At 36.6% G+C, this 288358-nt stretch overlaps 1 protein-coding gene across 2 annotated transcripts; it reads right to left on the reverse strand.

Moving 5' to 3' along the window:
* Nucleotides 1–84698: 84698 nt before the first annotated feature.
* Nucleotides 84699–217187, reverse strand: FAM78B (family with sequence similarity 78 member B). 2 transcript variants are annotated; one of them, XR_012481935.1, is made up of 3 exons: nucleotides 216827–217187; nucleotides 105535–106459; nucleotides 84699–93441 (listed from the first exon to the last, which is right to left on the reverse strand). XR_012481935.1 is itself a non-coding variant. In XM_074266487.1 (2 exons), exons 1-2 carry the CDS (start codon nucleotides 217087–217089, stop codon nucleotides 105937–105939), a joined length of 786 nt encoding a protein of 261 aa, XP_074122588.1. In that variant the 5' UTR covers nucleotides 217090–217187; the 3' UTR covers nucleotides 84699–105936. The 2 variants fall into 2 exon arrangements, 1 of the variants encoding a protein (XP_074122588.1); XM_074266487.1 differs by having other exon boundaries at nucleotides 84699–106459.
* Nucleotides 217188–288358: the final 71171 nt, after the last annotated feature.

Genomic DNA, 288358 nt, shown 5'->3' on the forward strand with positions numbered 1-288358 from the left:
CTCAACTAAGATCTGGGTCACAGAATAAAGATATCAGTATCTGGTCATAAATCACCATCTCTTAGCTAAAGCACAGAATTAAGGGAGACATGATATAAACTCTTATTAGATATGGCATATTCCAAATTCAGAAGGCCCCCTTTGTATTTTTCTGTTCTTTTCCGTAGTTTGGTCTACTTGTTTCTGTCCTACTCTCTTAGGATAGGAGCAACTACTTACGGTGTTTTCTTTGGCACTAGGTAAAATATTATGCCCAAGGTGACAACTTTTTCATCTCTCTGATCTGAGGATTCTGTGCTGCTTATCTCTCCTTGAAGCTTCACTTTGAGTGGAAAGAATTAATACTTACAAATTGTTAAAGCTAGTGCAGTCTGAAATCCCCAAAGTGCGGGTGGGGACTGTCATGGCTATAGCCATCCTTGCCCTGCCTCCACCTTTGAAAGTCTTCACACAAGGATGAGTGTCTCACATCACAATATGAAAAGATTGCTTGATAATGCTAAGTATCAAATCAGACTCTTAAGTACTATATTTTGCTTTCTCTTTCTCTTATTTAACTTGACTGGAGAGTTTAATTTCTTTAATAATTTATGACTTAGAACAATTTTTTATAGCTATTGACAGTTTGGATTTATTCTTTTGGAATTGTCTATTTTTGAAAGTCAAATTTAGAAATTGTTTTCTTTTATCTATTCATATCCTTTCACTCTTTATTAATTGGGGAACCAATGATTTTTCTTTCCTTATTTCTTTTTTTATTAAAGCCTTTTATTTTCAAAACATAGGCATGGATAGTTTTTCAATATTGACCCTTGCAAAATCCTGTATTCCAAAATTTCCCCCCTTCCTCCCACTCCCTCTCCTAGATAGCAAGTCATCCAATATATGTTAATTATGTTAAAAATACATGTTAAATCCAATATATATATACATATATGTATATATTTATATAATTATCTTGCTGCACAAAAAAAATCAGATCAAAAAGGGAAAAAAATGAGGAAGAAAACAAAATGCAAGCAAAACAACAAAAAGAATGAAAATCCACACTCAGTTCCTACAGTCCTCTCTCTGGGTGTAAATGGGTCTCTTCATCACAAGATCATTGCAATGATTTTTCTTAACTGCCAGATGTAATGGCACTTTTTCATTTTTCATCTTTCCTGATTTCTCTTCAGGCTTTAACGTTGTTGATCTCCCTGATGAAACTTTTTTCTCCATATTTTAGTGACATTGTTCTCTCCTGGTTCTCATCATATCTGCCTGACTGTCCTTTCAATCTTCTTTGGTGGACTATCATCCAGTTCTAACCTACTAACTTTGGTGTGCTTTGGGGCCCCATCCTCATGCTTCATTTATCTATACTTTTTAATTTAGTGACTTCATTAGGTCTGTGATCATTTCTATGAAGAAAATTCTCATTTCTATTTCTTTAGCCCTAACCTCACTCCTGACCTTCAGTCTCACATCTCTAATCATTTATTAGGCATTTTGTACTAGATACCATAGATATCTTAAACTTAATATGTTCAAAATTGAACTTAATTTTTTTCCCAAAATCTTCCCCTTTCCTAACTTTGCTATTTTTTTCTGAGAATCCCACCATAATCCCAATGACTTGGTTCATAATTTAAGTATCATCCTTGATTTTGCACCCTTCCAGCTCCAATATCTAACCCTTGGCCCAAGTCTGCCAATTCTACTTTCACAATATTTCTCATATTATGACACTTCCACCATCCTGTATAGCTATATATCATCTCAAGCCCGGACTATTGCAAGAGGCTATTGGTTTGTGTCCCTCTCTCAAGTCTCTTCCCCACTCCAGACCATCCTTCATTCAGCTATCAAAATGATCTTTCTAAAAAGACTGGACTGATAATGTCACTACTCTATTCAATAAACTACAATTGCTAGCTTCCTACTGCCTCCAGAATCAAATACAAAATACATTGTTTGGTTATTAAAACCTTCCATAACCTTGTCCCTTCCTACTTTTCTAGTCTTCTCATAACTTCCTCTACTCTGGCTAACCACAGCAAGGGTAGTGGAAGAGGACTGCCTGAGATGCAGGCAATAAATGAGTACATGGTTTGTAGATGATTTAAAAGCAGCAAGACTGACTGAAATTTGGTTGTCTTATTATGTGACAGAAACATTGTCAATGACAAAATACTTTTCCCTGAAAAAACTCATATTGGTCTGGTATATAAACAATGGTTGGCTAACTCCAATCAACTTTGCAGGGGTTCAGTCTGCATATTTGTTCTGAGAGCCTGTTCATAATGATTGGAGTTATTGACACTTGCATGGGGACAGTTCTCATCTCCAACCCTTTGGTATTTCATATTCCCTCACTTAAAGCTTTGTAAAGCTTGATGATTTTGTAAAGATCAAGAAATACAACTCAGGAACTATGTGGAAGTTTTGTTATGTTTAAAATTTAAAAGGGTGAAATGGCATGTGAACTAGAAGGTGTTAGATCTTTGTTCATCAAATGCAAAGTTTAGGTCACACCTGAGTTATTTTACTGAATTTGAATAATATCTTTAAAATTGGATTTTTTTTCCTTTAAAATTGCTAATTGTTTGCTTTAAAACCAAAGAATGAACTAAGAAAATTAAGTAAAATCAGGCAATTTTATTACCTAAATTGTATCTTTTGCAGACATTTCAGCTTTATTAAAGTTCATTTATGAAATGGGATTTAAATTTCACCAGATATATGTTTATACTCAAAACTTCCTAATTATTTGTATCTTTGTTGCTTCAAGCAAGTGACAATTTGTGAAATGAAAAGGAATTAAAAAGTGTTATTTATTGATGATGATTGAAGATAAATTGACATCTGGCTATTAAACAAGAAAACCTGAAGATCAGTTTTGATGAAATCATGGAAAAATTCTTTTTTTCCCTTTGAATCCCCAGCATAAGCTCAAAATAGAAACCTTAATGTTATTAATTTATGTGATGAACTTATATATAGGTATATATTTTCCACCCCAAAATACATTAATATAATTAAAAAGAATAGATCTATTGCTTTTCTACCTTTTGTATGCTAATGCTTATTTTATAATACTGGAATGATTTCATATATGAAGTTTAAGAAAAGAAAATTTTCATCATCTGTTTTTCATTCTTAGCTGTTATTCTTTCTATTATTATTATTATTGAAAATAATTTTGCCCTCTAGAAGAGGATAGTAACATCAACTTTTTGACCTCAAGTGTCAAATACCCCTACTCTTATAGTACTCATGATCCAGTGACTTGGGGCTCTTTATTATTCCAGACACCAGACAATTCAACTTCTCACTGTATGTACTTTTACTGGCTGTCCTCCATTCCTTAGAATGCTTCCTTTTCTTATATCTGCTTCCTGGCATCTTCCAAATCTCTGCTAAAAACACACCTTCTACTAGAAATCTTTCTAAGCCCCCTAAAACTTCCATGGCTTCTTTCTCAGATTACCTCCAGGTTACTCTGTTATGTAGCTCTTTGAACATAGTACTTTGCATATTGCCTTTCCTTATTACCTTATAAACTGCTGGAGAGCAGAGACTCTTTTTTACCTTTCCTTGCATCTTTAACACTTAGCAAATGCCTGGCATCTAGTAAGCACTTAATAAATGTGTGTTGACTGATTGATTGACAAAAACCAGTGGAGACACCTTGCTTTCAATCAACCTTTCCATCTTTACTAGGGTTATATTGATCACTGGGTTAGAATTGGAAGAGAGCTCTAAGTCCATCTTTTCCAACATCTTCACCTTACAAATTGGTTAACTGAAACATTGGGAGATGAAATGACTTGCCCAAGTTCACACAGATAGTATCAGAGTAATTATGCATTACTCCCATTTATGCTATACATTCTCCAGCAAACTAGTTTTATTTTCCCTTAAACATTATATTTCAGCTCTTGTTCCTGAATCTTTTTGTAGATAGTCCCTCATGCTTTCAATACACTCCCTATTCATTTTTACTTCTCAGAATCCACTCAGATACCATCTCCTATATGAGATCTTTTCTGACCCACTATGTACTTATAATTCATCCTACCTACCCCATTGTATTTATTTTATATCTGTGTATAACATGTAGAGGGCAACTAAGTAGTGAAAATGAATAGAATACCATGCCCGGAGTCAGGAAGATTAATTTTTCTGAGTTCAAATTTGTTCTCAGACACTTAGGAACTATATGATCTTGGACAAGTTTTTTACCCTGTTTGTCTCAGTTTCCTCATTTGTAAAAAATAATTTGGAGGAAGAAATGGCAAACCACTCCAGTATCTTTGCCAAGAAAACCTTAAATAGCATCATGAAGAGTTGAACACAATGTGTAAACTTATAACATGTACATGCCATTTTGTAATATGTGTATATGTTGATTCCTAAAATGCATGCTCTTTGAAACAGAGATTGCTTCTTGTTTTCCTTGTATTCCCAGCATCTAACATAGTGCCTGGCATTCAGTAGGAATTTAATAAATGCGTGTTTATTGATAGATTGAAAACTAACACATTGGATAACAGTATGAGGATCCAAAAAACTTTTTATGTTAGAACGGTGGGTTATATCTGATAAGATGAGATTTTATGGAGGTAAATGTAAAGTCTTATAATTGACTTAGGAAAAAACTCACAAGATAGAGAGAGCTTAGTGGTTATTCAGCAGTCTATCTGAAAAAGATCTGATAGTTTTAATGAATTGTGGGCTCAATATGAAAGAGGACTGTGATAGACCAAACAAAAACGGTAATGAAATCTTGGTCTTCCTTAAGAAAGGCATTACTTCCAGTAATAAGGATATGATAATCCTTCCATCTCTTACTCAGCAATAGAGAAAGAGAGGGAGAGAGAGAAAGAGAGAGAGACAGACAGACAGCTAGAGAGAGAGAGACAGAGAGAGAGGGAAACAGAGAGGGAGAGAGAAAGAGGAGAGATTTGAGGATGGGACATTTTTCTTAATAGAAGTGCCCAAAAGAGACCATGGGCTCCCTTTTATTCAAGATCTTCAAGCAGATACTGGATGATCACTTAACAGCTATATTCATGTTATATCATCACTTACTTATTCTTGTCTGCTTTATCCCTTGCCATCTCCTTCCCACCCCCATTTCCAATCTTGGCTCTGAAAACAGAAATTGAATTAATATTACCTAAATACTATTGCTTTTTCCCATTAGAATGTAAAGTTCTTAAGAGTAGAGACTTTCTTTTATTTGTATCCTGAGAATTTAGCACAAAATAAATAATAAATGCCTTTTCAACCATTAATTCATTCATCCATTCATCTGCCTATCCATTTCTTTATTCATACATATACCCTAGAATAAATTACATAACCTCTTTGGGGACATAATTTTTTTGAAATTAAGGGATTGGATTAAGTGACCTCCTCCTCTAAATCCGTGATTCTATTTTATTTAAATTGTATCATTTGATCTTTACAACCATTATATATGATATGAAATTCAAGTATTTTTCTAGTTTTACAAATGAGGGAGAGAGAGGCTATCATCTGGTATCTAAGCAGCAAAGTCAAAATTTGAACTTGGGTCTTTTGACTCCAGTATTCTTTCCATTGTTCTAAGTAATAAGGAATGGTTGTGGTATTGCTGTAAATACTACTTGCTTTTCTTTTTGTACTACTTAAGGCAGTGAAATTTGCAGGCATACTGGATAGTTCTTCGATAAAATGTGGCCTTTAATCATTTGATGTTTTCAAGAAGGACTTTGAATTATAAAACAAATAGTAAGAACTATGTCTGAAGATTAGGCATTTTCCATTCATTCTCTGAAGCAAATCAAGCAATTATTCACAATTGCTACCTTTGAACAGCTGGAATAAAAGAGTGTATTCCTCTGAGGAGTCATTCTTCATATATACCTGGTGTTTAGGCTCAGATTAGTCTCATAGATTAAATGGAAATAATGAAACATGGACCATCAATATGGTCCAAAACTGAATTGGAAAAGCATGAGATGGAACCCTTAAGTCCATCCAGGGAAACCTTTGTTCAGTCACCGTAAACAAATGGTATCATTTATATCATGGGAGCCACATGTAATGCCCAATTTGCTGAGTCAATTTAACCTAAATGGAGTTTATATCTTTCATGAATATTAAAAAAAAAAACTTTTTATTCAATGGTTTGTTTTGGAATGAACATAGGGCTCCAAGTGTTTTAAGCTTATTGGTGAAATAAAAAGTTCTAACTAATTTATCAATAAGGTTACTTCCAACTCCTCAAAATAATTCTGTGATGGTGCTTCATTAGGGAAGTAAGTGGGCAGCGGGAGTAGGTGGTGGATAAAGCTGGGCTTCAGTTAAGGACTTCTGTTGACCCTCCCCATTCCAATAGGTTGTTGTTGTTGATGATGATGATGATGATGATGATGATGATGATGATGATGATTTTTTGTCTTGAACCCTCTTGTGTGTATTGCACATAATAGTTTCTTGATTTGTTCAGCCATGTCTGATTCTGTGACCCTGGGGTTTTCTTGGCCAAGATACTGGAGTTGTTTGCCTTTATTTCTCCATTTCATTTTACAAATAAAGAAAATGAGGGAAACAGAGCGAAGTATCTTATCTGAGGTCACACAACTAATAAGAGTCTGAGGCCAGATTTGAACATGGGAAGATGAGTCTTCCTGACTCTGGACCAGGCACTCTGTGCACTATGGCGCCACCTAGCTGCTCACCCTTATCACCCAGTGAGAAGGGCTGCAGGGAACTATTCTTGCTACATGATATAGCAAGACAATACAATGTATCATAGAAGAAAAAACATTTACCTTAGAATTAGAAAGTTCAATTCTCTGTCACTTATTAGCTGGATGACTTTGAGCATGTTTTTGAACTTCTCTTGGCTACAGCTTGGGGAGCACCTAGGTGGTGCAGTGGGGTAAGGAAGACCTGAATTCAAATATGGATTCAGATATTTACCAGTTATCTGACCCTAGGCAAATCACTTAACCCTATTTTCCTCAGTTTCCTCTTCTGTCAAATGAACTGAATAAGAAAATAACAAACCGTTCCAGTATCTTGGCCAAGAAAATCCCCAAATGGAAATGATGGAGCAACAACTATAAGGCTAGATTTTTTTTTTCATTCTATAAAAAGGAGGGACTAGATTACATATGGTTGGACTAGATGAACTCTGACCTCCAAGTTCTAGAATTGAGATCTTATCATGTCCTTTCAATGCTGAGATGCTATGAAGATATGGTTCAGTGAGTAGACAAACACTAAAGTCTTTCCTTGTTCTAAAATTTTATAACTCCTTTATCATCAACAAACATTTCTTTAACAATATTAATCACTTATGATAGAGGATGCAAAAAATGTATAAAAGGTGATATGGCATAGTGAAAAGGGGATGAGTCTTGGAATAAGAGGATTCATGTTTAAATCATGGCTCTGCTAATAAATATTTAATAAAAGGCCTTACATACATATACACAGACAAATACATATTATATATGTGCACAAGGAATACTTTTATAATTTATCTGTCTTATTAATATTTTTAAAGTTGAGACAATCAATAAGACAATAAACCAAGCCCTGATTTATATCATTTGCTGATTTCTGAGGTATAAATGTTCACAGTGAAAATTTAACAATTGGCTCTTATGAACTGGTTTAGGCTGTTTTCAGTATGCTTTTTAAAGTAATCTAGGAGGAGTCAAGGAAACTAGAGAGAGAAAACTCTTTATTTATTATTCAATTCCTATCTCCTCCCAATTTATAGATAACTGACATTTATATTGGGTGTCCCAAAATCTTAGTTCTGTTTCAGGAAATTAAAGCTTCAAACTGTTTTTTTGGAACACCTTGTATAGTGACTTCAGATTTGAAAAATGTTACATAGCGATTATCTCACTAAAATGTTAAAATGACTCTGAGGTTAGTGCTATAGGTATCATTATCCTCATTTGTTAACAAGGAAATGAGATGATTGGTTAAGTGACTTACTCAGGGTCACACAGTTATCAAGTATCTGAGGTAGGGTCTGAAGTCAGTTCTGAAGTCAGTCTGAAGTCCAAGTAAGACCCCTCAAGATAACTTACCAAAGGTACAAAACAAGTTCATAGGATTATGGATCTGGAAAGAACCTAAGAGGCCAATTAGTTCAAATCTCTCACTTCACAATAAACTGAGGCTTAGGGAGGCACATGATCACATCAAAGTGAAGATTTAAACTAGTCTTCTGAATTCTGTATCAGTCTGTCTTGTCACTGTACTATACATGCATAGATAATTTTCAACATTCACCCTTGCAAAATCTTGCATTCCAAATTTTTCTCTTCCCCTCTCTACCTTCCCTCTCCCCTAAACAGCAAGTAATCCAATATAGATTAAACATGTGCAATTCTTCTAAGCATATTTCCACATTTATCTTGCTGCACAAGAAAAATCAAATCAAAAAAGGAAAAATGAGAAAGTAAAAAAAAAAAAACAAGCATGCAAACAATAACAACAAAGTTAAAATACGATATTGTATTCCACATTCAGTCCCCACAGTCCTCTCTCTGGAGTCAGATGTCTCTGTCCATCACAAGTTTATTGGAATTGCCCTGAATCATCTCATTGTTGAAAAGAGCCAAGTCCATCACAGTTGATCATCACATACTCTTCTTGTTACTGTATACAATGTTTTCTTGATTCTGCTCATTTCCACTTAGAAGCTTTTCATATAAGTCTCTTCAGGCCTTTCTGAAAGCAGCCTGCTCATCCTTTCTTATAGAGAAATAATATTCATTACACTTGTATATTATCATTGATTCAGCCGTTCCCTAACTGATGGGCATACACTCAGTTTCCAATTTCTTGCCACTATCAAAAAGGCTGCTACAAACATTTTTGTGCTGGGTCCTTTCTCCCTTTTTATGATCTCCTTTGGTTACAGATCCAGTAGAGATACTACCAGATCAAAGGATATGCAGTTTGATAGCTCTTTGGGCATAGTTCTAAATTGCTATCCAGAATGGCTGGATCAAGTCACAATTCCCCCCAAAAAGAAACCTATACTCTTAGAATCAATCTATTGTCACACACTACTAATGGTTCCCCTGTCAGCAATCTTTCTCCTTTCCAAGTTATGCTCCACATAGATACTACAACAATCGTCCTAAGATTTATTATCATTCCCTTTCTCAAAAATCTTTAGTCACTCACTATCATCTCTGGGACAAAATGCAAACTCTTTAGCTTAAGATTTAAGGCTTCCTCATATTCAGATCCAACCCACTTTTCTAGCCATATACAACTCTATATTTCAATTAGTGGCTAGGTGGTTAAGGGAATTGGATTCAGGAAGAGCTGAGTTCAAATCTGACCTCAAATAATGACTTTTATGATCTTAGACAAGTCACTTAAAACTTCTATTTGACTTAACCCACAGGAGAAGAGAAGAAAATGGCAAACTATTCTAGTATCTTTGCCTAAAAATCCCAATGGACAAGTGTTGGCAACTTATGGTCCATAAGTCACAAAGAGTCAGACAAGACTGAACAATAACAACATTTCAATTAAATCTGACTACTTCCTTTTCTTCTGACCTCAACATGCTACTTTTTTCATTTGCATAAATCTTCTCTCTGACCAGAATATACTTCTTTCTCATCTCAGCCTTTCAGATTCCTCTTTTTTTTTCCTTCAAGAGTCAGTTCTTACTTACACCAAGAAACTTTCCTGAATATTCCTTCTCATCCCAGCTGTTAATGTTTTCTCCTTTCAATTTTGTTGGAGGTCCTGATCTAACATTGTCACTAAGAGCAAAGATAAAAAGATGACACAACTAAATGGAAAGATGTACTCTTTTGAGAAGCAAAGGAGTTGATGGAATTAGTTTTATGATAAATATCTGCTCCTTCTAAACCTATGAACCAATAAACAAGAGACAGCATTTCATGTCAGTCATGTTCATGTTCCATTGTTCATTGGTAAGTCATTACAAAAAGACCATCATAAAAATATTTGCAGCTCATGCACTTTGATACTCTATGGCTTCAATACAAAGGGGTGGGGGGAATAGGTAAGAATGGTGAGAAATAAATTGGAAACCATGGGTTGGTAAGAAGAAATAAAAGAGACCAAAGGTACATATACTATATAAAGAATTTATATAATGAATCCTTTCTTCATGGAATTCAGTGAGTTATGGAGAGCATCAAATAGCATCATAAAAAATGAAATTGATTATGTTCTGACTAATGGACAAGAAGACTCATTATTGATGAGTTAGTTGAATTAGTTGTCTGTGTAAAGCCAGAACATTATTAACTTGTTAGAGTAGAATTCAGAATTAATCAGAAGGTAGAAAAAAGTATAATTTTTTTTTTAAAAAGAGTACACAGTTGAATTGAGGATTGGGTATAGCTAGTCTCCATTCAAGTTTGCCACCGACCCACTATATGATAGTTTGGCAAACTTCTTTGAGATTTAGTTTCCTCATTAAAACAGATATAATAATATATTTTTGATTTCACAAATGTGTCATAGGGATAAAATGAAATGTGAAAGTGCTTTGAAAATGATTTTAAAAAGCATCCCAATACTTTAATAATTCCATTGATGACTCACTAAGGTATAGAGATGACCTTGAGTTCTTAAAGAATGAATGGGAAAATTAGCTATTGAATATTTGCTATATGTTGGGTATTGTTCCAAGTATCAAAAGAACAAATATTTTAAAAAGACAATTCTTGCCCTCAGGAAGCTTATATTCTGATAGGGAAAGAGTGATGATCAGGGAGTGGTGATCTTAGACAAGTCACTTAAAACCTCTATTTGACTTAACCCACAGGAGAAGAGAAGAAAATGGCAAACTACTCTAGTATCTGGGAATGTGTAAAGCAGCGTAAAGCATAGAAGAGGGAGTTATGATGGCTTTTTGAGGCAAATAGTGAGCTAGTCTGGATGAAAGACTGGATAGTACACAAAACTGAAACTTGGCCTGATGTCTAGAGCCACCAAGCAGACAGAATAAGCTATGTCAGTATATTTGTATATTTATACATCAATGAGATGCGTAGAAGTTTCAAAGACAAATGGATTAATTTTCTTTTTTAAAAAAATCACTTTTATTTTCACCAGTTACATGTAATAACAGGATTAATGTTCTTAGGAACTGGGGCCTAGATTTTTGAAGACCCCATTTGGAAGTCCAGCTCTCAGGTCAATTGGGAAGGGACTACCAAGCTGGAGAAGTTTTAAATTGGTCTAGGAATAGGTTATATGTCTTCTATCCAAGGACCAATCTAAATTTTAAGGGTCTAATTAGGTTGACCTCAAGATTATGAATTCTTTGGGCACCAGCAAGATACCTGGATTTGTCAGATTGTGATGGAGTTATCCTTTGAGTCTGTGGAGACCAGTAAAATCACATATAGCTGAAATATTGAAATATTCAGAGAAGCCTTCAGTTCAGGTCACCAAGTTTTTCATACCTATAACACTTAACTATTAGGAAATATGAAAGAGTTATGGAAAAAAGTCTCTCCTCTCTAGGAATTTGCAGTAATTGGAGAGACAAGGTTTGTAGTCATGAAATAGGATGGAGAGTAAAAATATCAGGTAATGATGAATTAGACTCAAAGGACCTTGGAGTTAGAAGGTATTACTTCAAAGGCCATCTCATCCAACTTGGACCTAGACAGAAAAAGGATAGGACAAAGTGAATTGGTCCTTTATCCCAGCCACAATTCAAAGAAGCAACAATATCCATTGTTATTGTCAATGCAAATGAGTCCCATTTAGGTCCTCATCTCAAGCACTCTCCAAATGACATTTTCTGTTTTCTCCTGAGAGTACAGAGACTCAGAGCTTGTTGTTTCAGATATAAAATCTGTTTAGGGTTTAGGATTTATTACCATGAAAAAGTCAAGATGACCCAGAAGCCCTAGCACCCACTCTCTTTGCATTCCCAAACCTTTTAGAAATCTGCACTCAAATTTTCTTTGGTTTTAATGGGATCCGTTGCCACTCTATTGATAGGATTTTATTCATAGCTGTCAATATACACACCTAGACTCATATACATTCTATAACCCTTTGTGGGGCAAACATACTCCATTGCTAGGGACCAGGAAGAGTGCTGACTGCTTCTTTATGGGAGGGTGAGGGAAAAGAAGGAAAAGTTTATTTGAGTCAGTTCTGAGCTTTCTCAACTTGTACACGTTAGTGACTATTTTTTTAAGCCAAAATGCAATTTAGACAAACCATATCATAACCTAACAAAATGGATCGAAAAATCTGGGAAGATTTGACAAGAGAAAGATAGCCTGTATAGTGATTATGACATTAGGAAGATTGTGTCTCATTCTAACGGGCAAGACTGAATGAGGATCTTAAGTCTGAGACCGAGTCAAAGAAGTGGTGGATGATGCTTTGGTGTTCAAGCTAGGAAGAAATTTGATTACCAGAACTAAGGCAAAACTGTGTACTCCAATGCATTTCTTCAGCATAGTCTTTACTTAGGCTGCAAAATGTAAGCTTAAGGATGTCAAAAGGCTTAAGGGAAGCCAAAATAATGTAATTAGCAGTGATTCCCAGCAGGGTTACAGGGCAAGCAATAAGCTCTGCAGACCTTAAGAAATAACTGCAGAATATGAATTTCCTTTTTTGGGGTTACTTTGGAACAATCTTGGAGTTAGTTCTTCTAAAATGAGAAGAAACTGAGAATTATGCAATGATGACAAGATGAGTAGTGCTACTTCTGAAGGACTTTCTCTTGTATTTAGTGTTGGTTTAAGAGAGAATGTATGTATTTGGTGAGAGTCCCATAGTAAATTAGTGAAATAAACTTAGAACCAATCTCTCCTAACATTTTCTTCCTCAGTCCTTCCTGACTGGAGTCAAGGATCAAACACTGACAAGGTTTTGTTTTTTTTTTAAGAGTGAAGCATACTATTTTTAAACTTTATTTTTCTTCCTTTTGGGTTAATTTTTAAAGCTTTTTATTCTCAAAACATATGCATGGATAATCTGACAACATTGACCTTTGCATAGCCTTGTGTTTCAGATTTTCTCCTTTCCCCCATCCCTTCCCCTAGATGGCAAGCAATCCAATATATATTACACATGTTAAAATATATGTTAAACCTAATATATATGTATATATGTACATATATACATATATATATAAACATATTTATACAATTCTCTTGCTACACAAGAAAAATCAGATAAAAAATAAATGAGTAAGAAAACTTCAATGCAAGTGAACAACAACAAAAAGAGTAAGAATGTTATTTTGTGATCCACATTTAGTATCCACACAACTCTCTCTGGGTGTAGATGGCTCTTTTCATCACAAGATTATTATAACCACTTCAGTCATCTCATTGTTGGAAAGAGTCACCTTCATCAGAATTGATCATTGTAAAATATTGATATTGCCATGTACAATGATCTCCTGGTTCTTCTCACTTCACTTAGCATCAGTTCATGTAAGTCTCTCCAGAACTCTCTAAAATCATCCTCCTGATTATTTTTTTTATAGAACAATACTATCCCATGACATTCATATACCATAACTTATTCAGTTATTCTCCAACTGATGGGCATCCACTCAGTTTCCAGTTTCTTGCCACTACGAAAAGGGCTGCCACAAACATTTTTGCATATTTGTGCCCCTCTCCCTCCTTTAAAATCCCTTTGTGATATAGGCCCAATAGAAACATTGCTGGATCAAAAGATATGCATAATTTGATAACTTTTTGAGCATAGTTCCAAATCGCTCTCCAGAATGGCTGGATCTGTTCACCGTTCAACCAACAATGTATCAGTGTCCCAGGTTTCCCACATCCCCTCCAACATTCTTCATTATCTTTTCCTGTCATCCTAGCCAATCTGAGAAGTGTGTAGTAGTATCTCAGAGTTGTCTTAATTTGCATTTCTCTGATCAATAGTGATTTAGAGCATGACAAGGTCTTTTTAAGTACAAAATGATACAGAAAATGATCAGCATTAAAAAAATTCAATTTCGTATGTTAGACACCTACTAGAAAGGAAGGAAAGAAAGAAAGAAGTAGGGAAGAGGGGAAAGATGGGAAGGAAGGGGAGAAGGAAGTAGGAGAAAAAGGAAAGAAGGAAGGATGGGGAAGGAGGGAAGAAAGGAAGCAGAGAAGGAAGAAAGAAAGGACAAAAATATTAAATGCTTACTATTGCCAGGCACTTTTCTAAGTAAAAAATATATACTACCTCATTTGAACCTTACCACAACAGGTAGGTGCTATCTCCATTTTACACTTCAGGGAACTGAAGCAAATAGAGATTGAGTGACTTGCCCAGAGTCTCACCACTAGTAAGTATCTGAAGCTGTATTTGAATTCATTTCTTTTTGACTCCAGACCTCATGCTCTATTCACTGAGCAAACTATCTATTAATACACATATAAAGAGATATAACATTTATTAAATAATTACAATGTATCAGACATTATGCTAAATGCTAGGGGCACAAATAAAAGCATTTAATACCATTCCTATCTTCAAGAAGTTTATTTTCCAACAGTGGAAGACAACATAGGAAGAAGAACTGGCAAGTTAAGGGTTGGGCTTCATCAGCAATGATATGGTTTGAAGTATTGAGGAAGGACTAGGAGATCTAGAACTGAGCAAGATGAGCCCAAAGTTGGCCTCTCAATCAATCAGATGAAACATTTGTTAGGATGAGATAGAAAGATGAAAAGGAAACAATCCTTATTCACAGGGAATTCACGTACTTATGGCTGGATCCAATAAGTAAAAAACAAATAATACAAAAATACCAATAGTTTAGACAAAGAGACAGAGAACGCTAACTGGAAAAATTAGGGAAAACTGTGTAGAAGATGGCACTTTAATTCTAGTTACTGAATTAGACTTGGGTCCTAGACCAAAGTCTCTCACTAATCTGCTAGATTGAAGATGGTTTTCATATCATGGTATGGAGGGCTGCATGAAAGAAATATAGAGCAGGAGTGTCTGATTTTGGGTTACTCACTGAATAAAGAACTGGAAAGAGAAATAGAAAAAGATAATGGCTATTGCATCTAATCCCTTCTGGGGCTATGATGGGAGAAAGAAGCAGTGGTGGTGAGTAGCAAGACATAATGGTAGATTCCCCCTTTATGAGATTTCCCTTTCTGCTATAATTGAACTATCCCAAGGCTTATAGCTGTGCATCATTGAATAAAGAAAAATGGCAGCAGGAAGGATTTCTTCTTACATGGGTTCACATCCAGAGATAACATGCTGCTAGTTTTAATACTTTTTTGGTTCCAGTTGCTAAGATTCCTGCTGAACCAGAAGAACAGCATTAAGGCAGCTTGGTCTTGCTGTAGTAGATAAGAGTGTTAGGCTTAGAAAGAGGGAAATCTGGGTTCATATCTTGTCTCTGACACTTATAGTTATGCGGCAATAGGTTAATCAGCTAACTTTTTTGAGGCTGTTTTTTTAATCTGTTAAATATGGAGAACACTACCTGTAAGACCTATATCAGAGAGTTGTTGTAAGGGTCAGCTGAGATTATACCCCTCCTGTGAGATATAGGGCTTCTTATTCCTCCTTACTCTTTGTTGTGTTGGGAAATTGCTTGACCTGGTGCAACTGCCTATAAGTTTACCTGGGATGCTAAGAGTTAATTGGGATATTATTTGTGAGGGAATTATTAAACTTGCAGGAGGGAAGTGGGTGAGTGGTCTATTATAAGAAAGTGTAGTCCTATCAGTATCTGAATAGAATTATTTCTCCTCTCTCCCTCCCTCTCTTCCTTCCTTCCTTCCTTTTTTCTTTCCTTCTTTCCTTCTTCCCTACCTCTCTTCCTTCCTTCCTTCCTTCTTCCCTCCCTCTCTTGCTTCCTTCCTTCCTCCCTCCTTCCCTCCATTCCTTCCTTCCTTACTCTCTTCTTCCCTTCTTCCCTTTATTCCTTTCACTTTAAACTAATATTCTCTATTTGTTGTGGTGAAAAAGCATTGGTAGAGGCTCACAATATATAATTTTGACTTGATGTCAGAGCATGCCATGTACTTAGAATAGGGTCTGGGATTCCATGATTGAAGAGATCCTTCCTAAACAGAACATTTAATGGTTAATTTAAAGATATTGTTGTGGATTTAGAGAATCTTGATTTCCCACTTCTAAAAATACTTGTATGAACTTGGGTTACTCACTTAATCTCTCTGAGCCTCAGTTTCCTCATCCATAATATGAGAAGGTTGTATTGGGTGGGCTCTAAAGGTTACCTCAGAATTACATCTCTGAGTCTCTCATTTTGTATACTGTCCTAAATTTCTTCTAATAACATTATGTTTTAGTTCTCTTTCTTGAAATGAACTGTAACCTCCTTCATGGCAGGAAATGCCTCATATCCCCTATTGTCCTTAGTATGCTCTGGATGCCTGTAGAAGCTCAATTCATGCTTGATGATTGGTTGATTGATAGACTGGAAATTACCATCCTTCTAGTGGGAGACAGAGATGCTCAAGCTGTTGACAGCTGCCCAGACCAGCATGGTTAATGTGGGACATGGGTGGCTTTTTTTCAAAGTGAATTTGCTGCCGGGAATGAATATTTGATGGAAGTGAACACCTGCTAAATAGATAAGTTCTGTTTTAATATAACACTAGTTGCACTCACTACAGAAATACATTAGTTAAATAAATAATACATGTAATCCACTAATGTATATTGGTGCCCAGTACAGTAAGACAATCTTGAACTAACATCTATTAAAGGAACCAACCCGTTTAAGGAACAGATTTACTATACAGCAAATTGAAGAGAGGGAATTAATAGTTTTCTTCTTAGTTATAAATAATAGATTGTTCCTTTGCTTTATAAAGTTAAACTTATAAAACAGCTTTAGTCTCCCTATAGTCACATATTTACCTGGGTAGAGGTTGCAATATTCCAGGGAGTCTTGTCTCACCCAACACAAGGGGAACAGAGATGCTAGAATGGCAGAATGGATGAAACTGAGGAAAGGGATGGATGGAAGGCTCCCTAGGTGCTACAGACAGAAGCCACAGCTTCCTTGCCCAATAGAAGTAGTGCAGATGGAATCAAGAACAAATTGGAAAAAATTAAGTGCTTTCCCAGTACTAAGGGAAATAACAGTGGTAGCAAGATTTGGTCACTGCCAGTTGTAAACCCTGGCTTGTTGGTTCCCAGACCACTTCTTTTGAAGGCAGAAGGGAATGAACACAAAGATTTTCATAAAAGGCTTATACTGCCTTCTGCTACCTACTACTGGCAGAAAACCTCACCAGAGTAAAAGGGAAGATTGGGATTGCTTTGGCTAAGATACCAAGGAAGTGATAACTGTTTTTCATTAAAGATCATGTGAATTATTAAATAATGCAGAAAATAGAAGAGATACAGTCACATTATGAGCATTAATACTGTAGGAAACTGATTCCAGACTCATTTGGTATTAATCTTATTCTGTCTTCTTTTGAACTTTCATTGTTTCACTTGTAAATGTCTTGTCTCTTCCACCAGATTGGAGGACTTGGGGTGTATGAGGCATAATTCTAGTGGGGTAGTGGAATTAGCACTGGGCTTGGAGCCAGGAAAAGCCTTGAAATAAATTTCACCTCTATGTCTCAAGAGCTGTGCGAATATGGTCAAGTGTGTGAAGCTTGTAACTAGACCAGATGAAGTGGGGATTTGCACATTTCTTACTGTGGGGAGAAAATGTAGAAAATAATGCTGTAGAGTAAGAAACATATTCTCCTCTTTCCCAGCTCCCTATCACACCCATTCTCCCATTTTCCACAGAAACAAATAAAACAAGTAAGTAATAAAATAAAAAAGCTAAAAGCTTTACGAATCTGCCATTCTAATAATCCTGTCAAGTTAAAAAAAAAAAGTAAAGTTAAATGATATTTTCTTGCTGAAGCCATGCTAGATCTTTGTGACTAAAACTTCCTCTCTTTTTTTATGCTCATTAACTATAGGTGGCACAGTAGGTAGACTGCTGGCTCTGGAGTCAAGAGGACCTGAGTTCAAGTTTAGCTTCAGACACTAGCTATGTAACCTATTTACCTCACTTTTTTCATTAATTAAATGAGCTGGAAAAGGAAATGGCAAACCATTCCAGTGATGTTGCCAAGAAAATTACAAATGGGGCCACAAAGTGGCAGACATGACTTTAACAATTATAATAAAACTGTAAACTGTGGGCCAAAACTCTATGGCTCTGGATTCACATGAAATTCCCATAGGATCCAATGACATTTTTGTAAAGGGCTTTGCAAACCTTAAAGTGATTATAGTTGTTGTTCTTGTTGTTATCATCTTACTGGCTGCATGATCTTAGATCTCTCAGTGGGAAAAAGAAGATGGAAACAAGCATTTATTACACTTCTATTATGTTCCAGACATTATAGTAGCTGCTGCACAGATATTATCTCATTTGATCCTCACAATAACCTCGAGGTAAGTGCTATTATTATTCCCATTTTACAGATGAAGAAACGGAGGTAGCAAATTAAATGATTTGCCCAGAGTCACATAACTAGTAAATGTTTTTTTCACTTCACACCTAGCTATGTCGTCCAGCAGAAACTCTAGAAAACTCTATTAATATTGTAAGTTACAGCAAAGATTTTGGTCTTCATTGATAGAGGAATATGAATATTAATATTAATAGCATTTACCTCCTTTGGCTGTTATGAGGATAAAAGAAAATAATATATATGAAGCTCTTTGCAAAACTTAGAGGACTATATAATAGAAGCTATTATTAGTAACTAATCATTTATTAATTACTATTAATACATCCTAGGAAAGCATTGGCTTTTTTTTTTCTTTTTGGTTGCCTTGTCATACTATTGATTCTGAATGAATTTGTAGTCCATTAACACCTCCAAATCTTTTCATAGGAAACTATTGTTTAGTACCCTCTCCTGAATTTGTTTTAAAAAGTTTTCAACAGAAGTATAGAAGTTCGCATTTATTCCTATTAAACTTTATCTCATTTGATTCAGCTTGCAAAATATCTTTTGAGTTATTGATTCTCTCATTCAGTGTTAGATGTGTTCCATCTTTGTGTCATCTGCAAATTGGATTTCATTCAGGCAGCTAGGCAGCACTGTGGATAGATCCTTGACCTAGAATCAGAAAGGCTTGAATTGAAATCCAACCTCAGATGTCTACTATAATTCTGTGCCTCAGGCAAGGTATTAAACCATTGTTTGCCTCCTTAAAATGGAGATAACAGTATCTATTTTATAGGGTTGTTGTAAAGATCAAATGAGATTATATTTGTAAAGCAGTTAGTACTGTATCTAGCATATAGTGGATTCTGTATAAAAGCTTATTCCCTTTCCCTTTCAACAAAGATTCCATTCTATGTTTTCATTCTAATCATTGATAAAAATGCTGGATAGCACAGGGCCAAAAACAGATCCCTGGGGAACTCCACTAGAGAACTGTTAAATTCCCATTGATTCATTAAGCTACTCTTTGAGCCACTTCTATCCATCAGTTCCAAATCAACTAATCTGTGCTATATTTTTTTAACCTAGCCAATAGCCCTTTATCTTATCGTACATGAAGTGTAAGTGCCTTTGTTAAATGCTTTGCTGAAATCTGTTTATTACATTTACAGCATTTCCCTAGTAAGCCAGCCCAATTATATTGTTAAAAAAAAAATGAGGCTAGCCTGTTCTTGATGAAGTCATGCTGCCTATAAGTGATCATTGCTTTTCTTTCTAAAAGCTCAAATCTTGTTCCATTAATAAAATGTCTTAGCCTTTTGCCATGAACAGAATCTAGATTTCTGGTCTCCTATTTGCGGCATCTGTTCTCTTCCATTTTTTTTTTTTAATGAAAATTGAGAGTTTTCAGTCTAGTTACACCCCCTCCATTCTCCAAAATATTCTAAAGATTACCAATAATGGTACTGCAATTATATATGAGAGTCTTTTCTGATCTCCAGGATATAAATCATCTGACCCTAGTGACATGATCTCATTGAGAATATTAAGGTGCTGTCTGGCTAGCTCTTCACTTATTGTGGGTTTTCATATAATCAGATGACCTCAGAAGCCATCAATCCAGTCCACTTCTGAAAAAGAAGGCCCTTTATAATATACCTTGTTTGTTCAGCCTTTGATTGAAGACATCTAGGCAGCCCACTACTTTCCAGTGCAACTCATTTCACTTTTGGACAGCTCTAATTGTTAATTTATTTTCCATTATATTAAGGCTAAATTTACCTCTCTGTAGTTTCTACCCCATTATTCCCTGCTCTTTCCTTTCAGACCAAGTAGACCAATTTCAATTTCTCTCATATGACAACTCTTCAAAAACTCAAAGACAATCACCAGGCACTATCTATGTTTTCTCTTTGTTCATTCAACTGACCCTCCTATGGCATATGGAGGCCCCTCATTATTGTGTGTATCCTCTCATTGTTTACTATCTTATCAATGTCCTTCTCAAAAAGAAGCACCACAAATTGAAGACAAAACTTCAAATGTAGTCTAATCAGTGCAGAAAATGGTGGGATTCTCTTTTTCATAGTCATTGATACCATGGTGGTGGTTGTTCACTTATTTTTTCAGTCATGTCTAACTAACTCTTTGTGACCTCATTTGTGGTTTTCTTGGCAACAATATTAGATCATAGGATCTGGATATAGGATCATAGGTCTGGAGCTAAAGGGCCACTGAACCCTCTTTTTCCATTCATGTTACAGTTGAGGAAACTGAGGCTCAAGAAAATTAAATGACTCCCTAAGTCACATATTTTTAATCTCTTGGTTTATTGTTATGACTATGTTGCACTTCTTAACATAACACCTCATTCTGAAAATGAAGTCTTTTTGGAAATAAAGACTTACACAGGAGTATAGAAGAAAAAACATTATGATACTGTTTATAGGCTGCACTTAGGTTTTATACAAACTAGATTTGCAAAAAATAAAAGTGTTTATATTTGATACAAAGTAGTTTATATTGAGTTAGTATGGCATAATGTACAGAGAGCAGGTATTAGAATGAGGAAGATTTTAAGTTCTGCCCCTGACATAATTGCCTGTAATATCATGGACAAATAACTTAATTTCTTAGTTCCCCAGACAACAAAGACTGGATTTGGAGGTCAAGAGACCTAGATTTAAATCTGGTTTTAACTGTCCACATGACCTTATGTGACCTTAACTTCTCTGCAATCCAGTTCTTCACCTACAAAATGAAGGGATTGGCTAAATGGTCTCTAAGTTCCCTTTCAACCTGAATCTATGACTCTATGAAATAAAGTCTTTGAAAGAGCCTGACCATTAGTCATTCTTCAGCTCCTTATTCCCTTAACATTTCAATAGAAACTGTAGGAATGAGTGCTCACACCTAGTAAGGATTCCCTTATTCTTTTCTGTGAGGGAGGAACACAGACAGCATGTAGATTTAAATTTTGACTCAATATGACTTTATATTTTCATGGACTTTTTATTGTCTTTGCAACATTGAAAGATTTATCCAGTTCACCTTTTGCAGAATGAAATAAATATATTCAATCTGACCTTTCATTTTGTTCTGGTTTCTGGCTTACCCATGGTAGGATCCAACTTAGACAAAGCAGAAAAATGGCCTGTCATTTTGCTCTTGAAGTCAAACGGCTCTTACACTGTAAATACCTATGAAAATCAATTCTCTGTGAATTAAATTCTTTCATTAGTTATACTCTGGATTCTAAATCATTCATAAAAAGAAAAAAATAGCTGAGCCTATTGATCAAAACCTTCAATTCCTTGGTGTCCACTAGACTGAAATGAAAGTTTGGGACAATGTCCAGCAGTTTTTAGAGAAGAAATGGCTCTTGCTTAGGATTGGGGAAGCCTGGCTTTCCTAAGACAGTAATAATAGCACTTCCCCTCTTCTTTTTCATAATTGTGAAATGGAATAGCATTCTGGAAAAGTCACTGGGAATGACAACTTTAGTTGAGTTTATTTTATGTGCTTATTATTTTAATGTTTATTAAGCATTTATTGTGTGCAAACCACATAAATAGTAGAATAGAATGAATAGATTTGTGTTGAGAAGACCTACATCCAAGTCTTTTATCTCTGACATGATCATAGGCAGGTCATTCTGTAAAACTGTAAATTATAGATAGCTAGCCAAGATTTTTTTTCCCTCCTCTGAACTGAGGATTATTATGAATATCTTTGCACCCCAAAAATCAAAGCCTTAAGTTAATCACATTAGGGCATGTTTAATATAAGTCTATAGAATCTCAGAGTTGGAAAGTACTTGGTATCTCATAAGTCACCTAGCCCAACCATGAAGAATGAACCCTTTTTACCATAATGATAAGGGATCATCCAGGTTCTATCTGAAGCCCTCAAATGTTGAGGATCTCATAGTGATCCAGAGCAGTCTACTTTTACTTTCAGGCAGGAAAGTTTTCCTTAAATTAAATTGAAGACTATGAAAATGTTAAAGAACTGAAAATCTGGCAAGATCAAAAAGCATGTCAAGACAAGACAACAGTGTAAGACAATAGACAATAACAGAAACAATACATTCTGGAGCAGTTCATAGGAGGTAGAACTTAAGGTGGCTTGGGGTGGTCAGGGAAAGCTTCACAGAAGAGGTGGGCTCATCAGTCAATCAATCACCAAAAACTTATTAAGTCCTTAATATAATTCTAGGAACTGGACAAAGTGGGAGATAGAGAGAAAGCAAAGCAGATTGTACTTGTGGTGTTTGGTGAAATCCAGCAATTGTCATTCCATAACATTTTAATTAACTTTTGTCTGCTACCTCTTTTTTTATATGTCTTGAAATTATATAATTACAAAGACATTCCTTTGTAAAGACAGAGAGAAAGCTAAGCCAGGAGATGGAATTGTCTGCAGAATTTGGGTAATGGGGATTACTATTGGATCACTAAGCTGAAAATATAATAACTAATATATAGTACTTACTCTATGACTAGCACTAGAGCTTTATAATGATCATTTTATTTTATTCACACAACAAACCTGGGTTGTAATTCAGTTGTTTTCAGTCATGTCCAACTCTTCATGACCCCATTTGGAGTTTTATTGGTAAAAAAAAAATGGCATGGGGGCAGTTAGATGGCCTGGACATTTAAGTTTTACTAGCTGTGTGACACTGGGTGAGTCACTTTACTCCAATTGCCTTGTCAAAAAATTCTAAAAAACAAAGCCTGGAGTGATTTGTCATTTCCTTCTTCAGCTAATTTTGCAGATGAGGAAACTGAGACCAGTAGTGTTGTGTCTTTCCCAGAGTCACACAGCTAGGAAGTATCTGAGTCCACATTTGAACTCAGGAAGACGAGTCTCTCTGACTTCAAACCCAGTGCTCTGTGTACTATGGCACCACCTGGCTGCCTTTAGCAAGTTTGAGTTGTAGGTGCTATTATTATCACCCCCATTTTACAGATGAAACAGGTTAAGTGACCTACCCAGAGTTATACACCTAATAAGTATATGAGGCTAATTTGAACTTAGATCTACCTTGTTCCAGACCCAACATTATATCCCCTGTCATGAAACTGCCCTCAAATAGAAGTATTTATATTACCTAAATTCACAGAGAACTCTTTGTATTATTGGTTGTCTCTTATTTGTTGATTTGTGTTGGGCAACATCTACGTAAGTCAATGGAGTGAAAAGGAAACACTCTGCTCTCTCCCCCAAATCCTACTGTGATCTTAGGTTTGCCAAGGTCAGGTGGCATCTGGATGATGGGACCACTCAAAGAAAGATGATAAGAATAGTGGAAGAATCAGTGGCTGTGCCAGATAAGAATGAGTGAAACAAGTGGAGATATTCTACCTGACAAAGAAAAAATTTAGGGGGTTATCTTAAGAGAGCTATTTTCATATGTTTAAAGTACTGGATAGTGGGAAATAAAGCTGTCCTCATAGACAGTGTAGATCTGGGACCTACTCTTGCTCTGATGCCCCTACTTGGAGGCTGAAGTGCTCTGGGCATAGCATTCTCCCAGTTCTAGGTTCATAGATCTCTCCATATGTCTCCTTGTGCCAATCTGGGCTGGATAAAGGACTCACTATGACATTTTCTGGATTTCCCCATCAGGATTCAGTCTTGTGGATTTCTCTATCTATTTGGAGGAGTTTGTTTATGAAAACTCACAGCACTGCTTCCTAACACTCTGCCATCTTGGCTCTGCCCCTAACATGCTTCTGTTTGCAGACATTGCAATGATTTCATCAAATCCTGAAATATTGTAGAACCTTCTAAATGAAATCAATAATCACTCAAAAGATTTCTTCCTAATCGTTCAACAGATAAAATCAAGTGGATGAAGTGTGTGGTTGGAGGAACAGCCTACCTCTCAGGACATATAACTTGAATGGAACACTCGAAAAATGAGACAGGTTTAGAATTAAATGGGAAGAAGAAAGCACAGTGGATTTTCTTTGGAAAACTTCATAGTGATTTTCCCTGAAATAAAGACACCCCCCCTTAAAAAAATCAATCTTTTTCCTGTAATGCCATACTGTTGAATATTATTGAATTTTGGTGGAAGGAGGAAACATTAAAAAAATCACATATCACATATTATTCACATATCAAACTGGCTGAGTGAAAAATAATATTCCATTTGTAACCAGAAGAGCTGAGTTTGAATCTTGCCTTAAATACCTATAACTCATATAAATGATTATGGGCAAATCACAAGTTCTGTTTTCTTGGGAATAGTAAAACTTATACTATACCTCCCTCCCTCAGGGTAATTAAGTAAAAATAAAGGACTCTATTAAAAGATGTAAATGTGCTGTTATGTTACCCACAATATTCCTGCCATTATATCAAACCCTCTCTGTCCACAACTGAATACAGAATCTTCCCTTATTCTGAGTTTGCTTTTGTTCCCAATTATCCCATTTTTAGTGGTTCCAATATTCTTCTGATCTTGTAGCCTTGAAGCTCTTTGACTTTTCTTGTAGAGATTCTAGTTTGTGATAGGCACAATACTCATTGAAAAACAGGAGAATCAACATTCAAAACCTTGTTACTAGTATATTTTTTCCCCTGAATCTGAGGCTGTATTAGAAAATCTTTTCTGAATTTGTAGAATGAGTATGATGTCAAAATTAAGGGAGATGGGGTCATAGCCAGAGGATATTTCAGGTACTTTTGGGAGAGTAGTGCAAGCCAACATAGAGTGTCATGTACTAATTGTCCTTCGTCCTTTTCTCACTCCCATGGTATTAGAGTTATTTATATTCCTCTCCTAATTAGATTAGAAGTTCCTTGAGAGCTGAATTATTATTGTATCTATTTTGGCATCCCTAGTACATAGGAGAGTGTCTGACATACAAAGGATCATTTGGATTCATCCTTCATCTTCATTCCCACTGATACTACTCTAGTTCAGACTCTCATTTCCTCCTACCTAGTTTATTGCAACCATCTCCCTGATTCCAGACTTGCTCATCTCACTTTCATCTTCCTAAAATACTCCATTCATCAAGCTGCTGTCCTGCTCAAGAACTGATTTGGTTGATTTATTGAATTGAAGCTAAATAATCAAGGAATTCCTTAATGTGGCCCACACACATGGTAGATTATCAAACCTTGAGTTTCGGTGTTATATTTATTTGTGTGATTGTACGGATAATTCCTTGTATGTGAAACAGTTTTGAGATTCCTGTATGAATGAAGCTGAATTTGCTGGTGGGGGGACTCAGAGACAATGAAGGCAGTCATATGCTATTCATAGTAAAAATGAGATGAGAGGAAATTCATTCTAACTACAACTTTACTATGGGTTGATGAAAACAAAGGCCATCTCTGATGCAAAGATTATATTCTCTCCCTGGGCCTAACATGATTATATTATTGACTATATTGGAGCCCTCCTCACTTATTTAACTATTGAGATCACTCACTTAAGGACTTTAAGATATAATTATAGTCTCCTCCTCTAATGAAATGAAAGGTTATAACTGAATTAGCCCTTCAGCAGGGTCTGGACAAGAACTGATTGATATCTTTTTGGAGAGCATATGTTTGTTATAGCATCTGCCTAATGCCAATATCCTTCCCCACTCACTAGGGCTTGTTGTTGTTTTTTGCCATAGAATTGGAAAGGATTTCAGAATCCAACTTGTAGGTAAAGAGGAATTTATATAATATCCAGACAAATGGTCATCCAGTCTAAGCTTGACTTCTAGTAATTGAGTGTTCATTACTTTTAGGAGAAGTGCATTCTGCTTTTGCCCTAGGCGATGATGGCTTTTGGAATCCAGATGACATTAATACAGGTTTAAGTCACCTTAGGCAATATTAAGAGAAAGGCAAAATCTGTCTTCAAAGTTCCTTTGTCACTTTCTTTCTTCCTTTTGATGCTTCTCATATAAACATGCAGACATCTGAAACAATCCCATTACTTCCCCTCCCCCCAATTCCATCTCATCCAAGCCAGCCATCACCAGACTATTCTTCAGAGTTCCCAGATGCTGTGTCATCTTTCCACTGGACCTTTGCAAGATGACAAAAATTTAATTTGATAAACCGATTCAAGGGGTGCATTATACAAAAACAATTCCATCTAATGGTCACCCAATCTTAGTTTAAATACTTCCAGGGATAGTTAATTGCTGATTTAATTTTTGTCCTGTGAGAGAAAGGCAATGGGTGTTGTGTTTAGGTTAATATTGAAGAGATACTGGAAGGACTCTGTGATTTGGAGTTAGAGGATTTGGATGCATATTGTGTCTCAGTTACTTATTAGCAAAACTCTCTGCAGTCTGGCTTCCAACTTCAACACTGAACTAAAATCGCTTTCTTTAAAACTATCAATGATTTCTCTTTTAAAAAAAAGTTTTATCTATATTTTTGTTTTTATTTCCCCTAGTATATCCCTCTCTCTCAGGGAGTAAATCCTATGTGACAAATAATATTTTTTAAAGGACAAAAACAGAAAAAAGAAAAATAAATTCAGCTTAACTAATCAATAAAATTATGTAAATATGTTCAGTTTATCACATTTATGGACAGTAGAAGGTAAGATAGGAAAGTGTCTGTCTTTTCATATTTGTTCTTTGGAGACAAGCTTGTTTGTTCTTTTGCAAAATTTATTTTGATTTTTTTTTTGGTGATAGTTCTTTCTTTTTTTTTTTTTTTGTTATTATAGCTAAAGTGTACACTGTTTTCTTGGATCTGCTTATTTCATTCTAGAATATTTCATGTAAATCTTTTCATGTTTCTTTTTTAAAATCATATTAAATATTTATTTTAATATAGTAATGTTCCATTACATTCCTGTACCATAATTTGTTTAATAATTTCCAAAAAGATGGGCATTTATTTTGTCCATTTTTTTCTTTCACCAAAAGTGGCACTCTGTTTTTATCAGCAGTCTTTTTCTAGATATAAATGTAATAAAAATTCTCTGGAACAAGGAATATGGACATTTAGTTACATTATTTGCATAATTCCAAATAGCTTTCCCAAACAGATTTGTTGATTCAGATTTCCATCAATAAAGCATCATCATGACCATCTTCCCATGTCAAACTCCTGAAATATTGACTGTTTTCATCATTTGTCATCTTTGCATGTGTGAGGTGAAACCTAAGAGTTGTTTTGATTTGCATTTTTCTTATTATTAGTGATATGAAGAATTCCTTCATTTAGTTAATTGTTTACAAGTCTTCTTTTAAGAACTTATTCCAGGGACAGCTAGATGACTCAGTGGATAGAGGGCCAGTCCTGAAGTCAAGAGGACCTGAATTCAAATCCAGTCTCAGACACCTAATAGTTCATAGCTGTGTGACTCTGGGAAGTCACAACTCCAATTGTCTCAGGAACTGCTTATTCCTATCCTTTGACCACTTATCTACTGGGAATGGCTTGTAGTTTTAGAGGTAGATATAAAGTTATATTTATGAATAGCTATAGAATATGATGATGAATGTAGATATAAATAGTTATATCTACAAATATAGTTCTCTGTCACTCTGTCTCTCTCTATGTTATATAAAATATATCTGTTAATTGTTTATATATCTTGGAAACCAAACCTTTATCAGAGAAATTTGATATAAAGATTACTTCTCATTTGACTACTTTCCTTCTTAGGTGCATTAATTTTGTCTATGCTTTTAGAAAATTTTTACTTTCATGTAATTTATTATTTAATTTTTTGTAATTGTCTCTATCTCTAACTTTTCTATATCTGGGAAACATATGATATGCTTCTTTTCTAATTTTTTATAATCTGATCTTTGACATTGTTGTTGAGTCATTTCAGTGGTATACAACTCTATGAGATCATTCAAGGTTTTCTTGACAAAGATATTAGAATGTTTTGCCATTTCCTTCTCTAGCTCATTTTACAAATGAGGAATTGAGGCAAACAAGATTAAATGCTTTACTCAGGATCATACAGCTAATAAGAGTGTGATTTGGTATTTAAACTCAGATTGCCCTATTTCATTCATGCTTCATTGACTTTTTAATTTTTTTTTGGTGAGGCAGTTAGGGTTAAATGCCTTGGCTAGGGTTCACACAGCTAATAAATGTTACATGTCTGGATTTGAACCTAGGTGGGGTTGATCAGAAACAAAATATATTTGAAGAAAGGGTGAAAGGAGAGAGAGAATAGAATAAACACAGGGGAAATACAGTTAGCAAGAGTAATTGTGAAAAGAATTTTTAAACAGTTTTCTCTAATAAGGCCTCATTTCTCAAATGTATAGGGAACTGAATCAAATTCATAAAAAATAAGAGCCATTCCCCAATTGATAAATAACCAATAGGCATTAACTATACCCCAAAGAGTATAAAATCATGGATACCTTTTGATCTAATACTAAGCATGAATCTCAAAAGAGAATTTTTTTCTTTAAAAAAGGAAAAGGACCTACATGTTAAAAATATTTGTAGTAGTTCTTTTCTCAGGGAGAAGAATTGGAAATTAAGTGGATGCTTATCAATTGGGGAATGGCTGAATAAACTGAGATATGTGATTATGATGGAATATTATTATTCTACAAGAAATGATGAGCAGGATGCTCTTAGAAAAACCTAGAAAGTCTTCTGTGAACTCAAGAAAAGTGAAATGTACTGTGTACAGAATAATAACAATGTTGTGGGATGATCAGTTGTGAATGACTTTGCTATTCTCAGCAATACAATGATCCAAGAATACTCTGAAGGATTTATAGTGAAAAATGCTTTACATGCCCAGAGAAAGAAATGATTTTCGACTGACTAAAGACTGAAGCATACTTATTCTTTTTTACTTTATTTTTCTTGAGGTTTTTTGTGGGGAAAGGGCAGAGATCTATGGGTTTTTTTTTTTTAGTGACATGACTTATGAAAATATTTTGCATAATTTCACATGTGCCTTTTCAATGGGGGTGGGTTGGATAGGAAGGTAGAGAATTAGGAATGCAAAGTTTGAAAAACAAATATAAAAAAATTGTTTTACGTGTTACTGGGGAAAATAATATTAAATAAAAATTTTAAATGTATGTCCCAAGGGCAATAATAAAAAAGTAAATCCTATTTTAAATAATTATAAGATGCAAAAAATACTTGAGGAATCAAGCTACCACAGCACAATACTTATTTCAATTCATTTACAAATTGTTTCTTAATGAAACAGCAATTTAAGTATCTGAAGGACTATTCAGTGTTTGTGGCTGGACCATGCCTATATAATAAAAATTACTCTGCTGGCAAAGTTAATTTATAGTTTTAATGCTACACCAGTAAAATTATCAGAGATATTTTATAAAACTTTATTAAATAATAAGAAATGCCATTTGGAATAACAAAAGAGTTAGAACATCAAGAGAAATGATAGAGATATGGACAAAGGGGGCAAATAACTTAATACTGTTTAACTTTCATCTGCCTCAGTTTCCTCACTTGTAAAATGAAGACAATAATGCCATTTCCCAGGTTGTTTTAAAGATAAAGTGAGATTATTTGTATAGTGATTTTCAAATGTTAAAAGTACTATATAAATCATATATGAGTGTATATATATATATATATTGATTGAATGCCAGAATCAAAAAACTGTAATTCGAGAACTTTAGATGGACAGTAGTAAAAAGTTTCCTGCTTAATTTTGAGACAGGGAAAAAATACAATAAGGCCACTCACTCTATTGCAAGTGATTATAAAATTTGAAGACCCTTATGGAGGGATGAGTGAGGAAATATTTCACAATAGCTACATCAAAGACTCTTTTAGGGGCATTTAGATGGTATAATAGAGACAGTACTGGGCCTGGAGTCAAAAAGCACTGCATTCAAATTAAACCTCTAATATTTAATAGACTCTGGATAAGTCACTTCTGTTTTCCTCAGTTTTCTTTACTGTAAAATGGATGTGATAGTAAAAACACCTTCCATAGGACTTCTGTGAGTATCAGATGAAATAATTGTAAAATTTTTAGCACAGTGCCTGGCATATAGTAGCTGCTTAATAAATCCTCATTTCCTTCCCCTCTTCTGTTCATTTGTTATTGTTGTTGATTGCTATATTTGATTTTCCTTCTATTACTGTTGTCTGAGGTATTTGGAAAACAAATAATATCTTCAGATCTGGCTTTCTTTGTAGAAATACTTTAAAAGCTTTTTTTCTTGAACACTCAATTTTATAATTGATCCTTAGGCTTAGGTTTGCAAGCATATCATTTTGGGTTCATCTTAAACTTTTTTTTTGTTCTTCTGAATGCATTATTCCTCTAATTTCTGGTGGGTGCAGAATAATCTCTTGTTATTTAAATTTGCTTTTCTTCAAAATGAGGCATTTAAATTGCACAGAATGCTGGATCTGGAGTCCATATTTGGCCTCAGAAACTTATTAGTTATATGATATTGGATAAATCGTTTAACCCTTGCCTGATTCACTTTCCTCATCTGTTAAATAGGAGTAATTATAGTACTTTCATCTCAGGGTTATTGTAAGAATAAGAAGGAAATAATATTTGTAAAGTGCCTTATAAACTTTAAAGTACTACATAAATGCTAGTTATGATAACAACTATTACTACTTCTTCTCCTTCTCCTCTTTCTTTTCCTCCTCCTCCTCCTTCTTCTGCAAGGTCTTCCTCTTAAATATTCCTAGAATTTGCATTTTATTAGAATTGTTAAATTTAATCACTATATGTCTTAGAGTTTGCAGCACAGAGTAGTTTTCAGGAGATGATAGGTAAATTCTTTCAATTGAAGTTTTGTTTTCAGAAATTCTGTGAAATTTTCTTGTTTGTTTTTGTATAATGGTGTTCAGCATTTTTGACCTGTCATATTCTTCTAAGAGACTTAAAATCTTTAAGTTTATCTATTTTTCCTGTCTTCAAAATCAATATGTTTCACTTGTATGGAAACTATGTTTCCTTTTTAGCTTGATTCAACATTATTGCTTTTTGCTTAATTTTTTCTTCCAGATTGTCCTTTGTTTCGTGTATTTGGATTTCTAGTAAGTCGTTCTTTCTTTTGTTTCTTTTTTGAAGATTGCCATAGTTTTGAGTTTTCTATTCTACCAATTAGTTTCTGCTGGATGAACCGCAAGTTATGCTTTATAACTGTTCTCTTTTAAGTCATTTGGGAACATGCTGCTCTGGTTCCATGCTCTCTTGGGAATCCACAGTTTTCTACCTCACCAGGTACTGATTTATTTTGTTTTATTATACATCTGAACTCAGCAAACCTTATAGGTCCTATTCCATTCTCTTGTTAATATGCTCTTTGTTGGTTTAATCTGCTTAAACTGTGTCTTTAACTGTATTTTATTTAACCTGAGATCTTTAGTAACTTTAGTCCTTTCTCCTTATAGTTCCCTATTGCTTACTTTCTGATTCATTCCTCTTTGTTACTTTTCTTATATTGAATCACAAAATTGTCTCAGTTTCTTTCCATGCTGAGCAATTCATATTTCCTTGCCCTTTGTCTCTGCCCCATGTGACTTTTGAGGGGCCAGAATTGACTCTAAATTAATGCCAGTCCCTTTTCCTAAGGTTTAATGGAGTATTACATATTAACATCCTGCTCCAATTGTCTCTGTTCCTTAATTTTCTTGCTAAGTACTGTTGAAGTACAAGAGATTGACTCATTGTAGTCCCAGATAAAGGAACATTATGGGTTGAGGATTAGCTTTCTCTGCTGTTCATTCATTAGGTTTTTACCTTGCTAGGATTCTTGACATTTTAGAAAATGGAAACAGCTGAAATAGATTTATTATTAGAAAATAATTCCTATTTTAGAGAGGTTTAAGAGCTCATAAGGACAAGATAGTGTCTAATCTGTTCTATTATTAGTCACATGGCTTACCAATGATCTCTTAATTGTCAAATCCAATAGCCTTAGCCCTTTTCATAGTGGCAAGAAACTGGAAACTGTGTGGATGCCCATCAATTGGGGAATGGTTGAATAAATTATGGTATATGAATATTATGGAATATTATTGTTCTATAGGAAATGATCAGGAGGATGATTTTAGAAAGGCCTGATGAGTCATATATGAACTAATGATGAGTGAAATGAGCAGAACCAGGAGATCACTGTACACAACAACATCAATATTATACGATGATCAATTCTGATGAATGTGGCTCTTTCTAACAATGAGATGATTGAGGTCAGTTCCAATGATCTTGTGGGGAAGAGACCATCTACACCGAGAGAGAGGACTGTGGGAACTGAATGTGGATCACAATATAACAATCTCAGACTCTTTTTGTTGTTTGCTTGCATTTTATTTTCTTACTCATTTACTTTCTTTTTTTGATATGATTTCTCTTGTGCAGCAAGAGAATTGTATAAATATGTTTATACATATTGAATTTAACATATATTTTAACATGTTTAACATATATTTAATTGCTTGCCATCTAGGGAAGGGGGCAGGGGTAAGGAGGAGAAAATCTTAAACACAAGGCTATGCAAGGGTCAATGTTGCCAAATTATCCATGCATATGTTTTGAAAATAAAAGGCTTTAGGGAAGAAAAAAAATCCAATAACCTTTTATAAATTTTCATTCTTCTTGACCTCTTTGCAGCCTTTGACACTGAACTCTCTGTTTTCCTTCATGCCTTCTTTTCTCTAGTTTTTGTGGACACTGTTCTTTCCTGGGTCTCACTCTATCAGTCAGACTGCTCCTACTCAGTGTCTTTTGTGGGAGATTCATCTAGGTCATGGCTGATAACTGTGGACATTCCCCAAGATTGTCCTGGACTGTCTTCTCTTTTTCCTTTATACTATTTTGCTTGGTGATTTCATATGTACCCCATTGTCTCTTAGGATACTGCCACTACACTGGTGCAAATCCTTATCATAAGACTCTTGGAATAGCCTTCTGTTTGGTCTCTCTATTTCAAATTTCTCTCTCCACTTCAATTCATCCTCTACTCAGCTGTCAAATTGATCTTTCTAAAACATAGGTCTGAGCATGTCATCTCACTTATTCAATAAACTCCAAAAGTTCTCTATTATTTCCAGAATCAAATAATAAATTCTCTAGTTTTTAACACCCTTTAGAGCTTTGTTTTTGTTCAGTTCAGTTGTATTCAATTCTCTGTGATCCCATCTAAAGTTTTCTTGGGGAAAATACATGTAGGAGATTATATTTCTCATTTCCATTTCCAATTTATTTGACAAGTGAAGAAACTAAGGGAAACAGAGTTAAGTGACTTATCTGGGGTCATAGTATTAGGCCAGATTTAAATTCAAGAAGGTGAGTCTTTCTGACTCTATCCATTGTGCCATCCAGCTGCCCCATTCTTATTTCTATCTTTCTAGTCTTCTTCCACTATAATCTCCTACATGAACTTTGTAGTTCAGTGACAATGATCTTCCTTCTGTTTTTTGCTCAAGATGCTCTATCTTTTAACGCTGGGGATTTTTAGTACTTGTTCTACATGCCTGGAATATTCTCCCTATTCATTTCCTCCTCCTGTCTCTTTGGCTTCTAGGGAAGCTAGTTTTACCTTCTGAAAGAAACTCTAACTGCTCCTTCTTAATCCTATTGCCTTCTCTTTGAGAGTTCTCCCAGTTATCCTGTATATCTTGTTTGTACATTGTTATTTCCATATTATTTCCCCCATCAAAGTATGAGCCCCTTCAGAGAAAGAATTTTTTGATCCTTCTTTTTATCTCCAAATACTTAGCAGAATGCCTAATACACAATAGGAGCTTACTAAATGCTCATTGACTGACTACCTATGTGGTGCTTAACAAGTTAGTTAAACTTTTTGTCTATAGTCAATTTTTCATCCAAGATGAAATTTTTCATCTTGGACTTGGACTTAGACTTGTTCTTGTTATTATTCTGTCATTTCAGTCATTTGTTGGCCCTTCATGAGCCCAAATAAGGTTTTCTTGGCAAAGATATTAGAGTGGCTTGAAATTTCCTTCTCCAGCTCATTTTACAGATGAGGAAATTGAGGCAAACTGAGGGCAAAGTGATTTTTCCAGGGTCAGACAGCTAGCAAGTATTTGAGGCCAGATTTGAACTCAGAAAGATGTGCTTTCTCAACTCTAAGCCCAGCACTCCATGCACTTTGACACCTTCATTATAACTAACTTCTACCAAATATCTAATCACTTAGATCTATGCACTTAGGGAATGCAAGCATTTTGACTAATTTTTTAGCCATGCATACTTGGGAAAATAAATCAACAAAATCCTATTATGGACTTAAAAACTAAGCATAAGAGATTTTTTTGAGGGAGGGGTGATCTCAAGCTGTTTCAGGTTCTCTGCACGTTGACCCTAATTCCTTAGGATAAATAATCAATAATGGAGTGAATCTTTCTTTACAAATAAGCTCATGTATATGTGCCGAGTATGCTAGTGCTAATGAAACCTTTTATATAGGAAATCCCCATTGAACAATATAACAGAATTGACTCAGTCAATCAGGTGATGTAGTACATAGAGACTGGAGTCAGGAAGACCTGAGTTCAAATTTATCCTCAGATATTTAGTAGCTCTGTGATCCTAAAATCACTTAACTATAGTTTGTGTCAGTTTCTTCATCTCTCAGATGGGGTTGATAATAGAACCTACCTCCTAGAGTTTTTATGAGATTGAAATGAAATAGTAACTGTAAAGTGTTTAGTACAATACCTGACATACAGTAAATGTTCTATAAGTGCTAAATAAAATTGTTATATAAAAATCAATTGTTATTGACTTGCTTTCTAAAACTTTTTTTTTAGATATTGACCTTGGTTTCCTATTTGGAATATAAGGAGGTTAAATGAGATCTCTCTAAGGAGGTACTTTCAGGCCTAAAATTCTAGATCCTAGGACTCTCCAAGGCTCAGTTTTATTATCTATAAAATTCACATTGTTTACCTCATGGGATTGTTATTGGGATCAAATAAACAAAAAAAGCATACAAAGGAATTTGTACAGAGAAGCACCAAGGAAATGAATTATTGTTATTATTTAATGAAATAATATTATTTAATAATAAAATAATAATAACCATTTAGATATAATTGCATTTTAATGGGAAGTTTCACTATCTTAACCCAAGAAAATGACTCTCTTCTCAGAAGTTTAGGTATGTGGCAAACTGGTAAGGAAGATAATTTTGAACAACGTGAGTTTTTCTCTATTATGTAATTCCAGAGAGTCATTGGCTAAAAGGGAAACAGAATTTCAGTGCAGTATAGAGAAAAAGAACCTAAAATCGACAGCTATCCAACAAAAGAATGGACTGCCTTGGGGAGTGGTGAATTCCCCATTTTTGCAGATGTTAAAGTATTAGCAGTGTACCCTTGTCAGAGATATTGTGGAGAGATCCATGCTTTAGGTGAAGTGATGACTGACTTAATTGCCTCTAAGATTCCTTCTTCCAAGATTTTCTTCCATCTATGTTCTATACTCCTGCAAACAATATCTGCTGTGGTCTCCTTCCAGAAGGCCTTGCTTTCTGAGAGATCTAGGAATTTAAATGGCCTATATTAACTTCTTTTCCTATTTTCTGGTACTCCAAATAAAATGCTGAATGTAAACTGAGATTTCTAAATTAGTAAAAGTTCCTGCTTAATCTTAAAAAGCTTTTATTTTGGTCAAGATTAGACTGTCTCAGAGAAGAATTGGATCTTTATCATATGGCTTTCAGGATAAACTGAACTTTTGCCATTTTTCCACAGTTAAGTCACCTCTAGAAATCCTATCTTATAGACTGTTTTCAAAGGGATAAACAGAGTGAATGAGATATTTTTTCAAGTTTTGAGGCCAATACTGCCTAATAGCTATCTCTGACATTTGGTGAACTGTGTCTCCTGGCCGGGAATATGACAATGGAAGAGTCGTCTTCTTTCAAATGGAGAAGATAGAGCAGAGGAGGATTAGTATTAGTATGGTATATACAATGAGGCGGGCATTTCTGGGTGTGGGGACACTGAGTTAAAGACCTTTGCTAATCATGGTCCATTATCTTCTTCTGAGCCCTGGTTCATTCTTCCGGTAATGTCTACTTTTTCAGAAAGATAATAGACATCCTAGTGTCCCAATTAAACCCCACCTCAGATTCCTGATGAATAATTCTATTTTTTGCTTCAATCTAAGGTATCTTCCCTAGATGGAGGTAGTATTGAATCAAAAAAGGTAACTTCAAGTACAAACATGAAACATGTATTGAACACAGAATAGGATCCACAGAAAAAGGAATGCTTAAGCAGTAAAAAAAATCATAGAATATGAAAATCTATTAGCAATATTTATTGAGTACTTGAAGGTTTGCAAATGTCTCATTTGATCCTCACAAAAATCATGTGAGGTAGGTGTTATTATTATTATTATTATTATATTAATTATATGATTAAAATCATGTAATTATGTTGATACATTAAATTATATAATTATAATTAATTACATTATTATATTACTATATATTATTTTTCAAATGAGGAAACTGAGACAGGCAGAGGTTGTCATTAATCAATGTCAAATGGGCTTGTTTTTTCCTACTGGCTTTCCTCTCCTGCTTTCATTTAGTATGCTTCTGCTATCATTTGTGTAACTACTTTGGTAATCTTTACCTTGTTGGTCCTGTGTCTGGAAGGGGAAGATGCCAGCTACCTCTAAAATTCTCAGAAACCTGGTACCAAAGGGGAAAAGAAACAAATGGAGGGTGATCCTTTCCTAGACACAAGTTTGTTAAGAAGGAAGACTCCCTCACCCCCATTCCTCTGGAACTCAGTGGAAATAAGCTCAAGATAATTAGAAGAGACCCAAGACATAGAGATTAGCCCCTTGGTTTATCCATGGGGTTCCAGCTCAGCAACCAATTGGAAGTCTTTTGAAGTGTAAATCCATTAGTCATTATGACCAGCAGGAACCAGTCAGGAAATATCCTGTCATATTCTGAATTAAGGGGTAGGAAGGGCTCCTTCAGTATATGCAATCATTCCAAGCTTCCATGTACTTGACTAGAATGCCAACTGAATATGTTCCAAAGGAACAAGGTCCAAAGGGGACCTAAAGAAAGAAATTATTTACTTGAGTGAATATCCATGAAACAGACTGGGGAGACAATGTGGAAAATATTGGCGTGAGGATCAAAGGAGGTCGTCTCTCATAATGGGAATACATTAGAGGCTTCCAGGTCAGCAGGATGAACTAAATGATGAATTTTTGATTTAGACCATGAAGCAGCCCCTGAGGCAGAATATAGCCCTGATAGGGGGTCTTCAGTGTAACAAAAAAATCTGCTGGCACTCTCTCAAAAAGCAAAAGAACTGATAAATTTGTGACTTGCATTACTGATAATTTTGTGTTTCAGAAGGTAGAGGAAGCACTAAGGGAAACTGGTAGGATGTGACTCATAAGAGGCAAGTTTCAGCTTGATGTAGAAATAAAATTCTTAGTGAGCAGAGATGTTGAAAAAAGAGGAAAAGGAGGAGTAAGAGAAGAGGAAGGTGATGACAAGAAGGAAGGAGATGGAGAAGGAAAAGGAGAAAATGTAGAAAGGAAGGAAAGGAGGAAAGGAAAGAAGGAAAAGGGAAGGAAAAAGGAAAGGGGAAGAAGAAAAAAGGAAGGAAGGAAGGAAAGGGGGAAGGAAAGAAGTGGAAAAGGAAGGAAGGATAGAAGGAATGAAGGGGAGAAGTAAGGAAAGAGGGAGAAAAGGAAGGAAGGAAGGAAAGGGGGAAGGAAAGAAGTGGAAAAGGAAGGAAGGATGGAAGGAATGAGGGAAGGAGGGAGAGAGGGAGGGAAAAAAGGAAGGGATTGTTTTGGGAAATATGAGTAACAAAAGTCTTTTAGCAGAGGCTTGAGAAACACTTGTCAAGGAGTTTGTATAAGAGGTTCTTGCTCTACAAGTTTGGTGAGATGGGAAGTCTATGTAGTGGTCATTTCCCAGAGTGGGTGTAGCTGGTTCAGATTATTACTGCTCTATTGGAACTGATTTGGTTCATCTCATTGTTGAAAATGGCCATATCCATCAAAATTGATCATCATATAGTATTGTTGTTGAAGTATACAATGATCTCCTGGTCCTGCTCATTTCACTCAGTATCAGTTCATGCAAGTCTCTTCAGGCCTTTCTGAAATCATCCTGCTGGTCATTTCTTACAGAACAATAATATTCCATAATATTCATATACCACAATTTATTCAGCCATTCTCCAATTGATGGGCATCCACTCAGTTTCCAGTTTCTGGCCACTACAAAGAGGGCTGCCACAAACACTCTTGCACATACAGGTCCCTTTCTCTTCTTCAAGATCTCACTGGGATACAAGCCCAGTAGCAACATTGCTAGGTCAAAGGGTATGCACAGTTTGATAACTTTTTGAGCATAATTCCAAATTGCTTTCTAGAATGGCTGGATGTATTCACAATTCCACCAACAATGTATCAGTGTCCCTGTTTTCTCACATCCTCTCTAACATTCTGCATTATCTTTCCCTGTCATTCTAGCCAATCTGACAGGTGTGTAGTGGTATCTCAGAGTTGTTTTAATTGCATTTCTCTGATTAATAATGACTTGGAGCATCTTTTCATATGGCTAGAAATAGTTTCAATTTCTTCATCTGAGAATTGGAGAATAGCTTGATTTCTTATAAATTAGAGTCAATTCTCTATATATTTTGGAAATTAGGCCTTTATTGGAAGCTTTGACTAAAAACTTTTCAATTTGATATAATCAAATCTTTCTATTTTGTGATCAGTAATGATCTCTAGTTCTTCTTTGATAATAAATTCATTCTTCTTCCATAGGTCTGAGAGGTAAACTATCCTATGTTCCTCTAATTTATTTATAATCTCATTCTTTATGCCTAGGTCATGAACCCATTTTGACCTGACCTTAGTGTACAGTGTTAAGTGTGGGTCAATGCCTAGTTTCTGCCTTAATAATTTCCAATTTTCCCAGCAGTTTTTGTCAAACATTGAGTTCTTATCCCAAAAGCTGGGGTCTAAAGGGACATTTTTAAGAGGTGAAAATAAGGGTAGGTTTGAAGATGAATACCTGACATTGTAAAAATCAAATAAGGAACAATGAAATCCAGTATTTATCAAACACTTTCTATATGTTAGGAACATACTAAGTGATAGGGATCTAAATATAGAAGTCCCTGACTTCAAGGAACTTACATTCTACTGAGATAGCATGTTCACAGATTACAAAATGTAAGTTATGTCCAAATTTCTTTTTTTTAATGATGGAAGTGATAAACTGGACGAAGCAGGAAGGACCTTTTGAAGGGGGGTAGACCTTAAACTGAGTCTTGAAGGGAACTAGGGATTGCAAGAGGGGGAAGTGCAGGAGGAGAGCATTCCAGGATTATGAGATAACTTCTTGTATTCTCCATTAGATAGTGAGCTTCCTAATAACAGGGACTGTTTTTTTAAATCTCTTTTTGTATTTCTAATATGTAGCATAGTGCCTGGTACCTAGAAAGCACTTAATAAAAATGATTGATTGTGCAAAGTTATGGAGGTGAGAGTATACAGGGAACGACAATAAGAGTCAGTTTGTGATGATGTTAAATATGAAAGACAACCACAAAATGGAGTCATTTGAACTTGACTGAGGGGAAAGAAGATCAAAGAAAGCACAGGGACCCTTACTCAGTGTATCTGGCTAAGTGATATTAGATGAGAGACACAACATTATTGTTCAATTCCTATTTTGTTTCTATTTTCTCTTCTAAAGAGAATGATTTTTAGACTGAGAAAGAACTACACATTGTTAATCAATATCTGATTCTTCATTACTCCATTTGGGCTTTCTTGATAAAGATACTAGAGTAGTTTGCCATTTCCTTCTCTAGATCATTTTACAGATGGGGAAATTGAGGCAGGGTTAAGTAACTTGCCCAGGATCACACAGTAAGTATCTGAGGCCAGATTTGAATTCAGGGAGATGAATATTTCTGATATGTACAGGCCTAGACCTCTATCTGCTGTGCCATCTGGCTTCCCTTCAGAACAAAATGGCAAACAGAGAAATTAAATTAAAGTTAAGAAATAGAAAGTGAGAATATCAGTGTACTCAGGTCACTATATCCACATAAGCTATACCATATGTCCTGAAAGGACATCAAGATATGATTGTTGAGTCACCATCAGTGATTTTTAAGTTAACTATGAAAAAGCAGATCAGTGCCTCTCTCTATACACTATACTTTTGTTAATTCAGCCTGAGATTGCATTATTAGCTTGTTTGGTTGCCACTATATATTGCTGACTAATAGAAAAGTTTCAGTCCATTAAATTATTCCATGTCTGGTTCAAAGGTCCTAGGGTAAGAGATGGACATCCTTGGATCATTATATGATAAGAGCTGGAACAGACACTACTTAATCTAATATCCTCTTTTTTTTTTTCCTTAGGCAACTGGGTTTAAGTGACTTGTCCAGGATCACACAGCTAGGAAATATTTAAGTGTCTGAGGCCAGATTTGAACTCAGGTCCTCCTAGCTTTAAGGCTAGTGGTCTATCCATTGTGCCACCTAGCTGTCCCTAATATCCTCTTTTTTTAAAAATGGGCAATTGAAACCTGGAGGAGTAAGAGGTGAGGATTTGCCTCAGCTAGTTAGTGACAAAACTGATATGAGACCATTGCTTTAGATCTGGAAGGGGCTAAAACATTAATTATCTAGTCCTGGGATTATTACATTTGTTGTATCACAGACCCCTTTGGCAGTCTGGTGAAATCCGTGGGTTTTCAAGATAATGTTTGTTGTTGTTCAGTCATGTTTGACTCTTCATGACCCTATTTGGGGTTTCCTTGGCAAAGATACTGGTGTGGTTTTTCATTTCCTTTTGTAGCTCATTTGAAAATGAGGGAACAGAGGTAAATAGGGTTAATGACTTGCCTGGGGTCACATAGCTAGGAAGTATCTGAGGCTGTATTTGAACTAAGGTTTTCCTGATTCTGTGTCCAGTACTCTATCCACTGTGCCACATAGCTGCCTTGAATAATTTATAAATCCATAAAATTTTTAAAAATAGGATTACAAAGGAAATCAATCATAGTGAAAGATAGTCATTAAACTATTACTAAAAAAAAAAAAAAAAAAAAAAAAAAACCTCACAAACCTTCAGATTAAGAATTTCTGAATCTGGCCTCAGAGATTTAACTGTGTGACCCTGGGCAAGTCACTTAACCCAATTGCCTCAGGAAAAAAAAAAGAATTTCTGAAGTCTATCCCATTCATTTTACACATAAGGAAACTGAGGCCCAGGAATTTTCAGTTATTTGTCTAAGCTTATACAAGGAGTGATTGGCAGAATTGAGGTTTGAACCCAGATCCTTTAGACTCCAAAGCCAGAGAACTTTCCATTGTTTCAAGACTAGAGCTTGAGCTATTGGAAACACCAGTCCTGGTCCCAAGTTAGTCGTCACAAGATGAGCAAGTTGTTTTATGTCTCCTTGATAATGCTTCGACTATCACCCATGCATGGCTTGCCAAGACTGGGGCCATGTCCTCCTCAGGCTTCTCTGGAGCCCTGAAAATCCATTTATTATTAGCAGGAGCAATATTAAGCACCACTGAGCTAACTTTGAAACTTGTCTTCGTGCTCCTCCAGAGGACTTTAAATAGACAGGGATGTGTTAATGATACAGTACATTATCTGTCTGTTACCATTTTGGCAGGCATTGCAGAAGCGTGACTTTTTTAAGAAGGAGGTAATCAGGGTTGAGCATGGCTTTTCTTGTGCGGGCAGGTTGCTCAGGAAAGCTGTGATCTCAGGAGTACTGAGGCAGCCTCTGCCTCCCTGCACTATGGCTAGCTCAGATGATCTGTGTGGGAAGCAAGATAAATGATTCTGACCTTAGAGAATCAAAGACCTCCCTCCCTGGTTTCCCCATCAAGCTTAGGTCTTGATGTTGTTGAGACTAGAAATGATGAGCTTGTCCTTTATTGTGAAGCTGAAGCCAGGGAGAGTGGCAGAAGCAAAGCCGAGAAACCGAGGACTCCCTATAATCAATACGTAAAAGATGGGAAAAGCAGAACTTATTTGTTGGGGCTTATCATGTTGTTTCAGAACTTTTTTATCTTAGCACCATCCCTGAAGTCAAGAGACCTGAGTTCAAATGTGACCTCAAACACTTAACAGTTGCTAGCTGTGTGACCCTGGGCAAGTCACTTGACCCTAATTGCCTCATGGACAAAACAACAACAACAACAACAACAACAACCAAAAAAAAACAACACCTTTCTGTCTTTCCAGAAAAGGAGATAGAACCAGGGAGAATCTTGACAGTGCCCAGCAGTACTTTTTGTGGTAAGCTGATATTCTGTTTCCCAATGTTTTTCTCTGTGTGCTATGCATCCCTGAAGTCATCTTACCTGCCAGCCAATGCTACTGAGTCACTCCATGTCTGGGGCCCACAGAATAGCAGAGAATTTGAGAGTGACAAATCTGCATTACGAGATCAGTGACAGTCATCCACTGTTTCCTTAGCAATGTTTTCTGAGTCTTTCTTTGTTTTTCTAGAATTCCATTTATAAGAGGTCTCAGGACCCTTAAATTTATCAGAGCACCCAGTTCTAGGGGTTTTGAATGACCCAAAACATTGCTTCCTATTTGGGCAATCCATTTGTGAAACTGATCTGCTAACAGGAATATTTAACGTAGATGATGAATGTGACTACAGTAATGAGATTGAGCCAACTGGGTAAACACAAATGAGTGCTGTCACTTTAGCTACCCCATGCATCAGAACATCCCTCTCTCCTGAGGTCTTGGGTGTTCCATGTTGACTTCTGCAGTCTGACTATCCAGAGCAAGAAGCTTGGTGTAGTGAATAGAACATTGAACTTGGAGTCAGAAAAACTTAGTTTTCTACTGTGCCTTTAATATCTGTGTGACCTTGGACAAATCACAAGTTTAAGTCTCAGTTTTCCCATCTGTAAAGACAGGTCTCATATTTCTAATATCCCTTCCAATCTAAGTCTACGTTGTTGTGAACAATGTATGTGGTTAGCAGTGCTTCAATGACGCACCCAAGTGACGTAGAAAGATAGAATTATCAGAACTGAAAGGGATTTTAGAGACCATCTCTGGATGACTTATTGCCATCTCTGGAACTTAAATGAGTTTTTTTTTGGGGGGGATGAGAGCACAAAACCAAAACACATAGTAGCTCTTAAAACAAGAATTGTAAATGTGTCCCAACCATCTGTGCACCTTTGCCCTGGGTTCTAGTACTCTAGACCAAGGTTGGCAAGATAATAATGATATAAGCTGTAGTGTCCAAGATTAAGCTTTGAGAGTTGTCTACCCTTGGGTGTTGCTGCCTGCCTTAGCTTTCTGCTATAGGATTTATCACTTCATCTTCTCTCAATTTAACTAAACTCTGGAGCTTTCATGGCAAGTGTTGCATGAAACTAGTTGGAAACAGTATTAGCAGCTGCTATCATCTCTAGCTGGCGAGGAGCCAAGGAAAGACATTATATTTTGTATTTTTCTCCCCATCCTGCTTCTTGTTAACTAATCGATACTGTTAAGGATGTGATCAGATGGTGTAGATTGTGCTACTTTTCAGAAGAATTATAACAACCCAGGCTATCAATGGGCTTGGCCATTCTTTTTGCTCTTGACTCTTCTGCCAGCTGATTGGCTGACTCATTTGAATTTCGATGGCTACTCCGCTGAGAAGGGGGTATATGCCATATCTGTCCAATTCACTAAACATTTAATGTAGTCACATTCATCCACGTGTCACCCCAAATATAATTGTAGAGGAAAGGGGATGATGGGTTGGCTCTCAATGCTCCCTCTGCTTGGATTCCTCTCACTAAAGGATCTGACTATCCCTCTTTCTTGTGGCCCATATTGGTAACATGAAATTACAAAGAAATCTTGGGCCTGTCCTTTTCCTAAAATAACCTAAGTCAGGAAGAAGTGTAGTAGACCATGCCAACATGGGTAGGAACAGTAGAAAGTATTACATGTAAATGAAGCTGTGAGCATGTAGTCTGAATTTGAGAGCCATCTTTCTGACATACTTATGTCATATTATGACAATTGTTTTTTCTGTTTGTTTCAGTTCCTTGGATTTTAGTACTCTAAACAAATTTATCAACCAATTAGATTTGCCCTTTTGATTTATATTTTATTACCTTCTGATCTAGATGCTACCCTCTCTCCTCTACAAGTGGGTTGCTTAGAATCAAAGAACCAGAAGGGTCCATCTATCTTTTTGTTTAACAGATGAAGAACTTGAAATTTAGAAATTTTAAGCAATTCCCCCAAGATCACACAGGAATTAACCAGAAGAGTCAGGATTCAAATCTAGGTCTTCTATCTCTCAATCTAATAATAAATAGATGGACTTAAAGTCAGAAAGATGCAATTTTTAAAGTCTTGTCTCTGACATTTATTGGTAGTATAACCATGGGAGCAAGTCTCTTGGGTTTTCTGAGTCTCAATTTTCTCATCTGCAAAATGGTTATGACTGTACTGGCTTCCCTATCAAGTAGTTGTGTTGTTCTGGTGAAATGAGATATTCAAAAAAGCTTTGTAGACTTCACTTCATTAACGTCAGTTAGGATTATTTCCACTAGACCTTTTTCCTTTGCCCATCACATCTGCCTTGACAGCCCCTCTTCTGATAGAATACGACAACATTGTCTGACTGCATAAATCAATGATGGCTAGGATAATGGTGCTGGTACTCTGGTTGTTGCAAACTGCCCAGCCAGATGCTCTGGAGGCTGTGGACCAGCAATGACAATTAGTTCCAAGGAATTGGCTGCCTTCAGCAGATAGATGCACATTTGTTCTTCTCATGGGAAGAATTCCTGGTTTCTGTAGCTATTGTAGTCAGTGTCTCTGATAACAGAATCTAGGCTACAAAAGGGGATATCTCTGTTCAGATGAGTTTAGGACATCAAAAGATTGTTGGCTCAATGTAGATAATTCCTGGACCTCGACCCTGTGGGATTTCTCACACTTTGGAGGCTTAAGTACTCTTCATAAATTGAAAATGGCCCTCTATTGGGCAATGGCCCTAGATGGGCTAGGTCACTTCTGAACAACTCCCCATCCTTAGTCCCCACTCCATTTTGAGGGGAGATTACAAGCCTGGCACTCTAGGAGGGACCAATAAGCCAGGTTTTTCTGGACCCCATGTCACAACTTGGGATAGAATTCCTCTGGACTCATGGATTGATTCTTGGAGGGTTTGGCCAAACCAGTCTGTGGAAAATTAGCATAGGTGGCTGTGACTGCTAAGCTGCCTACTCTTGTCCAGTAAGGTATGTGTCAGGATACATATAAATGTATACATATAAGCATACATTAAATCCCAACTTTGATTACAGCTGAAGTCATGGTGGATTCTTCCACCTTCTCCCAGCCTGTCCACCATGAGGAGGAGGAGAGAAGTCGGAACTGGTTAGGAGACACTGTGTCAGGACACAGATTTCATTAAAGGCAGAGAGTCACTAAGGAAGTAATTACGTTCAGAACCACAACTGGGACTTTGCCCCTGGCTGCTGAATTTAGAGGCTGTTGACAATAATTACAATCCTTTGGAAATGTAGAAATAAAAGAACTTAATTCTGGTTAGCAAAAATAATCAGTTTTAAAATAAGAGATCACTGAGCAGTGTAGTGCATAGAATATTGGAGTTGGGGTTGAAAAGATCTGAGTTTAAATCCTATCTCAGACAACATCTGAGTGAACTGGGCAAGTGCCTTGATTTCCCCATTTGTAAAATGGGCTGTGAGTAGCAAATGAAATAGAATATATAAATTGCTTTGGACACCTTACAGTAATAATGTAAATCAATACAAATATTTATAAAGCAGTAAAAAGATACGGTTGTGTGGGAAGGGGGGATCAACAACTAGAAAAGTCAGGAAAGGTTTTTTGCAGAAGAGAGCTCAGTTTTCCTTCCTCCTGGTTGGAATCTTATTTCCTTGTCCTCTAAGAAAAAGTATTCTCTGGGGGTTTGTCTTGGGTGACTTTTGTGATATTTGCAAAAATTTGCTTTATACCTCCAGTGATACCTTCCCATCCTTTCATTCATCCTGAGACGGATCACACACATTTTCTTCCCCTAACCCTACCTATTTATGACCTTTAGGACTGAATTGCCAGGCTGGGCAATTCTGGATAATATAACATAATCCAACCATCACATGAGACCAGGAGATGGTCACTCTTTTACTCTCAGTACTGGCTAATGCATTGCATAGACTAACTATCCTATATCTCTAACCATAATCCTTAGCTAGAAGCCTTGCAGGAGATCCCTGTCAAGTACAACTGTAAGGATATGTCAAGCTTCATGCAAATTCTATTTCAGATGCTTTCTAGTTGTTTGACTCTGGGAAATTTACTTAATCTCTATGTATTTTGATTTCATCATCTGAAAAATGAGGGGGATGGACTTAGTGACCTTTAAGGCTCCTTAACTTCTAAATTTATGAATCTGTTTTCTGATAAACCACATGACGCTGGGCAAGTCACTTCTTTGTATCACTGGAAGACATTTGTAAGACAAAGGAAAGGGCAGCTAGATGGCAAACTGGATCAAATGCTAGAGTTAGGAAGACTCATCTTCTTGATTTCAAATCTGACCTCAGACACTTACTATCTTTGGGACTCTAGACAAGACATTTAACCCTCTTTGCCTCAGTTTCCCCATCTATAAAATGATTTAGAGAAGAAAATGGCAAATCAATCTAGTATCTTTGCCAAGAAGGCCTCAAATGGGATTTAAAGAGTAGGACATGACTGAAATTACTGAACAACAATAAAAAGTTAAAGGAAAGAGCTAAGATGGCCTCTGACATCCCTTATAGGTCTAGCACATACACACACATCTATCTATCTACCCATCTTTTCATTTATCTATCTATAATTCTAGCTATCCGCATCTATTTATATCTACACATCTATCTATCTATCTATCTATCTATCTATCTATCTATCTATCTAGAGAGAAAAGAGAGGGGGAGGGGGAAAATAAGGGAGGGGGAAAAGGAGAGACAGCGTGACAGAGACAGATAGACACAAAGACATATAGAGACAGAAAAATGGAGACACACACACACACAGAGAGAGAGAGAGAGAGAGAGAGAGAGAGAGAGAGAGAGAGAGAGAGAGAGAGAGAGAGAAGGATAAGAAGAAAGAGGAGAATGGAGGGAGAGAGAAAGAGAGAGATATTACCATGAACTCCCCTTTATTTTGGGATACTGCTGACATTAGATTTCAACATACATCAGCCTCTAGCCCCAGAGTTATCTTATACGAACAAGTATCTTGTATTTCTTTACCAAAACAATTTCCTTCCAGTTGCTGGGTCTCCCATTGTTGATCATTCTTTCCCAAACTAACCCTAGATTCTTCCCACCAATGGCCTCATATGCTGCCGAACAGTACTAAAGGAGGTCATACAAGAATATGTGTCTTGCCCATACAAATGGTTGTTATATAGTCTCTATTGGGCCTTTAAGCAATTCATACAATTCTCCCTAATTGGTCCCATTTCACATAGACACTTTTCTAAATCTTCACTTCTTTTCTCAAGGCTTCCCTCTCCTTCCCTGCTCATTCAACAACTCCTTACTTTCACTATTAGGAGAGGACCCTGCTTTATACTTTACTGAAAAAAATTAAAACCATTTGCCCTGAGCTTCTCCTTGTCATTTATTCTACATCTTAAAACCTCTGTGATTATTTCCCATCTTCTCCTTTTTTAGTCCAGTCTGATAAAGAGGTTCCTATTCTCCTCACAAAAGCCAATCATCCTACTTGTACTCTTGAATCTATCCACTTCATCTCCTCTAAAGGTCTATATTTTACTATACTTGACACTACTACCTCCTTAAACCATCATCTTCTATCTCCCTTCCTTTTTACAGCCACAACTCTTAGAAAAAACCTACAACAAACTATCTATATACATTTCCTCCACTTTATTTTCTCACTCACTTGTCAAACTCTTGTAATATTTTATCACTCAACTGAAACTGTTCTCTCCAAAGTTACCAATGATCCGTTAATAGTCAAATTCAATGGTCTTTTCATAGTCCTTATCCCTCTTGACTTCTCTTTTTTGCTTATTATTTTTTCCAGACATTTTCTTTTTTCTGTTTTTCTGATGTTCTCTCTCTTCCTTTTCTACCTACTTGTTTGACCACTCCTTGTCAGTCTTTTTTTTTGTGGTATCATCATGTCCTTCCCCCCCCAAATGTAGGTATCCCCCAAAGTTCTACCCTGAGACTTCTCTCTCCACATTCTCATCTGATAATTTCATTAACTCCCAGGTCAATTATCATCTCTATTCAGGGGACTCCCAGATTCAGTTGCTTTCTATCTTAAACTCAAGTATAATTCTCCAATTGTCTATTGGACATTTCCCATTGTGTTTTCCATAGACATCTCCAATTCAAAGTGCTCCAGATAGAATTCATTATATTTCCCTTAATCATGCCTCCTTCCCTCAATTTCCCTAGTTGTATCAATAGTACCATTCAGCCTTTAGTCATCCAAGCTTAAAACCTCAGTCATCTTTGACATATCACTCCCCTTCACTCCCCTTCCTACTTTTACAACAGTTCTAGCATTCACCCCTTTCTTTCTATTCACAGTCACAGAATCATACATTGGGGAATTACAGTAATTTGTCTTGTCTTTAGTATAAAATATTGATTTCCCTGTTTGACTTTTAATGACCTTCATAATAGGATTTCATCCTGTCTTTTCAGACTTATACAGTAACCTTTATGAATTCTAGCTTTGAGCCAAACTGGTCTAATTAATGAAGGAAGAAAGAATGAAAGAAACAAGCATTTATTAAGCATCTACTATGGTAGTTAACATTTGAGTTGAGAAAGGAAGATAGGGATTCTAAGGAAATGGAGGTCAGGGGAAGAAAGAAAAGAAACTAAGAATTCTTTTTTTTTTTTTTTTTTTTTTTTTTTTTTTTTTTGAGGCTGGGGTTAAGTGACTTGCCCAGGGTCACACAGCTAGGAAGTATTAATTGTCTGAGACCAGATTTGAACTCAGGTCCTCCTAAATTCAAGGCTGGTCCTCTATCCACTGCACTACCTAGTTGTCCCTGGAAACTAGGAATTCTAAGGTAGGATTTTTTTTTAAATCTCATTTTGATTGCATTTATTTTTGTTTGTACAGAAAATTTTGTACTTTATTTCTGAGGTTCTCTCTTTCCCTTGTTTAATTATGAACTCTCCTTATCCATTGCTGTGAATCCTTGATATTCTAATTTTTTTTCTACTAGGCATATATCCATTTGGAGGTTTTTTTTGGTGATATTTGGTATGAAATGTTGGTCTAACCTTAATTTCTGCCAGACTTCTTTTCAGTTTTCCCAGCAATTGTTTATGAATAGTGAGCTCCACATCTCAGTAGTTGGGGTCTTCAATTTCTTCATTTTAAAGAGGCTTGCCTAAGATTATTACACTGCTTATAAGTGGCAGATGAGTATTCAAACCAAGATAATCTGGACCCAAGTTCAGTTATCTTTTTGCAGTACAAAGCTGCTTTACTAAGAGTAATTACTTTCTGCAAAATTTCACTTATTCCAGGTTAGCCTGGTATTTTGTGGGGTCGGATAATATAAAGTTGCATGTGAGGAAAATCTAAGCTTATTTTAGCCCTCATTCTTGAGAGAGGTCATGTTGCAACTCATTTTCCCCCTATAATTTTTTCTTCCTCTACACTCCCATTCCAGGTATCATTTTTTCACAATTTTTGCTTTCTTAAACCTTTCTTCCCAGTTCCTAGCACCATAAAACTTGGATTCACTTTCTGGGAAAATGTCAACTAGGCATGCAGCTTAGTGAGTCAGAAACCTCTTAAATATAGTTTAAAAAAAACAGTTCCACATTGAACCATTAAGATATGAGATTCTTTCTTCTCTCTATTCTAAGCAAAAATGAAGATAGGCCAAGCTAATCTCTTGGCCTCCCAATCTCTCCTTTTCTCCTTCCTGTTATTCTTTCTATCCTTTCACCAGTCCCTAAGTGCTTTCTGGTCTCATGGGTAGTGAAGCCAGAATGTGATCCACATTCTCTAACATTAAATCCAGGGTCTTTTCTACTACATCTTCCCCATAGGGCAAGAGTTAGCAAAGTATTAGGGATGGACAATTCTTCCCCTATCCTCACCTGTCTTCCAATCCTTTGTCCTTAGTTTTCCTCTTCCTTAGTGTCCATCCAAACTAGCTCCCAGGAAAAGTTCAACTAAGCATATGAATGCTCAGAGAAAAATAAGTGCTATATTACTGTAGGACCCCATCTATGGGTTCAAACAAGAAACAAGACTGGTCAAATTAATGAATCTCTTATGATTGATTTCTAGGCAATAGAAAGCCGAAAGGGAAAGTGATTTTAGGGCATGGAGACCTTTTCATTGTCACTGGAATCATGCTACATTGGAAACCATCTATGTTGTCCCCACCAGCTTCTAATTGTTTTGATAGAAAATACAAAAGACATCAATTTCTTGGTTAAATGTCTATCTCATTGCTCAAATCTAGAGTTAGACTTAGGAACCTCAAGAACTTACTAAACTCTATTTACCTTGATAGTCTGACTCCAGCAATTTAATTCAGAAACATTTTTTGATTCCTCCCACTTCAGAGGCAGCCAGTTAACAAAGGGTATAAAGCACTGGACCTGAATATAGATCTGCCTTGGATATTTACTGTCTATGTATTTGATTCTGATTGAGTCACTTAGTTCCTCTCAGCCCAGTTTTCTCATCTCTAAAATGAGGATAATAATAGCACCTACCTCCTAGAGTTGTTGTGAAGCTAAAATGAGAAAATATTTATAAGGCTCTATATAAATACTAGCTATTATTATTACTTTGAGGCACTGTTAGGTTATGGGGAAATAAAAATAGCTATGACAAAGACCCTATTCTCAAAGAGCAAATGAGGTAAAAAAGGAAAAACGGCCAATAATTATGATAATAAGAAGAATACAAAAAATACCACACAGTAATGTGAAGAGAGAAAAGCCATTTTTCTATGGGTGAGTGAACAGGTAAGTCTTTATTGAAGGGGCTGAGATTCCTGAGTTGATCCATCAAGGATTTTCTTTGATGGAAGTTAGAGATATGGTAGAGAGAAGGCTATCAAATCATAGCTAGAAAGGACCTTAAAGATGGAAACTGTCCAATCCTGTTACTTTACAGATGGGGAACTGAGGCCCAGAGATGCTTAGGGATTTGCCTAAGATTACACAGGAAGTTAAATAAAAATTTGAGCCCATATCCTCTAACTTCAAATTCAGTGTCCTTTAGACTACAATATGTTGCTTTTAGGGGATAACAAAAACATGGAGATAGAAAAGGGCAGGATAAGAAGGGATGAAGACTCAGTTCAGCTGACACTTAGGGTGCTTGCTCTGTGGATGGCAGGGGAGACCTATTGCTATCTCTCTGGGCTTTGTTCTTTGATTTCAGAAATTCCCCTTAATATAATAATAGTTGACATTTTTAATAATTAAATTGATATAAAAATAGTTGGCATAATACATTGATGTTTAATAGATCATATGATATATGTAACATATATTATGAAACACAATATATTGCTATAACAATAGTTGAATGGTGTGAATAACTATATTCATATAAAATAGTTGACATAATATATTGATTTTAATATATCATATATATTATGTAACATATATTGATATATTAATAAGCATTGGTAATAGTTATGATACAAAATAGTTAGCATAATATATTGATGTTTAGTTTATCATATTACATATGTAACATAAATTATGAAATAAATATATGGATATAATAATAGTTAACATTATTAATAGTTACACTGATATAAAATAGTTGACATAATGTATATTGATTATAATATGTTATATAATATATAGACATAATAATAGTTAATATTGTTACTAGTTATACTGATATAAAGCACTTGGCATAATATGTTGATATTTAATATATCATATACATGTAACATAAATTATGAAACACAATATATGGATATAATACAAGTTAATATTGTTAATAGTTCAACTTATATAAAATAGTTTACATGATGTATATTGATTATAATGTGTTCTATATATATTATATTATGTACATATATTAATGTAATAATAGTTAATATTGTTACTAATTATGTTGATATAAAAACAGTTGGCATAATATATTTATGTTTAATATATCATATTATGTATGTAACACACATATAATATGGTGAAATGATAGTTAAGTGTTAATAGTTACATTGATATAAAATAGTTGATATAGTGTATGATTATACTATATCATAATATATATGTAATATATTACATAACAATATATCAATATAATAATATTTAAAATAATTAAAAATTTTCAAAGTTCTTTAAAATATCATCTCATTCTGTCCTCACAACAACACTGGGAGGCAAAGGCTATTATTATCCCCATTTTATAGAGGAGCAAACTGAGGTAGCTAGCATCTGAGGCTGGATTTGGGCTCAAGACTTTCTGACTCCAGATCCATCTCTCTATCCACTAAGCCACTTAGCTGAGCTGGAAGAAACAGAGCAATTAGCTGGAGAGAAAACTTTAATTGTCTTGTTCCCTTCTCAGGAACTGCCTTTTCAAATCCTACCCATGTTCAAAACAGGGATCATCTCACTTCCTCCAGGAAGCCTGCCAGGGAACCCTCATGTACCATTTGTCATTTTATAATAATTGTTCTTTATTTTTTTCCTGCTTTGTTTATATTTTTTCATTTTTATCCTCATATCAGTCATTGGGAAGAAGTTTCTTTTATCCCCATTTTATAAATGAGAAAACTAAGTCTCAGAGAATTTAAGTAAAATATGGCTAATAGTTGGGATTTGAACTGACTAGTTTCCTAGTTCTTACTGATACCACAGCACTAGAATTTATTTCAAGTACAAATTTGTGCATGTGTGTGTGTGTGTGTGTGTGTGTGTGTGTGTGTATGCATCATAAGCCATGTCACCTCATGACCCTCCCAGATCAATTCTAATGAGGGCATAGAATGGAGCATCTTCACCATTGGTTAGTTCAGAGTAGTAGTGAGGTGATGGCCAGGAGAGAACATTTTAGCATCACAGCTATGGGAGGTTATCCCCAGAACAGCTCAGTGCAGGCTAGGTCTGTTGCTACCCAGAATGCACTAGCTTAATCAAAAGCTGGAAACTGCCTTCTGCCCTCTTTTCCCCCACCAAGCTTCTGTCTTGTCCTAATTACTTTGATGGGATTCTACAGGCCTGGGTGTCTCTTTCCCTGCCTCAGCTGTCGGCATGATTTCATTTTGTGTTTTGCCTTGGCTAAGCCTCTGACCTGCTGTAATTATTTTCCCAAAGCGGCTGCAATCCCCATTGCATGCAGGGTAATTATCTGCAGTGAGGACAGAGTGATTTGTCAGCTTCTGACGGAGCCCTTGCCTGTCAGCTGGAGTATGGGCTTAGGCTGGCATCTCTTTTTAATCAGTCATTCAGGGTGATTTTTTTTTCTTTTAAGGAAGGGGGGAGTTTCTTCAAGCACCCCATCCCAGGAGGATCTGCTATGGTTATAAGTGTTGTCTCTCATGAAGCTATCCTTTATTCGTCAATCTTTCCTAGGACCCCATATGTTGAAGGGTTTTTCTATTTCAGAGACAATGGATCCATGATGGGAAATCCTTTGTTTCAAAAGGTTCTGCTGGTAGACCTCAGTGTCCCTAAAATCATTTCTGAATCTTTACTACACTGTAGTTTTCTCCAGCCCTAAGAATCTGACTAGCAGAAGTTGACATTCATGAAATTTTCTTCATTCCTCCAGATCCATCTCACTATGGCTGGGCAAAGCTTCCCATCATTAAACTGTCTTCCATCTCTCCATTGTATTTCCTCTTTGAGGTTTAGGTCACACACTATTCCGTGACTCAGCCATCATTTTAAATTTTCCAGTTTTATTGCCTTGTGCTCCCCTTTATATGTGTGCTATGATCTAAACTGTACCACTGGGCAATGATGCAATGGGAGGGAAATGCTGGATTTTTGTTTTAGAGTAACTAAAGGGGCTGTTGTATAAGTTTTTTTTAAAGAATACTTTACTAGATCTCACTTTTGTTCCTGTTATATCTACCTCATTTGTGAACCTATTATATCATTTTGAGCTCTGAAGTCAGGGACTGTGTAATTTTTCTTCTATATGCATCTGCTCCTGATACAATGTTTTTGCACATAGTAGGTGCTTAATAAGGTTAAAGGATTTTAGAGTTGGAAGGTATTTTTTTTAAGAATGATCTGACCTAATTCTCTTATTTTATTGATAAAGAAATTGAGATCCAGATAGTTTAAGTGATTTCTTATAAGTAGTAAATAAGTCACAGAATAGGCATTCTGATCTGGTTTAAGAAGGATATTGATAATTTGGAGACTGTCCAGAAGAGGAAAACCAGTATGGTAAAGAGTTTAGAGTCTGCAACATATGAGACTAGGTTAAAAGAATTAAAACGGTTTAGTCTCAGGAAGAAAAGTCTGGAGTTAGGAGGAGTGATGCCTGAAGGGTTATCAGGTGAAGTAGGGATTGATTAGATCAATCTCTCTGTCCTTAAAGGAATGAACCAGGAGCAATGAATAAAAGTTACTAAGAAGCGAATTTAGATTCGATATTAGGAAAATCAGCCTAAACAATTCTAGTTATGCAAAAATTTGAGTATATCCTAGTGGTTATTTCTTTGGCCTAGTGCTGAATTAGATGAATGCTGAGGTTCCTGTCAATTCTTAAATTCTGTGATTCTGTGACTCCTATTCTCAGCATTCTGGATATATATCTCTAATTCAATTGTAAGCTCGCTGAGGACAAATATTGTGTTGTTCTTCACTTTCATATTCCCAGGATTCAGCACCATGTGAAAATAAAGTACATTCCAGATCAATTTTTATTAAATAATTGAATTGGCAATCAATATGCAGGCTGGATTGTATGAAAATTCACCTTGTAATTCTGATAGTATTATTTCTAAGTTATTCTAGTGCCAGATGATATTAGTCAAGTGACTTCAGCAACATGACACCATAAGGAATTTAGGATTCCTCTTTGGAAATATCCTTTGGGTCTCTATCTCATTCCTACACTAATTTAGATGATGGTGTCTATGGCAACCAAGGGCATGAAGAGCCTCAAGTTGCCCTTTAAACGAATCCTTTTGATTCCTTTAGCAAAATAAATGAGTAGTGGTACATTGACTTCTGTCATTATTGCTACCCTGTGATAGGTACTACAAACAATTAATGGCCAGCCTTGAAGGTGAATGGAGCTCAGGTCCAGAGTCTTAGGAATCTTACTTTCCAAAGCACAGCTTTCCCACTGGGGTTTGCCACCTGGGCCTTTTCTTCTTAATGGTTGTCCCATTCATCAATCCTCCTTTCCCACCCCTAGGGCTGGCTATTCATCCTTCTTTTTGATGTTCTATATCTCTTCCCCTCAGAGTCAAGCTGTTACTGTCTTTCTAGGGGATAATTAACTAATCTGATAAACTCATTGTATTAATGAGAAAAGGCTGTGGAAACTCTTCAGGGACCCCATTCCAGTTCCTAGGCTATATATATGCTTTATTCAGCAAGATAGTGAGATTCAAATGTGTACTGAGGCTCCAAATGTGGCAGTCACTGAGTGTGACTTAAAGGGAGGCAGGGTAGACCTTTTTAACTTCTTCACCCTCACCTTTTTCTAAAGGTGCCAGGAAGGAAAATAGGAGGTTGGGGCAGAAGGCCCATGTTCATTTTAGAGAGAGGGGAATATAGGACTAGAAGTATATCTATCAGCTTCCTTAATTAAACAATTTAGGGACTATGATCAGATCCAAACTAACTTTTGGCTGCTTTGTCATTTGGGGGGGGAGAGGAGTGGAATCCTAGCTCTATATTCAAGGATTGATTTCCTTCCAACCAACTATCAATGCTATAATGAATACATATAGAAAATAGCAAAGAAATCCAATTGTTGAAATCATAGCAAAATAAAAATCAGAGAAGGTATACACAGGAGAATACATAGCAGACAATAATACAGAGTGAAGTGAAGAAGTAGATATCGTTATGGGAATACCTATGGGCTTTGGGACAAGGGGTTGCATTTACACATATAATGGTTTAAATGGCAATGTTCCTCTTGACTTAAGTTCTATGTTTTGGGTCAGCCTGTCCAAAAAGAGATAAGCCATAGGAGTGAAGAGCAAAATGGACAGAAGGGATGTGATGTACCTCTCAATCCCTACAAACAGGAAACTAAAGGACTCAAGGTCAGAGAAGGTACTACCTTTGACCCAATTTCTTCTTTCCTTTCCTGGAAAGAATTACAGTCATTTTGAAAATGAGTGAAAGGGAGGAGAGAAGAAGTTAGAGGTATCTAGTCTTCCTCCTCTCAAGTCAATAACAAAACCACCATGACACATGTGGGAGTCAGGACCTCACCACAAAAGGCAGCATCCAGGTATATTTGTCCATCACTGTAGGAATTAATTCTTTTTTATTTTTATTTTTTATTTATTTATTTATTTTTATTCATTTTTCCAAATTATCCCCTCCCTCCCTCCACTCCCTCCCCCCCATGACAGGTAATCCCATACATTTTACATGTGTTACAATATAACCTAGATACAATATATGCGTGTAAATACCATTTTCTTGTTGCACATTAATTATTAGCTTCCGAAGGTATAAGTAACCTGCGTAGATAGACAGTAGTGCTAACAATTTACATTCACTTCCCAGTGTTCCTTCTCTGGGTGTAGTTATTTCTGTCCATCATTGATCAACTGGAAGTGAGTTGGATCTTCTACTATAGGAATTAATTCTAATGTGCCAAGATATATATATATATATATATATATATATATATATGTATGTATGTATATATAATTATCCCCAGTGACTACTTGACAGAACATTGGTTAAACAAATGGAACTGAATGTTTTCTAGAACTCAGGAGAATTTGCAGGACACAGATGCATTTATTATTGTGATTATAATTAAGATTATCATTATTTATTTGCTTTTATTAGTTCCATGCAAAAAGTAAAATACAACAGGTAGTATCTTAGAATTCATTGAACCCTACAGGGAGCTGACTGCATTATGCCAAGATGAAATAACCAAGGCTCACTAAAATATAACAAGGTAGAAGAGAGACAGGGTTTATCAGAGCTGGTACTCTAAGGATTCTAATTGGGTTAAATCAGATTCCTTTTATCACAATTCTGAAATGACCCACAGAAAGCTACAAAGCTGGGGGATAATAAGTTGGCTTTCTAAAAATCATAAAGAAAGAAGCAATTCCTCAATACTTTTGTCCACCTCAGTGGAAATCCATAACTCCATGCTCAGCATAGGACATACACAGCTATTTTTGTTGAATAGAATCATATAATAGTTACTAATAATGGTTAATAATAATAGACACTTTATATATATTGTCTCATTTGGTCTTCACAACAACCCTGGGTGATGGGTACTATGATTTGTAATGTTCTCCTCTAAAATATAATATTCTCTGAGAGCAGGTTTCTTAGGGAGCTTCTGGGAGCAGCCTTAGTTTCAATTCAGTTCAATAATCACTCAAATGTAGCCAGGAGTTAGAGTCCAGATCGTTTATTGTCTCCTTCAAAATAGTCCCCAGTTAGCTTTGTTAGAGGCCTACCTCTCTCCTTGGTTCCAAGAGCTCTTGCCACTAGTCCTTGTCTTCAGCCAGCACAAAGATGGAAGTTGGAATGAATCTGACTCTGCCTCCCGAGTGGGATTTTGGGCTTTCTCCTTATATATGCTCTCTTAAAGGTGTAAACTCTAATAAATACTAAGTATATAATCATTGTCTCTATCAATCCCAGTGACCTAGCACCTTGTTTCAAGTTCTGGCCCATAACAATGATTATCTTTATTTTACAGATAAGGAAATTGAGACAGACAGAGGTTAAGTAATTTGTTTAGAATTACCTAGATAAGAAATGTTTGAGTCTAGATTTACATTAAAGTCTTAGCAGTGAATAAAATGCTGTGCCTGGCATCAAAAATACTCATCTTCATGAATTCAAATCTGGTTTCACACTTACCAGCTGCATGACTCTAGACAAGTGAACCCTGTTTGCTTTCAGTTCCTGATCCTTAAAACGAGTTGGAGGAGATAATGGCAAACCACTCCAATATCTTTGCCAAGAAAACCCCAAATGGAGTCACATAGAGTTGGACATAATTGAAAAAATGACTGAAAAACAGCAACAACCTCTTAATTCCAGGTCCAGTGCCATACCCCTTTTTGGTGCCACTTAACTGCCTCTAATTAAGCACATCTACTTTGAGGAAGCATTGTGCTATTATGGAAGATGAACTTAGACTTAGGAAGATGGGTTCAAATATCATTTGATATCAAATATCAAATTGTGTGAATCTATCCAAGAAATAACTCTGAGACTCAGTTTCCTCACTTGAATAACTGGAGAATTGTTATGAACCAGGACTTTGAACTTAAAACAAAGGATTCTTACAAGGTACTAAATCAGTGGAATTAATAGAGACAATAGTTATCTACTGTAGCATGGTTCAGTATGATTGATTTAATCCTACAAGGAGATGTTATGGGCCAGAACTTGAAACAAGGTACTAAATGGAATCGAGGAGACAATGGTTAAATCTAATTTAGCATCGTTTTAATCCTACAACAAATAATGATTTCCTAGTTATGTAATGATTGATTTGTACTTAGTTTGTAGTATATTAGCTAGAAGTTTCAGCCAGGGAGATTGAGAGACAAGCAGACAGAAGGCTAGAGGCTGAAGGCTGGAGCACAAGCCCTTGGACTTAGATCCATCTCGTCTCACATTATCTTGGTGACAGGTTCTTGTCCTTTGATTCTCCACTGAAACCAAGACTCCAGAAGGCCTCCAGAAAACTAGCCGAGCCCCAAGAGAAGGAGATAGGACTTTGAAAGAGACAATAAAGAATTTGGACTTTAACCCTGGCTGCACTTGTGGTGAATACTGAACTGAAAGGAAGGCTGCCTCCAGAGACCCCAAGAAAACCTCAACAGAGAACATTACATTTTAGAGAGAACATTGCAGAGAATAATTGGTCTCTTCACCATGTGAGCTCCTGGAAAGCAAGGATCTTTTTTTGCATTTCTTTGTATCTTCAAATATATATGTAAAATTATGGTCCAATTGATGTGCTTAGTGATCCTTGTGGTTATCATTGATTTCACAACTGTAGTAGTGAACTTCCTTTTCTTTCATATACTTAATAATTTCATTCAAATAGTTATTGCTTCTGTAATTTGTATTTTGACCCATCCTTTTTTTAGGAGTTCGTTATCTATTTTCTGAATCTGAGTTTTTGTTTGTAATTACTGAACTAATTATTATTTTTATGGTGTTATCTGTAATGGGTGGCTTACTCTTTTTGCTCTTTTACATTTTTCAAATCTCTTTGCCTTAATAATGGTGAATTTTTGTAAAAGTTCCACTTGGAACTAAGAAATGCATATATTCTTTAACAGTCATATTTGAAAGATGCCATAACTATTTTAGTTCTAGTTTTTTTTTTTTTATCAATTTGTTCAATTCTGTGTTGTCCTTTTTAGGTATCTTTCTGCTAGAAAAACTGAGAGAAGGACATTAACATTTCCTATTATTAGTATGTCACTGTCTCTGTCTTCTTATAATTCAATTTTCTTTTATGTATTTAGATAATAAAGTCTATAAGTTTGTTTTTGATATTGGTTTGTGATTTAAATTTCTTTTCAGTATAATATAATCTCCTTGTTTATCTTTATATTGTGAATTTTTATTTTCTCTTTGATAGAATAATTGCAGCTCCTGTTTCTTGGATTTAACTGCTGCCTGGTAGATTTTATTCCATTCTCTCTATTTGAGTATTTGCTTTTTAGATACTTTTTTTGTAAGCAACATATTGTGGGGCATTGCTTCTCACCTAATGTTACTCTCTTATTTTATTGTATTATCTAATCCACTTACATTTGAAATTATGAACGTTAACTTTTATCTTCTTCCACTTGTCAATCCAAGTAGGCTGCCACAGAGCAATTTCATTAGAAAATAATTGTAAAATACTCAAGAAGAAGAAGAAACAACATCAGGAACAGGTAACAGCTTCTGGGGACAACAGTAGTTGCTGTATTTTCCTTTTCCCCATGACTTGGAGACTTGGAAGTTACAGAGTAGTAGAAAAAAGTAGAACTTCAAAAGACAATAGTTGTGAGGACAGATTAGAAGGTCAGAGAGAGAGAAGAGCTCTGAGATCACGCCAAGATTTCTGAAAGAGTTGAAACCAAGATGTTGTATAGCAATCTGATTACTAGGAGCTGTAATTGTAAAAACTCAGGCTGCAGAAGTATTCCTGTAGGCACCACCTTCTTTTAGCTTGGAACATGAGGTTTTCAGGCAGTTGTTCTGTTTTCTACTGAGACTGGAAACTCTATGGGAGACCATATTCATTGATGTAAGAGGTGGGATAGGAGTACCAAGATTCTATTGTTTGATTTGTCTCAGTTATTCCCTAATTCAATGTCTTTCAATTTAATTTACAGTTCATACCCTGTTTGTTGTTAGAAATTGCATTAGATGAAAATTCAAACTGAAAGTTGTCCTCAACATTGAACAGTAATGTAATTTCAGAGTAGAATGGAATATCCATTACATGTGTGAACCAATACAGATCAAATTGTTGCAAAATCTTTATGGCACCAACTGGGAAAAATAAAACAAGGCAAATCTTGCAAAAAAAAATAATGCATATCATTAAAAAGTTATATTCTTACATTAAAAAAACTTTTCTGCTTTAAAAGGTTGTCAACCCTCAGAAACCTCAGTAGCATCCATCCATATACATTTATCTATCTATCTATCTATCTATCTATCTATCTATCTATCTATCTATCTATCTATCCATCCATCCATCCATCTAATTTTCTTCATTTTTGCAGCTTGGGCAAACAGCTGCAAAGGTCTTTCACCACAGGACCCTTGAGGTTTCTTTGTTGCTGGAGGATTGGGATCAGGACTGACACTAAGAATATGACAAATGAGGGGAAGAAGCATAGTCTGAATTGAAGCTGCTGTCTCCCACTGTGGAAAGCAGGGCTGATCAGAAAAGGAACTGGAGAAAAGGGGAAAGTTCAAGGACAATGCTACCAGGAATGTTTAAATTTTCTGGCTATTTTGAGATGAGATGAGGCCAGCATCCTTGCTCTGTGAGAGCAATTGGATAGGCTGGGACCCAGAAGGAGCAATAAACTCAGAAAGATTCATTCCTTAACATTTTTCTGCTAATAGTTGATAAGAAACATATCCAAGATTGCAACTATTGCTAAGAGTAGAATCAGGTAAGGAGTTGGAGTGGAGTGAGGGAGAGACAATTATGTCCTTAGTTGATATTGCTGATGTCCATTTAAATTTCCTATCTTGGAGTAAAATCTTATGATTTTAGAGCTCTTATGCTAACTTGATTTATGATGATGAACAAACATGATGTTATAGTAAAAATTCAATATGTTTAATTCATTATTAAGGACCAGGATTTCCAGGGTTCTATTATATCATTTTTCAATTTAGGAGAGTTGTAGAAACTAATTTAGTTTTTTTTTCATATCATCTGATTGTACATGTATTCATAAGAATCCCAGTAGAAACTTGATGCTATGAGTCCTTCCTCCTTGAAATTCTTCATTAAGATAAATTTCTGGATATCCAGGAGGAAAGAACTGACATTCTCTGGGTTTAAAACTTATTTGACTTTTGCCAAATAGATTTCAACTATGGCATTCACTTAGTCTAAGACTCTGAAAGGTCTCTATTCTATAGTAAGAGTTAAAGCAGGGGTAGGTCATATTCTTATAATTTTTTGAGTGAAATATGGTGATGGGGTCTAGTTGGCAACAAATTTCTATCTTCATCTTACCACCAACTTATATATTCATATTGGCTTCTCGGCCATATCCCAGTAATCCATCAGCCAACATTTGAGATGCCAAAGGGTTGATGTGATTGTCTGGTTGCTATAACATTCTATCAACAAACAAATTCTCTGTGGTTCATCTATGGAAAATGGTTTTTTATTAGGCTAATAAAACTGTGCTTTTTTTTTTTGCAAAAATGTCTTCAATGAAGTTATGAATGACAGTATATAAAAAGAGCTAGGGAGTCAATGATGATTAAAACACACAAGTAAAAGAAAAAAGTTTTGGCAAAGAGGCAGCAGGATATAATGGAAAGCATGATAGATCTAACCTTAAATAAAAGACTTAGGTTTGAATCTCTGCCCTTTACTAATTGGGCCTATTACTCTGACTCTCAGTTTACAAATTTATAAATGGTATATAATAATATTGATTTTCTACCCACTTCCCAAATTTTTAAATCCTTTTTTTCTGAGAATAAACTTCAAAAAGGTGAGTTAGAGACAACATAAGAACTCTGAGCAAGAGATGTTCTTGAAAACTGGAAAATACCCTATAAACATTAGTAGTTATCTAAAGCCCAACTTTATGGATAAATAGACTAGGAAATCTAATTCTATAATACAATTCCTCTCAGACTTTTCTACACATATTTGCACAATCTTCAAATGCTTCTTTCAAGTCTGTACATTTTGCTCAAAGAGATTTTTTTCTCATTTCTGTTTTGTTTTTATGCTGTCCTTTTTTGAGGGGGAGGATGGTAGGGACTAAGGAGAATAATGTGAATTTGTATTTTGCTTGCAAAGAAGTATGAAGACAAAAAGTAATAGTTTCTTTTCTCTTATTGTGGGAATCATGGGAATCACTTTTTTCATTTTCTCATCTGTAGCTGAGAAAATATCTCTTTTCTTGAGCTTTCCCATTGTGCAAATTTTGACAAGGGCATACTTGGGGTTGCCTTTCTCTATGTGTGGATAAGACAGCAATTAGTTATTCTCACTTCCTCTAAGTATTGAAGTACTTTTTTTCTTATTGAAGTTCTGTGTCCTTAACTCCTTCAATAAATGCACACACATACCCTCTCACCTACTTTAAACCTGTCAAACCAACACTTACACTAAAATATTAGCTTGTTTCTAAGATCCATGAGGCTAAAATTATCTCCCAGGAGAGAAGGAGTTAGAAACCCTGAATAAATACACAAAATCAAGTTATATTGACTATATACTTCAGCCTATGTGCTAAGGCCCTTGAAAGGTGTCCTTTCTAAATACATTTCCTCCTCCCTTGATGATTTTTGAAATGTTATAGTAGAAGTTTTATTTTATTAACTTAAGACTTTTATATCTGTTAAAATATGCATATGTTCTTAGGAGCAATTGTACTTTGGAATTTTTGTTTGTAAACTTGTTTTACTTCCTGTCCTCCATGCTAGATTGTAAGCACTTTGAAGACAGGACTTACACATCGTTTCATCTTTGTATGCCAGAACATAACACAATATCTTATAAATATTCAATTCAATTCAACAAATATTAAGTACCCAATAAGTACAATATTTATTCTAGGTGGATTAAAAATGTTGTCCCTACCATCAAAGAATATATAGTCTAATGGGGGATGAGGAAGAAAAGATTTGCATAAATTATAAGTTAAAATTCAAATCAACATACATTCATTAAACACTTACCATGAACAACTTGACTCATAAGTATATGCCAAAAGAAAAGGATTACTTTGAGTAGATATGGGAAGAAGGGATAAAATCAGAGGAAACAGTCTCTATGCTTAAATGAAGGGAAGGATTTCAATAGGCTGTAACTATATTAGTCTGTTCTAGCCATGGGAGATGGAGGGTGGGGAGAAAACACACATGTAAAGAAGCAAAGAGTTCAGAATGATTTTGAAGGATGACACAAATGGGTCAATCAGCTCATAGCAGTTTTGTTCTTGAGATCTCTTTATACTTTAACACTGAGGGTCCTAAAAGGCCTTTTTTAAAAAATGAAAGTTGTATTTATTGATAGTTATATTTGAAATTAAAATGGAAATTAAAAAATATTCATTAATTCATATAAGATAATACCCTATTAAATGTTAACACAAAAACATATTTGTGAAAAACTGTGTGTTCTAAAATGGAAAATAGTTGGAAGAGTATTATTGTTTTATATATCTTTGTATACTTCTTAAATATCTAGTTGGATTTAAATACTATTTGTGTTTAAACTATTGGTTATATATTGTTTCTGCTGAAGTATAAAAAGAAAATTCAGTCTCAAATATATAGTTAGAAAAGAGAGGAGTATTTTAATATGCAAATAACATCTTATCATGAAAATAATTTTGACTTGGAGGATTCTCTGAAAGTGTCTTAGGGAACCCTCAATGTCCTCAGACTACATTTATAGAACTGATGGTCTAGACCATAAAGTATGGAAAAGAAAATAATATAAAAAGGAAATTAGAATTAGATTGTAGGAGGGTTTTAAGGGTCAGACATTTGTGTAGTTTTGGTGGTCATTGGGAAGGTTTTGAAATTTTCTGAATAAAGAAAGAATGGGAATGCATTGGGGAGTTGGAAAAATATTTTCATACCTGTATGGCATGGATTATAGACCTGAAGACTTTGGAAGAAGGAAAATAAATTAGGAAGATACCATAATGGATCAGGCAAGAAATAATAAGGACTTGGATTAGATCAGTGACCTTGAGAATGTCAAGGAGGAGGCAGATGCTAAGCATGTGTATTTTAGAGGTAAAATTAATAGGATTTAGCAACAGGTTAAATTTTTGTTGATTATTTACAAAATGAATTACAAATCCTATTGTAAGAACAAATGTGATGGGACGGGAGGTGTAATTAGGTGTCAAAATGTAGTGTCCTTCTGGAGGTTCCTGTTTGGGCGCCAAAATGTAGTGTACTTTCTAGAGCCCCCAAATTGGGGTGCCAAAATATATTGTCTGCACTAACTCTTTGGACAATCTTGGGTCCAGCCCAAGTCCTTGGTCTTAGTGGAGGAGTGATGAGGCTGGAGACCCAGGAGGATGGTCAAAGATGGGATGTCCTTATTTCAAGTCTTCTCAGCCCTTAAATACCTTGGTATGATTACATCATTACAGCACACTAAGTGTATGCCACCTAGAGAACCATTATATCATCACATCACACTGAGTAACTGCTAACTACAGTAGCATTACATCACTACAGCACACTGTGCAAGTGCTAACTATAAGCACCCTACTGTTGATATATAAATGCATCTCTTTCCTGTAAGTATCCCTTGCTTCATGTAGAACACAGGTGGTCATACCCTCTTTGACTTTTCAGGAAGAGTGAGAACACCAAAAGGAGATAGGGAGCCAAACCAGACATTGTCAGCAGGTCCCCTTGGGCTGAAGGGTCTTGTACCTTACCCAGAGTTTCCCCACTCTCTGCAGCTCTCTACAAGGAGGCAGCATTCAAGACACTATACATCCTAGGACTCAGCTTTATAAAGTAAGAGGCTAAAGGACAACTAAATGGGAGAAAAGGATACAGGAACCAGAAAGGTAGAACAGAAGAAATGTGTCCCCTACTTTCTAACTTTGTTTAGGATCATCCCAGCCTGCACACATGTTATGAACACTTTTTCATTGAATAATTTTAGTGATTACAGATATGGAATTAGAGGGCTATTTAGTGGTCATCCAGCTCAAACCTTTTCCCTTCCAAAGGAGGACCTTAATGCTCAGAAAGACAAATTGATTTGCCAAAGGTCACACAGCAATTAACTGAGTATAATTTACTACAAGAATTTCTAAGAGTTTTTTCTAATTGCCTATTTTGTATGTGTGTATGTATGTTTGGAGGGGAAATTTATTTGTCTTCAACAATTATATTCCCTTTCTTCCTTCCAACTAGGAATATTATGGTTTTGAATATGAAATCACCTCCTCTCCCATGATTCTTGGTACAATGGGGCCAAATTTATTTCAATTCCTTCCAACATTTTCTTTCAAAAAGTAGTGATCAAAATTTCCTACTTTATTACTTTTAAAATTATTTTTAATTTAAAAATAATTGTTATTTCTAAATGAATATATCAAACATAAGATTCTGGCCTCAGAATCTCACTAGCTGTGAAATTCTGAGTAAATCATTTAAACTTTGTCTGCCACAGTTTCTTCAACTAGAAAATGAGGATGATAGACTTGAAGGGTTTTAAATTCCCTCCCAGCTCTAAACTTACAATTATATAATTCTATAATTCTTTGGTTTAGGAGAAGATGCTACATAAATTCAGTGTTTGGAAAATAAATAACATTTCAATAAGTGTTTGGTGATTTATTTTGAATATTTCAAGCACTTAGTTAAGAAGATAGCTTTTAAGAACTTGAAGACTTCATTCCTTTGATATTGACAGGGAGTTCTCATGCACAATTGACCAACAGTCTCCATCTTACTCTTCCCCTAGGCATCCTGGAGAAGTAGCAGCTGCAGTAGCAGTGAGGAATTAAGACACTGCCCCTCCTCTGGCAGTTAAATAGAACCTAGCTGCAGCACTCCCCTCCCCTTTCAGAATGAATAGCCAAGAATAACTAAGGCCCCACTAATCATCCCTAGACTTCATTAGCAATAAAATCCTTTGGAGACTCTGAGCTTTGTTTTTCATCAACCACCCACTATCATCCCTATTTTCCATTATTTATTTCTCTCCCTATTTCTATATTAATCAATCACAGCCCTCATGGTGGAACTTCTGCCTCTATTTTTTCATCTCCATCCTTTTCAATCCCATGTTACCTATGTCCTTCTCCAAAGTTACTTACCCTTTTCATAGTGCCCTCTGGAATTTTCATTCTATAGTGCACACATTTTCCTTTGTTCTAGACTTTTGCTTTTACACTATCTAGTAGCACTCAGTGAGACCTGGCTCCCACTTGAAGATATTACTTCCCTAGCCTTTTTTTATTTTTATTTTTATTTATTTATTTATTTTTTTACCTCTGACTGTACCTTCATCCACAAGCTTTGATACATAGTCCTCCTAAAGGAGTCAGTGGCTTTCCACTGCCTCTTCTTTGCCATCATCACTCAGAACCCTCTCTTCCTTTGGAGTTCACAGTATCACAGTTTTCAACCCAGTCAAGGGTTATTTTTTTTTACTGGCTTCCAGGTTATTCTTCCTCCTTTCTTAAGGAGTTTAATATCTGCTTCATTATCTTTCTCTTATCCCCAACTCTTGTCCTTAAAATAGGGAATAAAGGATTAGAGTTCATGGTGACTTTGAAGTTCCCTTAGTCACCATGACCTCTAATCCTTTATTCTTAGTTCTTTCCTAGGTCATCCATTCCTCAGGTCTAAATTATCATTTGTCCTATTCTTGGTCACCCCTTCAAATCCCAAACTCAGATTACTCCTACCATCTGCCACTTTTACTTCTATTTGTATGTTACTGAACAAACCCTATATAATGGATTCACCAGAATTTTATGTTACTAGTCCTCCTGTGGCAGGGAAATCCTCTTAAACTTCCCTAATTGATTAATTGTCCCCTTCTCAACAGTAGTTATTCTAACTTTTGCTTCAGCATTCTATGGCACTCCATGGTGCTATCTTCTCAGTTGAGGACCTTGCTTTATACACTATCAAAAAAAAATCAGGAATTTTGGGTGGTCATTATGCATCCTAATAAAAGCTCTTAATTTTTTTGAGTTGTTTATTTTTATCATATTATAGTAATTGTATGAATTGTTTTCTGTTTTTTTTTGCATCAATTCATACAAGTCTTTCCAGATTTCACCGAAAGCATTTCCATTATTCCTTTCAACATAATACTGTTCTATCATATTTATATATCATAATTTGTTCATCTATTCTCTAATTTATGATCATTTCTTTGACATCTTAAAAAAGAGCTACAAATATTTTTATATATCTTTTTGTTATAGTAGTTTATATATCCTTAGTTATAATTGCTTAAAACTGATTATTCTCTTAATCTGTTGTCTAATTCCTCCTCCTTTCTTTTGTCTTTTCTTCCTATTTCTCTTTTGAATGAAATGAACACCTGTACCCAATTCTCTCTCTCTCTATTTCAGTCTCTCTCTTTCCCTCCCTCTTTTCTTTCCTCTTTCTCTCTCTATCCCTCTCCAGCTCTCTTTCTCTCTCTCATTGTGTGTGTACTTTTCCCTCTTTTGATCCATTCTGATAAAAGTAATAATGAAGTGTCAGCTGCTCCCTCAAACTCCTTCTTCCTTGTTTGTATTGATGTCTATAATATATTTATATATGGTTACTCAAATTATATGGAATAATTTCTATAGCCTTCTTTCCCCACCTCCTGTATTTTTCTTCCTCTCACTTTCCATTATTCTTTTAAGATAATGAAGACATAGCAAAACCTCTTCTAGGCTTTGTCTAATTAGACTCCCTCTATAACAGTTAAAGGTGTTAGAATTCAGAGGGGACATGTATATCTCCCCATTTTCAAATGTCAGCAGTTTATTTTTACTTAGTCCCATGTCATTGCTCATTCATGTTGACCTTTTAATGTTTCTCAACTCTCCTGCTTGAACTTAAAAAATGCTATAATCCTTTCATCATGTATGCTTGAAGGTCCTCTATTTCACTAGTGGTGTATTTGTTCCCTTGTAGTATCACACTCACTGTTTTTGGGTAAGTTATTCTATACTGTAAACCTATATTCTTTGCTTTGTGAAATACAGTTGTACCTTGGTACTCATTGTTAATTGATTTCAGAAGGTAGATCAATCAGAATTTCCAAAAGGGGCAAGTGGGGCTTCCAGCTGCAGAGAAACAAGTCAGCCCAGCCCACCAACTCACCTTCTGAAGAGGAACCTCAAAAGTTATACTTCCCCACTTTGTCCAAGCTTCCTTGGGGGAAGGGCTGGATGTAGAGGCAGAAGCTATGATCCCTTGCGGTCTGCCACCCAAGGCTCAGGATTGTTAGCAGTCCTGGCTCCTCTGCTCCATTACTTTCTCCAAGGCTCCTGCTGATGCTGTTTGTGCCACTGGTGCTATTCCTGCTGCTTCTCCTCGTACTGAGTGTACTGAGTGCTCTGTCAAAAAATTTTTTTTCTTGTAGAAATGGGTCAAATACTGAATTTGAAAAGTTGCAAAGTAGAGGGATGCTGAGGTACCACTGTATTATATTCCAAGCTTTCTGTATAGCATGTGTTCCAGACTGCGATTCCTGGGTACTTGAATTCTTGCTATTTGGCTATTTGCAATATCGTTTTCTTTGATGTGGAAGTTCTAGGTTTTTGGCTATGATGTTCCTGGAATTTGTCACTTGAGGGAATCTTTCAGGAGATGACCATTCATGATTCCTCTTTCTATTTCCACTTTTCTTTCTGGTTTTAAGAGATAAGAGCAGTTTTCTTTTAAGAGTTCTTGAAATGTAATGTCAAAGCTCTTTTTATTTTGGATTATGGTATATTTCCCAATAATTCTTAATTCTTTTCTCTTAGATCTATTTTTCAGGTCAGTTGTTTTTTTACGCTGAGATCTTACATTTTTTAAAATTTTTTTTCAATCTTTTGGCTTTGTCTTAATATTTTCTATTGAATCATGAAATCACTGGCTTCTATTTGGTTCATTAAAAATTTCAGGGAATTTATTGTTTGAGGTTTTATGAATGTACCAAACTGTCAATTCCATTTCTGATTCTTCCTTAGCTTTCATTTCTTTTCCATTTTTTTGTCATGTGCTCCTATTTTAATTAGAAAAACATTTTTGATTTAAAACCACATAAAACAAAACTTTTGCTTCATATTTTCCAGGAATTATAGTTGAGTTTATCCTCAAACTGCTTTCCTTTGTTGATATTGTTTTGTGTCTTGAATTTTCTTCTAGGTTTGTATCTTGAGTTTCTTTGCTACATTACCAACTCTTTATAATTGGATTCTTTTTGTTTGCTTATTCTTCCAACCTACTTTCTGCCTTTAAGATTTGATATTCATTTCCCTCTTATTGTTAAAGATATCATCACCTTCCTATTACCCAGGTCTGAAACTTCAATGTCATCCTCAACTTTTTGCTCTCATTAATTCCATTTACCCAATAAGTTGTTAAATCTTGTCATTCCTACCTCCAACAACATCTCTCATACATTTCCCCTTATCTTTATTACAAAGTCACTGTTAAGAACCATGCCTGGGTAAAGGAGCAAGTCAATTCTCTGAGAACCTCTGGCAGCTGTGGGTCATAATATCTGAAGGAGTTGCAAAGTAGCCTTTACTGACACAGGTGTTGCTTGTGGACTGGGAATCAAATAAATTGGAGGCACAGGGAAGAGGACAGGGGTCAGACAATGCAACTGCCTCTCAGTCTTCTTGTATCATAGTCATCATCTGCTCACATGAAGAGATGCATTCTGCAGGCCTGAGTTAGACCTCCAGCAGCCACTGTCAGGTATCACAAGTCACAACCTTGGTACAAGCTTTTCTTACCTTGACTATTGAAATAGTTTTTTGGCTGATATTGCTACCTCAAATTTCTCCTTTTACTAATCTATACTCCATTCAGCTGCCAAAGTGATCTTTCTAAAGTACATGTCACGCCTCTGTTCAATAAACTCCAATGGCACTGACATACCACCATCCTCTACCCATGCTCTAATGAACATCTGTAGTTCCCAATAGTTTTTGGAATAAAATGGGAAATGATTTTTTTTGCAATGTACAGCTTTTCACAATCTCTTTTCTACTTCACCAATCTTCCTTACATTACTTATATATTTTATAATCCTGGGACATTGGCTTCCATGCTGTTCCTGACACATTATATCCCATCTTTCACTGGTTGTCCTCCAAGTTTATAATGCTTTCCCTTCATATCTGCTTCTTGGTTTCTCTGATTTCCTATGTAATTCAGTCATATCCTACCTTCTGCAGGAGAATTATCTTGGTTCCTCTCTTTTCTCCTTCCATCCTTCTTCTAAGATCACCTTCTATTTATACTCTCTATATTTTAAATGTTCACTTATTTGTGTGTTGTTTCCCCATTGGAATGTGAGCTCTGAGGATTGAGATTATGCTTTCATTTTTCTTTATATGGTTCAGTCATTTCAATCATGTCTGACTCTTCATATGTGACCCAATTTGGAGTTTTCTTGACAAAGATCCAGGAGTGGTTTGCCATTTCCTTCTTTAGCTCTTTTATAGATGAGGAAACTGAGGCAAGTTAAGTGACTTGCCCTAAGTCATACCACTAGTAAGTATTTGAGGCTGGGTTGGAATTTAGCTCTTCCTGACATCAGACCACTTAGCTTTTTGGTGGATTTAAAATAATGTTCATTGCTTATCATGAAATAATTATTAAATATTAATAATTAAAAATAATAGCTAGCATTCATATAATGCATGAAAGTTTTCAAAGTGCTTTATGAATATTATCTCATTTTCCCCCTCACTATAGCCCTGGGAAATAGATGATTATTATTACTCCTATTTTATAGATGAGGAAACTGAGATGGATAGTGATTGACTTGTTCAAAGTATATAATATAAAACTTATATTCCCTTTTCCCCACCCCCATGTAACATAAAATTTTGAAATCAAGGAAGTTTTTGTGGGTTTTTATTTCCCAAAGGATTATCATAGTCCCTGATAGTGGACCCTTAAAATGCTTATTTATTTTTTGGAAAAGTGAATGAAGTACACAAATTACTTTCTTCTTAATTGAATGTACTTTTCCCCCTAATTTTACCATTTAAATTTTTCCTATTATATTTTTTATTCCTATATTATTATTCCTAATAAATATTCCTATTTTTTCCTATTCCATATTTTATTCCTATTTTCCTATTTTTCTTATTCATAATTTTTTCCTATGATCATCATTATGAAAATCAATTTTAGAACTGTGCATAAAGTGATTCCCTGGGACAGTAGGTAAGCATCAAGATATTTGTCCTTTATACTAAATGACCCCAGACTATTTTACTGTCTGAGCCATTCCCTTCCCACTTCCCAAAGATTTGAAGTTAGAAGAGCTGGGGTTCAAATCTATGGTCTAGTATTTACTAGTTTTATGATTTTGGACAAGTGATTACCACTCCATGGTCCTGAGATTCCTATTTTGTAAAATGATAGAGTTGAAGTCAAAGATTTTTGCAACCCTTCCTAGCTTTAAATGTATTGTACTATAATGTTTGGTAGACCTGGCAACCCTTGTGCATTCTTAGTGAGTCATATGGGACAAATTACTATACCAGAAGGAATATAGAAAGCCTTGCCAAGCATTATAAACTCCCTAGAGATTAGGGAGTCATCAGGGCTGTAGAGAGAATAATTTCTTCTTGTTTTTTAAATCTGCTTCCATCCAGAACCCATTCCCCATTCCAAGTATCCTAACAGAGCTTTCTTCAATATAAACTCCATTAACCCTTCTGACCTTGGCCTCTAGGTTTTCTCCCTACTTTTCTCCTTCAGATCTTTGCAAATACTTGTGTTCAAGGAACCCGGTTCAGTGCATCTGGACACCTGCTAAAGACATGGTCATTTTCAAGGCTGTCTTGGGACCCTTTCCTTTGTTTACAAATAATGTTCCCAGAGCAGGTAGGAAGATGATTTTTGTTTTCTCAAGGGGCAAACAAGCCCCTTTAAGGGACTGTGCAGCCTTCTGGAGATTACTGTTTACATTTCCCAAGTAATGCCTGTTTTTCATTAACTGCTCCTTGGGAGGCCTAGATAATGTGAGACTCACTTGCACCTGCCCTAAATACTCACCTAAAGAACAAACAATGGCTCTTGATTATGGAGGCCCACCTTCTCAGTGGGCAAAGGGGGACCAGGTACCACCTGCAAATAATTATCCCTCTATTCCAAATGGACCTAATTCTGTCCTTCTGGGAATTTGGAGAAATGGGGGCTGCAGGCATCTGAGTAAGGGAGTCTGGGAGGGTGAGGGAGTAACAGCAGTAGTGGCAGCAACAGCAGCAGCTTCAGTCAGAGGGAAGCCATTAATAAAACATCAAAGGCTGGTGCCTTTAGAGGAGGCAAAGCTGGATATTTTATTCATGACTGTATTTTGAAGGGGTTTGTTCATGACTCACAAATTATTCATGAGCTCCTTTCTATTTTTAAATGCAAAATTACGAGGGTGTTTAAATGGGCGGAAGTCCACTGATCTCCCCATGGCATGGGACTACCATGTGCTATTTTGGGGGATACTCACCCCATTTCAGGTATAGTGGCAGTTTTTAGAGGGTGAATAGAAGCGGAATGGATACGTCGCCAGGTCCATCACTGACCATCATTGTAGCTAGTCTTTTCCTATAAAGATAGGCATCTCCCAGTGAACAGAAAGATGGTCTCCTCTTCTTGCCACCTGACACCTGGATCCACCTCCAGAAGTCTCCACTCTGAATCAATCAGCAGTCTCCTTTCTCCCTTTCAGGCTCCATGGGGTCCCTGCCCCAGCAGGCCTACTGACTCAAATGCCATCTGGAAGGCCCAGCAGGAACAGGTTTATGGAATGCCAACTTTTCTGTCACTTCTCCCTTGGCTCTATGCTGGACCACCCCTCATTTCTATTCCTGCCAATGAAAACCCAATTCTATTGAGTCCATTATCCCTTTCCTCCTCCAGTCCTTATCTCCTTTTTTTGGTTACTCATACTTACTCATGGCTACTCTTATAAGTTGGGAATCACTGATATCTCTCTATATAATCCTTTCAATAAGATGGCATATTACCAGGTTTTATCATTGCATCTTCCCTGTTACTGCACCCTTCAGATCCCCAGGAATCTCTAAGGATCTTTTGGCTTTGACATTCACCCAGAAACTTCATCACTTAGGACCATTGGAACCTTTCATTCATCTTTCAACTGAACCGTCCTATATGTGCTCTTTCCCAAGTTCCTTGTGGGCAGTGACTATCTTGTTTTTTGATTTGTATCCTGAGGCCTTAATACAGTGCATAGTATGTAGAAAATGGATGATAAATTCACTTATTCATTCATTCATTCAAGTTCTAAACTTTCCTGATTTTCTTCAGATGGAAATTTTAAGACAATATTACCTTTTCATTTGAAAGGGTCATGTGCAATATTGTTGGGCTCTCTTTCATTACCAGAGAAAGGACTTGATTTTGGTGGAAAATGGAAGGACTTTTCAGACAGACTATATTATTAAAGCAGCAATTTGTGACCTGGGCTTATTCTTGCTCCCATTTAAGGAGCTTGGAAGGAGAAGGAGTTATAACTGGGTTCTGAGTAGCAGGAGAGTCCTCATTCTATATATCTATTTCTCTTTTCTCAGGAGAGGTTTCTTATTGTTTTTAGACCACTAAAGGACAAGAGGCAAATCAATCAACTGTAATTTCAGTGAACCCAACCAATTTAACAAAGAATTTGGTTCAGAAAAACCATGGCTTGTTTGTGGCTAATATAGCCTAGGTATTTATAGGGAAAGTTTTCCCAAGGGTTATATTTAAGTTGTTTGATGTCCCTGAGGCCATACTTCTACTACTTGGGTTAGTTTCCCCGTGTTGTCCTAGGGGCAAAAATCTGTACTATACATTGTACCTATTTTTTTCTCTTAATATTGTACAATATAAGTTACTTGAAGACTGTTTGCCCAGTACAGTGCTTGTCTGCTAGTAGATGCATGTAGATTATTTTCTAATTGTAGTGAGAAGGACCATGTCAATGAGTGGAAAAAAAACATTTTCCAGTATCTACTATGTGTCAAGCACTATGCTAAGTACTGGGGATACAAATTTGAACATTTTAGATGGTCTAGGGCAGGATTACTAAGGAGTGTAAAAGGTCTTAAATACATGCCAAAGGAGAATCATTGGCAGAAGCTGTAAACCTAAAAAAAGAGAAGATATGGTGTTTATTATAGCAGTTTCCAAGTATTTGAAGGACTAGTATGCAGAAGAATAATTCAGTTTGTTCTATTTAAAACAGGCAGAGTTTGATTAGGAGTTGTTCTTCAGTCAGGTCAGACTCTTGGTGACACTATTAGAGGTTTTCTTGGCAAAGATACTAGAGTTATTTACTATTTCCTTTTCCATCTCATTTTACAGATGAAGAAACTGAGGTAAATAAAGTTAAAGATCATACCAGGGTCACACACAGCCAAAAAAAAGATCATACCAGGGTCACACAGCTAGTGTCTGAGGCTGGATTTGAATTCAGGAATCTTCTTGACTCCATGCTCTGTGCTGTTCCAGAGCATGTTCCACTAAGCTTTAGATGTTACAAGACAGCAAATATAGGCTTGATGTCAGGAAAGTACAATAACAAAAACATCTCAACAATCAGAGCTATATAAAAATGGAAAGGGCTTTTTCAGCAGATAGTGAGTTGAGTTCTCCCTCACTGCAAGTCTTCAAACAAAAGCTGGATGATTATTTAATTATGTTGTAAAGGGGACTTTTGTTCTAGAGGTTAGATTAGATGGTCATAGCTTTCAGATCTGAAACATTATTATTTTGTGATCTACATCCATATTCCTTTTTTTTAAAAAATAAAGCTTTTTATTTTTCAAAACAAATTCATGGATAATTCTTTGACATTAACCCTTGCAAAACCTTATGTTTCAATTTCCCCTCCTTCCCCCAACTTCTCCCCTAGATGGCTAGTAGTCTAATATATGTTAAATACTTCCATCCATATTCTAGACAAACCATCTGTCACAGTGGATAGAGTACCATGTCTGGAGTCAAACAGACTCAACTTCCTGAGTTAAAATCCAGCCTCAGATACTGTGTGATCCTGGGCAAGTCACTTAATTCTGTTTATCTGTTTCCTCAGCTGTAGAATGAGCTGGAGAAAGAAATGGTAAACCACGTCTTTCTTCCTTCCCTTTCTTTTTTTTCCCTCTTTCTTCACTTCCTTTTCCCCTCCTTTATTCCTTTGTTCATTTATTGATTCCTTCCTCTTCCAGAGAGCATGTGGCTTTCACAATCCCTAGAGTCAGATTAGCTCTGTAGTATGCAATCTGTGGGCCCAGGCAACAAAAGGGTTAACAAAGAATTTCCCTGCTGGAAGCATCTGATGTCCACCCACCCAAATTCACAGGCAATATTTCATTCATCACTAGAGGAAGAAGCAGGAAATGCTGCTCCCCAGCTCTTGTCTTTGCTTCTGTTGCTGATGTCTCTCTTTATCTTCATGATTTGGGCCCTATGTCCATTACAGAGATTCAATTTAGCCATTCTAACCCAGTAGATATTCTTAAAAAGGCCAAAATATTCTGGAATTAGCAACCATTCTGCTGACACTGAGCAGCCTATAGCTTTGGGGATAATAAAAAAATGCATGAGGCTGAGGTGGGAACAAGAGAGAAGAAAGAAAATCCAGAAGCAAGTGGGCATGGCCACCAGAGACTCTTTTCTCTGATTGATTGTGCCAATGAAGTTAGAACTACTGGATTGTAAATTTTTGTAAAATAGAGATCTTGTCTCACTTGTTTTTGTATTTCACACAGAAATTTGCAAATAGTGGACATGTAAAAATGGTTGTTGAAGTGAATCAAACACTGGACTAAATAAGACATCCTAGGATCGCCCCAGATGGAGCCAGATTTCTGTCCAGGTCGGGGCGAAGGGGTGGAATTTTCTCAGCCCAGTGTTAATTTTTTGGATGCTCATCATGTCTGATGAGCAGTTAAGATTCTCTCCCTTGAGATTTCTACCCTACTGTACATCCCAGATCCCTGCCATATTCTTGAACAACTTTCATGCCAGGAAGTCACACATATTTAGTGCACTGAGGATCATGGAATTACAGAGTTGGAAAGTACTACCAGAGCTGTCTAGTTGAATCTACACTTGACCAACTCATCCTTGAAGATGTCTGGGGAGGTACTTTCAGAAGCAGCCCATTCTACTTTGACAAAACTCCAATTGTTAAGAATATTTTCTTTATTTAATAGGGCTTTATTAGATACCTAGACTATTAAAGATGGAGGCAAACTCATGGGAGATGTCAAGGAGTTGCTTCTGGGAAAAGACCTCTTGTTGACACAGAGAGGAGCAGCCTCTTTCCATTAGGGACAGATAGAAGAAGCTGCTTCTTTAAACAATCAGACTGGGACAGTCTCTGTCTCTTTCCTGTGGTGTCCAGAGGCGATACTCATTTATTCAAAAGCATGGACTCCATGTCATAAATTGGAATATCTTCTCCTTGGATCCGATGACTGAGAAATAAGGGTAAAGTTTTGACCTGTTTTGTTTTGTCCCTTCCAGTTGCAGTTGCAGAGATTGTAGTTCCCCTGTACAGAAGTTCAAGCAAAGCTTGAATTACTATTAAGCCAAGAATACTACACTGAAGCTGCAAGTAATCCAGCAGGGAATCCCTGAGAGGCCAGAGTTCTAGGAAACAAGCTATTCAGGAACTGAGAAACTACAACCCCAATCCCCCTTCCCACCTCGGAGACAGAGGCTTTGTAGAGAGGTAGATATCTTTAGATATTGCTGTATCTTTGAAATAACTATTTCTTGAGCAGAACCAGGAAATCATTGTACATGGCAACAGCAAGATTATACAATGACTTCTCAACAATGAGTTCCAATGATCTTGTGATGAGAGCCATCTCTGAGTGTGAATCATAATATAGTATTTTCACTTCTTTTATTGTTGTTTGCTTGAATTTTATTTTCTTTCTCATTTTTTCCCTTTTTGATCTGATTTTTTTTCTTGTGCAGCAAGGTAATTGTCTAAATGTGCATACCTATATTGGACTTACATATATTTTTACCATGTCTAGCATATATTGATGGGCAGCTAGGTGGCACAGTGGATAGAGCACCAGCCCTGAAGTCAGGAAGAGCTTAGTTCAAATTTGACTTCAGACACTTAATACTTCCTAGCTGTGTGATCCTGGGCAAGTCACTTAAATCCAATTGCCTCAGCAAAAATAAAATAAAATAAAATAACATATATTGGATTATTTGCCATCTAGGGGAGAGGGTGGGAAGAGGGGGAAATTGGAACACAAGGTTTTGCATGGATCAATGTTGAAAAATTATCCTTGCAAGTGTTTTGAAAATAAAACGCTTCAATAAAAAAAAGGAAAGAAGAAAAATAAAAACAAATCAAAAAATAAAAAAAGAAATATTTCTTTTGTAAAAACTAGTTAGATTGTTAAGTGACTAAATGGAATTGTGGTGCTTTGATCCCTAAAATGAGGATCAATGGAAACTTGAGCCACTGACAAGAGATGAGAGGCATTTCCTCCCAACCTCCTTAAGGATATTGGAGAACCCGAGTCATGGTAAAATGTAACATAAATGGCCTTTAGGTGTGAGGACCAGAAAATCATTATTAAACTCACACTAAGTCTCATCCATCTGATTGCCTCTTTGAAACTTCTGTCCATTCTACTTTTCTTCTTTACCCAAGAATAAGTGTAATTCATAGAATGTCAGGATTCACAACTCTGTTCACTCTTACCACTTCTCCTTGACACTCAACTTCCCACCCTGGGCAGAATTCTTTGCCCTATCTGAAGCCTCAGTCTTCTCATTAGTGATTCCTCTTCCAGGACTGTCAGGAAAAGTCCTAATCATGTTTCACTTCACCCATTCTACTCATACCTCAACTCACTATCAGGAGTTTTCCTCATAAGCCATTTTGTGCCCATGGTTCTCTCATCCCCTCCAGATTCCCTTCATGTATTATTTTTTCCCCTTTAAAATGTAAGCTCCCTGAGAGTAGAAGATTCTTGCTTTGTTTTTATTTGTGTTCCCCAGTACTTAGCATAGTGCTTGGCACATAACATATAGTGCTTAATAAATGTTCTATCTATCTATCTATACTATCTATCTATCTATCTATCTATCTATCTACCACCTATCATCTATCTATCCTTCATCTATTCCACCTATCTACTTATCTATCCATCCATCATATATTTACCTACCTATTATCTATTATCTATCTGCCTCTATCTATCCATCCATCTATCTATCTATCTATCTATCTATCTATCTATCTATCTATCTATCTATCTATCTATCTATCTATCTACCACCTATCATCTATCTATCCTTCATCTATTCCACCTATCTACTTATCTATCCATCCATCATATATTTACCTACCTATTATCTATTTATCTATCATCTATCTGTCTTTCTACCTATCATCTATCCATCCATTTACCTACTTATCTACCTATCATATATCTATTATCTATCCATAATCTATCATCTATCTATTCATCATCTATTTGTCCATCTACGTATCTATTCATTATCTATCTAATCTATCTTCCTATCATCTATTACATGTCTGTCTGTCTGTATATCTATCTATCTATCTTTTCCCTCCCTTCAAATACCTGAAGACAGTAATTACTTCAATAAAGAGCAGTTGACTGATTGATAAGGAATATTTCAGGCACACTCAATCCTCTTGTGGCATCGTCTTTCATAATGGCTAGATTCTATCTGGGATGAGCAAGGTCCTACTGACTTAAGTGTGGGTGTTTATGTAGTGCACTGGTTTTTCTAGAACTCAGAAAGAGAACTAACACCTAGAATCCTTCTCCCTATTTGTGAAAATCTAAGAATTCACATTTATGTAAACTTCAAGGTTTAAAAAGTATTTTCCTCATGACATTGTCACATGTTCCCTATGCCACAAATTCCTTTAAGAAAATTTCCAATCATTAATACCCCCCACTCCATATTATTTTGTTGTTTATTTATCTGTGAAGCTCTATTTTCATCCACTGGATTCTAAGCTTCTTGGTGGCAAAGATTATTTTGTTTTATTTTTGTATTCTGAAAGCTGAGTTTAGTTCTTGGCACATTGTAGATATTTAATGAATAACCACTGAATTGGATTAATAGTCCTATGAAATAGATAGTGAAAATATTATTGTCACTTTATAGATGAGCTCATAAATGATTTGTCTCTCCTCATGAAGCTTAGTTTGTGTCAGAGTCAGGATTCAAACTTGGTTCCTTCTGGTTACAAATTCGACATTTTTCCCATTTTACCAGGCTGATTTCATAGAAGTGGGAAAGGATAACAAACTAAGGGAATCTCACATTATCCCTCAAAATGTCAATTCTGTGCACATAAAAACCCCATTCAAAGCTGGAAGAATTGCTCACTGGAACTAGGAGAAGCGGAAGGTAGCTGTTGATCAGAGACTTGGTCACCACTGGAAACTGGATGGTCACATTTCAGTGGAGGACATAAGGCCCAGAACTTAGAGGCAAAGAAACAGCAAGAGCCCTGGTCATCTTTTCACTCCCCTGACAAGGGAGAAAGCAAGAAAAGAAAGGAAGCAAGCATTTATCAAGCGCCTCCTATGTGCCAGGGGCTGTATTAAGTGGGAAGGATTTAAATCCAGCAGGAAGAAAAACTGACTCCATTTTCACAGAGCTTACACTCTATTGGGGAAAACAATAAAAACACAACAAAAAAAAAAAAAAAACACAACAACAATAAAAAGTGGGAGTGGGGAGAATCAGGGAGAATGAAGATATTCTTCTATGCAGTAGCATGATTTTGAAGTCCAGAGAAAGTCAGGTACAGGGCCAGGAAGATAATAGAGGATAAATATTGAATTCAATAAAACCTTTAGTTCCAATATCTTTTAGGGTTATATTGGGGTCATCCAGTGATCCTTCATCAGCCCTCCTGAGTTTTTTACTTACCATCTGACTATCTCTATTTCTGGGATCAAGCAATATGCTAATGCATGCTGAGGCACCAAGGGGGTTCTCTAAACTAAAGCTTCTTAATCCATGAGACTCCATACAGGGTCATGTAACTGAATGGGAAAGTCATGAAAAATTTGGCCTTAGGAAAAGGTATCAGATATTCCACCAAGATTTTTAATTCTTCAAGCATATCCATCTTATTAGCATGCAAATTTGCTTTCATCTTTAATAAAGGGTAAAATTAAATGTATACCAAAATTATTTAAAATTAAATTTATGATTTATTATCAGTAAATTTTTATTTGAATACTTATTTTATATACCTTATATTTTATATTTTATATATGACCCAGGGTCATGTAAAAATTTCTTGGTTGAAAAGGAGGATCTTGAGTGAAAAAAAAGATTTTTTTTTTGAGTTATGAAAGAAATCTCAAATTTGAATGAGATTTTACCTGTGGGAAATCAGGCAATTTGCTCAGAGTTATTGTTGTTCAGTCACCCTGTGGTATTGGACTTTATGTGATGCCATGGACCTTTATCCATGGAGATACTGGAGTGGATCTGGTTCTCTGAGGGCTGATGTTGTTCTCCGAGTACCTATGGGTGCTTACCACATCACTGCTGTGTCTGGACCAGGCCAACTTGCACACTTGAAATCTGGTGTTGATGCACTGCCGGGGTTTACTCTTCAGTGTGTTCCAGAACTGGAAGCCATTAATAGAATTGGCATCTGATGGATAAGAGGTCATGCTGGTGGGGAGACCAAGCAATGACTTTCCCAGAGGCCTCCTTGAGGTGCATACTGTTTGATAGGGCTCTATAGTGGCCGGGTTTCAGAGCATAAGCTTGTTGTAGTTTCCACCAGAGGCCAATAGCTGGTGATCTGGGGACCACTTCAGTCCACATATACCTTGCAGCCAGTTCTGATGCTGCAGGTGGGAGTCCCTGACATGCAGGATCAGCGTGTCTGTGTTCCCAGAAGAAATCCAGGCTAGTGCGCCGACCCTGCCTGGGAGACCCTAACTTTTTTCTAGGCTGGAGTGAAAAAAATTAGTAAGTGCTGCTGCAAACCAGACCCTCTATCTGAGTTAGCTGAAGGAGAGGGATTGGAACAGAAGGAAACATTGGATACAATCCCTTGGTGAGACAAGGTCTGCCCACTCTTCTCTGGGAGTAAGCAGCTCACCCTGATGGGCCTGGAGCTGCACAGCTGTTGTTGAAGTGGGTGGCAGCTGCACATGTCTAAATTGCTGTAATATTAGGATATCACTAACCAAATATTCAATAGAATCAAATCCAGGATCCAGTCACAACCCACCAGCCTGGCTAGAGGCAAGATGACTTCTTTGTCACTAAGGGGCATTGTCAAGGGAAACTGGGTTCTAGTCCCATTGAAGCCTTTTTTTTTCAATGTGGAAAAATGTGGTGGAGATTACTATAGTAAATCCAATTGCCCAGTTTGGGAGGTTACCCATTTCTTTGTGTTTTCTTCTGCTTTTTAGCCTTTTCACTGTATTAGCATCTGGAGAAGGTGGAAGGAAAGAAGAAACTAGAGCAGAAACTCAATCCTGTCACCATGGCAGCCCTGATGTCATTGTTCAACTGAAGATCTCAGAGCACTAACATAAATCCCTTCCTGTTGGTATTAGAATCTATTTGCTTTTCTCTTGCTACCAGTGACATCAAAAACTCACACACACACACACACACACACACACAGAATTATCCTTAACACGGTGCAAATCCTTCATTATGAACTTGCTAGTCTTGACTTGAAATATATGATTCTAATAATGGTGGAAGTGTTTGGACCAAGCATTGAACCTGGGTGTCAGGGATATCTAAGAAGAAATCGAGCCTTAGATACTTACTGACTGGCAGCCAAATAGTGCCATAGTGCCCTGAGTTCTGAGCTTAAAGTCTAAATATGGAGTTTAAATATGGCCTCAGATAGTAGTTAGATGGGTGATCATGAGCAAGTCACTTAACATATATTTGCCTCAGTCTTCTCAATCAGAAAAGGCAAATAGTAGTATCTACATCACACAGTTGTTGAGAAGATTATAGGAGATATTTGTAAATTGCTCAGCATAATGCCTGGCACTTAATAAATGCTGGTTCCTTTAGCCCACCTTCATCCCCAAACCCCTACACTGCATGATTCTGGTGTCATTTAATCCTCCTACTTTCTTCAGTTTCCTGAAATTTCCTGAAATGGGAATAATAATAGCACTTATCTATGTTGTGATCATTATCTAGGGATGTTATGATAATAAAATGAGATATTTGTAAAGTGCTTTGCAAACTTTAAAGCATTATGTAAATGCTATTATTATTATTTCTATTCACCTTTGAAATTCTTCATTCTATATTGTGTATTTTCTCTCCTTTTTACTCTTCCTCTATCTCATTTTCTTTGCCTTTACTAAATTGGTACATATGAAAATCTACTATTACTACTACTGCTGCTGCTGCTACTACTGTTATTATTACTGCTACTAATACTACTGCTCTTACCACTACCACAATAATTACTATTGCTGTTGCTGCTGCTACTACTACCACTAATACTTCTATAACTACTACTGCAACTACTAATAGTTACTACTGCTTCACTACTACTATTGCCTCTGTTGCTATTACTACCGCTGACATTAGTACCACTGCTATTACCACAACCATTACCACAACAACTCCTATTGCTGCTGCTATTACTACCACCATCACCACCACTACTACTACAACTACTACTAACTGTTACTACTGCTTCACCATTACTACTACCTCTACTGCTACTGTTGCTACTACTGTTACTATTACCAACTGTTACTATTGCTATTGCTACTGCTCTTACTATTACCATTACTGCTACCATTATTATCACTAATAATACTACTTATATCATCACCATAACCACTACTGCTACTACAACTACTATTACTGCTACTACAGCTATTACTACTGCTATCACTACCATCACTGCTGTTGCTATTATTGTTAGCACTACTATTATTAGTGGTATTACTATCCCTACTACCACTCCTACCACTATTGCCACTGTTATTGCTGTTGCTGCTACTATCTGCAACTACTGTTGCTACTGCTACTGTTGCTACTACTACTATTACAATTATATTACTAATTGCTACTGCTACTAGTGTTACTGCTACCATTACAACTATTACTGCTACTACTTCTAACATTACTACTACAACTACTATTGCTACTACTACTATAATTACTACTACCACTATTATTACTACTACAGATTGCTACTACTGATTCACCATTACAACTGCTTCTGATGCTACTGCTACTGTTACTACTTCTACAATTGCTATTGCCGCTACCACTGCTATTGCTGTTACTATTACTGTTGCCACTAGTACTACTACTACTGCTATTAACATTACTATTACTGTTACTACTAATAATAAAATCACCATAACAACTAAACAACAACTACTACTAATTGCTACTTATTACTACTACTACCACCACCATCACCACTACTACTACTGCTACTATTACTATTATTGACACTGTTATTGCTGCTACTGCAGCTACTATTACTACCTACTTAGCAGCTCTAACAAATAAGAAAATTATTGTTTTATTATAGAAAAGATGAAGAGATTTAGACCAGACCAGTGGTATTAAATTCAGCTGGAAACAGACCCATGACAGCTTCTTAGTGATTCATTAAACCACAAATTAATGTCATCTATGTTGTGTTGTATTTTATTTTGTTAAACATTTCCCAGTTACAATATAATCTGGTTCAGGTTTCAATCAGGAATTCTTCAGCCTTTTGCAGCCCTCGGAGCTGTGTTCAAGCTATGAACTAAATGATAAGAGTAGATGAATTCAGACTTAGTTGGAGTAGTACTAGACTCAAGATGTTTGTTTCTATATCAATGACACAGGAAGTCTTTAGTAGAACATTTTAGGATCTTGACTCTGTGTTAAATATTTTTGTCAATGACTTAAAGGCACCCACATAAAATTCCCAGATGAAACAAAACTAGGAAGCATAGCTAATGCAATGGGGAATAAAGTCAGGATCCCAAAAGATCTTGACAGTTTACAGCACTGAAACGAGACAAAGATACAATTCATTATGGGTAAATATGAAGTCATGCTTAGTTAGGAAAAAATCATCAGTATCACATGTACAATATGGGAAACCCTAGTTAGACAATAGTTATTTTGAAAAAGGTCTGGAAGATTTTATAGACCCAATATGAGTCAGCAGCACCAATGGGTGGCTAAGAGTGGTTAATGGGGTCTTGAGCTGCATTAAGAGGTACAACTTCCAGGAATAAGTAATTTAGAGTTCCACTATACTATGCTCTTGTAGACCTCATCTAGAGTACTATATTTAATTTTAGGTACTATATTTAATTTTAGGCACAATGACAAACTGGATAGTATTCAGAGTAGGAAATATAGGATGGTGAAAGGCCTTGAATCCATGTCATATAAAAATTGGGTTGAAAGAACTGAGGGTATTTAATTTGGAGAAAAGTGGTGGGAGCATGTTAGTTGCCCTTATGTGTTTGAAGAGCTATCATATAGCAAAGAGATCAAGTTCTAGCTGGTCCCAGAATGTACGATCAGTAGCATTTGGGAGAAATTACAAAGAGAGCAAGTTGGGGTAGATGTCAGTATCAAACTCACTGGAGCTATTCCAAAGTGGAACAGGTTATCCCAAGGGCTGATGAATCCCCCCTCCTTGGAGGAGACCCATTATAATTTCATAATTCTGTGATTCTGTGCTTTCAGTCATGTTCCTCTGTTCCTCTAGTTATTTTCTTGAATTTCTCTTGGAGTCCTTTAGTTAGGGTACCTCTGAGGCTGCCCATAGCAGCTGCTCTGAGAAGTGAGAAGGCTGCATTATTCATGTTTTACAGACATTTGTTTAGGAATACTTTTCTCAGGGGAAAAATGAATTCCCTTTAGAAGAGAAAGAAAAACCACAGTTCAGCACCACTTTTATAAACTTAAGTCTTTGCCTATAGCTTTATCCCAATTCACAGCCTTACCTTCCATTTCAAACTGGTTTTTAAAAAAATCTTTTATCCACTCCATCCCTTGCACTTGCACATGCCTCTTGTTCTTCAAACCGATAAGATCTTTTCATCCACTGAAGTAAACACAACCTCAGTGAGTCAGAAAGGGAGGAAGGCAATATCTGAAATACATTAAGTCATTTGCCCCTTTTAACCCTGTTTGTTATATATACAAAAGTATAGTAATTCTGGTATTAGGGACAAACACACAACTTATTTGGGGCCAGCAGTTGGAATGTATGTGTAGGGGTTGGGATTTGGAGTTGAAAAGGATGATGGATCATAAGGAAAGGTTTTGGACCTAAGGATACAGAATCTTGTGGGGGAGACACCGTAGCTCTTGGTGGGCAGAGTCCCCTGAGATTCTTTCTTAGGACAAGAGGTCAATCAATGAATCAACCATTTATTAAGCACCTACTGGGTAGCTAGGTGGTGCAGTAGCTAGAGATGTGAATTCAAATTTGGCCTCCATCTTGTGACTCTGAGCAAGTCACTTTACACCATTGGCCTTGGTTTCCTCAACTGTAAAATGAACTAGAAAAGAAAATGGTAAATTACCCTAAATTTTTTGCCAAGAAAAAGATACCCAAAAGAGGTCACAAAGAGATGAACTTGACTGAAATGATTATACTGTAACAACACAAAGGCAAAGACTATGTGCTGACATTAAGTGCTGAGAGGCTGCTGCTGGGGCTGGAGCTGAGCAGGGCCAAGTACAAATTCACCTGGGGTTCAGGAAATAATCTCAGAAAGTAGTTTTGTTTTGGTAAATTATTCTTGCTAACTAGGTGCTAAGCTCAATTGTCTCTAAATTCTGAAAAAGTGTCACCTCTGCCCTCTCCCCGCTTGGCCTGCCTTCCTCAGAAAGTAATGTACTATAGTGAGAAGAAAAGCTCTGGAGGAGAAAGCTCTAGATTCAAATCCCATTTTGAAATTTTCTAATAGTGTGACTTTGGGGGCCTCCCTGGGCCTCAGTTTCTCATCTGTACAAAAAAGAGATTTTTGAGCAGAGAGATTCTCAGGATCCTTAGAGCTCTACATTTATGGTCCAGTTAGAATTTGTATATCCCTCCACAAAAGGAGTTAACAAGCCCTGTCTTTCCTCATGGGGGCCAATGTAAGTGGAACACAGATGTTCAGAAGAGACACAAATCCTGGACATTTGGTGCCCTGAATGTACCTTTTCTTTCCCCCCATTTATTCTGCATCTAAGTATCACAGGCTCATATGCATACATGCACGCAATACTTTCTCCATTCATAATCCTTTGCTGTGCTCATCTAGGGATCCTGAGATGCAGACTAGTTACATTTCTATGTGCCCTGGTTAGCCCCTTTCAGCTTAATACTGTATCGCTTTCCCCCCCACCCCCCAAACACAGAAGTTCAGTTTGATGAATTATTCTGGGAGGTATGTTTTGCATGTTGTAAAAGCACATTCTTGATGACTTTAACTTATCTCCACTGTGACACACACAGCTATTTGGTAAACTAACTTTCCAGGCAGCCTGTCTAACTGCCTCCATGCTTGTGTTCTCACAAAATATCTCTCCCTTCCCTAATGAGCACCACATGTGTTAAATGTATAAATAGTCTTTGAATTGGTGTCTAAAGGAAAAAAAAAACATACTTACTCATCACAGAGACACAGCCATTTACCTCTGTAGAGTTATGCCTCATATTTTGGATTGTTGCAGAGATTTGTTGTTAGGTTTATCTCCCCAGGGAGGAAGGAGCATTATGCACACTCACAGTTCCTATCTCTTGAGTCATACTCACCCTCACTCGTTCACATATTGAACATCAGCTTGAGATTCTGTATGCACATATGTGTGTGCTTAGAACACTGTCCAGTGATGATTGCTTTATAGATTGATTGTTTCCTTATTTTATTAAAAAGGAACTAAGGGGAGGGTGTAAAAGTGCAAATTGTTCATTCACAGAAAGGGTGACATAAAGCAAGCAATCTGACAGAACAGATGCAATGATTCCTTTTTTCTAAAATATCTCTTGGAAGCTACTTTTTACAGAGTTTAACATGTGCTACTTGGCTGTCCATGGAAAGAGGCAGGAATCAAGAAAAACAGGGAAAAGGACGTCTGATTCCATCCCTACCCCACACCCTTATCCCCAAGGTGTTATGTGACTCTTAATAAGCCAAATTTAGGTTACAGATGTTTATTTTAATGTTTATTCGTTTAAGATTGGCAACCCACATTAGTTACAAGTTTCCCTTTCTCTTGCTTGTTCTTTCTTGATCTGGGGCTTATAGATGATTTTATTTTCAAACTTTGGCAACCCAAGAAAGGTAAGGTTGTTCACATGCCCAGAATTGTATCTGGTTCCTGATTCACTGATATGTCCTGCCTTTGGATGGGTGTTGGGGAGGAAAAAGCAGAGAAAAGGCATTGAGTTATGGTCTCTGAAGTAGGAAAGGACATAAACTTAGTTCTTCCCCATCCTCTATAACTTTTAGATATGAAGTACATCAGGACATCCTAGTGACTGGATCGGGTCTGATCAATTTAAAAAACATCTGGAATAATTGAAATGAGCAACTGGAAAAACTTGTCACTGCTTTTAGAAACTCAGGCTTACAAAGTCTCTCCTTACTTCCCCATTTTCCCCACTTTTTCTTTTTTGGTCAAGTAATGAATGGCAGATGCTGAGTATGTGTTCAGCTCCAAGACCACTTGGAACAATGGAATAATGAAGCAGAAAGGAGTATGCTTAGAAGGAAAGCTGTATGTGAAGAAAGGAGGGATGGAGATGAGTGGAGGTGGCAAGCAAAGCTTTATGGTTGTTACTACTGATTCCAGTGTCTTGGAAATCATCATGACTTACCAAAGTTCTCTTGTGACAAACTTATAACATGACATGACATAGGATGATATATAACGTGATAGGATAACAATATGGGTTCATAGGCTGAGTTTGAAAGGACCTTAGAGGTCATTTTGGTTCAATTCCCTGATTTCACAGATGAGAAAATTAAAGAATTCAAATGACTTGTCCAAGGTCACAAGGCAGTATTTGACTAAGCTATTATACCTACATTTTATGACCTCAAATTCAGAAATCTTTTCATTATAGCACACTGTTTTAGTATGATATGGTATTACATGTCACATACCATGCCATGCCATGCCAAACCATGGTGGGGCATGATGAGACATGATATATGATGGTAGAACTTAGAATCCTGAAGTCCCAGGACTGAGATAAAAGGCAGTAAGTTAGGGAGGGGATTCCTCTGTTTTTCATAGTTCCCTTTTTTATCATTAATGTCTCAAAATTTTCTTAATTTCTGTTGTTGGTACTCTTTTATTCTCCTGCTGTTATTCTCTCCTGGACCAGCTCTCATGGTGAGTGTTCATCATTGCTACAATAGCCATTGGTCTTGGTGTTATCCCTGAATTATTGCTCCCAGCATATTCCAGGGTTCTTTGGATTGGTTTTTCCCCAATAACCTTCTGTGAGTGCTTTGTAGAAAACGATGTACTGCAACTTTAAAAACCAAGTTGGAACAGAAGAAAAAACATACATTTTTGTTGGTTGAATACATACTGTATTTAACTTTTTTTTTTAATCCCAGAGAAGTGAAATGCAACATCTGTTTGAGTTTCTGTAACATCCAAAGACTGAAGAGTCAGAATTTCCTACTAATTAAAGTCATTTTTAAGGCACTCTGCAAAGCCAGCTTTCATCTTTTCCTTCATTGGGGTTTTCCTCCAAACCAAAGCAGAATACCTGATTTCTTTTCCTCCAAAGTCACACACACACACACACACACACACACACACACACACACACACACACGCTTGTGTCCTGAACCTCCTCTTCCATCCTTGGTAACATCAAACATACAACTCAAAAGGAAAACTGTAGGAGGAGAGATGTATAGAAGCAGAACAGGTGATTTCAGGGGGAGCAAAAGGCAGTAGTTAAAGTCAAGTGTTACCAGACAGTGAAACGGAAGCTGATACTTTAAATTTCTTAGGTTTCAGTTAATTTGGCTGGTTACTTTTTATATACATCAACAAAGAAATACCGAAAAGAGAATCTCAAGACAGTGAAAAGTACATGTATACTTCCTTGGGTGTGGATGGTATTAGTCCTATCCATAGTCTGGGTGGGGAGCCCACATCTTGGTATGATTTGAGAAACTCGTCTTTCTAAAAATATCTCCCATTAGTTCATCTGCCTAAATATATCCTCCCTATGGGCCTACTAAAGTGCCTGAAAAGTCTACCATTAGTCATATTTTGGGGTTAAGGCATGGCTTCTAGGAGGTCTGGGTTAAATGATGTATTTACTTAAGAGGCATAATAATTTAGCCTATTAGCACCCACTAAAACCTTATGGAAGAGCCGTTGATTAAGTTGGCACATAATGATAATCAAGTTTTGGAGGGAACAGGAGACCAAAGAGGTAAGTTTTGACCTTGGTAAGGATCTACAGCGTAGGAAGATATATAGGGAAAATATGCCCGGTTGAGATGGAATGGGGGATTAAAGAAGATAGTTTATACCTATGGATAGCTGAAGAACATTTTAAAAGCATAACTACTAGGGGAGGGTTAGGGGAAAATGAGAAATTATCAAGTATTAGTGATAACTTTGCCTATTTCATGATAAGCTATTGTATATATCACAATAGTCTGAGTATATACACATGTGGATCCTGGAGTTCATATATATTCATTATGACACAGTATGGTAAAAATTCAATGCATAAGAAATGCTGAAAATTGTGAATTGTTTCTATTTGGAATTCCATTTCAAATGAGCTTCTGTGTGCCTATAGACATGTTCAATATATCCCCTAATGTATACAAAAGGATACCCTCCGTAGCTATGAAGACCATAGTTTTACCATTTAGTCAACTAACAAATATAATATGTTTGATCTCTTGATGACTACTGGCTTTTTGGCAATATTATCTCTTTCCTCAAGTGTCATTTAGGATTTCACTTAGGAGACTCCTAAGGAAAGTCTCAGGCCCAGGACATGAGAAATAGGAAGACCTATTTTGTAGAGGGATAGTGGAACAATATTGAATTCCTCTCCAAAAAATTTTGGAGTCTGAAAATCTAGTCATGGTGACAAAGATAAAGAAGGAAGGAAGGTGGGGATCTTGAATGAGAATCTACTGGGATTGGTAGATTTCTGTTCTTAGAACTCCTGTAGAGTAGCTTGATGGTCCTTTTAGGGTATCCTAGAATTTCAGAGTTTAGAAGAACTATGGGAGACATCTAGGCCAACCTGTTTCTGACCAAGAATCCTTTCTACCACAACCGCAATTTATGATTATCCAGTCTTTGCTTGAAGATCTCTAGTGAGGGATATTTGTTTTTGAACAGCTCTAATTATAAGATGGTTTTCCTTTAAACTAAGCCTAAATCTGCCCTTCTGCAATTTTCATTCATTGTGCTTAGTCTTGCCTTTTAGTAAATCAAATATAATCCCTCTTCCATATGAAAACCCTTCAGATACAGACTGCTGTAAATATCTGAAGCAGCATGGCTGGTCCTGGTCTTCTTAATGTAAGAAAAAATAAATCCAGTACTCTGTACTCTCTGGTCCCTCTACTTTGAAATCTGCTGCAAGTTAGATATAAGGAATGGAGGAAGGTTCAATGAAGAGAATGGAGTAGGAGGAAGGGTAAAAATAATTCCTTTTTTTTTCCAATTGATTTATTCCACAGTCCTATTCTTAATATTTAAGGAAACACCAGATCTTGGATTTGAAGGACCTTTGGAGGATGACAAATAAATAACAAGGAACCTAGATCTTTAACTGGTGGGTTGGAACCTGACAGCAACCTCCTACCCCAACATTCCATAGGGTTAGAAGAAAAAATGGATAGGACAGTAAAGGATGGATGAGGTAATAGAGAGAGCACTGGACTGGCTCAGGAGACCTGAGTTCCAGTCTTGATTTTTGCCACTAACTGCTACCTTTGACAAACCACTTCCCCCCAACTTGGGCCTCAGTTTCTTCAATGATAAAAGGAGAGGTTCTGATAAGAGGGCATTTCATCCAAGTTTGTACTAGCTTGCTAATTTCCTTTTTAACTTCTAAAATAGTCTTAAGTATTTAACCATCTGCATGGTAGAGTCAGAACTAGGGTTCGAGTTGGGAATTAGCATTCCAAGGGAGGAGAGGAATTTTGGATGGAATGAATGTAAACCTTGGAAAGAATGTTTTTTGGAGCATTCAGTGTGCTGATTTTGGAATCAGAGAACCTAGGTTTGAACATCAGCTTTTCCCCTTTCTGACTGCACGATCTTGAGAAACTACCTTACTTCTCTGTGCCTCCTGTTCCTTGTTTATAAAATGCAGTGATTGGATATGATGGCCTCAAGGGTCTTTGGATCCCTGGTTTATTTAACTTTTCTCTATGGTTCCAAAGATTGTATTGCCCTATCCTGTGGCTAAAACCTAGACTAATTATTTCAAAAATAGAAGCCAGATTTTCAGTTCACAATAAGTACATACTTAAAAAAAATACATATGTAAATACCAAAGTCAAAAAATGAACAAATGAACGAATGAATAAATGGTGATTCCTTTGGGTAGTTCTCTCATTCCACTGCCAACATCAAGGAGACCCTGCTTGCTCATGCTTGGTTTTCTGTAACATCTGAAGCTTCTTCCATGGTCTTTGAATGTTACTTGGTCCTTGTGACAAAGCTTCCCAGAGGGAATTTACCTCTCCTTTCCTCTGGCCCTTCTTGTATGGAAATGTCTTTGGATGCTTTGAAAAAATACTTAATAGTAGCTGACCACATCCTGCCCTCTTGGTTGATACTCAGCAGGGATGGGGTTGGGGACAGAGAAAAGAGAAGGGAAGAAAGGAGAGAGGAAAGACACAAATGTTCCCCTTGCTTTTCACCCTAAGCTGATATAGGCAGAACAGCAGCCAATCAGAAAGGCAAGAGTCAGAGCCCTGGTGGCTAGTGCCACGAAGTCTGATTTGACCAAATCTTGGGCCCTGGAGTGGTTCACCACAGGGCACAGGGGAGATGGATTTTCTGTTTAGATTAAGTTAATCTCTCTATGCAAGACATAGACTCGGCAGGCACAGCTCCCAGCAGACCATTCCAAATGACACCCAGAAAGTCAATGGCAAAGTTCTCATGGCACCACAGGGTTAGGTTGGATGGGAAGCATCTGGTCCCAGAAATGGGAAGGCGGTGATGTGGGAGGCTGGATGGTACTATATTTTTTTAAGCAGGGAAGCATCTGTCCAGGGCTTCAGCTTCAAGAGCCACAGGCCATTTCTCATTTATATCCTGCTAGTTTCTGCCATGTGGTTCTGTTGGCTGGACTTGCCTTGTCCTACCAGGAGACCTGTATATGGACAAGGAAAAATGCAAATAAAATGGGTGTTAAGGAGTTGTTGACCAATGACCTTTCATTTCTAAAGGAAAATTCAGGATAAGAATGCGTGGCTGGGGTGGAGTGGAAGAAACATTTAGATTTCAGAGGAGCTGAGTTCTGGATCTGACTGTGCACAGATCTTTAACTGGTGGGTTGGAACCTGACAGCAACCTTCTACCCCAACATTCCATAGGAGTAGACCTAACTTTTCTAGGCCTTAGTTTTTTGGGAGTTGGATTAGGTGACCCTCTAAGGACCATCACAACTCTATGATTCGCTGCTGTGATCTCTTAACCAGGACAAAAATTATGGGAAACAAATGGTAGTACCAGACGGTTCTGGCTTGTTCTTGCAAGTCTCTGAGGCAGAAAGAGATCTGGAAAGGCCATTGACTTAGCAGGTGCTCTTGCATAATTGATCCAATTAAGCCTTGATGAAGCTCAACTGTTTAAAAAGTCAACTAAGACTCCCCTGTGTGTCAAGACAACGGGCATGAACCGGGACTCCCTGACACCTGAAATGGCACAATGGATGTCCTGCTATATGCTCCTAATTAATAGCAGCAACTTCCCAGGGGTCGGTCAGAAGGGGTGGAATGGCTGGGCCTCTGCCATAGTTGATGCTGTGGGACTGATCAGATCTGTGGCACTCTTTGAGTTGGAATCAGGGTCAGCTCAGTGAATAGGGTCACAGAGCCCATATATAATCTATTCTCTGTCCTGTTCCTTTTTAAACCAGAGGTGTTAAACATTCTGCTAGCAGATTCAAACTCAATTAAAATAAAATACAATAAAACCTAAATAATGTTTTTTCTCCAATATATGACCTAGAGAATATTTCCATGCAGTTTAGTAGTCTTATTTCTATTTGAGTTAGATACCATTGTCTTAGTTGAAATTGAGAAGCTGTTTTTCATTCTGCATCTCTCTCATGAATTTAGTCAATATTCCTGAGTGTTTTTAGCTTATATTAGTATATCAGCTTTGTGTCCTTCTTGACAGTAAGGAAAGGGATTACAAATTTATATAGCACCTACTATGTGCCAGGTACTATGCTAAGTACTTTACAATTATTATCTCACCCTGCTTTATAATTATTATCTACAGAAAAGGAAACTGAGGTAAGCAAGATTTGCCTAGAGTGATACAGCTACTAAATGTCTGGGGCCAGATTTGAATACATCTTCCTGGTTCCATGCCCAGTCGCTATCTATTGTCCCATCTCACTGCCTCCATAGCTCGGGGAGCTTTTCTCAGACTTTGATTCTGCTCTCGACACATAGGTATCAGTGCCCACTTCTTGTTTCCTTTGGACAATTTATTTAATTTATGCACCTTAGTTTTCTCATCTATAAAATGAGAGATTTAGACCAAAATACTAAGGTCCTTTCCAACTATAATTCTGGAAATGAATAAGAGTTCATCAAAGGAATGGTCATAAAAAATCCTATGATGTAGTGAAAGATGGTGGTATCTGTTGGTAATTTTCTGGAGTCATTCTAGGAAATAGATATTTTCTTATTGTATTTGTACAGTTCGGGTTTTCATAGTTGTATGAATGGAGGTGGGGCAAGAGAAGAACCAAGTTACAGAGAACAGAACCTTTATGTTTGTGTGCAACAGTGCGCCCACCAATATGTGTCTGTGTAGAGATGGAACGGTATTCACAGTAGCCATTCATCTGATATGCTGATGCAGAATCCTTCTTTTCTTTACTAATTAATTAAAAGTAATAGCTTTCCACAGTTTCTGGTACGTGAGTGAGTGAAGTGGGAAATAATTTAATTGGCTGTCTTGATTTCAAAATCCAATTTAATGAAATGGTTCTCAGCCTGAAGTGTATGCATTATCTTTCCTGTTATTTTTCCAATTAACATTTCATTGGATCGAGTCTGCGTGGTGGAATATCCTAATTGGTTTGAAAGGTGGCGATAGGGACAAAAACAGATGGAAGAAATAGCTGGGTTGTTTCTCTCAAAGATTTGTTGAAAATACTACCAAAGGGCTGGCTATGAAATTTTCTTCACACTACCCTGCCTCAGAAGATCCCTTCACAGGGATTGTGGCCATAACATTGACCTTCATGAGGCCCCTCAGGAAGGAATAGTGAGCTTTTCTACCCCAAAGATAGAGCAGCCAATTTTGTAAAAGAGTGAAAAGGCTATGCTAACATTATCTAAGTTCCAGGGTTCAGACAGAGTAGAATACAAGAGAGAGTACCAGATCAGAACCCCTTCACCAAATGGAGGTTCCAGGAGGCAGTCACCAGTGGGAGAAGGGGACTGAGCCTTGCAGAACAAGAATATTCTGGGATAAGAAATCGGCAGGATGTACCAGGATGGGGAAACCCCGGATAGTTCTAGGATTAGATAGTCCAGAATGGTTCTAGGATTAGAAAACAGAAGAGGCATGATTTTGAAGTCAAAAGAAAGTTAGGAATCAGAACCAGGAGGAGAATGAAGGAATGATGATTTAAAAAAATCAGTTGTTACCATGTCTTAACTATCTCACTTTCATACCCATTACTTGGGTAAGAAACTTAAATATCTCACTTAAATACCCATTTTCTTCATTGGTAAAATGTGATAGAATGACCTCTAAGGATTCTTAGCAATTCTAAAATCTCTGACCTCTAAAACCTATGTGATGTGGTTCCTTGGCCCATTTTAAACAGGCTAAGTCAGTAACTATATCTGACCTCTTCCCATTCAGAGGAACTTCCTTTTCTCTTTGTTATCATGTCTTCTAGCTGGACCAGACAGACTGTAGAGAATGAACATTAATTTTTTTTAACAGGTCTTTATTAAGCATCTCTTAGGTGCCATGCAGTGTGAAGGGAATGAAACATTTTGAGTCACTCTCTTGACTGTCTTTTTCTGAACTCTATCCCCAAATGTCTCATTAATCCTGTTTGATCGGTGATAAAGCTGAGTGGATTCTGGATTATATATCTTCTAGACCTCATTTCCTCCATACTCATAGTAAGCTTTTTCTCTCTATTTCTCATTATCCAGCATTGTCTCCTTTAGATACTGACCTACATTTCTCTGGTTGGCCAAGACTGGATCTGGACCTGAGCATGAAGGATAGGTATTTCTGCCATTCCTGTTTCAACTTCGAATATATAAAGTAGGAATTAAGGTTTCTATAATGGACTACCTTCCTGGGAAATAATGCTTTCTATAGCTAGCTTCTCCCCCCACTCCATTAGAATTTGTATTTTTCATTTATTCCCTTGGGTCAAGAGAGTAAGGGGAAGTTAGGTGGATAGAGACTGGAGTCAGGAAGACTTATCTTCCCAAGTCAAATCCAACATCAGATATTTACTAGCTATGTGATCCTGTAATTTACTTAACCCCGATTGCCTCAGTTTCCTCAGCTGTAAAGTAAGCTGGAGAAAGAAATGACAAACCACTTCAGTATTTTTGCCAGGAAAACCCCAAAACTGAACACAATTGAAAATGACTAAGCAACAACTAGAGAGTAAAACTATAGGTCCCTTATTGACTCTGGTTTAAATTAGGTGATCCTGCAGTTATTTCAACTCTGCCACAAATCTAGAGTTCAGGACTCCTCTCTCTTCTAAGATATCTCTGGGAAGTTCTTAACAGTGTCCATTGCCATGTCATACAAGATTTTCTATATCTGCTTTTTTTGTCTTTGTAAGTCATAACAAATAGATGGGATTTCTCCTTTCTCTACTCCTTATTCCTTTTGCTTAGAACAGTTAGTTATTCACTCAAGGATATCAAAAATTGGCTTGAGAATTTCTTAGTGTTACAGAATCACAATCTTAGAGCTAAAAAGGATTTTAGGGGTTCCCAAAGCCCCCAAATCATCATTTTACTGATGAAGAAATCAGAACGAGAAAGTGACTGGCCCAATCCCATCACAGCCAGACTGGGAGTTGAACCCAGGTCCTCTTAACTCCAGATCTGGTGTTCTTTCTACTACACTATCCTGCCTCTCCCACCCTTAATCTAATGACTCTCTATTCTTGGGTATGAAGAAAGGTTTTTTTTTTAAACTTTAAGATAAACTAACACAAAACTTCTATAGACTTTTAAAAGAATGTAACATATGCCTATAGATCTACCCCAAAGTTGGTAATACAAGGTGTTCCAGAAAAAGTCTTAGTGCAGTTTTAAATTGTTAAAGCTAAAAAATATGGAATATTTTAAAGTTAGCTTTCTTTTTCTATTAGGAAGTAAGTCTTTCCCCCTTCTTAGAATCCTGATTCATTACCTTCCAGAAAGTCAATTATATCCACGGAAGGATTATACCTCTATTGATAATCTGACTTGAATGTATTTAAAGATCACAGACTTTTTAAAGAATTAAAAGCTTAATAGTACACTAAAACTTTTGGGGCCCCCTCTACAATAGTAACATCATAACAAGAACACTAAAGATATTATTGGCTGAGTACTTTTAACTTTGGAGTACCTTCTTGTACACATTTCATTTCATTCTCACAACTGTACAGTGAAGTAGACAGGGAAAGTATTATGGTCTTCTTCATTTAGCAAATGGGGAAACTGAGGCACTGAAAAGTGAAATCCTTTGCTTAAGGTCTCAGACCTTAGCAAAAGAGATGGGCCTGGAAGATCTAGCACAAGATTCCTCTATTTTAAAAAATTCTTCTTGGAATAGCCTGATAGCACTGTTCCCTATAATGCTAGGCAGAGAATTTCAAATGTACGAAGGAGTCCCTGAGTATAGCCTTCTTGTCATATTCTCATAGGGACTTGAATGCGGTTGAGTAGAGTAGTGAAGTGATGATGGAGGTTGAGCTACTCATGAAAGCATATCAAACTGACTTCTTAAGAGGAAGCATGTGTCTAAAACAAGGGACAATGGCCTGTGGACATAGCAAAAAAGATGGGTCAGCTGTGGAACCAGCTTTTCCAGGGAAGGTAAGATCTTCATGAAGGGCAAGGTATGTCTTGGTGTTTCTTACCCATATGGCAATGCTCTGGTCATTCCCAGGGAGTCATCTGCAGACATGAGTGCCCAGTCATTTATGGAGAACTTATTCCACTAGGTTAAAGTGATCTCTAGAAACAGTTAAGGTCACTAGGCATGTAATCTCCATGAGCAATGGAACTGAGCAGGCAGAGAACACAATCTTAATTGTGTTTATTATCTATGTGTCTGCTTCTCAAGTGAATCGTGAGCTGGCAAGAAACTTTCTAGGGACACAGGATAAAGGTTTTATTTACCCAGCACAAGTTCATTTCTGTTATAATATTGTTCTCACAGCAACTAGTCACAGAGAAAGCAACTCCCAATGTAATAGGAAGAAATGCATACATTTTTTCACTATGGAAGATAGGTGAGATTGATTTGATTCTCAGCATAAGTGAGTTCATGCTGTAGGGAACTGTTTTATAATAAAGATTTACTGTAGCTACAAGTTGACCCACAATCCTTCAGTGTCTTTCCAATGAAAACAGCATAGCTCTTCTTTTTACCCTGGGAGGAGGCATGATGTAATGGAAAGAACACTGAATTTGGAGTCTTAGAAAATCTGGGTCCCAATCCTGTCTCCAGCTTTGAGAACTGGGCAAGCTATCAAGGACTTGCCTTTGGGCAAATTACTTAACTGAGTCAATTTTTAGTTTTCTCATCAGTAAAATGGGGACAATAACATAATCCAGACTTTCCAGGGGGTTGGGGGGATTGAATGAGATAATCACAATGCTATTTATTCTACATGAAAGTGAGCTGTTGTTAACTGGCTATTTTCAGGCAGAGATGCTTCCAACAGACTTCAGGGAATGGACAAATGCTTTGGACTTGGCCCTTACCTATGATCTCAGTAATATAGAATCACAGAATTTGAAATTTGCAACCACAGTCTATTCTATCCCATATCTGAGAAAGAATTCCTACCACAATATACTGGATAAGTGGTCAGGAAGAGCCCTCTTGAGCCAGCTCATTCCATGGCCAAATATGCCGCTCAGACCCTCAAGACTCACTGAAGATCCCTGAAGGGTAGGTGTTCTTCTACCAAGGAGACTGGAACCAGATGTGCTCAAGGACTCAAAAGGCATTAACGGCAATGAGGCCTTGGAGTAAAAATAACTGCCTTGCACCAAGCTTGCTCACTCAGCTCCTTTTCTATGTGAGGATCGTTTGGGCTTAATTATAGAGTTCAGCCGTTCATCAGGTTTTGATTAATTTTCTTTTCAGCTTGAAGGGTGAATGTGTGCATATGTTTACATCTTTGTTTGTATCCCAGTTGGGAGTCCTCTTGTTTGATATGTAATTGTCCCCTCAGCTCTCAAAGGGATGCTCTATATGCCAAGTGAACCTAAGAAAGGCATTATTTCTCTCCCCTGTCTCCCTCCCTGGCTGACTCGGCCTGCTCTCAACTGTATAGGGAGCTCCTTGGCAGCAAGGCTTTTGCTCAGCGATGGGGAATTTTTACTTTAGGAGCAATATTTCTTGTTCCCTTCCTCCTTCCTTTTTGGGAGGTATGTGGTGTTTGATGACTAGGCCACCAGATCCCCCATTTATTAGATTGTGACTCCACCTAAAGACTCCTAGAGCATTAGCCAATTCAGCTACCTCATTTTTTAGAGTCCAAGAATATTAGAACTGGAAGGAATGTCAGAAGCCATATAGCCCTCCATTTTATAATTGAGGAAAATGAATCTGAAAGAAGGGAAATATGTACAGGTTTCACTACCCATGTTTGCTACATGAGTAGTAAAAGGAAGCTTTAGGATGTTGCCTTGTTTTACCCACATTTTTGGGGGGATGGCAAAGACATTATATATGAAAGCATTATCACTTCCTACTCTTTTTATTTTCATATGTTCATTAAAACCATTGAAAAATTGAGTGAGCCACAATGATAGAGGCAGGATTTTAGGATTTAAAGGGATGTTAGAGGTCATATGATCGAATCTATTTTACAAATGAAGAAACTGAGTTTTAGAAAAAGAGAAAGAATATGGCAAAAGTTCCTGCTAGTAAGAAGCAAAGATGGGGATTGAACATAAGTCCTCTGACTTCAAATTCATGCACTTTTACTGATATCAGGATACCTTCTGTTATCTCCTCATTCTCACTTCCTTCTTTTTCTCCAATTTCTTCACATTCTTTAATCATAATCAAATATGAAAGAGAAACTTGATATTTTAAAAGGCTGATTCTTTGCCCACAGTCATTTATTATTTAGATCACAGTGCTGGTCCATGAGAGGTCACCTCCAGGGCTGGCTTGGCATTTGGCATAGTAGGAAGTGCTTTTAAAAATGACTTTTGAAAGGATTGGGGAAAAATATTATCCATGGATAAATAATCACAATTCCTATCTTGAGAGCCCCCTAAAGTTTGCTAAATTCTCTTATAACAACCCTGTGAGAATGTTGGTGCAAATGTTTTCACCTTCCTTTTATCAATGAAGCAAATAAAGTTCAAAAAAGCTAAATGGTTTAAATGTATAAATGACAAAGCCAGGAATTGATTTGAGGCCTTCTGATGCCAAGACCATTGTTATTTCCCCTACTCCATAGCTAATCGGCCTACAATGATCCAAAAATTACAAAATAATGGAGTACTAAAATAAGAGGTCACCTTAATCTATCTAGCTTGAACCCATTATGAGAAAAATATGACACAAGAAACCAAATCCATGCGGCAAAAAGATTAAGTAAAGAGCATCTCCTCAAAAGATCTCAAACCAGAAGATGGAGGACTAAACAGCAATATTTCTTTTCTTTTTCTTTTTTTTCTTTTTTCTTTTTTGTAAAAAGAATGAATCAGTTTGTCTACAGATTTGATACTAATCAATTTGCAGTTGAAGGTTTGAGGACTGAAATTTTAAAGCAGGTTTGTCCCAGATAGGGAATGTGGATAAGGTAGAAAAGTTCAATTAATATCTCTCTATAGACATAGGGCTCTCTCGAGATATACCAGAATCTCTAGAGTAATAGCAGAAAAATATCCCAGTGATGCTACTAATTAGCTGTGATCACAGGCACTTACAGTCTTGATATTCCTCAGTTTTCTTGTCTGGCAAATAGGAAAGAGGAGAGGGCTAAGGTCCCTCAAGCTCTATGATTCTATGCAATAGGGCAATAAACTTCTCTGACATGATCTGACTGATAATTTAGATAGAAACATAAGGCAAAAGAATCTTATGCTCAATTTACTTGGAAAATGAATGCTACCATGGTGCCAAGACTTTCCCATTGCCACTCACCATGGCTCTGAATCTGTAACTCCAAAGTGACAGTGCCTGGGTTGGGGCTCAGCCATACTCATGGGGAAGAAAGCCTGAATGGAATCCAAATTTGAGATGGATTTAGGAGAGTTGGGTTTGAATCTTGAATCCCAGAATATGGAATTTTTCTAGCTGTGGGATTATGTGAAAATATCTTAATCTTTCTGAGTTTTAATTTCTTTGTATGTAAGGTGAAGATGAGAGTACTGGCACTATCTTTATTACAGGGGTATCAAAAAAAATGCTTTATAAAACCCAGAGTGCTTTGAGGCAATTAGATGGTTTAATTGATTAAAATACCAGATTGGAGTCAGAAAGACTAAGTTTAGATCTGGACTCAGCACTAGCTTTATGACCTTGGACATAATCTCTGTCTACCACAGTTTCCTTATCTGTAAAATTAGAATAAAGATAGCACCTATTCTCAGGGCTGTTGTATGGATCAAATAATATATTTGTAAAGTATTTTTTAAGCCTTGCAACTCTATGTAAATTCTAGCTATTATTACTTTGAGGTAGTTGTTTCTTTCATTAAATTACCCTTTCATGGATGTAATCTTGACTTGCTGGGAATTAATGAGCCAGGATACCCAGAAGAGGAGAGAATTACTTCCTAATAGAAAATTGCTAACTTTCAAATAATCTATAGACCTATTATTTATCTGACTTTGATATTTTTAGAGATCATGAATTTAGAGCTGAAGGTCATCTGGTCCAACAATTTCATTTTACAGATGAGGAAACTGAGGTTCAGAGAGGCTTGTCTCTGACTCGTCCAGAGTCACAAAACTATTAAGTATTAGAGGTAGTCTTTCTAAAGTCTTTTTGACTTTACATCTAGCCCATGATGGTGATCATAACAAACATCTTACTGCTCAACTTGTCTAAGCTCATTTATCTTCATTTCATTATCACCCTATCTCCCAGAATCTATCAGACTTGTTATGAGGGACAGTGTAAGATAGTGGAAATAGGATTGTGGTGATAGAAAGAACTGATTTCTCTTCCTGAATTTGCCACTAACTGGTTAGTGACATGATGTTTGAAAAAGGTGCTTAATCTCCCTGGGATTTAGTTTCTTCACCTAAAAACGAGGGCATAAATTAGATGATCTCCAAGTGCTCTCTCAATTCTAAAAGTTCGATGAAGTCAGGCTAACATTCTTTTACTTCAGAAAACTTGTTTCAGAACTTAGGAAATCGTGAGGTTAAGAAAAACAGTCAAGTTCACAATGTATTCTGCCTTGTTTTACAAATAATAGATGAATTCCTGAAAAAAGGATAAAGATAATTTGCATAAATTAAATTCAATTTTAAATATAGAAGGGAACTTGTAGAAATAAAACTGTGCTGAATCTTTCAATAAATTCAATAAAGCAAAAAATACTTTTGTAATGCAAATTATTCACATTCATCTCTTTTCCAAAATTCATGTTATCATTAACCTGATTTCCTTAAAGTATTCCTTATAGAATAGACTCTCCTCATTGGTTCTTTGGCACCCAGAACATTCAGTATGAAAAAAAAATCTTTGGTATGTTGGTCTCCCTTTAGGATTGACATCAGAACCCCTGTGATGGTGATATTTGAGAGAATCATAGGATCATATCTTTAGAGCTAGAAGAGACCTTGGGGAATCATCTAGTTGATTCCTCTAGTTTTTCAAATGAAGAAACTGAGGCTTAAGGAAGTTCATTGACTTGCCCAAAGTTATATAACTGGTGATTAGCACAATCAAGATTCTAACTCAGGTTTGTTTGTTTTTTAAATTCTAAATCCAGTTTTTTTTTTTTCCCTACTGCATCAAACTAGGAATTGGGGAATGCTAGAATTGGAAAGATTATAGTTTTATCTTATTAATTCAATCTCCCCATTTAATAGGTGAGGAATCTGAAAAACAAGACAAAGTGATTGCCACCTAGCAAGTCAATGGCAGAACTGGGACTAGAATCTCAGTGTTTTTATTCCACCCAGTGCTCTCTCCATTATACCTCACTGCCTTTACTCAGTTAGTGTTGCTTCAGGCTGGTGATTTTGTTATTAGTGAGAACTGAATAAATCCATTCTCCAACCTTGAAGATTCCCTTCTTTAGGCAAACTTTCCACAGCAAACAAGGGAGAAAAGGAAAGGAAAGAGGGAGAAAAAAAATGCAGCAACTAAATTATTTCTAAGAGGAGTATTTCCAGGTCTTCTGTGACTTACTGGTGGGTCATTACTATGTTAGTTATAAATAGATCTGCTTACTGTCCATAGTTAATCTATTAAATTGTACCTGGTGGTTAGAGTAGAAGGGTAAAAAAACAGGAATTTCAGGAGTAAGAAATTGCCTCACTTATTTGAGGCAAATTACTTAACCCTTTCATGACAGTAATAATTATTCTACAGGGGGGAAAAACATGGATCGTTTTTTAACACAAGTAGAAAATTTGTTTGTTTCTCCACAAATATTTATAATTTACTCTTTCAGAGTAAAAAAAACTAAGTTCTGGCAGATCTTTCAATATGACAATAGTGGCTACCATCAATGAACTGATCATTGGAGTCTTATCTATCTGCAAGTTTGTTAGAACCTCTCTGTATTCTATCTTCTTCATTCCAGAATATGGAGCTCACAAGAGCTGTGGACAGGGCATTGTGAAGATTTTAAGCTGAAAATTTATTAAGTATTTTGAATGAGGACTCCACTAGCCATCATTAATATCATGATTTTACTCCTTTATAGCTAAATTTCTAGTTTGCCTGAAGTAAAATAAATTAGGAAGCCTTGACATCTACAAAATTTTCTGACAGTGGAGGATGGAATCACTTTGGACAATAGCATGTTTCATATTGATGTAATTTAAGAGTGAATGGCCTACCATTTTAAATTATCTGATTCTTGGAATACAAGATTTCAAAACTAAGAGCCCAAGTAATCTCTGAAAAGTTTCTTCCAGTTATAAAATGCTGATTGTTTTCTGATGAATGGTTGCAGACAATTGGTTTGTTTTTTTTTAAATAAAGCTTTGAAGGTGACCTGTGATAAGCCTTTTTTTTTTAAACCAACACCCATTAATTTGAAAAGTTATCTGAAGCTATTATAAAATGGAGCATACATATATACACATATATGAATATATAGTATGTGTACCACATATGCGCATATAGTACATTTGTATTTGCAGAATTTGTGTGTAGTTTTATTTCATTCCGATATATGCATCCCATAGGATCTGTCATCCATTCAGATGCTAAACAAATGGAAAGGAAATACTAGTCAAGTTTGTTGAAATGCTCTTGAATCCTTAAGTGGATTTGTGACTCCACCATTCACTTAAAATTATTTTCTTTTTGCAGAGTTAGGCTGGTAGTGTGGAAGGAATGGATCGGTTGTAAAGGAGATGGATTTGGATTTCACTGACAATATGGGGAAAGCTCCAAATATCATAGCTACTGTAGAATACAGGAACTATGCATGCAAAATATTAGACTTAAAATTATTCTAAATAAATAATTATTGGAAGGAGGAAGATAGATGAAACCATTGGCAGTTCACATTGTACTTTGCTTCAGCACCTAGGACAGTCCTATGCAGACTGGGCTCCATCACTATTTAGAACACATTCCCACAACATTCCCACTTGCCCTCTTTTGTAAAAATTCCTTTCATTCCAATGAACATGATGACCTTTTGATTATCAATTAAAATGCATAGGTATAAATACTGTAACAACTCCTCCAACTTTTTTGTTAAGTTTTTTCCCCCACCCCACTACCACCCAACTTTCAAACCCCATTTCACAACACCCTCTGATCAGTCATCAGGACTGTTATGTCTTACAAACACCTGGTATGGATGTTTTCCATTTCCACTTCTAATGGTTGGGAAGCAGCATTTGCCACAGGCACTGATTAATTGTGTTTTCATTCCTTGTGTCTCACTGCAAAGGATTCAGTTCAGTTGTTCAGGTAAAGGAAGCCTCCTTAATCAGCCCTGAAGTATGGCTACCCACAGGATACATCACAGAAAGTCCATAAGATCAGTGATTTACTTTCCTTAATAAGGAGGGACCTTCCCAGGGAATATGATTCCTCTGCCTGAAGAGCAACCCCATTTTTTCCTAGTGGCTGCAAAGGCAGGCAAACCCGAGAGGTCTGCTTTGGCTCAGAATATCAGTTTTTGTTCACACTATGCCCTGACAGCATCATTCCACTCCTTGGCTGTGTGTACCAGACACACAATAATATCCTATTTAGGAGGTATCACAACCAGAGGCTGTCCTCGCTTGGGTCTCCACATGAGGACTTGGGCATCATTGGCATTGGGCTTCACTAGTGCATTAGGGGGAATGGGTTCCATTCGATTCAGGATCTTAGGCTGTTCCTGCTGAGTCCTGCCCACTAAGCGGGCTCGGTGCCCCAGAAGCTGCAGAGGATCCACCTCAATGTCCACTCTCATTCTCCATTTGATGGTCTGTAAGATAATCTTCTCTTTTGTAGTTGTGTTCATGGCCACTAGCCAGGTGGTAAAACTTTGATCCCTCTTGATCCTCGTCAGCAGTGGAACATTACTGTCACTCACAGGGACAGCCCATGTCACACTGGGGTAAAAATTGTCATTCATACTGACTGAGAACCTGGAAATCTTGTTGGTGGGTCCAACCAGAGTCACAGTTTCGGTAGTATTTCCATACCAAGGATAGCTCACCCCATCTGAGTCACTGATGGCTTTTACTCTCCCTTCCCTCAAATCCGGCAGTTCCCAGCTTGACCTAGGAAAGCAGAAGAGATGTACAAGAAAAGAAGAGGCTGGGTTAATTCTACAAAGGGTACTGAGATGCCCCTGTCTTATTAACATCAGCATAGGAGATCTGGCAGAAGAAAGAATTGCTTAAAATTATATTGTCCTATTGTAGAATCAAATTAAATTCCCCCCATACATTCAATAATGGCATTCCCAATTGGGAAACGTTGGTCCAAAGAGGTGGGCATCATTAACTTGTAGTTGTGAAGCCTTCAAACATACCAATCAATAGCAACAGTGAAATTCTACTCAATGATCTGAAATCATCTCCCTGTTGTAGATGAAAGGAACCATCAAGTCAAAAAGAAGAGGAAGATGAATTACCCTCTCTGGAGCTTATAGATCAAGACTGTAAGGATGAAGAAATATTAGGGAGCATGGTAATCTATTAGGGTTACAGTGGAATAACTGTCCAAGCAAGAGAATTGTTCAAGATGCATAAGTTATATCTAGTTACCAATTTAGCCAAGGCAAAATTAAGGAACAGCTAGAATGAGGGGGCAACTCTCACCTTTCAGCAACTATATTGATTTTTAGATGGACAATACTGCAAATGGATACCTCCTAACATACTGTACCCTCAGTTCCAGTTGTTTTTAGTCATGTCCAACTCTTTGTGACCCCATTTGGGATTTTTTTGGGGGAAAGATACTGCAATGGCTTGCCATTTCTTTCTCCAGCTCATTTTACAGATGAGGAAACTGAGGCAGACTGATTTAAATGGCTTGCCTAGGGTCAAACTGCTAGCACATGTCTGAGCCTATAAATGAACTCAGATCTTCCTGACTCCAGGCCCAGCACTCTATTCACTGTGCTACTGAGCTGCCTCACTGTTCCCCCATTTCCTTTCAAATCCATTCCTGGCATTTATTTGCTTAGTTTTGAATGCTCATACTTCTGAATTCTCCCTCCTTTTGGCTTTTCATGATGTGAAAAGATTGTTTCTGGAAGTGATTTATCTTCTCTGCCCTATACACCCCAGCCCCATATCCATTCCACATGCAAAGAAGATGAATATATGCCATAATTTCAGGCCACCCACTTCCTCACAATTTGCTCTTTCTGTTTTCCCTCATGAAAAGATGGAAGAGGAGATATAAAAAAATCCCTATGGCTATGAGGATGACTTTTTAGCTTCTGGGGTCAACTATAGACAGTTAGATTTGACTCTTAAGGCCAGTCATGGTAAATTGTGAAGTAGATCTTGACTTCATACTTTCTTTATCCCTCCCTAGGGTTACTAATATCTATAACCAAGAAAATAACTACAAAAACCAAAGAGGATTCTCCATTCATCTTCTATTACAGAGGTAAGACCTGATCTGATCTGATCCATTTTTAATGAAAAGTAATAAAGGAACTTTTATGGGCACAAATGTTATAAAATATAATTGTATTGAAGAACCTAGACTGTCAGCACTACCTGGAAAACCCTTACCATCAGTCTGAAAATACTGAGTCAGGGTAAAAAGTCATCTTACTCTAGGGGTGGGGGGCCGGAAATCTTTAACATCTTCTGAGTTACTTCCCTGAATATTTAAGACTGAATATTGGATGCCATGGGGATAAACTGAGGACACAACAACTGAGGCCACAACAGTGTTTTCCCTCTTCTCTCATTCTGATGTCCCCCTGTAATAATTTATATAATCAGCCTAGTGCTTCACTGTTGACAACAGCACCCTAAGTACAAAGTGACCTCACTTGTAGACTTAGTGAGATACTTTATTTAAAACATTATTTCAAATCACTGTCATTGGGTAGTTTTCAGACAATGTTATTACCCTCTTGCCAAAAAACAAAATGAAATAAAAGGTAGAAGTACTTGCTTGAGTAGAATCTATTTGTACATAGATCAAAGATCGGTCATAGATCTAACTAGTCTTTTTTATGAGATGACAAAAAAAGGAGACAAAACCAGGCTTTTTTTGTTCAAGCAAAGGAAAATGGTTGAATCCCTCAGCTACCTTGCCATAAAATTACCTTGATACATCTTCATTTGGGTTAAGGAAATTAGATCTAGAGGGATTTATATTTTTCTGGGTTTGTATGGTAATACTTTGTAGCAAAACCCATTTCTCTCACTGCTGCCCCCTAAATCCTCCTGATCATAGTATGGCTCCTGGGAATCTCTTTTTTGATTTGTGTATTATTGTTCTTAATTTGATAGATGTACACTTTTAAATTTCTCAAATAGATTTGTCCTTGCAAGGACTAGAGAACTCACTAGCACTTGGTACCCAGTGCCTTGTACACAGTAAATGTGTTTTGTTTTGTTTTTTTGGGGGAATGTTCATTGAATTGAATTATATTTTATTATAGTGGATACAAACTTTTTCTGTTTGTAGGGTCATCTCCTATTTTTCTGTAATAAAACCAAATGGTAAGAGCCTTAGACTAGTCAAGGATCTTGGACAAGTGGCTTTATCTCATTGGGCTTCCAACTTCCCTAAAATAAATGATAAGAAAGCAAATGATAAAGATACAGATGATAATAGAAATATATAACAAATAAGCTGGGGACTATACAATTTACAACAAATATATATGTGCTAATGGTGAGAGAGCACCAGAATAACAACAATAAAATCTATTGGGGAAGAGAAGTTACATGGGGTAGCAGAAATAGTTTTGGATTTGCAGTGAAAATATCTGGGTGGAAATGACAATGCTGACATTTAATTTACTTGCTAAGAGACCAAATGGAGAGCAGTTAACCTCTCTGAGTCTCATTGTTCTCATCCGTAAAGTGAACATACTAATCCCTGCACTACCTCTATTGCACAGGACCCTTGTGAGAAAAGCATTTAAGAAGCTTTAAAATATTAAAGTACAAGCTGTCATCATGTAAGTGGGATAACAAATGGCAGTGGCAATGAAAACAAAAATGATTCTTTTTCATAATCATAACAGAACCTTCACATCCAAATCATGCCCTTCAGAGTGGTCACATACTTATTCAGCAAGGTTTGAAAGCGCTCTTGCAAAACTACCTCCAGAGCCAGCAGGAGATTCTTAGGAAAGGAAGTGATACAATGTCAGACTGTACCTGGAGTCAATAAGACCTGAGTACAAATCTAGCCTTAGATATTTATTGGATCTTGGACAAGCTACTTCATCTCTGATTGTTTCAGTTTCCTTGTCTGGAAATTAAATTTTTTTTATAACCCTACCTCCTAGAATTGTGAGAATCAAATGAGATATTTCTAAAATACTTTATATGCTTTAAAATGCTTTGTAAATGCTATTAATTGCTATCATTATGAAATGTGTTCAATGAAGGTTCTTCATTCTTTGAATATGGATTTGAGTTTTAGAACAACCATCTTGGAAGTAAATCTGGTGAATCAAGTGTGTATAAACATTGCCATTTTGCATCAAAAAACCAACAGTACCAAAACAACCTAATTTCTATTTTGGATGGAGTTATAAATCTGGAGATAAAGGATTTTTAGATGTTAGTAAAACATTTGATATAATATCTCTTTCTTGTTATTCTCATGGAAAGGATAGAGAGATATGGGTTAGATGCTGGTAAAATTATAATCAGAAGGAGGTGAATGATCTTACTATGAAACTATGCAGAAATATAAACTATTAAGGATATAATTTGAAGTCATTTATTGTATATTAAATATCAGTAAGATATATATTCCTATTACTTTTAAATTTTAATAATGTATTAATACAATTATAAATTTTACATCTAAAGAATTGTTAAGGTCATTTTGCTACCTATGTTTATATGCATAGTTTGCCTGCAAGACTCATTTACTGATCCTACTTTTAAAATAATTTTTTACTTTAAAAAAATTAAAAAGAATTTAAAAAGGAAAATCAGATCTCTTTCTTATTGTCTGAAAATAGTTTGCTCTAGTTTTTTTTTATTCTTTCATTTCTTTGCCATGAAAAAGAGCAGTTTGCCTAAAAGTGCAGTCTAGTTGTATATAAAATATTTATAATTCTTTGTGAAATTGTAGTTTATTATACACTTGTATCCAAAAATTATTGTTAATGAAATATGATCTTCATTTTGAGTTACACACAACTTATATTTCTGAAGTTTGGCAATGAATTTGCTTTTGAAATTTGTTTTGCCAATTGATTTAGGTTCCACATCAACTTGGAAGGAAATTTCCAGTAAATGGCTCCCAGGATCTGTGTTTGGATTTGTATTGTTGAACATTTTATCAATGACTTGAATTAAGTAACAGCCAAATTCTTTATCAAATCTGCAGATGGCACAAAGCTGGATAGGATAGCTAAAGCACTGGATTACAGAGTTTGAATCCAAAAAGATCTTGACAAACTAATGTAGTAAGATGAAATCCAATAAAAGGAAATTTAATAGGGTGAATGTAAAACTTTATGTTTAGATATAGTAGATAAATTTCACAAGTAATAGATTAAAGGAAATATCATTATACAGCAGCTTTTATTTCATAAAGATAAGGAGAAAGGGTAGTGGATAGCAAACTCAATATGCTCAAATATGCTCTATTTGGCACACACATATATTTATGTATCTATATATCTATATCTAACCCTACACACAGACTTATGTATACATGTGCAGCATCTTATCATAGTGGATGGATTGCTGGCCTTGAATCAAGAGGACCTGAGTTCAAATTCAGCCTCAAATACTTACTAATTGTGTGACCCTGGGAAAGTCACTTAGCCCTGTTTGCCTTAATTTCCTCATCTGTAAAATGAGCTAGAGAAGGAAATGGCAAACCACTTCCATACCTTTGCCAAGAAAATTCCAGATGGGATCTCAGAGAGTTGAAGTTGGTTGAAATGACTGGACAACAACAATACAATAACAACAACATATAAATACATATAGCCGAAAAACAATTATAATCTTAGCCTTAAAAGAAGGCCATACTATTTAGAACAAGAGAAGTAATAATCCCACTGTACTCTGCCCTGGTCAGGTAACATCTGGTATATGTTTAGTTCTGGGAATAATATTTAAGAATATAATAATTATGTGAGATCTCAAGTTCATGCCACATGAGGATCATATGAAGGTGGTGAATAAATTGAGTCTAATAAACTTTATCCTTTTGCATCAAAAGTCCAGTATACAGGATTAACCTTATTTCTACTTTGGGCCTATAAAATTAGCATATAATTTCTCCTTGAGGTGAAGGACTGTCTTTTGCCCTTTTTTTTATTCCCAGAACTTAGCACAGTGCCCAACACACAATAGATTCTAACTGATTGATTATTGATTGATTGATCAATTGAAGGTCCTGGGAGTGCCTAACTTATTGGGGGTGAGATGGAGGAAGGATCATGATTGGAAAGAGATACTAACTAGCTTCAAGTAGTTGAAATACTGCTTTGTGGAAGGAGAAGACTTGTTCCATTTGTCCTAGAGGTATTCTAGTAAAGGTTTAATATTCTGATTTCCAGAAAAGGTATGCAGGACACATTTTTAAGTTTAATCTTTACTAGTAACATTTTCTCCATTGCTTTCCTAAGTGCACATAGTCAGCAAAACAATAAATTAAGCCCCAATTTATAGCATTTGCTGGTTTTTGAGGTATAAACTCTTGCTAAAAATTTAACAATCAGCCCACCATCTGGGCTGCTGAGGTGGTTCCCACATATCTTTTCTTGATCCCCAAAGGACAAAATGAGGATCAGTGAGCGAAAGTTGCAAAGGGAGAAATATGGACTTGAGGACAGAAAAAACTTCCTAACCGTTGGAGTTCTCCAAAAGTATACTAGAAAGCCTTGGGAGATAGCAAGAGTTCCTCTCATGGTGTGCTATAAAGGAAAGGCTAGATTATTATTTGCTGAATGTGCTATATTGGGTCTTTTTTATTGAGTATGACTTAGACAAGAAAACTTCTGAGATATTTTCCAACTCTGAGATTCTGTGATTCCTTGTTGGTGTCATGGGACTAATTTTCTTGCTTGGCTTACAAACAGACTCTAATGGTAATTTTAAAAGAGGAGCTCTACAAGTGTTTTGAAAAATGACAGCACTACAGGGATAAATATATGGTCAGTATAGGAACAACTGTTTCAAGTTAACTCTGTTGCAGTGTTAAGCTGTGGTATGTTTATTTGGAAATAAACTAAAGTCAATTTACCTATAACCATACCTCATACTTCAGGGTACTGCAATGTATGAAATGACAAAGTGTATTATCATCATATTCTTTACTTTCCTTCTCTTCTCTTTCTTTCCCTTTTTTCTCTTCCTTTCCCTTCCCTCCCCCTGCCCTTTCTCTATTCCTCCTTTTTCCAAGTGTTTACTCTGCATATAGTATTCAAAGCAAAAGAAATGGAAGACAAGAATCCTGATCCTCTTGGTAGATTACAATATAGTTGTAAAGACTCACATGGAACAGTTAAGTAATGCAAGACAGTCTAGAATTCTGTGATAATCTGAGATTTGCTTTTAAAATTTCAGAGAAGGGAAAGTTCTATATGGAGGAATAGTTGGGGAAGAGTCCATGAAGGATGTGGGAGGCTGACTTAGAAATATGGACAACACAAGATGGCGGAGAAGAAACACACGACTCAGTGAACGTCCTCACTCCCTCACAACCAATTAGATAAATTAAGTCTCAGAATTAGCTCAGGACTGATAGATACCACAAGGACTGGAAGCACGACTTACCAGCTGAAGAGAATCTGGAGTTTCAACAGGAAAGGTCAGTTCTCAGGGGAGGAATAAGAAAGACCAGCACAGACGGTGGGGTAGGGGCACACTGCGCCCATTGCGCTGGGAGGGGCTCTGGGATCAGAGAAGCCACTGAGGTAAAGGAATCTGGCACAGGCTGTTAGCTCTTCTCTGCTAATTATTTAGCAGTTCAGAAGAGAAAGCCAAAATATTTTAAAACTCAGATTAGATTTCCCCCCCCCCCCCCCCACCCTGGGGGTGACTCGGCAGACTCGGCACCAGGGGGTGTGGCCTCAGCTACCTCCTGAGAATAGTTAAGAGACTGACAAGTGGGTGGATACGGCCCAAGGCAACACACACTGCCTAGCTTAGCTGGAGGGAGTGGAACTCAGCTCCAGGAAGTCCCAGAGAAGCGGAACCTTTGAACTAGGGACCGCGGTTTCTGGCAGACACTTCCAGTTTGAGCGCAGGGGCTTCTCACGTCACCTGCTGCAGACATCCACTCCCCACCCGGACACATAGACTGGGCTTCCTGCTGTCTTCACTATTCTACGCCCTCGAAGCACAGCAGTGCTAATCACCTCTGAGGCACTTCCAGGGAGGGGGTGGGGAACTCTCTCCCAGAGCTCTCTCTTAGCGCGGGCGCAGGGGCCGCTGCATCCATCCGGTCTGGGAGGAAGCTGGTAAAGAAGTAAATAATTTCCTACCCCAGGGACAGACCCCAAAACATTTTTTAAGTATGAGCAAAAAAGCTAGAAAAACTATGGATTCCTTCTATACAGAGAAAGAGCGGGTGTCCAACCCCGAGGAAGTTAACAGCAGAGAATCAGATAACAACCTAAAGGGGAACGATTCCTGCCCCCCATCACATAACTCTCTCCTAGAAGAAGCTCTTAAGAAATTGAGGGAGATCGAAGAAAAATGGGGCAAGGAAAGGGAAGTTATGATAGAGAATAACAACGTCCTGAAATTGGAGTTGGAAAAAATAAAGAATTCACAGGAGATGCAGGGAAACAAAATTAGTGAATTAGAAAAGGTTAAAAAAACACAGGAAAGTAGGATTTCTGAATTGGAAAAGATAAAAAAGTCTCAAGAAAATAAAATTTCTGAATTGGAAAAAGAAAATAATTCTCAAAAAAAAAAATTAGGGAAATGGAAAAAAATTCAATAGAGCAAAACAATTCATTTAAAAACGAAATTGGGCATTTACAAAAAGAACTAAAAACTGTGAAAGAAGAAAATAACTCCTTAAAAGTCAGGATGGAACAAATAGAAATGAATGATTCACAGAGAACCCAAGAATCAGTCAAACAAAACAAAAAAAATGAGAAGCTGGAGAACAACGTCAAATACTTACTGGGAAAATCTATAGACCTGGAAAATAGATCTAGGAGAGATAATCTGCGGATTATTGGACTTCCAGAAAACTATGACCAAAAAAAGAGCCTAGATTCTATTTTACAGGAAATTATCAAAGAGAACTGTCCAGAGATAATAGAAACAGAAGGGAAAGTAGATGTGTAAAGAATTCATCGAACTCCTTCTGAAATAGACCCTAAAAAAAGAACACCACGGAATATTGTGGCTAAGCTGCAGAATTACCACACAAAGGAGAAAATCCTGCAAGCAGCTAGAAAAAAAACAATTTAAATACCAAGGTGCCACAATAAGGGTCACCCAAGATCTGGCTGCCTCCACATTAAAAGATAGAAGGGCCTGGAACCTGATATTCCATAAGGCAAAAGATCAAGGACTGCAACCAAGAATGAACTACCCAGCTAAGTTTAGCATCTTTTTCCACGGAAGAAGATGGTCATTCAATGAAACAGAGGAATTCTATATGTTTCTAAGAAAAAAACCAGACTTAAACAAAAAATTTGATCTACATCCACAAGACTGAAGAGAAACAGAAAAAGGTACACAGAACCCTTGAGAACTGTAACTCTGTTGTGGGTATATAAAAAATACTCAAGGATAATTTGATTTTACTGATATAAAAGAAAAAAAGGGGGGTGTAGTAAAGGGAAGGAGGTCGGTTCAGAAAAAGGGGAAGAAGTGATAAAAAGAGGGAAACTGCATCCCAGGAAGAGACATAGAAAATACACCATATCTGAGGGAACTTAGTGAGGGGGAGAATCATTGTGTGAATCTTACTCTCATCAGAAGAGGCTCAAAGAGTAAATAATTAACATATTTGTTTTTCAGAGAATTTTCTCTCACCTCATTAAAAGGGGGGAGAGGAAAAGGGAAAAGGAAAAGGGGAATAAGTGAAGGGACTTGGAGGGAGGGGGGAGGGATCCTAAAAAAAAAAAAAAAAAAAAAGAAATATGGACAACATTTCCTAAATACTTATTAATATGTAAAAGGATTGGTACCCAAAGACAAAAATAAAAATGGTTCTAGCCTTCCAAATGCTTACATATTCCCAGATAAGTAAAAACAAAGGAAGGGAATGTTGATGTTTGATGGAATCAGGGAGGGCTTCATGGCAGAGGCAAAACATGAGTTCAGTTTTGAAGAGAGATATGCATTTGGAAATATGCAGATGAGTAGGGGGTCCATTCCAGGCACTAAATGGAGCAGGCTTGCACAAATGCAGAAAAGAAGATTGAATGATGAGTTCAAGGAATAGCTAGTGCTACCAATTGTCTGGAAATGTACTTTGTGTGAGGAGAAATAATGTAATATTATTTAACATTAGCTTGGAAAGGTAAGTTGGGACCAGATTAACAATCAGTCAGAGAAGATTGTAATTTTATCCCAGATGAGAGAGCCATTGAAGATTTTTGAGATGGAAAGTGTCATAAACATCATCATGTCTTGGGAAGACTATTTAGGCAGATGTGGAAAAGATGGCATTGACAGGGAAGAAACTAAAACCAGAGGGACTAGTTGAAGGCTATTGTGATAATTAAGGAAAGAAGTACAAATGACCTAAAATCGTGTGTGTGTGTGTGTGTGTGTGTGTGTGTGTGTGTGTGTGTGTGTGTAAGAGAGAGAGACAGAGAGAGACAGAGAGAGAGAGAGAGACAGAGAGAGAGAGACAGAGACAGAGAGAGAGAGAGAGAGAGAGAGAGAGAGAGAGAGAGAGAGAGAGAGAGAGAGAGAGAGAGAGAGAGAGAGAAAAGTGGTTAGATATGAGAAGTGTGGATAATAAATTTAGAAAATATGGTAATTGAGAGAGATGGAAAGAGAGAGAACTGAAGAGAAGGAAGAAAGGAAGAAAGGGGAAAGGAAGGGAATAAAGGAAGAAAAAGATAGACAAAAACACACTCAGATAGGGACAGAGACAAACAGAGAGACAGGAGAGAAAGGCAGAGACAGAGATACAGAGAGAGAGAGACAGAGACACAGACACAGACACAGACACAGAGATACACAGAAAGAGACAGAGAGTCAGAGAAAGACAGAAACAAGAAATAGAAATACAGATTGAATCATTATTCTGAGGGAAAAAGGTGGGGAGACACGAGTCTCTTTCCACAAAGAATAGAGACACAAGATGATTCCAGGTTTGGATAGGTTGAGTTTGAGATGTTTTGGGGACATCAGAGAGATGATAACTAAACACCTGTAAGCTGATGAGTTCACCAAGGTACTATAGAGAAAGAAGTGCAGAGGACCCTGGATAGAACCTCGAGGGACACCCATGCTTAGGAGGCAGGGGCTGGATGATGAATCAGCAAAAGAGACAGAAAAGCAGAGGCATAAGGAAGACAAAAACCAGGAAAGAGGCTTCAGTGTCAAGGGAGAGAGAATGAAAGAGAGAGAATTTGGGGAAGTTTGGATCAAGGAAGATAAGGATGAATATTGTGCACGTAATAAGTTACGCAATGAGCACCACCACTCAGGGGGAGTTGGTTTCTTCCAGACTGTTCTGAAGGGTCTATAAAGAGCAGAGAAGGCTAAGGTCTTCCAAGCAGTTGACAACAGTTTTGTTTCTATAAACATTATGAACTGGTCTCTCCTACTCCTTGGGCTCCATCTCCTAATTCCTTCTTTAAAGATCTGAGAAGCTGCCAAACTAGAACTTCAAACTGTGGTTGAAAAAACTATAAAGTGAGATGCACAACTGGTGAATGGGCTGATTTTTTGGGTGGAAACTGGGGGAGGGATATGAGGCATAGAGCCCCAAGAGCTCTTGGGAAACTGGAGACTTGTGGGATGAAATTATTTCAGCATGACTGATCTGTTATCTTTATCTGACAGTTGACTGGTAGGTAATTAAATGTGGCACCTTGGTAACTGTCGCAGAGAGATTATTGTAGGAATTCTGAGTGTACCAGGCAAACTGCTGGGCAAGGAACTCTGATCAGTCATCCACCTGACCTTTGCCTCTTTCTCCATAGACCAAGGGCAGTTCTGTAGTTTCCTCATGGAATCCATTTGAAATCATCTGGGCTGGGAATAGCCCAAGACACATGCTTAGAATGGGGGAAGTAGAGTGTGGGAGTGATGTTGGACACCTATAAGTACTTACATTTTGACTGGGATTTAATATGCTGGGAGGGGCAACTAGGGGACATAAATAAAGCACAAGGTCTGGAATCAGGAACACCTGAGTTCAAATCTAGCCTCAGACACTTACTAGCTATGTGACCCTGGACAAGTCACTTAACCCTGTTTGTTTGCTTCAGTTTCTTCATCTATAAAACGAACTGCAGGAGGAAATAGCAAAAAGCACTTCAATAATTTTGCCAAGAAAAATCCAAATGGGGTCATGAAAAATCAGATGCAATTAAAACAATTGAACAGCAATAATTACAACCTAACAAACCAGAAGTGGAAAGGTTGCTGAATTTGGAATCAGAGGACCTGAGTTTGAATCCTGTCTCTCACATTTGGTATCTATATGATCTTGGGGAGGCACTTAGCATTTTTGGGCCTCGGTTTCTTCATCCATAGAATGAGAGGATTGGGTTAGATGGCCTCTAAGTTTACTGATAGATCTGAAATTATTACCCAATGATCCTGCTTTATTCAAAGAATAAAGTAGAAAATAGGCGGGTATTAAATACTCCTCAGAGAACAGGGTCAAGGTGAGAGAGGGGAGCAGTCAGAGAGTACATGAGGAAGACAGAGTATAGACAATAAAAGGATGATCGGGGACGCTAGATTGGGACACAAGGAAGAGAAGCAAGAAGTTAGGGTGAGAAAGGAGGAAGCAAAGTTCATTCTCCGTTTTAGAGTTTGTGAGTCACAGAACCTCCTGCCTGAGGCCAGGCTCTCAGCCTACTCACATGCAATTTCCCAGCCTCAGTGCTGGCTCTCATCCCAATTTTCAGATATTTCATTCCATTATTTCACAGTAAGTTCTTCTTTAAGTAGGCTTTTATTCATCTCTACTGTTTATGCCAGAGTCTGAGAAGCCCTAACTACTGTCAACCCGCCTCCACTTTTCCCCTCCAGTCCGTTGCCTTTTGCCTTTTGGACAGAATCCTTTTTTGGCTAAACAGTGAGGTGAATACTTTCTTTGTGGATTTTTTTCTCCTCTGAGTCAGAAAAAAAGATCATATCTAATATTCTTTAAAGGAACTGTTGTAGTAAAAGGGAAAGTGGGAGGATGGGGTGCAATTTGGTATTTTAAAATGGGATTTGGAGAGGGGTTCTAACTCTCAAAATTAGCTTTATTTGATTTTTCTCTACCTTTAATTTGAAAGCATAATTTCCATAATCTTAAAAAATTTGGGGTTATGAAACTTACTACCCCTTTTGAAGGCATGGATGATTTTCCATGACCATTGTTCATTTGGTGACCTCATTTTCTGAGACCATATCCAGTTTTTTCAGCTGTGGCAAAGGGGGCTGAAGCTATTTCTAATTTCTTGAAGAGATCTCAGAATCTCTGATGTTGAAGGAAGCTCAGAATCAATTGAATGCAGCTGCTATTGACATTCTACAATGCATCCAACCAGTAGATATCCATTTTGCTAGTGAAGGACTAAATTAACGGGGTCTTGCAACTTCTGGAGGCAGCCCATTCCACTTGTGGACAGCTCCAGTTGTTAGGAATTCTTACTTCACATCTGGCTGAAATCTATTCCCTTTGAAATTTCCATGTTTTCTAGTTCTGCCCTTTGGGGGCATGAAGAACAAGGCTTACCCTGCTTCTATATAATAGTCCTTCAATTACTTGAAACCAGTTATAATGCCTTCTCTGTCTCTCCATACTTTTCTTTTCTAGGCTAGCCAACTTCAATTCTTTTGACTTATTCTTATATGCCATGATATTCAGTATCTTCACTAACTTAAGATGTTTAACATGGGATAGTATTCCAGTGTTCTTCCTAAAAATGGTGCTCCAATTAAATATAACATTCCAGTTGTGGTCAAACCAGGGAATTATATAAGGAGACTGACCAAGATAGACACCAGTAGATCTTTTCAGAACTGAAAATGAAGAAGGCAGAATCCAATGGCCTTGGATCACAATGTCACTGATATGGCCTTAAAATAATGTAAAATCTGTAGCTACAGCAAAGAGAGCATATAAATGAACAAAATGCAAATTGCCTAAGACTTTCAATAAACTGATCAAATAAGGGGGAACAAGGCATAGTGGAAAAGTTAATGGATTCGATTACAGAAACTTGGGTTGCTAACTAGAGAAGATGAATTCGAATACTAGTTCTACACTTACTACTCATGACCTTAGTGAAATTATTTAATATTGGTGGGCCTCAGTTTCCCCAAATGTAAAATGGATCCTAGTATGCTGATTGCTTATGGGGTCACTTCTAATTCTAAAATCCTCAATTCATATGAAATACTTTTAAAGCACTACTATGTACAAAGACCTGTGCTAGGGGAATACAAAGTAGGTTACAATCTACTTAGAAAAGCAAGACTTATGTAATACAAATTTAAGGCAGTAAATGATCAAGGTCAAATGAGTGCTAAGTCAATAAAAGCGCTGGAATTTCACAAGAGAGACTGTTTGGGTCTCTGGTAATCAGAAGAGCTTTCCTAAAGAAAGTAAAACTAGAGCTGGGCTTTGAGGGACCAATAGGGGAGGATTCAGATGAGGTGGATGGGGTAGAGCAAAGGTTAGGTTAGAAATATTCTAGGAGTTTGGTGAGCAATTTGTAGCATGCCCTCCTGGCAGTTACTATTTCCGGTCTATCCTAGGTCCAACAGAGTACCTTTGACCACTGACCTTTGCAGTGTCAACTCTACCCAGCTCGCCTCCTCTGAGGCCTTCAAAGGTCTCAGGCCATGATTTCTTGAATAGTAGTTTAATAACCGGTAGCGCGCTCAAGAACAGCCATGAGTAATCTTAAAAGCCTTTATTATACCTACTCACATAATGCCCTGACTCACTGCCCTGACTTGTTAACTCCTTAGTGAACACGTGGTCTGAAGACCCTCCTGTTTCCTTACCTCTCTCTGCTATCCATCAGCTTGGCTCGGCTACCCCAGGCTAGGGAGCCAGGTTAAAGACTGATTATAGTGGAAGATTTGAGCAACAGAGTAGTCGGGGATGAGGTTCAAAAATAGTTGGGGCCAGTGTAATGAAAGACTTGAATACCATCCTAAAGGATTGGTAATTTTTTAGTTTAGCTTTCTGTGATATCTGTGACTGATTCCCTGAAAGTGATAGATAGTGAGAGAGCAGTAGCCAGAGGGAAGAAGGCCAGAGGCAAGCAGTTAAGAGGATTTGACATTAGTAGTAAATATGGGCAAATGATCCTTGTTCCATTATTACAGTGCCCTTTCTCTTATAGCCACTGTGATTAAGGCAAACGACCCTAAAGCATGCCTTGATGCCTTCTTTCTCATGCTGTCAGAAAAACCAAAAGAATTACTATATTCTAACTTTAGGTAGAATAGGTTCTGGCTAGCAAAATCAGATCTCTATAGTGTCCCCTAGATTCTAGAATTTGATTGCTCATGTTGTTTTAGCTATTTTGAATTAAAATCCTTTTCCTGCTTTTCTTTTTTCATTTATTTTGAATCTCTAAGCAGGGGGAGGGTAAGTAGAAAGGCTCTATTAAGTTGTCTTTATCTCAACCTAGAGTATATTTTTATGGAAATATTTTGATTTTTTAAAAATATAAAATATATCTATTCACTCTAAATCATTAATGATAATAAATGTATGCAATAATGGAGACCATCAGAGCTAGAAGAAATATAAAAGATCATGTCATCTAGTGTCACTTTGATTAGGGATAATTGAGCCTCAGATAAAAATGAGGCCCAGAGAGGTAAAATAAAATGATTTGACCAAAATTACATAAAAATGGCAGAACCAAGACTAGAATACAGTTCTTTCATCTCTCAGTTTGTTCCATGCTTTGCTAAATCATGAATGTGTGAGAGAAAAACCATTGGCTGAGACTTTTAATGATTATAGAGCATATTGCTCCATTGAGAAAATGGAATCTGACTCCAGTTCTTAAGCCCAAGGTTCCAATTTACTGCCAGAGAATTGGCTTGTTTTTCCCTGTATGAGCCCTGAACCATGTCCTGAGGCTAGGGAGACATCCTGCGATATTCCTGCTTAACTGTCACAAATCTGCTCATGGTTCAGCCTCTAAACTTTTCAGTTCTAATGGAACATCTCTAACTGTTCTCCTGGAGGAAGTCTTCCAGTGCCTCCATCCAGCAGAGGTTCATACATAATTTGGTTAACTAAATCTGCCTATGCTCCATAATCCAAATTGCCAGCAGCAGTAAACAAAAACCACTCAATGTTCTTGCATTGCAATCTAATGGAGGGTTGTATCAAATCAACTCTGCATTTTTAACTACTATTTATACAGACATAATTAGTTTTTCTTTGGATGAATTTAATAGCACATCTGTCTGGAGATGAAATTAAATGATAGGTTTACTTATGACTCCTCTGGAACTTATGATGTCCTGAGTTCAGAGCCTGCAATCTCTTTTCTCTAATGTTTGATCCTAAAAGTTCCTATAGTAATCTTAGTCTCTGTTACTATGAGTCCAAATTCATTATTTGTCCAGGGTCTGTCAAATTTTATTCTTATCTAGATTTCAGTGATCAGATTGGGGATGGGATGGAGAGAAGGAAAGAATGACGATTCTTCAAGGTCAAGGAGGCATTTGTTTCTCTCACCAAAAGTTTCCTCCTTGAGATCTAATATCTAGCACAATACTTTCCATATAACAGAGGCTCAAAAATATTTATCAAGTAAATAATGAAATATGGCAAGGCTTCCCTCCCATGGATTCTATATATATAGTTCTAGTCCGAGATCTAGACACACATTTCTAACTGCCTACCAGATCTTCTCCCTGTAACGTCCCTCTGGCATATCAAACACAACCTATGAAATTGAGCTCATATTCTTTCACTTTTCACTACACGTCTTTCCTCCCAACTTCCTTTTTACCTGGTGAGGACAACTCCATATCCCCAATCACTCAGGCTTGAAATCCCAGGGTCATCTTTGATTCTTCCCTCTATTTCACTCCACACATATGACTATTTGTACAGACTTTTCTTGATCTGTCCCACCTCTTTACCCCCAAGGTCACCACCCTAATTTATACCTTTATCATCTTATGTAATACAATTACTTTCTCATTGTGCCTTTCTCCACTCAGTCTCTTATTCTTCATAGTCTATCTTTCATATAGCTATGAAAATAATCTGATCATTTCCTCTCTCCCATATATTCTCCATGCGAAAAAAAAGGTTATCAGTGACTCTCTATTATCCATATGATAAAATTCAGACTCTTAGACTACTGTGCAAGACTCCCTGTCATTTCGCTCCAAACCTACCTTTTCAACCCCATTTTATAATATCCACTCTTCACATCCAACCAAACTGGATGACTAAGTGTCCCTCAAACATAACCTGATTTCTTTCATCTCAGAGAACTTTGGAATTGAAAATGACCTCTTCACCGTATCACTCAAACCATATCTGAAAAAGGAGCCCACTATAACATATTTGACAGATATTCATCCATCCCCTGCATGGAGATCTCCGAGGAAGAACCCACTTTATCTCTGAGGCATGAAGGGTTCTCTCTGGCTCTTCTGATCTTCCATAACACTTATTGCCTTTACCATTGGCTGGGTACTAATTATAGACTTTCCAGTGTTGCTAGTTATTTATTTATTGTTTCCCCAGTTTGATTGTAAGTTTTGATGGCAAGATATATGCTTAACATTTCTTCATATCCCTTCATGTTGTGTGGAACCCTACATGAAATGTAGGATAGAGAGGTTATTAAAGAGATCTAAATGTGGTAAATGAGGGTAGAGGGAACTTTGAGAAAACAGAATTTTAAGAATTTTAGAATGGCTTTAAGAATTGCCATCCAACTTCCAAGGAAGCTTTGCCAAGAGAGAGAGGAAACGTGGGAGTCCTTTCATTGACATTGTTGACATGCGTTATGGAGATAGGAAAACCTAGAACAAGGTCATATTGAACTGGGTAGGGGTGTTAGAGATGGGAAGAGGGATGCCTCAGAGCCACCAAAGTGCAAAGCACAAGAAAGGTCAACATGAAAGGGCAAGCAGCAATAGTACTTTCCTATTTTTTGGCCAAAGCACTTTGCTGTGTATATTTCTTCAACAATTCCCCTTTTCCAGTTCTGAAATAATAATTAAATCAATACCATCATTGCTCCTGGTCAAGTGTGTCAACCAATAATTTTCCAGGACTAAATAATCTTTCTTGTCTGTTATTTCCTTATGTATATGTTCATCTCCTATAATCAGAGGTAAGCTCCTTGGAGGATAGAGTTTGACTTTCCTTTTGTATGTGTATTTCCAGTTCTTAGCACAATACTATAAATACAGTAAGCACTTAATACATGCTAATCATACATTTGTTCATTCTTTATGACCAACTATTAGTCTTTTTCTTTGGTGTTTAGAAAAAACAGGATTTCTAAGGGTAAGAATTTATTCAATTTAGTAAATTGGAATGTGTTTTATTAACACCAGCCTAATGATCCAGCCACACAACATGGATTTCCCAACTCAAGTTGCAGAGAGCTTAGCATTCCTTTTTGTTTGACCAATTGTTCTCAATGGTCAGATGATAGTGGAGGGAAAAATTCAGTGAATCAGGATAGAAATGGTGGGAAATGGAGGAAAGGTAGAGAAGGTAGATTATGTATGTGTATGGATGTATACATACATACATATATATATATATATATATCCTTTCTCCTTGTTCCCTTTTCTCTCTCTCTCTCTCTCTCTCTCTCTCTCTCTCTCTCTCTCTCTCTCTCTCTCTCTCTCTCTCTCTCTCTGTATTTGTCTCTGTGTCTGTCTCTCTTCTCACTCTTGTCTCTATCTCTCCTTTTCCTCTTCTTTCCTCCTTTCACTTTTCCTTTCTTCTCCCTGACTTCCTCTTTCCCGATTTTCCTCTCTTCCGCCCTCCTTCTCTGTTTTTGTGTGTCTTTCCCCTTTACCTCTCTCTTTTTCTTCTCTTTTCTCCTTCTCTCTCTTTCCTTCCCTCCCTCACCCCTTCTCCCTCCCTCCCTATCAAATTACTTCTCAAACTTCCCAATAAGAGCCTCTATTCCAATTAGATTGATTGTATTTTTTTTTTATTATTATAGTCTCTCTTTTTTTTTTGCCTATTTGAATTTTATTTTTCCCACAAGGCCTAACCTTCTTCCTGCTACCTTAGACCACAGGGTTCTCTCTGGCTCTTCTGATCTTCCATAACACTTATTGCCTTTACCATTGGCTGGGTACTAATTATAGACTTTCCAGTGTTGCTAGTTATTTATTTATTGTTTCCCCAGTTTGATTGTAAGTTTTGATGGCAAGATATATGCTTAACATTTCTTCATATCCCTTCATGTTGTGTGGAACCCTACATGAAATGTAGGATAGAGAGGTTATTAAAGAGATCTAAATGTGATAAATGAGGGTAGAGGGAACTTTGAGAAAACAGAATTTTAAGAATTTTAGAATGGCTTTAAGAATTGCCATCCAACTTCCAAGGGAGCTTTGCCAAGACAGAGGAAATGTGGGAGTCCTTTCATTGAAGGTAGAAGACTGAGACAGAAGGGGTGTTAGTGCCTTGCACAGCTTGCAGCAGCTCACCCCCCCTACTCTACTTACTTGTGTTTCTTCCTGGCATTGGCTTCCTTAATCTTTGGTCATAGGTCTGATTCCCATCACTGGGCATACCCCCTTGAGGGATCAAACTTAGTAATTACTGTGGAGACAGGCAGTTTTAAAGCTAAGGCTGGAACAGCACTTCATAATCCCTTTCTTGTCTAGTTTTAGTGTGTGAGCAGCGTGATCTGCTCCCCTAGACCAACACAGAGACCTCTGATCTCCCACAATAAAGGCACAAGGGGAGAAAAGGTCATATCTTAATACTAGGAATCACAAAGCTTCACTCTGCTCTGCTCCCAGGCTCACTTGGCCTTTATGCCTAAACTTACATCCTACATTAACCCATACTGTGCTCATCTCCATTTTATAAGCTTTTCTGATCCAAAACATCTCCCTCAGTATCTGATTGCCCAGAAAGTCTAGCAAAAGTACTGATATAATCTATCAAAGGCCACTTGATTCACTTATTTCACTTAATGCTATAGAACTGGGCAACCAAGTGACAAAGTGGTTAGAGAGCAGGGAAAGAAATCAGGAAGACTCATCTTCCTAATTCAAATCTGGCTTCAGACACTTAGTCACTCTGTGACCCTGGGCAAATCATTTAATCCTGTTTGCCTCAGTTTTCTTATCTGTCAAATGAGCTGGAGAAGGAAATAACAAACCACTCCAGTATCTCTGCCAAGAAAATCCCAAACAGGGTCATGAAGAATTGGACATGACTGAAAAATGATTTAACCACTAATGCAACAGTAGGGTTTGATGGGGAAGCTTCTGCATGTCACACAAGATGCCATTGATCCCCTTACCTACATTGTTCCCCTCCAGCACTCAGTTATCCCTATCATATGACATGCTATATTTCCTGACCCTCTGTATTTTTTTTCACTGATAATAAAAGTGAAAGAAAAAAATTCACAGACATTCTAGAGTCAGCTTGATTTGGCTCATAGGATCTGGTTGTTAATTTTTTAGCATTTATACTTCATAAATAAATAAATGCTACAAATGCTACAAATCAGAACTTGACATACTTTTTAAAATTATCTAAACTTGAGAAAATAATGGAAGAAATGTTAATAATGCAGACAGAACTGACATATATATAGTTCATATAGTTCCCCTTCCTTCAAGAATTGGTTGTTAAATATTTTGGCACCACCACTTTGGAAAGATCTGTAGGGAAGATAGGGCACAAGAAGTTCCAGACACATTGTTTTTTATGATTATGGGGATGAGGTGGTGAAGTTAAACATATAAAAATATGGGCTTGGAATCAAGACCAGCTTAGGTCCAAATCATTTCCCCAGACAATTGGGAGCTTGGTGACCCTGGGCAAGTCACTTAAACTTCACGATTTATATACAAAGTGAAAGCTAGGCAGATGGAGGGACATCTTACAGCAAGAGTTCCTGACAGTAATGAACTCACAAATCTTCCATATATTCTGCTATTGTTGTGTGCAATCAGCCAGCAGTGGGGAGGAAACATCTGGAGGGCAAGTTTCTGTCACCTGGTTTCCCAAGCTTCCTTCAAGTTCTGGCTAAAATCCCATCTTCTATGAGAAGCTTTTCCTGATTCTTTCTTAATGCTAGTTCCTTTTCTCTGTTTATCTGCAATTTATCCTACATTTATCTTGTTTGTACAAAGTTGTTTTTATGTTGTCACTTCATTAAATTGTGAATTCCTTGAGAGCAAAGACTCTTGCCTTTATTTGCCTTTATTTGTATCCCTGGGACTAAGCACAGTGCCTGAGACATGGCAGATCCTTAATAAATGTTGTGTTGTTTTTTAAGTTCACTGATACTTTCCTGAGGCTATGACTAGATCACAGCTAGAAACAGGTTCTGGTTGGCCTTATGATTATTTCCTCTCTAGCTGGCAAGAGCTCCCATTCCTTTACTAGTAAGCAGCCTTGTCTCCACCAAGTTCCATTCAAGTAGGAAGGAAAATAAGAAGGAAGTGAATAAGATTCATGAAAACAGGGATGTGGGGCAGGAGGCAGGCAGATGCAGAGAAACAGATGGGATGACGCTTGGGATGGGGGTGGAGTGGTCTATCCACATAGACTTAAAAAATAGTTTATTGTTTTCATTACCTTTTTAATTTGTGCTTTTCACATCCCACATTTTACTGCCTACTGGGTAGGGTAGCAGATGTGGGGACTTATCAATAGTGGCAGAACAAAGACATCAAGAGTCAGTCAACCTACTGTAGAAGCTGTTTAGGTGACCAGGGAAATGTTTAAAAGAGTTGTTCATGATTTTCATGCTGTGTGTAGAAAGGAAGCTGCTTGCTTCTTTCTTAAGTGGGATAGAAAGGAGGAAGAAATGCTAACATACATTTTAATGGAACATGCATTTAAAAATATTTCTGGAGCATCACTGGTTCTCCCTGGCCCTCCCTACATCCACTGGTCTGTTTGCAATTATTATGACTCCTTCAAGCCTTACTGTAGGATGGGACATAGATTGATGAGTGTATGGAGAAGTGACCTCGGAGTCAGAAAGAGGTTCATATTCCATTTCTGACACACCACCTGCATGACCACAGACAAGGCTTTTCACTTCTCAGTACTCTCAGTACTTACAGGAGGTCATGAGGAAGTGGTAATCTCCATTGGTGGAGAGAGCATCCACTTGAAAGAAAGGAACTTCAAATACCAAAAATATTATAATCAGTCCAGTAACTGGAAGCATGGGAAGTCTTTGGAATTTAAGATCTGTATGCTCACTCCAACGTAGAGTGCAACCCCTGTATGGCCTAATAAAATGTCTGAGTGCTGTTGAGAACTAGAGATTCATTGCCTTGTAGCCAACCTCTTGATGAAGTCTGAGTTCATCCTGGGGCAACAATCACGTGGACATATGGATGGAATCAAAATTGATTCTGAGTAAAATATCAGACTAGCTCTACACTATTTGAAAATGCAGGGTAACATTCATGTCACAATGAGGTATTAGATAATGTTAATTTGTTTTCACAAATTAAGCTATTAGCTCCATTGATTCATTCTTTTTTCCTCCTTACCCAAAAGCCCACTTGTCATCTTGACTTATGTCTTACTACTGGACTTTGATGACTCTGGAGGAGAGAGTGAGATTGATCACATGAAGATAACTTGAAGGAAACTGATGTTTAGATTAAAGATGAGCAGACCAATGTGGGACATGAAAACTGTCTTCAATAATTGGAAGAGCTATTGGAAGGCTTTTTTTTCCTGTTCGGCCTCATAAGAACCATGCAAATAAGGAGACAATCTTTTTCAGCTTCATCTGTAAATTGAGGGGGTTGGATTCAGTCTTTGAGGTTCCTCTCAACCTTGAACCTATGTTCTATGTCCAATTTCTAATTATTTTAAGTGCAATCATGTTTCCAATTATACTGTACTGTCAGTACCTAGTCTGAAGATGAGTTGGGGACATGAGAGCTGAGTTTTGGTATCTAAAGAGCTGTGATATTGAAAAGGAGCAAATAGAAGATTGTTTTAGGAGAAGGATTTCTTTAGATGATCAAGCTCTTGTTTGTTAATGACATTATAATGATTTAATAAAAGCCCCCCAAAACTTCAGATCCCCCTTAATGAGATTCATAATCACTAACAAGAGTTTGGACTAATTAGCCACAAAAAGGGGGAGTGGAATAAATATGTATATTATTCACCTGTATATAATATATACAGTTGATTGAACGGACACCATTTAAAGCTGATAGATCACACCATATATCCTGATTAGAAAAATAAAATGGATAAAGGATGGAGTATCAAGCTTAATAGAAGAAAGACAACATTTAAACAACATTTAACCCTGCCTATTTGAATTTTTTCAGATACTTAAAGAGATACTTAATAATTATTATCTCAAAAGCTGGGTATTGTCATATTGGCAATGGTATTAAATATTGGTCATATGGGCAACCTGACAAGCTCTTCCCTTGACACTGTCAACAACTTACTAGTAAGAAATTTGAGAGTAGAAAGATGTCAGGATTTGATTGATGTCACCATGGAACTTGAGGGTAGAGGCAGAACTCAAAATTCTTCAGTTCCTTCCTATTTGATCTTAGCCTTGGGTTGAATTTTAGGCAAAATCCTGGCTTTCCAAAGGAGAAGACAGGAGATGACTGTCAAATACAACAATTGCATCTGGGGATCAGGAGCTACCCGATTCCCCAAGGGATGCCGATTTTCATGTCCCGTTTGTCATGTTACTACAAGTTGGAGCATAATATTTAGAGAATAGAATCTTGGAGTTCATCTAGTTCTTTCATTTTATAGATGAGGAGAATGAGATATAAGGAAAGAAGCTTACATAGCTAGAAAGTAGTAACTAGAGTTTCAATGAGCATCTTCTGAATTTGGACTCTATGTTCTTTTTATTATACCAAAGTATTTAACAGACAATTGGGAACCCCGAGGGTGTCTCAGTAAAAGTCTGAAATGAACATAGGCATTAGTAAGTTTATTAGGCATTTGTGTGGAGAATGAATTGAAGAAGGCATAGAGTAAAGGAAGTAAGACTATTTTAGAGGCTAAAAGTGTAGAAAGAGATGAGACTGAATAGTGGGAATGAAGAAGAGGATAGATTACCAAAAATGTCAAGTATTTAGGTGGGGAAGCGTGGAATACAAACAATAAGACCTGGTAATTGATTGCTATGAGGGGGGAAGAAGTGTGATCATTCTTTGCACTTCTTCCCACCAAATGGAAAACTCAGGCAAGATTGCTTATTCCTATCATGGGATGAACACAATGCTTTTTTAAGATTTCATTTTAAAATTTACGGTATTCCATTTGATCACTCTTATCTATGGGGTTGAAAGAGAATACTTGCTCCAGGGCTTGAAGCTTTCAGGGGCAACATTTTGCCCAGAAACTTCAGAAAAATATTTTCCTTTCTCCATTGGAGAACTGGTCTGAAATTTAAGCATAGGCATAAACTTAACTTGGGATGGGAAGAATTTTATGCTAGGGATAGGCAGATATTTAATAGATTCAAGCCTTTGCTCTCCTGATGTGTGAGACTCAACAAGCCAGAGGGAAGATGCAGAAAGTGCAGTCCTGTTTTACAATGTGGGAACCAACTGAGCTGGCTGTAACATCATTCAAACATCATAGCCTGGAACTCCTCAGTCAGTGAGGTCCCAAATCCAGGTGCTAAGTAGGTGGAAAAAGTATGAATTCATTAGCAGCATTCAAAAGTCAGGGGGTTTCACTGAGGGCTAATTAGAAAGACAGAAGAGTCAAAAAAAAATAGCACAGGGGAAGAAGAGGAAATAATGATTTGTTTCACACAAAGATTAGCTTTAGGCAGCATCATTATGGGATGGTAGATTTGACAGGAATCCCCTGTGTTCTCTCTTTGAAAGCTGGAACTTTGCCCAAAACTCAAGCTAAAGGCCAAGATCAAGTAGATACATGGGGACTGAAGAATTTTGAGTTCTAATTCTGGCTCTGCCCTCAAGTGCCATGGTGACATCAGCTGCATCCTGACATCTTCAAATTTCACTTTCCTTATTGGTAAAGTAATAGTAATAATGATGATGATGGCCTCATTCAGAATGAACGGTATGTAATAACTTTTCGGAGGGTATGGAAATTTTTAAAGAAAGAAGAGAAGCTGTGGGGAAAGATTGTGAAGAGACACATTTTGCTTCCAATCATTCTTGTTATGACTAGGACAAAGAGATAGAAGGAAAATAAAAAGTCTCAAGAGTGACCTGTTTGAGTTTGGGATTCTATTCTATTAGTAGAACAGCACGACTAGCTCCTTTTATTTAATCTCACTGCAGGTCTATCATTACCTTCTCTCCCCCTCCAAACCTAGCTGGAGCTAAGACAAGAGGGGGCCTTTGATATCTTCAATGCCAATTATTACAAGTCAAGCCTGTGTGGATCCCTAATGACAATCTTTTCATATTTATAAGGAGGTTAGAATTTTAGTAGATCCGTGGAGACCTGCTTTTTTTTTTTTTTCCAAAAAGGGAATGATTTTCAGAGTTCTGAATCAAGGACCTGAGAGAGCCTTTCTCTTAAGAGACAGGGATAGGTTCTTATCAAAATAGAGCCTTCATAACTCTTAACTAGTAACCCTTTAAATGCAATTGGCTTGATTCACTATGAATTATAGTTACTATGAATTAAATTGTAGAATTTAAGCTTTATCTGTTTAAAAAGGGATAGAAACTAGATGTGTTCAGTGGGATTTGAATCTTCATGACCAGTTTGGGGTTTTCTTGGCAAACCTACAGGAAACTGAGACAAATAGGGTTAAATGACTTGTCTGGGGTCATATGGTTAGTGTCTGACACAAGATTTTACCTCTGATTAACCCTGTGTATCTCATTTTCCTCATCTATAAAATGAGCTAAAAAAAAGAAATGGGAAGCCACTCCAGTATCTTTGCCAAGAAAACCCCAAATGGGGTGTGAAGAGTCAGACATGACTGGAAAAGGCTAATCAACAACAAAATCAACTTCCTGATTCCAGGCTTATCATATTTTTATTTATTTTGTTAAATATTTCCTAATCACATTTTAACTATGTTTGGGCTGAGCTTGGGAGTCTTAATGAACAGCAGGTTGCATGTTTAAATATCTCTAGTCTAGGGCTCTGAGAAGTTAAGGAACTTTTTTTAGAGTCATACAACCAGTCAATAAGCACTTGTTAAGGAGTTTACACTATGCCAGATATCATTCTAAGTGTTAGGGATACAAAAAGAAAAGTGAATCAACCTTCCCTGCCCTGTGATCTGGTAGTTCAGTGTCGAATGGGGGAGACAACATGGAGATATCTAGGTATATGCATCTCTAGCATGAGTCAGAGGAAAGAGCTGAGCCCCCCACTTGCTTGGCTCCAAATCCCACCATTTCTCTATTAAACCACTGAATCTTTGTCACATTAAAAATATCTTGTAATATCTTCCATCCATATAAAACATTTGCACATCTATCATCTCTTTTGACCTTCACAAAGAGGTTGAGGGGTGGACAGGGAAGTTATCAGCTTTATAGACAAGAAAACCGAGGTTCAGAGAGATGAAGTTACTTATCTAACATTTCACAGTTTAGGGAATAAGCTATTTATATAACATCTTAAAGCTAGGGAGTAATATATGTTGATTGGTTAATATTTTGATTCCAACTCTAACACTATGATCTTATGACCCTCACAGTCTAAAATTGTGACATTTTTCTCTTACTTTATATAGTGCTGCCCTTTGGATATGAAGATGACAAAGGTCATTGGCTGCTTTTGGGACCTGTGTTTTCACTCTGGACTGAAGACAGTACAATGAAAAGCCAAAATGCATCATCCATCCAGTTTAGATTTCATCCTTTCTTTAAGGATTTTTGTTGCCGGGTCACTTTTTAGTCATATCTGACTCTTTGTGACCCCATTTAAGATTTTCTTGGCAAAGATACCAGAGTAGTTTGCCATTTTCTTCTCCATCTTATTTTATAGTATTTAAGTATCTGAGGGTAGATTTGAACTCGGGATGATGAGTGTTCTTGATTCCAGGCTCAGCTTGCTATCTACTACACCATCTTATTGACTCCCAGCAGATTATATACTGGAGACATGGGAGGGAATAAAGGAGGTTTCTAATTATTGAGATATCACAAAGAAGATCAAGTACTTAGCCTGGATCTTTGATAGAGTAAAAGTGAGACTGTTTGAAAGGAATCCTGGATTTGAAAACAAAAAGCTTAGCTTTGAACCCTACCTGCTATTACTTACTATGTGAAGAAATAGAGTGATATAATAATCAGAAAGACCTGGATTTAAATCCTGCTTCGGACAGTTATCGTGTGATTATAAATAGACATCTAGAATATGCCCCAGGAAAGTCCAGAGGACTGATATATCTAGTATATTATAAATGTTACCCGTTATTGAACCTTCATGGATATAAAGACTTCCCAAACTGGGAATTTCCATTCACAAAAAACCACAAATCTTTTGTCTTCGTATGCTTGCATACATTGGGGAAAGATATTCAACCTTCTGGATCCTTGTTTTTTTCGCTTAGTAAAAAAATAGACTCAATGATTTTTACATTTTCTTCTGGTTCTAATGTCTATTGTTTCATGAACTTAAAGACTCCTTACTAAATGAGAGGGAGTGTGGTACAGTGAGAATAAATGAAATCCCCCAGTAGAATATAAGCTACTTTAGGACTAGGACTATGCAGATTAAAACAAAATGTCTAGTACTTCATAGGAAGCATTTAATAAATACTTGTTGAATTCAATGAAAGAATATCCTTTATATCTATTTTTAAACATTGGATTCTGTGTGATTTTCTTCTGGAAAGAGAAAAATAAAGAGTGGGGGACTGAGAATAGGCAGGAAACTTTCTAAATAATTGCTCAGGACCCAGCTCTTGGTGAGGAAAGGTTGACCAAACTGCTTGTAATACACTTGCTAAACATGATTTAGACATAATTAGCTAACGAACTAGCATCATCTTTTAATTATCTGCACCAATGGAGTAGAACATTGGTGTGGATAATAAAAAGCCAGGGATAACTAAGCCCAGCTTGGTGGAGGTCATAGCCTTTCTCCTCATAGCATGGGTTTCTATTGCTCTATTGTTTGTCAACTGTGGGATATATGGTTGCCATACCAATCATACACACACAGGTAACACCAGAATTTCCTATATAGGCAGTCTCAATTTGTGCAATGGATGTCTTCCTGAAAAGTTGTGTAGAAATGGAAATTTTGTTAAGTAAATTATTTGAATGATCATCTTAAAGATGTTTTGGCTATATTTCTGATTTCTAGTTAACAGTGGCTTCTGAGTGGTTTTCTTTCTTTATTTTTCTGCAGAATAATACTAACCATTTGTGTTCTATCAGTCAATCAACAAGAAGTTCTTGAGTTTTTCCTATATGTCAAGCTCTGTGTTAAGGACTAAGTATGCAAGGAAGAGACCTCAAGAAAGGTATGTATAAATAGGGAAGGGCATGGAGGTAACTTGAAAAGAGGGAAAGCATTAGTAACTGAAGGATTCTGGAAAGGCCTACTAGAAAAGAAGGATTAAGGTGAATCTTGAAAGTAACTAAAAAGATGAAAGTGAGGGCATTTCAGACAAGAAGGGAGGTTAGTGTGAAGGTACAGAAATGGTATACTGAGTACTGTATTCAAGAAACTCTAAATGGGCCAATGTAGCTGGATAATAATGTGTGTATGTACATGCGTTTATGTATATGTGCATTTGTGTGCAGTAGTTAGTAGTTGTAGTAGTAGTAATAGTAATAATAGTAGTAGTAGTCGATATAAGCTATCCCAAAGTAAAGTGATCAATGGACGATTAGAGTCTTATCTGGATCAATAATCCAGTGTAGAATATTGTTGTTCATCTTGATATATCTACTTGCCTGAGGGACATGGTGAAATTATTCTTTCCACTCTTCCTCTCTCCCATACTTCACCATCGGCCTCAAGAGTTTATGTTCCATCCTTTTTCAGTTATGTCTGACTCTTTGTGATCTCATTTGAGATTTTATTGGCAGAGATAATGGAGTAGAGTTTGCTGTTTCTTTCTCTAGCTCATTTTATAGATGAGGAAATTAAAGCTAAGTGACTTTTGCGGGATCCCACAACTAGAAATGTCTGAGGCTCAATTTGACTCAGGAAGATGATTTATTCTGATTTCAGACCTGTTGGTACTTTTAAAAAAAGTGATTGTTTTATTTATTTATTTTGGTGGGACAATTGTAGTTAAGTGATTTGCCCAGGATCAAACAGCTAATAAGTGTTAAGTTTCTGAGACCAGATTTGAACTCAGATTGCTCTGACTTCAAGACTGATGCTCCATCTACTGTACCATTTAGCTGTCCTCCACCTGAACTTTTACAGAGATTTTTGTCTTCAGGTAAAGATAATCTGATTTTTGCTTCTATTTGAGCAAGTATTTGCTCTAATGAAGAAACTACACAAGGGAAGGAATACTGAAAGGAAACCAATGTTGTTTGCTTTAGACTTATTCATGAGCTTGAAGGGGGTGTGAAACTGTGTTCCCTTTAATCTGTAAAATTATCACTCTGAAATTGTGTGCCCTTTTGATCTGAGAGATCAGGGTCTCCTAGGTTCCAAGGAGTCTAGAGAGGGCCCATCCTCCCAGGATGAGACAAACAACAGTATTCAAGGGCAAATCAACTCCCATTGATCTTTTGGAAAGTTACATCCTTATTTAGGAAATTCTAAATTCACATTCAATTGAGAAATCCTGGTCTGATCAGTTAAAATTATCCCCAGCCTCCTGCCAAGAGCTGCTCATAAAATAGGTTTCCTTTTACTCATTTCTTTGCAAAAAGTCCAAAATAGGACCCTGAGCACTGAGAAGGCATTCTCTTCTCAATGTCAGGCTCCATTTCCCTAATAGGACTTTGCTACTAAAGAAGTCAGTCTCTCAGCAAAATTGGCTTCCTATCCAAAATAAACCTCCATTTTTGCCATTAATATTTTGGGTTGTGAATTCTTTCACAAAGAACCTGAGCCCCCAACCAAAAGGGAGATTTCCACAACTCTCTGACTGCCACTAACCTCATCAAGCCTATATATTAAGCTCTTTTATTGATTGCATAAAGAGGGACTTCACTCAGAATTTCATTCTTCAAGTCTTCTTTTTTTTTTTTTTTCTTTTTTTTTTTTTTTTTTTTTTGAGGCTGGGGTTAAGTGACTTGCCTAGGATCACACAGCTAGGAAGTGTTAAGTGTCTGAGATCAGATTTGAACTCCGGTCCTCCTGAATTCAAGGCTGGTGCTCTATCCACTGCGCCACCTAGCTGCCCCCCATTCTTCAAGTCTTATTGTTCCTCTTTGCCAAAGTTTGGAAGCTCCTTGAGGATAGGAATAGCTCTTTATTTTGTCTCCCTCTACTCAATGCCCAAGAGAGTGCCTTATATCAATAAGTCAAGTGGCATTCATTAAGCACTTACTATGTTCCAGGTACTATATGCCAGGCACTATGTTAGCATGGCAATAGAATTATGCTCAATAAGATTTAAATGCTCATTGAATTGAATTGGAATTCTGTAGAATATTAGACAATCAGATCACACCTGTCCTTTCTCTGACCCATTTGGAATCGACTTTTTCCAAATCTAAGCAGGAATGTGTTGGATCTAATTCAAAAGACCTTGTAATATCCCATTGTCACATTTTCAGTGTTAACTCTGACACCTAAGGAAATTGGTGAACACTACTGATTTATTATTTTGTTGATTATGTAAGCTCAGTAATGTAGAAAATGCTAATAATGAAGATTAGTTAAAAATGCATCACGAACATATTTCCCGCCTTCCCCCCAAAACTAGTTGTTAAATATTTACCATCACACGCCTAACAATATTGAATGTTAAATTATACTTGGCTTTTCTCTCCTCTATCACATAGTGCTTGATAGAGCAGTCACTTGCCCTCACAGATCCTGTCCTTTATATTTCAGCAATAAACCTTTCCTTCTGTGGTTAGAATCAGGTCCAAACAAACATTTACCCTTGTCTTTCTCTCCACCTTTGAAGAATGAAAATCATCATTAAGGAAAGTCAAAAATGTATCAGCTGTGCTTTGGATTTTGGCCAAAAGTCCAAGGCCCCAGACATGTTTGGCACAATCTGAACGAGCTATTTCTGCAATTTCACCCTGCTTCTTCCCACTTATCTATGCCTGCCCCCAGACCTGGAATACTTTCTTTCCATACCTCTATCCATTAAAACCATTTCTCTCTGAGACCCAGACTCAAACATGTGTCCTCTGTGAAACTTTCCCTGACACTTCCTCCCCATGATGAAAATGCATCATATTTTCCAAGAATACTTTCTCTGGGTCTTTACCCTTATCATATTATGAGTCATAATGATTTGTTATACATGCTTTATCCCTGCTCCCATCATCATTAGTTCATAAACTCCTTGAAGATAAGGATTCTATTAGTTTTCATCTTTGCACATAATATAGTGTCTTAGCCATCATAGGTCATTTAATCTTTGTGGAACTGAATGTCTGAGATTTAAATTTGGAAAATATAGCATTCATTGATCACTAACTCAGTCTAGAAGCATTTATTAAGTACTACTTATAACTCTAGTCTTAGATACGAGCCATGTGACCCCAGGAAAGTCACTTTACCCTGTTTGCCTCAGTTTCCTCATCTATAAGATGAGCTGAAGAAGGAAATGGAAAATCACTCCAATATTTAAGCTAGTTCTAGGACCTCATTGAGTTTGGGAAAGGTTCAGATCAATAAGTGATATGTGAGAATTTTCCAATTTAAATCCATCATCATCATCATCACCATTAATTATCATTATCACCAACTACTATTAATTATGAACCTATCTGTACATGATACTTATAAAAAAGCTAACCTGACCGGCTTGACCTCAGGGTTAATATATCCCTTTGTGTTCCCAAAGAGATGTGCCTACTCCATACTTATACTCATGAGCTCTTCTTCATTATCCACAGGATAGTAAAATTTCGAGCTGAAGAGATTGTTGAAGTTATGTAATCGAAACCTCTCATTTTACAAAAGTGGAAAGAGAGGCTCAAAGTGTTCAAATGATTTTCTTACCAAATATAACAAAAATAGAATATAAGCTTTTTGAGGGAAGGGAGTACTTTTTGTTTTGTCTTTGTATCCCTAACATCTAACATAGTGGCTTGCACATTGTAGGATGTCTAATACCTGAATTGGATTGAGCCCAGGCTAGTAAGTAACAAAGACAGAATTTAATTAGATCTTTCTATTCCAAATCTGTTCTATCCTTTCAGGTATAGTATTTAAGAACACCAGATTTCTCAGCGCTTTGTTGGCTTCAGATAATGGCCAGTAAAAAACACCATCTACTTTTTTGTACAACAGTCTTGGGCAGTGGAAAAACAGGCATTGCAGATATAAACTAGGGCTGAGGAGAGGTAGCCTGTTGTATAGAAATCAGAGGTATCACAGGTCAAAAATCTAGTTAGATGTGAGATTCAACAGTACTAGGAAACATTGGGAACCAATGGGATTTGAGATTAGCTAGTCTAGTTTCTTCATTTTATAGATAAAGAAACTGAGGCACAGAAAGGGAAAGGAATATCATACTGTAAGGTAAACCTGATATCCCAGTTAAGGCTCCAGCTCAGATCAGTGATTGTTATATAATTCCTCCCAGGATACTAACTAATCAGAAAATCTGAACCTACAGGTACAGAAAATAGGTGAGTATACCAGATAAATAGAAAAATCCCATGGTAGACCTAGGATCATAGGTTGAGAACTTCAAAGGAGCTTAGAGGCCATAGAAGCAAATCCCCTTTTTGTATAGTTAAGGAAACTAAGGCAAAGAAGGCTTTAATGACTTGTACAGGATTACACAGCTAGTGTGATGATGTTGACCTTTGAGAGTGGATTTTGATTTGGTGTTCTCCCCTTTGAATGGTTCATGATGAGAATTTGACTTTACAATATTCCCCCTAGTAGGTCTCCACAGTTTCTCTCTATAGAATTCCAGAAAGGAGGAAAATGGGACTGTAGTTGAATGAGTGATGAATGGAGGTGCTGAATCAGATTACTCCCTGGGACAAAGGTCTCTGCGATTAAAACCTCATCATGGTGGAGGATTCTGCAGGAGGGCCTTTAATAAGCAGTTCTGATTAGATGAGCTTATAGGTTACTATTTTGGGGGCTGATACCAGGCCAGCAGACAGTGGGAGGAGAATGACTCCTGAGAGGAAATGGCACTTAGACCAACCAAATGCAAAAACCAGAAGAAATAAAATGCTGGAAACAAAACCACCTGAAAAACACACAGCAAACCATGCATCTTGCTTCAAAGCCCAAATGGCCAGCCTCATCAGAGAATAGTTTCTAGATTATAGGTTAGAATAAACAAACACGATTATTAAATAATACAACCATGAGTTTTTAACTTTGAATAATGCCTCATATTAATCTGCATCCTCCCATCTGCCCCCATTCCCATAAGACTTTATTTACTTTTGCTCTGACTCATGCAGATATCTCAAATTCAGGTTTCTAGGATTCTTTAATTTCTTTCTTTTGTTAAATTGCCTCATTCCAGTATTTATTAAATGCCTATTGTGTGCAAGACACTGTGCTCTAATAAGACTGAGATCACAGATTCTACCCCTGGGCCAATCAGGTAGTTTAATTTCATTCTGCTGATGAGGTTTGCCCCCCTAACTTTGGCTAATATTTGTCACCATAGGCTGCCTAAAAGGATGTGCTGGGTATGCTGGGACATCTTCCTTCATAAATATCACCAACCTCCTCTTCCCTTGAGGGGAAGTAATCCATGCCGAAGCAGCTGGTACACGCTCCTCAGGGATGTCTGTGTCAGTGTTACCCACAGTTACAAGGAGAATTGGGAGGGAGAGTGGATGAATCAGAGCAAACTCATCCCCAAATACACAAAGGATCTAGGAGAAATAGCTTGAGAAAGTCTTAGTGTGGGAACCCCTCTGCCAACACAAACTGAAACCAATCTAAGACTTAGTAGATAAGACTTATAAATTGATGGTCTCTGGAGCCATTCTTGATTCCTCCTTGATTCTGGAGCCCCCTACCTGGGCAGATTCCTGGAGAATTTTCTAGGTTAAATGACTAGTTCAAGGTCATGCTGCGCAATCAATAATGGCAAAGACAGTGAAGGGCTTGCTAACTCCAAACAAGTAATACATCCACCACATCAAAATGCCTTTCCCTCTCCTACTCATTATCAGTATTGGAGAAACAAATAATTGAAAAAGCTTTCTTGTTTTGTGCATTTCTATTAAAATCTCACTCACTCGATACCACTACACACCTGTCAGATTGGCTAAGATGACAGGAACAAATGATGATGAATGTTGGAGGAGATGTGGGAAAACTGGGACACTGATACATTGTTGGTGGAGTTATGAAAGAATCCAGCCATTCTGGAGAACAATTTGGAACTATGCCCAAAAAGTTATCAAACTGTGCATACCCTTTGGGCTTATATCCCAAAGAAATACTGAGGAGGGGAAAGGGACCTGTATGTGCCAAAAATGTTTGTGGTAGCCCTTTTTGTAGTGGCTAAAAACTGGAAAATGAATGGATATCCATCAATTGGAGAATGGTTGGGTAAATTATGGTGTATGAATGTTATGGAATATTATTGCTCTGTAAGAAATGACCAGCAGGAGGAATACAGAGAGGCTTGGAGAGACATCAACTGATGCTGAGTGAAATGAATAGAACCAGAAGATCACTGTACACTTCAATGCTGTATGAAGATGTATTCTGATGGAAGTGGATATCTTCAACATAAAGAAGATCCAACTCACTTCCAGTTGATCAATGATGGACAGAAACAACTACACCCAGAGAAGGAACACTGGGAAGTGAATGTAAATTGTTAGCACTACTGTCTATCTACCCAGGTTACTTATACCTCCGGAATCTAATGCTTATTGTGCAACAAGAAAATGGTATTTACACGCATATGTTGTATCTGGGTTATATTGTAACACATGTAAAATGTATGGGATTGCCTGTCATCTAGGGGAAGGAGTAGAGAGAGGGAGGGGATAATTTGGAAAAATGAATACAAGGGATAATGTTATAAAAAAATTACTCATGTATATATACTGTCAAAAATTTATAAATAAAATTAAAAAAAATCTCACTCACTCACTGTAGTTCTTCTGTATATAGATATATAACAATAACACACACACACACACACACACACACACACACACACACACACAGATTAGTATGAACAAGATCAGGTCTCCCTAGTAGAAAGCCCTGTATACTTTCTCCCTTCTGCTTTGTCTTCTTTTGTCCCTTTAAGGGGAAAAAAACTGTCAGTCTTTCAAAACAACAATATTTAATTCAGTCTGAAAAAGATTGGATTTGAGCTGCAAAGGGACCCTTGCTCCACAGGACCCTTTTTCAAGCATCCTTGAGCTGAGATCCAGAGCCTCTCACCCTATGATTTCAGAGAAGAAGATGAGAAAAAAAACTCAGAAAAGACTCTATGTAAAAGCTAATTCCCTCAATTGCACTGACAACTGAACAGGCAGTCCCTTCCCTCATAGGCCTTATGAATACTCAGGTGAAAAATTCAGCTAAAGAATAAGGAAGGATTTTTCCTCTAAATGAGTACCCATTTTATAATAGCAATTGAATTATTTTGGGGGTTTGGGTAACAGAAATCTCAAATCTCGATGGAAGTCCCATCTTCTTCATGAAGTCTTCCTGGTCCACTTGAATCCTAATCTGAGATGCTTTCCAATTTATCCAGTATATGCCTTGTTGTACCTTGTTGTCATCTCCCTCATAGATAATGAACTCCTCAAGGAAAGGATTTGTTTTTTGCCTTTCTTCGTATTCCTAGAGCTTTGCATAGTGTCTATCTCCCAACTATTCTCTACTTTTATCATCTTTTTTTCTCTATCCATCAATCCATTGTCTGTCTGCCTATCATCTATTTATCTTTCTTTCTTTTTTTCTCTCTCCATCTATTATCTGTCTCTATCACCTATTTATCGATCTAATCTATTTATCTCTATCATCTATCTATCCACTTACCTACCATCTATTCTCTGCATTTGTCCATCTTCCATTTATTTGTATAGATATCTATCCATTCAACCACTCATCTACAACCTAATTATCTCATCTATTTATCTATCTATTTGTTCTTCCATCTGCTATATTTTATCATATATTTTCTATCTAATCTCTTATCATCCATCTGTCTACCGATCTATTATCTATCCATCCATCCATCTGTTTTCCCTTTCTCTGTCCCTTTCATTCTTCTTGTGCTTTGATTTTCTCCCTTTCTTTTCTCTTCATTTTTCCCTTTCTTTTTTTCTTTTTTAATGATGTTGTTCTATTTCTTGTTGTGCTTGGTGAGTCTATCTTTCTTTTTCTATTATTTCAGTTCCTCACAGTCAAACTTTTTCCTTTTTCTGTGGGATGTTGTAGATTTATCTTTTCCACTTCTCTATTGCTCCCTGGCTCTAATAGCTTAGTATTAATACTTTACCCTGTTGTCCATAATCTGAGGTTCCTTTATTGTCATGAACATTCTGAGATATATATTTCTGCACAACCAGAGGGAAAGGAACAAAGATTTATTAAGAAGCTACTATACACAGGCTCTAGGTTAAATGCTTTACAAATATTATCTCATTTTGTGAGGTAGGTTATTGACAGTATTTTATAACTGAGGAAACTCAGGCAGATAGATGCCAAGTGACTTGACCAGGTTCACATAGTTAGTGTCTGAGGCTAAAATGGAAATCATCTTCTCCTGATTCCAACCCCAGTACTTAATCCACTGTTCCACCTTGCTACTCATAAAGTCAGTGAAAAGAGCACTGAACAAGAATCAGGAAGATTTGAGTTTAAACTTAGCTTCAGACATTTACTAGCTGTCTGATTCTGGGAAAATCACTTAACCCCTCATCCTCCATTTCCTTATCTGTAAAATGGGGATAATGATTGTACCTACCCTTCATGACCATTGTGAGGATCAAAAAAGATAATTTTTGTAAAAACAATGTATACCTTAAAGTATATATAAAAGATAGCAATTTTTGTTATGAATTAAATAAATTACTAGAAAAAGATTCATGTGTAATCAGCCTATTTCCAAACTATAACAGGCTTTACTTCAGCAAAATGTCAGGCTAACTGCTATTTCCTGGTGGAAAAGAAAGAAAAAAAAATTAGGATGCAAGCAGCAGGTGCCTGAATTGGTAATGAAAATAATGTAACTAAAAAGTTAAGAATTTAACTCCATTGAAATCAGATGACACTATTAGAGTTCAAGCTGAAAGACTGAAAAAGCTGGGTCAACAATCTATTTGGGGCACACTGAAGAAGGCTGAAGACTGGATTTAAGGAAAACAGATCAGTCTGGGCTCAACTCACAACTGCCTGGAAAGCAAAGACCAGGCATCTACTCAGCACCTTTTGTCTTGCTTAGTTAATATTAGACAAATATTGATCTAATGCTTATTTGTTTCTGGCTTTTTACCCCGGGGAATACAGATAAATGTAAGACATAGTCCCTGTTCTCTTGGAACCTGTGATCTAGTTGAGTAGAACAAGGCTTGCGCAATTAAATGTATTAATAATAATAGCTAAAATAGTTAGAATTTATATAGCACCTACTATGTGCATGGCACTGTTCTAAGTGCTTTACAAGTATTGTTGTATTTGATCCTCACAACAATTCCAGAAAGTAGGTGCTGTTGTTACTTCTATTTTCAGCTGAAAAAACTGAGGTAGACAAGTGACTTGTTAAGTAAATTGTTTTAGGTCACACAGCTAGTAAGTGTGTGAGGGCAGGTTTTCCTGATTCCAGTCTCAGGGCTCTATATATTATGTCGCCCCTCTTTTCCACCTCCCACCCAATACAGCTCCAACATAAAGTACCTTCTGTGTACAGACTGTTGTCCTAGTTGGTGGGGCTAAAAATATAGGGCTTATATTGTCATCCTGCATTAAAATTAAATTGAGATATATAATAAGGCAGTATATGATTAAATGTCAACATTTTATATGAAATAAAGTAGAATCATAGGATGTGAGAGGTGAATGGGACCTTCACAATATCCATATTCAACCCCTTTGTCTTACATTTGAGGAAACTGAGTCCCAGAGAGATAAAATCACTTTCCAAGATCCTATAACTTATAAATGGCACCTCATTTAACCATGATGTTCTCCCCACCTATAGTTCTGGAGTTAATGATGCTTGGGAGGCAAGTATATTCTTTCTTGAACTTCAGTTCCCTCCTCTATAAAGGAGGGAATAATATTATCAGGGAAAATGTACACTTATATTACAGAGCTTTGTGAAGCTCATATGAGGCAATTCAGTTCAATTTAACAAGCACTTATTAATTGTCTACTATTTGCCAAGCACTGTCCTAGGATCTAGGCATTCAAAGAAAAGATAAAAGAGTCCTGTGATTTCTTTATGAGAGGAGGGAATAACATGTACATGGAGAAGCATAGAAAATATTTCCTAAGTAGATGTAAAATCATTTTTTGTGGAGATGTCACAAATGACTGGAGGAAGAAGGGGAGGTCTCTGGTAGGCCTATGATGGCATTTGAATTGAACTTTAAAGGGATCCAAGAAGTAGGGCTAAGGAAGTATAAAGTAAAAAGGTACTGAAGCAAGAGATAGAAGTGGGCTGATTTGGCAGCTAGAGGGTCCAGTAGATAAAAGAGTACTAAGCCTGAAGTCAAGATGACCTGAGTTCAAACTCTGCCTTATGCACTTACTAACTATGTGATGCTGAGAAAGTCACTTAATTTCTTTCAATTTCAGTTTCTTAATCTGTTAAATGAGGATAATAATAGCACCTACCTCCCAGGATTATTGCAAAGAAAAAAAATGAAAATATTTGTGAAGAACTTTGCAATCCTCAAACCATTATATATTGACTTCTCCTTCTCCTTGCTCTTCCTTTTTCTTGTCCTTTTCTTTCTCCTCCTTTTCCTCTCCCATCTTATTAAAATAAAATGCTTAAGGAAGAAGTCAGACTGGGAAAGGCTTATTCACCACACAGGAATTTAAATTTATTCTAGAGACAATAGGGAGCCATTGAAAATTCCAGAGCAGAACAGTGATATCATTATAATGCTTTAGAAGTATTTATCTGGTAGCTGTATAGATAATAGATTGAAGATAAGAGAAGCTTGATGTGTAGAGATGAATTAGGCTGTTGTTGTGACAGCCTAGGTGATAAAGGCCTGAATGATAGTTGTATAAGTGGAAAGATGTAGATGATGTAGATGTTGTGGCAATAGAATCAATAATATTTGGCAATGGATGAGTAAAGGGGGGAGGGGAAAAGGGAAAGTGAAAAGTCATTCTTGACTGTAAATTTGCAAATCTGAGTGACTGGAAGAATAGTGATGTTTTGGATAGAAATAGGAAAGTTAGGAGAACATGGGGGGAATAATGAGTTATGCTTTGGATATATTGTGTTTGAAATGTCATTGGGTCACTTGAAGTAGATGCTTAGCAGGCATTAGTGAAAGGAGGGGATTCAGGAAACAGAGATGAGGGCTAGATGTGTAGATTCAGGAAACACACATACACAATATTTCAAGCCATGGGAGTTGACAAGATCACAAAGATCTTGTACAGAGAAAGAAAAGAGGAGGTTGCGGGGTATATCTTCACCTGTGGTACAGGTTGTGAATGATGATTCTGTAAAGAACACTGAGAAGAATCAGTTAGACTGGTAAGAGAAGCATGGCAGACTAATGTTATGAAATCCAGAAGGAAGGATAAAACATTTTGAAAAACCTTAAATACCAGTTACTATTAGGGTATCAGCATGGTATTATGACTATGGGCTGAACTTGACATCAAGAATATTTAATTAAGATCTGGTGTCTGAAACAAGCTATATGGTCCTACTTAACACTTTAGGTCTAAAAGTTTTAATCTCCTATAAAATGGGTAGAATCATACTCTTAAGTACTTAACTTACCAGTTAAAATGCAACTCAATTTATATAATGCATGCAAGATACTTTGTAAACTTTGAGCCACTATATAAAGGTCAGTTATTATTGTTTTGTTTTTTATATCCCCACTATACTACAAAGAGCCGAGGCTTGTAAAGGTATTCTCTCCAAACCCAAATCTCTCTACTTGGTCTTGCAAAAATGGCCTAAAAGACCCCAGTCTTTGTATGGTTTTCTGTATAATGGCAAAATAGCTTTCATGGATTAAATAATAAGAAATCTGTGGTCTATAATGAACACTGATGCTACTTGTCCTTAAAAAATGCTTCTTCTCACATTGATATCTCCCTCAACTTTTAAATTTTTGTTGCCAGTTTTCAATGACTGATCATAGCTCAGATTCACATCCTTTTATAGGGATGGCATCTTATAAATGACATTTGTCACAAGTAGATCATTTCGTGAAGGCATTTTGTTGATGTATTTAGCACAGGTACTTAAAAGCAGGTATTTAATAACTGTCCAACAAATGAACCTCTATTTTTCAGATGAAGAAGTTGAAGCTCAAGAAAATCACAACTTTCCCATAGTTACATGACTTAGTAGAGGCGTTGGATTCACAAAATTCCAAAATTACCAAGTTGGAAGGATCCTTATAATCTTCTATCCATAAAGAATCCTTTCTACATCCTATATGACTCCATGGCCATTGACTGTGGGCCCATGAGTTGATACTTATGGATCTGGTGAAAAAGATAGCAGAGACATGGGCTACAGCTTACTAGGTACCATGAATCAAATTGGACCTTGCCACTGTCATGGCTAGCTGGATATGTTCATCCTGGAGAAGAAAGGACAAAGGTGTTTTCAAATATTTAAAGGGCTGTCACCTGGGAATGGACTTCCTCTGTGTAACTAGCCCATTAATCGATAAACATTTATTAAGCACCAACTATGTGCTAGACACTTTGCCAAGGTTGTCAATACAAATAAAAGCAAAAGCATTTACTCTCAAGGGGAGACAGCATGTAGACAATTATGTACAAACAAGTTAAATACAAGATAAATTGGAGATAATTGACAGAGGGAAGGTGTTAGAATTGAGGGCAATTTTGAAAAGCTTCCTGTGAAAGTTGGTGTTTTATCTATCATCTGTCTGTTCATCTATCTAATTATCTATCCATTTACTTGCTAGTTTACCTATCTATCTACCAAATTTTCTATCTCTATCTGAAAGTCAGGATTTTAGCTGGTACTTGAAGGAAATCAGGAAAGGCAGAAAAAAAGAGATAAGGGAGGTAAGCATTCTATGTATGGGGGGACTGCTAGTAAAAATGCAGTCAGGAGGGAATATCTTATTCAAGGAACAGCAAAAAGGCCAAATGTTACAGATCATAGAGTAGTAGGGGCATACGATATAAGTAGACTGGAAAAGTAGGATAAAGCCAGAACCCATTTGCAAAAATTATAAGAAGAATTTTACAAAGTTTACAAAATTTTAGGTCAATATAATGAGCCAGTTGGCCATCTTTAAGACTCAGCTCAAATCCCACTTCCAGCAGAAGTGTTTTTTCTTTATTCCCCCACTTCTAGTACCTTCCGTCTCAGATTCTCTCTTATTTATGCTGTATAGATTTTGTATGTACAGAGTTGTTTGTATGTTGTTTCCCTCATTAGAATGTGAGCTCTTTGAAGGTAAGGACTGTTTTGTGTTTGTCTTTCTTTCTATTTCTATACTTAGGGATGTGCCAGGTACATAAAAACCTCCTAATTAATGTTTGTTGACTAAAAATTAGATCCATCAACCGATGGAATGCATTGCCTCCAGAGATAATGAATCCTCTGAACAGAGAAGTTAAGTTGACCAGGATGATATAGAAAGTGCTATATATGTATTAACTATTACTGCCAACTCGATCATTTGTGTAATTCTTTATGAAATATATAGCTTCCTAAGATTATAGATGTAGAGCTAAATGTAGTATGTAAGAAAATAAGTGTAAAGTCCCACATTGTTTAAAAAGTCATTTATAGAAGTATTTAATAGGAGATATATGGCCAGAATCCAGTTTCTGTGAATAAATCCCAGGGATATTTGAGGGCAATACCTTAAATAAGATTAAGTAATATGATGTAGGAGCCAGAAGAAATTAACAGAATCTGTGACTTTATTAATAAATGTACACACACACACACACACACACACACATATATATACACACATATATATAGATATACATATATATATGTATGTGTATATATATATATATATATATAAACTATTTTAAAAAGGGACTTTAAAGTAATGTTATATTCTATCCCAGGAATGCTATATCTAGAATAGAGTATCTATTTCAGAGGTCACATTTTTAAATCTAATTGACAAACTGGATTCCATCCAGAGGAGGACAACTGGGATGAAAAGATTAGAGAGCATATCATATGGCATATATTATAAGGAAATAGCAATGTTTAAGCTAAAGAAGAGATGACAAAATGATAATAATATTCAAATGTTTGTAGAGTTTTCCTATAGAAAAAAATTTAAACCTTTGTGATTGTCAGATAGAAGTTGGAAGAAATAGCAAAGCTATCCTCAGAGGACATAAGTCTCTTTACCTTGCAGGTAAAGCTTTGAGTAGTCTGGATGCCCACTTGCTGGGATTACTGTAGATTCGATTCATGACTTGGGCAGGTGTGGGAATAGGTGACCTCTGAAGTTGACAGGGGTGTGAAATTGTGTTTCCTTTAAACTGTAAAATTGACACTTTAAAATTGTGTAGCCTTTGGGCTGTAAAGAAGGGAGATTTGAGTTTCAGGCCCTCCTGTTAATTGGCATCATCAGACTGGGCCATTTCTAGGGCAAGCTGGATCTTTATTCAAATTCAGGCTCAGGAAGCCTTCAAAGCAATTTCATTTGGGAGATCCTGGTCTGATCAGCTCAGGCTGTCCCAGTCCCCGGCCAAGATCACCTCATATAATAGATTTCAGTTTACTCATTCTTTGCAGAATGTCCAAAGCAGGGCTATGCTTTAGCCCTTGGTATAGCTGCCAGGACCCTGCTCACTGAGAAGACAATTACAGCCTGCATTTCCCTGATAGGACTTTGCCACTAAAGAAGTCAGTCTCTTAGCAAAACTGACTTCTCATCCAACAATAAACTTCCATTTTTGCCACCTAAAACTCTTCGGGTTCATGAATTCTTTCATGAAGAACCTACACCTCCCACCAAAAGAGGATTTCTACAACTCTCTGACTGCCACTAGAATCGCATCAAGGTCACTTCCAACTTTCAGACTATGATTCAAAAACCACCTACAAAAGACCTGCTTTTCATTATTTTCATAATGCCAAATGCAATTTGCATTCTGGTAGCTCTTACATCTTGCCTCATCTTTGGGTATCATTTTTGGGAACTGTTGTAAATGTTTTTATTTCATGGATGAAAGGTAAGAACTGAGGTTCAGGGACATTTGACTCATATAAGATCACACAGAGTTGGCCAAAGTTTTATCTTGGAATCAAGCCTTTCAATTCATTGGTCATTCATAGGCCCACCGGCATGATTGTTCCTCTAGGAGCCCAAAGCCTCCCAAGGCAAACAAGTCCATCTAGTCCTCCCTTTATCTCCCTACTCCCACTCCCACTTCCCCTTCAACATTAGCATTCACCTTTAGTCACCAAACAAAAGGACACATTTACAACTGTCTTAGTTTCTACTCTGAAAAAATCTTTTCACAGGTTTCTAGGGAAATCACTTCAAGCAGCCCTGATCAGTTCAAATCATTTCAATACATTCAGTTGCCTTCTATTTCCCTTGTAGCATCCACCACAAACATTCCAACAGAGGAGTATTTGAAATTTGCTTCTTCTGAATTAAGCCATTCACAAAGTATATAGTACAAAGAGAGGAGTTGGGGGGGGGTGTGGAGAAGAAAGGAAAAAAACCAAAATCACTACTCAACTACAGAGCACATTGAAAAAACAAACTGCTGATAGGACACCAAATGCTTGCTCTCTGAGTGCAAGAATTCCCCTGGCTTTAAAGAATCAATCAGATTCATTCTCATGATTTATGCCTGTCTCAGAGAAGATGTAAAGATTGCCTCCCCCTCAAACACACACACACACACACACACTTAACCTTCCAGCCAATATCCAAGGTAGCCTACTTTTATCTATATTTATTTTTCTATTAGGTAAATTTTCTGAAGAGACAAGAATGAATATTCATGACAGAGATGAAAATACATTAGTAATCCTAGCATAAGTGGTCCGGAGAATGGAGAATATAATCACAAATAGGACTCTGCAGCAATTCTAAAAAGGCTTACAAGGTTAATCTTTAACCCACTGGATCATTCCCTAAGTGCAGAAAATAATGCCAGGCTGAGATGTAGGTGTGAATTTAAAAAATGAAATCTTACAAGCAAGACTGAGCACTAAGGGATAAGTCTACAGAAGAGTTGTATCAGTGATCAGTCTGATTTTTTTCATGTGGGCCAATTTAGCTTCCTTTAGCTCTTGTACATGAAGGGGAGGTGGAGGGGTGACTGATTTCATCTGATTTCCCTTCCATTTTGTTGGATACTAGAAATCTCAGAATCAGCATGGGAGACTCAGGATGCCAAGAAGCTTCCAGTGCTCTTATACGGGATGGCAGCCACAGTGGCCTGCTCCTGACCATTTCTGAAAACTTATAAATTAAAACCATTTCATATTTTTAAATGGGCCTATTCTTTGATGACCATTTTTTTTATGAGAGGGATTTGGATAGGCAAATATGGGACATTAGCTTTTCTTTTTATGGAATTGTCTTCCTTTTTGTTTGGATGATTCTTTTTTAAACTTCCAGAGCCTTAATTAACTAGGACAAAATGATTGGGGCTTTGCCAGAACACACCAAATTTAGAAGGCACAAACATTTAATATAATGATTTCTTTTTTACATTTTGAAAATAAAAATAAAAATAAGTTTATATTGCTTTCTTTGGTAAAAAAAAAACAGTAAAAATAATTAGTTAAATAAAAAGTTAAGCTTCATTTTTCCATACCAAAATTCATCACTCACTTAACCCTGCCTAGCTCTTCCTGGTCCTTCCAAATAAGAACCTTTAATATCCAATGGTCTCTGAGCCTCCTTCTAATGAGGCTGGTATTTGAGCTCCTCTCCACAACTGATTTGAGAATGTATTTAGTGTTCTTTCTACTTTCTTTTTTACTCACATGCTGATGAGCTGAACTATAGAAAGTCACACAATTATGTTGAGTAGCTAGATTACAAATTTATATGCCATGACCCAGAACCAGCTACAGCTGAGTTCAAACCTAGTCTCACACATTTATCATCTATGTGAACCTAGACAAGTCAATTAACCTGCTTCAATTTTTCTATCTGTAAAATGGGGATAATCATTGTACCTGTCTCCCAGAGTTGTTGTCAGACAAATGAAATATTATTTGTAAAGTGCTTTGCAAACTTTAAAGTGCTCTCTGGATGTCAAAATTAGATAGGTTTTCAATTATCACAGTAAAGTAACACTTTTATTCCCTCCAAATTGATTTTCTTTTCCTTGGCAAGCTGTTCCAAACATCTCCTCAAACCTTCTTTATCTTTATAGTTGAGGACTTTGCCTCACTTTAGAAAATAGAACTCATTTGCTAAGATGTTTCTCTTTCTACTTGCTCTATATCTCAAAACCCAGGTTTCTCTCTTTCTCTTTTTTATTTCGATATCTGATAAAAAGGTGACTCTTCTTTTTTTGTGAAGGATGATTTCCCTTCATCTATCCTTAATCCCATTTCTTCTCATATTCTCCAGGTAGCTTCTGAATCATATCCTTCTCCCCCTAAATTCTTCTCCCCCTAAATTTATCTATAAATTTCTTTTTTGATTTTTTTCCCCCAAAAAATCACCCCCATCCTTAAAAAAATCCTCAGAAGACCACCATTATTTCAAGTTATGAGCCTATAGCTCCTCTTTCCACCCTTTTTGACCAAACTACTAAAACAACATATCTATACTTGTTGCTTCCATTTTCTCTCCTGTCACTCATTTCTCAGCTCATTGCAATTTGATTTTTGACCTCATAACTAACTGCAGTTGTTCTCTCTAAAACTACCAATGATGTCTTGTTTAAAATATTTTTTTCTTCTTCTGTCTTTTACATTATCATAATTATCTCAAATATCCATATGTCTCCCTTCTCAGAGAATCATCTCATATAAAAATGATATTTTTAAGAGAAAAAAATCAGCAAACCAATTACAAAAACATGTGCAATGTATAGATGTAGATTTCCCTACATCCATTATGGTTTGAGTTGGGGGTGGTATCTTCTTTTATATCTCTTCATTCAGCTCTCATTTGATCTTTACAGTTTTGTTATACTTACTTTTGATTTTTGGTATGTAATTGTTCTTTCCATTTCCATTTCCATTGTTTCAGTTACTGCATATATTGTTTTCTTGTCTCTGTATACTTCCTTTTGATTCAGTTTGTATAGATCTTTTTAAGCTTCTCTATATTCATCACACACATCATTGCTTACAACACAATGATATCTCCTTATGTCCATGTATCATGATTTATGTAGCTATGTCCAAATGACAGGTATTTACTCTGTTTTTAATTGTTTACTATAACAAAAAGTGCTGTTATAAAAATTATATGTATATGGTAACTTTCTTCTTATAGATGATTTCCTTAAGGTATAAGTCTAGTAATGAGTCTCTGGTTCGAAGAGCATGGACATTTAGTCACCTTATTTGAATAATTCCAAATTTCTTTCCAAGATGTTTAGAAACAAATATACCAGCAATGAATAGTCTGCCCATTGTTTCATATTTCTTCCAACATTGACTATTGCCTTTTTTCCCCTTGGGTAATTAATTTTTAAAATCAATACAAATGATTTCTCCTCAGAGGAAAAAGGTCCAGAAGATGATGATGATCAACACTGTCAAAGACTGTATACAGAGAAGTCAAGAAAGATGAAGACTAAAAGAATAAAAAATATTTTCAATTAAGAGATCTTTGGGCTTAGACTAACTATTCTTCATGGTTTCATCATTTCTGTTAATGGCACTTCCATTGGTTAGCAGGCTTCATCTGTAGCTCCTTTCCCTCCTTTACCTATCCATCTTAGTGACAAAATTTGGTCACCCCGTTGGTGGCGAATGTTTTTTCCATCTAATCCATTTCTTACTTAATATGGACCCTCCTTGGGATCATTACAGTAAGTGTCCTAACTAGTCACCTGTCTATCAGATTAACTTTATTACCTAGGGATTCACCTGATGATGCTTATTATAGCTTCCCCCACCAGGTTATCTTCAAGATGCTTTTTCATTCATAGATCCTTCCATTTGGATCTCTTTCAAATAATTCATCTGGGTTTGGAAAAAGCATAATAAGTTCATTGGATGTTTGGATGTCATAGCACCAGATTTTGAAATGGAAAAGACCTAAGATAACATCTAGTCACTGGTCCAATCCCTTTATTTCACAAATGAGGAATCTGAAGCTCAGAAGGTTTAAGTAGAGTGCTAGGTTTAAAATCAGTAAGATGTGGATTCAAATCTGGTCTCTGACACTTAATAGCTGTGTGACCCCAGAAAAGTCACAATTCCTCTGAGCCTGTTTCCTCATTTGTAAAATAGAACTAATACTTAGAGTTTACTTAGAGTATAAAATTTGATAGTTTTTGTAAAATACTTTACAAACCTTAAAGTATTATATAAATATGTATGACATAATATAAATATACATAATACATAATAATAATATAATATGTTATATAATCTATACTTAATGTAAAGGATTATATAATATTAATTATGTAAACATATAAATATTATTAATAATAATCAATATTATATGACATAATTTGCCAAATGAGAAAATATGTATGTAAAGCAAAGAGCTATATAAATTTTAGCTCCAATCACTATAAGTGACTTCTTCCTTTTTACTCCATTAGCATAGCCACATTCTCTTATTACAATGTGGGACATGGCTTATTCATCCTATTAGGTTGTAAACTTTTCTAAGGCAGGTAATGTGGCTCTGTATCTCCAAAAGAGGCTACGCTGGTTGGGGGGGGTCCAGAAAGTGTTTGTTGAATTGTAGAATTGTCTTTTGGTGAATTGCCTTTAGAGTAAGAAGTGAAAAAACTTAAGCAGATGCATAACGCTATTTTGAAAAACACATGGGCTACCCCAGCATCATCAGGAAGCAGATAGGTCTGTGATCAAAAGTGTGGAACACTTGATTTTTCTCTCTGATGAATCCAATCTACCTTTAACTTAAATCAACGATGAATGCCAAAATGAGTAAGCTATTTGATACTGAGTCATGCTTTAGTTTATTATTTTATACTATAGCTATCATCCTCTGATTGGCTATGAGATAAAGGTAAGTCCAGAAATGGGTGTGTCTGAAGAAAATGCACTGAGATGGAAGGCAGAAGGCCAATCCACCTTTGAATATTACTATTCATAATATTCTCTGAGCCTCTGTTTCTGCATTGTAAAATTGTGATGCCCACCTCATACAGCTATAAAGCAAGTATTGCCTCAAAAGCAGGAATTTGTTTTGTTAGGGGATGAGTTCCTTGTGGAGAGGGACTGTCTTTTGCCTTTTAAAAATAATTGATCTCCAATGGTTAGCATAATGCCTGGCATAGAGAATACATTTAACAAATACTAATTTCCTGACTGTTTTTCATTTTGTCTTCCTATAAAATGAAAAGCTCCTAGTATATAAAGTGTCTTAAGGTTTGCCAACACTTTATATTCATTTGATCCCTGTGACAACCCTATGAAATAGGTGCTAATATTACAAAAGTCATTATAATATATAATATTATATAATAACTAGTATTATATCAGTACTATCCATTTTGTAGATGAGAATACTGAGATTCAAGGAAGCTTCATGACTTTCCCTAAAGGTCAAATATGCTGCTTTGCCGACTCTGTAATAAATTATCATTCTCCAAAATCTGCTCCTCCTGGTTTCTTTATTTCTATTAGTGGCTAGTTATTGTCTGAGAGAAGATTTGAATTCAGGTCTTTCTGATTTTAAAATGAGGATTTTTATCCACTACATCATTTAACTGCCTAGTAGACACTTCATAAATCTTTGTTGAATTGAATTGCATTGCTAAATAAATGTGACCTCTTATGTTATCCCCAAATAATAGTTGGTTTTTCTGGAGAGTCTTTCTTGTACCATATTCATTATCTCATGATTCACCAGAGCCCTGTGGTGTATATTGCTCATAGCTATTATTTACTCCATTTTGGGTAACTCAATCAGCTCACAAGAAACATATTACAGTGTGATCAGAGATCTGTAGTTTTTCAAAGAAGAATGGGAGGGACATGCAATAGAAATGGGAATTGCAGGCATTGTGAAAAGGGAAGCACACTGAATTTGAAGACAGATGGCAAAGGCTCAAATCCAGACAGAGTAATTTTGCTACATCATCAACATCATCATCATCTTCACCACCAATAGCATAATTACCATCATCATCTTTTTCACCATCATTGATCATCTTTATCATCATCTTCATCATCATCCCTTTCATTTATAAAGGATTTATTATGTACAAAGCACTATGCTAAGTGCTTTGCCAAAATTATCTCATGTGATCCTCACAATAACCCTGGCAGTTAAGTGCTGATATTAACCCTATTTTACAGATGAGGAAACTGAAGCAAATAGAAGTCACACAGCTAATATCTGAGGCTGGTTATGATTGCTCTCAGGCAAGACCATAAGCTGTCTCTGAGACTCAGTTTACACACACACACACACACACACACACACACACACACACACACACACATATATATTAGAAGTTGATCATATCTAACGTTCTTTCTAGAACTGAATCCTATGTCTGAGTTTTTGAAAAATATACATGCTAAATGAGGTCATTAAACATATGCATTTTTTTAAAAGGCAGAAACAATAGAATATTTGGCAGCACATACAAATGCAGGCACAGTGGTGAAGTTATATAGTGGGAGGAAAACTTGGATTGGAAGGTAGGAGTGAAAGCCCAGATCTTTAACTCACCAGTTATAATGATGGTGCTGATCAGGGTGAAGATGATAATAATAGCATTTATTTGTTGTTTTTATTGTTCTTGTTCAGTCAGTTTTCAGTTGTGTCAAGACTCTGTGACCTCATTTGGGGTTTTCTTGACAATGACACTGGAGTAGTTTGTACTTTCCTTCTCCAACTCATTTTACAGATAAGAAACTGAGGCAAACAGGGTGAAGTGACTTGCTTCAGGTCAAACAGTACGTGTCTGAGGCCAGATTTGACTCAAATATTCCTGTCTCCAGGCCTAACACCCCAACTGCTGTACCACATGGCTGCTCCCACTAGTATTTATATTACAGGGAGCCATACATATGTTAGCTTGTTTAATTTTTACAACAATCTTGTAATAATTATCATTGTAAGGTAAGTGCTATTATTATCGACATACATGAGATGAGACTGAGAATGATCTATCCTCCCTTGATCAGGATCACACAATAGTAAGTATCTGAGGCAGAATCAGAAATCAGGTCTTCCTGGCCTTGAGTCTAGCACTAAATCTACTGTGTTACCTAGCTACCTCAACTATGTGACCTTAGTCCTATCACTTAATCTCTATATCTCTTCCCTCATCTGAAAAATGGGTATAATCTTAGATTACAAAAATTTAAAGCTGGCAAGGATCCTTAGAGTTCATCTAATCTACCCCATTGAATGTTCAGTTGAGTTAACATAGGTGAATGCATTTTGGAAAGTTAGAAGCAAGTGTAAAGTGTTACTGCTTAGAATAATTTTTAGATATAAGCAAGTTCCCTAGGCTGAGTTGAGGATGGTGTTTTTATTGTAGCAGCTGCAGTGATATTTTTTTTCCTGGGGGCTATCCAAGAAGATTGCCACTAGCAAATGTCCAAAATCAAAAAGGTGAGAAACATCTCTTTAGTTCTGTTTGAAGAAAGCAAAAAGAGAGACACACACACACTTTTTTTTTTCTGATAGTCAAGACATTATTCCATAGTCTGATTGATCTTATTTCCATTCTCTTATTGGCCAATATCTGGGAATGACCAATTCAGGTTATATATATACATATACATATATATGTATGTATTATGTATTACATATGTATATGTATTATATGTATATAATGATGGGTTTGTGCATACCTGTTTCTAATAAGACCCTTCAGCCAGAAACCCGCTAGCAAATCCCCACTTCCCTTTGGTGCTTTTCATCTCCCTTCCTGAGATGTCAGGGGGGGCATGATCACCTCCTTTTTGGGGTTCTCACCTCCCTGAGAAGTCAGGGATGGTGTGACCACCTGTGTTCTAAAACAAAAGAAAGCTTGAGATGTAAAGGGCTAGAACTGAGCAGATGCAAGGTAACGTAGCACTTAAGGCTAATTACCGATTGGACAATTCTCTATTAACATATGCTTGGAGAATGACCCTCCCCAACTATTCTGTGCTGGATCAGTGGGTGTGGACAAAGAAGGAAAAGAGAGAGAGGAGAGGATGGAGTAGGACTGGGAGGATCATTCTCCAAGCATATGCTAATAGAAAATTGTCCCATCGGTAATTAGCCTTAAGTGCTAGGTTACCTTGCATCTGCTCAATTCTAGCCCTTTACAACTTTCTGCATTAAAATCAGTGTGATTTGCCCATTTTTCCTCTTCCACAACCAATGTAAAAATGCAGAGATAAATGATCATACCCAGTTTTCCAATATGCAAAATGCTCTGTTTGCCATCTTCAAATGTACCCATCAGGAGGTAAATCTAAGTCTAAAGCCACTGCCATCCCCAATTTTCAATGAAACAATTACCCCAGTCATCACTGAAGGAGTCTGGGAAATTTGGAGGGGGATAGAGAAAAAGCTATTTTAGAACTTTCCGAATCAGAATTCCAGGGAAGTAGATGGGTTGAGACAAGTATGGATGGACAAAGAGATACAAGCCTGCCACAAGCAGGGCTCTCTTGCCATTCATCCCCTATGAAAAAATTTGGCTAGCCCAGCTGCATGTAATCATGCATACAATACTCCATATGCTTCAGCAAAATTATTTTATTCTGTGGCTAATTGGGAATAACATGAAGAAATGAACCACACACAAAAACACTAACTGGGATTTTTCATTCAACTCTTCCTAATTATGATTTGTTTTAGTGCTGAATTCCATGGGTGAACTTTGATATTGGTAGCACTGAAGCTTGGGTGTATGTGTGTGTGTGTGTGTGTGTGTGTGTGTGTGTGTGTGTGAATGAGCCCACATGCGCTCATAGAATTTTAGCAAAAAAGACAAAAGTCAGTTAATGATATCTAATATTATTAGATGTCTAATATTAGCTATTATTATTCTTTTAAATAATTAATTTATTTATTATAATTTTATAATATCTTATAATATATATTATATATATTAACAGATATAATGATATATTATTAATTGTTAATTATATATTATATTAATATACATTACTTATAAATGTAATTACTAATAACATCAAAATATACAATGATTTATAATATTAAAATATTATATTAACATAATATATAACAAACTTAATATATAATATAAATATTTTAAATAAATAAACTTAAGTATATACCACTTAAGTACCCTTGACTCAGTTTATCCAACTGCAAGCTGGGCAATTATTTCTTAGGAAAATTTCTCTTCAGGATTTTAAATTAAATTTCATACAAAGAAAGGAGAAGGGAGTGTGATTAATGTCCAATGTTTCTATAATTTGCATACTGTCTCTCTTTTGATTTTGTAGCCATAGAACCTGACTGGAATATAATAGTTGCATAATATAATCTTGTTGATTGACTGATTGATTGACTATAAGATGAAGGGGCCATGTCTGCACCAAGTTAGATTGCAGCTTTTATAACTTGTTCAATAAAAATGGTCAGTGTTTACAAATTGTTCAATAAAAATGATGGCAGTTCATACTTCTAAGACTTGGGAACACTGCCATGGTTTAGGAAGGACATTCACAAGCTGGAACACATTCAAAAGAAGATAAATTGTTGGGGGAGTGGAGATCAACCACTAGTTGAAGGATGTGCAGATATTTAACCTGGAGAATGAAGACAGAAAAGGGACATAATAGTCTTTAAAGAGCAGTCATATGATAGAAAGATTAGCCCCAGGGATGAAACTTTATATAGTTAAAAGAAAACTGAGCACCTCACAGCAATGGAGCTTGATTATTAGCTTTGACAATTGTAGGACTTTGGACAAGTAACCCCACTTCTGAGCCTCATATCCCTGCAAAGAATTTTAAAGGACCCCTCTAGCCCTTAATTTATAGTCCTATGCTTGCTTTGTTCTGCTGAGCCCCATGAAGCAAGACGAGAAGCAAGGTGAAGAAATTGCAAAAGAGGAAAGTTTTGAATCACCCCAGCAAAAACTTTCTGATAAATTGGAAGCAGTTTTCAAAATGGAAGAAGGTGCTCCATTGAGAAGGGAGTGAGCTTCCCATTTCTTCAGGCAAAATCTAGATGACCATTTGTCTACAGTGTCACAAAGGAGATTCTTGGAAATGTTCATGTTGGTGATCTTCTATACTTCTGCCTATAAGCATGCATACTATGTCCCAACATCAAGGTCAGGCATAATGGGCAAAATATGGAACATGGTGGTTACCATCTGCATTTATTTAGCCAAGTTTTTTAATAGTATCTCATAATATTTGAGCTGAAAAGGAGCTTTGTCCAGTCCCTCATTTTATAGTTATATATCATTTCATTCCATCCTCTTTATAGCTTTATGATATCCTTAATGTACCCATAATTTTCCTCATTTTAGAGATAAGGAAACTGAGACTTGTATGAATGAAAAAGGGATGCTTGATGAGGCTGAATGGCTTGTTGTGATTCAGAGCAAAGCAACTGACTCAGAAAATTGATTTTAAATGTATGTAGAAATAAATGAGGGCTTGGCAGGTGAATGATAAAGATAATAGGTAGTGGCACTAATCAGAATCTCTTGCATTTGTAGGGTATTGAATACTTTACAAAATACTTTCAAATATATTATCTCATTTTGTCCTTACACCAACTTTGTAAGTAGGGTGGTCCAGTCATTATTAATTCTGTTTCACAGAAGAAGAAATTAAAGTTCAAATGGGCAAAAATATTTCTTTAAGGTTATGCAGCTTGTAAATCAGAAATCCAGATCTCCAATGTATGACACATAGTAGGCACTTTAATAAATACTTATTGACTTGATGGCAAGTTTAGAGGGTGTACCATGTTGGAAAGAAGTAGCAGAATGGCACCTGAATGGGAATTTTGAGACAGAAGATCTAGGTTTGAAACCTAGAATTTCTGTACATATAATCTGCCATGTGCTTTTGTCCCAAGGCAATCACCGGGGGGAGGAGGAGGCAGGACTGACCTCTTGTATTTTGAGAATATCTTCAGAAAAAATGTTAAAGTAGAAATGAGTCAGTTGGCTCTTTTTATAGGCCAGTAAAAAGGTGTGATTCTCAACAGGTCTTCCCACAATAATTCAAATTAAGCAGTTCATCTTAGGCCATAGACTCCATCAATAAAGCCCACCATCCAGAATTCACTATGGAGGTGTATATACCCTTCATGGGAAAATAAAATAAATCTTCAGCCCTAAACTAAAGCTTGCCATTTCCCAAACTTATCAAATTGATCCAAGAATGTCCTCAATCTATACCCCTTAATCTGATTTATTTGAAAGGACTACCAAAATGGTGGTCAGGGGAATGCTATAGATATTAACTACTTTGATTTTGAAAAATCATTTGAAAAAGTCTTGTGTTAGTCTTGTGGGAAAGATGAAGAGGTGTGAGTTAGATGATCATGTAATCAAGTGCATTTGGAATTCCCTGAAGGAGGGGTCCTATGTCAAATTGGAAAGTGATATCAAGTGGAATAGGCAGCGAGAGAGTGAAGTAAGTAGAGTGCTAGGTCTGCAGTCAGGAAAACTCATTTCCCCAAGTTCAAATCTAGTCTCAGATATTTACTAGATATGTGACCTTGGGCTAATCATATACCTGCTTGCTTCAGTTTCCTCTTCTGTAAAATGTGCTGGAAAAGGAAAGGTGAACCAGTCTAATATTTTTACCAAGACCAGTATCTTTACCAAGAAAACCCTAATTAAGGTCACAAAGAGTCTGACATGACCAAAAAACAACAACAATTTAAGTAGAATACTATGGGAATTTAGTTTTGGCCTTGCTCCACTGAATATTTTCATCAATGACTTATAAAAAAGAATATATATAGTGCCTACCAAATTTGTCAATGGCACAAAGTTGGGAAAGATGATCAAGATGTTATCTACAAAGTCAGAATTCAGAAAGATCATGAGAGATAGAAAATTGGGATGTCTAGTAAAATGAAATATAATTAGGCATATATATATAGTTAGTAATTACTAATAATTTTTTTTTAAAAGGAAAGCAATTTGACAGATGAATGGTTTGATTAGAAGCCAGATTTCAAAAGAGTATAATTCAACTACAAAAGTAGTTGGGAGTTCAAAAAATGAAGTCAATGAGTACAAATAACTTTTGGGGAGTTTGCATAAGAAAAAGTTAGCAGATGATAGTTTGAGGGGATGTCATAATCAAATAAAATATTTTTTGGGAAAAATGTTTTTAGGAAAACTTAGCCATATTTTCAGTAACAAGAAAAGAGTCAATAATTAGGGAGAGTTCAAAGAAAAGAAATAGAGAATATGGGAGGGAATGGGATCAAGATGACAAGTAGAGACATTAAGCCTTGGTGAGGACAAGAACAATGTCTTTATCAGAAATTGAAGCAAAAAAGGTCAGGCCATGATATATAGAGGTTATGAGGTGTGGAGCAAAGGGAGAAGACAAGCTCATGATATATGTCTTTGATTTTCTTGGTAACATAGGTTATAAGGTTCTTTGCTAGGAGAAATAATAGAAGTAGACATATGGGGGCTGCAACAGATGATAACATTTGGAATAGTCAGCGTGGAGTAGAATAGGGAGTCTATCAGGGAAGAATAAAAAGATTCCAGCAGAATGTTAATCCCTTGAGGACAAAGACTGTTTTTGTGTTTTGTTTTGTTTTGTTTTTAGCAGAGCCTGTAAGAACTTAATTAATGCTTGTTGATTAATCAATTGACATACAAAATGGAAGGACCAGTAGAGACCAATGAATTTGTAGAGGACCAAATTGTATTACTCCAGAAATGGGTAGCAGTATTAACCTGATAGCAAACAAGAAAGATGCTGGAAGTAATTTGGGGTTAGTTCTTGGCAAGTAATGAGCAGCAACATAATGGTGAAAAGGTTCAAGGGTAGATAGTATAAGTGAAGTAGTCAACCATAGGGTTGAGACTGAAGGTTGAGAAGAGATATCAAAATAAGGTTCATGGACTGGGAAGGGAGGAGGTATTAGAAACTATGGTGAGGACTAAGAATAGTTATAGAAGATTTAAAACAGAGTAAGTTTTAAAACAATCAGGGAAAAGAATTTCAGAATTCTGAATCAAGGAAGGAACTCATTTATGGGTATTATTGAAATCAAGGATATAACTATACTTAATAATGGCTCTAGTTACTTAATAAAGTTAATAAACTGGGAAGTCATGTTATTTAAAAAGTCATCCCCAGGTATGATGTCAAGAATTGAGGTGAGAAGACTGAGAAACATATACTAAAATACTTGTGAAAAGAGAAAATAATCTAAAGGCTACTGGACGGCAACAAAGAGGACTAGGGGTGAACTTTAAAAGATGAGAAAGTGCTGAGTAATTTAGCAGGGAGTAGGGTAGAGAAGTAGAAGCTCAGAACAAGACAAAAAGTTCTTCCTGTTCCTGTCCCATTCTGCTAAGTAGGACATGAAAGAAAGAACGTGTAGAACTGGAGAGCTTGGCTGGAAGTTTAGGGTCTTCCGGAAAGAATCAGTTGGTTTTTTTCTTAGCATCTGATGATAAAAAAGGAAGACGAAGGTGTAGGGTAAGAGTTTATTGATAATCGAGTAGAGGCTCTAGGGACTCCAAAGGAATGGGAGTGGAGGGAGGAAGAGAATAGAATTCCTGGAAAGGAGAATTGATTCCCACACCATGGTATAGAGGCTAGATTTGTTTCCTTTGGCTCCCAGAGGGCACACTAAGTGCAATAAATGGATATAGAGGGCAGAAAGGCAGATGTGGTTCCACATAATGAAAAATTTCCTAGTATTTAGATCTGTCCAAGTACTCTGGGTTGCCCCATAAGAAAATGAGTTGCCTATCACCTGAGGTCTAAGTAGAAGCTACATGACCACTTTTTTTAAAAGGCTATTATAATGATTACACAATATTGCCTAGTGAGCAGAGAAGAAGCCTTAGAGTAATGAAGGCAAAGATTCCAGTTCCAACTAAGATCCACGATGGTTCTGCTATTTTGGACAAATCTTTTAACTTCACAATGCCCTTGGCCAAGGCTTCTTAATTTTTTTCCACTCATGACCCCTTTTCACCCAATATATTTTTACTGACCCATCTGAACTGAGGTGTTTCTGGCAGTGTTTGTATATGTGCGGATGTTGTGAATTCAGAACCAAGGCTGCAGTGAAATCATGCAATGAAACATAGGCAAGTGCTGTCAGAAACATCTTGGATTCATTACACATTTGACTTTGAATTTATTTTTGACCATTGTGTTCAGAAATCTCTTATTGTTGACAAATATTTTGTGACCCTCACATTCAGTGACAATTCTATATAGGATCTCAACCCATAGCTTAAGAAGCTTTGCCCTAGCAACTCTATAGTTGCAGAACAGTTGCTAATTTCCTTGGGTGGGGTGAGCTTCCTCAAGTGTAGTTTCCTGTCTTGATGGAATCAGTTTGCACCCTCCCTCAGTGGGCATACAAAGTACAGACAGAACCTGATTCTTACAACACCTTTGAAGTAGGCATTATAGGAAGCATTACCCACATGTTATAGATGTAGAAGTGGTGGCTAAGAGAGACTGAATGACTTATCTGGGTTCACCTAGGTATTATATATAGAAGTTAGCATTCATACACAGCGCTTCTAGATCATACATTTCTGTATGAATTGGACTTCAGTTATTCCTTCTGCATCTCTTCTATATTTCTTCTATATCCCATTCTACATTGAGACTTCCCCCATTGCATTTTTGTGCATTGGCATAAGAAATTAAAAGGGAATTTTTTTTGGGGGGGATTATGGAAGCCACAGATGCCATGTGAAAACAACACAGAAAAAAATTTTGAAACTAAGAAATGTTCAAAATGCATAATATATATGCATATATTACATATGAGTATATACAAATAATATATAATGTCAACATATTTTGTCTTTTAATCCCATAATAATTCAGACTTTTCTGGTACAAAGGGAAGGCCAAAAATTTATGCAGATTTTCCATATTATGGAGGCACTATACCCCTAATTGCCACAATGTGGAAAGAATAACTGTAGTTCACCCCTGATCTTCCTCCTAGATTGGAGCTTTGAAGTCTGTGGAATTTTCCTTGTCACCAGTTATCTGTCCAAACAATAGATCATTGGAATAATTGACCAACGGAACCCTACTGTTATAATGAGTTAGTACTAGATTTATCTGAGTTGCATAAGAATACTGATTATTATTACCATTATTAATAGTAATAGTGAGTTCTCCTAGCAGATGTCTTATTTCTGGGTAGAATTTGGATCACAAATAATCAGATGAAATGCAGAACTCCTTTGAGGCTTCAATCTGATCAATAGTAGCCCCTTCAGCTTGTCCTCTAAAAAATAATCAGTCTTTTAACCCAGTATTACACCATGCAAATAGCTCAGTCTTAGAAGTCATAAGATCTTGTTTCTGAACCCATTTCTATCTAATCTTGTACAAATAATATTCACTCTTTCTGGACCTCAGTCTCTGCATCTGTAAAATGGCCATGGTGGAAGTATTGGGAGCCTTGAAAGTCTCTTCTATCTCTTAAAATCTATGATTCTGTAAGGGGAGAAAAACTCCATTCCAAAGAGTCCAATGTGGCATTAAAAGCACAAACAGGGAGCAAAACTGCTTGGATTGAATCCTACTCTATTAGAAAAAGAAGCAGTGTGCAATGAAATTTTCAAAAGGCAGGAGGACAAAGAAAGAGAAAGAACAAAGAGCTTTTATGGTCTGTGCATGTGGCCCCTAGTTAGGAAGTGTGGTTTGTGTGTCTGGGGAATTATGCTTATGACTAGGAGCTAGGAAATCAGAGCAACCAATCCCTAGCCTCTCCTCTGTGGCTGAAGGTTTAAAGTCAGCTGAACTGGGTCAAGGAAACTGAACACTCCTTCAAATACCTGCCCTTGTTGGAAGATGCTCATAGCAGTTTCTTTTGACTGAATATAGAGTAAATAAATATCCGTGCCTTAATATGTATGCAAGGTAGAAGACAGATAGGTGTCCTGGGAGCCATTGTTTTGATTTTTCCCTTCTTAGATGCATTCAAGAATCTCAACATCATAATTGCAAGGATCATTGCAATGAAATAATAAAAGGGGGAGGTGAAGGAAGTAAAGGAAGAAACGAGGAGGGAAGAATACAAAACTGTGGTCAGTTACAGAATGGAGTCAGTGCCAAGCAGGACTGAGAGCTAAGTTCTTTTGTCTGTCCACAGATGTGGGCACACCAGGCTCAGCCCCTGAAGTGCAGAAGTGAGGTTTTCCTGTCTGGATGTGGGAGCTGTGGAAAGAAGCCCAGCATAGCAACTTGCTGCTCAGCATCCTTACTGTGGGCACACTTATATAGACATAGATTTAGAGCATCCTAGTGTATTGTTAGAATATTAGGAGAAAATAGCATATGGCATATGCTCAGTATATGATGCTTTCCTGCTGACAACTCAGTTAATTCCAAACTGATTCTTTAGGCTTATAAAAGGTGCTTTAAAAAGACAACTGAGATCAGGACTAATCTTTTTTTTTTTTCATAAATGTTATTTTTGAAAGACTTCATGTAAATAATCATATAAAGAATAATGAACTAATTCAACCAATTCTTCATTATCCCCTTTCTCAACCACCACTTGTTGATTGATATATCTCCATCATAAGTATATCTCCATTTGGCTGTACTAATTAATTGCAACTTCACCATGGATTTGTGAATTAGGCAATACAAGTATTATTGTTTTTCATTTATAAACAAAGAAACAGACTCAGAGATATGACTTGGATTGATAAGTGGCAATGCTGGGACCCAAGCACTATAAGGTGTCTGGCTGTCATCAAGAAAATACTGAAAAGAAATTTGCCAAAATAAGGTAATAATTGTATAGGAACAATACTAATACTTATTAATAATGTATAAGTTTTGAGTTTTCTAAAGACTTTGCTTGTGACATCTCCTTATTCATGATCTTTGTTTTATAGAGAGGGAACATATAAAGCACAAAGGAGGCGAATAGTTTGCCGAGGTCATAAATCAATGCAGGCTTCTAATACAGAACACAGATCTGTTGTTTTCCATGCTGGTGTCCATGGAGCTCACTGGAGGGAGCACCTGAACTTGAAGTGAAAAACTTCTGAGTTTAAATCCAACCTTAGATCCTTACTTAGCTTGTGACAGAGCCACTGGACTGTAAATCACACTACAAACCTTAAAACTCTATACAATTATCCCTTCCACATGGGAGTGAGGGGACATGGCACTGCAATGATGTGGAAAATCTATGCAAAAATTTTAGCTCTTTCTTCATATCAAAGAAGAAGTGCGAATGTTTTTCTTTTTCTTTTATGGACTATTTACAGTATTAAAGCATATGACTTGTATGTCATCTGCAGTTTCCACAAAACTTCCTCAAAATTCCCATTTAATTTCTTATGCCTTTCGGCAATATGTGGATGATATAACTATATATAAATAAAAACTATTATTATCATATGTTCATAACCAAAGCAGGAAGAACAAAACTGTTTGATGATGACAGATACCCAGCACTCAAGAAGTACTTTTCTTTAAAAAAAATTAAATTTACAAATATTTTAGTTTCTTCTGACAACAGAAGAATAATTAACAAATGTAGAGAGCCAGAACTCTGGAGAAGTATACTTAGAACAAGGTATTAACTCATGGAACTGATGAGATGATGGTTCTCTAGTTCACATATATACTTAGTACTTAGTAGGGTGACGTAATAGTTCTCTAGTTCATACATATTCAATGTGCTATAATGATGTAATTGTACTAAGGTATATAAGGACTGAGAAGGACTGGAAATGGGGCATTCTATCTTTGACCAGCCTCATAGTGGCTCCCCTGCCTTCATCATTTCTCCACTAAGACCAAGGACTTGGGCTGATCCCGAGATCCTCCAGAAAGCTAGCTTGAACGTTACAAACAAATACATCAATTTCTTTTGACAAAATTCCTTATTGGTGGGTACCACTAACTTACTCTGTCCTCGTTCAGGTCACTTTTCCTATTTGGGCCTTAGATCATAGAGTGTAGAGCTTTCAGTCATTTTCCAGTCATGCTTGACTCTTCATGACTCCATTTGGGGCTTTCTTTTCAAAGAGACTGGAGCGATTTGCCTTTTCCTTCTCTAGCTCATTTTACTGATGAGGAAACTGAAGCAAATAGGGTACAGTGATTTGTCCAGGTCACATAATTAGTAAGTGTCTGAAGCTGAATTTAAACTCATAAAGATGAATCTTCCCAACTCCAGGCCTGGAGCTCTATACACTGAGCCTGAAAACAGCCTAAAGGATTATCTATTCCCAAACTCCTCACTTTACAGATAGAAAAAATGAGCTCTGAAGGAAGAAAATGACTCAGGTTTGAATGATTATGAAGGAATGGGCATGAGATTCAAGCATTAACCCTTTGATTCCAGTACTCCCATTCTCACATAGTAGTGCAATGTGGTTCCATTTAGGCTGGATTAGGTAAGCCTGCTCAGCACACTTTATTTAACCCAGAATATTAAATGTGTTAATAATAGGGCAATAATAGGAAGTTCCTCAATCACATGTAGCACAAGGAACCTGGAACAAACCCTGCTGGGCAGGGAATCAGTTATGGTGGAATAGGTCTCAGGAAAGTGATACCTTTCACTTCTTAGATGATTTCATATACTTCAACATATAGGATATTATGGGCGGTTACCGAAAGATCAAGTCTGGGAAGCAGCTCAAAAGCAAGAGAGAGGAATTAGATGGGGGAAGAAGGCTGATAGTTCTGAAATCCTACCTACTTTAGAAATAGGTTGAAGAGAGAAAATACATATTTATGTATGTATATACACATGTATATGTGCCTAGAAGGGTATTACATTTTCCAAAATCTATAAAGACATTGTTTGGTTGGTTGTTGTCCTTTGTTCTCAAAGAAGACCAAAAAGACTTCACTATGTTAGAGTTGTTAGTCTATCTAACTGTGGCTGATTAGACCAATATGAGCTCAGAATGCTCCGTCACAGGCAGGACAGAAAGACTCCCTGTGAACATTTGGGGTAGCTTTTCTAATTTTGTTCATTTTGTATTTCTTTTGGGCTAATTTAATTTTGCTTTGCTCATAGACCACAGCACTTTCTCTGATGAGGGCACAGCATGCTGGGTGGTCCTGTGCCAGTGTCTCCCATGTCATACAATCAATTGTAAAATTCTTAAGGGAAACCTTGAGAGTGCCCTTCTACCGCTTTTTCTGACCACTAAGTGAGCACTTAACCTGTGTGAGTTCTCCATAAAACAGTCTTTTTGGCAAGTGGACATTTGGCAATGCTCTCTGCAGTAGAATTTGAATGCTTAACAGTTTAGTTTCATAAATAAGAGGGGGAGGGAATAAAAGATGAAGTATAGAAATATGTGGGATAAAGAGAGAGGGGAAGAATAGAGGGGAAGGATAAGAGAGGAGAGGGATCCTAGGCATAGGGGTAAGTTAAGTAATAGAAAGGTAAGTCAGTCTGTAGGAGTAAAGTAGAAGTGCTAGCAGGGATAAGAAAACATAAGATAATATACAAATACAACAACAATAATTAGGAGTATAATTTATAAGGAAATAAAAGTAGGAGTAATAACCCTTGAACTCAGACAAAGTTAGTTTAAAAAGATTCAATCAAAAAAAAGAGAAATCTACATTTTATGTCAGTCATATTAATATGTTTTAAATGTGTGTATATACATAAATACATCTATGCTTAACTGTAACCTGCTTGGGGGTGGTGGGAAGTAGGGGAAAGGAAAGGGGGAAAATAATTTTTAAAAGTACACAGCAGAGAAAAAAAGAAAACATATAAGCAGCCAGCAAAAAAGAGAGAGAGATGGACCTTACTGAATAAAATATCATCTATTATTATTTATGTTTTCTTGAAATGGAAATTTATTTTTTTTCTTTCTTTCTTTTCTTTTCTTTCTTTCTTTCTTTCTTTCTTTCTTTCTTTCTTTCTTTCTTTCTTTCTTTCTTTCTTTCTTTCTTTCTTTCTTTCTTTCTTTCTTTCTTTCTTTCTTTCTTTCTTCCTTCCTTCCTTCCTTCCTTCCTTCCTTCCTTCCTTCCTTCCTTCCTTCCTTCCTTCCTTCCTTCCTTCCTTCCTTCTTTCTTTCTTTCTTTCTTCTTTCTTTCTTTCTTTCTTTCTTTCTTTCTTTCTTTCTTTCTTTCTTTCTTTCTTTCTTTCTTTCCTTTCTTTCTTTCTTTCTTCCTTTCTTTCTTTCTTTCTTTCTTTCTTTCTTTCTTTCTTTCTTTTTTTGCAAGGTAGTCAAAATTAAATTACTTGTCCAGAATCACAAAACTAGCAAATGTCAAGTATCTGAGACTGGATTTGAACTCATGTCCTTCTGACTCCAGGGCCAGTTCTCTATCCACTGCACCAAAAGATATGCTTTAAAGCAAAAGATGCATGGGAAAGGAGAATATAATATAGAAAATGACGAGGCTGGAACACAACTGTCTGTAATAGTAACTATGCTCTTTAAATGGAGGTGGTACCTCACATGCCCAGTATTTCTACATCTACAAAAAACCTTCTCCATGTGCAGAATGTACTAGTAATTGGAAGGAGGTAAGAACCACAGGATAATTAGGAATGATAAAGGCAGCATGGTATAGTGGATCTCATGCTTTTTTTTTTCTCAAAAGAAACATGTAATGCATAAATTGATAGCCTTCTCCTCTCTAAATATTCATATGAACTACTTGTACCTCATCTGTGGTAAAGTCTTCCAAGATTTTATTGATCTGAGCAGCCACAGTCCTATATATTGTTCCTTGACTTTGAAATGGGGACACAATTTTGGTCATTCTCAGGCACAAAGAAAAATGGCCAACCAACCACAGTGGAAAGAATACTGGACTTGAAGTCAGAAGAACTTGATTAAATTCCTGATTCTCCTATTAGTTATCTGACCTTTATAACCTCACCAAGCCAATTTCTTACTGTGCAAAATGGGGATAATAATGCTAACACAACTTATTTCAAAAAGATATAGTATAGAAAACGTCTCATAAGCTCTACCCAATAAATGTGATCCACTATTATGGTAGGGGCTTAATTACTTCCACAGCCACATACACATAACTACTCAGATAAAATTGGCCATTTCAAAACCTAGCTCAGACTCTAACCACTTCTTAGCTAAACTAGTACAATTTTATTTTCCTAACTGGTCTACCTCCCTCCCTCCAATCTCTCTTCCTTTACCAGTTGCCAAAATAAATTTCCTAATGTATTCATCTATGTCCCTCCTTTGCTGTTCTCATTCCCCCCCAAAAAAATCAAACTGCAGTTTCTATTACCTAGTAAATAAAATTTTCTTGTTATTGTTCAGTCATTTTTGCTATGTCTGTCTCTTCATGACTCTATTTTCTTCCCTTTTTTGGGAGAGGATTTTTTTTACCTATTTATATGTAAAAGCAATTTAAAACATATATATGTATATATATATATATATATATATATTAAAAATTGGATTCCAAATTCTTATTCTCCATTTCCTCTCTTTATCCTGATAATAAGTAATTTGATATGTGATAGAGGTGCAATCATGTAATACACATTTTCATATTAATCATGTTGTAAAAGAAGATGCAGACCAAAAAACCCCATGAAAAATAAATGGGAGATAACATGCTTCAATATGCATTCAGAATCCACCAGTTCTTTCTCTATAGGTGGATAGCATTTTTCATCATAAGTCTTTTGGTATTGTCTTAGATCATTGTATTGCTGAGAATAGCTAATAATTTATACTCATATAATATTGCTGTTACTATGTACAATATTTTCCTGGTTCTACCCATTTCACTTTGCATCAGTTCATATACGTCTTTTCCGAAACTTATAGTACAGTAGTATTTCATAACAACTATCTACTAAAACTTGTTAAGGCAATCCCCAAATGATGAATATCATTTGCAGTTTTCTTAGCATGCTGGAATGGTTTGTCATTTCTTTCTCCAGTTCATTTTACAGATAAGGAAACTGAGGTAAACAAGGTGAAGTGACTTGAACAGGGTCAAACAGTCAAACAGCTAAATAAGTTTATGAGGCTAGATTTGAACTAAGGAAAATGAATCTTTCTGACTCCAGGATTAGTGCTCTATCCCTTGAGTCACATGGCTGTCTCCCTTGGATAAAATTCATATTTCTTATCTTGGCATTTTATACATTCAGCACTGAGCACAATGAGCAAGTGAGTTTTCTACACAACATTTATTACATACTTTACCACTCATTCTTTTCTTAGGGTGGGAATTCATTGATTACCCAGCATTTACAAGCAATTATTTTAGTTAAGTAAGAACACTTCTTGATGGAATCAATCAATCCTCAATCAGAACTGAGTATGAACAGAGCTTATACACCTTCTTGAATCAATCAAAGTTATTGCTTACGATATTTGGTCATACCCTGAGGAATTTGTATTAAAGGAAAGTATTCTTTCAGAAATAATTACTAAAGATCTGAAAGTGAGGAATATAAAGCAGGGTCATACAGAGTTATAACTGGTGGTCTCCTTGGGCAACCAGTGAAAGGAGAAAAAAAGGCATGTTAACTGTAGCAGAGAAGGACAATATCTAGGAAGACCATTAGTGGTTTACAGGCATCTTAGAGCAGAAGGACTGGATTAATTTCACCACTATACTAACCTACTCAAGGAATGAAAGTAATTCCAAGGAGAGGTAGGCTCTTACTACTTCTCCTCTCAGTGCTTGTCTACCAACAAGTCAGCAAGTCAAGTCAGCAAACATTTTAATAAGCACTTATTCAAATATTGTGTTGAACATGAAGGATATGAGAAAATAGTAGATATGAAAGGAAAAAAAAAACAGCCCTTGTCTTCAAGGAACTTACAGTCTAATGGAGTAGACAATGTGTAAACATCTATATACAAATGAAATATACAATTATCCCTTCCATAGCAAGACTTTTCCCCAATCATAGTTTTGATATATCATAGGTAAATGTAAGAATTTTCTGGGAATTTTGTGGAAGTGCAGACAACACATGAAGGGCAGCAGGTGACATAGAGCCTATGACCAGATATTTAACCTAAATTTTGCAATAAGATACTATAAATATTCTATAAAAGAAAACACAAAAATTCATACTTCTCTTGTACAAAGGAAGGGTCAAAATATTTTATACCCCAGATTGCAGAGGTATCATATCCTTCATACCCATAATGTAGAAGGAATAACTTTATACTGACTAAATTGGGTATTCAGAGAGGGAAGTCACTAGCATTAGGGGGTTAGGAAAGGTTTCTTCTCATTATGCGATGTTAGAGGAGACTTGGGAAAAAAACCCAGGAAAGCTAGAATTTGAAAATGAGGCAGTATTTCAAACATGGTGGATAGCCAATGAAAAGGTAACGAAGAGCTGCAAAGAGACCTGTGTCACTGGATCATCAAGCATAGAGAAGTACAATGTAAGAAGGATGAAAAACTAGGAGACCAGAGATGTAATAATATAATCAGCTGTTTTATAACCCAAACATGTCCAGGAACTTGCATTTTGCTGCAGATCAAGGGTTAAGTAGAGATAGATACAAACATGAACTTAGAGTCCAATCTTTGCCTAAACCTCGCATTGAATGTTAATAAAAAGAAATTGTAGATAACAGAAAGAAAATATTTCAGATATAAAAGGATGCCCATAGTCATGCTCAAAGAGGCCGCCATGAAACCCCCCATCCCCATTAATGTAATCATGTAGCCATTAATTCACTAATCTGCCATCCATGATGGAGCAAGAAGGGGAAAATAGCCTTTTTGAAATGAAAAATCACTCTAAGTATAGTTTTCATTCCCCCCCCCCTAAATATCAACTTTAAATCCAACTTAAACTCTCATGAGTTTGGCAAAAAATTGCAAAGATTAACTTACAACTAGATCCCCCAAAACTGATGTTTTCTAGGACCAAACATTCATCTTTAGCTGTTCCTTGAGGAAGTGAGGTAGTCTTAAATGATATCTGAAGTCATCTAAAGATGTCTGAACCTGCCAGCTGCAGACCAAAAGCCAGTAAGCCTTGATGATAATTTTTTTCCAAGCCACCTGTCAAGTGTAACTTGGCACTTAATGATATTTTAGCTGTCTGATCAAGTACAGTATCCCAACCAAATACTGTCAGTAATTTGCTCTTCAGTATCCCCAGCAGGGAGTTAGCAAAGGTTATTGGTGATCTGAATGAGGAAAGCAATGAGTGTTCTGGTGCACAGAGGCTACTGCTGATTCAATAACATTTAATATTATATTGATACCTGGAATTCACAGCATGTTTTTCCCCTAAGAAACTCAAAGTATTCTAGAGATGACAGGTTAATCTTCACAGAGCCTGTGAAGCAAGAAGCAAGAGCCTGCAGGTAGAGGGACTGACAGTCGGACGTCCTCTCTTTTAGCTATATGTTGACTCCTGTGAGAGAATCTGTGATGTGGTTAACAGGACAATAATCTAAATAGTTCAACCCTTTGATCCCACCCCGTGGCTGTGATTCTTGAAACATTTCATTGACAATATTGTTACAGATAGAGATGCTACAGACTACTTGCTGTTTTTTTTAATGCACAATTTTATTAGCAAAGAAAATAGAAAAAAATAGAGCCATCTGAGAGAGAACAAGGGGCAAAATGAGATGTTGACTGGAAGATTTGCAGAGAAAAGCGTTACTTTAATGAATGGTTAAAATTATGTCAATGTTATATTTGAGGTTCTGTATGATGGAATAAACCTCTAACAACCTACCTATAGTATCTTCTTTGACCAATCAGGGTCACAAAAAGCCTGATTTATTTTAGACTTTAATTTAAATTCTGACAAAAGGAAACATTAAAATCTCAGAAAATACCACAGCTTAGAAGATGCTATAGAAGTTAATAGAAAAACTTTTCATTCTCCTTGTCTCTTTCTTTCCTCCTTTCCTCCTGAGGGGGTTAGAGATTACTTTTGTGACAGGGGAAATTTAGAAGGGGTCACTTTGAAATGGTCAGCTTCTTTGATGGATGGATGGAGTGAAGCTGAAAGAATTATTGGCAAATTCCTGCTAGGATTTGTGGGTATTTGGAGCATCCTTCTTGTGGGTTGCTGCAGCTATCAGCACATGAGGATTCCAGGTGGAATAACATTGGTTAGTCCATATCAATGAGTCTTATCAACTGTGTTCCATCATAGGCTGGAAGAAGGTGGTACTGATGAAATTGTTTTAAAAGGACTTCAGCAAGCATTCAAAGGACCACATTCCTTATTGGATAGAGCATTGGACTTGAAGTTGGAAAATCCTGTCTTAGACCCTTACTAGTTGTGTGTTCCTTTGTAAGCTTTATAACCTCACTATGCCTTAATTTTCACATCTGTTAAATGGAGAGGATAATAATATAGGGTTGTTGTGAGAATCCTTTGAAATAATGCATATAAGGTATTGCTATTCTTAATATACTGTATAAATATAAACTAATAAAGATTTAAAAACTTTGGTTTATATGACCTTGAAAACAAAATAATATCTGCTATATCAGAAGAATAAGGACTAGAAGTTTATTAAGACATTGAAATGACAGAATTCTCTGTGTGTCTCTATATCTCTGTATCTTTATGTCCTTTTCTCTTCTCTTCTCTTCTCTTCTCTTCTCTTCTCTTCTCTTCTCTTCTCTTCTCTTCTCTTCTCTTCTCTTCTCTTCTCTTTCTTCTCTTCTCTTTCTTCTCTCTTCTTTTCTCTCCTCTTTTCTTTCCTTCTCCTCCCTCCTCTGTCTCTCTGCCTTTTTCTGCCTCTGTCTCTGTTTTTCTTTGCCTCTATCATTCTGTCTTTCGATCTCTTTCTCTTTTTCCTCTCTTCCTTTCTTTTCTCTCTCTGCCTCTCTCTGTGTCTGTTTCTGTCTCTATCTCTCTGTCTTTTATCTCCGTGTTTCTATCTATCTGTCTTTCTCTTTAGCTCTCTCTTTCTTTCCCTCTTCCTCTCCCTATCTTGATATTCACAACTTTATGAGGCAGAGACTATTACTATTCTCATTTTACAGATGAGAAAACTGAGGCAGATGGAAATTAAGTGCCTTTCCCAGAATCACATAGCCAGTGTCTAAGGAGCAATTCAAATCCGTCATTTTCCTGAGTCCCAGTCCAGCATTCTTTTCTCCTACACCAGAACTGTCAGACATGTGGCCCATCTGCAGTGTGTAGCCCTTCTAATTAAATAGCTGGTCACCTTGGTATTGGTGGTATAAGTAGTAACCAACCAGGAGAAAAGATGTCTGCTAGTGGAAGTTAAAGAAATTCTCCTGATTCCATTGGGAAAAGGAATCTTCCAAGCAGGTTTCAACAGTTTAAGGGATTTAGGTATTTTCCCTTATGTAGAGTTGCTGAAGTATATTCCCCGTCCTGGAAGGCAGGATATATACAGTCAGAGAAACTTTGGAGTTAGTCAATATGGGCTCCATGACAGTCATAGTTGGGTTTCACTGTAGCATCCAAGTAGCATTCAAGCCTGGGTTTGAACCAGTGCCCATTAACATATACCTTTTTAAATATGGCTATTAAGGGAAATGCTTCAACTTCCCAAAAATAACAGTTGGACACTTACTGAAGCTGACTCAAAGAAAGAGATCAACTATATTCACTGGATTGGGGACAAGAGAAGGGGAAATTGATTTATTAAGCACCTATTCTGTGCCAGGCAATGTGCCGAGAACTTTACAAATATCTCATTGATGGGACTTGGAATCAGGAGCTATATTAAACACTTATAGCTAAGTGACCCTGACTAACCTCTGCCTGCTACCATTTCTTCATCTGTAAAATAAACACCTACATCACAAGGTTGTTGTGAGAATAGAATAAGAGCAAACATTAAGTGTTCACAATGTGCCAGGAACTGTACCAAGCACTTTACAAATATCTCATTTGATTCTTACAAGCATCCTCAGAGGTGAGTGCTATTATTACCATATTATAGCCAAGAAAATTAAGGCAGACAGAGAAAAAGAGACTTTCCCAGCATCCATAGCTAATAAATGTCTGAGGTAGGGTTTGAAGTCAGGTATCTCTGACTCCAGGTCCAGGGCTCTGTTCAAGTTACTACCTAGCTGCCTTTGTCACTATTCAGCTACTTTGAGTTGTGTTAGAAGTTCCATTTGACAGAGATAGTAGAGTGGTTTGCCAATTACTTTCCCAGTTCATTTTACAAGCAAGGAACTGACTTGCCCAGACTCACACAGACTTTTTAATAAGTGTGTGAGGTCAGATTTGAACTCAGGAAGATAAATCTTTATCTTCTGCACTTTATCTACTATGGCACCACCTAGCTGCTTTAGCTGCATTTAATGAGTCATAATGAAATAACATATAACACAATTTGCAAATCTTCAAGTTCCATATAAATGTTAGTTATTATTATCTCAAAGGGAAAGGAGAAACTCCTGATGGATACAATTTGAAATTCATTCTCTGTCCCAGGTAGGTAAGTTAAAAGGACAGAATGATGTAAAGAGGCTGCCAATCTGTCTTTCCTGGCAAGAATCTGAAAGTGCCAAGAGGGTGGGCAGGCAGAGGGAACAAGTGCAACGGCCTTTTGTACTCACTAGCTCTTCAAAGGGAAGACAGGAAGGATGGTGTATGGGAAGAGAAGTCTATGGGAGCCTTGAGACATGAGGTAGAGGCATTTAGTCACAAAGAACAGCTGACACTAGGTAACGTGGTTGACCAACAACAGATGGTTGTAAAGATGTTGGCAATCACATGGCATGCCAATGAACATAGGAAGGCCGCAATGTTCTTGCGTGAGCCAATTCTCTCCAAGCACATGTAAGAAGGCCAAATCACCTCCATCCCCCATTCTTAGAATGGGTAGGGGGTAGAAATGGTCTTGTTGGTGAGAAACAATTAGCACTATAATTAGAGAAGCCCTCCAGAGATGTGGAGGCCATGGAAAATATTGTGGGCAAATGCGCTGCCATCCTGCCTGTGTGTAGAGACAGAAGGAGCTGGGATATTGAAGGAGAAGGAGGGGCAGTTACCAGACCCTTGCTGACAGATTATTTGTGTAGTCAGATTTTGATGCTTTTAGATAATGTGCCTTATTTGCAGGAAAAATCAGATCTGGGTAAGGCTCCAGGTTTGAAAAGGATGTAACAACTTTGAATACAGTCCTGGGAAATGCTATGTGCCTATCATTGTGCTAAGCACTGTGATTGGCATTATTTCTCCCCCTTGGGTGCTGATTGGTAAGAAGTTGAAAGAATAATCTGTGTGTGTGTGTGTGTGTGTGTGTGTGTGAATACACATAAATGTGTGCTCACAAACCACATATATACATATGTGTGTACACACTATGCATATATACATATACATACACATATTATATACACACACATATATATGTGTGTGTGTGTATATATATATATATATATATATATATATTTATATATATATATATATATATATATATATATATATATATATATATATATATATACACATATACACATACACCTGGTGTATATTTTGCCTTCTCCAAGAATTACATACACTCTGTATGGGACATGCCCTAATGGTGGTGGGTATATGAGTATGTGCATTGAGAGGAGGAGATAGTTTGGAACACGGACCAAATTATGATAATAAGGTCATCCTGAGTTAGTTTCGAATCCAATCCTGATAGATATAGTCCAGGCACTCACAACTGCTTAAGAATAATACAGACACTACACAGCTTTCCATTGTCCTTGTAATTTTGATTCTTCTGAGATTGTGGCATTAGAATGTAAGCTTCTAGTAAGGAGTGACTCTCTTCAAAAGAAGACATAAAACAGATGGCAGATGTTTATCTAAGTTGTTTGCCAGTGTCATAAAAGATGCTTGCATAGAATGTAAATGAAAATACTAAGAATAAGAGAAGAATACTCACTGGATAGGGAAGTTTCCAAAATGTTTCAAATATAAAATATAATAAAATCTTACATTTACAAGTTGAGAATAAGATAACCAAGATGGTGAAGAATCTTAATTTCATGTCATATGAGAATTGGTTGAAGATTTGAAATGGGCATGTTTAAAATCTGGAAAAGACTTAGGGAGACATAATAGTTGTCTTTGGATATTTTGAAGGGCTGCCATATTGAAGAGGGCTTAGCTTTATTCTACTTGACTCCAGAAAGCAAAACCAGGATCCCTGGGTAGAAGTCATAAAGAGGCAAAGTTAGGCTTTCCTAAAGTGCAATAGATTACATAAGAAAATAAAGGACTGCCCTACCCTGAATTTTTTGAAGCTGAGACTGGATAGCCATTTATTAGATACTATGTAGAGCCAATCACATAATAGTCAATAAGGGAAGTGAAAGACTGCTACATGCAAGACACTATAAAGCTAATATGTTACAAATATTATCTCATTTCCTTACAAAAATCATGTGGTTAGATGGGATTGAGACAAATATTAAGTAACTTCCCAAGGTCACACAGCTGGTAAATGTCCAAACCCAGATTTGAACTCAGTTTTTCTGACTCTGGGCCCAATGCTCTAACCACAGTACCACTCAGTTGCCTAAATAAACATTTATTAGTCCCTCTCTTAATCAAGTTAACAAGCTAATACAGGAGACAGCAAGAAAACAAAAATATGTACAAAGATGCTCTAAACAGAATTAATAGGAAATAATTAAGAGAGGGAAGGTACTAGAATTTAGAGGGGTTAGATAATGTTTATTATAGAAGATAGGATTTTAATTGAGACTTAAAGGAAGAGAAAGCATGGCAGGGGCAGAAAGGAGACCAGAAAAATGCCAAGATCCGAGATAGAAGATTTGTTCATGGAACAGCAAGGAGCCCAGTGTCACAATTCATGGTAGAGAGTAAGATCAAAGAACATTGGAAAGTCGGAGGATTTTTATGTAGGCAAAGCCTGGGCCAGATGCACATTGAGGTCTCAATCCCATTGTGAGTTGCTAAAATTCTGATTCAGGGATCTAGTGTTTAGATTGCATATTAAGGTGGAATGGAGTTCAAACCCTAGCTCTGTAACTTTATATTTATATCATTTTGGGCAAGTCTAATAACTCCTAAGTTTTGGTTCCTTTAAGTGTAAAATGAACAAACTTTTTTTTGGGAGGCATTTATGTGACACTTTAAAATTTGTAACATACTTCACAAATGTAATATTTTATCCCTTACTTTGTGAAGTAGGTCCTATGGGGAAAGTGAGGTAGATGAAGGCTGAGTGCCTTGCTCAGAGTCACTCAGCTTGGATTTGATATTAGGTCTCTCTGACTCCATGTCCAAAACTCTATCCACTGTACCACCTAGCTGTTTCTACTTAGATACTTCTATCAAAGAATTTAACTTTGCAAGATTGCTATGAAAATCTCAAGTATACATAAAAGTATTTTATAAACATGAGTCATTAAACAAATATTAGCTGTTGTATGTCTGCATCCTCCATGATGACTCACACAGAGCTAAGCCCACAATAGGCACTCAATATATATTTGCTAAATGAGGGAATTCCCTTTGGATGCAAAATGCAAGTCTGATTTGAGGGGAGGACAGAAAAGGGATGGAGTTCTTTCTCTTTTTGGTCCAGAAAGGGATATGACTTTCCAGATTTGTCAAGGTGACCTATTTGATGTCCTGCCCATCCAGGGATCCAGGATGTGTGGTTCCTCCTAGTTCCATTAGGACTCAGGTGATGGGTAGGCAATTCAGCCTCAACTCTGTTCCATTGACTTTTGAAACATTTCCTACCCAGTAATCCCCTTCTAGAACAAAATACGAGATGCTAATTTAAAGAAAGAAAGACTTGGACATAGATGTTCTGCATGCTAATGGGGCAGATCTCCTTCTAACCTCAACTGTCTCAGTTTTGGCTGGCCAGGTCTTTGTTTGAACTAAACAGGAAGAAGGGCAGAAAAGCGGGACAGATTCAGCTCCAACAATCCAAAATTAGTATATGCATATATCACACAGCAGGATGTTCTTGGCATGAGATAAAAATGAACAGGGTATCAAGTACAAGGGGCATCTGGGTGGCGTAGTAAATAGAGTACGGAGCTTGGAATCAGAAATATTCATCTTCTTGTGTTCAAATCTAGCTGTATGACTGAGAAAATCTCTTAATTTCATTAGTCTAAGTTTTCTCATTTGTAAAATTATCTTGAGAAGGAAATGCCAAATCACTTCAATATCTTTGCCAAAAGAACCCCAAATAAGGTCACCATGAGTTGGACACAACTGAAATGACTCAACAACAATAAAAATCTACTATATGGAATTATCCATTCTGGGCAGTGATGACTCACTTTTCATTGTGCTTTAAGGTTTAATAAAACCTTTTTTTAAACAACTTAGAGGAAAATAACAGAAATTTTGTTTTTTCTTGCATATGAAGAAATTGAAACTTGTTAGAATGTTGGACTTAGTGTCAGAAAGTCCTGTGTTGAAATCTACCTCAAATACTTACTAGCTGTGGAAAAGTCACAACTTTTCCAGGGCCAAGAGCAGAGGATCCTAAATTTGAAGATGAAATGGATCTTGGAATTTATGATAGGGATGGACTCTAGAGGCCATATAGTTCAATGCATACCCACAACAAATCTAGCAGATGTTCCTTTGGCCTATGTGGAAAGCCCTGTAGCACACAGGAACCACAGTGTCTCAAAAGTATTCCATTCTACCTTGCAATTGTTAGTATTTTCCCGTATGTCAAACCTAAATTTGTTCTTTAAAACTCCTACCCACTGTCGTATTTTTTCTAAGAAAAAAATAGAACACATCTTCCACATGCAAAATGTTCAAAGAGAACTACTATGTCTCCCTTTTCTCCCTAGCCAATCTTTTCTTCCCCAAACAAAACATCTCCAGTATTCTAATGCTTCTCATTTTACATCATCTCCACATCTGCCACCATCTTGGTGGTTGTTCCTCCCCAATGGGGTGGAGACTCTTCAGCTTATCTCTTCTGTCTCACCCATCCTCATACAAAGGTTCATCTACTGGGAGAAACACCATTAACATACCATTAACACCATTAACATTAAGTGACTTGTTCCTACTCTCCTTTACCACTGATAGGTAAGTAAACAGCAGAGCCAGGATTAGAATCCATGTTCTCAGAATCCAAGACTGGTCTCTCTCCATGGTACTACTATTAACTGCATATCCTTATCTGTAAAATGATTGTCTGATTGTTGGGAGGTTCAAATGTAGGTGGAATGAGGAGGGGGGTTCGGTGACTGAGTTACTCACTACCATCTAATCATTCCATTCTTACATAGGTAAAAACCTGTGTGAAGTTTAAAACCTCTAGGAACATGAACTATGAAGTGACAGACTCCGCAGACAAACAGCTGCGATTTGAACCCATCTCCTTCCCAAGCAAGGCCCCAAAACTGCTTCTACTTTATTACTATCCACAGCTGTGTCTCAGAAATTTCTCCTCCAGACCACCCCCCTCAGCATTTGGCTTCCAAGTGTTTCCAAAGTCCTGGGGAAATGTGGCTGTGTAGGGAGGGAAGCAAAAAAAAAAAAAAAAAAAAAAAAAAATGTAATTAAGAGAAAGAAAGCATTAGAGCTAGCTTGCCAACGGGGAGAATTTGAATAGGAACGGAAGAGGGAATATGCAAATTTGACTCCAGTTGTGAGGGGCTAGAAATCATGATTATAAATCTGGGTAGCAAGACAGGAACATTACAGGGCTCGGAAACTTCAGGAAACGAGAGTTAGGGTGGCTAATGAATCTGAAGTCTGACTTCCTGATACATCTGTGGGAGGAGAAAGGAGATGCCTGAGGGCTCCTGGAGAGAGGGTTACACTGGGTCTGGATGAAAGAGCCAGGGAGCTCACCACCAATGGCTCTGCTTACTTACTCAGCCTGCTTATGTGAGTGGTTATGAACATATCACATCACTGCCCAAGCCATCTGTAAAGTAGGAATGATAATATAACAGCTAGCATTTATCTAGGGCTTTATGATTCCCAGAGTACTTTACAAATACTGTCTTATTTTATCCTCATGATAACCCCTGAGAAGTAAATGCGATTATCATTATTATTATCCCTGTTTTACAAATGAGGAAACTGAGGTAGGCAGAGATTTAGTGATTTAGGATTTAGCCAGTAAGTTTATGAGACAGGATTTGAACTTAGGTCTTTCCAATTTAGCACTCTATCCATTGTGCCACACCTCCCGTGTACTCTAAGTGTTAGTGATATGCCAAAGAACACAGAGCTTCAAAGTCCGGCATTGCTCTTATTATTATCCATGTTCTGACACTTAGCAGCTGTGGGGCCTTAGGGAAATGATAAACTTTCTGAGCCTCAACATTCTCATCTGTAAAGTGGGGGTGATAAGATGTCTACATTTGTCCCAGGGCTGTGGTGAAATTTGACTGAGATAATATATGCAAAGTACACTACATACCTAAAAAGGACAATACACGTGTTTAGTGATAATGTTTGTGAACTGGCTACCTTCATGAATTGCTGGGACAAAATGGCTGCAGATCTTAAAGAGCAATTGGCCTTCGAGGCTCCTCTCAGGAGAGTTTTTGAAACTAGATCTGTCATTTCATTGGTTTCAAATGCAACCTTCTTAAGTTTCGTTTTAATCAGATTAAAATATAATTGGGAAATACTTTAATAAAAAGGAATAAATAAATTAAATAAAAATACAACAGTGATATTAATATTGTTCTGTTGTATTTCAGGTTTGTCAGATTCTCTGTGACCTCATTTGGAGTTTTGGCAAAAATACTGGGCTGGTTTTCCATTTCCTTCCCCAGCTCATTTATCAGTTGAGGAAACTGAGGCAAACAGAATTAAGTGACTTGCTCAGAGTCTCACAGCTAATAAGTATCTGAGTTTTGAATTCAAGAACAGGATGAGTTTTCTTCATTCCAGGCCCAGTGCTTTGACCACTGCTCCACCTAATTGTTCATTAGTATTATTAATATTTAATATCATTATAATGGTTCTAAGTCAAAATGTATCCACACAGAGATCTGTTTCTATTTGGGTTTGTTACCATTGCCCTAAATTGTAAACTTCTTGAGGGCAGACTTTTTCATTTTTCTTTGTATCCCCAATACCTAGCACATGAACTGTCACACAGAGATCTTAAAATCTTTTCACTGAATTAAATATGAAGGCTGAGGAACAGTCTAAGATCCTCATTTTTCAGTCCCAGATTCCTGAGGCTCATTAAACCTAGCTACCTTCCAAATAAAAAGAATAATTTGATTCAAAATATGGGTTTGAGTTCAGATTCTAACTAGGAATGGAGGTTGGTGATTGTAAGAAAGTTTTTCTTCTCTTTGAGTCTCACTTTTCTGCTTTGTAAAATGGGGATATCATACTTCTCACCTCACAGAGTTATTATGAGGAGAGGGCATTGCAAATCCTCAGCCATTACAGAAATGCCAGCTATTATTCTTGCTAATATACATTATTATATATTATACATATGCTATAATGAATATAGAACAAGGACTTGTTTGTTATTAAGTCGGACTTGGAGCTAGCTCTCTGAGGAAGATGTCTCTCCTTTGCCCACTATCTGAAACTCACTAGTGTCCCCATTGGATTCTCCTTTTTCCTTGCCCCCATTCAGTACTGTTTCCCCTCCTACCCCCATCAAAGGCTTGCTGTTGCCAAATCTTCTCTGCCTCCAACTAACAGTTCTTTTTTCTTTCATATCTCAATCTCTTGGGTTATTTTCTAGTGCTCTAAAGTGGCGGTCATTTCATTTTGATAAACTTTGTGCTATTGTGCTAATAAGGGAAGTTATAGAAGCTACTCAGGATTCTCAAAATCTTAAACTTATACCCTCCATGTGAAATACAACAAGAACTTTATTAGAGATAATAGTAGTTTGGGGGTCTTTCTCCCTTTCTCTGATTTTAACTTTATTTTTAAAAAAATTAAAAAGGTAAAAATTAGCACAGGAAAGATTTTCTCATTTGATGGAACTCTGCTCTCATCATGAAAACTGCAACCCATTTATGCTCTGATAGCCTGTATAGCTCTTATTTTTATCTTCCCAGAAACTCTTCCAACATCCCTCCAATCTTCCTCTATTTATCTCTTGTCTTTACATCAATATATCAATTAGTTCTTATTTTCACTAGAGTATAGTACACTGACCCATCTCCCTTTATGGTCATCTGATAATTCCTTTATACCATTCACACAATCACAGAATGGGAAATGAGCCTCAAGTGTCCATCTAGTCTAATCCATACCTGACAGAATCTTTTTCATCACATACCCAACAAATGATTGTTCAGTATTTGTAAAAACTTTGAATTGTTTAAAAAAATCTTTTTCTGTATTTCAAGTCCATACTTGTCTGTTTGTAATGTCTACTTCTTTTCTGCTTTCCTGTTATCAAACACAATGCATCAAATTATCTTAAAAGTCTCTCATGTCTTACTTTCTACTGATCCCATTCTGAGTGTCTTTGTCTTTTGGGGAAGGGTCAAGAAATGATACAATAAAATTGTTTGAAGGCTGGAGATGTTTATCCTGGAGAAAAAAGAAAATGGGATTGGTAAATATCTAGGATAAACTCCTCTAGTTCCTTCAAACAATTTTCTTATGGCATAATCTCAAGATCTTTCCCCAAAAGACAATGGAGAAACTGGGAATTGGAAAACTTGAGTGTTCTGGTTCTGCCTCACTAGCTAGCCAAGAGTCTTCAAGTCCCTTACTCACTTGGAGCTTCAGTTTTCTCATCTACAAAATGGGAGTGATGGCACCTGAGTTACCCATTATACAGTGTTGTTGTGAAGAGAGTATTTTCCAAATTATCAAAGAAGTATATATTATTGACTTCTGTGATTATTGGAGAAAAAAGGGGTCATTTATCTAATCCACCTCTTGTTTGAAGGATGAACATCAGGTAAGGTTAATAGCTTCCTCTGGACAAATTCTTCTGGTAATCAGGCAATAATTTGTTGCCTCATAAGGCAACCAAATTGAAGTATTATAAGGCATCTTGGTAAAGTAGAAATAATCAAAGGGTGTTGGATTAAATCCTAGCTCTTCTATATTCTTCTTATGTGACCTTGGGAAAGCACATTTGTGCTTCAGTTACTTAAGCTGTAAAATAAACTAGATTATCTCTGAGTTCCCTTTCAGTTGTAGAGCCTATAACAAACATGTAAGAGCTATGTTTGCTATCTCTTTGAATATCCCACTGTATTGCCTTCCACATGGAAGTTACTCAGGAAATATATCTTGATTGAAATGTGGTGAACTTATCACCACATGTTGGGTGAGCATGAAATTCCCACTGGAGTCTACTGAATGAGATAACCTCAAATGCCCCAGATTCCACAGTTTGATACGAAGTTTCACAAAATGAGGTCACTCTCAAGATTCAGGATAAATGAATCTGGACTTTACAGGTACACGGGAGCAGAGAAGAACAATCACAACATTAAACGAGATGAAGGAAACAAGAGGCTGTCAAGAAAAGCATTTTACAAGCACACCGGAGGTGGTAGGGAGCAGAAAACTTAAAAAGAAAGCTTTGACTGAAATTCAATCCACTCCCACATGAGAGAGACAGGAGGGAGGGGGAAAAGGTGGGTATGGGACTAATGCCTCTAATCTAAGCAATGAGTGTGAAGTCATTCTTCAGAGCTGCCTTCATCTGCAGAAAAAAGGAAAAATGATGAAACAAAATCTGGCCAGGGAGGATGTAATGATGAGGCATCAGAATTGGCCACTGCCCCAAAGAAGCAGTGGGGAGAGGGAGAAATTCTGGGCATAAATCTGAAGAGGTGAGTGACAGAATGAATATAGTACCTCTGAGCCAGAGTGACTATTGTGACCATGGGTTAATTCCTTAACTTCTCAGGGCTCCCAAGAAACTCTAAAATGTCAAATTGAGGAGTGTGCTGGACCTAGTTCTAACAAGTGAGAAGCAATCTTTCAATTTTCATTGTAAGCACTTATACCTCAGAAATTGACAAGCTATGAATTAGAGCTTATTGTATTATCATAGTGATTGTTTTAAGAAAAGGATGGGGAAATGTGGGTTGAACTTAAAAGTGTGAAGTATGCATACTTTTTTTGATTGGAGCTGGTTGTTAAACATTTATCAGCATCCCTTTGGTCTCTTGAAGAAAAATTGTCTATCTGTACAGGAAAAAGAGATTTCTTGCGATAGAAAGAGCCATCTGCATCCCGAGAGAACTATGGAGACTGTGGAGCGAAGCATAGTATTTTCACCTTTTTTGTTGTTTGTTTGCTTATTTATTTTTTTCTTATGCTTCCTTTTCCCTTTTTATTTAATTTTTCTTGCACAATATGCCAAATATGGAAATATGTTTAGAAAAAATTGCACATATTTAACCTATATAGTATTGTTTGCTGTCTGGGGGGAGACAGAGGTGAAAGAGAAGGAGAAGAAATTTGGAACACAAGGATTTGCAGAGTGAATATTGAAAAATATTTTTTAATGTATATGGAAAAATAAAATACTATATATTTTTCTTTTTTATTATAGCTTTTTATTTACAAGATATATGCATGGGTAATTTTTCAACATTGAACTTTGCCAAATCTTCTGTTTCAACTTTTCCCTTCCTTCCCTCCACCCCCTCTTTTAGATGGCAGATAGACTAATACATGTTAAATATGTTAAAGAAATACTATATTTTTTTAAAAAAGGAGGAATAGGTTTTCACACACAGGATTCCTTTCTGATGAAAACCCAAGTCTAGATATGTCTTTTGCCGATAATAATAGAAATGATAATAATAATTATTATTATAGTTAGCAGTGCTTTCAGGTTTGTAAAACACTTTAGAAATATTATCTCATTTAATCCTTACAATAGTCCTACTTTTAAAATGAGGAGACTAAGGCAGATCTAGATTAAGTGACATAGGAAGTGTCTGAGCCCATTTATGAATTAGGACTTCCCAACCCTGGATCTAGTGCTTGCTTTACTGTATTAATCTAAATTAATGGAATTGTGTAACATATATCTGCTAGGGACTAGCAAAGTAGGAGATGCTCTTAATGAACTATGACCAATTCTTTGACAGCTAATCCAAAGAAATAGAAAATTACAAAAGAAGGTGTGGAGGGGGGAACGTGGGCCTGATGTCAAAGGTTGAAGATAATGCATTTGACTTTGGGGGGGAGGGGAAAGGATCAGCAAGAGGGCACTTATTGTGATTAACACTTATGTAATGCTTTAAGATTACGGACAAGTTTCCTTAAAATACTTTTGTGAGGTAGGTAATACAATTATTATTATTATCCCATTTATAGTTAAAGGAACTGAACACCAGAGAGGCAAAATGAGTTGTCCAAAGTCACACAAATGACTACCCAGATATTTGGATTCAAAGACAAGTATTTGTTCCAGTCAAATGTGTAACTAGGGTAGGACAATTAGGAGTTATCCTTGGAGGTTGAAAATTTCCAAGGGTATTTTCAGCATTTGCACTCATTTAGAAGTGTGGAAACAAATGATCTTAGAATTTAGCTGGCCAGAATAATTTGTTAAATAAGAAGCCATCAGATGATGTACATGGGCTCCCTCTCCCAAGAGAGAGTGGCATCCTAGATAAGGTTCTCCCCAGCCTGACTCATTAGTACCGCTATCCCTAGGTTACAGCTTCCACAGAAGTGGAAGAATAATTATAATGACAATAATAATGATGATAAATGTATAGTATATTGAAATTTGTAAAGTGTTTTATGTATTTTATTTTATTTAATCCTCACTACAATCTAGGTTTTATTATTATCCTTCTCTGAGAGGTAATTTAACAAAGGTGATACATCATGCAAGTGTCTAAATCAGAATTTGAATTCAAATCTTTTTGATTACAAGTATAATATCACCCATTGGGTTATCTAACTATTTCTTTGTGTTCTGGGATAGATGCCTTTGAGTAACAATCTCTCTTCGGCATTTCAAGGCATGTTTCATGCTACTTTCATGCCTCCTAGAAAAAGGCAACACTATAATGTGATGGAGTGCTGTGCTGTAAGTCAGGAAGACCTGAATTCCAATTCAGCCTCAGACACTTAGTAGTTATGTGACCCTGGGAAAATCATTTAAATTCTGTATGCCTCAATTTCCTTAATTGTAAAATGGGGGTCATAATAGCACCTGTCACCATGGTTATTGTGAGGATTAAATAACCTAATTTCTATAAAAAGCACTTAGCACAATGAATGGTATGTAGGTACTTGGCATGTAATAAATTTTTATTTCCTTCCTCATTTTTTCTAAATTGTTTGGAGCATGTTCTATGACACTTGTCCTGCATACAAAAATGGATCCTTATGTTTTGGTTTTCATAACATCAAAGATAAGGGATTAATTTTGTTCTTAGTTGTGGATGATCCAGAAACAGAAATGAGTGGTATGGGAATGAAATCAACAAAGGTAATGAACTGGGATAGAAAATCAAAGATGCAGAGACAAACTAAGATTTGGAGACCTTAAATGACTTAAATGTAATTGGAGCATCTGACTACAAGAGTGAGATATTTCTTGAAGAATTACCTCAATCCCCATCTGTCCACCCAAAGGTATGCCAGAGGGTGGGTGGGGGGAGTGGGGCTAAAGCTGAGGAAGAGCTGGTGGGTTAGTCACTTCCTTTCTCTGAGAAGAAAATCTTGGCAGGTCATACATAGTAAGAAAGAGAAGAAGTAGGAAGAATACTAGTAGGAGGAGAAAAAGGACTTGGAAAGCCGGGCTGTACTGGTAAATGATTAACCACTAGTATCTCAACAATTATCTATCTATCATACCTATCAGTTTATCATCTATCCCTTTATCATTTATTTATCCTCTATCTGTTATCTACCACTATCATCTCTACCTATTATCTATCAATCTGTCTACATATCTATCTTCTATGATTAAGCAATCGTCTATCAACCTAAAATCTCTCCACTTATCTGTCAATCTATCAATTAGCTAAATATCAATCACCTATTGATTTATCATCTATCTTCTATCTGCCTATTATCCATCAACCTATCATCTATTTCTATACTACACACAGATTTAATTTTACTCTTCATTATTTAATACTTTTTAAAATCTATATAATCAACAAACCAATAAATCAAATTCTGCTTTGTAGTGATTGACAGTTTCTGATGTAAATGCTCACTCTGACAAATTTAACAATCTGCTGGATTAGAGATGGTTCTCACACATGTAATCATCCTTATTGAATCAGTCTAGATCCCTCCATTCTCATGCAAAGAGGTGTTTGTGAGCCCTGATCCACTTTAATAGTAATTAATACTTATATAATGCCTTAAGGTTTTCAAGTCTTTTTCAGAGAGGTAGCATGAAGCAGTGGTTTGAGATTTAGGCCTCAGAATCAGGAAAACATTGTGTTTAATCATTCTCTGACACATTTGGCTCTGTGATATTGAACAAGACCCTTAACTTATAATGACCTCAAAAAACTCTCCAAGATTCTAAAATGTAAAGCAGGTACTTATCTACATTGGTAGAGAGAGAATTTCCTTGCTGAGAATTACTTATGACAAATTCTGCACCATAACTGTCCTCCTCAAAAGGTTTGCAAATTGCTTGATATAAGTTATCTCAATAGAGCTTCATTTACAATTGCCTATAAGAGAGGCTTTAGAAGTACAGATAAGGGAATTTAGAATCAAATAGGTTAAGAGACTTCTCTAAGGTCACAAAGCCAGTAAATACCAGGCTTTGAACAATAGTCTGATTCTAAGTCTTTCTTAAGGAAAACAGAAATTTATGCTCAAAGCATATTAAACTTAGGAGGATTTAAGGCACCAGCAAAGACAATCTCCTTCACTTATACTTAAGGGGTGACCCTAAGCTAAGATTAGATGTGTTCTTTAGGATCCTTCCATCTCAGGTCTCATTTCAGATGACTACCTTATCACCATCAGGTTACCTGTCCCCTTTTATATACTCCCAAGATCTTTCCTACTTTATCTACAAGTAAAATTGATTCAGAGTGCAAAGGGGATGCAGGGAGGCAAGGTAATGCTTCTCCTTACCTTTAAGCTATATTCATGTCTTTATAATATTTATATAGCAACTGCAAAGCCTAATTGTATTGATATAGTATTTTGACCTATGAAAAGGCTCAGTCTTCCTACATACAGAGAAGGAAATGGGAGTCTCCAGAAATCACAAGATCACACAGATAGTCTCCCATTGTTTTTAAGTTGACTTGTCTCTGAGGGGAAAAATGTTTGAGCTGAATAACAAGAACTATTTATTAAATACCTATACCGTGCTTTGTGATGGGAAAGCTTAAGACATAAGTCCCAGTTCTCAAAGAGGACAAGTCTAGTGGGAGGGTAGTTATTCTATATATATATAAAACAAAATAATTAACAAAAGGAGGTATCACTTGAAATGGGCCTGAAAGGGAAGGTGAAATTTCAGTGAGAGATGGAATGGCATTCAATGCAAATGGAAAAAAAGAATAAACAATAATGATACAGAGGTGGAAGAGTGGGGAGCATGAAGATAGACAGATGGCACAGTGAAAAGAGCATTGGACCTGAAGTCAAGAAGACCTGAGTTCAGGCAGCTAGGTGACACAGTGGATAGAGCACCAGCCCTGAAATCAGATAGACATAAGTTCAAAATCTGCTTTCAGACACTTTAATACTTCCCAACTGTGTGATCCTGGGCAAGTCAGGTAACCTCAATTGCCTCAACAAAAACAAACAAACAAACAAACAAAAAAAAAACACCCGAGTTCAAATCCTGGGAAGGGCATTTCACCTCTGTTTGCCTCATATCCATCATATGTAAAATGGGGACAATAAGAACACGTGTTATGAGAATAAAAGGAGACAATATTTATATAACATGTTGTAAACTTTAAATTCTTATATAATTTATATATTATTATTGATTTGAAAGTTATTGAGTAGTTTATTTTGACTCAAGCTTAGAGTACATAGAATGAAGAACAGCTTGACATAAAGTTGGAAAAGTGAATACAAGCCAAATTGAGAAAAACATTCAAGTTTGAACTGAATTGTAAGTAATAGGGAACCATATATTTTTGAGCAAAGGGTTGACACAATTAGAGCTTTATCAACTAGCAGTATGAAGGAGGGAATAGAGGGAGAGAGGCTTATTGGAAAGCTAGTAAAGTAGTAGAGAACACCTGAACAAGAGTGGTGGAAATTTTATATAATAGCTTTTTTATTTCTCCAAATACATGTAAAGACAGTTTTCAACATTTACCATTGTAAAACCTTGTGTGAGAAATTTTTCCCTTCCCCTTCTTCCTTCCCTCCCGTAAACAGCAAGCAATCCACTATAGGTTAAACATGTACAATTCTTCGAAACATATTTTCATATTCATCAGGCTGTGCAAGAAAATTAGATAAAAGGGGGAAAACAAACAAATCAATAACACCACCACCAAAAAAGGTGAAAATACTTTGCTTTGATCCATATTTAGTCTCCATAGTTCTTTATATGGATGCGGATGGCTCTTTCCTTCACAAGTCTATTGGAATTGCCCTGAATCACTTCATTGCTGAGAAGAATCAAGTCTATCACAGTTGATCATCACATAATCTTCTTGTTACTGTGTACAATGTTTTCTTGGTCCTACTCAAATTGCTTGTTGATGTAAGTCTTTCCAGCTTTTCTGAAATCAGCCTGCTTGTCATTTTTTATAGAACAGTAATATTCCATTACAGTCATATGCCATAACTGATTCAGCCATTCCTCAACTGATGGGCATCCACTCAAGTTTCCAGTTTCTTGCCACTACATAAAGTGCTGCTCCAAACATTTGGGCACATATGGGTCCTTTTCCCTTTTTATGATCTCTTTGGTCTAGAGACTCAAAGAGTCTCAAAGAGTATACAGAGTTTTATAATTATAGAGTTTTCTCATATGTTTGATGATGGAATTGAACTGGATCATGTCTTGGGTCCCAACTCTTTCAAAATGATGAGTAGAGAGGATAGAAATACAAGAGATACGCCAAGAGCAGACACAAACTGTTCCTGCCTGTTTCTCTATGCAAATATTTCCAGGCAAATGTTCAAAAAAAGATAAGGTGAAATTGATTCTCATCTATGCCCTCAAATCCTAGAGGTAGAGATTCCAGGGAAGAATAGAAGAAGGAGGGGAGAGAAAAAGAAGATTTTTAAAGTAAAGGCTGCATAGTTTACAAATGGCTGGGAGATGCTTCTTAATACAACAAATAAATATGTTTCCTTTAGCATGAAGATATAAAACATCTTTCCTCAGGGGAAACTATCTCTGTTGCATGTTAAAAAACAAAGTAACCAAAACACTTTAACCGAAATAATATACATGGAGACAATCAATATAAGCTCTCAAGGCTGTGATACTCTTATTTCTCTGTGGGAACACCTTTTTTTTCTCTTCTATCTTCTTCACTCTACTCCATCTCAGGCTTATATTTTAAATTCTAAATAAAATCCCCTCTTCTACTAGAAGCCTTCTCCAACCCTTCTTAATTCCAGTACTTTCCCTCTGTTTAATTATTTCCTATTTATCCTCTATATAGCTTGCTTTTTATGTATTTGTTTGCATGTTGTCTTCCCCATTAGATTATAAACACTTTGAGGGCAGAGAAAAATCTTTTGACTCTTTTTGGATCCCTAGTGGTTAACACAGTGCCTGGCACATAGGAGATGCTTAATAAACATTGATTAATTGATTGATTAAGTAATCTCAGCCTTATCTTCTTTTCATTTAAAAAATGAATTAGCCCTTCTCACCTCTTCCCAAAACACATTATACTTAGAATTGTGGATTTCTTTCAAAAGACAAAAGGAGGAAATTAAAGCATCAGTTTGGAAGTCTATAAAAATAATCTCCTGAATCTTCTTCATCCTCTTAAAGGTATCAGAATAATACAGATGGGAAAAGTGTATGCAATGCTCCCAAATTTAGAGATAATCATTATGAAGGCAAGTAATTTTCACTCAGTGGATCTTAGTTGTTTTTTTTCCCCTGGATAAAATAAAGGGATTATACTGGATCATATTCTTGGTCCCTTCCAGCTCTAAAATCCTATAACTGGCCATTCTCTGAACAGCCTTTCAGAGTAAGGATAGACTTGTTTGGGATACTGCATTAGAACTCGAGTGGCCATGGTGGAGGGGTTCAGGATACTTTCTATGGCAGGGCCATTAAGAGGAATGGGTAAGGAAGCACCTGGCAGGGTGGGGGAACAGTGTGCCCTAATGGAGAGATCACAAGACTTGGAATGGGAAGATCTGAGTTTATATTCTGCTCTACCACAGTCAGAGCAAGACAACCTCTTGGAGCTTATGTTTCCTTTTGTATAAGATAGATAATGATACACTACCCTACCTTACAAGATTATTATGAGGAAAACACTTCAATAATATGAAGTTTTAAGGATATATGAATTGTCATTATTATTGCTAAGGATGGTACCTGTGATTTCATTGGTGTAGGGAATTTCTTTCACCGGGCAGGTTAGACTGAAACTATTCATCTTATAAAATTGCCTGGGGATCCTTTGAGAGGTAAAGTGACAGTCCAAGGTCACCTACCCAGTAGGTGTCAGAGGCAGGATTTGAACCCAAGTCTTATTAACATTGAGGCCAAACTCTTCAGTCACTATATCATATTGCCTCTGGATGGTGATGATGATGATGCCCATATGAGTTGGGTCTTTACTTATCTTTCTCTCCACCATCACTACCACCCCCAACTCATTTGCCTGAATAAGATGGCCCTAACATCTTGCTTTTATCAGGATATTCTGCTTGCTGACAGCAAATGATACCATCAGAATTTTGCCAGGACTTTCAAAAAGAAAGAGAATATTTCAAGTTGAAAAAAAGGGCATTCATTTGTCTGAAGAATAAAGGGAGAAGAGCAAAGAGGGAACAACCTCTCGAGGTCTTTTAGCTTCCTTCTGATACTTTAAGAATAACAGAATAACATAAGAATAACACTATTTATTAACATAGTTTACAATTGGCAAAGCATTTTCTGTACAAAAATTTGAGGATAGAGACAAGCCAGTTGATGTTAATATTATTTTTCCCTTTTCCCTTTCCCATTTTTTTTGCTCTGGATCTTAAATTTCATCAGTTGGGGTAGGAACTCCCAGTGGGGAAAGTCCCTTTATAGAGGGAGTACTCAATTGTAATTTAAGATCATAACATCAAAAAATTAGAATTGGAAAGTACCTTGTAATCCTATCTTCTCATTTTATAGATGAGGAAAATGAGGCTCAAAGGTGAAATGACTTGCCCAAACATAGACTTTAAGAATTGCTTGGGGCATTGAGTATTTGAGTAACTTGCCTATCACAAACCCAGAATACATCAGGGGCAATACTTGAACTCAGGTTTTAAGGACATTAAGACTAGTCCTCTATTCACTATGCCATGCTTTCTCTCATTCCCATCTCCATGACTTTTGGATTTGTTGTCCTATGAGTAAAATGTACTAAAAAGTTCATTCCAATAATAATAAGGATGCTAAGATGTCATTAAGTCTCAATGCAGATGCTGTCTTGTATAAGCAGCCTTTCCTGTTCTATCCAGCTGATAGTGCCTTGCAATCAAATGGTTATTCTACTGTGGGTATACTGGAAAAAATATATACCTGTTAGCCCCACTTGTTAGATTTTATAGGTAGCAGGGATTGTTTCCCTTTCATCTGGAGAGTATAGGTTTCCTCACTTTTAATTTTCTTCTCATAGCTCCAACACATAACACACATAGTAGGGGCTTAATAAATTCTTATTTATTAATTGATCTATAATTTATATATGAAGTGTCTGAATATTCAAGCTCTCAAACTAGTGACAGAGCCTGGACTTTATATGATTCTGAGGCAGAAGCAAATTCAAGTCAGACATGATTTTGTTAGAAAGATGAAAATGAATACTAAAACTAGACCCCAAATGTGGCCTCACACTCTGTAAATTCTCCAGTCAAAAGGCTTTTGTCTCTGTCTTCCTGATAGGAGACTGATGCCCAAATTAATGTAATTTAGGGCAGTGACTCAGAAATCTGTCATAAGAGAATTTATGAAATCTCATTGGAGGGATGAGGGCTCCTCCTTAACCATGCATGGTCCTGCTCAAATGCTACAAGCTCCTCACCTAAAAGCACAGTTAATGCTAGAATCATTGGGGTAGAGCAGGTGATTTCCCTTTTGTGTTTCACTGGACTAGGCTATCTGTGTTTTGAGGTTTTCAACTGGGAGGAACAGTCTTTGTACTGTTACCATGCAATCAATGTTCATAGTTCCATATGCCCAAAATATATAACTATATCACAGAGTTATATATTATATGCATACATAATATATAGCCTATATATATCATATAGGCTATAAAATTGTTCCTATCTTTTGACCCTGTATTGCTATTACTGGGTCTGTATGCCAAGGAAATTATAAAGGAGGGAAAAGGACCCACGAGCAAAAATGTTTGTAGCAGCTCTTTTTGTGGTAGCAAAGAAATGGAAAATGAGTGGGTGCTCATCAATTAGAGGATGGCTGAACAAGCTGTGGTACATGAAGGTAATGGAATACCATTGTTCTATAAAAATGATAATCACAGAAAGGACTGGAAAGATTTACATGAACTGATGCTGAGCAAAACAAGCAGAACCAGGAATACACTGTTCACAATAAGGGCAAAAATGTGTGATGGTCAAATGTGAAAGGCTTGGTTCTTCTCGGTAGTTCAGTGATCCAAAGGAATCCCAACAGACTGTGCACAAAAATGCCTTCAACAAGAGAAATAATTAAGGAGACTAAATGTAAATCAAGGCATGCTATGTTCACTTCTTTTTTTCCTGGTTTTTTTTTAATCTTTCCAACAGTTTTTCCAGTTTGCTCTGATTTTTCTTTTTCAACATAATTCATAAAAACAATGTATATTAAAATGAATAATTTTTTTAAATGGTCATAGTTCCAAAATGAGCTGAATATCAATCTAGTTAGAAAGACCTGATTTTCAAATCCCACTTCATATACCAACTAAGTATGTGACCCTAAACTAGTCACTTGACCTTCTTTTCTATAACATATGGAGAGTAGTAGCACCTACCTCATGGGGTTTGGAAGATCAAATGAGATAAGATACAATTACCATGAATGTTCCATATATAATCTCATCCAAGCCTCGTAATAGTAACAAATATCATTATTACTATATTACAGATGTGGACACTGAGACCTCGAAATGAAGTGATTGATTTAAAATCTTCCACTTTTCAAACTCTTCCCTTTATTCTAGGTTACCTCTTGGAAGATAATGTATGATCAGAAATGATTTCAACTTAAGTAACAGAAGAGTCAGAAAATGCTATCTTGGAGCTCATTAATGACAAATATGAGGTTATAGACATGGAGATAGAAAAAAAAAAAAAACAACAGCAGAAATACAGAACTGGAAAGGGCTAGCCATATGCAAGCATGACAGAAAAAAAGTCCAGAAAGGATAGTGTGTAGCCAGCTGGCCATGAGTCAGCAGTGCAGTGCTATAGTTTAAAAGAGAAAAAAAGGCACATCAACTGGGATAAATGTTGTCTAAAAGGGAGCACAGCATGTAGGGACATTTCCCCTATCACCTTCAAGGTACTTTTCTTCTTACCATTACATATAAATTCTCAGATGGGATTCTCAGGTGGGAGGTGGGAACACAGGCTGACATTAGTTAAGTGAAAATTGCTTAGATTATAGAGTTGAAATCTTTAAGGAAAAGTTGAAAATGGGAAGATATTTAGCTTAGAGAAAAGTAAGATGGAGGTTGTCAGTCAACAAACATTTATTATGCATCTATTATCATGTGCACTTGCTGAACTCTAAAGATACAAAGAAAGCCCCCCCCCCCAAAAAAAAAAAATTCCTGCTCTTGAGGAGTCAAATGAGGGAAAGAATATGCATTCAATGTGTGTGTGTGTGTGTGTGTGTGTGTGTGTGTGTGTGTGTGTGTGTGTGTGTACACACAAGGTAAATTGGAGATAATCTCATAAGCAATGCAATTTCTTTAAGAAGGTTATCAGGAAAGCTTTTCTTAGAATGTGAGGTGTTAGATGGGACTTGAAGGAAGCCAGGAGGTAAAGATGAGGAGTGAGAGGATTCCAGGCATGGGGGACAGCCAGCCAAAATGCATGGAGTGGGGAAATGAATTGTCACATCTAGGGACAACAAGGAGACCTGTGGAGTATGTAGAGGATGGTAAGACATAAAAGATTGGAAATATGGGAAAGGGTTAAGTTATAAATGACTTTAAAAGCCAAGCAAAGGGTTTATATTTGATTCTTGAGGTGATGGGGAGCTATTGAAATTTGTTGAAGGGAGGTGATGTACTAATTCAAGCCTTGATTGACCCCACCTCTCTCAGCCTCCTCTTCCCTGTGTTTGGATGGCTGAGTACCAAATTCCTCACAATTCCTTTCCTTATTGAGGGGTAGAAAATTAATTCTCAGATCATTTCATTTTGCATCCCTGGCATTCCTGCCTGGCTTCAATCCCTTGGAACAAGATGCCCCAGCACTGGGAATTCCTTGTCTCCAGTCCCTTTTCCTGCTTCTTTTGGTGTGTTATCCCCCCTCTAGATTGTAAACTCATTGAAGGCAGGGACTGTCTTTCTTTTTATTAATTGTATCCCAAATGCTTAGCACAGTGTCTGGCATATTGTATGCACTTAATCAACATTTATTGTATTATATTGGATATATTTTACAAAGATCAATTTGGCAACTGAGTGAATGAGGCTAAGGTGGGAAGCAGTAGGTGATGGGTTTCATAATGATCTTCAAGGCCCACCTAGACCTGGATTAAGTCCCTCTCATGTGCTCACTCTGCTGCTTTACTAGGTATTTACTGGTAACATTCTTGGTTATCTTTTCATATATAGTCTATCTCGCTTTCTTAGGAAGATTATCAAGTTCCTTGAGGCTAAGATCTCAGTCTGCTTTTCTTTATATCTCCTAAAGTCCCTCCACAAGACTTCATAAATATAGTAAATGCTTATTAAATATTTGTTTATCCATTCAAACACCCAAAGGGCTTCAGCGTAAAGATCGCCATTGATTTATCTCCACAGAATAAAGAGCAATAGCATCAACTTCTCCCTTGGATTTGCATTTTCATTCCCCATATCAGATAATCCAATCCCTCTACATCTCTACTTGTCAATTTCTTTTTCTTCATTCAATATTGGTTCAAGTATCTACTCTTCCATGAAGCATTCCCTGACTGCTTCAACAGAAAATTTTCTCTCCTGAACTAGATCAAACCAAATAGCTAAATGGTGCAGTGCAAAGAGATAAGACTTTGAATCAGAAAGACTGAACTTGAATCCTGCCTCAGACAACTGTGTGTTTAATATTTTTGATGAATTGGGTGGGATAAAACTGCATTAGGGATATGTTAATATAACCCCAAAAAATCGTTAGATGTCAAAGCTATCAAACTTTCTTTAGAATCATATACCTAGAAAGGACCACAATGAATGGCTCTCTAACACAATCCTTTGGTTTTATATATTAGGAAACAGAGGCCTAGGGGAGGGTGAAACGGCTTGTCAGAAAAGTGGGATTTGAAATTCATTTCTCAGACTTCAATGATTATGAAATGCCATTTCCTCCCCACAAAGGACAGACAGACATTTTGACAAAAGATCCTATAATTTTGATTACTCCATACATGAATATAATAAATCTTTTGCCAATCTTCCCACCAATCTGTTTTCACCAGGGGAAAACTAGCACCTTTCCAAATTTATTCATTGATCAGCAAAGCTACCTTTTCAAAAAGGTTGCCAGAGGATTTTAATTCTTTGCTTTCCCCAGATTTCTCAGTTCAAAGAGGAGTCTATCCCTCTCTCCTCATCTCTTGATTCCCAAAGGGCAGAGGAGGCCGAGATTCATTTTTCAATTCAATCCAGTTCAAACATTTCTTAAACACCTTTGGTATCAGAAGCTCTGTGCTGACACTGGTAGGGAGGAGTGGATACAAATGTGAATTTGACACAGTGCCCTTGGACCCATCGGCCTTACAATATAGTTGAAAAGTTGAAGAGATCTGGGAACTCTGAGGCCAGAGTGTGGGAAGGATCATTTATCAATAAGAGTGCTAAAAGTCCCTGAGGATGTTCAAAGGGGATTGAGTTGGGAGGAATACTGTAGGCCAGGTACTGGTCACTGAGAGAGGTGCAAAAGAGTGTAGAGGTTTGTAGATGATAGTAACAAAACTGGGAAGAGGATGAGTTATCCATCTTAATAAAACACTTAACAATAGGGTAAGTGGCAGGCAGGTCAGATTTTTTATGAAAGCTAGGAGGAGGAGGTGGGCTGCTGAAAAAGTTTATTGGCTAATTAATTAATTTTCATGGCAATACCCTTGATGCCCCTGTTTAACACTGAGAAAAGGGTACTGACTGAAAAATGTGTCCATTCCTCTAAAAAATATTTCTGTCTCTATCTCTATCATTCTCTATATTCCCAAAGGAAAGCTGTGTATTAAAAAAAATCCAATTCTGAATTGATTTTTTTATTAAAAAAAATTCACCATCTTAAATATCCTTTCTAGAAACTCAGCAGCATTTTTTCTTGTTAACCATGATACCCTAGGCAAGCCATTCTACTTCCCCATCCTCTGACATTCCAGGAAGCTCCACATTATAAATACTCACAACTGAGGAAACTTCTACTGAATTCAAATAGTCTACTGGGCTTGAATTCAAATCCAGTCTCAGATACTTATTTTATGACCCTGAGCAAATCATCTAGTAGTTGTCTGCCTCAGTTTCCTCAACTATAAACTGGGGATAATAACACCTCTTTTCCAAGGTTATTGGAAGGATCAAATAAGAGCTCTGTAAATTGCCTAGAACATTAGTGCCTGGCACAGAGCAGGTGCTAAAATAAATAAATAAATAAATAAGTCATGTTGTGACAGAAAAATAAGAGTAAAAGGGAAAAACCAGGAGAAAAAAACAAACAAAAATAAAGTGAAAATAATATGCTTCGATCTCCATTCAGACTCTGGATGTGGATAACATGCTTCATTATGAGTCTTTTGTAATTGTCTTATTTCACTATATTGCTGAGAAGAGCTGAGTCTGCCAGTACTGATAATTTCCCAATGCTGCTGTTACTGTGTACAATGTTCTCCTGGTTCTGCTCACTTCACTCAAAAAAATGCTTGTTTGCCTTTTTTTTATTCTGATCTTCTCAACTGCTAGTGCCCCCTGAATTAACTTTGTATTTACTTATGTTTTTGTTTCTCCAGATAGTATGCCAGATCCGTGGGCAGAAACAATTTTATTTTATTTTTGTACCCCTAGCTTCTAGCACTGGGCCTGGCACATAGTAAATGCTTCATAAAAGCTAGTTGATTGATTAATTTCTTTAAAAGGTTTATAAAGGACTTTACATACACAACTTATTTAATCTCCATGACAAATCTGTGCAAAAGGTGATCCAAGTATTATTATCTTCATTTTTACAGATGAGGAAACTGACTTACAGAAAATATAATTTTCTTGTCTAAGGCTTTATAGCTATCAAGTGGCAGTATGATTATTTGAACCCACATATTTTTGTTCCAAATCAGCGCTCAGGAGGTAGAAGAACAAGTAGTCCTACAGTAAGGACTGGATGGCCTGGGAGGACCAACAACAATATGTGTTGTATTTATTACATAGTTTTTCCAAAAAAGAAACAGTGTGAAATGGAAATTCACAATTTTATATTTAATCCTCTTTTTTATTTTGTGATGTACACATGAGATTTTTTTCTGTTTTGTCTTTTTTGAATTCAAGTTCAAAATTTAAAAATAAATTAAAAAGAAGTTAGGTTTATCTGGGCACAAGCGAGAAGCTTTTTTATCTTCTAGTTCCTCCGGGTAGAGGGGTTTGGTTTTAGGAGAGTTGGTTTCTAGTCCCTGCATTGACATTTATGTAGTCATGTGACAAATAGTGGATGAGTTACTTCTGCTCTTTAAGACTCAGTTTTCTCATATGGCAAATGGGAACAGTCGTGTGTGTGTGTGTGTGTGTGTGTGTGTGTGTGTGTGTGTGTGTGTGTATGTGTGTGGTGTATATATAAAGTATTATTTCCTCCTTTAAGAGATTAGTGAGAATGTGACCCCATAAGATCTAGTCCTTCCTCTATAATTCCTTTAGGAGAGAAACAGAACTAGGAGAGGACAGGGATAATTGCTTGCTGACATCAATATGCTCTTTCTTCTCTTTTTCCCCACCTCCCCATGTTTTTGAGGGGAATCCAAGATAATATGATAGTCATAAATTGAAATTCTTTAAATTAAAAAAATCCAAAGAGAGGAAAGTGACAATACAGGGGGGAAAAAGACCACACTGCTACTAGGGAATCCTCTGTCCCCTCACTCCCCTCCATCTGTTCTCTTACAGAGATCTCTCAGCTCTGTCCAGCCTGTCAGGGGAGGGGGCATCTGGCCCTTTCACAATCTGTCATGTGTGACAGTGCTTGAATTTCATTTCTGTCATAGCTGCCATCGGCCATTAAGCTATCTTTTTTTCTTTGGGTGGCAGGTCTGCCCTACCCTAAAGTGTGCCATCAGCACTATGGTAGGAGGTGGGAGCGAGGGTAGACGGAAAGATGAAAGAGTAGCTTTCTTATTCAGCTCATTCAGGTCCCAAATGTCTTTTTTTTCTTTGTGCTTCTTCTTGCCTGCCCCCCTCCAACTTGGTTTCCCCTACTCCCCCTCCCTGCCATTCTATTTCCTGCCATCTGTGACATGTATCTCCTGGGATCAACTCTCCTTTCCTCTAATCACTGCTGACGGACATTGGGAACCTGCATCTCCTTCTGTGCCCCTCCTTCCCCTGGCCACTAGCCAGGGATCTCCGGGTTGACCTGGGTTGCACTTTGCATACTGCTGAGAAGGGGCACCCTTGGCAGCCTGCAGTATCCTGTTTTTAAACATCACATTTCCCCTCTTGTGCCATTCACCTCTCCTCAAATTTCTGAGTCCACAGCAAATAAATTTCAAGAGAACGCATTTCATTTATTTTTGAAAAGGCCAGATAGAGTCATGATCAGCAAATTAGAGTCGTATGACTACTGTCTTGAGAGATTCAAAAAGTTGTCAACATTCACCAATGGCTGAATATGGTAAGCATTAGCCAATGGCTGCTCTCCTCTCCTGGTACTCTAAGCCTTTTTTTTTTTTTTTTTTTTTTTTTTTTTTTTTTTTTTTTGGTGGGGAGATAGCTCATCTACAAATAGGCAAATTCACAGAGCTTATTTCTAGAAAGCCTAGATAGAGTTGTGGTTGATGCAAACTAGTACCATCCTCTTCTTTTTTTTTCTCCACTTACTCCTGTGAAGCATTCAGATCATATTAGAAACCTACGTTCTAAAATGAATCTATGAAAAAAAAAATTGATGGACCCGGGGGAGATTTCAGTCTTTCAGAAGTGCCCATATTGGAAGAGGAGGGAAGAATCAGTCTTTTCTTAATCAAAGGCTGTGATATTGACAATAAGAAAAATTAATAGATCATATTTGCACGTTCAATTTAAAATTTCCTTACAAAGTAGTTTACTCACTGCAATCCTGTTAAAGACATAGCATAAGTATTATAGTTCCCATTTTAGAAATGAGAAAAATGAGACTTGTTCAAAGTCACAGATCTACTCAATATCTAAACCTAACCTTATTCAAATGATGGCCAGTACAGTAGTCTTTCCATTGCCCCACACTCCTGAGGGCAGGGTTGGGGGTAGGTGGCAGGATACAATGTTGAGAATTTTACTCAGTCACTTAGACTTAACAAGAAAGTGCACAGCTAATTCATCCTGGATGGGGGCACCCGATTAGGTTACACAGGTAATTATTTATAAGTAACACACATATCCATAGCCCCTTGCTTTCAGAAAGAGAATCCTATTTCATAAGTCACCTAGGAGGCAGCTTCAGTGGGATTATCTCTTCTAGGAAAAGAACTGAGCTTTAGCAGAGGCTAAATTCACCCACCCAGCAGACAGCATTTCTATAGGAGAGAAAGGAACCCAGATCTAAGCTCTTGAATATCATCAAGGATATCTTGACAGAAGAAATATTACTCTGTGTCTTTTATGTTAATAATAATGGAGGCAACAATGATGGGGGCTCACAATTTAGTATCAGCCATTTTCCAGCGGTGCTGATGGATTGATACAAAGCCATTTGTGCCATCTCCACCAGTCCTTTCTGTGGTCAAGAGCACACCCTTGTGAGACAGGTCGTCAGCATCGGGGGCAGATGGAGGCCAGGAGAATAGAGCAAAGCTAACTGGCCCAGCTGGGAAATGATCTCATAATCAGCCTTAGGCTGGTCATCTCCACTACCCAGACAAGCCACAATAGAGAAAGCTAAAACCAGCCATTCCCACATCACTTTGTTCCTTGGTTTATTCCACTATTTGAGTAGGATCAGAATCCTGGCATTCATTCCCAGACTCCCCTAGGACTTCCTTAGGCAGTGCAGGATGGAGGAGAGCACACTAAGCTGGCAGTTAGGAGGCCTGGGCTTTTGCCTGTTTCTTCTACTAACTCTCTGTGATCTTCAACAAATTATCCTCCCTTCCTGAGCCTCAATTTCCATTTCTGTTAAATAGGGATAATACTTTGTACTATCTCACAAGGTTGCTAAGAGGATGAAAGTACTTTATACATTCTAAAGCAGTGTAAAATACATGATAATAATAATTTCTCCACAAAAGCATTGTTCTTATGCTTCAGCATGTTATGGAGAGGACCCTGGGTTTTTAAAGGTCATGCCAGGATAATAAAATCACTGGCAATTTCTACAAAGCTGTAAAGATGTTGGCAATGAACCCAGTAGTGGATTATCCATCAGAATCTGTCTTTTAGTGTTCCAAGATCTACCTAGTTCAGTTTAAAGAACCTTGACACTAGAAAGTCAGGCACCAGATGGCAAGTGCTTTTGGCATGTGAAGCCTTCTTATAAGGCAGGGAAGGAGTGCCCACATGGATGAAATCATTGACCCTTGACCTAGTATTATTTCTACTATCGGCATTTCTCAGCTCCAATTTTTAGGTCTAGCTTTTTGGAAGCTCTGGCCTCGGCAGTATTTAACAGCTATAATGTATTCTCATTACTGTTGGGATAGGGAAGAGAGATAGAAAGGGAAAATGAAAGCAAGGTACCTGCTTTCCAGGACCTAAAATCCTGCTGTTCCCCATTCCTCTGGGTAGCCCCCATAATACTAGAGAGCCATTTAAGCCTAAGTGTTCCTGGCAGCTAATCATGCTTTTTGACATTTCTTGTGTTGCTAAGCCCTTTGCCTTTACCACTCAATCCCCAAAGTCATGCCCTCCTTTGACCTGCATGTTCCTCCCCAGCCCCAAAGCCCTGGCTGATTGAGGATGGCCAATTTATTGCCTCACATTAACCAGAACTCTGACAGCCTCCTGAGTGCTACAGCAGCAGACACGTGCTAGCCAGTTTGGAAAGGTCAGGCCACGGGAGATGGAGAATACCAGAAGCTTTCTGGTCTCCGCCTGTCACACAGCACCCCCACGCCTTTCAACCATGTGCCATTAGAGAACAACTGCATCACTGATTTATTTTTAAACATCTGGCAGCCCCAGTGTCTCCAGCCCATTTTAACATTCTTGTCAGTCCCTTCCAACTCTCACTATCAGGTGCCACAGGTGATACTCTTAATTTTTCCTCCTAGTAATGGATTGAAGCTCACACACCCTTATCCAGAGCACACTTGTGAAACAGGTGGTCAGTATTGAGGTCAGGTGGAGACCAGGAGAATAGAGCAAAGTTAACTGGCCCAACTGGGGACTGATCCCATAACCTTTGCTTTCATTATCAGAGTTTGCTGATTACCTTAGCTACCCAGACAAATCACATAGAGAAAACTAAAAACCACCCATTTCCAGAACACTCTGTTCATTGGTCTCCTCCACTATTTAAATAAATTCCAAATCCTGGTGTACCTTTCCAGACTTCCCTGCCTTCTCACTTCCTTAGGCAGTATTGATTGGAGGAGAGCACTCTAGACTGGCACTTAGGAGGCTTAGGATTCTGTACCATCTCTTCCACTAATTCTCTGGGTGATCTTTGACAAGAAACATTCCTTTCAGAGTGTTACATGCATTTTTACCCTTGTTTTCTCCTTTCTCTAATTCTTGGCTTTATTTATTATTATTATTATTATTATTATTATTATTATTATTATTATTATTATTATTATTATTATTATTACTGAGGCAATTAGGGTTAAGTGACTTGCCCAGGGTCACACAGGCAGTGTTAAGTGTCTCAGGCCAGAATTGAACTCAGGTCCTCCTGACTTCAGGGCTGGTGCTCTATCCACTGTTCCACTTAGCTGCCCCTCTTGGCTCTCTTATTTACCACCTGTGTGAAGTTGGGTGTGCCTCAAAATCTCTCTGGACTATAGCTCCCTCATTATTAGATTAGCATAAGGTCCTTTCCAGGCTCCAATTCAATGACTCCTTCTGCACTTTGCGCCTATATTGAACAATTAGCACTGTGGTAGAAAGTCTTCTAGACTGAGTCTGAAGACTTAAGTTCTGATTCTAGGCTCTTGGATAGAGAACTGGGCCTGGAATAATGAAGATCTGAGTTCAAATCCAGCCTCAGACACTCAGTAGTTGTGTGATCCTGGGCAAAGCACTTCACCTCTGTCTGCCTCAGTATCCTCAATTATAAAATGGGGATCATAATAGCAACTTCCTCCCTGCGTTGCTGTGAAGATTAAATGAAATAATATCTTAAAGTGTCCAGCACACTGCCTAGAACAAAGTAAGTGCCATATACATTTGTATTCACTTTTCTTCCCTTCTAGTTTTGCCAAAGACTTACTATGTGACTTAATTTTCCTTGGCTTTGGATAATGACCTTTTTTTTGGTTGTTGGGAGAATATAGGAGATGATAGATGGAAAACACTTTGAAAATTATAAAGTGCCAGTTATATAAAAAGGCAGCCTGGTAGAGTGAGTAGAGTATTAGATTACAATTGTGATGGACATGGGCTCAAATCTTGACTCTGACATTTACTGGCCAGGTGATCCTGGGTAATCGCTTCTATGGGTTGCAGGTAATTTGTTGGAGCTTGTCTGAATGGCTTATCATCCACCCTGGTGGGACAACCTTCCACACTTAGAAAAACACAGATTTTTAAAAAATATTTTTTAATCTTGACAAATAAAGGGCATTATTGTATTCTTATCAAATTTGTAAAGTACTTAGCATAGTGCTTGGAACATCTTAGGCGCTTAATAAATATTTATTTCCTTCCTTTCTCTTTCCCTTTCCCTTTCCCTTTCCCTTTCCCTTTCCCTTTCCCTTTCCCTTCCCCTTTCCCTTTCCCTTTCCCTTCCCCTTCCTTTCCTTCCTTTCTCTTACTTTGTTTTTCTTCCTATTGTATACTATCTTATGTCATGGCAATTAAACTCACTGATTATATTATAATGAGGGGAGGGGGAGAAGAGATGCTACCCTACCTCTCAAGTGTAAGATGCACCTAGCATAGAACTAGGAACATAGTAGGTAATTCGAGATAACACTGATTACTTAAGGCAGCCTGATATAATGGGAAAAGCTTTGGTTGACATGGAGGATTAAGCCTTCATTTTTAATTCTATCTCTAACATTTAACTGACTCTTGGATAATGGAGGAAAATAATTTTAACCTGTCAGCCTTAGTTTTACCATCTGTAAATAGGAATAGTAATACCTGTAATTCTTAGTATGGTTGGTGGTTGTGAGATGCTTAAATAAGATACCGATTGTAAAGTGCCTATGAGCAAAGTGTCTAAAATTTAAAACTGTCCTAAGATTTTTGGAACACTCTGTAAAAATATCAGCTATGATTGATGGATCAAGGAAATTGGAGAATTCCTTTTAATGGAGTATATTTGGGAGGAAGATACTCCTAGTATCGTCTCCATCTGATGTAAGAAATATAAGGAAGAAGAACAGCATACCTAGATTACAAACACCTTGCCTCTTAACTAAGTGCTATCCTAGGCTGCAGTACTCAGCAGAGGAGTTGTCTCAGGTCCTGTGGTTTGTCCTTGGGAATGTAGAACTGCCTATAGTCATCAACAGATGTAGTAGTGTTATTTTTAGGAGAGAAAGTAGATCTCATTCCCCTCCTTTCAAAATGAGCAGAAACCAAACCTGGCTTTGGGCAAACATCTGAGAAGCCAGGTGGGGTTTGGGCAGCTCTACCCTCCCCTCTTGGCTCCCTGACAGCAAGAAGATGCCAAGAGCAGGGATGGCTGAAGGATCAGGGATCTCCCTTCTTAAATGGAAAGCTGCTCTGTCTGCCCTGTCTATCCCACCTGCCAACAGAGAAAAACATCAGGGATCTACAGTTAGTTCAATCCTTCTTTGCAGGGAAATTACAAAATTGACCCAACTTTTGTAACCCAGATATAGTTTCCCCAAATTCCAAATTTCCCCTTTCCAGGAATGAATAGAAAAGACCCAAATAGTCTTCAGGCTCAGTAGGAATAGTGGAAGAAATCCCCTAGGAGAGGTCACCAAAAGGGAATGGGATGGGTCTTAGAAATGGGAAAGATTTCAAAGGTTGGGGGAGAAGAGTTCCATGCCATGAATGAGAGGAGGAAAGCCTTCCTCACCTCTTACTCCAACTCAAACTAATAATCCTTTGAAGGTGGAGGAATGGGAGGTACATACTCAAATATCCCACACCTAACAATAAGTAATAGTGATTGAAGCCATTGGATGCTTTTTCTGCATATAAACCCTGACATTTGGACCTGATAGTCAATCTCCCTAGAAGAGTTGGCAGAGCCCTGTTTTTTGTTATATTGATTCTCATATTTGGACCAAACAATTTTCCTCATTTTGTTTTGGGGGATAGGACGATTAGGGATCATTTGTACTTCACTCTCAAAAAAATGGGTTCTCAGATCCTCAAAAGAAGTCCATCCCAGCTGTCATCATTCTAGAATCTTATTAATCGATAAGGACTTTGAGGGTTAGATAGTCCACTCCTTGTCCAAAGTATAAATTTACTACAACATTTCTAGCAAAGAAGCCTTCAGACTCTTCTTATATATTTCCAATCATGGGAAACTTACTATCATTAAGAAAAAAACCCAGCTCTTTCCATTTGGAGACAATTGAAACAATTAAGAAGTTTTTCCTCCAAAGGTCTCTCTTTGCATTCCCCATATGTTTTAAGGTGTCTCCTTCCTTGGGACTAGTTCTTAATTTCTTACAAGAAAGGATTTGAAATGTTTTAGTGACCTCACTCACTGATGAAAAAGACACTTACCATGGCAAGGGAGAAATGAGGACAGAATGCTGTTAATTGTGTGGTACAGAAAATAAGCACTAAATAAAGGATTTACAGGGAGCTAGATGGCTCAGTACATAGAACAGTGGGCCTGAAGTCAGGAAGAGTTAAGTTCAAGTTCAGTCTCAGATACTTACTAGCTGTGTGACCCTGAACAGTTTCCTCAGCTGTAAAATAAATGTAAAAAGAATACCTATGGCCTAGCATTGTTGTTAGGATCAAATAAGATATTTGTAAAGCACTTAATATGGGACTTGGCATATGGTAGGCACTGTATATGTTTATTCTCTTTCTTTACCTGTAGGAGAGCTACCTAGGGGCAGCTAAATGACACTATAGTACATAGAGCAGTGGGCCTGGAGTCAGTAAGACTCATCTTTCCGAGTTCAAATCCAGCCTCAAGACACTTACTTGTGTGACTCTGAGCAAGATACTTTACCCTGTTTATCCCAGTTTCCTCATCTGCAATATGAGCTAGAGAAGGAAATAGCAAACTACTCCAGCATCTTTGCAAAGAAAACTCCAAATGGGGTCACAAAAAGTTGGATAGACCTGAAAGTGATTGAATAACAAAGGAGAGTGACAAACTTTCTTTTTTTCCTTCTCCTTCCCTGATATCCCTAAGCAATCCTGAAGTTTTGGATTAGTGAATTTAAAAAATAATTAGCACGTTACTTACTGTAGGGGGTAAAGAAGGGGATATTTGATAGAGTCTGGGGTTTTGTCTATTGAAGTGCAGCAAAAACCAAATGCAAAAAAGTAGGGCCTTCAGTCTGGCCCAGCTTCTGCAGTGTGAAAAGTGCTCAAAAGGATGACCATATAGTCACTATCCTTACTCTTTTCAAGAGGAACTTATAATGATAAGTTTATCTCTGACCTTGTAGCTCTTGCAAACTCAGTGCAGATAAGTGTACCCTTTGTATCTGGGAGAACTTTCTTATATCAGTGTCAGGGGCAGAGGTGGAGTGAAGGGGAAAATGATGTTGGAGAGAAATGGGCTGTGTAATGACCTACTTAGGGGCCTCTAGATACTGCTGACTAAACCTTGTAAGTGTACATGCAGGACTGGAGCCAAGGATCTAACTGCATGGAGCAACCTGCCAGGCTTTCCTGCCTATTCATGCTGGAATGATGAGAGTGGATGATGATGCACCCACTTCACCCCAAATAAGGCATTCACATGGGCTGCAGTGGTTCTGCTTCTGTACCTTTAATCTTCTGAACTCCCTCCAAATATTCTTCCTAAGATGAGGCCAGTCACTTCCCTGCTCTGTAATATGATGCCTCTGCAGACATAGGGCTGAATCCATTAGTTTTTGTTGCTATCTTGGAAAATCACAGGTAATTTTTTGTGGGCTGTTTATCAAGATTCTTTCAATTCAACTCAAACATTTATCAAAGGCCCACTATGTTCATAGCACTTTGATAAGCCTGAAGGAGAAATCAAGTTTATATCAGATGTAGCCTATTCTCATAGAGCCTCTGGTCTAGTGGTTCATGCAAAGTGTCCCTAATGCCCTTCTAGTATTTGGGATCATTGTGTTTCAGAATGCAGTCACTGGCCTCCAAACAAAACTTGTATCATTTCATTTTCCCTTGTCCATTTGTCTAATCTCTTTCACATGTACTGACCAACATTGACACTTTATCTCCACTGACCTCAAAGTGCCATTACTCTTGACAATGAGACAAACAAGATTTACTTGATGCTTACCAGCTATGTATTGAAAAACCTCCCTCTCTTTGCTTGTTTCTTCCTCAATACAAGGTAGTTGGCAATGCTACCCTATATCCCACAAAGAGTTGTTAAAAGGATGAAGTAAGATGATGCTTGTGGGAAAAAACCTGGAAAAGGCTAAAATGTGATTGAAGAAGATGGAGAAGATAAAGATGTAATCCTCCTCATTACCCTCTAGTGGCTGTTTTCCCCTCTTGGAGAAATGAGGGTGATGGGGGGATAGGTTTGGCCAAGGGCACAAAATGGGTTGTAATAGGATGAGAATTTATACTTTTTTCTTTCTATATCCTGCCTTTCTATAGAATGGCTTCCTCCACAAGTAATTTGTTCATCCATACTTGTGCCCAACTTATATCTATCTCCAAAACCTTGCATGTGTCATGAGAGGGTCCTCAATCTTTTCTAGAGGAGGTGCTACTTTCAATATTCCTTTAAGATCCAAGATCCATGTGTTCAACAATCAGAGGCAGAGAAAGGGTATGAAAGACCTACAAATTGTGAAGTTTTGTGACCAACAAACAAATCCAAATTTCCTGGTTGTAAAGCTCTGATCTAGTTAGTACAGGCTCCTTTGCACTGGTGCTTAACACCCTCATAAAACACACAGATGAATGATGAGAACATAGAACAGCCAAATATATTTAAAGATAAGGCAGACCGGTAGAACAAGCATAGGGATAAAGCTCAGGGCTGTGCTCTGAATGAAAGCTTTCTATACTGCATCAAGGGCACAAGCACTGGCTTGAACAGTCTCCCCTACTACTTTTTTAAAAAGAGCTTCTGGGACTAGCTTCTAGTCCTCAACCAAAGTGTTAAGGATGAAAGTCATGTGACTTAGTCAACCCACCTGTCATTTCCAATAAACCATCTCCTGGGAGAGGTTCTCAAACAAACTCGCCTCATACAGAATGCCACCAAGAACAGATCAGGCTATAAAGCAAATTCTGGATGGAAAATCAGCAAATAATATTAAGATCTCCCTAAAGATAATGGAAATAATTTCTGAGTCTCAGTAACAAACAATCCAATGGATGACATCTCACAAAACATCTCGCAAAGAAATACATATTTGAACATAGAACAAAAATGAGGAGGTTGGAGTAGATAAATGGTCCCTTTAATCTCTAAATCTATAACTTGTGATAACTAAAGTTGACCATATAGAATAAAATGCTGAGTACCCAAAAGGTGACTGGAGAATCTAGAGATTCTTCATACTTCCATTTACTCCTGCTGGCCTAGGGCAAATGACTTAACCTCTATAAGTTTCAGTTTCTTCATGCTTACATAAGAGGGTTATATTAGATGATTTCTCCCAGCTCTAAAACCTGTGATGTAAAGGAAACAAACTTGAAGACAAGAGCTTTTTTCCCCAAGAGTTAGGTTTTGGGTGTTCTATATAGGGGATTGGTGGTGGAAATAGATGGGCACAGGAGTGGGCAAACAAGTTACTTTGGGAGGATTTAAGACCAAGAATGTGGGTATTTGTAATCAGGGAAGGCTTCAGCATAGCGCTTGTCTCTAGAAAGAGAAGTAGGGAGGCAGGTTCAATTTAATTAACTTTCAAAGTCCCATTAAGTCTCAGAATTTTCTATAAGAGCAGATATTCTAATATATTTTAACAGTGTGGATAAATTCTAAGTCTTCACTCCACTTTCATGACTAATCAAAAAAAAAAGATGTCCTGATTTAGATGATCTTAAAATACTCTAGGGCATTCAGCTCATTTCTACTTCAATTCCAGCCAGTAATTTGCAGTTAGATTTTTTCTTGGACAAGTCTACATCATGGAAAAAGAAGGCTAGAACTGAAACATTTATCTGATGGTTGGAGAGTCAGAGATCCAAAATTTTTTCTTTCCTCCTACCTTAACATGGGGTTATAGCATAGCCATCCCTGTTTTTAAGTTTTAAAATATCATTTGGAAAAAACAAACATTCTACAATCTCTGTGATGACCTGCCCTGCCCTTTAAATCAAAGGTTATCCATTGGCAATCTCATGAAACTTATAAGCCTCTTCTTAGAACAATGTGTTTAAATACATACAATAAAATAACAGGATTGAAAGGAAGTTATCAAAATAATATAAACATGAGTTCATCAAGCCCAAGGTTAAGAATCCTTGATTTAAACCTACCTCACACAAAAGCTCTTGTCTCTATCCTATGATTTAATCCTATGGCTCTATATTATATCTATATTCCATTGCCTATAACTTATCCTATGACTTCCCTTTTCTGCTTCTGAATGGATGCGACATGTACTTATTCACACAATATTGCAATAGCAGACCTTACATTTGCTATTGTATGTCATTACTTAGTCTTCTCTCTTCCTGGCTGAATCACTCTAAGACCTTTAAAGTTTGGCACCAAACAACTTTCAAACTTTATCTCCCATAACTTTCTATTTGAATCTCCACTCCAAGCCACTCAGTCTCTTTCCTCTCTCTCCACCAATAAACGATACAAAACAAAACATTTATAGTCTGTACTATCCATGGGTCTCATCATATTTCACACAGGATTTTACAGAGTTGGAAGAAATTTCAGGAGCTAATTTGTCTGACCTACCAGAAAAAGTGTTCCCTCTATTACTGTGTAGCAACTAAATAATCATTTTGCCTTTCTTTGTGTCAAGACCTAAAACCCACTACCTCACACGGTGGCCAATTCTACTTTGGGACAGCTCTGATATTTAGGAAGAGTTTCTTACATTTTTTGCTCATACTTACATTTTCTCTCAGAAGTTAAGAAGAATATAGTATAATTCTTCCACATGACAGCCCTTCAAACACTTGTAGTCAGACATCATGTTTTTCATTAAACTTTTTTTCTTCAGGCTTAACATCCCCACTTCTTTCAGCCAATCCCCATATTCATGAACATAAGAACCTGATCATGTTCTTTAGACATGATCTTTTAGATCTTCTTAAAATGTAGTAATTCAAACTAAATACAATGCCCCAAATGTGTTGTAGTTAGGGAAGATAGCAACAGGATTACCATCTCAGTCCTGGATATTCCATCTTTCTTAATGTTTTATCTCATAATTATCTTTTCATATGTGTATGTCATCTCTCCAACTAGATTGTAAACTTTAAGGTGCCAAGAGCTATGTCTTATGGTGCTTTGTATACCCTATATTGACTGTATCCTTCACGCACTTGGTACTCAAACATTGTTGGCTGATTGAAAAATATTATAATCTTTTTTTTCCCCTGGAGAATATTTTATGGCAGTTTGTTTAAATTTCAATTAATAATCATCATAGAGGGCTAAATTGCAAATTAAAAATAAAGATGACTCCACTTCAATAGTGGAAGGTTAAATATGGAAAGTAAAGGAATATTACTTTCACTCAGTTCAAATATCTCTACTAGAAACTTTCATCCTCAAGAACACTAAAATTCACTTCAATCCTAGAGTATTAAATCACTTGCTTTTTCTTTCACTACATAGATAAAGCTTTCTTGAAATTTTGGCTGTGAAATATTCCCCTGGTGGAAATGTGCTTAGACACAGTTCTTTTTTTATCATCCTTGAAAAGCAGTTTCCCAGCTTAAATCCTCTTTTACTGTATCATGCTTAATATAACACAAATATCATAGAGGGCTAAAAATTTGTCTGTGGGCTTTTCCCCACAGGAAAGGGCTGGGCAACATGGATCTAACAAGGAATAGACTTTAGTGAGTTTCATGCTTTGTCAATTACCATTTCATTTTTTCTTTTTACACAGAAAAGTCTCCAGTGACACAAAGTTTTCTGGTGACAAACAGACCTAGGGATTTGTATCATACTTCTTGTGTCCATAATGCACTTGGATTTAAAAAGAGGCCTTAAAATGCAAGGCAAATCACTTAGCTGTGTGCTTTCAGAAATGTCTTTAATAGAGTAGACTGACAGAAAAAAGAGAAAACCATATTATAAAATGGATTCATTTTTCAACTTCTTGTGAAGTATTTTTGCTTCCCACATAAACCTCAATGCAGATAAAAAAATCTTAATATACAGGGGATTTAAGAAAAATACCAACAACAGCAGCAATACAATAGTAATAACATATCTAATTCTCTTCTAGATAAAAACAAGAATTCAATGCAAAAGGTTTAGGGAATGTGTATCTGATGAAGGCCATAGGATGCTCAGGTCTATCATACTTATCTGAATGTTACTCTATAAGCAGAATTGGCATCTTTTGATTTCAAGCAAATTTAACTTTTCCTACCCTCTGTTTTATTCTCAAACTTGTGCCTCCTAAAGAAGGAATATGTATATGTGTGTATGGGTAGGTATGTATGTATATGTACATACATACATATACATAGAACAATATGTATCATTCTTTATTTTTGAGAAGTCAATACAATATAAAGCTCAGCCACAAGTTATTTGAGGAAAAGAAACTATAAGGAAACCATATCATAAATATCTCTCTGAAATGAAAGAGATTGGAACTGTCTTTATGGAAGCAGAGCTGGTCTTTCATTAGTTCTTTAAGTTCTCTTCTACAAAATTCCTATTTATTCTACAAATTAAAAGTTCAGAGAGTCCCCATTGATTGTCCCATGCAAGAACTACCAAAAACAAAGGAGCAAGATTATGCACTCTGCTATCAGAGCCCTAAGCTTACTGGGCCCTTGCCCAGTCTTCAGCTTGTTCTGACTGGATTGAAAAATAACAGATTTCTAAAAGCAGTTTTAAGAGATACATGCACTCAGACAAACCATTCTTTTTGAGGGAGTGTGTATGTTTAAGTGGCATGATTCACCCAAAATAATAAACCCCCGATTTCTCACAGCCCAGCTGTCTGCCAGATAGAAGAGGACACAGTGCCCAGAGAAATGGAGGAAACTGAGCATGTACAAGATAAACCAGTCTTCTCAAGTGTCATGTTTTGTTGGTTGAGAAAAAGAAAGAGGAAAAAAAAGACAAAAGCTTTAGAAAACAAAACAAAACAAAATCCTTAAATCAAAATCTGTTTTCTTTGTCTTTTTTTCTTCTTTGTTGTTTTTTTTTAATCATTTTTTATAAAAGCCTATAACTAGAAGTGCAAGTATTTAACTGTACGATTTGGTAGAGATCCCAGGTCTGTCATTTACTATCTCTATGACCTTGAGCAATTCATTTAATTTTTTTTTGTAGGGGATCTCAGTTTTCTCTTTTGTAAAATGAGAGTGTTTACTTCAAAACTTCCTATTTGCCCTAAATCTTGTAATCCCTATTATCCTCAAATAAATGAAAGGGGTCCAAAACGTTTCTTTACAAGTGTCTTGACATTAAAACTGAGTCTTCCTCCTCATCAACCATTTTTATTGATACCTTGGGATTATTGTAGTTTACTAAATGTTTCCACTTGAAAAAGTGCCTTGTAAATGAAGCTCAGTTTCAGGAAGGGGTTCCTTAAAGACTCCTAGATAATTAGCATGCTTCACAGATGTTGCTTTTATTAATTTAATCGCAGATAACAATGCAGCCAAAACATTTTAACCAGTATATGTGCCACCTACTCAGAGCCCTGGTTCTGAAAGAAGTGCTCTGGGAAAAAGGAGTGGGGTGGAGAGATGAGAAAGTAATTCAAAAAGCTAAAAGAACAGTTTTCCTCCTTCTTGACTCCCCAAACAGCTGAGAAGCCTTGGAGTTCCCCTGAGCTACTGCAAACCCTCAGCAGTAGCGTGAGGGCCACGGGCGAGGGAAAGAGAACTGCTGAATGAAGTTGGACAGCTCCTGGCTTCCCCAGAAAAGGGGTTTTCAAGGTGGGCGTTTGAAAAACACTTTCTGAAAGAAATTGTGCAAGTTTTGAAGAAAGAAAAGACACTCCACTCTACTCCGGACAGACTAAAGGACAATTAATTTCTCTCACTGGGAAACAAAGAAATAAACAATCTTCTAGTATGCTAGCTTTCTCTTAAGACTCCTCAGTTAAGAACTTGGTTTTTTCTACTATCTCGGACTTCGTTCGGGGCTACATATTATTATTAGAATCCTGAGAAAAGTGCAATTCTTTTAAATACACGAAAGGAAAACCATACGGTCTTCCTAATCTCAGGCAACGAGGATTCAAGTTTAGCAATTAAGGACAGAGATAGAAACAACAAATTCTCATCTTGGAGACTAATCACTTGCTCCTATAACTCCAAATTACAAACCCTAGGTAATCATAATCTCATGCCTATCTTCTGTCGAAATTTATACAGAAAGGTCAAGTATTTAATATTTTAGACACCTCTCCCCCCCCCCACTCTTTTTTGCATTAGACGCAAATGATTCAGAAAAGAAACGAGAGCAACACCCGCAAAGAATAGTAACCGCGTTTCAAACAAGCCCGCCAGGGTATCACGAAAGCGCTTCTCTCTTTTTCTGACCCCGCCTTCCCCTTCCCCTTCTGTTCTGCACGATTTCACTTGGTTTTACGTGTTTTAAAAAATAATAAAATGATTCTCTGATTCTCCCTACACACCCTGAGAGAGAGAGAGAGAGAGAGAGAGAGTTGCTAAGAATTTTCTCTTTTTATTTCTCTTTCTCTCTCTCTCTCTTTTTTTAATGTTCGCTTACATGCCCAGGTCGCTGTACGTGTTGAAGAACTCCATCTGGTTGCAGGCTTGAATCCAGCCTACCACCCAGGTCTCGTTGCGGGGGATGGGGGGCATGACCACCCGGGCGGAGGCTTTGAAGTAAGGGGTCTTGTACCGCAAAACGATGGGCGAGCTTTCCTCGATGAGCGTGGGGCACTGGTCGATGGTGGCGCAAACATCGTACACCACGATGTTCTCCCGCCGGATCCGCGCCTTGCAGGTGATGCTCTGGATACAGCCCATCCTGCTACCCAGTGCCGGCACCAGCCCCTGCGCGGCGTAGCGCGGGGCAGCGCCGGGGCCGGGGCAGGCACTGGGGGGAACCCGTCACGCTGGCATGCTAACTCCCACCCACCCTCCCCTCCCCCCCAACCCGCCCACCCACACCCCGAATTGCACCCCTCCCCAAGCCGGGCACCGCGTCTCCCCGCCAGCTGATCAGCGCACGAGGAGGAGGGAGCAGCCGCTGCCGCTGCCGCCCCGCATCCTATAGGGAAGCCCTGCCCCTCCTCCTTCCTCCCCCTCTTGATGCTGCTGCTCCTGCTGCGGGTCCGAGCTGCCCGGACTCCCAACCCTCCCACACCGCCCTTCTCCTCCTCTTTCTCCTCCTCCTTCTCCTCCCGGGCTCGGAGCGGGGAGGACAAGCTCCTCGGAGGAGGAGGCTGGCGCCCCTGCCGGCTTCAGCACCTTGGCGGCGGGCCGGGAGGGGAGGGAAGAGGCGTGGAGCTGAGTTGTTCCCTCCCCTGGCCGGAGCCCCCCCCTCCCCTCGTAAGAGAGGAGGCAGCAGTTGCAGCAGCGGCGGTAGCAGCAACCTGGAGCCGGAGTTAGGGCGGCGGCGGCGGCGGCGGCTGCAGCTGCAGCGCGCGATACGCTTCCTCAGCAACGGCAGCAGCTGCAGCCGCCGCTGCCTCCATCTCTGCATCGTTGCTGCCCCCCATGTACAATGAAGGCACTCAGCAGCAGCGAGAGAAAGAAGGGGCTGGAGGGAGCGGTGGTTGGGGCTGGCGCCCCCTTTGCAACTGTGCAACTCCGGTCATCACACTCCAGCTGGGGCTATCCCGGCCCAGGAAGCGCTACTAGGAAAGAGACGGGCTGGGGGCGGGCGGACGTGTGGTGGGGGAAGTGTGTTCGTGCAGGGAGAGATATATGTGCGAGTGTGTATTTGAGTGTGCTTGCGCGCGTGTGGGATGGGGGAGATGTGTATGCGCGCGTGTTTGCGTGTGTGGTGGGGGAGGTAAGGTTGTGAAACGCATTCCAGGGACCGAGCTGGCTAGGTGCCAGGAGTTATGTCCCTCCCCGGATACCGTCGGCGTGTGTGGCTCTGTTGTGTGTTGGTTTAAAGGGCCCCTGGCAACCGGGTGGGGCGCTGCACGTGGGAGGGGGCCAAGTGAATAGGGGAGAAGGGTGAGGGAGGGGCTATGGCAAGTGGAGGTGACTGGAGGGGGCGGGGAAGAGAGGGTGTCGCGTGGGCTTTCGCGGTATTCCAGCGGGCGTGGCAAAGAGCTGGCCACGGTGCTGAAAGAAGACCTGAGAACTAGCCGGGGTGCTGAAGTAAGAATAGTTCAGCAGTAGTGGAAGCCTAAAGCAGAGGGGAGGGGGAGAGGGGGGGCTCGGAGGATTTGAGTGAATAAGGCAGAAGAGACTGTGCTAGGGCAAGATTCTTTAGTGCTTTCCATGTATTGAGTATCTTCCCTTTATCCTGTATATATCTTGTTTGGACATGATTGGTTTCCCCCCATTAGACAGTGAGCTCCTTGAGAGCAGGATCTGTCCTTTTTCCTTTTTTTGTATATCCCCAAACAATGCTTCAAATAATGCTTGGAATATAGCATATACTTAATACATAGTTGTTGGATGAGTGTCAGAAATTAGTTAAGATTTTCTAGAATGTTAATTCTGTAACAGCTTTCCCCAAAGATTGATTGAAATCCTATCAAAGCAACAATAGTAACAATGCCAATAATGTCTGTTGTCTCCGATAGTCAAAAGAGTCTATTTTCTCCTGCTCTCTCTGGAGCCAACATCTCACAGAAGGTTGAAATATAGACATCAGAAAAAGCATTGAAGAACACAAATACTTTCTTCCTAAATGGGCTCTTTGGTCTATAGAAAGTGTGCTTTTCTCTATAAAAATGTTATGTTGTAAAGAGACCTGAAGGAACCATCAGTGCCTCAACACATCATTCTAAAATTTAAAGTACTATATAAGTAAAAATATCAGTATTTAATTGAAAGAACTCAGTTTTTACTCTTCTACTAGTTCAGCCCCTTGTTTGGTCTTTTAAAATTTTTTTTCCTTTGGTAGGTGAACATTTTTCTCCTCAAAAAACTCAACAAAGGGACCACATACACTTTTTAGAAACCAGGGCTAGAGTTACCCTGAGTTTAAAGAACTGTACTGATTCATGTCTGCTTTTTAAATGTTCATAGCCAGTACTCATTGTACAATAGCTCTCTATGGATAAATGGACCTGAATATTTCACAATTTTCTTGAGGTTATTGGAGGTTACACATTCCTGACAAAGTCTTAGGACAGTGTGGTACTCCATTGAAAACTAACTCATGGAAACTTTTATGGCAATTATTCTTTCTCTCTTTCTTTAAATATAAGTATGTATGATTTTGGGTAATAATGTTTGGAGTAGTGAAGAACAGTTAGAAAAACATTTGCAGTAAAAAAAAATTAACACATTTCTTCTGAAGGCTACATATTTCTTTGGAATACATTTTCCCTTTCTCAGAGACATTATCTGAGTTAAGCCCTTTAGAGTGAAATGTTAACAGCTCATATTCACATAGTATTTATTAAAATATCCACAAAGCACTTATCTCCTTACAATCCTAGTAGGTAGGTAGATAGTGTAGGCAAATGATGTCAAACCCAAATAGAGACAGGGGCTATCATATATAAGGATGTTTGACTCCTCTGATATAGTACAATTATGTTACATCCATTTTACTGAGAAGATAATTGAAGCTTATATTTTTACCCTGAGTGTAGAGCTCTTCCCATTGTAGAGCTGTAAATAAAATTAATTTAATTGAACAATTACAATAGTAAATACTTTTCTTTTACAAGCTGTAGGTATTAAACAATCTTAACTATGATAAATATATAGCATAATTTAAAAACAAACAGTTTCATGAAATGAGTCTTATTTGAATTTTGTATTCTGGAGCTTTAATGAATATATTATCTAATCATTATGCTTTAAGTTCACACCTTCCATGAGCCTAATGGTAAAAAATAGTCATTGATAGAGATAAAAAGGTACAAGATGTTTGGTGAAGAAGATTGCACAAAAATTACTCCAATGTAGTGCTAGCAGTATTTTGAATCCATAGTGATATGTCAATCCTATCAAAAAGAGATAAGAAGGACATACAAGCCAGATGATCTTACCAACCTCAATAAAGATTGGAGTATCATCAAAATACACTAATGTTCATAAAAAGGGTAGACACTTGATAAATTCAAGCAACTGTAATGAAGCTTTCTGATAAAACAAAAATCTACCTTCTTATACCTTATATAGAATCATAGGATACCATCAATATTGGAAGGAAATTCAGAAGGCATTAAATCTTATCTATAACAGAATGTAAATAATGTCTGCAATAAGTGTTTTAAGACTTAGTTGAAGGCTAAGTTAAGGTTAAGTAAAGTATTAAGTAGATGCTTAATAAATACTTATTGAATAATTGATTTTTAAAAGTATCAGTCTTTACTCATAAGGAATTTTTCCTTTTGTATTGTGTGACAAACCTCAGTTATACTGGTACTTTTTTTCTCTCCATTTTTTCTTTTGTAGATCAGGTGGCAAAATAACCATTGTTTCCATTATCCTCATATACTAAGGATCCTGCCAATGGGTATGATATATTTATTCCTGAATCTTCTTTTTCTATTTTGGTTTCCAATATTGGGTCTGGACACAAAACTGTAAAATCTTTTCAGCCATAGGAAACTTCCAACCCTACTAATACAATTCTCTTGAGTAATCATATGTGTGTGTGACACATTTGCTACCCATTGTGTAAGATATCTCTCCATGAAGATCTGCTATAGCAGAGCATTCTAATACTATGCACATACATATACATATATATGTGTGTTTGTATATGCATGTATATAAAAAGACACTTGGGAACCACAAACTACTAGTCAAGCTTTTCTGCTACAATTCAAATCCTACCTTTTACTTTCTGCTCTGTATCTTATACATAATTTCTGTGCTCTTGCAAAATGATGAGAAACTAACTTGGAAACATACAGAAGTAGAAGCCTTGCTTTTTTTTTGATTAAATGTCCTGAAAGGTAGTCCCACATGGTGAAGAGGTTAGTATGTTCCGTGGACCTATAGGACAGAATAATTCTTCCTCTGCTCTTCACATCTCAATTGCTTGATCTCCCCAATTATGCTAATCCCAAATGGAGATAAAATTTTAGACCTTTGCTATAATGCCACTCTCATATGTTCAATATTATCAAGTATCCTAGAGTTCTGATTTTGATGTTATCTTCCAGTTGCCAAAAAAGAAGGAAAATATTCAAAGGGAGAAAATTCTTCTTATCTTCTCCTTTTCAGTTGCTTTTCAAATCCTAAGTTTTTAGATAAATAAATGATTTCTTTCATTTCCTGCTGACAAGAACTAAGTCTTCCTAGCCCTTCATGTTCTTAACATCATTTAGCAGAAAGCAGGCAGAGGCTGCAAAATGGAATAAAGAAGCCTATGTTTCATAATGTGTAAACTTAAATCATGACCTTGTTGTATACAGTAGAATATTGAACCAGCCCTTTGAGAGAAGATTTGGATATGCTTTATGGTCAAACTATATCCTCCAAAACACAACTATACAAAATAAGCTTATTTCTCCCTCATTAACATTAATGTATGGGGAGTTAGGTGGCCAGAGTGTTGGACCTAGAGACAGGGGGACCTGCATTCAAACTGCACTTCAAATACTTAACAACTGTGTGACCTAAGTCACTTACTTTTTTTAAATCCCATTTTCCTTATTTGCAAAAATAGTAATGCTATTTTAATTAATTTTATTCCTAATTAATTAAATTTAAAATATAAATAATTTAATTAATACTATTAATACTAGTATTAAAATGCTAGGTGGTATTTATATAATGCTTTAAAGTCTGAAAACACTTTACAAGTATTATCTCATTGAATCCTCTTGAGAATCCTCATAATGTATTGTTATTATTTCCTCCATTTTACAGATAAGAAACTGAAGTTAAATGATTTGTCCAGAGACACTTCTAATGCCTGATGTAGGATTCAAATTTAGATATTCCTAACTTCAATCCCTGGATTCTATGCACTGGGGCACCTAGCTACCTTTATAGAATTAATAAAATCACATGCTTCCTAAAGTTGTCGTGAGGATCAAATGATATAATACTTATAAGGCACTTTGCAAACCTTAAAGTGTTCTATAAATATTAGTTATTATTTTCTTGTCCTACTAATATCAGAGATTACATAATTGCAAGTCCCAAATTTAGGATACCTGGTCTCTCCCTGTTCTTTATTCTCTCCTTCTCTCCCTCCCTTCTTCCTACTTGTTTGCTATATGACTACTTGAATTAAGTATTGTCCTTTGTATTTAGAGCTTATATCTAACTTTGAGTGTTATCCAAGTAGTCACCAAAATATAGAATTTATTGTGTTGACAAGATCTCCCTCACTGAACTCTTTTCTTTTAAATAACTTAATGAATTTTTTATTCATTCTACAGCACAAATACCCTATTGTAACAATGCTTTTAATGTGATTTTTGAACATGACTGAGTCCCTTAGTTTGTACCATGAAAGCCACCCTCTACACTCTTTTATGTTCCTAAACCATTGCTGCCTGGTCTTATAAATCTCTCTTTAAAGACACAGTCAGAGCTCTTAGAAACATGCATTTCTTAACTTTGGGGCTTTCCTTAGTCTTGGGTTTTCACATGAACTTTTTGTTTTGCCAATTCTTTAGATCATCAAGAATAAGTAGGTTGGTTTTACCTTTATTGATAGCCTTAGCAAGAATTTTATATTTATTTTTAATATTTTATTATTAAATTTTATTTTTATAAGACAACTGCTTCCAAATACCATTTTATAATGCCAATTTACAATGACAGTTTAGTCCTTGTAGTTCACTACTGAGTGGTTTTTTTTTTAAAACAATCAGCTATACTCAACATTAGTCCTTGTATTTAATCTTTTTTTTTTTTAATTTTTTCCCCCTGAGGCTGGGGTTAGGTGACTTGCCCAGGGTCACACAGCTAGGAAGTGTTAAGTGTCTGAAATCAGATTTGAACTCGGGTCCTCCTGAATTCAGGGCTGGTTCTCTATCCACTGTGCCACCTAGATGCCCCGGCTTGTATTTAATCTTAATGCTGTTTTGTTTTAGGTACCTGATGGCCTTGTGATTAGAATGGTGAACCTGAAATCAGAAAGATCTGAGTTTAAATTCTACCATAGATACTTATTAGTTGTGTGATCCTGAGCCTCAGTTTTTTTTTTCTTTTATAAAATGAGGATAATCATTATACCTGTCTCTCAAGTTTGTTTTAAAGATGACATAATATTGGTAAAGTGTCATATAAATACTATCTATTATTATTTTAATGTTGATTTCAATTATATCTTAGGAACCATTTTCCTATTGCTCTTCTGGTTCTATCTTCTTCATCTTTTTTCTCTAAAATGTTCTAAATATTTTCCATATTGCATTTTTATTTGCCAATTTGTTCTGTGCTTTTCCAGTTGATGGGCATCCACTTTCTAGTATTTTTAACTAGTAGATGCATTGACTTTGTTTATGCAAAAGCTTTAAAAGTTAATTTTAAAAATCCATGTGTTTATTAATATTACTATGCTAAGTTCTAAGGATATAAAGACAAAAATGCAATAGTCCCTACTGTTTATATTTTGCAATCACATTTTTCTGTTTTTTTCTGTTTTGTAATCAACTTTCTGTTATTTGCCTATGAATTTTCACCAAATAATGTTAATGTTTGTTATATACTTTATTATTTTCTAATTTTATTTATGTTTATACCCCTCATCTATTTAATGCTTATTATCACAACTTCATCTCCTTTTGGCTAGATTTTTATAATTCCTTTCTAAATTGATCTCCCTACATCAAGCATCTTCCCACTTCAGTTCATCCTCCACATAATTTATTGAGTATATGATATAAAATACTGGTCTAAACCTATTTTCATCCAAACTGTTTAGTAAAGTTTTCAGAAACATTGGAATCATTTTTTATAACTGTTGAAGACTCTCCTTTAAAAAAAAAAAAGAAGTCCTTCTATGTCTGTGATTGGTTGAGTGTGCCCCTATTTGATGGCAGGTGGAGACAGTAGATGGCCTTTAAAGATATCTTATAGCTAAAAAATTTCTAAGAAACAATTTTCTTGATTACCACAATTTTTCACAATATTTCATTACTTCTAGCATCTGTTATTTCATTACTATTTCTTACAACATTGATTATAATTCTTTTTGATTTAGTAGATATTCTTAAGTGTTGTTGTGGCAAAACACAATAATTCACAGACTAACCTGGTGATCAGTTTAAATACAAGTAATTAGTTTTGTCCTCAGATACAGTCCTACATAGTGTTCATATTCCAAATCATTAAATTTCATAAAATCTGTGGGAGCTTGGGCTCCACTGGCATAGCCACTGAGACACCAAGGCTTTCCCCTCTTTATGTTGAGAAGTCATTGCAATAGGACTTAAATGGGTATTTAGGACTTTTGCTTTCTCTTTACAATTTGAACTTTTCTTTTAAATCAGATTTTAAAAATCTTCTTATTGCTTAAGAATTATGAAAATTGGCCAGAATTGCTTTGTGGCGCTCATCCAGTTCCAGATACTCTCCATTGTGGTAATACTGTAGAAGATGTGTAGAAGCAAAGTAATATATAGTTCCTACCCTTAACTACTCTCTTGAAGATAATCAATAATCACCTGGTTAATATAATCCAATAGACTTTTCTTATTTATTTTCCTTGGCTTCTCTGTATTATCTGCCACCACTGACTCATGCCCATCATCAGGATCACCTTCTTTCAGTGACATTGTAAAATATTAGTTTTGTTCCTGTTTCTTTTACTACGTATTTACTGACACTTTTGCTAGCTCTTATTTCTACCCCTCTCTTCAAATGTAGGTACTGTAGATAGTTCTCTTCTCCCTCCACCCCTCACTTCCAGTGATCTTAATCTATCTGTGGATTTCAACTCCAAGGGTGTGGCAGCAATCAAAAAAATTTCTTTGATTTTGAGCAGAAAAGAGCTCAGAATTGACTGTCTCTGCTCTGCACTAGACTCTCCCCCTGTGTGGTCCTCTCTCTTTTTATTCTAGATTCTTCTATCTCTATGACATTTTATGACAGAAATATTGTTGTCCTGTGCAGGTTTCTTAATTGCCTTATTTCTACTTGTGACATCAAACATAGAATCAATAAGATGCACCTAATAAAAAATCCAAATTTTTATTGGTATCATTGAACTGTCCTTTTAAGAGGGTTGAGACCCATATTAATAGGAACAGAAGACTGTATATTTATAGGTGAAAAGAACTCAAATGCTATCTAGTGCAACCCATTAATTTTATAGATTTGGATACTGAGTCACAGGGAGATTAAGGGCCCATGGTCACAAAGGTAAATTAGTGTAATGAAATCCTGAGTTGGGAGCTTATGGAATGTTTGGGGAGGATCAGCATCTCTACTAGGAGGACTTGCTTAGCTCTTTTCAGAGCTGCTTATCCACAATTGATGTCTGCCCTTACCAATTCTTACTTGTGCCTCTAGAAAGCATATATGGTGGCCATATCCTGCTAAACCATCTCAGCAGACAAGCTAAACCAGATTGAGAGCAAACAACATGTCTCAAACCCATCAGTTTAGGGAAATTTCTATCTTAACAATGGGAAGATTTTCAACCCTGTGAAATGAACAGATGAGAACAATTTGCTCCAATGGCCATGAAAGTGGCTGAAGCAGACACCATTGAGTGCTTAGAACTTCGTCAGAATTGAATACACAAGGTTATTGGCTGCATCCTGGACTATTGCCACTTGTCTTGCTTTTTGTCCTGCCACTGAACTTGAATGACTTGGAAGAGAGAGGGAGGTTAGATGATTTTGTTCAACACTAGCTCACCTAAATTCAATTTATAGGCTAGTCAATGACATTACTATGTGATGTCTTTGAGCCTCTCTGAAAAAAAAAGGTTGAACACCAAGAGATTCCATTACAGTATTATCTTCTTAGACCTTCTGTAAGCTTAAAGATGTTGTCCATCATGATTCAATGAGAATTATCTACTGGCTGAGTCATAGATATAGATGGTCCCCTTTCCCCCTGGGAATCTGATATGGATATGTCCTTTGCCTTGAATGTCCCTTTCCTTGTCCTCCTTCTCATACCCCTAAGTAAATGCAAGTGTAATAAATGCATATTATTTTTAGCACTATTGACTGGTCTACCTTTTCTGTAAAAAGTTCTTTGTCATCAAGTGAGAACTGGGGCAGAAGCAGATTCCAATACAATATAAGCTTCCTAACAATGGAATGAACCATCTTGGGGACTTGGGGGATGGTGGGAAAAAAAAGAGAATATCTGTTGACATTCAAAGCAAGACATAAATGTAATATATGGGATGCAAGATTTCATTTGGAAGGCATGACTTCTGGAGTTCCTTCCAAAGTCTAAATTTATTATTACTTCTATATAGATAGCTTTTATACTTATCTCTCCAGGTCCAGCATCTCTCTTGAGATCTAGCTGAATTTGGAATGAGAAAACCTGGATTTAAATCCCAGCTCTGACACCATTCCTGTGATCTTGGGTACATCTAACCTTGTTAAACTAACCGGCATTTATTAAGAGTTTACTATGTGCCAGATACTGTGCTAAGCACACATAATATAAATACAAGTAGAAAGGTAGATCTCTTTTCTCAAGGAATTTATATTCTAATGGGGAAAGAGAATACACAAAAGGAAACTTAACATCAGGGACTATGTGTGGAAATAAGTTAGGCAGAAGCATGGAAAAGAAAATCCAGATAAGATTGGGATTGGGAGAGGAATGAAGACTTAGCTGACCTAGGAATTTTCCTTAAAAGGGGGATTCTGGGAACAAATCAATCAGAGGAAGGGGCCACAGAAGTGTCATGTACTTCCAGTGTAACAAGTTCAGTTGTGGAGGGAATTTCCAGGGTGATAATGCTTTTCTAGCATGACAGAGAAAGTTCATAAATAAGCATCAAGAAGAGAGCCTGGAGAGGAATCAAGATGTCACTTAGCATTTCCGGGCCTCAGTTTTTCCTTAACTTGCAAATGATAGGTTGGATCTAGTAGACCTCAAAGTTCTCTTTCAACCATTATTATTCTGTCGTCATAAACAGAAAGCCCCAAGTAGCTCATGAAATGTGACACATGTACAACAAACCATCTCCCTCTGACTTTCTAATTTCAAGTTTTCTATTCTAATATGAGAACTGGCTAAGAAATGGCAAATGATAATAATGGACAGAAATGGGGAAATTTGGGAGAGGCACTTACTAGCTATGGGAACTGAGCAAGTCACTTAACCACGTTTGCTTCAGTTTCCCTATCTATAAAATGAGCTGGAAGAGGAAATGGCAAACCATTCCAGTATCTTTGTCAAGAAAACCTCAAATGAGGTCATGAAGAGTTGGACATGATTGAACAATCACCACAAATGCCAAGAGATAGTCACCTCTTCTGAAATTGCTTTGGAGTATGGCATAGTAGAAAACAAAAGGCTAGGGATCAGGAGACCCTGGTTTGAATCTCAGCTTTATCACTTGCTAACTACATAACTTTAGAAAAATCTTTGTCAGCTTTTTTTCCTTTGTGTAAAATGAGCATACAGGTCTAGCTCACATCTATGTTTCCTTTCAGCCTTAAAAGGCTATCATTCTCTTAAATATTTATGCACTGAATTCTCCATCCCTAATACTTCCTACCTTCCATCTTAAAATTCCAGCTGAGCATAAATGAACCTCACTTTTTTTCTCTATCATTTTCTTTTTTTATTATTATTTATTAAAACTTTTTAGTTTCAAAACATATGCATTGATAATTTTTCAACATTGACCCTTGTAAAACCTTGTGTTCCAAATTTTTCCCCCTTCCTCCACTAGATGGCAAATAATCCAATATGTTAAACATGTTAAATATATATATATATATATACATACATATATATATATATGTTAAATCCAATATATGTGTACATATTCATACAATTATCTTGCCACACAAGAAAAAAATCAGATCAAAAAGGGAAAAAATGAAAAAGAAAATAAAATGCAAGCAAATAACAACAAAAAATAAAAATACTATGTTGTGATCCACACTCAGTTCCCACAGTCCTATCTTTGGATGCAGATGGCTCTCTTCATCACAAGATCACTGGAACTAACCTCAATCATCTCATTGTTGAAGAGAGCCATGTCATGTCCATTAGAATTGTATAATCTTGTTGTTGCCATGTACAATGATCTCCTGGTTCTGGTCATTTCACTTAGCACCAGTTCACATAAGTCTCTCCAGGCTTCTCTGAAATCATCCTATTGATCATTTCTTATAGAACAATAATATTCCATAACATTCATATACCACAATTGATTCAGTCATTCTCCAACTGATGGGCATCCATTCAGTTTCCAGTTTGTTGCTACTATAAAAAGGTCTGCCACAAACATTTTTACACATGTGTGTCTCTTTCCCTTCTTTATGGAATCTAAGCCCAGTATAAATACTGCTGAATCAAAGGGTATATACATTTTAATAGCCATTTGAGCATAGATGAACTACATTTTAAAAAAAAAATGTAATGCTTTTGGAGTACCTTTTGTTTTGTTATGTCTTTTCTGAAACTCTTTCTATCCTACCCTCTCACTGAATTCTCTATTATAACAAAGAAGTAGAATTAAGTGGAACTATCTGGCTCAAATGTCAGTTTCTGAAAATGTATTCAATGTTCTGCATCCATAATCTCCCCCCCCCCATTTAGAGGAAAAATGAACTACATTTCTAAGGGAAAATCCACATGGTTCATGCAGAGCAATGATGGCAAGATTTCCCCCATCATTTTGTTTGCAGCAAGAGTTCAGTGTCATATGTCTGTTTTTCACCATGACTTTTTTCTATGGGCAGGTCTTTTGTGCTACACAAAGCAGAGTATCATATGTCATTAGATGCCCAAAGATTCTTTCAATGATTATGGAAATGGTAGAGTAGAAATCTTCTTTAGATTGCTAAATTGGTTGTCATCAAGTTGAGGGAGCAATCATGGTTGGGGGGGAGGGGTGGACTTGAGGAACAGGTAGATGAAGGACCTGGAAGGATCTTTATGTGAATAGTTCTCCTGTATATATAATACTCACTCAAAAAATTCAATATGGACTTTGGTCCAACCTAAACAAAATATGGTACTGATGGAAACCCCCATTTGCATATCCAAATTATTTTTATTACTGGACAAAACTATCTATTTATGAATAGAAAGCAAATCCAAGTCACATTTGTAATATAAGAAGCATGAGCTTTATCAAAGGAAGACAAAATAAAAGAGAAAGAAAAATGAGGATCCCTCTAAATCAAGCATCATGTTCTCTGGAGGAGAAATTAATTGGATCTGCATGCTCCAGTCAAGATCATGCATGGTATAAAGAAAATCACATTAGAGTAACTCCCTACAAGCAACTGATGACACCCTCAACTCCCTGTCAGGCAATAAGTTTACACATCATCATAAGTGCACAGCATCCAAATGTCAATAGAAAACTAGCTTTAATGAACTTCTGCTTCTCTGGGGGTTTTATCTCCACTAGTGCCTCTGGGCTTTGGATAGTCGTAATTCTGAACAAATTTTTAAATCATTCCCAGGATGTCTCTCACTCATTTTGATGATTTGAAAGTTATAGGACCCTCCCTCAGGGAAAAATGATGATGACATAGACTATTTTGAAGCCAACTAATAGAGCTAAAGTGTTTCTCACTGGAACACCTGTCCAGCCAGGACACTCTTTGGCTACATCTAGGAGATGGGACCACATTTGGTGAACTGAAGGGGAAAAGGGAATCTTAAGATCACAGGACACAGTACTGGAAAAAACCTCTGGAGTTTGCTGATACGGAAACAGGCCCAGAGAGAGTAAATGACTCATCTAAGTATTAAGTTGCTTAGCCAGGATTCAAACCTATATCCAGTGATCATAAATCCAAATATTTAACTAAACCATACTTTGTCTGCAGATTAGCTTGACCAATGGCTTTGTTTTTGCAAAGAAATTCCTTAGTTTACAATTATATCAAATTGAACATGTTTAACCTACATCGGATTGCTTGCTGTCTTAGGAATGAGTGAGGGAAAGAAGGAGGGAGAAATACTTGGAACAAAAAGTTTTGAAAAAGTGAATGTTGAAAACTATCTTTGCATGTATTTGGAAAAATAAAATACTATTAAAAATTTAAGTTATGTTCTCTCATTTTGTTTTCAGTTTAAGGAAGATGGACTATATACATGTTAAGAAAGGAGATGTGAAGAAGCCAGAGTGTCTTGATCAGAAGATATGACATGAGAGAATAGGCCCTGTGAGTCTGCAGTGGGCAGATTCCTGAAAGTAAGTTCTCCAAAAGTAGTCACAGAGAAGCCAGGAGACTTGGAACTCAAACCCTAGGGTGGTTGGGCCTTGGGACTCCAGACTGTGACCTGAAGGAACTGAGTTAAGCTGTGAATCTAATCCCCTTTATCTCCCTAGAGCCTGAAGTATTATGGCAAGAGTATTAAGCAGCACTTGTTTGGGGAATAAGTTTATTTCACTATTAAAGTAAAGATTTTTTTGTATAAACCCTACCTGCTAGTGGTTAAACATTACTGGGGTACTTGAAATAACCTCCTATACTTCAGAGAATACTATGAATGGGAGACAGAACCTTTTTCAGAAAGCCTAGATATACTAAAATCCATTAAGAGAACTAGAGAGTCATGGAGTTGTGGTGAAATTTAACATACTTAGCCTTCAGGTAATGGGGAAGTCAGTGTTATATATGTGTTGTTTCTCCTAGTAGAAGGTAAGCTCCTGAAGGATAGGTAATATTTTATTTTTACATCCCTAATTGTGGCACAATTCTTGGTCCAGAGTAGATATTTGGTGATTGGTTAATAGCTGATCCTATTGTCTTTCATCCTTGAATCCCTTAACCTACCAATGTTCATAAACTGTCAGTCCCCAGTCCTATGATACAGGATACAGGATACAGGAACTCCCATACTATTAGAAGTTGCCCATCTGTGACAACTGAGTTTACTATCAATTCATGCTCTCTAATCTCCAGTGGACCTAAAATGCTGCAATCTTTTGTTTCTTCCTTTATTCTCTATAATGTTCACCTTGGTAACTGCTCTAAACCTTTTGAATGAATGAAAGAAAAAACATTTATTAAGCTCTTACTCTGTGCCAGATCCTGAATAGCAGGGATTCATATAGTAAAAGCAAGATAATCCTTACTCTAGTCTCTCTTCTTAACTATTGTAATATGTCTTTTCTTCTAATTCCTCTTCTCTCCAATTCATCCTCCAAAGCTTCCAAAATTAACAGTTCAGAATCATCGGTTGGATAATGTCATTTCCTTGCTTAAAAGTCTTCAGTGACTAGTTATTCTAGGACAGGAGTGTTGAACTTTTTGGTGGGTTGGGTCATGCACCTATTTGGCAATCTAGTGAAATCTATGAATCCCCTTCTTAGAATGATATTTTAAGTACATAAACTAAAATACAAAATATTGCAAAGGAAATAAATTAGATCAAAATACACTTGTCAAAATACTGTAAAAATGTTCATGGACCTCAGAATAAGGGCCTCTGATTTAGGAAAAGTACAAATTCCTCAGTCTGTCATTTCAGGCTCCCCACAATCTATCACCAAACTTTCTTTCTAGACTTATTGTACATTTGTCATCTTCACAATTACTACTATAACCAAACTGAACTATAAGCAGTTCTCCAAAGTAGGCAGCCCATTTCTATGTATTTACACAAATAAGATTATGTCCTTCATGCCTGGAATGTTCCTTATTCTCATCAGGGCGTCTCAGAATCCTTAACTTTTTTCAAGATCCAAGTCAGGTGATACTTCCTAAGTTTTCCTGATTCTTACAGTTGTTTATTATCCCTCTCCTCAAATGATCTCATATTTACTTATATGTTTACATGCTATATCCTATGCTCCCCAGCCCCAGTAGAATAAAAAATTCTTGGGGCTGGGGCTTTGTTGTGTATCTATATTACTAATATTTAGCACAGTATCTTGCACCTAATCAATGTTGAAATGAATAATTCTGTCTCTGCCACTAGCAGTCATATGATCTTGGTAAGTTGATACAGGGAGTTAGGATAAATGGCCTTAAAATACTTTCCAACTCCAATATTCTCTGACTCTTGGATATCTGTAATCAAGCATGCCTCCTGTCAAACCAAAACTTCACTATAATTTCCTATGAAGGTCTTCATTACAGCAAATACCTCAAGACATTGGAGTCTATACTCCAATCACATCCATTTTTTGTCACCTGTTCCAATATTAGTTGAAATAATAGGTTGTACCAAACATGCTGAATTAGATTTTTTTCTAAATACAATTTATATTTATCTTAAATGGAAATAGCAATGAGAAAAAGATTATTGAATCAGTTCTCAGAATCCCCCCTCCATTTGAATACTGTCTCTGCTTCTTGCTTTTACATGATTAAAGTCTTTTTTTCTGAAACTTAGTTTCCTCACCTGTAAAATGGAAGGTATTTCTAAAATCCTTTTAATTCTGATAGTTTGTGATATTTTTGAGATGATAGAGATAAAACTGCCATACCCAAGCTTCATTTAGCTCTCTGGGGAATATAAATAAATCAATGGAAACCCTGCCATGCAGCATATTTAAAATTATTTTGTTTTTGGTAGAAGTTTATATTTCCCATGTGAATCTTTCTCAATGAAAATGGAGAATCAGGGAGGATTATTTCAGAGACTGCCTGGGGAATCAAGCATTTGTATGCAGCATCCCTAGGGAAGATACAGATTGAATGATATAATGGTGATGGGAATATTTAGTACTCTCCTCAAGGTCCAGAAATCTCACTGCTAAGACTCTTACTAAAGTTTTCAATCTGTATTGGTGCATCTCCTTTATGCTTTCCATTTGGTCAAGGAAAACTTACATATTGTAGAAAATGACACTAACTCCAATGGAGCCAAGAGAAACAATGCAGACCATAGCTCTTCCAGCCTGTCCATTTGGTGCCACTGCTGTTCATTTACTCCAAAGAATTAGACATGTACGATCCAATCAACTTTGAGTTTCGCAAGATTTCTCTTGACATTGCAAGGATTTGTCATGTCTAGTCACACCTATCATAAATGATTTAATTGTCTTTTGAAAAATAATAATTTTTATTTTTTCAGAGATAGTAATGATTTATGATACAGTTGTACAACACTGATAGATTATTGGTATTTAAAGGATGGACTTTTGATGTTAAGGAAAAACTTCAATTTCCTAGCATCTAATATAGCCATATCTCTCTCCCTCCTCCTTTCCTCTGGTTAAGTGATTTGCTCATATCACAGGTCTGGAAAAGTTGGTAGAGCTAAGTCTTTAATCCAGGTTTCCAACTCCTAGGTCAGTGTTCTTGCCACTCCCCCATTACACCATTAGATATGGAGTCAGTAACTCCTGTATTCAAATTTCACCTCATAAATTAACTAGTTGTTTGACTTTGTGAAAGTCATCTAACCTCTTTGAGTACCTGTTTTCTCATAAGTAAATTGGAAATTAGAAAGGTAGTCATAAAGAGCTGGCTTTGGAACTAGGAAGATCCAAATTTAATTCTTATCAAGGAAACAGTGACTGTGTAATCTTGCTTAAGTCACTAAATCTCCAAGTACTTTGAGGCAGCTAGTGACTCTGGAGATAGAGTGTTGGACCTAAAGTCTGGAAAATTGTGGCCTCAGACACTTACTAGCTGGGCAAGTCACTTAACCTCTGTCTCAGTTTCCTAATCACAAATGGGGATAATAAGAGAACATACCTACTAGAATTGTTGTGAAGAGCAAAGGAGTCAATAATTGTAAAGAATAAATGCTTAAAGACTACAGAAAATCATCCCTGGGATAATACACCATGACCAAGTAGGATTTATACCAGGAATGCAGGGCTGGTTCAATATTAGGAAAACTATTGTGTAATTGACCATATCAATAACCAAATTAACAAAAGCCATATGATCATCTCAACAGATGTAGAAAAAGCATTTGATAAAATACAACACCCATTCCTATTAAAAAATAGTTGAGAGTATAGGAATAAATGGACTTTTCCTTAAATTAATCATTAGCATCTCTTTAAAACCATAAGTAAGCATAATATGTAATGGGGATAAACTGGAACCATTCCCAATAAGATCAGTAGTGAAACAAGGTTGCCCACTATCACTATTACTATTCAATATTGTATTAGAAATGCTAGCTTATGCAATAAGAGTTGAGAAAGGGATTAAAGGAATTAGAGTAGATAATGAGGAAACCAAATTATCACTCTTTACTGATGATATGATGGTATACTTAAAGAACCCCAGAGATTCTACTAAAATGCTATTAGAAATAATCCACACCTTTAGCAAAGTTGCAGGATAAAAAATAAACCCACATAAGTCATCAGCATTTTTATATATCACTAATAAAATCCAACAGAGTTACAAAGAGAAATTCCATTTAAAGTAACTACCAATAGGATAAAATATTTAGGAATCTATCTGCCAAGGGAAAATCAGGAACTATATGAGCAAAACTACAAAAACTTTCTACACAAATAAATCAGATCTAACCAATTGGTAAAATATTAAATGCTCTTGGATAGGGCAAGCAAATATAATAAAGATGACAATACAACCTAAACTAATCTATTTATTTAGCGCTATACCAATCAGACGCTAAAAAAACTATTTTAATGACCTAGAAAAAATAACAACAAAATTCATATGGAAAAACAAAAGGTCAAGAATTTCAAGGGAACTAATAAAAAAATGAAATGAAGGTGACCTAGCTATACCACATCTAAAATTATATTATAAAGCAGCAGTTACCAAAACCATTTGGTATTGGCTAAGAAATAGACTTAGTTGATCATTGGAATAGATTCAAAGGACAAAATAGTCAATAACTTTAATAATCTAGTGTTTGAAAAACCCAATGACCCCAACTTTTGGGATAAGAACTCACTGTTTAATTTTTATTAAACTTTATTAAACTGCTGGGAAAATCGGAAATGAGTATGGCAGAAACTAGGCATTAACCCACACTTAACAAATACACCAAGATAAGGTCAAAATGGGTACATGACCTAGGCATAAAGAATGAGATTATAAATAAATTAGAAGAACATAGGATAGTTTACCTCTCAGACCTGTGGAAGAGGAAGGAATTTATGACCAAAGAAGATCATTATTGATCACAAAATAGGAAATTTTGATTATACCAAATTGAAAAGTTTTTAGACAAACAAAACTAACATAGACAAGATTAGAAGAGAAGTAATAAACTGGGAAAACATTTTTATAGTCAAAGGTTCTGACAAAGGCCTCATTTCCAAATTATATAGAGAATTGTCTCTAATTTATAAGTAATCAAGCCATTCTCCAATTGATAAATGGTCAAAAGACATGAACAGAAAATTCTCAGACAAAGAAATTGAAACTATTTTTGGCCATATGAAAAGATGCTCCAAGTCATTATTGATCAGAGAAATGCAAATTAAGACAACTCTCTTCACACCTGTCAGTTTGGCTAGAATCACAGGGAAAGATAATGTAGAATGTTGGAGGGGATGTGGGAAAACTTGGGACACTGATACATTGTTGGTGGAATTGTGAATGCATCCAGCCATTCTGGAGAACAGTTATCAAATTGTGCATACCCTTTGATGTAGCAGTGTTACTACTGGGCTTATATCCCAAAGAGATCTTAAAGAAGGGAAAGGGACCTGTATGTGCAAGAATGTTTGTGGCAGCCCTCTTTGTAGTGGCCAGAAACTGGAAACTGAGTGGATGCCCATCAATTGGAGGATGGCTAAATAAATTGTGGAATATAAATGTTATGGAATATTATTGTTTTGTAAAAAATGACCAACAGGATGATTTCAGAAAGGCCTGGAGAGACTTACATGAACTGATGCTGAGTGAAATGAACAGGACCAGGAGATCATTATTTATACTTCAACAACAATACTATATGATGATCAATTCTGATGGACATGGCCTTCTTCAACAATGAGATGAACCAAATCAGTTCCATTTGTTCAATAATGAGTAGAACCAGCTACACCCAGCAAAAGAACTCTGGGAAATGAGTATGAACCACTACATAGAATTCCCAATCCCTCTATTTTTGTCCGCCTGTATGTTTGATTTCCTTCACAGGTTAATTGCACACTATTTCAAAGTCTAATTCTTTTTGTACAGCAAAATAATATATGGACATGTATACATACATTGTATTTAACATATACTTTAACATATATAAAATGTATTGGTCAACCTGCCATGGGGAGAGGGTGGGGGGAAGGAGGGGAAATTGTAACAAAAGATTTTGCATTTGTCAATGCTGAAAAATTACCCATGCATATATCTTGTAAATAAAAAGCTATAAAAAAATTAAACAACCACCACAAAAAATAAATAATTGTAAAAAATCATGTAAACCATTGCCCAGTTATAAACTTATCATAGTGCCTGGTGCATTTTAAACACTATTTAAATATTAGCTGTTATTATTATTATTACTCATTAATTTCCATAGTAGTTGTTAGGACCACATGAGATAATAATTGTAAGACAAAAATGAAAAATGCTTAGTTCTGTGCTTGGCACGTAGTAAGCACTACATAAATGCTTGTTCCCTTCCCTCTCCTAGGCAATTCTCTAAGATTATAAGCTACGAAGATGCCAGCCTACACTGATAGCAGGTTTCCTTATCTCTGTATAAAGTAAAGATAATAATAGACCTACCTTAACCTAGCTGTTGACTTGTTGATGAAATCAAATGAGATAATGTATGTAAAGTGCTTCACAAAGCTTAACATGCTATATAAATGTTAGCTATAGCTACTATCATGCAATTTCACTAGAAATGGAATTCATATGAGAAGCAATCATACAATATTAATGTTACATATGGTTTTTTAAATCCTCTACTGTACTTAGCACTGTGACACAGTAGGTCTTTGGTCAATCTTGACTGAAAATTGAATAGATCAAAGTTTCTCTGATGGTCACAGGGCTAGGAGACTGCCTGATCATTGAAGGTGGGAGGGGAAGAAGAACATGGACAATAAAGGGATATTTCATTACAATTTCTTATGGTCCATACCACTCTTGTTAGAGAATAGCTCTCTAATCCCTTGCCATTAAGGGTAGTGCTCCATAATGATCAAACCCATTTCTTTCCCAAGTCAGAAGATAAAAATTCTGGTCAGAATAGGGAAGCAGGCCAATCTTCTCTAAAGGTATGAATTTAAATTTTTCTTCTCACAGTTTTTTTAGATCCTACCTTAATAAAACATCATGGGAATGAATGAGGCCCTAAATGTTTTCAGCTTGAAATCTAAGCTTTGATAGTCTGGAATGGATTTTTTAGGCTACTTTTATTGAAATTGCAGGTATCCTTGCCTTTTCCTCCTTTAGCATCACATATGATGACTGAGGAATCTTCTCTGGAAAAGAATCCTGGAAAAGTAAATGAAGCATCTTCTCCCTTATAAACACTTATTCTGGAACAATAATGAACAGTGTTAACTAATGATTAGGTGATAAGTGAGCATAAAGTATCAGTGTGTGGTCTGCGTTTCTTATTTTCCAGAAAAAATTAGTCAGCTTCATTAGTTTTAAACTAGTGAAAATTAAGTAAAAATACTTCTGAAATTAGAGTCAATGAATCTATAAACCATTTGTATTTTTTTTAAGGAACAATAGTTAGTGAGTCTACTTTTGCTATCATTCCTGCTACAAGCAGTAACAGACATTCATTGAGCCCTAGTCAAGACTCAGAAGTCATGCTGCTTTGAATACAGGTGAGTTCTCACATTTACAAAACCCCCTTAATAACATTCTTAACTGGTGTTTCAGAAAACTGGGGGTGGAGGGTCACCGGGTGATGTACTAGAAAGAAAAGTAGATAGATCCAGAGAAAGCTTCAGTTCACTGGATCTTATCTCTAATATGAGGGTTTGGACTGGGTGACCTCTCAGTTTTGATATTCTATGAATCTATTATCCACATTATGAAGCACCATAGAACTCCCTTCACTGCTGTAGTGCATTGGCACAGTAATTTGATTTATAAAAATTCAAGTTAAGCCCATTTCTCTCAAGGTCTTGTGGAAGCATAGGTATACCCGTGTGCATGACTAGACCTTCCAGTGGGCGTAGTTCTCTTGGCAGCACTTGGCTAATTCCCAAGTCACCCTTTTCATCTTGATCTCTTTTCCTTTGTTCTCCCAGCATGGCCAACTTAGCTTTAAGTGACCTGATGACAGAAAGTGACCACCCTGTATTTTTTCCTTAATAAAGAGCATTTTGCTTTCCCTAGTAGGCAGCTGCTGAATAAAGGAGAACTTATGAAAGAATTGTTCAGATAATTCCCAGGTAAGAGGGAACCACTTGTGTATGCAAATCAGGTAAATAGAAAAAAATAAGCTAGATGGAGATCATTCACAAGTTGGCTATCAGATTTAGTTAAGGCTTTCTTATTCTTTTCTTCTCTCTTTATCATTTGACTCTCAGGAAGGAATGTATATTTATCAGGCTCTTTATTGGGATAGTCTTTCCATATTTGGAAAGATAAGAGCCATTTGGTGCAAAAATGAAAGGTCTTTTATTGTTAGTTAATTTTTGCAGAAGGAAGGTATCTCACACTATACAGAACCATGTTTCTGTTAGGACTGATAAGACTTTCTGCTCCCAGGATTCTGCATCAAGTACTGGACTCAAAGCAGAAATAAGAGGATTGAATCCATCATTTCTTCCCAAGCATGGATTTTATGGAACCCTAAGAAAACCCACCGATACACTAGTTCTATTGAATTGTATTTAAATTGATTTTACACAGTTTTGAAGAGAGACATTGGAAACAACTACTGCCAGAATATCTTATTTCTGTAGCTCTCCTTTGCTCTTCTAACTTTGCCTCCCCTGTTTTGCCTGTGTGCGAAGATATTTGAATGTTTCCCTTGAGGTTTAATATAATCCATCACCATGGCAAGTCTAGCCCATAGGAAAACTGTGAGGTTTATTTTGGGTGCCCTTCTTTTGCTGGCAAATATCTTTTCTCATCTGTCCAGGAACCTCCTATTTCTGCTTTTATACCTTCCTCCTCCCTCAAATTTGTTGTCCAAAATCATAGAAATGAAGCCACCAGACTACAGACGGGGTTTCCTTTTAAGCTACATGTTGACTTATTAATATTGCTTATGAACATTTTTAAATTATTTTTGTTGATTTTGTTAAATATTTCCCAATTACATTTTAATCTGGCTTCTGTAGTACTAGTAAGTGTTTTGGATTCAATAACATCTAAAAGTCACCTTGTCTTTTGTTGTTGTTAGATTGTTTCTAATCATGTCTGAGTCCTTGTAATCCTATTTGGGGTTTTCTTGACAAAGACAGTGGAATGGTTTGTCATTTTCCAGATGAGGAAACTGAGGCAAATATAGTTAAGTGATTTGCCCAGCGTGACACAGTTAAGTGTCAGAGGCCAGATCTAAACTTAGGAAGATGAGACTTTTTGACTTCCTGCCCACCATCCTATCTACTGTTCTAATTCCTATTCTCTCATTTTACAGAAGAAGAAAATGAGACCCAGAGAAGCCCAAGATCATGCAGAGTTGAACTGAGTTTAAACTTAATTGTCTGATTCTAAAATCAGTTTTTCTTCATCTGTGGAATGTGAAGTAATTGGGCTATGAACTCTGAAGTCCACTCCAACTGTGACATTATACAGTTCTATGAAAACATCTATATCTCATTCACAAAAAAGTTCCAATGACTGATAATAATTAAAATTGCTAACTATCATTGAGAAGTATTTGCATTTTTAAGAGCAATCAGAAAGCTTCTAGATAGATCAAACATCAATCAGGTGGTAGAGAGTCAATAAGCCTAGGTTGGCAGCCAGACACTTTGCCTATTTTTTAAGTCGGTCCCTGGGGATAAAAACAACCTATATTTCCTTAAGCATGCCTGAAGATTAATTTTGTTGTTGTTGTTGGTGGTGGTGGTGGTGGTGGTGTTGGTGTTGTTGGTGTTGTTGTTGCTGTTATTTTTGCCAAGAGTAAGCTTTGGAGAGAAACTATCTCCTTTTTAAAAATAAATTTGGTGTAATATAATAATAATAGAACTCCTCTTGATAAGTTAAAGCCACTAGATCCACATGAATCAGGACCTTAGGTAATGAAAATAACTGTTAGATACAATCTGTGAGTCATTCTCTGTGATCTTTAAAAGACCTTAGGGAATAAGAGAGTTGTTTGCAAGATTGAAGAAGAGTAAATGTCTAGGTTTTATTTTTTCAAAGCAAAAATAAATAGAAACTGTAAACTATGTCCCATGACCTGAGAAAAAATTGTCAATTAATTATTAAAGGAAGGTTTAATGAACAATTAAGAAAAAAAATGCAATGATCCACATAGAACCAATATAGGGAAGGGAGTAATTATTAATATAACACTTACTATGTGTTAGACACTCTGTTAAGCACTTTAAATTTCATTTCATTTGAGACTCAGAAACAATCTGGGGAGGTGCTGTAGTGTTATTATCCCCCCTATACAGTTGAGGCAACTGAAGCAAATAGATTCAGAAACTTGCCCAGGATCATAGAGCTAGTAAGTGTTTTAAGGCTAGATTCAAATCAGGTCTTCCTGATTAGGATCAATACTGTATGTATCATTCTACCTGATTAACCAATGTAGCATTTGCAATGTTTATGTGATTCTTATATACTAGTATGCTATGAATTCTGTGTAATCACAAAGGTCTAGACAAGGGTGACCTCTCCCCAGACCCGCCTATACTTCTTTTCCCCAGCCGATGGCCTGTCTCTTCCAGTAGTCAATGGGGTACCTTCTACAATGCTTTTCTGGGAGGCTGTGATAAGTATTTCTTGTGGCCATCAAGGTGACACCCACCTACCTGACAGATGAGTAGGAAAAATAGCTATGGAAGAGCCAACCTCTGAGTCCCACTGGGAAATATAGCCTAACTCATCTAGGAACCAGCCACTGGTTGAGGAAACATCTAAGAATTTGACCCTTCAGTAAAACCTTAAAATCCCATTGCAGCCTCTCTGCAAGTTGCTTAAAATCCCATTGCAGTTTCTCTGCAAGTTCCGGAGCTAGTACCTTTGAACCTAGGACCACATGCACATTTTCTACTCTTAGTGTATGCCTGAGGAAACTCTGCCCTTTCCTAAAGGAAATTCCTAAAGGAATTACCTAAATTACCTAAAGTTCTGCTGTGCTGCTCCCCCATTGCCTTCTTCCTTTGGAGGATCTGCACCATTTGTATCTGAACTTTGCTTTCTCACTGCCAGATGTGCTATATCAATGCACAACCAATAAATCCGTCCTTGATTGACTTGAGATCATCCCATCCTTAATATAGAATTAAAATAGAATATTAACTTAAAAAACCTATCCTTATATGGATTTGGAATGGATAGACCAAAAGAGCTGTCCCTGAATATTTCAGCATCTCCTGAATCAGTTTCAGGCTGCTAGAGAACAATTCTCCTAATATAGAAGATGCTGAATAAGATTAGGACTTAGACCCTCAGCAGCTGCCCCACTATCCCCTGTGATGCAGGATATGATCTTATACACTGGAAATCTCAATTCTAGGTCTCAGCATCAGGCAATGAATTATTGACAAGGAATGGAATTAAGTATGGAATCAAAAACTCACCCACTAAACCCTATGAAAACAGAGAATTTCAGCTCCTTATTAAAAGAGGAACTATCTTGCATGAACTGATGCTGAGTGAAATGATTAGAATCAGAAGATCACTATACACTTCAACAACAATACTGTATGAAGATGTATTCTGATGGAAGTGGATGTGGAAGTGGATGTCTGCAACATAAAGAAGATCCAACTCACTTCCAGTTGATCAATGATGGACAGAAACAACTACACCCAGAGAAGGAACACTGGGAAGTGAATGTAAATTGTTAGCACTACTGTCTATCTACCCAGGTTACTTATACCTTCGGAATCCAATACTTAATGTGCAACAAGAAAATTGGATTTACACATATATATTGTGTCTAGGTTATACTGTAACACATGTAAAATGTATGAGATTGCCTGTCATCTAGGGGAGGGAGTAGAGGGAGGGAGGGGAAAATTTGGAAAAATGAATACAAGGGATAATGTTATAAAAATTACTCATGAATATATACTGTCAAAAATGTATAATTATAAAATTAATAAAAAAAAGAGGAACTAGACAATATATGTGAACTAATCAGGCAGAGGTTATAATAGACTTGCCAAACTTTCTTTTTCCTTGGTAATCAGTGTCACAAAATTGGTAGGTGAGGGGATTACTCTAGAGAATATTTACTTGGATTTGGGGAAATCATTTGCTAAAATGGCATGTTAAATATAGGAAAAAAGATTAAGAAGTGAGCACTAACAACAGTATCCCTTGATCAGCTATGAATGACTTTGCTATTCTCAGCAATCTAATGATCCTAAACTATTTTGAAGTGAAGATACTGATTGTGTCTGAATACAGACTGAAGCATACTTTTTTCCTACTTTATTTTTCTTGGATTTTTTTGGCAGTGAGAAGATTTGTGTTTTCTTTTAGAAAGTTATTTTTATTGGAAATGTTTTGTATGACTTTATATGTACCTTCTCTGTGGGGTAGGAGGGAGGGAGGAAGAAAATCTGGAACTCAAAGTTTTAAAAACAAATGTAAAAATGTTTTACATGTAACTAGGGAAAACAGAATATTAATTTAAAAAAACTATCCTTATATGGATTTGGAATTGGCTCAATGGCTGGACAAAAGAGCTGCCACTGAATGAATATTTTAATGTCATTTCATGAAAATCCTCAGGGATCTTTGTTTAATTCTGTGTTATAAAACTTTTTTAAAGCAGTTGCTTGGCTAATATTTTGAGGGTTATCAAATTTGCAGATAAATAGTTAAAAGAAAATTGACACCTTGGACGATGAATTTTTCGTTCAAAAAGATTTTGACAGGCTAGAACATTGAGTTGAGTATAAGACAAAATCCAATAAAGACAAATGTAAAAATCTTATATGTAAGTTGAACAAAAATCAATATGTCAAGTAAAAGATGTGGGAGACATGACAGTAGAATAATTTGTCTGAAAAAATCCTGATGTTTTAGTGTGCTTTAAACTCAATATTATTGATTCAACAGTTTGCTATGACAGCCAAAAAGTTAATGTGACCCTGGACTACATTATATTAGGCAAAACAACCAGTACTAGTGAGGTGAATACTCACATTGAATTTTTCCCACACTATACCATACCTTTGGGATTGTTCATTTAGGGGCATTGTATTTGGATATGCTGAGCAGTGTTGACAGGAATAGAACCAGGACGATTTAGGGTCTTGAATTCATGGTATAACAGAATCAGTTGAGAGAACTGAGGATGTTTAACTTGGAGTAGATACAGGGGAGATAACTACCTAACTATTTGAAGGACTGTCAGGTTAAGAAAAATAATTAAATTGATTCTTATTTCATTTAAAATTTAATTAAATTTTTTTCTTTAACATAATATTTTATTTTTGTTTTCAACATTTATTTTAAAATTTTCATTTCCATTTTTTTCTCTCTTCCCTGTCTCCTCCCCAAGATAGCAAGCAATCTGATATAAGTTATGCATCAACAATCACACTAAGCATATTTCCACATTACTCTGATTCTAGTTAGAGAGGGCAAAATCAAGAGCTCTGGGTAGAATTTTAAAAAAGACAAGTTTAGACTTGATATCAGAAAAAAATTTTCTAGCAATCAAAGCTGTCCAAAGTATAATGGTCTGTTTCAGAAAGGGATGTGTTCTCTTTTGTGAGAATTTGTTATGCAAAATCTGGATAGCTACTTGTCAGGTAAGATGAAGTGGGGAATTCTTGTTCACTTATGTATTAGACTTGGTGGCCCCCTCAAACACTTTCCAACTAGGAGAGTTTTATGATTCTGTGCCTTTTAAATTGAAAGAAGATGAAATGACTCAAAAAATTGTACCAATTAAAATTGTTTCTATTGAACATACACTTAATTTAGATTTTCTTCTTCAAAAGTGTCATGTAGATTGCAAAGCTCTTCATTCTAAAGTCTAACCTCTACTCTCTTTGAAAAATAAAGAGAAAGCCTATGTTTTGTTTAATTCCTAGAAAGAAAGTAGAAAAGGCTAGCACTCTGAGACCCAGGACTATAGCTCCCTCCTCAGTAAGTTCATTGAAAACCTTTTGTCCTTGTATTTAATCTTGATTACATACTATCCCTACCATTTCTAATTTCTTCAACTCCCCCCTCTTTTCTCCTGTCCTATGGCAAAATATTATTTACCCCATTCCCCAATTTTAATTATTTCTCTTCCTCCTTTCATTATCAAAATCTTGACATGTTTTATCTGCACATAATCTCTCTACAGTCATTCCCCTTCCATATCACAGAGACATTAGGGATGCAGCACTCCCATGCTATGAATAATCTGTTTAAATATTTTTGGCCCTCTCTTCATCACTAGTGAAGGAGTCATTTATGAATTTGCAGTACATTATTGTTAAATTTGAGCTGATCTAACATAATTCTATACATATATTTTATCATTTCTGAATTTCTAAACCTTTTCTGTGTCAATTGTTGGCCTTTGTTGTCTATGGTTTTTGCAAAGCATAAAAAATATTCCATTTAATTTTTTATATTGATGTACAATAAATCAAAAATATGGGGAAAATCATGGCATGGAAGGATTTTCCTTCTCACATATCCCATTTCTTCTTAACCAAATGCATCCTCCTTCAGATCCCATTCAAAGGAGATGTCTCTTAATGGTGACAAATGGTATTGTTTTAGCAAAATTCAATTGTCTTTTTCTCTCATCATCCTACAGGACTACTTTATGGTGTTTAAAATTCTTGATTATTCACTACTTATTGAATTTTTTTTCTTCTTTAGCATCAATACATATTTATTTGTTTTTATTTGGTTCTCCTTCTGGCTTTCCCTAAGAGGTTCTTTGAGCATTCTTTTCCTGGGCTTATAAAGTTCCTCATGACCTTCCTCATCTCTCTCTCTCTCTCTCTCTCTCTCTCTCTCTCTCTCTCTCTCTCTCTCTCTCTCTCTCTCTCTCTCTCTCTCTCTCTCTCTCTCTTCTTGCTTTAACTATCATTTAAATGCTAACCATTATCCAAATAGCATCATCAGCTCTGATTTCTTACCTGTACTCTTTTTAGAATTAACTACAAGATTTCTCCATTTGAATATTCCACCATTTATATAGGCATATTATATTTAATATGTCAAACCACAAATTTATCATTTTGCATTAGTTTTGTTCATCTCTCTACCTGCCATATCAAGCTAATCATAGGGTTATAGAATTTCAATATTTAGAAAGACCTCAGAAGTCATCTTTTCCAACCCATACCTCTAAGACATGAATATTCTCTTCAACACCTTTACATTCAGTCTCTATTTGGAGACTAGTTTCCATTATTCTAACCCATCCTACATAATACTAACAGACTAATCTTTCTAAAACACTAGTTTAATCATGTCCCTTCCTCACTCAAGCACCTAGCATGACTTTCCATGGACTATTTCATCTAGTTCAGCCATCAAATCCCTTTGCTTACCCACCAAATGTTGAGAGGACTAGAGGTAGCGACTGTTTAGACTTCCAGATTTACAAACTATCCATATCTCATCCAATGAGAATTTTGCCTAAGTCTTTCCATAAGTCATTCATACAAGGTTTCTCACAGTTCTAAAGGCCTTCTTCTTGACTTTATATGGACACTTATGGAATAAGAAGACTACTTGTTTATTATCCCTCATTTTACGATCAGCTTGTTCTCTTTTCCATTCTCTAATGACACAGCTCTTATGCAGCTATAATGCCTGCTTATGCCCCCTATGGCCCTATGCATTGCCATGTAAGTAAGATCCATAATTCTTCAGAGTTTACCCATCCCCACATAGCAACAGTGTTATAATATTGTTTAAAAAATGGGTTGTTGGTTTAGGAAAAAAGCTTGTAGTCATTAAAATGAATAATAATACCTACATTTACATACTACTCTAAAGTTCTTGACTTTATCATTTGATGCTCACAACAATCTTCTGTAGTAATTACTGTCTCCATTTTACAGAAATGTTCCCATTTTACAAAAGAAGAAACCTGGACTGGGAGAGGTTAAGTGATTTGCTCAGGCACACAATTAATAAATATTTGAAGTGGTATTCACACAAGTCTTCCTGACTCCAGGTCTCAGACTGTCCAATGCACAACCTTAGTACTGCACTTTGAATAAAATATCACTAAACATCTGCTATACAAGATTCATAAAGAACTAATAGAAACTGAAAAGTAATTTCCTAATGTATAAACAATCAAATGATATAGTAAAGGGTTCTCAAAAAATTGTAAGCTATTAACAACAAAGTTGCAACTAATTAATTTGAATCAAAATTACTCACTCCCAAAGAATTGTTAAAAATGACAAAACTCTTCTCCCCCCCCCAAAAAAAAAGAGAGAATAAGTTAGTGTTGGAGAGAATGTGCAAAGACCAACATAGCAATACATTTGGTTGAGCTGTGAATTGGTCCAAACATTTTTGGAAATGATTTCAAATTATAGCTAAGAAAATGACTAAAATGTTTTATGCTTTGATCTAGAGTAAATATATGTTCCCAAAAGGCAAAAAGATAGGAAGAAATGTGCAAAACCTACAAAACTATTTATAGCAGCACAATTTTGTTGTAGCAAACAACTGGAAACAAAGTAGATGTCCAATAACTGGGGAATGGCAGATGCAAATCATGGTACATTAATGTAATGCAGTATTGCTTTGCCATAAGAAATGATTACTATAAAGAATATAGAGAAGCAAGGAAAGATATGTGAATAAAAAGAAGCAGAATGAGAAAAACAATATGCATAAAATAGCTATAACAATATAAATAGAATGTCAAAAAAGTCAAAATTTGCCCCAAAGAAAAGATATAAGAATGCACCTCCCTACTTTCATTAAAGAGACAGAGGACATGTATATGGACCATAGCACACACTGTGTAACTTGGTCCATGTGTTGGTTAGTTTTAATGAATTACTTTTTATTTTTTCTTTCTTTTTGTTTTCTGTTACAAGAGATCATTCTCTGAATGAGGGAAGAAGGATTATTGGGAAAGAGTAGTGATTTAAAAAAATAAGATATCTCAAATTTTTAAATTTACTGCTCAATTTGCTAAAAGTGATTTAATTCATTCCCTTCTCATTTAATTCTGGTTCTAATTTATTGCCATCACAAAAATTGTATCAATCACCTGTATGATTGTATATCAAGATGCAGATAATAGCCCAGATAGTGGGCATTCTTCACCTACTTGATCTTTCCTTTGTTGATAGACCAAACTTCTTTTTAATAATCACAGTTTCATTTAAAAAGTTCTGGAATAATATGAGATTTGTTTCAGTCTGTACAATATCATCAGGACAAATGTGTCTTGGAAATTTCAACATTTGGATAGAGAATTTTTCTTCCATTAGAAATCTGTCTTAACATTTTTAATGCCAGTTTTTTCCTCTCTTGATCATTTCCAACTTATCCTGTATATATTCTATTTGAATATAACTGTATCTGTGTTGTCTCCCACATTAGACTGTGAGGTCTTTTAGAGCAGACTGTTTTCCCCCTTTTCCTTGTGTCCTTAGCATATATTATAGTGCTCAGCATATAATAGGAGCTCAAATACTTTTTGACTATCAATGAGACATTCTTCATGACATTATCTAATAGTTTTAGTGAGTATATGTCTCCCTCTTTTTATAGTTCTGATATGATCAGAGTATTATCAAAATTATCTTTATTAATACATCTTTCAAAGTATCACATATGACTTTGACATATGCATGGGAAATATCTTTTCAGAGAAGATATATAAATTCTGCTTTACTGAATCAAGATCTTGTTTTAAAATAATTAGCACCATGGGATCTTATATTTTTGAATCTTTTAATCACTGTATAATCACAAAGATGTGGTTCAACATAGAATTGTGAAAGCCTGTCTATTTTCATCTCATGCCTTCATCATGGATGATATAGAGTAATAGTCTGTGCCTCAATCTGTGCTTTAATCCATTTTTGGTATTCAGTATTAATAGCTTGTTTAAACAGAATAGCTTGGAGTTGCTTCAGTTATATACCACATCTTCCAGTTTTTTTTTAATCTTATTTCCTATTGATTTTGATCTTTGGCCTAATAAGTTCATAAATGATTCCCATATTGATAGCAGATTGTTGTTTTGGTTTTTTTGTCAAAATACAATCATTTCATTTTTATGTATGTGTCAAAGAATGTATTCATGATATAAACTCATGAAACTTCTTTAGAGTTTGCACTTTGATCAAAATATATGTTGGAAAAAATGGCTTAGAAGTAAGAAACCTTTTTTCCAACATATATTTTGTTATTCTTCATTAATTTTGAAAGCCTTAACAAATTCTTCTTGAATTTCTCTAGCTCCTTATCCTCTGCAACAGACATTGATATCTAAGTTACAATTAAATCCAATGTGGTCTCTCTTTTTTGTGCATATGCTTATCATGAGTGTTGTAACATGAAATGACCATGTTTGGACATATATTGAAAACAAATAATTAAATAAAATGCAATTCAACTAGAATTTTTTGAGCATCTGCTCTACACCTTTGCCTTATCATCACTATCATTATTGTTATTGCTAATTCTATTTGTGTCCAAATGGAATTAAATTAAAGTACAGATGCTGTTATCTCCATGACAACATTTCTTATCTTCTATGGGACACACCATTCCAAGTCATTTAGGATTCTATTTAAAAATCTTGTAGAAAATGCTCCTGCACTTGCTAATTTCCAGAGTACAGATCCTGGCTGCTTTCCTCTTGCTTCAGAGAGATTCACATTTACTTGTCCATCTTTTAAAGTACCTAATTGGAAACAGTTGTTCCAAATTTTCTAATTTTTTTCAGTTTCCATTTGGAATCCAAGGTCATCAGCTTTCTTTCCATTTTGAGTTTTACTGAACATTCTGTTAATGAATTCACTTTTCACTCATGCCTCATTATTGATCACAGCATCTGGAGATTTTCCTGCTTTTATTGATCAGATTAAAAACAAAAGCAAAAAAACCTCCCTTTGGCCTTCCCTGTAAAATTCTCGGAAATCTGGTTTTGGAGAACTATCTATACATCATGATCCTTGTTGATAAACTGTAATGGAGAAATAACTGAGGAGTTATCAACTCTCTATGTGTTATGGATCTGTTAGAGGGATAGGGGAAAGGAACAAGCATTTATTTATTTGCTCAACACCTATTACCTGCTAGAATCCATGCTAATTTGTTTATCATTTGATCCTCACAATGATCAGAAGAAATAAGTCCTATTATTTTGCCCATTCTACAGTTGGGGAAACTGAGGCAGACAATGGTTAAATAATTTGCCTAGGATAATACAGTAGTATCTGAAATGATTTAAACCCAGGACTTCTCTTGATTCCCAGTCCACCACTATATTCACTACACTGGTCTGGTGAAGCTATGTATTCCTTTTCTCAAGTATGTTTTTAAATAATTATGAAGGAAATTATGTTGACATACAGAATGTGTGTGTATCCATATAAGTATGTGTATATACATAACTATTTACATATAGTCATGTAGATTATTATGCATGACTATATGTACTTGCATATAGATATATATGCATATATACATACATGTGTATATGAACTTCTGTTTAAGAATCATTTGTTTAACATTAACAGGAAATGTCTCATTGAATTAGGGGTTTGAAGAACATATAGAATTTGGAATCATTCAAATGGAGTTAAAGAATGAACAATTAAACCTGTGTGTGTGTGTGTGTGTGTGTGTGTGTGTGTGTGTGTGTGTGTGTGTGTGTGTAAAGAATCTTTATCCTGCAATAGGTAGGACAGAAAAATGTTTAGTAATCTAGATGAGTGATCATATTACATTTCTAAGGCAACATTTTTTCAAAAATCTGGTGAGTAGTCACAATTCTCAGAAGGGACTTGCCAACTTAGTTTCCTCTTAATGGAGTTATCTGATCACCTATGTTTCCTAGTATGTTCTAGTTTTCAAAGCCCTTTAAACATTGTTCAAACACTTCCAAGTCAGAAGATTCTCTTGGTCCCTGAATATTCTGCTAGCAAACATTAGCAAATGCCTCTAAAATATTTTCTATCAGCAACTATTTTGGTTGAGACAAAAGTACCCTCATGAAATACCTGCTACCATTTACTTTCATTTGTTACCATTAAGTAAACTATAACTTAGGTAATGCTGGAGAAACTGAGGCAAGATAGAGATTAGAGAGTATTTAATAATTTATTTAAAAGGGAGAGATTTACTGGGACCAAGTGGATCCATGGTTTGGTCCCAGGTCTGAATGATTCTATCATCTCCAAGAATTCAGCAAACAATGTGAGTTCTCAATCACATATATACATATGGCTCAGACACAGGGGGTAGACCAAGGCAGGGGAGGAGTCAGGGTGCTGAGAGCAGGAACAGGACTCTGACTGGGTGAGGTGAGCCACTGGAGATGGAATGACATAAAGGGGGGAGGAACCCTGGAGATCTTGATAAGAGGTATCTGATATTCTGATGGCGTGGGATTGGGAGAGGCATTCTGATATTCTAAAATATAAGATCTTATATCCTTATCAAATATTCTGATTAAGAGGAAGGGATGGTTTCACAGGTCTGAGCAGAACAATTATAAACTGAGGCAGAACAATTAGGGAAACTGAGTCAGGACAATAAAAGAGAACTGTGGCATAACACTTATTGTCTAGGTTAAAGGGGGCACAATGGATAGAGTTCTAGGACTGGTTTGAGCAAGACACATCTTTGTGAGTTCAAATGTAAACTCAGAATACTTATTAGCTATATGAGTCTGGTGAGTAAGTCACTTAACCCACTTGAAAAAACAAAACAAAACAAAACCTCAGTTTTCTCTTCTGTAAAATAAGCTGAAGAAGGAAATGGAAAATCACTTCAGTATCTTTGCCAAGAAAACCTTAATGTTGGACAGAACAGAAAATGACTGAATGACAAATTTATTCAGGATGGGCAACATGATGTAGCAGAGTCCTGGAAGCTAGAAAACCTGTTTTTGAATCTAGCTCTGCTACTTACCAGCTATGAAATAGTGGGCATATCACTTAACCTCTCAAAGCCTCTGTTTCCTCACCTATAAAGTGGCCATGATAATACCTTTATTTTCTGCTTTAGGGTTGCTTTTGAAAACCTTAATGTATTATAGAAATCTGAGGTCATAATGAATGGGGAAATTGGTGTTGCTTTTAAATAGACCCCAAAAAGAATGCCTTGCTTTTAGAAAAAATTAAATTGTTCATTTCTCTATAAGGGCAAAATGACACTATTTGCATTGACACTGAAGTAATACCTGTCATAATAGAACTTATTTTTATATAGACCAGACATATTATTAATGTAGGATCTCCTCAAATAAAATAACCATGTACAATATGAGTCTGGTATGATAAGTTTAGCCTATTAAGAATGTATTGATTCTGTTCCCTAAGAATAGTGTCAGATTCCTGTTGCAATTAGAAAGGATCAAGAGACATTATTTTGGGATAATTTAATCATTTTATTAATAAGGCCAATACACATAAGAAAATGATGGTCATTTGACTATCTCTCTTAGACCACAGACTATCATGGCTGTGGAGTCACAGTTGTCTACTCTTCCAAGCATAGGTGTTCTCCAAAGTGAAAATCAACTCTACTGGTTGGCAATTAATGAGAATGAATATTACAATGAGGGGCCAAGAATGACATTATGTCACTCATGGACAGAGAGACTATCTCTACACTTAGGCAGACTATTCAAAGAATTTGTGTTCCACCCAAGCTTGAGCAAAATACAATGTTCTACTACATCTGGTTAGAGTTCATTAAGAAAGTTAGGCTAATTTCATTACCAACAATGTCCTTAGAAAGGCTAAACTTTTAAAAATTAGGACTTTAGAAATAGAGAAAAACTCTGGATCTCCCCAAATCATTGTTTATTATTAATTATTTCTTTAATGCCTATCCCCCATGCCCCATCTCTCATCCCCTTCCCTGGGTAGGCAGGATGTCTTCCCGCCTCTCCTCTCTCCTCACCTGCTATTATTTGTTTCCATCTAGAGGCAATCTGTGGGGCATAATTTGTCATTTCTATTTGTGGCTTTCTTTTAGGTAGTTTAGGGAAATTAGTTGCTGGTATGGGGCATGGGACAGGAATGGGAACCAGTTATAGTCAATAGTATGAAGTAGTATAGAGTGCTGAGAAGAGTGACTATATGGACATAGATCTATATGGAGAATCCTCAGTAAGTGTTGCTCAAAGGAAGAAATTGCTAAAGAGACTGAGAAGGAACCGTTAGAGGGGTGGAAGAGAACCAGGAGAGAAGAGTGTCTAGAAAATCTTTTGAAAAGTGAGTACAGTCAATGCTGCTATGACATTTGTTGCAACATGATCGAAGGAACAAATTTCCAGGTTGCTTCTGTCCTATTTCTTCCATGAGAAACACTTAATAACTCAAAACTCACAATAATTTCTGACACTCAAAAACTGTCAAGGTAATGTGCCATGTTTATTGCACATCACCTCATGTAGGTGCAGCTATGGACAGAGCTGGTCTAAACTACTCCTACTCTCATTCCCATTAATGGAGTCCTGAATAGCCAGGTGAGCTAGCAGTGAAAGTCTGAATATGGAAGTTTAGCTACTCTCTGAGGCAATCAGGGAAGAAAGAGCACAGAACTCAATGGCTCAGCTTTAAGGGGACCTTTGGTTCTTAAGTAGGCTTTTTGTTCAAATGGACTTTTGTTTACAGCCCCATCCTAGATAGAAGTCTCAGGTAACCTCACTATGATTGTGTCCAATCAGAAAGCCTAGTTATGATGTTGACCTCTCTTATAAAACATGAGTTTATACTGTATATTCTTTCCATCTCCTTTAGTCCACCTGGCAAACTCCTTGTTATAGATAACTTTTTGGAGTTAGTCAGCTAACTTCCCTTGGAATTACAGACTAATAAAATCTTTGTTCCTTGATTTGGAGGATGACTAAGCCTACGAATTTCTTTTGAGACAACCTGAGACACTCATAACTCTAACATACTTTGGGGATAACAACCCTGTACCCCATAATTTTGTGTCTAAACTCTTTAATTCTGGTGGTCTGGTATGGGGGGAGTCTCAATCCCACCATCACCCTCCCTTTTTATGTGCTGAGGCTATTGGGGTTAAGTGACCAGGGTCATACAGCTGAGAAGTATTAAGTGTCTGAGGCCAGAGTTGAACTCATGTCTTCTTGATTTTAGGGCTGGTGCTCTATCCACTGCACCCACAAAGTGCCCTCAGCATCTCTTTCTACCTTAGCCATCTGCTAAGCCTGGTAGGCTGAATAGCAGCCCTACATCAGGAGGCAATAATTACTACTTATTCAATATTTACATATTACTTAACAATTTAACATTTATAAAAACTATGCTTCCATTTTTATTAGAGTCCTATCTTTTTGTTGTTGTTATTACTGGTGGAGTTTTTGAGCGTTGAGTCTTTAACCTCATTTTTCCATAGGCTTTGTGGGTATTTTTATTAATGATTTTGAATGGGTTAGTGTTTGGGAAATGCATGTGGGACAAAGAGGAGGACAGTTTAGTGGTACAGTGAATAGAGCCTCAGACACTTAACTTACTAGAACAAGTTTGCCTCAGTTCTTGATCAGGAAAATGGGCTGAAGAAGGCAATAGCAAACCACTTCAGTATCTTTGGGGCCCCTAAATGGGGCCACAACAAAGAGGACAACATAACAATGACCACTAACAACAATAATGGGATGAGGACCAAGAAAAGGATATTTAGATTTGACAATTAAGAGATTATTGTTAATCTCCAAAAACAGAAATGCTGTTTGAGTGATAATACTAAGAAGCCAGATTATAGAAATTCAAAAAGAGAGTGAAAAGAAAGGAAGTGGAGGCACCCATTATAGATAAATAGTTTTCTCAAGGAATTTAGCCACAAAAGGCAGAAAAGATATGAGTCAACAGTTGTTAGAAATGCAATGATCAAAGGAGGGGTTTTTTTGGAGATAGAGGAGACTTGGGTATATTTGTCTTTTCCCAGGGAAACAATCAGTTGACAGGGAGAGATTGAGATAAGTAAGAGAGTAGAAATTGATAGAGAGGGTAATTTGCCTGACAATTAAGAGCTATCCCCAGATGGAATGGACTGCCTTGAAAGTTTTTCACTTATAGTAAGTTTTTAAGAAGAAAATGGGTGATTATTTAGATTTTGGGGGGAGGAGGTGGGCAGTATGGATTGGAGCTTCTGAGCAGATTTCTTTCAATTCTGAAATTCTGAGGATGTTCCTGGGACTTACCTCATGTTCTTAAAAAGATTTTAATTTTTCTCAGAAGCTTTGTCACACTTTCTGATCTAACTTGGGTGTTCTTCAGAATATCCATGTCCTTCTAGAGTTTGGTAATCCAGTTAGGAGAAAAAGAGATTCATCTTATTTGCCAATGAATAGGACCCTAAAGTTAATGACTGAGCATAAATGCTATGGAGGGAAATGAATCTTGGAAGTAGACTAACACATTTAATGTCTCTATCACTGTCAGAGTCCATCTGAGTTACATTACAGGGAAGGGACAGATCATAATAAGGTACAACCTTATGATAATACTTACATACATATATATATTATATATATATATATAAAATATATATATATAATACACACATATATATATACTTATGATAAGTATTTTTATGATGGTATCTAAAAAATTGAATTGAAAGCTAAGAAACTGAGTTCCAATTCTTGCTCTGTCATTGACTATATATGTGACTACTTAATACTTCTAAATCTTAGTGTTTCTCATTGTAAAATGAGAGGATCAAAATAGATAATTGCTAAAATTTATTCCAATTCTTCTACAAATCCTAGTACATAATTGAGAAAATACAGAGTTGAGGCAATTTCCTTGAAAACTGAAGCTATACTGTTTTTGTGTCTCTTTTTCCCCCTAATACCCCTCTCCCCTTCTCCTTATTGATTACAAAAAAAAAGAACTTTGGCTATGGTGATCTAATAGAAAAATGACATCCTTTCAACCTCCCAACAACAATCTATAAATCAGTAGCATCTGCCTCATCAAGTTTATGACTACTCCCATTTTTAGTAGACTGATCTTTAATTTGAGATTTGGGTTCAAGTTTTACCTTTGACATATCTTCTAAATACACATAAGCAAGCTATTTAACCTCTCAGTAACCTAGGCAATCTTAAGAGTCTATAAGTTATCAGTGAATTTCTATATTCATAGACCTTTCCATAGAGAAAGTTTTTCTACCAGGAATTCCCAACAGCTGATGAAATCAGATTCAGACCAAAAAGAAATACTAAACTGGTACTTATTAAATACAATGATGAAGTAAATTATGCTTATATTTTTCTTTGCATTGACAAGAGTAAATAAATACCATAGCGTGAGACACTGATGTTGAGGTCATAATTACAAGAGTCTTGATAAATGGTGAAGCAGCTGGCACCAGGTCCATGGAAAAGTTTCTGATTCCAAGTTTCAATGTTCTGTTGATAAAAAAATATCCATCTTTTTTTAAGATGGATTTGAAGATGGTTTCTTAGTCATTGTTTACTAGTCCTCCCACCTAGACCCCTGACTGAGCTCCATGGTCTGTATTCTGGCATTTTGATGGAATAGGTTCATTTTCTTGATTCTGTGTTTGCTACAAAGCAGAGATAGACTATAGTTCTGATCATAGGGCTTGATGCCTCCTTAGCCGTTGAGCTGGTGAATGCTCTGTAGTCTCCCTAATGGTCTCATTACAGAAGGAAATGTGTGTATATGTTGTGTGTATGTTTTTCTTCCCTTTTGCAGTCCTTCCATTTTGCACTTGTCAAAATGATAAAAGACCAAATAGCCAATCCAATGGATTTGATTTGAGGGTTGTGACCTTTGGATATAAGCTGTATGGCTATGGCATGCCCAGACTGAATCAATCTAACCTTCTACCTCTATCTACCAGCCTTTGTCCTGCCACAGGAACGAGATGGGTGGGAGTGGAGCAGGTGCTTCTCAGTCAGAGTGGGAATGTTAGCCAGAGTGATAGGTCAGAAGTTAGTCTCTTACTTAATTTTCCCAACATTTTCAGCAGAGTACATCTGTGCACTATATATACCAATTATTTGTTTTCTGTTCCCAAGCCTTTGCTTTAGTAGCCTTCTCTAAATCTGATATGCTCTGTCCCCTCACCTCTACATCCCAATTTCCCTAATTTCATTCAAAACTCAGCTCAAATCCCACTTATTCCAATAAGTTTTTCCCAATCTCTCCAATCTCTTCAACTATTAAGATCTTTCCCTCTGAAAGTCCTTTACATATTCAGAATACTGAATTCCATATTGTAGGGATTAGGGGCATGCTACCCCAATCTGGAAAATTTGCATAAAATTTTTTGGCCCTCCTTTTGAGCCAGAGAAGAAGTCTGAATTATTACGTTATCAAAAGATAAAATATGTTGATATTATACAATATTACACATATATTTCAGGCATTTCTCAGTTTTTAGACTTTTACTGTGTTGTCTCCTGGCTTTTGCATGTCATCTACAACTTCCACAAATGTCCCCCCAAAATTCCCATTTAATTTCTTATGCTGACCCATGTTGTTTCAAAACCACAATGGGAAAAGTTGATATGTGGAAGAAATAACATGTGAAATATAGAAAAGATAACGGTATCTTTTAGTTACCTAGCTATTTATGTATAATCTGCCTTTAGAATGGAAGCATCTCAAGGGTAGGGATGGTATTATTACCTCTCTTGATGTTCCCAATTTATAGCAGCGTGCCTAATCTGTACTAAGCACTTACTCAATACTTGTTGACTTGATTTGACTTGCTTGATCAGTGCCGGTGTCAGCCAGTAAAAGGAGAGCTGGGGTGGGAGAGAAGAGACTAGGCATGTGGCCTCAACTTAGATGGGAACTAGTTTTGTTGCCTTAATCAAGCAACTTGAACTCAGTACAGATTTTCCCCCTTAATCTGCTAAATGACTATCTACCTCATCTGGGTTGTTATAGGAATAACATAAGAAACGAAACAATGATTGTGGAAACAAATATTAAATTATGCATATTAAGATATTGTTAATAACCATGAAGCATTCATTGAGTTTTATTTTATATTATCATGGGAGACATGACAATGCTTTTTTATTTGGCAGGGACTAATTTTATTGAGAATATCATAGATCTACTCGAATATTGAATTCTTATTATGCTTAAGGAAAAATTAACATTTAGCAAGTGAATTATTTTTGTTTAATTTAATAAAAAGAGACTTCTAAAAACCCAGTCATTTCTGAATATGTTTTATCCAAGTTGCTTTAACTTAGAATGAATTTTAGAAGTTACTAAACAAAACCAATACAATGAATTTATCTGGCAGCATATATACCATTCTGCATCCATGATACCTACCTCTCAAATGAAAAAAAGTTGGTTTGTAGATGCCTCTTATAAATTTAATCCACTTTCATGTAAAGTAGTTTCACTAGTCCCTTTGCAAAGTAAGAAAGTCAGGACCTCAACAGAGCAAGCAGTTGCACAGAAAGGCAAGGTGGTACATGCAATCAGTAGAAATCTGAAGCTCAAATCCTGCCCCTTTTTACTTACTAGTTGTGAGACTATGACCAACTATTTACCTTCCCTCTGCCTCAGTTTTCTCACCTGTAAAATGTGAATAATAAGCCCTGTAACACCTACTTCATCGAGTCACTGTGAAATTCAAAGGAGGTAATAAGCACTAAGCACAATGTACAATTCATTTATTATTAGACCTGAATCCCAGATGGTTGGTTGTTGTCCTTGGTTGTTGAAGAAGACCAAAATATCACTATGTTAGAGTCAGTTACAGTGTGTCCAACTGTCGCTGGTCAGACTAATTCAAGCTCAGAATGCTCTGCCACCAATCAGACACAAATAGTTCCTATGAACATCTAGGGTAGCTTCTCTAATTTTGCACATCTTGTGTTTCTTCTGAGTTAATTCAATTCTGCTTTACACATAGAGCACAGCACTTTCTCTGATGAGAACACTCTATGCTGGATGATCCTTTGCCATTGTTTCCCATGTTGTAAAATAATTCTAACAATTTTAAAGAGAGACCTTGAGAATGTTGTTTTTCCTGACCATTTTATAAGTATTTACCCTGTGTAAGTTTTCCATAAAATAATCCTTTTACCAAGCCTACATTTGGTGTTCCAACAACGTGGCCAGTCTAACAGAGTCATGCTCTCTGCAATAAAATTGGAATGCTTGTCAGTTTAGTTTGAGAAAGTATCTCAGTGTCTGGTATCTTATCCTTCCAGGTGATCTTCAGAATCTTCTTAAAACAATTCAAATGGAAGGAATTCAGTTTCCCGGCATGGTGCTAGTATACTGTCCAGGTTTCACAGACAGACAACAATGAGGTCAGATTTATAGATCTGACTAAGGCTTTTGATATTGTCAGTCATGAGGGCTTGTTGAAAATTATGTCAAAATTTGGTTGGAGAAGTTCATCAGTATAATATGTCAATTTCATGACAACATGCTTGCCTGGGTTCTGGACGATGGACAATGCTCTCAAGCTTGCCCAGTTACCAATGAAGCATAACAAGGCTGTGTGCTTGCCCCCATGCTTTTTAGCATGATGTTTTCAGTCATGTTGTCAAATGCTTTCAATGAGAACATATGTGGAATTAAAGTCAGCTACCACTTCAACTTGAAGAGGCTACAAGCAAAAAATAAATTGGAGGGTGTGTTGGTGCATGACATGTAGGATCTCAGCTATGGTTCTAACCAGATAATATGCAGTTATCTTCCTATATTTCTCTGGCCTGGCAGACCCAATATGGAAAAGGCTGGAGATCTTGTTTCCCAAAATGCATGACAATGTATAATGGAAACATCTGGTCCCATTTTTGGAGCATGCACAAATATTGTGTAGCTGTTTCCAGTCTACTAACCACATGATGAGGAGATTGAATGGTAATTGGCTGTGGACTCAGGACTGGGACATACACAGCATCAATTTCAATCTGTAGAGTTGGGAAAGGACTAGCCCTTACCTCATAAAATTATTGTGAGGATCAAATGAGAAAATATATGCCCCCTAATCTGTAGCTTGGGGTATGTCATTGTGTAGCTCAAAGGAAGTGGAATATGTCCTTAGCCTCTCCTTCTCACCCGCCGCCCCCCATGCTTCTACAAGGGAAACTTTAATACCTGCTAGTAAGGGAAGCAGGAAGTTGGTGTCAGATGGCTTGTTCATTCTGTTCTCCTCTGAGAGAGCAGGTAGTGTGCTAGAATTATATCTTTCTTCACCTTTAAATAATGTTGATCTAGGGCAGGTCTTCTATTTTCCATTTTTGATCCCTTTTCACCTGAGAAATTTTTACATGACTCCAGTTATATATGTATATAAAATAGTTATATAAGTCAAACATTTACTGATAATAAATCAACAACTTTGTGACCCCCATTTTAGTTATGTGGCCCTATATGGAGTTACAACCCACAGTCTAAGAAGCTGGTCCAGGAGATGAGATTTTAAGATTCAGTCTAATTTCTGATCACTATTTCTAAAGTTTGATTTCCTTCCTGCCACATATCACTTGATCAATGAAAACAAACAGCAATTAACCATGAAACCTATTTATCTAAACATAAATCACAATGAGCATAAACATGAGAATATAGATCAGATAATTCAGAGTGAGATGTTCTCTCATTGAGAACAAGGTAAGAGCTCAATCAAGAGAATTCTGGATCTCACTCACCCAATAGTGAGTTCCCTAAAGTCTCTAGTGTTACAGGCTGAAATGATAGACATAATAAAAACTTCCACTGCTCTCATGCCTTTCCACTCTTTTCTTTCGGCATCTTGAAGTGGGATTGACCTCATCTATTTGCCAAAAACATCTGAAATGACCCCAGAATCTGAAGAGACTTGAAGAGATTCTTGAGCTTGAATAAAGAACTGGAAAGCTCTCCCCCAAACTTGCCAATTCTTATCATCACATATGCAAGAAACATTGATCTCCACTGATAAGGAAAGTTTCATACCAATGAAGTTTGCAGCTGAGATTGTATAAGGACAGTGATATAGAAACTTTAAAGCACTATTTAGAGGCTATTAGTGTTATTGTTGCTGCTGCTATTGTTGTTATGCTGGAGATAGCAATGACCTTGTGAGCACCTAAAATATCAGAATAGTGAGCTGCTGAAAAGTGGCTGGAGCTGAAGTCCATGCGAGATTTTCTAGACAAGCAGCCTTGTAATAATACCCTGCAGAATGACCTGAGGGACCCAGCTCAGTGGTAGTTAAAATGAGGACTCATCCATTGGCTCTGCTGCATTTGAAAGTGAAACTAGTACAATGAAAGCTATGTGAAAACTGAATTAAATTTTGAGTCCACAGAGACCAAGGTGATAGAGGAGAGAATGCGCACCTAGGTGCAGGAAAACATTTCTATTTCTGTTCTTGCTATGTATTTGAAGTTAATATCCTTTTGTAAAGGCTAACTGATGTTAATGGATTAAGTGAAACTGGGGTTTTAATTACTGTGATTAACAATGGGGAGAACTCATCAGATTGGGGGCATTAGTAAATAGCATTAGAGAAGAATCACCCCAATGCCTTAGGAGTTACCTCTAGAACCCTGAGGGGAAAATGTTGGCATACTTGTTCTAAAAAAGTAAATCCAAATCATTGCTACATTTTAAACTTACAATTCCTTTATTTCTTTTTGTCCAGTTCTTTACTTATTTGGGATTCTAGTCTCTTTCCTTTGTGACTAGATTTTTGGTTAGTATCTTGCACATTTCTTTTTCAGTGTTAAGGGGTTGGAAGAGGGAATCTGGCAGCACAATGGACTGAGTGCTGGATCTAGAATTAGGAAGACTCATCTTCCTGGGTTCAAATTAGCACTTATTAGCTGAGTGATCCTGGACAAGTCACTTATCCCCATTTGCCTCAGTTTCCTCATCTGTAAAATGATTTAGAGAAAGAAATAGCAGACCACTTTAATATTTTTGCCAAGAAAACCTCAAGCAGGGTCATGAAGAGTTGGATACAACTGAAAACAACTGAACCCCATTTCCAGATCTTACAAATTCTGACCATCTTCATGTCTGGACCCCTGTAAATTAATTACCTGATATTTGGACCTTTATTGATCATCTGCCCCAGCATTGTTTGGATAGATATTCTGGATCTTGGACACATTAACCTTTGTCTGAACCTCTGGACCTTTGGTTAATGGCTGAGCTATAACTAGGAATACTGGTGCCTGGGGCAAATTCATTGGGGAGATAGGTTAGTACCATGGACAGTGGCTTAGCCAATGATTTTTGCAGGGTTGACTTAGAGTTTTGCAATATGTCTCCTTTTTAACATGATTTTGAGAAACACATTTCTGAATCAGGAACAAATTAGCCCCTATCTCCAAAGTACCAAGAGCTCCACGGTGCTGTTTATCTGTGAACTGATATGCTGAGAGGGTCTGAAGGAGAGTCCTCCTTCCCTGAATTCCCATGTTCTAAGGAAACACTTTCTCTTCTGGGAGTAAGCCTACCTTTTTATCCATAGGTCCTAAGGAACCTAATGAATCCCCCCCCCCAAAGGCAAAAACATGTCTGGGGAAATCACATTATCCTGCAATTCATGTTTAGTTACATAGGAACTGTACAAGTACCTCTTGCCTGAGTCAACACCTAATTTAGAGGAGTTGCATGTCTCTAGCTTAAGCTAATTTCATCTGCTTCTTATCCTGGGACCAAACAGTCCTAGCTTTGGAGACTCCTTCTGCTACCACTCACCAAATAGAAGATTAGTTTGGGGACCTGTCCTCCATGTTAGCTCTCTAGGCCAAAGTTCTGACTGCATTACCTTAGTTATGTCTTGGGACAATGATACTTAAATCTTGCTCTTCTTTCCATCTGATTCCAACTTTTTTCTGATATTATTAATAAGCTCAAGGAATAACTTCCCTGTCTTTTATCTTTTAGCTACTTTGGATCTGTCTGGACTCCCAGTCTAGGATTTTCCTAGTCCATTACTACCCAAACCCTGATTCCTACAATAATCCATCCATAAAAAAGTTTATAAGCCACATTCCTGTACATTATTGAAGTTATTTACTGATCCAAAGAAGGTTCACAACACTATGAGGGTACATATTATTCTGTGTGCTATATTTTGTTGTGGGCAATGTCTCCACAGAGATTTATCCATTGAAGATATATGCATGAATATTTTAGAGGTCTGATTAGATCTAGTGGTAATTGGTGAAATAGTAATGATTTTCTTTGTTTTACATCACCATGAGAATTGCATTTCTTTTATATACTTAAAAGAGTTCATAAGACTTGAAGCTAGAGGGGAAGATCATTTAATCACTGGACCACAGAGTACCAGGATTACAAAAATACAGTGAGAAGGAACCTCATGGACCACCTAGTCCAACACCTTCATTTTAAAGATGGAAAAACCTCAGCAGGTGAAAACATTTGCCCAAGATGAGAAGTGTTTCTTGATCCCTAACTGAGAGGTACTCTGAGTCTACCTCCACTTTTTCTACTGGTTTATCTTTTTCATTTAATTTAAGAAAGAAGGGATAGAACAACCCAAAAGTACATTTAACATATATCTAGTTTAACCTTTGCCATACCAAAGTATAGATAGGAGAAAAGAAATGAGATAGTGGGACAAGGGTTGAGAATGAGATATGAATGTGGAATAGTCTCTGAAAGGGACCTTTAGGGATTATCTAGTCTAACAAACTCATTTTATAGCTGAGAAAATTGAGGTCAAGAGGCTACATATATAGTCCAGGGTCATACTGTGAGTTGTTTTGAACCATGTGATTTTTAAAAAGCCCATTGGTTGTAGCTTAGGGATATTTATTTTTGCTTACATTTTTTTCCTTTTTTCTACTTTTAGGCTCTATTTTCAACCCAAGATCTTATTATTCCTACTGGAACTCCCTCTCTGAATAGAACTTCTATATTTAATTGTGTCTCCAATTTCAATCAAGCCAATCCACTTCAGCTCAAACATTTATTAAGTGTCTACTGTACTTAATAAGCAAAGTGCTGCACTGGAATCTGGGATACAAAGGCAAAAAAAATTTCCTACCTTTGAGGAACTTATATTCTACCAGAGAGATACAATATCATACAACAAAGCAAATATAATCATGAAGTGGCAGCTTGAAACAGTATAATTGGAGTAAGCAAATGTGGTTTCAATCTTGGCTCTGGTGCTTATCAATTGTGGGATCTTGGGCAAATCATTTTACTTCTCTTGGCCTCGGTTTCCCTATCTGTAAGAGGTGGTAGATTAAATAACATCTAAGTCACATTCTAATTTCTAAATATATAATTTTTGATAACCTGTGCTCTTTCCACATGACACACAAAGCAGAGTAGGAAAAATAAAATAACATCAGAAAAAAAAGGAGGAGAGAAGAAAAAAAAGAAATAAGGAAGGAAGAAAAAAAGGAGATAAGCATAAAGGGAGGGAGAATAGCTTTGCAAGATTTCTGTTTGTTTGTTTTTTATAGGATTTTCACCTAAAGGTTCACATGATAGGCATGGAATAGAACCTTTTGTAATTTCTCTAGATGTCTACATTATCACTCTATAATTCCTCAATACTCATACTGCAAACAATATATGTTATACAGTGAATGAGGTCATATAATCATGATGAGAGCTGGGGAAAAAACAACAGAGATGTATGCTATGAAGAAACTTTTGGAGACATAATGTAATACAATATAATGGAAAAGAACAAAAGGACTTGGCATTGAATCCAGTGTCTATTGACTTCATGACATTGGACAAATGACTTAACCTCTCTGCCCTCAATTTCCTTATCTATAAAAACAGGTCCCTTTTAAATATCAATATATAATCCATATATATATATATATATATATGTATATATATATATATATATATATATATATATATATATATATATATATATATATATAGCCATCACCATAGTAATTTGTTCTGAAATGCAAAGTCATTTTGCAGATGAGGAAACATATGCAGAGATATAGTGACTTATTCAAGTCACACAACTAGTATGGTGAAATCTGAATTCAGTTCTTCCTGACTCCATTTACTGCATAACTTAGCTACTTATTATAATGAGTTTGAGTTGAAGGCTACTTTCAGCATATACTAACTGTTTAGCCATTGGTAAGTAGCTTAACTTCCCATTTTTCCAAATAGAATTCTTTAGATTTAAAAATGTAAAGTTGTTGTTAATCTGCATTGGTAGAATGGTTTAGCTCATTCAGAGCCTCCTGTACCAATGATATCACAAATTCACTCCAAAAAGGAAAGGAGTCTCAATCTCCTGAAACATCAAATACTCAAATGAGAATTACTCAATCATTCTTTTGAAATAAGACCTACTAACCAATCACTGGAAAGGAAGTCTATTAAAGTACCTTCCCATGACATAAAACTCAATTTTCCATAAAGTGTTGTTTGGTGATAGAGAAATAATTACTGTATAAAGTATTGAACACTCATAAAATAATAAAAACCCAGCATCCAGAGACTCAGGTCAAAATTTGGAAGCTTTGGAATTAGAAAATAGGTACTTGTTAAGGGGTATCTGGGTTTTGGGGCAAAAATATCCAAAAAAGAATTGTGGTTCCAGATAGGGATCTAATCATGGGGAAACAAAATCACCAGCTACTTTTTTCTACTACCAAATTTTCCTTAATAGGAATAAGTTTTACTCTACAAGATGATCTTAAAAGCAGTGGAAAAAATGTTTGGAAAGTGTGTGAGGAAAGTGTGCTCATGAATGTGAATCATTTAACAATAATAATAGCCAAAAGTTAAGTAGGTGTCAAAGATTTACAAAGCAATTTAGACAGATGGTTTTATTTAATTTTCAGAAGAATCCTCATGAGGCAAACAGACAAATATTATCATTTTACAGATGAGGAAACTGAGGATGGATAATTGAATTGATTTATCCATTCTAAGTGCTTTAGATGGGATTGAACACAGGGTTTCTGGTTATTTGTCCTATCCCAGAGTATTTCTTTTAGAATTATTTGACCTTTAAGGCTTATCTCTTGTTGTTCAATGACAGACATTTCTCTCCTGTTAAAGGAGTTTCAGGTATCCATGAGGAGTTTGATTGGGGTTAGTGTGATGCTTGGGAGGCTTCCTAAAATCACAGCCATAGAGGAGTATGCCAAATACTAGGACTTTTTGTCACTTTGGAGATTAAATAATTGCTATATATGGCACTTTAAATATGTGCGTATATAAAGTGCGTATATATATAAAATACAAAGCATAATTATACATTAGAAAGTTGGCAAAAGAATCAGCCAGAGCTGGGTTCAAGGCTCAGCTCTTCCCACACTAGGCAAATCACTTAAAGTATCTTAAGATTCCCAGTTATAGAGAAAGTTCTATTCTTTACAAAGGAAGCTCTGATCCAGAAAAGATATGTAAGATATATGCACACATATTCTTTCTTTCTTTCTTTCTTTCTTTCTTTCTTTCTTTCTTTCTTTCTTTCTTTCTTTCTTTCTTTCTTTCTTTCTTTCTTTCTTTCTTTCTTTCTTTCTTTCTTTCTTTCTTTCTTTCTTTCTTTCTTTCTTTCTTCTTTCTTCTTTCCTTCCTTCCTTCCTTCCTTCCTTCCTTCCTTCCTTCCTTCCTTCCTTCCTTCCTTCATTTCTTCCTATCTATCTGTCTCTCTATCTACCTATATAATCTTTCAGAAGATAGAATGTATGTGTGCATATGTCTTACATTTACATAAACAGATTATATAGGTAGACAGAAAAAAAGATGGACAAGTCATATGGATGATAGACATATGCACACATAGATTCTATCTATCTTTTGTCTGTCTATCTACCTATATAATCTGTCTGTCTATCTATCTACCTGTCTGTGTATACGTAAGATATATGCACACTCACTATTTATCTGCCTATGTATATGTTAGATATATGCACACACATTCTATCTATTCATCTATCTATCCTCATATATGTGATATAGATGTGTATGTGTACACATATGTCATATAAAATGAACAATAATTTTTATTTGATGCTCAAAGAAATCTGAATGAGCTATGAGATCTCTTTCATTCCTGTGATTCTTTTTTCCTCATTTCCCTGACTGTACATTTTGCCTAATTGCTCTGTTCTGTCTCTTCTGCTCCCTGAGTGATTCTACTATTTCCAACACCATTACTTCTTTTCTCTTTACTTTCTCTATTTGTGTTTTGGCAAAAATGTTTCTGATAAGCATTTAGATCTAGTTTTATACAATATGTATCATGCATGTGCAAAAAATGCAATCTCACAAGCAAATTCTATTTTCCTTTGGATAAGGTACACATCTGAACTGGATTCTGAAAAGAATCACTCCCTGGTGTACTGGTGTGTCTCTAGAAGCTTTTTCTCCTATATAAGACTATTCTACCTGAGCTCTTAGCTCTTTCATGAAACTCTAGCTAGGGTGAGGTGAAATGCCCACTGAGAAAATGTTTTTTAATTCAGCTAATAGAGCTAGTTTGTACTATCCAGAGTAGAGTATAGCCTTCACAAGCCTATCCTCTAATCATGGTACAACTTTTCAATTGATTCCCCTTGTCTATTGATTTTCAGACTTTCAAAAAGCTTATTGTTGTTCATCCTTTGTTCTAAAGAGGACTAATGGTATCACCAGAGTGATGTCTTGACTTGTGTGTAAATTGAATACGTGAGAGATAGTTGCCACAAAGTCGTCAAAAGACTGGAATGGGGAAGAATTGCACGGTGGGGATAAGAATGGAATTATATCCTTTAATCCCTGCTTTGCCACTTAATCTTTGTGTGGCAGTGGGCCAGTCATTTAACTTTTCAGTTTCCTTATCTGGAAAGTGGTAAAATGAAGATCATAATAATTGTAAATTTACCCACAGGGTTGCTGTAGAAAAAATTGTAAAGCTTGATACTGATATGGGTTGGCTGTTACTAAATCCTTCTCCATTGTTGAGCACTGGAATTGCATGCACTATTAGGATGGGTCCTCAAAGTGTTGGGAGTATATAAAAATTTTATGTGGTAGAGTGATGGATTGTTTGTTGATCTTGGGCAAAGAAAGAACTGGGTTTAAACACCATCTAGGATGCATTATGGAGGAGATAGGTGGTGCAGTGGATAGAATGCTAAATCTGAAGTTGGGAAGACTCTTCTTCCTGAGTTCAGCTCTAGCTTCAGACTCTTCCTAGTTGGATGAACTTAGACAAATGACTTAACTCTGTGTCAGTTTCCTGTAAAATGAGGGGGAGAAGGAAATGACAAACCACTCCAATATCTTTGCCAAGGAATTCTCAAGTGAAGTCATGAAAAGTTGGATGCAACTGAACAACAAAATTATATATTATTGTCTAATCATGGCAAGTCAGTTAATCTCTCTGAAACTCATTTTCCTTATTTATCAAATGAGATCTCATACTGCTATTGCCTCTCATAGGTTCTTTAAAAGTTTTAAATATCATAATGCATGTAAAGCCCTTCAAAACTTTAAAACACTGTATAATGCCATTTATTACTGTTATTTTGTTATTCTTATTTTTGATAGAATTCAGATAAAAATTGCTATGGGATAAATTGTTATCCTAATATTATTCTATTATTCTTTTAATTTTGGTTTTCTTTGAACTATTATATAAGTGAATACAATAACTGCTTTATAATTGAACAAAAGAATTAAGAAATAAGGTGTCCTCTGTCATATCTTCTTTAGGCTCACTGAAAACATCTTTGAAAAAGCTCCAGTCACAGCTAAATTGATAGGAATGGTAAATATTTCATTCTGTTTCCATACAATGTCCATTTTCTGAAAGCTTTTTTTAAATTTCATAACTGCTTGCAAATAATGAACATTCGGTTTCATCACATTTGTTAAGACATTATTCTTATGATTTTATGGATCAATGGCATTTAAATGATTATAGGTAAGCTTTATCCATAAAGTTGCTGCTGATAATGATGAGGATGATGTTGATGATGACAATAACTGTAATTATATATCCAAGAAAATTATACAATCATTCAAAGAACTTTTTAGAGTTTTCTTATGGTCAATGGTTTAAAAACCATTGCTCTACTCTATGGATAACTGGCAATAACAACTTGCTTTCAGACTCAATTAAGCTAGAGAATTTCAATCTACCTTCAATATTAATCAAAGGGCTAAACCTAGAAGAGCTAGCTTAAATGCATATTTATTATTGAAATTACATCATCTCTATTAGAGCAGGTTGGTTTTAAAGACCTGAAATCACATATTAGAAGATCGTCAATTCCATATTTTTACCTCATGAAGGAATCTCTTTTAAAAGCAGTCTTGATAGAGCCTCTTCATGAACCCACTCTGTATTTGTAAAGCTTACTGCTTCATTAGTTACTCCATTATCATCTTGGAAATCTATGACTGGTTGAGATATTTTATAGTTTCAAAAAGCTGTAACATAGGAAACCAAACAACTACATCAAACACTCATTCATTCAACAATCATTTATTAAGTCTCAACTCTAAGAAACACATTCTAGTTTTGATGGCGAGACAAAAAAGGAGCAAACTTTTTGCAACACCCCATAACATCAGGGCCATCTGCTTTAGCAAGGAGATGATACCAATAAAATACAAGTTTATGCTGACATTAATGGCTATGCAATGATATGTATCAGGATGGCAGGTTAATATGCAAGAATAATAGAGCCATGTGGCCCTGGAAACAGTCTTAAGGACATATAAATGTAAACAAGAAAGAGAATTTCCAGTTGGGTATTTCTATATGTGTCAGTGCCCTGCTATGTTTATGGCCAAAGCTGATTTGTAGATAAACCTACAAAATATTCACTTAAAATATGTACGCATTTTCTCAGGCAATGCAAAGCCATCATAGTAGTAGACTTTCCAATGCTTTCAGTTAATCCTTTTTTCTTTCATCCTATTCCCTCATCCTCTATAACTATGTCAAAGAAATATACTATTCTGAGAATGTTACTCTTCTGCTCAAAAGTCTTCAGTGGCTTCCCACTGCTTTTAGAACAAAACACAAATACCATTTTAAGGGAAGGGGAGAGAGGAGACAGAAAAGATCAAACAAATAAGCATGCAATGAAATCACTTATATCTGGTTTTTAGAGCCTTTCTCAACTTTGCTGCTTTCTAAACTTATTATATATTGCTTTATGGTCTACATAACACAAAATTTCATCTTTCATCTCCATACCTCTGCAATGGCTCTACTCTACATATAATGCACCTTCTCCTTGCCTCCATTTTCCAATCTGCAGTTCTCTTCAAAATTTAGCTTAAATATGACCTCCTATATAAGGCTCTCTTGACTCTAATTCCATTTCCTAATGCTTTGCAGCCACCAACTTAGTATTTGCTTGTGTGTATGTGTGTTTGTGTGTGTGTTTCACCTGATTAAACATAAATTCCATTGAGTAGGAACATGTTATGGTTTTATTTTGTGTTCTAAGTACCTGGCACAATGCCTGGAATACAATGTTTAATAAATGTTTATTGATTGTCATAAGTTTAAAGTATTATTATTAAATATTATTACTATTTTAATATTAACAATTCAATAACAATAAGAATACTTCTAATTTTTAACTATTATGTCTAGATAAAGAAAGGTAGGATTTTGCAATTAATTTTTTCTGATAAAAGGAGGAAACCTCAGTTCAGTCATTTTTCAGTCATATCCAACTCTCTGTGATCTCATTTAAAGTTTTCTTGACAAAAATACTAGAGTTGCTTGCTATTTCCTTCTCCAGCTCATTTTACAGATGACGAAACTGAAGCAAGTGTCAAGGGACTTGTCCAGGATTACAGTAAGTTCTGAGGCCAAAAACGATGGGTCTTTCTGACTTCAGGCCAGGCACTCCATCCACTGTGCCACTAGGCTGCCTGAAGAAGTCCCAGGGTAATACAAATGCTCCAAATAACTCTGTCATAATTATATCAGAAGCGAGAGACTGGAAACCCCTTTCCCACTAGATGTGAGTATTAACATCCACTCAGCATCAATTCATCCAATTGTCCTTCTACTAGAATAAAGATAACATCAATCCTTGGGTCCAGGTTTATATTTTCATGCTCATAATGCCTAATCTTGTTTCTTTTGCATTAGAACCTTAGACCAACTCATCAGACTTCACTGGTTTTCAATTCCCCACTCCATTCACGGCCCTGTCAAAGTAGTCAAATCTACCATAATCCCAGAGGACTCGAGCTGATACTACCATCCTCCCTGATTGTCTTTTATATTGTAAATCATCTCTTAATAAAGTTGCTTTGCTTTGACCATCTTGTATGCTTCAACAGACTACTAGTATCCTGAACCTTTAAAAACTGTCAACTTTGGAGAAAATTGAATGGAGACAGAAAGGAATATATTTTTTTCTCAGCAGTACATGAAACCTATACAAAAATTGACTATATATTAGGGCATAAAACTTCAAAATCAAATACAGAAAGGCAGAAATAGTAAATGCATTTTCTCAGATCATGATGCAATAAAATTACATGCAATAAAAGGCCAGGGGAAAATAGACCAAAAATTAATTGGAAACTAAATAACCTAATCCTAAAGAATGAGTGGGTGAAACAACAAATCATAGACACAATCAATAATTTCATCCAAGAGAATAAAAACAATGAGACAACATACCAAAATTTGTGGGATGCAGCCAAAGTGGTAATAAGAGGAAATTCTATATCTCTGGATGCTTAGTTGCATAAAATAGAGAAATGAAAGATCAATGAATTGGGCTTGCAACTAAAAAAGCTAGAAAAAGAACAAATTAAAAACCCCCAATCAAATACAAAACTTGAAATTCTGAAAATAAAAGGGGAGAATAATAAAGTTGAAAGTAAGAAAACTGTTTTATGGAAAACCAACAAAATATATAAACATTTAGTTAATCTGATTAGAAAAATGAAAGAGAGAAATGCAAATTAAGGCAACTCTGAGATATCATTACACACCTGTCAGATTGGCTAAGATGACAGGAACAAATAATGATAAATGTTGGAAGGACTGTGGGAAAACTGGGACACTGATGCATTGTTGGTGGAGTTGTGAAAAAATCCAACCATTCTGGAGAGCAATCTGGAATTATGCCCAAAAAGTTATCAAAATGTGCATACCCTTTGACCCAACAGTGCTACTACTGGGCTTATATCCCAAGGAAATACTAAAGAAGGGAAAGGGACCTGTATGTGCCAAAATGTTTGTGGCAGCCCTTTTTGTAGTGGCTAGAAGCTGGAAGATGAATGGATGTCCATCAATTGGAGAATGGTTGGGTAAATTATGGTATATGAATGTTATGGAATATTATTGTTCTGTAAGAAATGACCAGCAGGAGGAATACAGAAAGGCTTGGAGAGACTTACATCAACTGATGTTGAGTGAAACGAGCAGAACTAGGAGATCATTTTACACTTCAACAATGATACTATATGAGGATGTATTCTGATGGAAGTGGATATCTTCAACATAGAGAAGAGCTAATCCAATTCCAATTGATCAATGATGGACAGAATCAGCTATATCCAGAAAAGGAACACTGGGAAATGAGTGTAAAGTGTGAGCTTTTTTTTTTGTTTGTTTGTTTTGTTTTTCTTCCCAGATTATTTTTACCTTCTGAATACAATTCTTCCTTTGCAACAACAACAACAAAATTTGGTTCTGCACATATATATTGTACCTAGGATATACTATAAGATATTTAATATGTATGGGAATGCCTGCCATCTGGGGGGGTGGAGGGAAGGAGGTGAAAAATTTGGAACAAAAGGGAATACAAGGGATAATGTTGTAAAAAAAAATTACATATGCTTATGTACTGTCAAAAAAAGTTATAATTATAAAAATCAATTATTTTTGTAAAAAATTATATTTTATTGTTTTATTTTTTAAAAAATGAAAGAGGAAAATCAAATTGTCAGTCTCAAGAATGAAAAGGGAGAACTTTCCACCAATGAAGAGAAAATAGATTGACCAGATTAACGGAAGATAAAATAAATTACTTAAATATTCCCATTTTAGAAAAATAAATATAACAAGTTATTAATCAACTTCCTAAGAAAAAGTCTGCAGGACCAGATGGATTTACATGTGAATTCTAATAAACATTTGAAGAACAATTAATTCCAATACTATGCAGACTATATGAAAAAAAATAGGGAAAGAAGGAGTACTCCCAAATTCCTTTTATGACATAGTTATGGAGCTGATACTAAACCAAGTAAGGTGAAAACATAAAAAGAAAATTATAGACCAATTTCCCTAATAAATATTGATGCAAAAATCCTAAATAAAACATTAGCAAAGAGATTACAGAAAGTCATCTCCAGGATAATATACTATGACCAAGTAGGCTTTATATCAGGAATGCAGGACTTGTCCAATATTAGAAAACTATTAGCATAATTGACTCTATTGATAACCAAACTAACAAAAATCATATGATTATTTCAATAGATGTGAAAACGCATTTGATAAAATCCAAGGCCCATTCCTATTAAAAATACTAAAGAGTATAGGAATAAATGGAGTTTTCCTTAAAATGATCAATAGCATTTACTTAAAACCATCAGCAAGCACCATATGTAATGGAGACAAACTAGAACCATTCCCAGTAAGGTAAGGGGTGAAACAAGGTTGCCCACTACCACATTACTATTCAATATTGTATTATAAATGTTAGCTTTGACAATAAGAGAATAAAAAGAGATTAAAGGAATTAGAGTAAGTAATAAGGAAATCAAATTATCACTCTTTGCAGATGATATGACGGTGTACTTACAGAACCCTAGAAAATCAACTAAAAAAACTATTAGAAACAATTCACAACTTTAGCAAAGTTGCAGGATACAAAATCAATCCATATAAATCATCAGTATTTTTATATATCACCAACAAAGTCCAACAGCAAGAGATACAAAGAAAAATTTCATTTAAAATAACTGCTGATGATATAAAATATTTGGGAGTCTACCTGCCAAAGCAAAATCAGGAACTATATGAACACAACTACAAAACACTTTCCACACAAATAAAATCAGATCTAATCAATTGGAAAAATATCAAATGCTCATAGGTAGGCCAAACTAATATAATAAAAATGACAATACTACTACCAAAATTAAGCCCATTATTCAGTACTATACTAATCAAACTCCCAAGAAATTATTTTACAGATCTAGGAAAAGAATAACAAAATTCATCTAGAAGAGCAAAGATCAAGGATGAACATTAATTCAAGGGAATTAATGAAAAAAATGCAAATGTAGCCGAGCTGTGCCAGACCTAAAACTATATTACAAAGAAATGGTCATCAATACTGGCTAAGAAATAAAGTAGTTGATCAGTGGAATAGATTAGATTCATAGGACAAAATATTGTAATCTAGTATTTGACAAATGCAAAGACATTTTTAGGATAAAAACTCATTATTTGACAAAAAACTGCTGGGAAAATTAGAAAGTAGAGTGGCAGAAATTAGGCACTAAATCACACTTAACACTATATACTTAGATAAGGTCAAAATGAATTCATGATTTAGACATAAAGCATCATATTATAAGCAAATTAGAAGATCTATGGAGAAGAAAGGAATTTGTGGCCAAAGAAGAAGTGGAGTTCATTACTGAATGCAAAATAGATAATTTTGATTATATTAAGTTAAAAAGGGTTTGTACAAACAAAACTCATGCAGACAAGATTAGAAGGGAAGCAATAAATTGAGAAAATATTTTAATATTCAAAGGTTCTGACAAAGGCCTCATTTCTAAAATATAGAGAGAATTGACTCAAATTTATAAGAATTCTAGCCATTCTCCAATTGATAAAATTGATAAATGGTCAAAAGATTTGAACAGACAATTTTCAGATGAAGAAAATAAAACCATTTCTAATCATATAAAAAGGTGCTCTAAATCACTATTGATCAGAGAAATACAAATTAAGACAACTTTGAGGTATCACTACATACCTTTCAGATTGGCAAAGATGACAGATGAATGTTGGAGGGGATGTGGGAAAACTGGGACACTGATGCATTGTTGGTAGAGTTGGAGAGCAATTTGGAACTATGCCCAAAAGGCTATCAAAATGTGCATGCCCTTTGATCTATCAGTGTTACTACTGGGCTTATATCCTAAAGAGATCTTAAAGAAGGGAAGGGACCCACATGTGCAAAAATGTTTGTGGCAGCCCTCTTTGTAGTGGCCAGAAACTGGAAACTTAATGAATGCCCATCAGTTAGAGAATGGCTTAATAAGTTGTGGTATATGGATGTTATGGAATATTTTTGTTCTATAAGAAAAGATCAGCAGGATAATTTCAGAGAAGCCTGAAGAGACTTATAGGAACTGATGCTGAGTGAAATGAGTAGAACCAGGAGATCACAATACATGACAACATGACTATACAATGATCGATTCTGATGGATGTGGCTTTTTTCAACAATGAGATAATTGAGGCTAGTTCCAATGACCTTGTGATGAAGAAAGCCATCTATACCCAGAGAGAGGACTGTGGGAACTGAATGTGATTCACAACATAGCATTTTCACTCTTTTTGTTGTTGCTTGCTTGCATTTTACTGATTTTTTTTACTGATTTGATTTTTCTTGTGCAGCACAATAATTGTATAAATATGTATGCATATATTGGAGTTAACATATTTCTACCATGTTTAATATATATTAGTTTATTTGTTATCTAGTGGAGAGGGTGAGGCAAAAGGGGGTGAATTCAAATGCAAAGTTTTGCAAGGGTTAATGTTGAAAAATTACCCATGCATATGTTTTGAAAATAAAAAGTTTTAATTAAAAAAAACAAACAAATAAAAAAAACACTTCTGTCAGGGCAGATATCTACCATGAGACAGAAGTTTGGAATAGAATTAGAAAAAGCAAGAGGAATAACCTCTCCAAACTCAAACTTCAAACAAAGAGAGCAATTGCTTGATTAATTAATGGTATGGGTTCCATGTGTATTTCAGTTATTTGAAATCAATCCTCTTTGCCTATCAAGATCTGTTTGTTCCTGCAGATGAATAACTATCAAACCACTGAGCCTGAACTGACTTGTGATTAATGTGGGTGCTGTTAATTGTATAGCTGGGTTTTATGCATTGGGCTGTATCCTTGATTTTCTCCTCTAATTTTCCTCTCTTTAATTATTGGTCATAAAACATAACCTTCTTTCAGATAAGTGCTCCAGGAGCAGAAGCCCCAACCTGAGAAGTGTATAGGTCAGTTTGGGCATCTCAAGTGGTAAAAAGGATTTAGGGGATCTCAGACTCCAAGATGAATAACTGTTTGGCTTCCATATTCCCCAACCTTTTCTGTTTCCTACTCTCTGGCAGATGCTTTCTTGTGTTTAACTATAATCTGCTATCATTAAGTATGCACTTAGTATTTAGTAAGGCAAAGGGGTTTAATCATTCATTTTTTGACAGCAGTCAGATGATAGCATTAATTAATCCTGTTCCAGCTGATGATAGTGGTAGTGATGATGCTGGTAATAAGAATCATACTAATTCATATTTGCAAAGCACTTTAAGGTTTGCAAGTGCTTTTCTCACAATCGTCAAGTGAAGTGGTTAGTGTAAACATTTTTTAATGAAATTTTGCAGTGAAAACTAAAGATCTAAGAGGCAGAGATTTATTTTTGATCATACAGCTAATGTGTCTGAAATAAGATTTGAACTTAGTTCTCTATTGTTACCCCCTTTGTTCTCTTTCTACTATGTCATGACTTCAGGGGATAATAATGATAACATGTCAATGATCACAACTGCTTAATGCAGCAACTCTGAAGAGCTTTCCCTCTCAGGCATGTCAATGTGACTGAATAGATCAGTCTGTCAATAAACATTTATTAAATGCTTATTGTGTGCCATGAACATGATTATGCTAATCACTGGAGATTTTTTGAAGGCCCAAATAAAGAGTTACTGCTTTCAAGGAGCTCACAACCTAAAGAGGGAGATGACAAACAAACACATACACACAAACTATATACAGAATAAATAGAAAATAATAGAAAGAAGCCAGTGTAATTAAGAGGCTTTGGGGAAAGTTTCCTGTAGAAGATAGACTGAAAAGAATTCAAGAAAATTGTAAGTGGCATTGAGGAGAGAGAGCATTCTAGGAAAGGGAAGATTATGACTGGAAGACTGGAAAGGTAGGTTATGAAAGGTTTTGAATGTCAAAAACATGATTTTGTATTTGATCCTGAAGGTGACAGAGTCACAGAGCTTATTGAGTCCAGGAGGGATGTGGTTGGATTTAGTTATAGGAAAGTCAAATTAGTGACTGTTTGATTAGTAGGGGGAAACTTGAGGCAGACAAACCCAGTAGTAATCATGATGGGGGCCTGCATTAAAGTGATGGCAATATCAGAAGAGAGAAGGGGACATATTTGAGAGATGCTGTAAGGAAGAAATTGAGATGTCTTAGCAATAGATAGAATTTGGATGTTTGAGAAATGGTGAGGAATTGAGGATTACATCTAGGTTTTAAATCTGAGAAACTAGGAGGATGAGGCTATCATTTTCAGTGATAGGGAAGCTAAGAAGGAGGGCATAGTTGAGGGGTAAAGATGAGTTCAGTTTGGAACATGTTGAGTTTAAGGTATTTTCAGGATATCCAGTTGCCAAAGGACAGTTGGAGATGCTAGACTGAAGGTCATCAGAGTTTAGAGGATAGGTAGATTTTGAGAATCATCAGCACAGAGATAGTAATTGAATCCATGGGAGATGGGAAATAGTATAGAAGGAAAATAAAAGAGAACCCAGAATAGAACCCTTGGTTCACCTATGATTAAAGGTCATGATCTAGATGAGGATCCAGATGAGACTGAGAAGGATCTGTCAGATATAAAGGAGAGCCATGAGAGAGTAGTATCCTGAAAACTTAGAAAGACTGCATTTATTTTATTTGTACAAACCCTTTTTAAATTTAATGCAATCAAAATCATCCATTTTATATCTGATTCTGTTCTCTATCTCTTGTTTATTCAAATAACTGATAAATAAAAGTATATATGGAATTATTTTACATATATATGCATATTGTGTACATATGCAATTTGTGTGTGTGTGTGTGTGTGTGTGTGTGTCTAATGATAGCCATGGGGGGAGAAGAAAAAAAGGGGAAAAACTTACATGGATAATTTTATTACTCATTTAAAAGAAATAGCAACTTGTACACAATGGATTTGCAGTTTCACATGCAATTAGCTTTTTTATTATGTTATGTTATGGAAATGCTTGCTTTATTACATAAATTAAAAATAGAATAAATATTTTAAAAACTTTTAAAAAGAGATTATCAAAGAGAGGAGAGTGATCTTCAGTGTCAAAGTGCATAGAGGTTAAAGAATGAGAATTGAGAAAAAGTCAATGGATTTGACAATTAAGAATTGCTGGTAACTTTGGAGAGAACAATTTTAGTAGAATGATGAAATTAGAAGCTACATGGTAAGGTATTAAGCAGAGAATGGGGCAAGAGAAAGAGGCAGCATTAATAGTGGATGGCCTTTTTAAGTTTTGCCACAAAGGAGAGAAGACATAAAGACCAATAGTTAGTGTGGATGGAAGGATTAAGGAAAGTGGGAAGAAGGGTTGGACTATGTGATCTTTAACGTCCCTTCTAGTTCTAGAACATCCTATTTTCATTTCAGTTTCCAGCTGCAGAAAGAACCTTTGGACTACTCAGAAGGGTCCATTAAGGAAATATGCTCCTCTTCTATAGTTCTATGTTAAAATTTCCTTCTGGTTTTTGTTGTTCTTTATTTTACCTGTGGCCATCCATATGTGCATGGATAATAGTACCACCTCTTGTCTAGTTTCCCATGGCAGGTATCCATTTTTTCATCATTTCCATAATTTTATCATTCCACAGATTGACAGTTGATTGCAGTTAGTGGGACCAGGATTCCCAAACACAAAAGTCAAAGTTCTGACCACGCCAAGAAAAGTGATCTGCTTCTGCCCACAAGAGAGATGTGAGTTTAGTTATAGTTAGTTTAGTGGTTTCTTTTGTCTGAGACTGACATTCACAACCTTGTGATTTTCATAGCCTCTTTTTATCAGAATTCATTTTTGCTTCTAAAGGAATAGTCTAGCCTGCTATTTATTTTTTATTTTATTTATTTTATTTTAATTTATAGAATAAAATAAATATTTCCATAACATAGTATAATAACAAAAAAGATGATTGTACCCAAAATTGCAAATCTGTTATGTACAACTTGCTATTCCTTTTAAATATATAATAAAGTGGTTATGTAAGTTTCTTTTCTCCTGCCCCACTATAAAGATGGCTAACTTAGACACAAATACACACACATATTCTATGTAAACATATGTTTACTGTTTACTATGTAAACAGCGTGGGATTCTTCCCATTGGTGCTCTATAAAACCTTCTTTGGTACATCATAACATCATCCCTTTTGTGAATTTTTGGCTAGCAGGGTAGAGATGATGAAAATTAATAGAGAAGAATAAAGAGAAGATGGTTAATGTGTGTATCTGTACATGTGTAGACAGGATAGACAGGTAGAGAGGTAAATAGGTGATTACAAAGTAACTACTGATTTTTAAACACACACTTTAGGAATTGTGTGTCCAATTAAGTGTTGTCCCTTACTGATGAAGAAGGGGAAGGAGGAGTAGATGGAGAAAGAGTAAGAGTACAAAGAAGAAGATGAAAAAGGAGATGATTATGAAGGAAAAAGGAGAAATAGGAGAATTAGAAGAAGAAAGGGGAGGAATAAGAAGAATCCATATTGTCCTGATGCATATCATGGGGAAGCTGGCCTATATATATTTCCATGGTGAAGTCATTCTCCTGCATGAGGAGGATGAGGAAAGGGAGTGGAGTTTATTTGGAGTTCCTTGCAGCCTAAATACACTGGTTTGTTGTCAATTAACTCAACAATCTGGATAGTACTGATCCAATATCATATCTGCAACTTCTTCTATTTTCTGTTAAAAACTTCATTCTTGGAGTGGATTTGATTTTAATTTTTTGGCAAATGACCAAAAGTCATTCTGAAAAAAGTCTTACAAGGAAAGTGTGTGAGCAAGTTAAGTAATGGTATTTGAAGTAAAAATGAGCTGTGACTACCAATTAATGAGACTGATTTTTAAAAAATGTGTTTCATAAACTGGCTTGGCATACAGTTCTAAAGAGTTCAGGAAATGTTTTAAGCAATAGCAAGATCTTTGGAATAAGTGTGAAGCCTTTGAGAATAACAACTCTAAAAGGCAAAGTGCATTTACATTTGTGAGATCTGTCTCTACTTATTACCCAGCTGATTTTTAGTCAATCATGATCTCTGTGTACATCAGCTTTTTCATTGGTTGAATGAGACATTTGATAATATGATTTACATAGTCCTTTTCACCTATATATTTGTGATTTTATCCTATGATCCTGTGACTTTTTTGTTATTTTTAATAAGTACCATCTTACATGTGGTTGAGGTTAAGGATGTTGATGGACAATTTGGTGTTAGGCAGTAACATGCTTGGAGATATATCAGATTGCAAATCACTAAGCTTACCCATTTCACTGCTTTTATTTTTGGAGCTGTGTGTAGCGAATCAAACATATCTCAGTCCTTTATAATCTTTGAAGACCCAGAGAGCAGGCTTCTTGTCACCTGGCCAACTGGACTAACCTATATCAGCAAAGGACCAGAAATTCAAATCTCCTCCCTCTACCAAATGGTGAAAATTAAATCAACATCTGGTCTAGGAACCAGAGCAGAGAGTCATTGTTGATCAGAGAGTGAGTAATTAAGTAAATTTTAAACCTCAGTAATAAGTGAGGGTTCAGGCACCAGACTTCTTGCCATCTAATCATCTAGATTCATCCCAAAACAAAATCTCACTTACTCCACTTTCCCCCACTATGGGGGAAAACTCAATCAACATCCTACTTGGGATCAAGGTCAGAGATGCCAGGGCACTTACTGAGAAATCCTCTGTCTTATGGTTAGTGAACTCTCCTTGTTGACTCTCCTCTTGACTCTGAATCAAACTGCCTAAGCAAAAGATCCCTTTCTCTGTTCTACCCTTTGCTCTTTTATTTCTTTGTTTTTTAGTCCCAAACCAGCTGAGTCCCTAATTCTGACTTCCATTATATTGTCATTCATCCTCTGGAAAACCCATTCTGTTAGCAAATTGACCTTTGTATTATACCTCTTCCTCTCCTATTCCTTCCATGTTCTTCAACTCATGGAAATAAGACACTTCTCCAGACAGTGAGGATGCCTCTGGCTGTCCTTTATATCACTGAACTTATCTTCTTTCATTCTTCCAGATATACTGAGCCAGAAGGAAAAGGTACTTTCCTATCCTCATGGTCACTTATAGGTTTTCTATATAATCATCATTTGGTGAACCCTTTTATGAGGCTCACTCTATCCATTTTTATCCCCCTATCCAGATTCTAATTTGTAATCTACCATTTTAGGTCATTTATTCTTTTTCCTTTTTCTTGAATTTCAGTCACTAACATTCTTATTCTTAATTCTGCCTTCACACAATAAACATGTTCATGTTTCCTTAAAGACTTTGTTCCTTAGTTCCTTAGTATCCTCAATTCCTATGATCTCTATCTCAGTCACGTAGACTTGGTTATGTCTTTGATCTTGCCATTACTCACAAATGTTCTACTTCCATGATCCAGCGCTCTAAAATTTTGCAGATAATACATTCTTAGCCTTCCAAATATTCTCCAATTTTACCTATATCTTCATTGTGATTCCTAGTCATTCTATTACTCCCTAATTTTCTAGTCTTTCCTTCCTCCATTAAAAATCTTGATCCCATTAAGGAAGAAGCCAATCTTTCTCAAGCCATCCCATCTCACTTCTGTATATTTCTAACTATTAAGTTTTCTTGGTATCAAACTTTTTCCTCAGTTTTCTTAATTTCCATGCATCACTCTGGTTGTGCCCTCTGTAGACAAACAGCACAAATTCAATTCTTCTCCCATAGCAATTTTTCATACTGAAAATAAATTTCATTCCCCCACCCCCAAAATATTTTTCTCTTTTAAGATAAACCTTCCTATTTCCCTCAATTGATCTATTGGAATGCTTAATTGGGGGAAATGATAATAGGATATTGCGAAATGATAGTAGGATAATGCGAAATAAGAGAAGTGGGGGAGACTTTCAATGATAATGTAAGAAGTTTGTATCTTATTCAGCCAACAAAGAGCTAATGAAGGCTTTTGAGCATGATAGTAACATAGTCACACCTGTGCCATAGAATTTGTTCGGGCAACTCTACTTACCTATCAGTAATAACTTACTTTATTAGGATATAAATGGTGGTAACTTTTTGTATATAAAATAAGAAAAGGTCAGATAATCAAAATATGCAAGCACTGAAGAACAGTAAGAAATCAAACCTATAATTCAGTTGTGGGAGAATCAAAATTGAGCCTCAGCTCTCATTACTGTTTCCAGAGGTACTTTTCAAAGATATACTTCCCTCATGCTGGAATTAGGATGTGGGAGCATTGATCTGACAAAGATTTTTTTAATGTGATTATCTAGGCTGTTAAGAATTTTACCTATTCATCTTGGTAGTAGATTTCAATGAATTATACAAATTCAGTCATTTTTATCAGTTATCATTTTGTACAATTCTATTTTTATTTTTATTTTCCATTTCATTTATATTTTCCAAGTGCATAGCATACTTCATTGCATTCAACCCATTTTCAGATATTTTCAGTATATGGAACATTGTCTAACGCCACATCATTCTGGTCAAAGTAGAAAGGCAGGGACAAGTAGATGTAGGAGCTGTAAAGCTTCTGGTTGATGCACTGATTGATGGGAGCCTCTGTGACCTGGAGGTAGTTCTGCAGGGAAGAATGAGGTCATTGTGGTGGTCAGGAGGCCCTTGTCAGTTTTTGTGGCTCATGCTTTGTCCTTGAAGAGAAATAATGACATCTTTAGGGTGATGTCTTGACTTGCTGGTGAATCGGATTTAAGTGAGGCAGTGTTGTGTAAAGTCATCAGCCTCACTCTGTCCTGTAGAGTCATTGAAATTCAGTGTCAAGACAGAAATCAAGATGATTGGTGATGGCCCAGGATGTAGGGGGTGACAATGACCTTTTTAAATTAAGGTCTTTCCAAGATGCTATGCCTGTGGTTATGGCCAGGGGATGCTAAAGTAGAGAGTTACTATTCCAATTGTAGGAGAGTAGCAAACAGTTGATTAGTGAAGGTAGAGAATAGCTAAGTGCAGATTTAGGTGGGAAATGAGTGGCAGGTACTATTCAAATACCATTGAAGGAGGAAACTTCAATGGCTGCCCTTCCCTGCATTTCTAGCCTATTTTATCAAATTTGTGAATGATGAATAGATTGAAGAGAAGTAAAAATAAAGGTAGAGAGGCCATTTGGATATCACAATTGTATAAGTGAAGGGTAAAGTGAAGATCTGAACAAAGGTATTGGTCATGTGAGTGGAGACTATGGGATGCATGTGAAAGATATTAAGAAGAATCTATAAGACTTAACCTTGATTGGATATAGAAGATAAGGAGGAGGGAAAATACACATATAACTTTAAAATTGTGAACCAGAGTGGCTAGAATGATAGCAGCATCCTAGACAAAACTGAGAAATGAGAGAGGGGATTTTTAAGGTGATAATAATGACTCTTATATTAAACATGTTAATTCTGAGAAACCCATAGGATAATCTATTGGTGATGTCCAGCATCTAGGACATATAGGACAAATTCAGGGAAAAGATGAGAACCGATTTGTATATTTGTAAATTATATGCATAAATATGATCATTAAATTCATGGAAACTGATGAGATCCCCCAAAGAGAATATTAGGAAAGAAGAGCTGAGGACCCAAGTCAGGGTCCCTAAAGAAAACCCATATTTATATAGTGAGATAGAGATGATGAAACAGAAATAAAACAACATTAACCAGTTAGATAAAAGCAGTGTCATGAAGGCCAAAGAAAGAGATTGTTTCCAGTGAAAGAAAACTGATCAACAAATCAAAAGCTATAGCCATTGAATTTAGTAGTTAAGAGATTGTTGGCAACAAATGAGAGAACAGCAATAAACTAATGAGATCAGAAACCTTGTTGTAAACGGATGGGGACAAAGTGGAACCTGACAAAGTGGAGACATTTAAAAGACTACTACTGTTATTTCAGATCCTCAAAACTTGGCAGTGAAAGAGAGAGAATTGTACTTTTAAGTCTATATCGCCATCTTGGTAGACTACTTCAAAATGTGGTCCACTTATTAATGGCCTTTTTAAGATAGTCTTTTCTTGCAACGGGAAATAATCATCTATTAAGTACTAACCATTTGCTAAAATCTGTAGATATAAATGCAAACAAAAAGAAAGACATTCCCTGCCCTCCAGGAGCTTATATTCTCCAAAAAAAGAACTAAAAATGAGGAGAAGGAGAGGAGAGAGGAGATCAAGGTGTCCAAGTCCTGTGAGTCAGACAGAGAATAGGAGGGAAATGATGAATGACCAACCTACACCTCTTCCTAAAATGGAAGGCTTGAGAAGAACTCTCTTGGAGGGTAGGGAACCAGGTTACAGCTGAGATAGGTCACTCAAAGAGATAAGGATCCTATAGAGTCATGGTTTATAACTTAAAGGGAATTTAAGGGCTAAGTCCAAATCTCTTTCTTTATAGATGATGGAAATTAAGAGGTTAAAGTGATTTCATTCAAGTTTTATCACTATTAAATATCTGAGAAACCCTAAGTCCAGTGTTCTATTATTTCAAAGTCCCCCTCAATTAATCTTTGGAAGGGGTACAGAGGTTAGGTACAATAATCTTTAAATTCAGAAAGATGAGGAAGGGGATCCTTGAATCAGGTAACAGGTGACCTCTAGTTATGTGACCTAGTCCATTCCAGGTCCTTTATTACTCCTTTAGATGTTTATTTTATCTGAGTATTCCCATACCATAAGATCTTACAGTCATGTATTAGGGAAATTGGTGTTTTCATAGGGAAAGGCGTTATTTCGCTTAAATGCATCTAATAGTATCACAGACTAAAGATGGAAAGAATCTTAGATATTATCTAGTAGTTCAACAATCTCATTTTACTGAAGGGGTTACATGATTGAAGAAGTTAAATGACTTGTCCTTCATTCCTGAACCCTAACATCACACCCATGGGGGCATAAATTATCAAGTTTGCAAGGGAGATGGAAGTTTATTGCAAAGACGATTCCTTATATAGGGGTGGAGTGAGGTGCTAGTCAAGAGAAGGAGCCATTTCCAGACATCCTACTGCCAGAAATGTCAGGCTCTGAAAATCAGTCATTCTGAATCACCACAGTTATATAGAAACTATTTTTCCTCAGATGAATGAGTTTACATTTTTTTCTGAGAAATATCTCATTTCCTTATTTGCTGCTATATTTCCAATCTGTCTAAGACCTTTTATATTTGTCTCTTTCTTCTCTGCTTCTCACTCCATTTCTTGGTTTAGTGTTGTCATAAATTCTGAGTAATCAGAAAGCTTTTAAATATAGGGGTTGATTTCTTCCATTATGAATCACAGGTCACAAGGGAAAGGTAGGGAGGAACAAATGGACATAGCCAAAAAGGAATTACCCTAAATCACTTGACTTACCCAAAAGATAAGGCACCAATCACTTCATCAACAAGCCATCATTATGCTTATTCTGGACCAGGAATTGAGGATAATAAGATTAAAAAAAATGAAACAATTCCTGTCCTCAGAGAACTTATATTGTATGTGGAAAGGGAGAGAACAATATAATAAGAAGCATTTTATTCTGAATAAATCTAGCTGCAAAGGAACAACCTGTTGGAAACTGACTCTCCTCTAGTCCAAAAACTCTCACATTTTTCTTATAAGCTTTGGCATCAATCACTTCCCCTTAAAAAACACTACCTGGTGCCTTCTTAGAGGCACTTTTACAAGTTATGTACGTAGCTACACTGGGGACTAAAAATATCATATCCAGACTAATCAGCAGGAGACAGATTATATTTCCATCCCTGAGAACAGGGTGACCCTCCAGCACAACCCTCTTGTTTTAGATGAAAAATAGAAGTCATTGTCCCTATCTAAGAATGACCTCATAAGAAATGAGATCAATAAAGTTCAAAGACTAATATTAGTCAATCACAAGCACAGTGGGCTTCTTAGATTACATTCAGCTCCTCTGTAACAAAAAATGAATTGTGACCTCACAGATTTCTGCTCCCAGATGATCTTATTTGGGTTGAACTTTCTGTCTGAAAGAACTGCAAAGTAAATTCATTGTGCACATGAAAAACATGAGAAAACTATAACTGTCAGAGATGGAGCTTCAGATATTTTTTGAGGTATGGAGTATAATCAGAAGAGCATCAGTTTCAACTTAGAGCTAAAAGGACCTTAGAGGTTATCTCCTTTAGAGATGAAGAAACTGAGACTTGAAGAGGTTATGACTTACTTAAGGTCACTTGGGGAATAAATAGTGGGTTTTGAATTCAGAGTACCTTATTCTAAAATCATTGATGTTTCTACATGATGGGTGCTATGATCTTCTCCCAAATGTAGATCTAACCCATATTTTAAAAATCTGATCCATCCATGGGAGAATAATCCTAAACCTAATCTCAGATATTGGGAATTCTTTATCAGTCATACGAAACCCCATTCAAATAGAATACAATCACTCTATCTATCTAATAAGCACATTACCCAATACTCTCACTTTCTATATGTCAGTGAGGCCTATAAGAAGATTCGTTAACTATTTAGGTGGATCATACAAGAGGAACACAGATGCAGCAACTCACCAGTTAGTACCTTGGCTACTTAGTTGCTGTGAATTGTTTATCTGTGGAGAGAATGCAGATAAATGGTTTTGTGATCAATGATCTTCGTAATTAAAAAAAAGACTTCTAGATTCCAGAATTATACAGATATCCCTGATTTAAATATACTCAAATTATAAACAACCTGTATTTATCAATGGTTGACTTTTTTGCCACATATTTCATAATTGGACCCCATTCTTAAGGTCTCTTCTGTCCCAGAGTCTCCCACATCTTTCTCCTACAGCTTCACCTTATTGTTGCCATGAGAACTACAGAATTGCCCCTACTCTGAACCTGGGTAGGGTCAGGCCAGATGTGTTCTTAGTGAATTCTTTAATTTTTGTAGAGCATGTATTACCATTACTTATGAATGTATTTTATACTCCTCCCAGAACTAGATGAATCTAACCAAAAATTAAATCAAAAAGAAGTTATGGAAGTGAATAGATTTTTGGATAAACTAAATATGATAGATATGTAGAAATAATTGAATGGAAATAGAAAGAAATAGACCGTTACCTCAGTAGTTCATGGTATCTTTACAAATATAGAATGTGAGCCTCTTGAGAGCAGGACCTTTAATTTTTTTTTTTCTTTGTATACTAAGAACTCAGGACAGGGTTTGGCATAATAATCATAATCATAACTAGTATTTATATAGGTTATCAATCCTATATATAGCATTTTTATATTTACATAATATTTGCAAAGGGGGCTTTACAAATATTAATTTATTATATCCTCACAAGTCTGGGAATAGATGCTATTACTATTACTATGTTATAAATGAGGAAAATGAGGTTAAGTCACTTGCTTAGAGCTACATAGCTATTAAGAATCTGAGTCTGTATTTGAACTCTGATCTTCTTAATCTACATAAGCATTCTATCTGTTATGCTATTTAGCTCCTTAGTGGGAACTTAAAGAGGTGATTATTCAATGATATGATCTTTTTTTCTCTAGAAATAAATTATATAAGTGGAAGTTAGTCTTATAGTTCCACTACATTATACCTTAAATATACTTTTGTAGGCAAACCTAAAAGAAACATGGCATAATGCTGAGTTTGGAATCAATGGACCTGAATTTGCATCTGTTATTATGTGACCCTGGGCAAATCAATGAACCTCTCAGTCTTATTTTGTCATCTGTGAAATAAGAGGCTAGATGACTGTAAAGATCTCACACAGCTCTAAATGTGTTCTTTTGCAATATTTTCACTATGAGAAAATATGAATTACTAACAAATTTTGAGATCCACAAAACAACTCCTTATCATTTTCAGCATTCTGATTAATATTGGGGCTGGACTACATAATTTATAATCTCCTTTCCAGCTCTAGGAAATGAGATTACTTAAGTTCACATTAATAGGTATGGTAATACTGGAATTGGGATATGTAATTTGGACAATTTACATTCTAACTTATTTTAGAATTTGCTTATTTGTAGTCATGGCCATCCTCAAAAATCCCCCTCCCATTTCCTCTTTTTTCAATTTTGTTTTTCTATTTAGACTTTATTGTCATCTATTTGGAGGTGTACACAAAGAAAATGATTGAGGACATGGCATATATTAAACTGAATTATTTTGAATTTTCTAGTGATGGGATTAGGTATTTCTCTAAAACAAATGTATTTTGGTCATTTTGGGGGGGAGAGACTATATTTTTTGAGCACATCAGGTGATGATACTACCCAATCATAGACCAAGAAAATATAGCATGGGCTAAACTAAACTCTGGGAACTATAGACATATAGAATAATTTAGGAAATCTAGGTGCCAAACAGCCTGAAATTGGATGATTTTCTTTTAAAATATGAATTACTCATTACCTTGCTCAATATAATATTTGGCAGACAGGCTGAACCAAGTTAAGAGACAGGCCTCAAACCCATCAGAGAGATGAGGGATGTTTATCTCAACCATGTGCAGACTTCCCCTAGTGGAATAAAGAGATTAAAATGGTTTCAATTATCACAAAGGCAGCTGAAGCATGCATTGTAGAGTGCTAAAAGATTAGTCA

This window comes from Sminthopsis crassicaudata, chromosome 4 (assembly GCF_048593235.1).
Source record: "Sminthopsis crassicaudata isolate SCR6 chromosome 4, ASM4859323v1, whole genome shotgun sequence".
Classification (NCBI taxonomy): Eukaryota; Metazoa; Chordata; class Mammalia; order Dasyuromorphia; family Dasyuridae; genus Sminthopsis; species Sminthopsis crassicaudata.

Bases quoted from the DNA above. Each gene is read 5' to 3' on its own strand.
- FAM78B (XM_074266487.1), bottom strand. From the start codon at position 217,089: ATGGGCTGTATCCAGAGCATCACCTGCAAGGCGCGGATCCGGCGGGAG. The intron at 106,460-216,826 runs GTAAGCGAACAT...CTGCTTTCCTAG, and splicing joins ACGTACAGCGACCTGGGCAT to GTCAAGCTGGGAACTGCCGG.